The sequence below is a fragment of the Perognathus longimembris genome, chromosome 12 (genome assembly GCF_023159225.1).
Source record: "Perognathus longimembris pacificus isolate PPM17 chromosome 12, ASM2315922v1, whole genome shotgun sequence".
Classification (NCBI taxonomy): Eukaryota; Metazoa; Chordata; class Mammalia; order Rodentia; family Heteromyidae; genus Perognathus; species Perognathus longimembris.
This window is the reverse complement of record NC_063172.1, coordinates 23,260,605-23,548,962: the sequence shown is the minus strand read 5'-3', so window position 1 is coordinate 23,548,962 and position 288,358 is coordinate 23,260,605. Positions and strand designations below refer to the sequence as shown.

At 37.0% G+C, this 288,358-nt stretch overlaps 2 protein-coding genes and 1 pseudogene across 5 annotated transcripts; 1 reads left to right on the top strand and 2 right to left on the bottom strand.

Annotated features, from left to right (window-relative positions):
• Positions 1 to 55,406: 55,406 nt before the first annotated feature.
• Positions 55,407 to 183,775, bottom strand: Rspo2 (R-spondin 2). 4 transcript variants are annotated; one of them, XM_048358773.1, is made up of 6 exons: positions 183,672 to 183,775; positions 134,566 to 134,576; positions 118,325 to 118,513; positions 98,842 to 98,985; positions 97,254 to 97,442; positions 55,407 to 55,529 (listed from the first exon to the last, which is right to left on the bottom strand). In XM_048358773.1, the coding sequence occupies exons 1-6, from the start codon at positions 183,773 to 183,775 to the stop codon at positions 55,414 to 55,416; spliced, it is 753 nt and encodes a 250-aa protein (XP_048214730.1). In that variant the 3' UTR covers positions 55,407 to 55,413. The 4 variants fall into 4 exon arrangements, with proteins under 4 accessions (XP_048214730.1, XP_048214731.1, XP_048214733.1 ...); XM_048358774.1 differs by lacking the exon at positions 134,566 to 134,576 and adding an exon at positions 144,001 to 144,017 and having other exon boundaries at positions 183,678 to 183,775; XM_048358776.1 differs by lacking the exon at positions 134,566 to 134,576 and having other exon boundaries at positions 183,682 to 183,775.
• LOC125360722 lies at positions 92,375 to 92,844 on the top strand (annotated as a pseudogene).
• Positions 183,776 to 246,403: 62,628 nt separating the features above from the next.
• On the bottom strand, positions 246,404 to 286,173 carry Eif3e (eukaryotic translation initiation factor 3 subunit E). Its single transcript, XM_048358604.1, has 13 exons — positions 286,025 to 286,173; positions 280,274 to 280,388; positions 277,740 to 277,857; positions 276,218 to 276,260; positions 274,958 to 275,062; positions 269,363 to 269,488; positions 268,274 to 268,398; positions 262,407 to 262,533; positions 261,488 to 261,589; positions 260,366 to 260,475; positions 248,149 to 248,251; positions 247,538 to 247,672; positions 246,404 to 246,585 (listed from the first exon to the last, which is right to left on the bottom strand). The coding sequence occupies exons 1-13, from the start codon at positions 286,112 to 286,114 to the stop codon at positions 246,547 to 246,549; spliced, it is 1,338 nt and encodes a 445-aa protein (XP_048214561.1). The 5' UTR covers positions 286,115 to 286,173; the 3' UTR covers positions 246,404 to 246,546.
• Between the last annotated feature and the right edge of the window lie 2,185 nt (positions 286,174 to 288,358).

The window sequence follows — 288,358 nt, the reverse complement described above, 5'->3', positions numbered from 1 at the left end:
TAAATCAAATTGTTGTCCATGTGTCACCTTCATGCAAATCCCTTGGCAGGATGGAATTCTAGCAGCATGTCTAAGAGCTGCTCATTTCTGGTTTTGACTCTTCAGAATTAGAATATCTGCAGGTACAGCCCAGTAAATTGGCATTCTCCCCAGATCAGTCTCATGAATATTTTAGTTTCAAAGGATACTCATGTCAACTTTCATCTTAACTTGGTAAAATAGTGCTTTAAAAAAATGTTTCATCATAGTACAGAGATATTATTATATTGATATTTTTTAAAACGTGAAAAGTACATCTCCATCCAAAAAAACAAACACCTTGGATCAATTTTAAACCTTATTATGAAGATAACAGAATTTAGTTGTATTACTTGACATCTATAAAGTATTTTGATCTTTCAGAGATTAATTTTATTTTTAGAAGTTCATGTAAGATAACTTTTATAAACTATTTTCAATTAATTTACTTGGCAAAGTATTGTTTGTACCTCATAATGCATTAAGTTTGACTTCCTCCTTGTAATGTTGGTGTGTGTGTGTGTGTGTGTATGTGTGTGTGTGTGCACATGCACAAATGCAGGTCTTAGGCCTTGAACTCAAGACCTGGGCACGGTCCCTGAGCCTTTGGTTGTTAATTGCAGATGAGAATCTCATGGGCTTCCCTGCCTGGGCTGGCTGTGAACCGCAATACTCAGGTCTCAACCTCTTGAGTAGTTAGGATTTCAGGCATGAGCCATCAGCACCTGATTGATGTTGTCTTTTGAATAAGGAAATAGAAATGTTTATTTTTGTTTGGAACCTAGGTTACCTGTGAGAGAATAGAAAAGAGCAATCAGTCTGAGCTCTAACTGCTAACTGTCAATGTCTTAAGTCTAAGAAATAGGGTCTGGTTCTTTGATTCTTCTAGTTTCTATTAATTTAGTTGAGAGTGATCTATCACAATAATATGATAGACTGGAATTTGTATGACTGTCACGTGGCAGTTTAGAGTGCCTAGGTTTTTGCTAGACTCTATTAATAAAGTCATTCTCTAAGGTAAACTTTCCTTAACACCTTCTTTTGCTTTATCACATTTTAATATTTTCCTTAAAAAGTAAAATACCTTGAAAGCTCCATGGCTGTGATATGGTAAATGTTCCTCTATAATTGTTTTGCTTGACTTTACTGATTTTCAATTTATCTCCCATAAAAGCCTGTTGATACTGCATGTATATATAATACATACAGATGTATATATGGGCATAGATATGGAAATGTGTACATTGTAAGAAACCATATGTATATATAATATGTATGAACAATATATATAACTAAGAACTGTTGACCTATTTATTCTACCAATTACCTAAAACATAAAAAGAAATGCATTTTCGATTTTAATTTAACAAATATTTAAAGTCGTGCACATGATTTATATCATTAGCCAAATGTTAACAATGTTCTGGAAATTAGCTTTCAGGTATATCTCTTGTGTTACTGCAGAGTAAGAAAGAAATACAAGCATCTAAGTTACATGAATTAGAATCCTTTTCCTTTAGTATGGTAAGGGACAAAGCTTCATGCTGCCCTGGTTAATAATAGTACCTATGCTGTTACCACCACACTAGGAAAATTTGATTATGACTAGGGTGTGTGTCTCAAGGTACCCACCACTATTCCATTTTACACTTGTAGCTCTTGCATTCCAAAAGTATTCTCATTGACAAAGAAATTGTTCCATCCATTACCATTATGAGACTTGGGGCCACAATTTAAACAGATACAATATGAATTACTTAACTCTGTGAGTTTATGATAACTTGAATCCTAAATTTCAACAAAAGAAATCTGTTTATTGGGATCATTTTATTTAATATCACCATTATTTCCACTTACAGGAGTTAATAAAGAAAAACATAGAGGAAGTTAGGCTTACAAGGTATAAGCACCACTTATTTACAAATAGATTAGATGGCAAAAATACCATTTCATGGGTAAATATAGTCATAATACAGAATGCACATGGGTGAAAAATGGAACTAAGTAATCTGAGAGGATAAATGGGTTCTGATAGATGGGGGAGGATAATGTCGCACGTGGTGAAATTAATCAAAACATTGTACTTATAAGTTGACATGTTGAATTGAAACTCCTCTGTACAACTCTTTAAAATAATAACAGAATACAATTTCAGGCTATTTTCTTGGAAACAGGAAGGTGTTTACCTCTTAAATATTATAAATTATTAAAGTAAAAAATTATTTCAAAATGTAGATAGACACTTATCTTCTAAAATATAAAGTAATAGCACACCAACCTCTGAAGAAGGGTTACATCTATTCTTGCAATTGCTAGCCAATCACAGGTGAGTCACACAAAAAAGTATGGATATAAAGGCAAGTGACAGCCTCAAATGCAGGAAGAGGACTTTGATTTCCTGACAGGATAATGACGCAGAATAGGCTTAATCTCCCTTGGGAATCACAACCAGATGTGTGTCAGAATGTTGGGATCTAAACTCTTTCTGAGATATGATTGATATGTTTACTTTAAAAGTCAAGGGATATAATGAACTGGCTTAACTTCCAGTCCTCTCTCCACCTCTAGCCAAGTCCTCCTGAGTGGGCCCAATAACAAGTCTCATTTTGGTCCATCTGTACTTCTCCAACAGGAAGAGTCAAGAAACTGAAGATGAAAAAGTCTTCAGATCTACTCCTCTCCAAGCTGTATAATGCGGAAGAAATTGACTTCTCTCTGGTTTTCTTCATTTGACCAAAAGTACACTCAAAGTGCTCATTCAGGTGTTGCCCTATTCCTTCTCCTAGTAAGGGTTGAGCCCCACAATAGTCCTGCCCTCATCTGTTTCTTTCAGTCAGAAGGAAGCACCTGTGAGAAGTGATTCTATGAATAGTCCACTCTGCCTGGAAACCACTGTCCTTCATTTATATACAAGAAATATTTATAAGCTGTATGGTTTAAATCTTTCTAGCTCTAAAACAGCAAGAAAATTATCGTTATGACAGTGGTACCTATGTTGGTTTCTGTGTGTTTTCATTTCACAGATCTCTGCTATAAATTTGATTTCTTTTGATTCATATCACTTTTAGGTAAATGAAATTTGAATTCTGAGCTTTTGGTTATGAGGTTTATGTAGCAAAACTGTTTTAATTAATCAGACGTGTATTAAGACAATCAGAATTTGAAGTAGAGAAGTGAATTTCCTGGGGTGAGATTTGCTGAGGTTTCACACCACTCCTCTTTCTAGCACTATCACACGTGCCATTCTCCTCCATGAATACTTTTCATGTATGTTGAATGAATTGGGCTGAGGAGGCAATGAACAGATCCAATGTTCATCTCTATAAATAATTTCTAAGACTACCTTGAAGAATCAATGACATTTTTTTAAATAATAAATTCTACTGGGTTTGATTCTTCATTCTTGATTGCAGCAGTAACAGACCTAGGTTACTTCTTAGACCTCTAAGACTAACTTAGCACATGAAAACTGGAGAAGTAGAGGGAGATGGTGGCTGAGCTCCCATGGTGAGTATCATCCCACTATTACATAAAGTTGACAAAGAACTCATGCATCAACCTACCTTCACAAGAGCCACAGAAATCACGTGAGAGATCACACTGCTTATTTTTAGTAAAATAAAATAAAAAGACATATTGAAGAAGATGGGGAGAAGAGTTATCTGCTTGTATTAACCTTCCCCCAACTCCAATGGTTTCCTGTATACAGAGATGCCTCCTTCTGCAATCACACACACACACACACACACACACACACACACACACACACACACAGAGAGAGAGAGAGAGAGTTTAGAGTTTAGTCCAATCCTTTTACCAGCTCATCCATGGTGAAAGCCTGTGATAGCCTAAGCCCCATAACCCCTAGCAGCAAGTTAATATGCACAAACTGAGCAGCTATAACTCTTAGGCTAGGAAGTTGATAGCCTCTACTTCTACCCTTAGGTAACAAAGTGAGAAATAGGACTCTACTTATTACATAGCAAGGCAGAAAAGCTATCACTGGGCTTTGTACGTGGTGAGGGTGGAGGTGAAGGGTCTCAAATGGCAGAGTACTGCCTAGGAAACATGAAGCCCTGAGTTCATCCCCAGTACTACCAAAAAAAAAAACATACTGGGCATATTCATTGCTCCTATAGCAGTGAGATTCAGACATCCTACCTTAGCATCAAGGGTAGCACAAGGATTCTATCAGCCATCCACAAACTATGAGAAGCCAAGCTATTGCCAGGCCATGGCTCACGAATGGAACTTTCAAATGACCCCATTACCAAAAGCAGAGCCTGTGCCCAGGTAGGACAGACTCATTTGTCATCCTGTATAACAGGAGCTGTAACCAAGATCTTGGTAAATCCCTGAGACTGGGTAGGGTCTTGTCAATGTAAGACTCAGGCACAATTCAATTTAATCTCAGCCAACTGGGACTAAGAACTGTCATCACCAACAATACCCCACATTTGGGTCTAAGGGTAAGACCTTGTTCATTGGGAAAAGTACAGGGTAATAAGTAAAGAATTTTGTCCTAGAAACTTAGTATGAGGATGGCAAATCATAATACTGGGCAGACAGTAACACCCTCTATTCCTAAGCATGTCTGTGGACAGAGTCTTGCATTACTCCCAGGGTAGAGCAAGATACACGGTCCAAATGTATTGATCTTTTATTCAGCTAACATCATCTATTGTTAGTTTCAGTGCATTGCAGCCTCAAGTTCACTTCAAAACTCAGCAGTCCATCACAGTGTGGGCTTTGGTTTTATCCCAATGTTGTGCTGATCTTGGTGAGCTATGGGCTTGGTACAACACAATTTAATGGTATAAGTGGCTACAGTGATGACAGGAAAGCCTAGGACTGTTCCATCCATGTCTACTATGTCCAGAGCAAGGCAGAGCCTTCTAAACCTATTCATAGGCCAACTAACTATGGATAAGACAGCTGGAGGCCTATCTTTGACCTTGGGACAGGCTTATGGGGACAGTTTATTCTAAGTACTCGTTTAATTCTTTCTGTACAACAGAGAAAAAGTATGTACAACAGAGAAAAAGTAGACATGGACTTGGATTGCCCAGTCTTACCGAACCAGTGATAGCATATCAACAGCAAATCTATATCTGCACACTACCAACTGCTGTACTACCCAGTGCTAACACAGTGAATGCAAGGCTCTGAGAAAATAGTACACTTAGAATGTTTGGAAAGACAAGCATAATCGAAGTCTGGTTAGGAACACTAGAACAAATGTCCACTACTTCAGTGCCCACATGGTGTTGCATGCAAATAAGGCTCAAGATTTTTCAGTAAACCAGATAGACTAAATAGAGAGGAATCAGTGTAAGAGAATTCTCAGAAGCTTCAAAGTGTTGTTTAAAAAACTCAGTGAGCTTGAAGAGAAATGGAGAAATGTTTCAATTTTCTAACAGAAAAATGCAAGCCATCAGCAATTAGTCGAAGTAACTTTTTTAAAAAAATCAAACCAATATATCTGAATTGAAAAATACATTTCCTAAAATTAAAAATATGATAGTATCCATAATCAGGATTGATCAAAGGACAGAACTAATGAGCTTAAAGATAGGTTATGTGAACGTACAGGAAGGAGGAAAAAGAAACTAGATGAAGAATGAAGAAGGCTTACAGGAACTCTGAGAACAGTATTTAGAGGGCAAATATTTAGGATTTCAGAGTTCAAGAAGGACTTATGAATGACAAGCAGGTAAAAAAATCTTACTCAAAGAAATAAGGAAGACTTCCCAAACCTAGAACAAGAGCCAGATAAAGAGATACAGGAAGGTCAAAGGCCATCAGCCAGATTTAACTCAGCTCCCAAGACATCTCATTATCAAGCTTTCAAAGGTGAAAGATAAAGAGATGATTTTTCAAGGCCACAAGAAAAAATAAACAAATTATTCAATTTTTCTCAATTTTCTGGACAGCAAACTTCTCAGCAAAATCTCATGAGATTTACTCAATACTGAAAGCAAATTTAAACTGTTAACTGAGAAAAACATGCTCAGCAAAGCAAACCTTAAGAAAAGAAAGAAGATAAAGATATTTCCAGCTGAAGGACTATGCCTCTATTAAACTTGTTGTACAAGAAACATTACACAAGGTTCTTCAAACTGAAAAAGAGGTTAATGACCAAAACAGAAAGATTAGGAAGCTGTAGACTCTCTGGTAAGAGTAATTACATAAGCCTAAAATGTTCTAATATGGTAAACTTGATGCAAAATAAATTCACATCCCCAGTAAAAATACTACAAAAACAAATTTTTAAATAACTAAAGTGTTAAGTGTCAATATAGAGAGATATAAATGGAACTTCAAAAATGTAAAGCATGGAGAAGAATAAAGGGCAAGTATAATTTTTCTTATTAGTATGTTTTCCCAATTTTGTTTATTTGTTTCTATTCTTATATTTATGATCAGATTAAGTTGCTGTCATTTCAAAATAGGTTTATATAATCAGAAAAATATTCTTTTAAGCCCCATGATAATCTCAAACTATGTATAAAACTCCAACCAAAAATAATAAGAAATAAAAAGAACACTATTAGAATAAATCACTTAACTGCCAAGAAAGCCTGTAGACAAAGGAGCAAGAAAGGAATTGCAAAAAAAAATAGAAAATAGTATATATAATTGCTGAAGTAAGATCTTGCTTTTCAATAGTTAACACTAAACAAATTAAGTTATCTGGTAAAAAGGCATATAGAAACTGAAGCACAAACAAGATCCAGGTATATATTGTTTATAAAAAACTTGCTTTACTTCCAAGGACACACAGATTAAAAGTGAAGAGATAGAATAGACATTCCATGAAAACAAAATCCAAAACTATAGTAGAAGTGGGCATATTTACATCAAATATATTGTACTTTGAAGACAGTAAAAAGAGAATGACATTGTATAATAATGAATTCCACAAGAGAAATAACAATTCTAAGCATGTATGTTCCCAACATCAGAATACCCAAATATGTAAATCTAATATTAGTACATGTAAAGTTACAAAGCAGACACTAATCAGACTCTAACACAAGTTTGGAACATTAACACCTGGTTTTTGTCAGAGATATCATCCAGTCAGAAACTCAGTGAAGAAGTACCATCTTAGATCCACTGGGCCTAGCAGACATTTGCAGAATATTGCTACCAATGGCTGCCAAAATCACATTTTTTTTTCTCACCAATATGTGGAATATTCTCCAGTATAGATCATATTATACTCCACAAAACAGGTCTCAATAAATTTTTGAAAGTTGAAATCATATGGGCTCTTTTCTGAACACAAAGAGATAAAACTTGAAATTGATAATAAGAAAAATTTGGATACAACAAATATATGGAGATTAAATACCTTAGTTTTGGCCAGGCAATTGACTGAAGAAGTCAAGAAAGAAAAAATTTAAATCCTTAAAACAAAGGAAAATAGAAACCTACAGCAATCAGCAGTACTAAGAGAAAAGATTATAGCAATCCATGCGCATATTATAAAGCAAGATGATCTCAAATAAAAGCTTAAGCATATAGGCTGGGAATATGGCCTAGTGGCAAGAGTGCTTGCCTCGTATACATGAAGCCCTGGATTTGATTCCCCAGCACCACATATATAGAAAATGGCCAGAAGTGGCGCTGTGGCTCAAGTGGCAGAGTGCTAGCCTTGAGCAAAAAGAAGCCAGGGACAGTGCTCAGGCCCTGAGTCCAAGGCCCAGGACTGGCAAAAAAAAAAAAAAAGAATAAAAACAATAAACCAAACTCAAAATCAACAAAAGAATTGATAAAGATAAAAATAAAGGAACTACAATCTAAAAGGAATACAAAAAGATAACAAAATAAGGATCTTGTCCTTCAAAAAGTAAAGAAAATAAATTCTTAGAAATAATAAAAAATGAACTCAGCAAAATTACAGAATACAAACTCAACATATAAAAGTCAGCAATGTTACTATACATCAATAATGAATTATGTCAAATAGAAGTTAAGATTCAACCCCATTTACAACAGCTATCAAAGTAAAAAAAAAATTACCCAGTAATAAATTTATCAAAACCAAGTAAAGTTTCTCTACAGTGAAAACCTAAAAACACTGAAAGAAATTGAAGAAGAAACAAGAAAATGAGAATATCCTGTTTTTTTAGGTTGTAGCAATTGATAATAAAGCATTCTTACTCCCCCAAGTGATTTACAGGTTTGATGAAATCCCTATTAAAACATCAATTACATTCTTCAAACAACTAGAAAAAAAAAACAATTGTAATATTTATACGGAAACACACACACATGCACATGCATGCATGCACACACGCACAATCCCTGAATAGACAAAGCAATTGGGACAAAAACAAAGAGTCATTCTTTATACTAAGAGGCTTCAAAACATTTTCGTCATCTGTAGTAATTAAGACATCATGGCCATAGCAAACATAAGATCCTGAGGCCAAAGTCCATTACAAATTAAACACTAAAAGTCATGGCTTGATATAAATAGACTCATAGGCCAGTGAAACAAAGTAGAGAATGAAGAAGTATATTCATGCATCTATAACTGTTTTTCTTAAAGGTACCAAGAATACACATTGGAGGAAGGACAATCATTTTAATAAATCACAAAAATCAACTTAATCTTCCAGGTGATGAATCAAATTACTGTGGTTTTATAATTATAACTGTTTTTACTTAAGTGATGGGTACAGAAAATATGTTTCACTTGTTCATCCATATGTCGATAAAAATTATCTTGGGAAGTATATAAAATAAAAATAAACTTAAAATGGTTTAAAAACTCACATATCTACAGTTATAAAAGTACTAGAAGAAAACAAAAGCAATTATTACAGACCTTGGAATAGGAAAGGATATTTTTTGAATAACACTCCAAAGGAGAGTAAACAAGACGGAAAAATGGTAATTACACCACTCTAAGCAACAGAGCACAGAAACAACTTACAGAATGGCGGGAAATGATCTGCAAACTACCCATGCAGCAAGGGGTTAAGTCACACCTATAACATGTAAGGGGTTGTCAAAATTCAATATCAAGAAGAATAATCAAGAACAACAGCAAAATCTAATTCAAGAGTCAGCAATTGATCTACATAAACATGTCTCAAAAGACATATAGACCAGCCAAACGGTAAGGAAAAATAAGGCTCAATACCACTAATCATCAAGGAAATGCAACTCAAAACCACAGACAGTTATCACTACACCCCAGTAAGAATTGCTGTTTTCAAAAAGACTCATGAAACTTGGTGCAGGTAGTTCATGCCTGTAATCCTAGCTACTTAGGAGACTGAGATTTGAGGATCATGGTTCAAAGCCAGCCCAGGCAGGAAAGTCTGTGAGATTATCATCTACAACACACTACTCCAATAAAGTTGGAAGTAGAGCCGTGCCTCAAGTGGTAGAGAACTCACCTTGAGCAAAAGAAACTCAGGGACAGTGGCTAGGTCCTGAGTTCAAGCCAAAGGACCAGCACCAAAACAAACAAAGAAGCAACAACAAAAAAAAAAAACAAGAAAGAAAAGAGTAATCATAACTAATACTGGACTCGAGAAAACGGAACATTTCCATTCTGTTGGTGGGAATATAGATTAAGTAAGCTGTTACAGAAAATAACACGAAGTTTCCTCAAAATAGATCTAACATATGACATAGCAATCCCACTACTGAGTTTACATCTAAAAGAAAGAAAATCAGTATGTTGAAGCAGCATTTGTACCCTCATCCATTGCAGCATTATTCGCAAGATCAACAAATAAAAACAACTTAATATCCATCAAGTGTTGAATGGCTTTTTAAAAATACACATACCTACAATGGAATACATTGCAGCCAATAAAAGATGGAAACCTTGTTATTATCTATAAAACAAATAGAACTGGGAGCTATTATGCCTAACCAAAGAAGCCCGGCACAAAAAGACAAATAACACATGCTCACATTCCTGTCTGAGATTTAACAAGTGTTGATTCCATAGATGTTGAGAGTGGAATGACTGTTAGCAGAAGCTGGTAAGAGTTGGGTTGTGGAAGGGTATGGAAAGGTTGACCAATGGGTACTAAATTACAGTTCAAGAAATTCTGGTATGCTTTTGCACAGCAGGAAGAATGTAGTGAATAGCAATTTTCTGTGCATTTAGAAAAGCTCAAAGAAACTCACATCTACCATCTCATTTAGTCATAAAGTCATAGGTTGAGGTCAGCCAGGGACAAAAGTTGGTGAGACACCCCTCATCTCAATCAATAAGCCAAGCATACAGCTATGCAGCTATTCAGCTATGTGGATAGGAGGAGGACTGGAGTCTGACCAAGGGCAAGACCTTAAGTTCAAACCCCAGTACAACCAAGAATAAATCACTAGAATTTATAATTTTGAATGGTTTCACCATATGAAGAAATGGCAAATATTGAGTCCAATTTAATTGGATATTTTATACTTATTTTATCCACTGTAAATTAATGGAATAACATGTACTGAAACATTACATAGCATTCCACTAATAGGTATCATTTTTATTCACTTATATTTGGTCATATCAAGATTTGAATTTAGGGCCTTAATGCTATTGAGCCATGCCCTACTTTTTTTTTTTCTCAAATTTTTATTATCAAACTGACGTACAAAGAGGTTACAGTATCATACGTTGGGCATTGGATACATTTCTTGTACTGTTTGTTGCCTTGTCCCTCATGCCCCCCTCCCTCCCCCCCTTTCCCTACCCCCCCAGGTGTTCAGTTCACTTACACCAAACAGTTTTGCAAGTATTGCTTTTGTAGTTATTTCTCTTTTTTTACCCTGTGTCTCTCGAATTTGGTATTCCCTTTGAATTTCCTACTTCCAATACCAGTAAACACGGTTTCCAATATACTCAGATAAGATTACAGAGATAGTGTAGGTACAAACATAGGAAGGTGATACAAAACATCATCAATAATAGAAACTACACATACACATAGGACATTGAAAGTAGTTACAACTGTGATATATCACTTGTTTCCATAACATGGAGTTCATTTCACTTAGCATCCTCTTATTTGTTTCTAAGTGTATAGCTATTGGGCCTTGTGATGCTGTGCTATGGCTTGCCTAAACCTGTACTAATTATTCCCAATAAGGGAGGCCATAGAGTCCATGTTTCTTTGGGTCTGGCTCACTTCACTTAGTATAACTTTTTCCAAGTCCTTCCATTTCCTTACAAATGGAACAATATCATTCTTTCTGATAGAGGCATAAAATTCCATTGTGTAAATGTACCACATTTTCCTGATCCATTCATCTATGGAGGGGCATCTGGGTTGGTTCCAGCTTCTCGCTATGACAAATTGTGCTGCGATGAACATTGTTGTGCTGGTGGCATTACTGTGATTTTGTTTGTGCCATGCCCTACTTTTTGCTGGTTATTTTGGAGATGGAATCTAGCAAACTTTTCTGCTCAGTCTGATCTCAAAACTTCATCCTCCCAGATCTCATTCTCTTGAATATCTAAGTTCATAGATATAAGTCACTTGTTCCTGGCTTCAGTTTTACATTTTTTTGTATCAGTTAAAAATAAATTTAAAATATGGGCACAAATGGCTCACTCCTATAACTGTAGCTATTCAAGAGGCTGAGATCTGAGGATCAAGGTTCAAAGACAGTCTGACCAATCTCTTGTCTCCCATTAACCAGCAAATTTAGGCCAGATATGGAGGTTGGCTCAAGTTGTAGAGTGCCAGCTTTGAGTGAAAAAGCAAAGGGACAGTGTCCTGAGTTCAAGCTCCAATATTGGCATCAAATTAATTAATTAACTCACTTTAAATGAAGCAATCAAAAACTAAAATATTCTCCGGGCTTCCAGGAGACAAGAACATCATGGCTATTTCATTTGCAAGTAGTAAGCACATGTAAGAGGGTAAACATATCTTTCTCTTATGATAACCCTATTTAAAAGCAGCTATTTCATCTGGAAACAAGTTGTCCCAGTTCTAATTTACATCAGCAGTTAAAGTGAGACGATATGACTAAACCAGTTTTATTAGGTGAGTATTGGCACTTCATTCAAATGTTTGTTCTTGCTCATAGTTCCCCTTGAACATGTCAGAATCACCTCCAAATTTAACCCATTCTCTTTTTTCTGTACATTCTTTACACCCCCAAATCTGTTTCTCCTTGTAGGGTTCCTTATTTTAATCAGGGGGTGCTGTCATCTCCCCAGGCACTCAAGCAAGGCTTTTGCTGAGAGCACCAACCTCTTTATCTTAATCAGGAAAGCTTGATGGGTAAAACTCTGTTTCTTATTTACCACCATGAGCACATTCTAATTGACTAAATATTTAAGTGATTTTGTGGCTATCCATCTGTATGTTCTTAGGCAGATGTAAGTTTAACTTTTCAAAACTCCAGTTCCTTTATCAACAAATTCAGACACAAGGAAAAATTACTCTGTGATTGTCTAATTTATGGTTGCAACTGTATGTACACAACATTTTCCCAACAGATAACTAGCTGGTAATCTATGAGTGGCCAAGGCTTTTTTGCATATAGTTTACTTATGGGCTGGTTTCCTACACCATAGGATCTCCAAAGTGTCCTGCAGTTTATTTTATAGTAGCATTTATAGTTTTCAAGCACAACTTTCTATGATCTATACTTCTAATCAATGTTGAAGTTCTTGAAAATGAAAAAATGACACAATACAGACTGTAGACTTTATTCCTTAGCCTCCTCTTCCAAATATATTTTGGAGGTTGTGTCCAAGTAAATGAGAAATTGTTTTACTATCTTCTCTCACACTGGACACCATAGTTTAAGTCTCTGTCATTCTTCTGCAGGAAAACTAAATAGCCCCATTAGCTGTCTCCTTTAACTACTTTTCTTATGCCTATTCCAGAGGGAAGTCAGGTTGACCTGCCTAAAACCCTTCTCTTTTATTAAACTGACCTTTCCATAGTTGCTTTCCTAAAAAGAAAAGCAATTACTATTTTGAACTTTAGGAGTGTGCCTTAAGTTCAACAAAAAAGTCTTTTTAATCCTAAAGCAAAACTATCATTCACTTCTGCTGAAATGCAATCAATTCTGAAGCTGAATAATCATGGTGCTTAGACATTTTATTCTACTATACACTGGAATTATAATTACCCCCACAAAATACCCAAAGGTGGTCATTTGAGGTAGTGCTATTCTGTGCAGAACTCATGGAATATCCTCCATATTTTATATTTAGGTCACAAAAAGACAATATAGCAAAATACTGCTATGTTACTTAAGGAGAGTTGATGACCATAAATCAGCCTGGCGTATGTGTGGCTTTCTCCAGTGGTTATTTCAAACATTTCTAGATATTACCATTCAGAGAAGACCCTTCCACTCTGACTTGGTACTTCCTCAATTTGAATGCATTAAGGATACATAAGAACTCATATGGCTTCAACAAAGGCCTTCCTGCTGCCAATAAAATCATATTTTTAGTTTTGTTTCTTTGCTTAGAAAACTTAAGAAATATCCTTGCAGTCTTGCCATTTATACTTAAAGTATACTTAAGTATACTTTAAGTATAAAATGTCCTGTTTACTTACAATCATGTTTCCCTTTATGAGATTGGACCCTGTCTTTTATCAAAGCATTCTTGAATTTGAGGGAATTTATATAAATTAGAGGATATTAGAGGCTTGCTTTTAGGTATGTGTACACTGCTTTGTAAGTGGGAAATAAAACTACTGCAATCACTGGGTCGTGGGAACTTGGACATGCACATAAGACCACTGCTCCGACACCACCCACCTACAGCTTATCAGTCTGATATGAATTGTTCTAAACTCCTTCTTGAAACCTAAAATAACAAAGACATTGGTTCTTGAAGTACCTGGGAAAGCGACACACTTCCTCCTGTGCTTTCCAAGCCTCTCTGTGCTCCGCTCTACTAAAGCAATCATGTTTACATAAAGATTAGTTCTGACAACTATCTGGGTTTTGATTAAGGGACTGAATAGGACTCCACCACAAAGAGCCACTGGATCACAGACTGTGTGTTCTTTTAATTTACTTCCATAAACAGGCAAAAATTAAAGTCATCTGCCAGCAAAGCCAAATTAAAGAGCTGAGTGTCGAAGCAACAGTTGAATCAAGATGAGTTTTTGAAGGAGGGGTGGTGGGAAGCTGCAGTTTTTTCCCCCAATTTTCAAAGAAGAGCAGTTGTTAGGTACAAAGCTCAGACTTTCACTTTAACTGTGGTTTACATGTGCTGTGTAGTGTTTACTTTTCAAAAATTAAATTTCAACTGAAACTAATATCATTCCTAAAAAAAAACTTCCACTGCTTAAATGATGTACATGATCTTAAAGTATAATAAAATCAATGTGCAAGCCATCATCATCTGTAATACAATTATAGCAAATATAGCTCCATCTGCTAAGTTTGTGGGCTGTGAATTGCCCTTGATATGCCTCAGAATAAACTCTTAATGCCTCTTTTAATGATTTTAATGATTGCTCTAATTCTGTCCCAGTATTTTTTTTCTTTCTCTTGTTATCTCACTGTGACCTTGAAGCTGAGCAAGTTTGCTGTTCCAGAACACTGGAATGACAGGAGAAAAGGAAGCAACATCTCAAGCCCATAATTTCTGATAATTCAATAAATAGTACACATATTCATCATGTCTATTAATGGAAGTGCAGACATCTGTGGCTATTTGCAAAGTCTCACAATCAGGTTATCAGAAGTACAAATGTAATTAGGAAACAATATGGCATTGTGGTGAAAATGTTCAGGGCCTACAGTCACATCTAGATTTGAATTGAGACATGGCTATTTGCAATAGAAAATGCAAACATTTCTTTGAATTTTAATTTTCTCAGTGGAAAATTAATTTTTATTATATATACATATATATTTATAATCTTTAAGTAGCTGTACAGGAAAGTTGGCATTTAACAAAACAATTTACAAATAAAACGCACTCTGTTCAATGTCACTCCTTTCAACATTCTCACCCATCCTTCCCAACCTACCTCTTCCCTTACTTTTCTTAATTTTGTAGAATATACACTAAATTCTTGTCTGAATTCTCCCTTCATTATTCTCTTCATTTGTCTACTCCCTGATTTTAAACTGAAGTATGAAGATGAATATTTTATTCTTAGACTAAAGCCAAGCACATGAAGATATTCAATGATAAAAAATTGTTTTTCCCTGTTTCCTCATCAGTTCAATTTGTTAAATGAATTTTTACAATTACTAGGTATACAGCTCAATGGGATACACAGAAAAGGTATGAAATTTTGTACCTTCTTTAAGATTTTCATTTCCAGTTCCTAGTTTAAATTTAGGAAGAATTTACAGCAATGGTGCTATTGGGAAAAGTTAAAGTGAACAGGGAGTGGGAAGCAGAGCCATGAGGAATCGAAGAAGAGGCTATGGCAGTTAATGTTGAAGTATTGCCTAGAAGATGAGGGAATTAACACTGAATTCTGAAAAATGGACACCACCCAGGGAGTGATTTATAGAAGTTAACTGGACCTTACCCGAGGAATAAGCAGTTGATCAGAGCAGTGCTTGTTCTGGCAAATAAAAAAAGATTAGAATATGTTGGAAGAGTAGCATTGTCCAAAGTGCATTCTAAGAAAGGTATCTTGGCACTCATATAATCAGATGCACAGAGAGAATGGAAGAGAGAAATTTATTTCTTGTACAAATGAGTTTAAGCTGTTGGACTAGTCAAACACAAGCCCATATCTCTGTGTGTGTGTGTTTGCATGTGTGTGTGTGTGTGTGTGTGTGTGATAGAGAGAGAGAGAGACTTTAAAACATTAGTGTATGTACAGTACCTCTCCTTTATGTATAGGATACATTCCAAGACTCTCAGTGAAAGTATGAACTCTCAAATAGTCCTAAATCCTGTGTGTACTATGTTTTTCCTATACTTACATACCTAGGGTAACGTTTAACTTACAAATTTATTATAGTAAGGGATTAGCAAGAATAAAATGTAACTACTCTAACAATATTCTTTAATAGCATTTATAAGAATGTGGCCTCTTTGAACATACCCTATTATTCTACAGTCACCTTTCTTATTGTGACAAACAATGCCACAGTGCCTATATGATGAGGGGAGAATTATGTTGGCATGTGACATCTGATTAGACTTCTATTTTCTTGATCATGGTCAAAGCATTCTACAGTCTATTATTATTACAGTCACCTTTCTTATTGTGGCAAACAATGCCACAGTGCCTATATGATGAGGGGAGAATTATGTTGGCATGTGACATCTGATTAGACTTCTATTTTCTTGATCATGGTCAAAGCATAACCTCAGACAAGGAGGAATTCCGCCAACAGAATTGCAACTAGCTGCAGTGTTTTTACTCATCAAACATCTGATTGTGTCCTAAGTATCAGGATGATGAACTGAGAATTAGGCCATGCCTTTAATCCTCACTTTATATTTTATATGATACTATAATCCTTTCATTCTGCAAAAAGCTATTCAGCTGTGCCTCACTCCCATTTTAATAATTAACAATTACATGAACTAATATATTCTACCTGCCTTTAAAGAGAAGGGAACCTAGATGTTGCAGATTGTCATAGAACTTAGGTCTTATTGTGAAGAATCTGCCAGGAAAGAACCTGAACTCGGGTAGAAGGCATGTCATGCGACAGAGATTAACACCTCTTCATTGAAAACACACTTGCACCCATGAAGAAATGGAGAGTAAAAGAGTTAAAATATGTATCAGGTTGTCCTATTTACAAGTCACAGTATGAATGTCATTCTCTAAGAATCTAAAATCTGTGATTTTTCCACACTTCCACTAGTTTAATGAGCAGTAACAGTGTTCCTAAGAGTAAGATGTGATGATTTTTTCCTCTTAACACCACCTACATTTCTTTTTCACTGACATTTGGATATTCCCAGAATATAATATGATATTTTTAAATAAAAAACTCAAGTTTCCTCCATTCAGTAATAGCAACAAATTATGCCAAATTAAATAAGGCTACATTACCAAAAACAGACTCACCAGAAGCAAGCCAAAACTGGACACAGCTCAACAGAAAACGTGATTTTGAATGTCCCAGGCAATGAAGAAATTTCATTTTCCCGGAGGTGATATACACCAAGACATAATTTCTCTTTATAGAATGGATCAATATAGAGTCCTGTGAGGCAAACTAACATACCACTCATTAACAGATCCCAAATCAGCCCAGTTGCTTTTTTATTAAATCCCAGATTAGAAATAGCTCCTACAAGAGTTGAAGCTCCACCTCTATTCATGGAGGATGGACAAAGCATTGTATGTGTCAAATAGCCAATCCAGAAGAGTCAGACCTTAAAAGCTACCAGGAGAAAACTATGATGTGATGAGTGTTCCACATCGTGGTTCCTCACTGCAATATTCCCTGATTTGGTAGGTAACAGCACAAATGGCCATGGCAGTGATTCAACTCGTGGTGGCTGAGCTTCACGTATCATGTCAGTGTGAAGGTGACTTCAATATCTTCTTCAGAATCATTTTCATTAGAAACAGGATGGTAGAAAAGTAGACAGCATAGTTCCTTATCAGTGACATCTGCTTTGCTGAATCCATTCCTCCAGCTCCAGGCCAGAGGGCCTACAGCAGTTCTAGCTTCTCCTTTGCAGAGCTGCCTGTTTTTGAATTGAGTGGCCTCCTAAAAGCATTTTTCTATTATTCTAGAACACATACTTAGACACTTGTTCCAGGAAGGTCACGCAGGAACAGAAAGCAGCAAATGAAATTCAGAAATTAAGATTTGAAGGCACAGGGAAGTGATGGCACACAATGACATATGAAAATGTTGGTAGTTTCCCTGGTAGTTTCGGCCTTTTCCTCCACCCAACCCACAGCTATGCTGAAGGCTATGAAGGCTATGAGAGTTCTGTGGTCCCTCTGCCCTTCAACAGTGTTTCTGGAGTTTCATGTCTGCTCATTCAAGGATTGCTGCAAAAAAAACCCCAAAGGATACCCAATACTCCAAGCTCCTTTCAATGTAAGACCCCTCTTTTGGAACTCCAACCAAAATAATAGTACAAAATAGTAATAGCAACAACATAACACCCAAGCTCTTAAAATATTTTATCTTAATATTAGGGGCTTGGTGTCTGAGGGATACTTGTAATAAAATCCAGTCTTCATTTGTTCCATATGACACCATTTTAATCATAGCATACCAAGAAAATCTTAGTCAGGTGTGGTGGTGGTACACATCTGTAATCCAAGCACTAAAGAGGCTGAGGTAGGAAGATTATGAGTTTAAGGCTGGCCTTGGCTACATAGCAAAACCTATGGAAGGGAAGGAGGGAGGGAGGGAGGGAGGGAGGAAGAGACCTGGCTTCATGATTTGGGGGATTTTGACCTCTACTTTATTATCCTTTCCTGGTTATGAACCAAAATCTGCCCTCTACCCTGGAGCCTGAACACTGTCGTCACCTTTAAGCAACTCACACAAATAACTGAATCTCTTCCTCAGGAATAAAGAATGTGTGCATGAATTGATGTGCCTTCTATCTGTGCTCTTTAATTCAAATAAATTCTCCTTCTCTGCTTCTTAGGTTGATGAAAGAAGCGTCAGCTCTTTTTGAATCCTGTTCTAAACGTTTGCTCTTTTCAGGTGTCAGCTGAGGCTACCGGTGAATTCAGGCATTCTGTTCTTTGGTTCAACTCATCTCCAACCAGATGACATTTTCTGTTTTCTTCTGAAGCTTTCTGTATCCCACAATTTGAAGTTTGCTGGTGGAATGGACTCTCTGAATCTTGAAATACAATGTTGTTGTTTAAAATCATGTGTACCAGGCACCAGTGGCTCACACCTATAATCGTGGTTCAAAACCAGCCCATTAAGGGAAGTCCCTGAGACTCTTACCTCCACTAAACTACCAAAGAAAAAAACAATGACAACAACAACAACAAAAAAACACCATAAGTGGAGCTGTGGCTCTAGTGGTAGAGCACTAGCCTTGAGCAAAAGAAGCTCAGGGACATTGCCTAAGTTCTGAGTTCAAACACCAGGACTGCCACAAAAGTATTGACAGTGCTAGGTGCAGTGGCTCACGCCTGCCATCCTAGGTTCTAGGGAGTCAGAGAAAAGGGGCATGCCAAGTCTAGCCTAGGCATCAAAGTTAATGAGACTTCACGTCATCCATGGCTGTTGGCATGGTGACATGTTCCTGTCATCCTCAGTGACATGGGCAAGCACAAGTAGGAAGTTCAGAATCCATGTCTACGAAGCATGGAGTGAGAGCTGACTTCACAAACAACAAATGCAAAAAGAGGCAAGGGGCATGGCTCAAGAGGTAGAGCACTTGTTTAGCAAGCATGAAGCCCTGATTTCAATCCCCACCCACTATTGCTTCCCCCCCAAAATATGTTAGTAATAATATATTGTATTAATGGCAATAGTAATAATAATAGTGGTAATACATTTCAAGGGACTTGTGATGGCAAGTTTGATAAGGAGAAACAGAAACTTCACTTTGGTTTTTACTGCATCAGTACACACCTCTGCTCTCAAAGTAGCCTACTGTTGGTAAGTATTCATGTACTCATCTTACTGATCTACTGGGGTGTTACATAAATCATGAAGCTCCCTTTCCTCCTCAAATATGAGGCCACAGTATTTGTTCTGCACTAAAGCTGCAGCCATGTCACCTTTACTCTGACAGACTCTTTCTTATTTTTCCTCATTCTGTGGCATGATGGCAAACATGGAAAATCTGCCCATTTTTGACACTAGCAAGAAGCCTATTGGGGAAGCTTTGTTTTGCATTTTCTACATGATCAGAGGGTGCATTCCAGTCTGATGGAAAAAGACATGTAAAGCCATGCACCCAGAGGGTCACTTTCACTGTGAAAGTGAGAGTACACCTTGAGGATGGGTTTCAGGAATGTGAGAGAATAGAGCAGGTTACCCAGATGTCCAATGATCAGGAAGTCAGAATCTCAGAAGAAGTAAAGGCAGTACTGTGACCAAGGAGTAGCAGGGCAGAAGAAAGGGCGCTCTGGGCCCAGAAGAGGATCCACCTTGATTGATTGTCAAGAAAAAGGTGGAAATGAGGGCTCAGTTGTTAAAAGTAGAGTACAAACACGGGAAGCCTTCAGCAATAGGGCTAGGGACTCTGCATGTGGCTCAGTGGTACAATACTTCCCTTGAATGTGCAAGACCCCGCACTGCCAAAAAAAAAAAAAAAAAGTAAATATAGGAAAGAAATAAAAGATGGTTCATGCGGAGTATGCTGAGTTGACTTGTTGGCCAGATTCAGGCACCTTTTAATCCCTCCGAAGCAAGGAGAAATAGATTTAATTGCCTGAAGTGAACCTGTAGGTCAAGTGGGCCAAGTTGTGGGACACCAGAAATTTGAAAGTCAGGTCAGCTAAACAAATCCTATTGATCGGAGAGGAAGATGTCAGAATCACTTCGCTTAAGTGTAAGTAGGACTCATGCCAGCCTGATGTTGACATCAATGGAAAATTTAGAAAAGCAAAATCTACTCATTTCCTTTTGTAAATATGATGGATACTAAAACTACAACCCAATGCACGTCCTCAAAGTTGAAAGCAAAACAAATAAGAAATGCACCAACAGAGCAAACAAACAAAAAGCGTGGGCACCACATTCTGCAATCTATACTTGAAAAAATATGATGGTTTTGTGAAGCAGAGCCGAGACTCCTCCACAGCCTTCAACCACGATTGCAATTTTCTCTTTATGTCTGGACTAGAGGAATAGACTCACTTTATTTAAATCACATTTAATTTGTTTCTGGGAAGTTCTAATAAGTTCCAAGAGATCAATTTCCTCATTGCCAAAATCTCTCCTTGGCCTCGTCTCTCTCACCTCAGGTTGTGTAGCATTGTTCCTTTCATATCTTTCACAACTTTACTCGTTTTTTAGTCAGCTTGGATACATGGTAATATTTTCCCGTTCTAGCAGTGAACTTTTAGGACAGGCTGACTTTTGGAAAGGGTGTAAGCATAGTGTGTCAGCAAGCCATAGTTAGACCATTATCTTTTTTCCTTTAGCTGACAGTGAGAAGTGTTGAACTGTGGACCATAAAGCAGGGCCCTGCTAGCAATCACCCTAGGGATCATACCAAATGGAGGTCAAATTGTTCATAAAATATATCTCAGTGATACAAATTGCACATGGAGAAATACAAAAGGCTGCTCTGACCGAATGTAATAGTCCACTGATTGAAGCATTTGTAAATTAGAGGCCCAAGAAATCAAAATGTCTCTAAAATGAGCCCATTTATAGCAATTTTAAATAACACTACATTTGTTCAGCCAGTGTTCTTTGTACTGAAAAGCAATCTACATTTCTGTTCAAAATCCACCCAAATATATTTAGTTTTCTCTCTTTTTTTTTTTTTTTTGGCCAGTCCTGGGCCTTGGACTCAGGGCCTGAGCACTGTCCCTGGCTTCCTTTTGCTCAAGGCTAGCACTCTGCCACTTGAGCCACAGCGCCACTTCTGGACGTTTTCTGTATATGTGGTGCTTGGGAATCGAACCCAGGGCCTCATGTATATGAGGCAAGCTCTCTTGCCACTAGGCCATATCCCCAGCCCCTTTAGTTTTCTCTTTCCTAAAGCACAGATGATCCAAATATGACTCTGATATCATCTCCCGTGACTTTCTCCAAATATATTTCAAAATCTATTGATCTTCCAAAAAGATCCTAGGGTTTTCCTTCCAATCTTATGCATTACTATAGTTGATAAATAGATACTGGATACCTATCCTATTTCATAACCTGCTTCTTTCCTCCTTTGGGTCTGTAATTAGCAAGCCACTTTCTTATGATAACTCCTTTATTTACACATTTATTCAGTGAAGCTATATTGGCTGCTTTGGGCACATTCACCATCACAGTGCTAAATGTGAGAAAGGCAAGAATATTTTTGCAGAAGACAAAATTTCTAACCCCTACAAAGGGAAGTCATATCCACAAATCAGAAAGAGAACTCTCACCACTGGTTCTCAGCAGGTACCAGCAGGTTGGACTTCCCTGTCTCAGGATCTGAAAGCAATGCATTTGTATTGCTTGGGCCACCTGGTCCACATATTGGATCTGGTAGTCCAGGAAGACTGAGGCAAAAGACAAGGGGGGATTGAAGGACTAAGGGGCTTGCACAGGCCAATGCCACACTTGCAAGTTCTGATGGCCACAGATAATCATAGTGGCTACACTAGAGGCCTAAATATACTACAATAAAGTATTTTGAGAGATGGGGAGAACAAATCCACATAACTTTCATTATAGTACATTGCTCTCATGTAAATTTATTAGCATGTCAAACTTGTAAACATCATTATAGTATTTATAGGCGCCCATATAGCTGAAGTATGAGGCATTCACTGAAGGTCTTGAAGCAGAGCCATCAAGAATAAGAGAGCATGGGAACAATTCTCAAAAACATAGTACAGCAAGGAAGAGTTAGGTGTTTAATACTAGGTTAAATTTACTTTTTGTCCAAACATGACATAGTTCTTTGGATAGATTTCAGGAATGTGGCCTATTTATGGGCTTCCACATCACCCCTTACAGAAGATCATTGGGATCCTAGATTCCAAGATGAGGTGATTTTTGTGGGCTGCTGCCGCCACCCTTCAAAAAAAACACAGAAGGAGACTCTGCTGAGTCTAAAATTTCCAATGGATTCAATTTCCATAATGATGCCTGAATGTGCCACTTACTATTTTATCTTCTCTCTTCTTTCACTGCTCTTGATAACAAAAAAATCTCACACTACATAATAAATATATTCTTGAAAATGTGTAAAGCAAATGTGCAAACCAAGTCTAAAATATTTTAGTCTATAGGGCAGTGTGTGTGTGTGTGTGTGTGTGTGTGTCTGTGTGTGTGTCTGTGTGTCTGTGTGTTGGCCTTGGAGCTTGAACTCAGGGCCTGGGCCTTGTACCTGAGCTTTTATGCTCAAGGCCAGAGCTCAAACATTTTCAGCCTGAGCCCAATTTTTCTAGCTTTTTGGTAGTTAACTGGATATAAGTATGTCATGGACTTTCCTGCTTGGGCTGGATTTGACTTTTGATCCTCAGATCTCAGTCTCCTGAGTAGCTAGTTTTATAAGTATGAGGCACTGGTGACAGGCCAGTTATTATTAGATTATTAGACAATAATACAAAATATGGAAGATAAACATTGTGGGGTTCAATTTTCATAAAATGAAATACCACTTATTAAATATGTTAAACTAAATGTAATAAACATAAAATTACATATATTAAACTACAAAAGGAGAAATTAAATTTTTTTTTAATCTTTAAGCTTAAATTGGAAAAGGTATTAGGCTTTTTAATATTTTACTCTGTGTGTGTGTGTGTGTTTCTGAGTTTCAAGAAACTTTTCTAAGAAGTTATTTCTTATCCACACTAGGAAAGAGTATAAAAAATCAATGTAAAACTTTATTTAATTCTTAACATATAGAGAGACAGAATGTACCTAAAAGCAAATACTTTATTTTCTTCCATTAATTTTTTCACTGGGACATGATAAATTATATAGGAATCTAGTCATTCACATATTGAGGCCAAAGGAGGATATGATAGGAGTGATGGACAAAAGCTCAATAGCTATGTACAGATGACCATATAAAATAATATTCTATGAAATGAGCTCCAAGAAAAGGAAATGAATAATTTTTAGATGCCATTGTGGCTGTTTTTGTTTTCTTTTCCTTTTGTATGTTTGTTTGTATTTGAGGGAGGGATAGGGCACATGCAAGGTGGAACAAGGGTGAACAAATACTCATTAGATACTATGTGGAAAATGACTAGATATCTTATGGGTGAAGACAGGAGGGAAAAACTGAGAGACAGTGATGGAAGGGAGACATGGTTCAAAAAGAATTGTACTGCAATATTCACAAGACAATATGTTGGAAATGAACTTTGCAACTGGGGGGGGTAGAGGGATGAGGGAAATTGGGAGAAAAACGAGGGAGGGTGTAACAATGTTTGACAAGAAATGTACTCACTACTTTACAACGTAACTGTAACCCCTCCATACATCACCTTGACAATAAAATTAAATTAAAAACTAAAAATACATAAAACACAAAAAGAAAGAAAAGAACGCCAAGAAAAAAATGAATTATACTCTTTACCTGATTCATTTAACTATAACGTTCTGTATATCAATGCTACAATAGGAATAATAAATACTATGCATACATATATAAATAAAAATTCTCCAACTTCTGAAGATACGTTTATAAAATAAATCACTAGAAAATAAATAACAAAAGCCAAATAGAGACATCTGCCACAGAAGCACAAATTACTATCATAAAGTTCATTTTCTGCACATATCTGTGTCACTGGGAAAAGTTTGCATGCTATGGTCTGCTGGCCACACTTCTGTCACACAACACCACATCTAACACAAGCACCCTATAAATGTTTACTATCGTTATCATTATTGAATTCTAGCAGAAAGATAGAGCCAAGAGAGGGTCGAGCAGTATGCCTTTAAATTTCACAGTGCAACCAGCTAATGAATAGTAAGTATTCGTTAGAGATGCAATAAACATAAAACCTCTGAGTGTGAGCTACATATATAATCTTTATCTGTTTATCTTTTATTTAAGAAAAGATTTTTTGTCCTGAGCACCGTCCCGGGCTTCTTCCCGCTCAAGGCTAGCACTCTGCCACCTGAGCCACAGCGCCCCTTCTGGCCGTTTTCCATATATGTGGTGCTGGGGAATCAAACCGAGAGCTTCATGTGTAGGAGGCAAGCACTCTTGCCACTAGGCCATATTCCCAGCCCCTAAGAAAAGATTTTTTGAGCCTCATTTCATTTTATAAATGAGACATCTGAAATCCAAGCTGTTTAACGACTCGCCAAAATTTGCAGAACACCATGGCCTTCAAACCTGGCTGCATGCACATTTGACTGAATGGAGAGGTTCACACACTACTGCTACCCCATCATCACTATAAGTCGATTTAATAAAAAATCAGGCTCTCTAGGCCTGGAATGAGGAGATAGATAGTATCTATGCTAGTCACATGATTCCACTGTGAAGGGCTTGCTACATGGAACTTATATTGGACTCCATTATGGTTCTATTGCACACCACACTACAGAACAACAGTGTATGCATCTGTGAATAGTAAATTGTTTTGTTGACAGCATGAGGATTTGATCTCCTGGCTTTGTACTTGCTAGACTGGTAAAATACCTCTCTGCCACATCTCCAGCTTTATTTTTTTGTTTTTAAAAACGTTATTGTCAAGGTGATGTATAGTGGGCTTACAGTTATATACATAAGGTAGTGAGTACATTTCTTGTCAAACTCATTACCCCCTCCTTCAATTTTTTCCCACTCTTCCCTCCCCGCCCCAGCCTTACCCCCTAGTTGTACAGTTAATTTCCAACTTATTGTATTTTGAGTGTCACTGTTGGCCTTGGTTCACCATTTATCTTTTGTCTGACCATTTTGAAGTTCCCCTTCCCTCTTGTACCTATTTCAGATATATATATATATACATATATATGTATATATATATATATATATTATCAAGGGCACCAAAATCAAATACAGTGACAACAGGGGATAAACCAGAGGAACGAAAAATGAAAGAAAAAAAGAAATAACTTCACATAGTACATCCACAATAACAACAACAATGAAAAACCTCTCGTTTTCATATCTTAGCGTTCATTTCACTTAGCATCTTAGTTATTTTTAGGATGAAGTCTCACCTCCTGTCCAGCACATTGCCTGAGCTTCAATCTGCCTTCTTTTAGGCTTCCTGACATTGTTGCTGGAATTACAGGCATGCACCACCACATCCAACTTCGGTCTGTTGAGACAGAGTTTCATAGACTTTTTGGCCTAGGCTGGCCTGGTATGGAAATCCTTCCAATTTAAGCCTCCAATGTAGCTTGGGATGAAAGAGTCATGTCACTCCACACACTTATGGGTTGAGAAGGGGGTCTATTTGAACTTTCCAGCCTGGGCTTTCCTCAAACCATGTGCCTTCTGTTATTGTAGTGAGAGTTTTATACTAAACAGGCAACTAATTCTAGTCATCTAGACATGTACATGCTCTAAATGTGTACATGTGGGTGTTTTGTACCCACAAATAAAGCTTATTGTTATGCCTGAAGGATGATGGGCTGGACTCTCCATAACCTTTTTTACTCAGCATGGGATTTAAGGCCCAAAAGAAAATTTCAAACTATCTTATTACGTTTTTCTTTCCAGAATTGTAATCAGAACACTGGCTTTTAGTCTGTCTGTATTATTTTTCTCACTTGGTTTCCATTGGAAAAGACTGGAAACTCTGATCCTTGGCCACTTCTGCCATGTTCTGATTCCCTCATTTAGTGGGTCAGAGTAATTCAGGCTTCTCATCCATATCGGTAGAATTACAGTGGCTTCTGGGGGAAAGAGTACAATGGAGATTTCCAGAATTTAAAAACATAATAAAAATTAAGCTAAATCTTACAGTTCTCTTTAAGGTAAAGGTAATACATGTGATATGCTTGTAACTGTATGCTTTGGGGGAAAAGCATTTAAACTTTCTAAGGCTTCCTGTATTTAATCTGTACTCAAACTATTGGTTCCTAGACCTTCCCTGTGGAGAATTCACTGCGAGATAGCTGGGAAGGTCATAGACACAAAACAATAAGCGGGATGGATCTGATGGCATCACAAGAAAAACTTCAGGGGCTGAGAAGGTGGCTTAGCAGTAGAGTGTTTGCCTAGCATGCACAAAGCTCTGGTTCGATTCCTCAGTAGCACATAAATAGAAATCACCAGAAGTGGCTCTGTGGCTCAAGTGATAGAGTGCTAGCCTCAAGCAAAAAGAAACCAGGGACAATGCTCAGGCCTTGTGTCCAAGCCTCAGGACTGGCAAAAAAAAAAAAAAAGAAAGAAAAACTTGAGGTAGTCTACTAAAGCAGAAGATAAGGAGGAAAACCTTCTGCTCTTTAGTTCTTTAGCCTGGCTACCTCAGTTTCCTCAATCACTATCACTGTCCATGCCAATAGGACCTGTATTATCTGTTTTAAAAGGAATCTATTGTAGTAGGGCACTAGTGATTCACACCTGAAATCCTAACCACTCAGGAGACTGAGATCTGAGGATCACAGTTCAAAGCTAGCCCAGGCAGACAAGTCTGTGAGACTCTTAACGCCAATTAACTAGCCAATCTCCAGCCTCCCCCAAAAAAATCTGGAAGTAGAATTGTGGCTCAAGTGGTAGTGTGCTAGCTATGAACAAAACAATTCAGGGACAGAGCCCAGGCCCCAAATGCAAGCCCAGTATGGGCACAAAAGAAATCTATTGTCCTGTAGAAGATGGCTATTCCTTTAAGACCTGGGGTGGCTGCTGGCTGGCCCGTCCCACCTCCTACTAGTTCCAAAAGAAACCTGAAGAGAAGCCAAACGAGCCCAGCCTCTCTGTGGCGAGCACGTGTGTCATGATGGTGCCAGCTGAGCCAGAGGCGGAGCCAAGAGGTCTCACCTCTGTGGGAAGTTCTGTGACATCACCGTGATGGACAGCTCATTAACCAATCGCTAGTGCCTAGCTAGGCACTCCAAGTCCCTCCCCTTCCCACAGTCACTGCTGGTATAAGTGTATTTGCCCTCCCCCTTATTAAACCAGAACGCCCCTTTAGGCTTCTCTGGGACCCCATGCGCCCGTGTCTTCCTTGGTGAGTATGGGGAAGGGGGCAGGGCGTCCCGCGACCACACGCTGACCGAGGCTATCAGTGTACCTCGCCCCCGCAGTCAATTCCTACTGACCAGGGGAGGATGTGTTGAGCGGGATAGAGGACCACACGGAAGAGGCGGATAGGCCCAGGACCTCCACGCGGATGGAGGTAGAGCTAAGCCCGGCATTGTTCTGCATAGTTTTTATTCACATTGTCTTTGCTTAATGAATTTTCCGGTGCTAGTGTAAGTTCCATGTGTTGTATTTGTAGCACTAGAATACCTAACACAGTGCCTTGGTACAGAGTATTATTCAGTACTTTGCTTAGTGAATGAATGTTTCTTACCACCACCACCACTATACCACCCACCTGCACACACTGTGTTGTAAGGATTAAAAGTAGTGGTAGAAAGAAGAGTAGAGAATCTACTCATATTAAAGTTTTTGTGAAGCCTTTCAGTTCTGTGTAATAAAGCTCATCAGCTATTCAGATTGTTACAAAATCAGAAACCACATTTAAATGCTTGTAAAAGGGCTGAAATCTTAAACTTGGACACAAATCTTGAATCTGTCACATGCTAGCAATTGTGCCATTCAAAGCCACATTTTCATATGCATAAAGTGTCTAGCTGTAAGAACAATTGTGAATAACATACTTCAGACCATGGTTGTATGGATGGATAACTTACAACCAGGCAGAGTTCTTAGTCCAAGTTCGATTCTCAGTTAATGAAAGGTGAATATAATCTTGAAAAGACAAATGTAATGGCAATTGTAGATGGAGTGTTCCCAGGTTTACAGGGGAGTATAAGGTGGAGACAGCTTGTGCAGTCATTCACCATGATGGTCCTCCCAGTGGTCTGGGAGCCACACACATCTGTTGCTGCAGAAACTTCTGTTCTACCTGTGGTTTTGAAAGTCACATTAAAGGCCTGGGGTAATTTGAATTAGTAATTCTCTCTGTAACAATATCAGATAATCTGAAAATTTTCTTTACCCTAGTTTTGTTTTGATTATTTTTGTTAAAAACTATTCTAGAAGCTACAATGTAAACTAGTCTATTGGTCATTGATGAAAACAATTCTGGAACATTACCTGATATCACTCTCAGGAACTCAGTAATATTGCTACACTTAGGTCTCTGTGATTTATTTTGAAGAACACTTTGTACCTACTTTTAAAAACTCAAGTCTTGCCTTAATCCAAAGTCAACAATGTTTTGAACTGTTAACAACTTATGAAGTTTATGACTTTAAGGAAATGGCTTAACCTCTTTGTACCTTCATTTCGTTAACAGTTGCATTGGAATAAGACTCCTTAGGCTACTATAATTGTGCTTGAATATATGCTTTTCTCCCTCCTCTTTTTTTCTCACACACACATGCACAAGAAGCAATCTGAGAACATAAACAGTAATTACTGCTTATGGATACTTTGTCTGAAAATATGCTAGTTCAAGTTATGGTCAAGATGCATATTTAACAGGTACTGTCCATGTAACTAGTGATCTGTGCCAAATGAGTCTTTTAAAAGTCTCATTATTACCAAGAAATAATTCCAAGAACTCTGTAAGCTCAACTTTTGCTAATTGTAGCACACTAACCACAGACAGAGAAAGAAAATATCATGTTTTACAAGATGTAGACACCCAGGTCCCACAATCCTACTGAACAAGACGAGTGTATGAAAAAAATGCATTTTAAACAAAATCATTAAGCAATCCATATATATCCTGAAATTGAAAAATAGCTACAACAGAGAAAAGCTATTACTTTTGATATCATGATGACTTTAAAAATGCCACTTGTAAAAATGGTATAATACCTTATCATTGTAAAAACAAGAGGGGAAAAGAAAGCTATAGTTTGCTTACTTCACAGAAACGACTTAGGTTAATAAGCAAGTACTAAGTGCCTCTGTGTGCCAGACATTACGTTCTGAATATTTTAAGTTAGATGAAGCCAAATGTGTGCCCCAGAGAAGCTTAAACTCTAATGAAGTGCAGTGTTCTCTGATCTCAAAAAGCATTTTTTCTTGAAGTATTCTTTCAACGTCTCATCACATAACGGAAATTCAGATTGCAATGCTCATGTGTCCAGCTGCAATGGTTCCTGGATGCAGATCGGGGTGTTTGTGGGTGGGACTTGTGACTCCGGAGGACCTAGGACTCTGCAGAGCCTCCTATAGTCTTTGGCCTCAAGACCATTGCTCGAGTCCAAGAGTAAGTTGGAGGGGCTGCATTCCTCCAGGAAATGTCTCTGTTGTGTGTTCCTAAAACTTCTGTTTCTCTGGAAGCTACAAGATAATACTGGAGACCACTTGCACTTTGATACCACATCAAATATCCTCTCCCCAAGCTCAACAAAACCAAGTCAGTCTATCAGAGGCCAAGAACAGTGTACAGGAGGAAAATATAAATGAAAGCTATTGCTAAAAGAATATTTTTTCCATCCTAACTTCTAGACAAATGCAAAACTTAAAGTAGTAAAAGACAAAACATTTTTATGACACAACTATGGAGGTTTGGTTCACAGAAGATAAGCTCTAACATTACCCTTTCTCTTACACCTCATAAAAGGATTTCCTTCTTACAGTAAAGTGTATTTTTTTATCTTAATTGACTGTGATCCCTCTAGGTATTTAAAGGGACAGGAAGTAGATGGTAAATTGTAAGAGCTGCATTGTGCTTTCTTCAACCTGAAGTTTTTTTGCATTTGAGTTCTGAAAAGTAATAGGAGACACATTTGCATTTGCATTTCCCACCCTCAACTGAAGACAGACGTTCTCATGGAAGAACTGGCAATTGAAAAGATGTCAATGAACTAGCTGAGTTTTGGAGGCCTTGGGACTATATTCTCAGTATAAATAGTATTTATGGTTTCCAAAAGAGAGTTTCTAGGGCTGGGTTCAGTGGACAGCAACTCAAAGCAAACTTCATGTAGTTACCCTGACAAGCAGGAGACATGGAAAGTGTTTGAAAACTACCTAAGCCTGTCAGAAAGGGGACTGTCATGCTTCTATTGTGTCACAAAGTAGCTCTCACTCCATCCCTTGCTCACCTGATCAGTTTCTTCAAGGCAGAATGTACTCATTCTTTATTCCAGGTTAGCCTTCATTTGCATTTTATCTAAAGTAGAATAAATGGCACACAAAGTAGAGGACAGTCTCATCCTTACTGTGAGCTGTTGTTTTGCCTCTGAGCTATAGACTTAATGAAAATCCCTTCAAACAGAAAACTAGAAAGCCGGGATAGAAGAGGAAGGAAGAAAAGAAGGGAGATTAGAGAAAAGAAAGAGACTACAAGATGAAAGTAGAAAAAAAAATGGGGAAAATGGGATCTTTGGTAAGAGAGCAAAGATAAATATTAGCTGTTAACTTTCCACATAAAGGCCTGAAAAGTATTTTCTTTTGAAAGAAAATTAGTTCTATGTCATATAGATAAAATTAACATCAGACTCCCAAGTCTCAGCTTTGTGTTCTTCTTGTTCGTATCTTTTCCTCCCATCACACCCTCCACTAGGCTATCTAGAAAAGGGGAGAGCAAGAGGCTGGGAATGTGGCTTAGTGGTAGAATGCTTGCCTAGCATGCGTGAAGCCCTGGGTTCAATTCTTCAGTACCACATAAACAGAAAAAGCAGCAAGTGGCGCTGTGACTCAAGGTGTAGAGCACTAGCCTTGAGCATAGAGAGGCTCGGGGATAGTGCCCATACCCTGAGTTCAAGCACTACGGCAAAAAAATTAAAAAAAAATAAGAGAATAAGAGGGAAAGCAAATGCTGGAGATAACCCTCAGTAGTAGAACTTTTCCCTAGCATTTATGGGTGGCCTGAGAGTCAATCCACAGCACCACAAAAAGAAAAGAATCAGAACAGAGGAAGTGCTTATTTATCACTATTTTATGACCAAAACCAGTATTACTTGGCGCTTGCTCTCAAAAAGAGCTTACTGTCAAAACATCAACTTCATGAAACAATGAGTTTAGTCAAAATCAAAAAGTTTTGAGAGTTTTTTCTCATGCTATTTCCACTATTGGTACTAGCTAGCCAAAACACAAACTACATACCCTGATGAAAATAAACACAAATCACAAAACCTCAGAAACGGTCCAAGCTGAGTGTGAAGAGTGAATGAATCATAACTTAGGTTCACTTGTAGTTTGTCTGAACTAAAACTTTGACCTTTCCATGAATAAAAGGGTGCCAGTAAAATGAAATCCACCTCCAAGAGAAAATGTCCAGGAAGTCAGCCTACTCAACTAAACATTAGGCTGAGTCCAAGGATTGTTGACGTGTTCCAGCTATTTCCTCAGGTGGTCCCAGTAAGGGACTTGATGGGGAATTAAATTTTCTTTATAAAACATGGCAAAAGTAAGCCATACATCTGAAATCCTGAAAATCAACTATGCTTACAGAAAAAGAACAGTAGTAACTTTTGTGAGTGGTATCTTAATTTTCACAAGAAACCAAATACAAAATTCACTGCATTATTGACATTTTACTTATTTGTGTGTGTGTGTGTGTGCATGTGTGTGTATGTGTACTTAGTGCTACCTTTTTTTCTAATATAGACAGGATGAGGTACATAAAAGCATTTATTAAAGGACATAATTTTGCCTGGAAGCAAGCCCTTTTTCTGCCCTCACAGGAAGTAGGTGCCCTCCAAAGACCTTGTGTTGATTACCCTCTGTGGGAAGTAGCGGTCAACTTTAATTAACTAATTTACTTTCAACAAGTGTTTAATTAGGGCCTATGCCCATATGTTGTGCTCCTTTGAAGATTCTGCCCAAGGTAAGAACTTCATGCAAATACAGAGAATTAATCTACTCTCTACCAAGAATTCTTGGAGGATGTAGAAAATAATCTGAAGCCATTGACAAGTATTAAATTCAAAACACATAAATCAGAAGACCCAGAAAAGGCATTGGGCTAGTCACCAAAACATAAAACATACAGCACTGTCAGAGCCTGTAAGTAGACTTGAAGACCAAAGTGCAATATTGAAAGAATGAAATGACTAATGATAGATGGATAACAACAGCCAATGAACTGTGACCTAGATTCTCTCTGTACTTTATGTAGACTCCTAGGGTGTCTAACTATTGGCAGAAAAATTCTAGAATTTAAATTATCTTTACTTGAAGCTGGGAGAACTGAAAATGGGGTAAACTAACCAGTTACACTCATAGCTAACAGATTGCAAACTTGGGATTCAAACTAGCAAATTCATGAAGACTCCAGGTGTGACTTAAGGAAGTATTTCTCCAAGATCAATGTACATAGGAAACATCAAGGACCTGGGTAACATGGGTCATAGGATGCCAGGAGGGTAGCTCCAGGTGATGCACCTGCTGCTGACTTTCCACACATTGTATGGTGAGAAGTTAATGAGTAGAGTGGAGTCCATACTAGGGGTTACTGAGTCTGAAGATGGTTAGCTGTCAATCAAGGAGTGAAAACTAATGAGATTGTGGAGTCCGTGTTCACACTTAGGTCTCACTTTCCTTGCTTGTAAAAGAAAGGCTATTGAGTGAGCTGGATAATTTTCAGCATTTCCCCCAAATATTACATAATAAGAACCTATAATACTATTGTGGGAGGTGAACGTAGAGGTAGGACATGAAACTTGTTAGGAGAAAACTCCTTCATGCCAATTAAATTTAGTATAGATTACTTGAACTGAGTAAAACAAAACTCACAACTTGGACATCCCCCAGAGCCAGCAAATGCTCAGAAAACACCAACCAATATGACTGCATTGTAGCAAACAGCACATGAACCATGGGACAACATTCAAGTTGCTAGAGCTTAGTTGATCAACCAGTCAATTGGTTACAACTTAACTAGTTAACTGTTGACACCTTAATCAGTGAAATGCCTTCTGAAAGCAATTAAAGTTTAGTTGCTATGATTAAATGCTATTCATTTGGTCTATTGAGCTTAGATCTAATGATTACCTCTCCAAATTGATAGCCTTTCATCAAATATTATTTAACACATTTGAGTAGAAAGTGCCTTCCAAGCTCTATTAAATAAGAGTTTTAAACAGAATCCTACTGCCTAGCTTTCTAGACTTTCCTTACAAGTAAAAGAAGGGACATAATGTATGTGAACTCCATACTTTGATGATTACTATCCTAGCTAGTAGAGAAAATTAGCCTTTAATTTGGCATACTCTTTATCTAGGGGACCCAGATATAAACAAGTGAAAGATAATAGACAAGGACGACTACTCCTACTTATTGAATATATCTGCATGCTATACATGCAGTAAATAAGAGATATTTTATATCTGGTCTTACAAAAATACCCACAGATGTTTTTGAGTTTCAAGATATGTGAACTTACTTTCTTTTTTATTTAATCTATATGGAGATGGGACTTTGGGTCTGTGCAGCCAGAAAAACTCTGATTCACATCTCCTATGCCAGACGCATACACTTAAAATAAGTTTCCTCAAAAATCTCAATGACTCATGGCAGGAAGAAAAAGTGTGAGACAAGGAAAGTTGTGATGAGTTTCAAAACAGACATTTATTTAAGGTACTATGGAAATACAACGAAGGGATGGTAGAGATTTTAAGAAGGTAGAGATTTAAGAAGCCTGGCCTACTAGTGGAATCATGAGCAAACATAAATGTATGAGCACAGTATTCCAGTCAAGGGACTGGCTCATGCACAAGCTCAGATATGTTTTAGAGCCTGAAGACATGAAGACTCTGTAAAAAGCTAGACTTTGCTATTAGCCCAAGTACTCTAAAATAGCAGGACATAACATTCAGGACAAAAATAATGAGTTTCATCTAGGTATCACACATAAAAAGTTATGTGGGTATATGGCCTAGTGGCAAGAGTGCTTGCCTTGTATACATGAAGCCCTGGGTTCAATTCCCCAGCACCACATATACAAAAAATGGCCAGAAGTGGCGCTGTGACTCAAGTGGCAGAGTGCTAGCCCTGAGCAAGAAAAAAAAAAAAGAAAAAAGAAAATAAAAAGCCAGGGACAGTGCTCAGGCCCTGAGTCCAAGGCCCCGGACTGGCCAAAAAAAAAAAAGTTATGTGGGTAACATTATCTCACTCTGACAGACCTCAATTAGCTGGTTAATTCTAAGTTACTGAACTTCTTAAAGTGTTTCCTTGTCTGAAAAAAGGAGTTCATTATGTCTAAACTGCAAGCAATATGAAGTGAAAATATAATGATTATAATGTTCTTAGCACATTATTATGACTCTAGTTGTGAGTATTGTCTATATGTAAAAAAAAATTTAAAAGAGAAAGGGGCATTGTGCCTGCTCTTCAAGTGCTCTCAGTATTCAGTTGGAGAAAACAATATGTAAGCAAGTGTTTTGTGGAAATGATGCAGAGGAGGGTATAAGAATCTCTGAATTTTTAAAATTGATCTGGTAGCAACGTAAGTGGTTAATTAATTTAGAATTGATATAAACTGATGCTCCAAGTTGTATTTAAGATCAGAGCCTCCACAGCTGTGTCGAAAGTTGATTGCTAGAAGTACAGAGCAGACTAGATAACAGACTGTGATTGTGGGAGGTGGTAAGAGAGTGAGCTAGGAAGTAGCAGGTGGATAATCATTTCAGAGCTATTTAAAAGTAGAACTGGCTTTCACACATAGTGAGTTGAGTCTAGAATGTTGGTCAGGTGTCTAACTTAGGGATATTTAATATGGATGTCACGATTTTCCACTAAACTAGCTTCTAGGTTCTCAATTTTCTCACCTGGTTATTCAGTGTTGGACCAAATTAACATTCCATCCCATGCTCTGCAACTAGCAACATTCAGCATGCTGCATTGAATTTGGCCACTTTTGTCTAAACTTTTCTCTTGTTTTTCTTCTTTTCTGTTCAAAGTTCTGTTTAGACAATTATTTGAGAACTTAGAACTCCTTGGGGTTCATTCTATACCCATGGGATCAGAACCTCAGCTTCAGCCCAGCTGACTGTATTTAGACAAGCCCAATGTGTATTTCTGTTTGGTAGAATCAACCATTTACAGTAACTTCTGGCACATATGGGCATTTTATAACATCCTTTCTTTTATGTGAGGTAGGCATCTCTGTAACTGATTTGACACAAGCAGGGTCTTCTTTAGGCAGATCAGAATGTTCAGATTAGCAATGGTATGTACTGTAAAACAACTTCAAGATTAATATTTTTTAAGTCCTCAACTCCATGAAGAGAAAACCTGGGTGCCAATGGAACACGTGAAAGGTAATCAAAAGGAAAAGTGCCTCTCAAATAGGTTCCTCCTGCCTTTCAGCTCATTCCATGATTCCTATAGACAGGGCCACTCAAACTCCAAGAGGCAAATGTAATAGCTCATCATGCCAGGTCAGTGGATAAAACTTCAAGGGTCAACAAGCTATGGTCTTAAAAGCTCCAATTACAAACAAGACCACCAGACAGATGCCCAATTGTCTACTTGATTCTATGGCAAAACGCCATACTTCTTGGGAGAAGGGGGATGGGGTGAGTCCTTGGCCTTCAAGGAAGGAGGATTAATCCTTTCCTGACCCCAGGGTCTCGGCTTCCAACTGCCCATTAAATGTCTAGCTAAATGGCATCCCTGGGTGGGCTGCATAGTTTCAGAAGCGCTCTGAAATCCCTTCCTGTCCATTTGCAGAACAAAATCCTATGCACAGAAGCATTTTTTTTCAAGTTCAGTCACGTCCATTCTCTCCCAGTGAACTCTTTAGTTGAAATATGGTTGAATATATTAAAGGTACACTGCCCTGTTCCTAACAGTACATGAGCTACCATCTCAAAATCTCCTTTCTCTAATCACAGATGCTGTGTTGGACTATCTGGCTAAATATCTGCAGATGCTGGCCATGAGCACTGCTTAGTTTCTTACAGCTCATCTCCTCAATGACCTTCGAAGCTAATTATACTCACAGCCTGGCTCTATCCTATACGTGGATTGGACTACCCAGAGGTCAAGTGAAAGATCTTACATCTGTTTATTTGTTTTGTCCCTCTCTTAATAGGAATGTATTGCAAATAGCTAAACAGAAAAGGACGCACTAATTCTAAGCCTTTGGGACATCCACCAAAACTGGCCCTTCTCTGTTGTCTCTGTGCTCAGGATCTTTAGAATCTTTGCCTAATATTTTATGCTACCTGAAGTAGAGAGAAAGAAATTTTCATTCATAGTAGTTATAGAGATGTCTGTGGTTCAAATCCACTTACAGCTTGCTAAAGAGAAACGAACAGGCAGCAAAATCATACCAAGCGCACAAGTGCTTATGTGGAGAACTTGAAAAACCAAAAGAGGGTTGAGCATGCTCTACCCTATACCTGAGGCAGTGTAAAGAATATATTCACACCTGTACAAACCAGGTGTGAGCCAAGAATTGTGGGCAGGATGCTTCTTTAGAACAGTAGATATGATAGCATATGGATATGAGAGCATTAAAGACATTAGACCAACTAGATTTGATGATCTACCAGCTTGAAGACCTGAGAGACACAGTAAATCCATGGGAAGTGTAGGATTTTTATGTCAATATTACTAAAAGGATAAAATGCTGTTCTGAATAGAAATGTAGGCTTCATGAAGGAAGGATACTTAGTTTTGAGTTTAGGATAAGTTGGGTTATGTAGTCTAATCTTGAGTAGAGTGCAGGACATCCAGAAGAAAATAGCCAGTAGTCATGGCTAATCCTGATAGGCTAGAGAAATCTCTGGGACTCAAGGAAACTGAGTCACCAGTAAAAAAAAAAAAAAGGTGGGGAGGAGGGGAACCCATAAGTAATATTTAAAGGAATGTGGAAAGATTTCTAAGTGGAAAAGGAATACTAGGTAAAATGACCTACGTCATGCCATAGGAGCATTTAGCTTAAATCAATCTTTTATTTGAAAAGACTTTTACAGTATCTGACATGATAATTAGGTACTCATTTAATAAATAGAGTACTGATAGACTTTCATGATAACCCAACTCATTGTCTGAGAATTCAAACAACTGAGGAAAAGGCTTCGCTTGTATTGAACTCCACCAAACTATTATCTTCCTCCTGATTTCAGCTCCTGGCACAGTGTAGGCACTTGAGCAAGTAGTGCTTGTTAGATGACCAGATGGTTCTTATGTACTCTCAGCCAATTCAGTTAGTTTGCTTTCTTCCATGTGTAAGCCAGATGGCTACTCAGTTACATGAATCTTTAGCTACATAAGCCAAAGGCACTTAAATCATTGTAATTGTCTAGCATGCATCATACTTACTTTTTTTTTATTTTCTAAGGTAAATATTCTGGATGTACAATGCAGATTCTCTCGTAGGATATACTATCATATTAAAGCAAAAATATTACTAAGAAGATAAATGGAGGAAAATGTGTGCCTTCCTTCTGAATTGATTCTTCATGGAAAATGTTGGGGTGGTTAAAGATGTGGTGTCGTGTTTACAGAGGAGGATACTTCAAAACTGGCAGGAGATGCATAAAAAGATTGTAGAGCATCAACTAAATAATCATAATTTTCAGTGGACTATGAAGTCTCTATAATTTTCCCTGAAAAATTATATTCTTATGGGAATTTGGAAGAAAGGGGATAATATGAACACCAACTGGTTATGCAGACCATATAGTGACAGTGACTCTGGAGGTCTGGAACAGGAGAATGCCACCTCCTCAGGTTTCTCCATCCCGGACTCCCACTTAGCCTTTATCCTGTCTGTTCATCAATATATGTGTCAGCCCTGTACAAACCACTGCACCAGGCAAAGCAAGAGATTGCATTTCTGATGAGGAAACCTGACTAAATTATGTCCCAACTTAGGTTTCAAAAGTAGGATGATATTTGATTACTGCAATTCTTAAGTAGCATTTAAGACTTGCGATGGATAACCTACCTCTCTGTCACAGGTCTTTCTGCTACCCAATATTATCTCCCGTCATGGGCATGGGAAAAGGCAAGTGATCATTGCTTATTGTTTTCCTTTCCTTTCTGTAGGTCACTAACTCTACACAGAAATGTAGGAGTGAGCGTGGACTCAGGAACCTGAGATCTGTGATTGAATTCTGCATTTGCAGCTTTCTCATCCACGTGAGCAATTGTTAGTTGTTTTAACAATCTAAGCTGCCCATTTGTTCATTCAAGCTAGGAATATAATACTTTGTAGTTACAAGGATTAGAATTTTAATATATTTAAAGCACCTAGAGAGTGGCTTGAACAATATAAGAAAAAACAAACTGAGTGTTGTTGAGTTCTTGAACTTCCATGATTCCTGATTTTCACCTTCTTGTTACATGGAAAACATATTTTCTCTCATCCTGTTTTGAGAAATAGTTGGCCATCAGAAATCTTGACACTTTTGAGTCTAGATAAGTATCCAGGGTCTTACTTCAGGTAATTTTCTTTGATGAGGTCATTTCTTGTGATAATAGGTGACAGTATTTCAAAGGAAGTGAACACAGTAAAGGAACTCTCAGCTATTGCATGCCATTGAAATTCAAAAGATAAACATTATAAACCAATCTAAGTACAAACAGGCATGTGATAATTCACCCAGATATGGAAAAGATGTTTTCTACATATTGCAAATTATCTTAACAGGAAGGAAGCAATTATTGTTAAAACTACTTTTTATAAATCTATGTCTTTTACAAACCACTCCCCCTTCAACTACTAATGTTTATAATGTTTTAAATTGCAGTATACTAAATATTAACTTTACTGATTTCAATGTCCTTATATACTTACCATTGACTGGAAGGGTTAATGCATCACAACATATTTTAAAGATCTGAACAATCTTTACCAGATTGGTAAAGATTTTCATCTTTACCAGATCTCAATTTAGATGTGATACTATTTCTCTGAAAAGAAAGTTGTAAGTTTTTTTCAAAACTTTTACTATGATATTATGATTTTGTCTTTCCTCTCTCTCTCTTTCCTCCCCCCTCCTCCTTCTTTCCCTCCCTCCCTCTTTCCTTCCTTTAAAAGGATGAATCTATCATATGACCCAGTCATTTTGCTCCTGGCAAAAACTACATCAGGGAAAGAAAAATATGAGGTTTCACCAAGGCTTGTTCATAGATGTATACAGCAGCTATTTCATAATAGCACAACAGTGGAAATGGCCCAAAGGCTTCTGAATAAAGAGGTTAAAAAAAAAAGAAAAAAAACCCAAACCAATGATAGGTACAACAATATAAACAGGTCATAAAATTATTGCAATGAGTAAAAGAAGCAAGTACCTATATGGTCCATAACATTCACATAAAATTCTAGAAAACATAAACCATTGTAGAGTGACAGAGAAATAAGTATTTGTCCGATAGAGAAGCATATGGAGAAAGTTTACAAGTAGAGCTGCAAAGAAACCTTTGGAGGAGATAGATGTGTATAAACTTTTGATTTAGGTGTCTACCTATGACAAACCTTATCACATTCTAGCCTTTAAATATATCCAATTAAATATTAATATGGTAGTATAATTTAATATGTTAAACTGTATATTTTTAATTTGTATGTTTAAATGTATGCCAATTAATTCTACATAATACAACAAAAAGAATCTATATCTTGCATTTTTTAATAAAAATTGCACAAAGGAAAGAGGGCCTTATTATTTTAACATATGTTTGAGACTTAATATTCCGTGACACTTGTTAGACACAATGGGAACATGAGCATGAATAGTGCATTCTCAGAGACCAGGGAAAGAGGGACTTTCACCATAGAGGCAACTAGATCCTGTGTCATTGAAGGAAGAACAAATCGGAGATGGTCAGGGATGATGGGGGAGAGGGGCAATTTTAATTCAGATGGTCAGGGAACATTCAGCAGGTGACAAGTCAGCAGAAACAAGCTTTTTTCTTTTTTTACTATTAATTCATTTCATACATCTTCACCATTTCATTTCTTTTTTAATAAAATGTTATTGTCAAATTGATGTACCGAGAGGTTACAGTTTCATACGTTAGGCCTTGGGTACATTTCTTGTACTGTTTGTTACCTTGTCCCTCATACCCCCCTCCCCCTCCCCCTTCCCTTCTGTCCCCATGAGTTGTTCAGTTTCACCATTTCATTTCTAAAAGGAGTTTGGACAGCAAGCTAATGATTTGCAAAATAACTGTTAATTCTTTGACCCTTTATGTATTCACCTCCTGGGTCTTAAGGAAGAATTTAGGGTTTGTTAGTGGTATGGGGTAAACTATGGAGAATTAGGTAAAGTTTATATAAATTAGAGGCCTGTGAGATTTCTAAATGCCAAATGCCAATTAGGAAACCAGTTTCAAATTAGAATCATCTTCTATAATCATCACTTTGAAGGGAATTATCTTGCCCCCTCCCCCTCCTGCCAATCATAAAAGTATGTAGTTCTCTTTCATTTTGTAGTTGAGCCCTCAGGATGCTGTTTCCTATTTACCTTTCTCTGTGTGCTCATTTTTACATGTTAAAATCAATACACTCATTGCAATGAATGGTGAAACAATATCTATATTTTCTTATTGGTCTGTCTGTGCTGTCATCTATTCATACCCCCATCCTGTGTGCATTAAACATTCACCATGTAGCAGCAAGCACCAACTGTGTGTGGTATGGCACTGGCAAGGAGCCTGAAAAGCTTATTATCTATTATCTCTCGACATCCAGGGAAACAACTTTCTGAATAGGGAATTGCAAGCATTGTGGATCTCAAGGTATAGATGAAGAAGGAGTGTGTAAGGCTACAGGTTGTCCTCATTGTCCTTGCTGTAGCCAGAGTTTATCCCTTTCTCCTGCAATGTCTCATTTCAAGGTCTTTTGAATTAAGCTACTTAGCCAAAACCTTGAGAAAATATTATAAAATGTTTCAAATGTTTCAAAGTAAATGTTTCAAATGTAATAAAATAATAATCTCAACTACATAATTGAAACACTATCTACAGTTGATATCTCATATGTACCAGACACTCCTCTCCCAGTCAAATATACTTCTCAAAGGAGTTAAGTCTCATCCTGAATCTTACAATTACCAACTCCAGGACAATTTTCTATGTTTACTATATACATAAGCAAGCACACTATATATGTATACACTGGTGCTTGTATGAAATGTGTAAGTTTTATGCATAAAATTAATTTAGTTGGCTATCTGTTGTTATTCATTCCATGACATTTCTGTTGTGGTTGATGGTTTTTGACAACACTGCATCAAATGTTCCTACATGGGGTGTTATGTGCACAAAAGTGAGAATTCCTCAAGATACTTTCAGGAATGGAGTTATTAGATCATCAAATGTGCCAAACTTCCTCTTAGAAATGAGAGTAAATATGATTCTTAAAATGATTAGAATAGGGGCTGGGAATATAGCCTAGTGGCAAGAGTGCTTGCCTCCTACACATGAAGCTCTCGGTTTGATTCCCCAGCACCACATATATGGAAAACGGCCAGAAGGGGCGCTGTGGCTCAGGTGGCAGAGTGCTGGCCTTGAGTGGGAAGAGGCCAGGGACAGTGCTCAGGCCCTGAGTCCAAGGCCCAGGACTGGGGGGGAAAAAATGATTAGAACAATGCAAATTACCATTATCAGTATAAGAATTTTATTTTCTCATTAATCCCTGCCATGATCCTATATAAAATATCTCCAGATGAGAAGATGTGAAATGGTACCTCAAAATGATTTTAATCTGGGGCTGGGGATATGGCCTAGTGGCAAGAGTGCTTGCCTCATATACATGAAGCCCTGGGTTCAATTCCCCAGCACCCAGAAGTGGTGCTGTGGCTCAAGTGGCAGAGTGCTAGACTTGAGCAAAAAGAAGCCAGAGACAGTGCTCAGGATCTGAGTCCAAGCCCCAGGACCAAAAAAAAAAAAAAAAAAAGATTTGAATTTGTGTTTTTCTTATTTTCAGTCGAGTTGGGCATCTTTTCATGCTTAGTGGTCCTCTTGACTTCCCCATTTCTGCAAAGTATCTTCAATCAGATTAATTCACATAGTCATCTTCTCAAAATTTAATTTATTAACATTTTGGTAGAACCCTGTCAAATTTTTGAAACATCTATCTATCTATCTATCTATCTATCTATCTATCTTTATACATCTATTTTTTGTGCCCATACTGGGACTTTGTTGGGTTATCCACTTTGGGACTTTTGAAATTTGGAAATAAATACGTTCCTAGTCAGTCTCGTTTTGAAACACAAAACTCAGATCTCAGCTTCCTGAAGATCTGAGATTACCAGTGTCTGCTGAACCTTTCAAAATCTTAAAATACTTAACATTCCCAACTAACCACTCAGCTTCCTTCTTTTTTTGTTTGTTTTTTTGTGTTGGTCCAGGAACAGAGGGCCTAGGCACTGTCTGCTATTTGGTTAATTAGAAATAGTGTCTCACAGGTATTTCTGTCCTGGCTGGCTTCAAACTGTGATCCTCAGATCTCAGCCTCTTGAGTAGGTAGGATTACAGGCATAAACCACTGGCTGAGCTTTCCTTCTCTTAATAAACTTTTCTTCAAATTTCCTACTGGAAGCAATGCATAGAATTTTGTTCCCTTAATACAGGCTGTGCATTGAGGGTAAGTAAGTAAAGCAAAATTTAGGACATTGAGGCAATTTTTGAAGGACTAAAAAGTGAATCAATTCAAAAACTTTCATTTGAACAGAGAGACAATGGTGCTTGATACTTGAAAAGGACAGAGAACATGGGAAATGTGAGGTATCCAAGGGAAGACTCAGGCCAGTATGGTTTCTGAGTGTAGCTGTCCCAAGAGCCACGGGCTTGAAGGATCCACAACTTGAGAGAATGGAGAATCAGCACCTGCTTACCTTGTGAAGCCTCATCTGTTTTCCATGATGCTGGATACTACTTCAGAGTTCTCTGACACAATTTATTCATTAATTATCCTTTATTTGTACTGATAAACTATTTGGTATGTAGGAAGTTCTTTACACAATTAGCTCATAGAATTTCTTAATACTCCCAATGACTATCAAGACATTTTGTAGGGGGAGAAGCTTAAGGTTTGCTGTGGAAAGACTTCAGCCCTCCATCTTGTTCATCTCAGCCTTCTTCTCTGGATGTTGGTAGAGGGAATAAGTCATTTTTTGGTAGCAATTCTTTGGGTTTATTACAGAAATGATAAAGCCCTAGATTTAACTAATCTGTAATTTTCATTTCTGCAAGAAAACAAATGCTAGGTCTGGGATCCCAGCCTTTCATATAGTAGCCAAAATGAACATCCCTAGGCTTCACTTCTAGAGCCCTTCATAATAGTTCCAGCTTCCCAAGCTCTGCACTCTCAGAGGCCATGAGAATGCTTGATGTGAATCCCACTGATCTAACCACCAGTCCTAGGTGGGAAATGTCTCCTTGAAGAAGTCTCTCAGATGAAAACCCAATGGCTCTTATAAAGATATTACTCATTTGTTTTAAAAGGTGCTATGTTCCCCCTGAAACTCTTTGTGCTTTCAGCAGAATACCCCGAGCCAATATTTTTTTTATTCCAGTCAAGGATTTTACTCACCCTTAAAGCTCCTGTGGCCACTAATCCACAGAAGCTGTTTTGGTCCTTTGAAGTTTCTTTTCATTCAGAGTTACAGGGTTGTAGCCAAGTCTGGCTTCAGGAGACTTTTAGAGATTGTGCTTCGGCCAGGTTGTGTCCTCTTGGTGTGGTTGCTCACCCCCTGGCTTCAATTTCCCAGGCAGGACCAAGTTGCTCATATTCGGGGCAGAGAAAATCAATGTTCCCACACAAGCAGGGTGGTAGGAGAGAAAGAGACATACAGAGAGAGATACAGAGAGGGCCTCGTTTAACTGAAATGAGCTCATGTTATTAAAGAAGTCATACTTAGTGCATTATAAACATTCACACTTATCAGTTGTAAAGATTAATGTAATTTCAAACTGGTAATGCCTATTTCTCCATATGTCAAGATTTTTGTGTGTAATTCTTAATTCACTTGAGATAATGATGAAATAATTTTCATACATGCTCTACTAAGAAACAATGCCATGACAAACTATGAGCAGCCTTGAAAAAAAGCACCAGAAAGTGGTTAAGTACATTACCCAAAGTTCCCATTACCCTGTTCAGCCATCTCGCCTTACGATGCGCTAGGATTTCTCTTAAATAGGATCATGGATCATTAATTTCCTGGCCTTGAAATTTCTTATTATTAAAAGTGTTACTTAGCAACTTTTAGACATTGAAGTTAATCCAAAGAAGAAAAGCCAAAAGGTCTGTTTGGTCTGTTCGCCCTTAGTGTATTAAAAAAAAAAAAAGGAAGAAAGAAAGAAAAAACGATTGATGTCTTATTCTGGAATAGTTTGCATTTGCTTTCTTAGAATTATTCTGTCTTGACTGGGTTAGAAAAAGAGTCCATGTGAGCTCTTTTGGCTCCCATAGTTCAGGGAACAAAATCATAAACATATTTGCTTTTCATCCTGTTAGGTCTGCCTCTCTATTCTTCATATGTGCAAGTAATTAATTATCTTCTCTCCTCCAAATGTTACAATCAACGTTTAAAGTAATATATGCTATCTCACATCTGATTAGTGAATGCAGTCTGCTGATGTCTATTTCCTTTATTTTAAATTTTTTTTTGCAAGTTAAGATTTATTGCCGGACAATTTTGGTTAAAAGCCATCAGATTTATCTTGATTACTTCAAAATACTTGGTAATGTCACAACAACTGTCCAGATGGATGTACCACTTGCATTGTTTTTTATAGTCTAGATCTCACATCCATTAAGTACCTGCATCTTGTGATCCTGGTTTGCATAGGTCAGGCTTGTATCCAAGACTGAATAATAAGGTTCAGGGCCTCTAATGACAATGACCCTCTCTTCATTTCAGTGCTGTGCTGTGACTCTCTCAAAACACTTGATTTTTTAAAAAGGGGTTTGTTCTTCATTTTCAGCTTTTCCTAATCTCACCATATTGTGCAGCTCTTTCTGCTTGTATCTATTTTCTTCTCTGCTTAAAGACAAGAGCTGTGCTTTCAGGTGCCACTGAGTGCCTAAACTGATTTTCACAGAAGCTTATCAGCAAACATTGGCATCATTTTACACACGTAATAAATGGTGGGCTTAAACTCATGTATTGAATATTTATTTATATCATATTAACAATGTAGATGAATAGTGATACAATAAATATTTATTTGTGATATTTATGTATGTATGATTTTAATGTACACATGCTTTAAAAAGTAGAATTACAGGTTTATGCCTGTAATCATAGTTATTTGGCAAACAGATGAGGGGCATCATCGTTTAGGACAACCCCAGGCATAAAGTTCAGGATCTCATCCCATTCCAAGTAGCTGAGATTACAGGTATGCATCACCATGTTCTCCTAGCACGTTATTGTTAGCTGAGATAATATTTGCACATATCCATGCAGTGGAGCATGATATTTTGACAGGTGTCTTCCTCAACTCAGCATATCCATGATCAAGTATTTACTATTTCATTGTGTGAAGATATTCTGTACTGTAGTACTGTAGGGAAGCAGAATAAAATGATACATTGTCTCATCAATGAGAAGAAAGGGCAGCAGATTTTGAAATACCTATGAAAGACTATCATCTTGAATTTAAAAAAAAACTGGTTTTATTGGAAATGGAATCTTCTTGTGCTGTAACAGAATATTTTGTTTGTAGCTGTCAATTTTTCAATTTTATATTCTATCTCTGCAGCTTTGTCTAGATTAATAAATTTCATGCTGCTTAAGAATATGGACCATGTACTTTTATCTTGTACTCTCCCTCCCAATGCACAGTACAAGACCTGCCATATGGCATGACACTACAAGTGTTTAGAAAATAAGTTACATGCACAGTCAAGTCTTATTTATCTTACTGGAGGTCAAATTGTTTGCCATTTGATGTTAATTTATGCTTTATAAATGCTTTTGAAGAAGCTAACCAGGACCATATTTTTTATTTCAAAACTCTGAACAAGACAATAGAAACACTGCCTTTAGTTTTGGTACTCATTTAGTTTTGGAAGAAACACCTTTATCCTTGAGAAAAGGGAGGGAGGGAGGAAGTAGAGAAGGGTGAGAAAGAGGGAGGTGGAGTGAGATAGAGGGATGGGGGGAAGTAAGAAAGGTTGTGAATCTAGGAAGGAGAACAAATACAACGAGCATGCTATGAAAGTAAGTCGATAGTGTGTTACAAAACTGACCCCCACAGAGAAATTATACCACTTCAGGAAAGCCTGGTCATTTTTAAGACATAAAGTGAATTTACCTTAAATTCGATAGTTTGGGTTTCATCTGCAAGAACCCAGAATGAATTGTCAAGAGGTTGTTCAAGGTAGCCTAAGACTCAGGCAGGTAGATGTGGAATAGAAGGCAAGCCTAACCATCTTTTGCCTGGGTCCCAGTTTCTTCTAATTCCCTAGTCTAGAGAGTACAAATCAAGTTCTGGAATTGCTTTAAACTGTGCTCAGCATTCAGTGATGGTCATTGCTATGTAGGTTAATGTTAAAGCCCTCAAAACCCCCCCACAGAGTCATAGGGTGAATTTGTGGCAGTTTTTTTTTCTCAAATTATCCTGGGATGTGTTTAGATTGGCATTTGATTATCAGTTTTATTCTTCTTTTAAGTGTAAATCAAAGGAATAATCATTTCCAGAGAGATCTAGACCCAATGAACCTCCAATACATCCCAAGAAGTATAAGCAGTACAATATTACATATTTTAGTTAATTTTGATAAAATCTTATTTGTGTGAACATCAAGAAAATGTTTTAGAGCCAATTATCTCAGCACTAAACTCGAATAGTATGGTGGAACAAATAATATATACATACAATCTGAGAAAATATGTTTAATAATTGGGTGCCAATTTTTAGATGGTGGTCTTTTGAAATTTCTAAATTTCCTAATTAGGGTGTAGCAAATTTAATGACAAAGAACTACACACAGCATCTAATTACAGTGGTGCACCGCTGACACTGAGGAGCTAAAGAAAGGGTAAGGAACATACCGTCCATTTTGTCTGTTCTTAGTCCATAAAGCAAAGTTCAAAAAAACTATAAGATGAAACACATTCAACCAGTCTGTTTTCAAAATCTCAGAAGCCAGTGTTCTTTTTTGAAATACACTAATTCAAATTAAAAGACACATATTTAATGTTTTCCCTTTGTAGGTTTTCAGCTACATAGACACTGAGACAACATCTGTTTTGAGCTAGTTCATTATCAATCCAGCGCCCATGCTCTGTATTATCAGATCAAGAGGGTGGACATAAATTTGACCACGCGGGCACTGGTGTCATTAACACAAAACCCTAGCCACACACACTCATCAAGTGGTTTTGTTTAGAGTGGTAGCTTCGTGTTGCTTCCTTTTTCTACTTGATCCAATTGAAGTTTACTCAGTGACTTCCTAATAATGTAATTTCAGAAGAAAAAATAAGAGCATCAAAAGCATCAAGAGGTATGTGCCTTCAAATCTCAGAAAGAAGAATTTATGTTTTCAGATCTAGACAAAGACAAGCAGTATTGAAGCCAGAAGAGCAGATTCAAGGAAGAAATCTATAGAAGCTCAGACTTGCTGTCAAACATGTATGCATGGTGGAGCTCAGTGTTTCTGGGAAACTCCTAGTGTGGCTGCTGATTGAAATGAATAGGCCCAGCATTTTGCCTGGCAAGAGAAACCTAGAGCAATTCATCTGAAGTCACTTAGTTCATCACACAATTAAGGTGTCACGCTCCAAACATGTTTTATTTCTCGAATCAAAAGTTTGACCTCAGCTGGGTTGAGGTGGTTGTGATATGAAGGTTGTGGTTCAAAGCCAGCTAGGGCAGGCAAATCTGCAAAAGTTTATCTCCAAATAGCCAGTCTAAAGCTGGAACTGAAGGCATGGAACAGGTAGTAGTACTAGCCATGAGCAAAAATGTCTGAGAACATCTGGCCCTGAGTTCATGATTCAGTTCTGACATAAAAAAAGGAAAAAATTATTTTTCCACATGTCGTTTTGTAAACTACACAGAACTGAGAACTCATACGATAAACTATGACGTTAGATCAATAGCCCTGACTCTTTTCTGCTATCCCTTTTAAACATTGGGTAAAATCACAAAAGCACAATTATCAAAGAAAAATAGAATATAAAGCACTTGAGAATGTAATAATCACATCTTTTAAAGAGATTTAATGTAATTACTAATAATATTACAATTAATATGAATATTCTCTTTCAACTTCACAAAATTTATTTTCTTCTCAGGATTCTGGGCTGACCCCCATTTTAGTCATTATAAATATGTAAGAAAAAAATCTTTTCAGCTAATCACCTAACTGCTGAATAACTTGTTTATGTGCAATATAAAGAAAAAGAATACAAAGCACCTGCTTCTACTTCAAATGGCTTACATTCCACTTGACAAAACAAAAAAAATGAATTGCTCCATCATTGAAGACAAGTTAAAACCTTGTCTTTAAAAGTGTTGCCAAATTGCAAATTAAATTATTTATAGAAATTCAGAAGGGCCTATCACAAAGACATCAGGAAAGTAGGCTCACTGGAAGGACATGATAGATCCACAGGAGTCTTGAGAAATGTTAGTGGGTTAGGCTGACATATAAAAAGGACCATAGAGCAGATGGTGAAAAAACAGAAAGGCAGGCTGCAACAGTTCTGAAGGCTGCAAGTTGAAGGTCAAGGTGCTGGCTTTAGCTTCTCCAGAGGCCTGAATGTCGATATACATTCTCTTACCGAGTCCTCACCTGGCCCCTTGCTGCTCACACTCTGGGAAGATGTTTCCTCATATTATAAGGCCACCACTCATCCCTTCCTATGGCTTCATTAAAGCTTAATGGCCCCTTAAAGGCCCCGTACCAAATACAATCCAATTGGAATGAAAGCTTCAACAAGTTTGGAAGTGTTAAGAGGATGGATCCATACCAGGTACGACTTGGAGAGAGTTATGTTTGAAGGGAGAGTGGTCAGTGGCAGGAGAGAATAGTCAAGGGTCAGCCTCAGTATCAAAATAATTACAAACCATCATTCATACCAATCACAGGCTATCCACAGCTTGTCCAGAGTAGGCATTAAAATACTCATCTCTTCCATCAAAAGGAAATCTCTCCTTAAAATTGGATGCCATTGTTTGAATTCTAAACTTATGCATACTTATTATTCTACTCAAATACCCTTCTTATATTTTCTACTTTCTACTGATGAGATTTTAAGCAATGTAATTTCTTGGTTCCCAAGAAGGGAAAAGCAAACCGAAGAGATATATAACAGAGAATACCACAAAGTAAATGAATTCCCCAAGAATTCTGTTGCCTTAAACAATAAATACCAATTACTTAGGTAGCTAGCTTGGAAAACCATTTGAGGCAACTGTTTTCCAAACAGCAATTGAGAGAGTAAGGTCTTTCACCTGTGTGTCTGCCTTTGCGGCCACAGCCCCAAATGGAAAGAGAACACGCAGATTGCAGGCCTGCTGTTAAGAGCACAGCCCTGAGCTGATACACCTATTTCCCATCCAACCTTCACAGTTTCAAATCTGGCTGTGGTCACATCGAATTGCAAGGGGATTGAGAAATGGGGAGCTCCTTGGTGGTCAAAGAAGATATCACATTCCAATTGTCCAGATAGTATGTACTGGAGAGAATAATATCCATGATAAGTGTGAATGATGAGGGGAAAATTAGAAACATCTTTATTTAATTTAAAAATAGAACTCAAGTACTTAAAGCTGTTTGATTTTATACAGAAAACACGGGGTGTATTTTTTTTAGCACCTTTCCCACTATCTTGCTTTCCAATTGAACACGAGAATTGTACTGCAATACCTAACTCTGTTCAGACACGTATGCCCTCACATCAGGGAACTGCTACCAAAGTAACTCAATAATTACAAGTTTAAAGCAATCCTCATTATTGAAAATTACAAACTCAAGGACCTATAATTTACAGAATGCTAGTTTTGCTGCTCCTTGATATATTTTGTAAAATCTGAGAGAAATAAAGGAAAACTATTTGTAGGGTCATTGAGATAATTATCTCATCATAAATGTAGATGAAATTGGTAGATGATATGGTAACCTGAAATTAAGTATCATTATCACATTTACATGAAGAATTGTTTCCAAACTGTGTAGGCACTGACATACTTTTGAGTTCTTTCTAAATCAACAATTTTCAAGAGATTACAACTAGTAGTAAATTTCTGGCTTAGATTACATAGCAAAGAAATAAATTTTAAGACTCAAATTCTCAATCATTGCACGCTTTTGCTAATTGTTCTTCCTCTGGCCCAATATTTTACTCTAAAGCAAGCTGAAATTGAACGATGTAAGTTTTGACTCCCAGCCCTTTGTGGTCACTTCAAGTGAGGTCCAGCTCCTGCTTTTCCTCCCTTCATGTTTTCCAGTTTCTTTTTTTTTTTTGGCCAGTCCTGGGCCTTGGACTCAGGGCCTGAGCACTGTCCCTGGCTTCTTCCCGCTCAAGGCTAGCACTCTGCCACCTGAGCCACAGCGCCCCTTCTGGCCGTTTTTCTGTATACGTGGTGCTGGGGAATCGAACCTAGGGCCTCGTGTATCCGAGGCAGGCACTCTTGCCACTAGGCCATATCCCCAGCCCCTTCCAGTTTCTTTACTCGTGTCTCGTCCTTTGGTTGATGTCTAAGGTCAGAGTGACCAGATATCATATCTCAACTACTTCATAAGGTCCCATGATTCTCAACTTCACCGATACATTAAAGTATCCCCAGATTATATTTTAATCCAAATCTTTCATTTTGCTATCTCCTCTTAAATTTCTCATAGTCAAACTTAGCAAGAAAAAATGTAGTTATTCTCCATTCTTCCCTCAAGTCACCTAAATATGATGTTTCTCAAGACAAGAAGCTTAAGGAATATCTCTGCTTCCTTTTCCTCCTTCACTGTACATCTCATTCATCAATTGTTGTGGGATCTTCTGCCAAACTATGTCCTGGGTCCAACTACTCTTTTCCTTTACTATTATTCCCCAGCCCCTGTCATATTAATTCTCATCTGATGACTTCAGTAATTTGCTTTCTCTCTTAAACCCACCTTCCACATAGGAGACCAAGTGAATGGGGTACAGGAATCAAAGCAAATTACTCCCATGCTTCAAATACTCTAAAGACTTTCCCAACACTTAGACTAAAATCGAAGCTTTTGTTTTAGCTCTTTTGACCCTTCCTTTCTCCTGGCTTCAAGTTGGTTCCCTGCTTATTCTGACTATACTCTAGCAGGCCTTTCCTTCTGATTGTACTTCGATCCTCCTGGCCTGTTTGCACATACAAACCTTTTCACTGGTTCTTTCCAGTGTATGCACTATTTTTTTCTGAATAATTATTTATTTATTGTCAAAGTGATGTACAGAGGGGTTTTTTTATGCACTGTTCTTTCCAATATTTTCATACACCAATCACTCAGGCTTCGTGTCAATGGATACACCTTCCATTATCTATCATAAATTCCACCATGTCACACTACAAGGACGCCATGATGATACCAAACATTGGTCTAAAAAGCACCTACTAGCAAGAAAGAACAGACCTAAGAACTGAGGTACTATAATAATGCTCTATAAGCCTTGTAGCACATACTCAATTTTTATAAGCTAAGATGGAGGGTGAGGACCAAACTTTGATAAAGAAAGCATACTGAGAATATGAAAGGCATGATTAAGGAATTAGTGATTTTGGAAATTCAAATGGAAGCCAACAGGAATACTTTAAGGTTCCTTTTTTTTTTTTTAAAGTGTTTTCTGGATAAAGACAACTGTCACTCTTTAGGAGATTAACTTGAGCCTGCATGGCAAAAAGCTGTTACTGCCCTGCCAACTCCAATCAGTTACCAGTGTTTTCTTAGAACTCTTTTGTTGGTTAGAATTATGGGACTGTGTATTTTGCTCAGAAGTTAAAAAGAGTGGAAGTTTACTGTGATGATTTGTCATAGATTCCTAAAGGAGTCTCAATCTTTACTCAAATCTGTAGTCTCTTCAATGACTAATTTCATTTATGATCTCTGAGAGTCATGTCTGTCTTTACATTACTACTACCTTGCTTCAAAATGTATGAATTATGATATTGAGTATGTCCAAGTTGACCACAAAGAAATCCTTCAAGTCTTTATAATATCATCTCAGCTCAGACTTTTTTTTTGGGGGGGGAGGGATTTTTGACCCTTATAAGGTACATGGGTGAAGAGGATACAAAAAGGGCATACATTCAGTATGAAAAAACTAAATCAAAATACCCAATGAAAATAGTAACCACAAATGAGGGAGGGATAATAAATTTGACAAGAAATGTACTCAGTACCTCATATGAATAACTGTAACTCCTCTGTACATCACTTTGACAATAAAATTAAATTTTAAAAATGTGTATAGAACTTGACACAAACTATGCTACAAGGCCTCTGCTTCACATAGTACACATAATTCTGAAAATAAAACCCTTATAACATAGCAATTCAAAATCCTCATGGGAAGGTTCCAGAAGCCCCCGAGGTTACTCAAATCTGAAGATGCTTGTCTCTTGTGTCAAATGGTGTCACAGTGGGTATAAAACCTCTGTACACTCATGTTCTTTGGAACTGAAATGTTGAGTACTATATAAGTGGTTGTTACTTTGTATTCTTTAGGCAATGATACATGTTCTGTATAAGAACAAGTCCACAGAGATGATGGGCTGATGTTAAGGTGCAATCTTTGAAATGCATCTCTACAAACAGATAAGATTATGGTCTTCATTTCACAGGTTATTTCCCTGAGTTTCAGTTACCTTTGATAATTAATATTCCCAGCCACTGTGAAGCTGACTGGAACTTAGGCCATTTGGCTCTAAAATCTTCAAATTCATAGTATAAACAGTAATCTAGAAATAGATACCAATGTAGGTTTTTAAATTTCTTTAAAGGACCATTAGTTCGTGATAGGTTTGTTAAAAGTATTTTTCTTAAAGGTTATCTCACTAAAGTAAAAAAAAAAGAGCCACAAAATATATTTTTTATGTTTTTAATGCACAAAAAGAACATCCCAGCAACAGAACAAGCATTGACTTATTGACATTGAAGCACTACATAAATGAGTGCCCTCCCCACTCAGTAAATATGAATATAGCATAGACATGAAAGGAGGTGGACGCTTCAGAATTAAATGTAAACCCTAAAGCTATCTATACAACATTCATATATGGCTTATTATCCAATAGCAATATTTTCATACTGATGCATATGACATTAATATGTACTAGAAAGATGTTTTTGACTCAAGCATTAAACACCACCAACAACAAAAAAATACTGAAGAGGTAGTTTCACCAATGCAAGGTGAGAAAAAGGCTTTACCTTGCTTTGGTTGTTTCCTCAAAAAATCTACAACCATTTCGTTTTGGTTCTAATTTTCTCCAGGATCAACCAGGAGGAGAGTGTTTGTAGAAGCTGCCGATTTTACAACTCACTAAGAACCCATTCTCCTGAAATGGACAAAAATGTTCTGGAAATAAAAATTATATAAATCAACTGGCAAGTTTCCATCATGGTCCTTTCTGTTCTCGATCTGAAATAGATTGTGACTCAATGGCAAGCTCTTCAGATTGGACCAGCAGTATTTAAGAAGTCACACTACTTCAATTCTTGATTCTCTGAATGATTTCATGAGAGTAACTTCTACCGGGACCTAAGAATATTGACAGTTGGCCGATTACTGAAAAGTCAGGAAATACTTTTAAGCTTAATTTTTTAAATGAAGTTGGAAACCACACACTGTTATAGGTGACTACACATAATCTTTTGTAGTTTGGGTTGTGTCACATGAAGTCATCATGTTATTGATTCAACAGTAGTTTGGGATTCTGATGGCCAGATGTTTCTTACTGCTTTTTCTGCTCATGGGGACTATGAACTGAGGAAGGTCTGTCAGCACTGAAACTCTTTGACAACAGTCATTTAATTCTATATACAAACTAGCTTATCCTATCTTTACAACAAGAAATAAACCCACAACGATTTAAGAAAAAGAAAAAACACATTTGCAACTCGCAAAATTAGGACAGCCATTTACCAGACAATGGTTAGAGTCACTAGAAACCAAGTGACATCGTATTAGTCAGGCATGACTCCTTATACACAAAATGCATAAATATACAGTAAATAGAGCTCTACATGTAGCTCCAGAGGAATCTATATACATATGAGCGCTGCACTGAAACTGAGCAGGAATTCCCACAGCATATCCCCATCTTAAAAAAAAAAAAAAAGCAGTTTTCACGGCAGGACAGTTTGAAGGTCACAGATGCCAAGAACTCCAAGTGGTAACACTAAGCAGAGAGCCACATACACTTATCCTTGAAAAATGCATAAGGTGATAATGAAGGTCACAAGTGAATAGCGCTTTGCCTGCTGAGCAGCTTCTCTCTCATAAATAGGCACAAGTGCATTCTTCAGTGGTGGTCTACAGCCTCACACCTCCCATGTGTGTGTCTATCATGCCAGGGATGGGCTCTCTCTGCACACGCTGAGAAAATCATAGTTCACACACTTAGACTGGCTTCTGCTGATTTCAGTCAATGAGTTCCTGCCTTCACAGGCTCCAGATTCAATTTGTAGCATAAATTACCCAGAGACCACACTTGGGACACTGCCCTTCACAAGGTACTAAAGAGCTACTGGTCAGAACAGCATGAATGCTGCACACCAGTGTGCAGGAGTGGAGAGTAGCTTTGTGCACTTTTGCAAAACCCCAAATTCCCAATGATCCACTATGACGTCTTGTCTTTTATTGGCTAGCTCTATCGGTAGCTAAGAAGACACTGTGCTGCTCCTGAGCCCTTTCGATCAGCTTCCTCTTCTTCTTCCTGTTCCTCTTGTCCTTTGCCTTCCCTGTTCTCTTCCCTACAGTGGGGAAGAGAGAGAGAAAAAAAATGGAGACATGTCAGAAAAGGTTCCTTCTCTAGAAAAGAAAACAAAAACACATTGAGAGTTTTACACCAAGCCCATCTGGAAAACATCACCTATGGGAAAAAGAAAAGCAACCTCAAAGAGAAAATTGTTCACATTAATTTTGATGATATAATAATAATTTACTAAATTGGATATGCTGTCTAAAAACAGAGACTGATCTTCCTGTTATAGGCAACTGGCATATTTAAAAACCTCCCAGCAGCCCGATCAGTGTTTCAAAATATCACACTGTCACAAAACTTCCATTTATCCCCTACTACTTTTAACAATGCTACCCTTTACCAGACATCTTTATGTCTTTCTTCGGCTCCATATGTCAGTGTGTCAAAAGAAAATAAGCATCTACCTACAGTAAATATACCAGAAGTTTCATGCTTCCCCCTCCATGTCCCTGGAGATCAAGACTGTCTTGCTTTTAATGTTATTCCTTCTGTGTTCTTCGAACACCAATATCTGTAATGCTTTTTACATTTTCTATAAACATTCATGAGGACATCATTCATCCCATGTTGCATGGTTTCTTATCCAAATTCCCTGGACAAGTTTTTCTTATTTATAATGCAAAGCAAGAAAAAATGACTATTTGTTCTGATAAAGTAGTGGCATGTGTCTTACTACCAGAAAATCACACCAAGTTATCCTATTTCTCTTCTTTGCTTTAGCCACCAGGAAACCTAGACCACAAGCTAAATACTTGAGGTTTTCCTCCATCAAGAATTTTTGGATAGGGTTTTCCCTTTGCTTCTGGTACATTTCACTTCTTCCATCTTGTGGTCATGGTTTATAGTCTTTAGAAGATCTCAACATTTCTTTGCACATATGTACACACACATACACAAAAAATGGTGGCGGAGGGAAAGGAAGACCATAAGGCATTTGTTTTTGAGTCACTGTTTTTTTCAGGTTCTAAATCTATGAATCATGGGATTTTTCAGAAGACGGACTTTAAAAGATTCTGGTATTTTACACAAGGCAAGCCACCACTAGACATTTTCAGTTGAGAATGATGCTTATTCTATTGAGTAGGAAAAAAAAAAACTGTCAATCCTCCTCTCTTATTCACCTTCTAATTTTATCATGGAGTTCTTTCTTTTTTTTTTTTTTTTGGCCAGTCCTGGGCCTTGGACTCAGGGCCTGAGCACTGTCCCTCTCAAGGCTAGCACTCTGCCACCTGAGCCACAGCGCCCCTTCTGGCTGTTTTCCATATATGTGGTGCTGGGGAATCAAACCCAGAGCTTCATGTGTAGGAGGCAAGCACTCTTGCCACTAGGCCATATTCCCAGCCCCTATCATGGAGTTCTTAAAAAAATATTTTAAGCTCCTATAGAAGTTAGGCATCACACACCACAGCAATCCAAAATTACTACTACTGAGACATTTGATTCTAATTCTTAATGGCTGATCTTCAGCCTTCCTATACCTAACAAAACTCAGGCTTTGTTTATTACAATGCAGACAATGGGGGAAGAGGCTGATATATAAGGGGGGTGGGAAGCAAACAATGGATAGAGGTTATACTTATTGGAAAAGTCTTAACGATGAAGGACATGAGATTCCTAAATGAAGGGAAGTGTTTCTCATTTCTGTTTTTCTGCTTTTCTGATTAGAATGTGCTTTGGTTGAAGATGCAGAACAATCTTCTACTCAAGCTCCTAGTAAGGAGTTGAGTGCACAGTCAATATTCAATATTTGCTGAGCACTAATTTTTATTAAAGAAGATTTTAAAATAACTTATTCTTAATAAGACACTGCAATAAAATAATGAGAACATGACTATGCCCTCATATTAAATTTAAAAGGTCCTTGACATTAACTTCTGGTTCTCATTAAATTCTGGCATTAATGTTATAATGGCATTTTGCCATCTTTAAACATAGTTAATCCTACCCAATGAAACTTTAGTCCAAGTCATCATTAATCAAAGCAACTGTAAAGTTATAAGTATTTAGTAACACTATCTCTAATGATGAGACACTTAATAAAGGCAGAGAGAAAAAACTTTAAATAGCACATTTTTAAAGAAGCTCCAATTAACAAAATGTAATATTAAGTATTCTTGATTTTATATTTTCTGAAACAACACAATTCTCCACTTAGAAAATTACTATATTTTAAACATTCATTTTGCTTATATTTCACTTATACAAAACCTGGCATTTTCTGAAAGGCAAATGGAAATTAAGTGAATAGAAAAATAAAATGAAGATTCTGAAATGCTGAAAGAAATGTAAAAAGATTTTGCACATGTGTAATGTCAGTTCTTCATCTAAACTAAGTAGTTGAAGTTTGTGCTACTTTGACAAACAAAATGAGTAGTAACTCATTCTTAAGATGGTCAGCTTTCTGTCAACAACAATACATTATTCTGATGTAATTGTCAGTATCATTAGTTTTTCTAGCTGATATAAAATTTTGTAATGGAGAAGTTAATTGATACTTATATAAAACAGTGATGGTTAAACACTCGGCAATGCTTCTGAAAACTTATATAAAATACTTTTTTCAACTGTATTATTCCTTTGGCAATAACCTTCGTGATACCATTTCCAAAAAACAATGCTTAGGGGTCCTAGTTACAACCATAATGATTTTCCTCAGAAATCTCTTTTGAATGACATCTTTTTATTAGTGTTTGCTTGAGTGGTTTTGTTTTTGGCCAGTACCATTTCTCATGTAGGTTGTATTGCAAATACCAAAGAATTAAGATGGTTGGCCAGCACTTGACCACAGACAGGCCTAAATTAACTGAAAATATTTTGTGGCCTATAGTACGTTGTTCTGACTTTAATCTCAACTCAGAGTAATAAAAGAACACCAAAGCATAAGGTACTGCTGAGTGCCGGTGGCTCATGCCAGTAAGTCTTGGCTACACAGGAGGCTGAGATCTGAGGATCAACTTTTGAAACAACCTGGGCAATTATCTTCAATTAAACACACACATGCACATGTGTGCGTTCCCACGCATGCACCTATACACGCCCACACCCACACACAGAGCCAGAAGTGGAGATGTGGCTCAAGGGGTAGAACACTAGCCTTATCGCCTTGAGGACAAAGATCAGGGACAGTGTCTAGGCCCTGAGTTCAAACCCTAGAACTGGTATGCACATACACATGAACACACACACATACACACACACACACACAATACATAAGTTATGAAGTTTTCCACACATTTTTTCATAAACTACCATTTCAAATGTAAGAAATTATTAAGATGAATACTATCCAGACATATGTCACCCTGTTATTCTATATTTGAAAATATATTTTAGTCAACATACAAGCTTACTGATTTCTGTTAGTTACCTCATTGTTTTGAATCTATAGGTATGTCAATTGGAGAAAGACTTTATATTATTGCACATTCTTAGTGCATTTATGCTGCACAGGAAACATTCTAAGGCAAGCATAGTGTCAAGCCAACCAAACAGAAATTCATGAATTTAAGTTTAATTTTCTACTCATGAGAGAAGATCTATAATACATACTGTTAAAGATCAGAAAAGGAGGTTTGAGAACCTTGAGTCTGGAGCCTTAGACCACTCAGCCATCCTGACACCTGCCAAAAGGGAATGCAACTACACTGTTGGTGGGAGTGTAAACTTGTTCAACCACTCTGAAAAGCAGCATAGAGGCTCCTCGAACCACTAAACATAGAGCTCCCCTATGACCCAACAATCCTACTTCTGGGCATTTACCCAAAGGAACATGAACAAGGACATACTAAAGCTACCAGCACAACCATTGTAGCATTATTTACAATAGCTAAAACATGGAACCAACCCAGATGCCCCTTACTAAATGAATAGGTCAAGAAAATGTGGCACATATACACAATGCTTTCTTCCATCAGAAAGAATGGCATTGCCCCATTCTTAAGAAAATGGAGACTTGGAAAAAATCATATTAAGTGAAGTGAGCCAGACCCAAAGAAACATAGATTCCATGGTTTCTCTCACTGGTAATAATTGGTGTATGTCTAGGACAGTCCTAGCAGAGGATCACTATAGTTCTATAGCTATGTACATATGATCACATAAGATGATACTAAGCAAAATGAAATCCAAGATATGGAAACATGAGGTTTTTATTGTTATTATTTTAATGTATTATGTGAAACATTTTTCTGTCCTATGGTTTATCCCCTATTGTTACTGTTTTTTATTTTGGTACCCTGAGTATTGTATATATGTTTATCTGAATTAGGGAAGGAAAGGGGAACATCAAAATGGTGAGACAAGGGGCTGGGGATATAGCCTAGTGGCAAGAGTGCCTGCCTCGGATACACAAGGCCCTAGGTTCGATTACCCAGCACCACATATACAGAAAACGGCCAGAAGCGGCGCTGTGGCTCAAGTGGCAGAGTGCTAGCCTTGAGCGGGAAGAAGCCAGGGACAGTGCTCAGGCCCTGAGTCCAAGGCCCAGGACTGGCCAAAAAAAAAAAAAAAATGGTGAGACAAAGTATAAAGATGAACCAATGCAATAGCAATACTCACAAGACAATATGTTGGAAATTAACTGTACAACTCAGGCTGGAAAGGAAGTTGGAAGGAAAATGATGGAGAGGGAAACAAGTGTGACAAGAAATATACTCACTACCTTAGATATCTAACTGTAACCCCTCTGTACATGACCTTGAAATGGAAAACAAAAAAAAGAACAGGTGGTTTGAGTTTTCAAGGAGACTGTCAGCTTCCAGCATAGAGCAACTCTATTGGCCAGCTCAACAAATCTTCATCCTCAGAGCTTTGTAGATCAGTACAAAAGGACTGTCTTGGAGAGCAAGCAGGTGAAGTCTTCAGAGCAAATCCTGTAGGAACCACTCTGTGGGAACTGGACATTGACCATATGGAACATCACCATCTTAAAGGAAGATGGTGCTGTTTAATAGAGAAAAGCTACTCTGGGGAGTAGGGAAACCAAGATTTCTAGTAAAGCATTAGATTTGTGACTCTTCATTTCTACATTTATGGAATAAAGAACTAGAATTTTTCACTAGAAGTTGTGGGACACCATGTGAAGAAATTGTGTCCCTAGGGTACAAGGAAGATGTATAAAGTAACACTGGTAAGACAAGATTATCATCAAAAGTAGTAGACATTATCAAAGCCACATTCTAAGCAGTGTAATTACACTGACTTGCACACATGTGGAAATGGTCCAAGAGCATAACCTATCAGCTCCTGTACAGTGAAAGGTGAACAGTCCCTTATGGAAAGACTCCTAACATCCAGATGCAGATTACTGCTATTAGAATCAGAAATTATTTTGAAGCAAGATACAAGCAGACTCACAAATTACATGAAGCTGTGAAAATACTGGCTCCACAGCCAGTCAGACATTGATTCTGTTCTTTCACAAGCTCTCGCATTCTAGGGGAAGATCTTCAAATGATTTTCCTTTCACTAGATCTAGGGAAGCTTTTGTATTTGTTGGACCAATGGTTCTTGCACATCCATCAGCAAGGTACAAACATTCTTTAGGGTTGCCGTACCTAATACTGTTTGGAGAAAGACTTTCTCAGGGTAAATACAATGGTAGAAAACTAGATGTGGGAGGGAATGAGCAACTGTGACTTAAAAAAAGACAAAAGCTTCTCTCTGTCTCTCTCTCCCTATCTATTTATATAATCTATATTTATATGTATAGAGATATCTATATAGAAATATATTTATATACAGATTTATAGATGTTTATACCTTATAGAGATATAGAGATGTACATTAATCATGTATATATCCATACAGACATATATAGATATATACATACTACATGCATACCTATACATCCACACAAACCAGAGAAAGTAAGCTACATTGTGACAAATATAATCACCACTAATGACCATTTTCATGGCCATGCTTATAACAAAAATACCTAAAACCAAATGCATATTTTAATTTATGTTTAATTATTTTTAAGTAATTAATGTAATTTGATAAATTTGTGGTGCTGAAGGTTTCATTGCATTTACAAAATTTCCCATAGGGATTTGGGGATCACATGAGAGATTTAGCCCTCCTTCAAAGCAGCTAACCCTGAGGGACACAGACCTGTTTACTCTCCACCATAGTAATTTCATCATTCAGAAGATGCTCTATAGAGGCAACATTTAAAAGATTGCTTCCATGGCTAACATATGGGTCTGATTTGTAGGTAATGAATAGCAATTAGGCAATTTCTTTTCCTTGTATGAACAATTTGACTTAGTCCAAGAAGGAGTAGCAACAGAAATTTATTTACTTAAGAGTGACAAATGGTTCTCTGCAAAAATGCCAGCTAGCTGCTAAAATATTTTCAAAAGTTCATATAAAAATAAACAGAAGACTTAAATACAATTCAAAAAGAAAATTAAATGAAGTAATAAATACACTTAAATAATTAAGAGTGTCAAGTAAAATGAGATGTGGTTGCAAAAACCCTTAAAATAAAAGTACTTGAAGTTGGTGAGAATACGGTGAGACAAGCTCAGGAGGCATGAAGAAAATATGAAATTGACACAGCTTTTCTGCAAAAGCCATCTGGCAAGACACACAAAAGCATTAAAATATTCATAACTTTTACATCAAGATCCAGGAATGTATCCTAGGAAAATAACCTAAACTCGGATAAAGATTTATGCAGAGAAACATTCACTAAAATTCTAAAAAACTGTAAATTACCTCTTCTGTTCATAATTACTGAAGCAATAAAATGTACTTTTAACTACAAATTGAAGCATTTTATATTTTAAGACCACAGCAATGAAATCTATTTCCAAGATCATTGTAGTTTCATGTCCCTAAATCTTTCATAAATGGATCTAAGGAAAAAAGCACTCACAATGTTAATGGTGAGCAGACTCTGGGGAAGTAATCACCCTTACTCGGATCTATGATATAAAAGCTTAAGAACTACTGACCTAAACCCTTCAGACATTGCTTCATGACTCTGTGTGTGTGTGTGTGTGTGTGTGTGTGTGTGTGTGTGTGTGTGTATGTGTGTGTGTGCGTGCACACATTGGCATACTGGTACTTGAACTCAGGACCAGGGCAGTCTCTCTTAGCTTTTGAACAAGGCTTGAGCAACACCTCCACATCTGACTTTTGGGTGGTTACTTGGATTTAAGAGTCTCTTGGACTTGTCTTCCAGAGCTGGCTTTGAAGTGTAGTCCTCAGATCTCAGCTACTTGAGTAGCTAGAATTATAGACACAAGCCACTATGGTTTTTTTAAAATTGTTAATCTAAAACTATAAAATTGTTACAAGTAGGCAAATAGGATAAGCAGGCCTGGGGTCTACCACAGTAAGATCCTAAGTACTTCACTATCTATATTTCAGAACAACACATTTTAATTCAAAAATGAAAATTGTATATATTAATGGTATACAATGTTATATATATATATATGCACTTACTGTGAAATACCTAAATCAAGCTAATTAACACATCTGCCATCTGATAAACTGATCATGAGTGTGAGAACATTTCAAATCTCTTTAAAACCATTAAGTAATGCATAAGTAATAATTTACCTGTCATTTTTAAATGTACACATTTTTATTTACATCAGCTTGGGAATCAGAAGCAAAGGTAAATGGATGAGAAGAGAACAAATTGGTCCTTAATATAGGACCAAATCTACTTAGGGAATTTCTAGTAACACTCATCTGGCATTTAAAAAAAAAATCTACATCTCTTTCCACTGAAAATAATTCACAGATAAATTCTGATCTTGCCAAGAATTAGCAACATCTAATGTTTTAAAGGCTATTGACTATGAGCAAATATTCTTTTTGAGAAAAAATTAACATTGATTTATTTATTTATTATTATTTATTATTATTTATTTATTTATTAACAAGACTATTAAAACAGTAAAAATAATTGTCCTACCAAAGAAGTTAAGTGGCATCTTGAATTTCAATGAGCAACTGAAAAACAATAACCTGAATAAATTCCAAGTGATGGCTTAGGCATGTGCTTTAAAAATATATACATAATCTACAGGTATCTTTCAACTAATGTACTCCTTACAAGTTATAGAATAATAATCATCCAAAATAAAAAAATAATTGACAAAATTGACTTCTCAAATCATATAAACATGAAAAGTTTTCAGACTGTTAGGATACAGAATTACCACTATTTATGAGGTTAGCCACTGGGTATCAGTAGCTCATGCCTGTAATCCTAGCTGCTAAGGTGGCTGAGATCCAAGGATTATGGTTCAAAGTCAGTCCAGGCAAGAATGTCTGTGAGATTTTCCAATTAACCACCAAAAAGCTGGAAGTAGAACTGTGGTTAAACTGTGTGCACACACACACGTGTGTGAATTCAGTTAGCTAATGTGACTGAGTAAGAAGTCAATGTGTTACTGTTCTATTTATTTTATCATGTTTTAATGTGTAAAGAATGGTACATTATGTGATACCTTTAGTCTGTAAGATGTTTCAATGCTTCTTATATGAAACTTCATTGCCTGTGTTATCACTTGTGATGCCACTTGTTCACTTGTTTGGTTTCAACATCTTGTTTCATGTTCAAAATGGTGAAAATGGAAAAACAAGTATAGCCCTGTGGATCACCTGGACTTTTATGAATTACAGTACTACTAATATTTCCTACATGTGGTATTTCAAAAGTTCTTCATATCTATAGTTCTGAAAGAAACTTTTTGCTTGTGCATGATGACTTTTAAAAGGGTAAAAGTTATTTCCAAGACCACAGTAAGTCACTTGAAGTAATAAGGTCTACAGCAAAGTAATCTGAATGAGATTTGAGAGTGTTATATATGATGTTGATCATGCTAGCCAATCCAACTTTAAGCACCTCAGATAGACACACACAAAACAAGGCGTGAATTCATAAAGGTGAGTTCTTCTAAGGTATATAAAGATTTTTCAATAGGATAACTTAGGCTTATTGTAAAAACTAATGTTTCCTGGTGGTAGAAACTAAATTGACACTCATTTATTTCACTTTGTGCTTAATAAAAACAAGGTAACAAACAGTACAAGAAATGTATCCAATGCCTAACATATGAAACTGTAACCTCTCTGTATATCAGTTTGATAATAAAAATTTGGAAAATAAAAAAAAAAAAGAAAGAAAAAGAAAAAAGAAAATGAAAAAAAACTACATAGTTCTACCACAAGGGGGCAATAAATCACTTTTACTGTAAGAATATTGGTCATGGAGTTCTGTTGTAATATTCAGAGGAACTTTAGGGTCCTAATTTCTTAAATACTCATCCCAATTGGAGGCTTATTTTTCTTTTCTTTCTTACTCAAAGGAAATTTCTGTAACAGATTAAACAGTAATGAGACCCAAAGGTGTCTGAAGGTAAAGGAAGTTAATGAGAAAACAAAGGAATGCTAGAATGATGCATCTGCTATGTGAACAGTGATTTAGTCCCATGACCAAGTCGCTAGTTTCTTATGAGGAAGGTATAAACTTCCTGTTAAACAAGAGAACTTGTGCTCTTATTTATAAACCAAGAATTATATTACTAAAAATGATATTCACTTTCCTCTGGTCCAGAAAGTCCATATAGACTTGAATAGGAAAGACAAAAGTTGATCATTTGTGGGTCATTCTTGACAAAAATTCTAACCAGGTTGGGATCATAGTCACAACCAGTCAGCTGAACTCGGGCAAATGGAGAAACAGTAAGAGTGTCACCTAGGACAAGCTGCTGCTCTGGTCAAACTTTACAAAATGTTTTAGACACCATAAAAACTAGAAAAACAAAAGCATCAACAAATCTGAGTGACCTACCCAAGTTTCTACAGCTAATAAGTAACAAAACTGAGCTTAGATGGCAGGTTTCCATTTCTCTCTCCTTTCAATACTTGTATAATACTCTACGTCACTGGATAAGGATACAGTGTTATTTTTTTCAAGAAAGCAGGGACTCCTTAGGGGGACACCTAATATTACTACTCTTAACAAGAGAAGCCATTGACTCCACTGAAACTGGGAAAACTCTGTACAATCCCTTAAATACAGAATAAATAACAACTTACCTGGTAAATTTCATTCCTTGCTTAGTATGTCGTTTGCCTTTTAGCAGGATGCAATCTACAAGGTTTTCTCAGTACAGTAATCATGCACTGTGAGTGCTTTCTTTGCATTCTCATTCTATTGAATAGTGGGGGAAACTGTAAGTACCCCAAACCATGCCACCAGATTGTGCAGCTTATTTGCCCTAAACTTATAAAAAAAAATCTTGTAAAATATATGATCAGGTGTATTTGGCACTCCCCAATCAAGTTAGAAAAAAACAACAACAAAGGATCAGGTTTTGCTGAGAAAATGATGACACGGTGTTCATTTGATTAGGAACCCTAGGATAATCAGAAAAGAATTTTAAGTTCTTCCATGTCTGACTTCATAGTACAAGAGAACATACCTTCTGAGGTAATTCCATTAGAACAAGAGGACTTAATGCCTTCTTCTTGATCTTAAATCAATAACCATTAACAAAATGAAAAAGAAAAAAAAACAAGGATTGGTATTTAGCACTACCATAGGGCAAGCATTTATCTAATTTAGATTCAACACAATTTCTGGGGAAATTGAAGATGGGCACAGAAGTGAAAGGAGTTTCTACATAGAAGTTATAGAAGAACATGTGTTATCCGTTTAAGCCTACACTAAAGCAGCAGATTTTACACAACGCCAGCCAGCTGTGTCTTTATAAATAGTCCATGCAGGCTTTCTTGACCCTGAATATCCCCTGTGACTGTTCATATGTTGGTCAACATACAACGTAAACCACAGAGTTAAGAATACCTAACCAACCATGGGATGGATGATTCCAAGCTCTATCTCAGAGTTAGGGAGAAGTACTAGTGTGGCAAACATCTGGATTACAGAATAAGATCATGGCTCTTGGGAACCATACAGCCTTAGATTCAAAGAAGATATACCCTACTTAAAAGCTAGTAATCCTGGATTGGTTTATTACTTTTGACCAACCTTGGTTTTCTCATCTCTAATCTGACAGCAGCAACACTGCCTGCCTTACCATTTTAATGTTCTATTTTACCTCTCTCACCAATGTTCCACCCGAGGTTTTGCACAGGTAGACTGCTGGGGTTTGCTTCCAGTGTTCCACACTGCCTCTTTCTATGTGTTTTAGGAAGAATACAGAAGGAGTGTTGGCAAAGACAAATCCATTCAGAGACCATGTTAAACCATAGGCCAGTATTTATGATTCCTAAGTATGTTTTAATACTTCATATTACAAAGGAATGTTAAAGCAAAGTTCATATGACTTCAAACAACACACAAGTCCAATTTTGTTCTGTTTACATCATTGTCAAAGGCAAAATGCTAAAAATCCTGAATAATCACAGATATAAAATGAGTACAATAAATGTCCTCTAGGAAGGGACCTGTGGCTCTCATCTACTCCATCTAGCTGCATGTACATGAATTTATACACATCTATTCTAGAAAGGTTATCTTAAAGACCAGAGAGAATATTTAAATATTTATTAATAGTTTTTAGTATTAGGGAGCATTTGACTAAATTCCAGATCTCCTCTTGTGGTTACTCACAGTTTCTGAGAGAAAAATTATTGGCCACTGGTTTCCATATAATCTGTATATTCTTTAAACCTTATTAGATCATCTTTGCTCTTTCTAAAAGTATATAGTTAAGCAGATGTACTGCTTAGCTGACAAAGTTTGCAAAATCAATTAGCTTTATGTAAACACATATGGCCTATTCTTCTTTTGAAATGTTATATTTATTTTAGAGACTGAAATTTTTCTCTTGCTAAAGTATTCCAAATGACACAGCTCTGATTTTTCCAACACTATGTTCCCAGGCTAACCTTTTGATACCCTTTCCTAAAGGTACACAAATGATATAAAAGTGATGAAACTGGGGTATGTGCCATTGCAAATGTTCATATATAAAACATTTAAAAGTGATGAGTTCTTAAAAGTGGGTTCTTCCCAACATCATCTGAGTTCACGAGAGGAACATTGCATAGAAGAATATGTTGCATTGACATTGAAATTTTGTTTAAATTTTAATGATGCTATGACAATTGATGCCAATACTTTTAGTTGGTATTTCATCTAAGCCCCAGTTTTTCTTGATAACATGTGAGAAACCATAGTGAACTACTAGATTAAGTCAGTGTGAGGATGAAACAATAAGAAGTGAAGTCATATTCGTGTTTCAAGTGGTGTCAGTGGTAACGCTGAGTGTAGCCCTGATAATAGTGGTCATAATGAGACCAAAGGAAGACCAAAGGAACACGAATAGATTTAAGCTTCCTTAAACCAACTCAGAGCCAAACTGCAAGAAAGGTTGAACCACCTTCCCTGACACTGTATGAAGTTCAATGTCATGGACATACTGTTCAGCTCTTTCACACTATGGGCAGCTAGTTGTGTGACTTGTATAATCCTAGAATCTGCTTGCCTGGATGAGTCATTTTATATCCTCCGACTTAAAACAGATTCACAAAAGTAATTTTTCATTGTTCTGAGAGGTTAAGTAATACTACAGAAGTACTCATGTTCAGCAAAGCGGGGGTCATGCAGCACAAGGAAAACACCCAAAGGAAAACAAATGTGTAGAAGAGATAAATTCACTTCATGATGGATGTTTACCAAGAAGAAATTACATCCACAATTCTCTCAGTTGGGGACCAATGGCAAGTTACATGCCCCCTGTTTAGCAGCTGAAAGTCAGCCAGATCCTGCGGCTTGGCTCCCATACAAGCTTTAAATACATGAACTCACACAACAGCACCCAAGAAAGCAAATAATGTGTACACTGCTCTTGGCTAGGAACTGAGAGAGAGGACAGAAAGAATTTTTTCAATAACTGCAAGCTTGAAGAGATTATGGAGATAAATGAGTTCAGTTTTTGCTAAGGTAGAAAATATTCAATTAAGTCTTCAAAATCTCAAAAGGATACCTTTAAAACACAGTATCAGTCCCTTTTCTTTTCCTGCCTCTCATATCTCTGGTACCTTGAAATGACCTAAAATAGATTACAGGGGACTACAATCAGGTAACAGATGCCAGTATCTGCTTTTATTTTATTTCACTTACCTACAAAGGTTTTCTGCTATGAAAAAAAAAAAAAAGGTGGGGTGGGGGAAGCAATTCGTATTAGTGACTTTGAATTTTAAAGAAATTACATGGAAAATATCTATTGCAGGGGAAAAAATGCCACTAGATGGAATTAATGAAGCTAATTCAGCTATAATATTTATTGGCAGAATCCCCTCATCTACTCATCTGAAGTCCTCTGAAATTGGTTCAGAAAGGATTTCTCAATATCATTATCATTTGGAATGTAGATTTTGTTTATGTTGTTTAGTCCCAGTATTAGTTGTAGAACTCAGGGCCTCACGTTCTCCCTTGGCTTTCTTACTCAAGTCTGACTCTTGACTACTTGAGCCACATCTTCATTTTCAGAATTTTACTGGATCACTGGAAATAAGAATCTCACAGATTTATCTTCCATGGGTGCTTCAAACCATGACCCTCAGATCTCAGCCTCTTGAATAGGTAAGATTAGAGGCATGGGCCACCAGCACACAGCTAAGCCTGTTTTATTGATAATGTTTAAGTGGAATGACATTATCAACTTGAGTTCCAGTTAACATTTTTACATGCCCATTTACTATTAAATGCAATGTAGATGTATTGACCCATTAGAGAATCATTGCAACTTTCAAAGTAGGAATTATTTTTTTGTCAAATGGAGAAACAGAACACTGAAATGACATAAACTGCCAAGCTCACAGATCTACTAAGTAAATAAATTATAAATTGTGGGCCTGCACTCTTTCTGGATATTCTATACTACCTGGTTAAGTAATAGCTTATAGAGCTAAAAAATAAAGCAAGAGAGTTAGAACTAGGTAGCCAGGTTTGCTACCAAGAAGAGCAACTCTGTGAACCAGATCTCTCAGTACTTTTCCACAGTCCTCCAGTTCTGAAGCAGCAAGGCCCCTAGAACTGTTAAATCACTGGATGAACATTTGAAGTACACTCGACTTATTAAATGCCCTTTGTTGCATGATACTCCCACTATGATTTTTCATGATATGCAGATGTATTCCGAACCACAAACTTGACAAACACCAGTGCACTACAATTATAGAGCCTTGGTTTTGTAATGGTTTCAAAGTATGTTGCTTCATCCCTAAAGAAGTCATCTAACTCAAGATGGGTACTCAATAAAGTCTTATTAAATATACAACTATGGTCTCACACTTGGAGAAACTGGATTATCATCAAAAAGGCACATATATTGGCCCCTCATATCAACAGCACAGCCAGGCATTGAGGTAAGCCCCATTGTCATATACTTGACATGACCACTATGAGCCATATTTCATCCTATGACTATATGATATGGTTCAAATCCTTACTTAACTAATTGACATCTTAAACTATGAACTAGGGTTTTATAATCCAATTTGTTTCTCATCATTTAGGCAGCTGTTTAACCAAATTGCGCTAATTTGTTTCAGGGCATACATAAAATTCAGCATTCCTCTATCCAGACTAGAAAAATAATAGCATTTTTCTAGTGAATTAAAAAAAAAGAAAGCTTAAATTACTTCTATAAAAATCTCACGACATGAAAAGAAGCTAATTACAGGACAAAATTTTAGGTTTTAAACTAGTTAATAATTCTCATTAATATTGCACTAAAATTATACCTATAGACAAGAGTTACTTTGTATAAACTAGCTCTCCTCAAATTAATGGCTATTCCCCTTATAGTTAAAAGAGTATTAATAGAAAGTATGTCTTTCTTCTTCCCGTATCCTCCAAATCATAGCTTTTCAGTCCTTCTGGCTCCAAGATAGTCCAAGTGCAGCAATGCCCTTGGTAATTGGAGATCTGCAGTGTATGTTTGACACAAGCCTCCTTTATTTTCCCATTAAATGCTGTCAACATACATAAATGTTATCACTCCACGTGACTACATGTTTAGATGCCCAGTGCTCATAAAATGAACTGAATCATATGTTTGTATCAAGTCACAGAAACAAAAAAAATATTGTACTAAAAATAGAAAAATAAGATCAAATAGAATATAAAATTCACAGAGGGTACTTGTATGAAACCAGGAACTAAAATGCAAAGTAAGCAACTGCAGTAAGCTTTGGAGAATGTCACCCCACTCACCACATAATAATCCAATGCCACACTGCAAGGAAAACCCTGAGGAAAATATTGTCAAATAAGACACATTTATTTAGCTTTCATTTTATCATCCCAGCAGAGAAATTTTCATGCAGATAGATATTATATCTGAAGTCTAACTCTGACATTCATAATTATTAAAGAAAGATTGTAATGTATCCCAAAAAAGTGTCAAAAGAGCAGGGAATTGAGTGTAGGAAAAGACAACCCACCATTGTGCCTACCATAGTGATAAAAGAAATGCAACGCAGGATTTTAGCAAAATTACCATGTCATTTAAAAAGTTGATTGTAAGACAAGCTGCCAGTGGCTCATGTCTATAATCTGGGTTCTAAGCCAACACCAGGCAGAAAAAAATTCTGACACTCTTATTTCCAATCAACTTTCAGAACTGGAAGTGGAAGTGTGGCTCACGTAGTAGGGAAAAGACAAAAGATCTTGGGTTCAAGTATTGGCACACACTCATAGAAAGTAAATCCTAGGAATTGTGGTAGCTGAGGTTTATATTTGTTTTGAGGCCACACGAAAGTAATTAAGAGAAGAAAGCAGAACTGCATGGAAAAGCAGCAGGAATTAAGTTAAGACCTGGACTCCAATGAAGGGTGACCAAATGGATATGGGAAATAAAGATAGAAGCAGAAGTAAGGATGAGTGGGTTGTGACTAAAGAAGGGGTGTGGTACTTGCTGAAATAGGTCATAGCACGCCGAACAGGCTATTTGATAGAAGAATCAGAAGTCATTTTAGATACATTGAATTTGAAGGATATGTGGATGATCAGCTGAGAATGTGAAGGTCAAGATCTGAGGTAGTGAGAAGGAGCTGGGACAGAAAAGGAAGAAAACGTAATAAAGAAAAGCATATCCGATTAATAAGGTCTTAAAGATAAAGCAATTAAGGCCCAGGAGTATCCTGGGTAATCTTTAAAGAATAAAGGTTACCTTAAGAGTAGGAAATTGGAGCACTTGCCTGCTAGGTTCTGAATTTTATCTTCAGAGAATGGATGTGAAAGTTAGGAGAGGAGAAAGAACTAAGAGATAACTAGTTTGCATTATATACTCATATGAACCATGCGTGTATTTAAATAACCATACATATAGTTTAAATTATATGCTCATAAAAATGATAGCCTTAAATTTATTACCCATTTAAAATGTAGGCACATATTTGTAAAATAAAACATGCACATATACAAAAAAAACTATTTTAGTCTCACCACATTAACTTCTAAAATTTGACCAAAATCCATGAATAGATTTCATCAGTGCATTTATGCCAAAGTTTAACCTCTGAGGAATATTTCTTGAAGTCATCTTCATAAAGTAATGAAGTCATTTTCCACAAAGAAGCCGACATGCCACTTAATTCTATTTGCCTTAGTCGGCGCCGTTCAAAACTTAAGATGGTTGGAAGACAAGAACAGAAGCTCTAACTCTCATTGTTCAACACAACAAGTCATAAATTCCGCATGTTTGGGCTCATTGAGCAACTTTGGGCTCATTTCAATTTGTCTAAAACCTAAAGATCTTGTCCTTGGCCTTTATCATCTGTTTATTCATATCAAAACCTCATATGAAAACCTCAAAAATCTTTGCCATTATGAAAGCGTTGGCCTCTCATCCTAACAACTAAAATTCCTGTATGTTTTTCTAAGCTTTTTAAAGAATGCATATATTCTTTGTCCAAGATAGTCAGAAGTTACAAAGAAAGAAAGCAATTGGTAAGTGAAAGACTCTCATTAATAAACAAATAATGTAGCTGAAAATAGATGAAACATTCTATTTTAAAAATGTAAATTTGTGTTTTAAAATACAAAACATAGCTGGGTACTACTGGCTTAAATCTATAATCCTAGCTACTGAAAAGACTGAGTATCTCAATTCAGAGCCTGCCTGGGCAGATATAGCTAAGAAACTCTTATCTCCAATTAGCCAGCAAAAAAAAAAAAAAAACTGGAAGTGGAGGTGTTGCAAAAATCTAAGCAAGATTTTAAGGTCCAGAGTTCAAGGCCCAGTATTGCATGCACACACACACACACACACACACACACACACACACACACACACACACACTAATAAGAATAATAAAATAAGGTAAAATATCAAACATAGTTCTAGCAAGGTAAGGCTGGTAGGGTAGTCCCACTTTGCTGGTAGCTGAACAAACAACGTCTTAACATAAAGAATATGTTGGCCAATTATGTTCTGATTGTGTGTGTGTGTGTGTTGGTACTAGGGCTCTAACTCTGGTCCTGGGCACTATACTTTAGCTTTTTCACTGAGGGTTAGTGACTTTCCACTTGAGCACAACTCTACTTTTCCTTTCCAGTGGTGAGTTGGGGAAAATACTCTCATATGCTATCCTGCCTGGTTGGCTTTTAATCATATGTCAGCCTACTAAGTAACTAGGATTACAGGCAATAACTACTGATTTGTGGCTTCTGCTGGTTATTTTGGAGATGATGGAGTCTCAAGGATTTTTTTAAGGACTTTTCTGCCTGGGCCAATTTGAACCATAATCCCTTAGATCTCACCCTCCTGAGTAGCTAGGATTATAGGCATGAGCTACCAGCACTAGGCTGGTAAAGTTGGGTATGGTAGTTCTTTGTAAGTACAGCTACACAGCAGTTAAGATAAAAGGACTGTAATCCCAGGCCAGAGGCTTAGGCTAGGGCAAAAGTGAGACCCTATCTGAAAAATACATTAAGACAAAAAGAGTAAGGACTCCAAAAGCAATACTTGCAAAACCATTTGGTATAAACCAACTGAACAACTCAGGGGGGGAGAGGGGAAGGGGGAAGGGGTCGGGGCAATGAGAGAGGAGGTAACAAACAGTACAAGAAATGTACCCAAGGCCTAATGTATGAATCTGTAACCTCTCCATATATCACTTTGACAATAAATAAGAAAAAATAAATAAAAAGACAAAAAGAGTTGCCATATGGCTCAAATGGTGAGCATTTGTCTAGAAAGCACAAGGCTCTGAGTTCAAACCCTAGTACTGACAATAAATAAGTATTACATTAATAAATATTAATAGCTCCAAAGTTCATCATACTATCTCCATAAAGTTAGGATCAAAATGGGTGTGAATATCCACACTGGAATTTTGTAAATTCCTGGATATTGCAGATTGCAAACTCATGGCTGCCCATGGAACTGTAGGAAATCCTCATTCCCCAGGGATGATTGTCAAGATTTCCAGATTTACAGAGATTAGAGGCTATGTGCTGGACCAGTAGCATGTAAGAAATTGAAAAGAATTAAGACACAAAGATTTGGGGCTGACCCGTCAGGTCCACAAACTAGTGTTCCATCTAAGGTTAGAAAAATGATTTTCAGTCCTCATGAATACAAACTCTTTGCTTATCTAAGTGAGGAGCCAGGCACCTACAGCATAACTTCTCTGCAGGATCTCAGGAGCTCTGGTGACTGAACTGATAGAGCTGCCACGCTAACATAAATGGGCATAAGCACCCTCTAAAGGTTTGCCACGTGCATTCTCCATCAAATCTCACAAGGCTTCAGCACAGATTTCACAAACTGCCCACTTTACAGAAAAGAAACTCAGTATCAGAGATGGGCCACATGGTTAACAAGACTCAGCTCTAAGGAGAACAACTTGGAACTTTGGGAACTTTTGCTCTTTCTAATCATTTGCTTATTCTGCTTCCATTCATTTAACAGGGTGGGAAAGTACAGAGACAGGTAAAGTAGACCAATCATGAATCCTGAGACTAGCTTCTATGCAAGATGCAAGATCATGAAGAGAATCACAGGAAATGCCTAAAGCGGATTGCCTAAGTTTGCAATCCAATGTGATGACTTTTGTAAGTTACTCTGCTTAGGAAGTTCAATGGTGGGTGTTTTATCAAATGGATTTGATTTAGATTATAAGGAGATCACCTGATCACTCAGTATTTTCAGCAAAGCAGTTAAAAATACATATATGCATATACATGTATAATATATGTATAAAAATAATATGTATAAAAGCATATGTATAAATTACATATATATGCATAAAAATACATAATACACAGACATGCATAGAGAGGGAATAAGAACAGAAAGTGTAGTTTCTTGTATATCTGCTTAGAATCCTAAAACTTGGCCACAATAGGATTTTTAAATGAGATCACAGTATTGTAGCACTGTATCAAACATCATTCTTGTAACATAAAAATTTAGTACCACCCATATTTAGAGAGAACATATTTAAGACAATCAGACATTTCATTGCCCCACTAAGAATTCAACTAATAACATCAAAAGTAACACTAAAAATCTTTTGCTACATTTCATAGCATATTTCCTAAACCACTTTTTGCATTTTTCTCAGTAAAGTCTTTATAATTTAAGGGATTGAAAAGATTAAGAAATTAAAAGCAACCCAGGAATGCTCCAGTAACTTCAGCCTTCACACAATTTCTTACTGCCTTCCCTTTTCTTAGTCAAATGTTCCAACACTCCACCTTAAAATACATTTTCTTAAACCTTTCAGTTATGAATCCTTGCAGTTAGTTAACACATTGAAAGATATTCTTTTTCAAAATACACATTTTTCTCTGCCCACACTATCAGCACAAAAGGTCATTCATTAAAGCTATAATATCCCACCCACTTAGTGAAAATAAATAAAATAAAACAGACCATACCTCCCCAGCGCAACAACCAACGAGATTAAAAAATTGGGTGGCTCACCTGATGGAGTCTAGTAGAATGTGGAAAATATGTAGAACCTAAACACAAAGCCTAGGTTGAGTAAAAAGGAACCCCTCCTCAGAGGCACGTAACCTCGGAGGAGACAGGTGACAGATGTGCCTAGGGACCAAAATAAAATAAAGATCTGGCCAGCCAAGCAGGGAAGGAATTTAAACACAACAAAAGCTCATGTTAGCACATGTTGGTGCCAAATGTATTCTGCAATCTCCGAAAGGAAAAGCATTTTGATGAGCTGAGCCAAGAAACCCTGCAATTGAAATGGAAACCTAGACTTCCATCGGGGACTTGCCTACCACCAAGCCTACCACATCAAGCCACAGCCCAGTCACTCGTGGTATTACAGCTGCAGAAATGAGATTTACCTAGTGCTGTACTGTTGATAATAGCCAAGCCAGGCCTGAATCAGCATAAAACACACTGAAAAATCTCTTCAAGAACACAGAAAGGCAAGTGTCAGGAAAGCCCAATGGATCATCTATAGATGAGGAAAGGGACTGTAGAGAAAAGAAACATGTTTGTGAACAAAATTAAGATAACGACTGTTGCTTGGTATTAATGCTGGCCAAGTCTAAACAAATATTATTTTTTCCCCTTGGAGTTATTATTGAGTCATATGGCCACCGGCAGGAACTGTTATCACTTCATTTTCTGCAGAATGTTTCAGAAACTTGAAACCTCCCCCACTTTCCTCATGTGGATACTCGGGATTGTTAAACAACCATCAAGTATTTGTTTCCAAAACTGAATACATTTCATGGCCCTGGTGATACAGCTGATCCACCACAAACGACTTAGCAGGGAGAATGGGAAGAATGAAACCTCAAGTGTTACTGGACCAAAGGGCAAAGTGATGAAAAAACTTATTTGGGGACACTTACATAGCCCAACCATTATAGCTAAATTACCATGACACATTAAGGCTGTGTACATTTGCAACTCTGTTTTGACCCTTAATAACTCAAAATGCAGAACATTTGTAGGAGTATGAACTGAGTCACTTCAAAGTGGTAGCTTTTCAAATATGTGTCATAAAGCTGGGCACTGGTGGCCCATGCCTGTAATTTAACTACTCAGAAGGCTGCAATCTGAGACTCATCTTTCTTTCCTTCTTCCTTCTTCTTTTCTTTTTCTTTCTTTCCTTGTTTTGATTACTTTTACTATCTTTAAGTAATTGTACAAAGGAGCTGCCATTCAGCCGTGCACTTTGTGAATACAGTGCCTCTTGATCAATGTCACCCTTTTCAGTATTTTCACCCACCACTCTAACCCCACCCTTTTCCTCGATTTTCTTAATTTTGGGGTTATGTACTGATTTTTTTTGGCCATTTAACAAAGCAATGTCTTGATCTGTGCCATCCCTTCATACTCTTTACCCTCTTTCTACCCACCCCCTTCCCTTCATTTTCTCATTTGGGTGGCATGTTCAATGTATTCTTGCCTGCATTTAACTCCTGTTTATCATTCTTCTACCCCTGCCCAGGTATAATTCTTTAGAAAAAACTAAGTCAACGTCTAAAAAAAATAAGTATGAGGGATATGTTTCAAAGCCAATCCAGGCCAGAAATTCTGTGAATCTTTTACAATTATCTACCACAGAGTGAGACATGAAGCTGTGGCTCAAGAAGTAGAGCAACAGCCTTGAGCTAAAAAGAAAACAACTGTTATATCACTGTTGTAATTACGTTCAACATGCCATGTGAAACCATAGCTTCTATTGTTGATGATCCTCTTGTATCCCCTTCCTGTGGTTGTACCTGCAATATCTCTGTACCTTATCTGAGTACACTGGAAACTGTATATACTGGTATTAGAACTAGGGAAGTGAAAGGGCATATCAAAATTGAGAGACAAAGGATAAAAAGACAAACAACTCCAAAAGCAATACTTGCAGAACCATTTGGTGTAAACCAACTGAACAACTCTTGGGGGGAGAGGGAGAAGAGGAGGGAGAGAGGGGAATGAGGGAGGTAACAAACAGTACAAGAAATATACCCAAGGCCTAACATATGAAACTGTAACCTCTCTGTACATCACTTTGACAATAAATAAGAAAAACCAAAAAATAAAAGCAACACTTAGAAACTATTTGGTATAAATCAACTGCACAATTCTTAGGGGGAGAGGGGGAGGGGGAGGGGCGGGGGAAATGAGGGAGGAGGTAACAAGTAGAACAAGAAATGTACTCACTGCCTTTCATATGAATCTGTAACCCCTCTGTATCACACTTTGACAATAAAGAAAAAAAATAAAGCCAAAAAAAAAAAAGAAAGAAAAGAAAACGGGTCAACACCCAGGCACTAAGCTCAAACTCCAGTACTGGCACATGCCAAAAATAAGTAAAAATAAATAAACAAAAGTCTCATGGCTCCATTTATTTGCTTCTTTATATTACAGATAACAATGAAGTGCCTTATCAGCCTCTACAAGACCATGAGGCAGAAGATGGCAAATACATTGCCCTCCTTCTATCTATCCAGAGTTCCAAAGTCTAAGAATCTATCACAGTCTAAGAGTCTATAAGCTACAATGCTAGTATAGGTTTTTCTGGAGCTGCTTCACAAATAAAATGCCTATGGTAACTAAGTATATTTTGTAATTGCTTAACATTATCTTTGAGCCAGAGTTAATTTTAAGAAACTGTAATACAAACAGATCTTAACAAACGTGCTCTAAGGCAACAGAGAAGACATGGATTCTTCATACTGACAGGTGTAATCACCCTGGAAGCTTGGTGTTTTTCTATGATAAGATAATCTTCTATTTCACCTAGAGAAAAAAAAATGTAAGATGTGCCTTTTACCACCAAATTGGCCAATGAAAATGCTTTACTTGAATGGATTGGCTTTCATGCTAGTCCATTTCTTCCTTGTACTGGGAGTTACTTCTAACATTTTCACAGAGGTGGTCATTTCTCCTTAGTAAATAAAACAGTGGATTTCCCTATGAGGCACTCAAAATATAAAACATCAGGTTTATAACATGAGCCAAGTTAAAGTATGTGTGTTTTATAACTGACACTAGTCAGAAATGCTAATTATTTGTACAAAGTTCTAATCCTGTTATCAATCCCTGGAGACATACCCCTTTACCCTTCATTCCTCCCCTGGCTATGGTCCTACATTTTTATTGCATGCTTTAAAAAAGAAAACACTGGTAAAGTTTCTCTAGACTTGGGGTTAGGGATCCCAAGAGATGACACTGAGGTGTGGACTCAAGCAGTTTTCTAATTAAAAAGTCAGATGGTCTGTTTTTTTTCTTAGAAAAGCTTCAGCGCCCAGGGAATGATTTGGTCATGGTGTCTTGGCCCTATGCCACTTTGTATCTGCCTCAACAAGCCTCTTCCTGAAGTAGGACCCAGCAAGTGATATACACAGTATATTAAAGAAGACTGAACTTGGACATCTGAAGAACCCTAACAAATACAGCTTTGAAAGCACATTCATTTTTATATGAAAAATCTATTTGCAAACTTTATCCAGGAGATGAATATGGAAAAATCAAATACACTGAATTTGAGCCACTGGTGATAACACAAATCACAGCCCTGTTCTTAAAGTGTCTTAAGAAAGGATTAATACATGAGGGACAAGGCAACAAACAGTACAAGAAATGTATCCAATGCCCAACGTATGATACTGTAACCTCTCTGTACATAAGTTTGATAATAAAAATTTGAGAAAAAAAAAAGAAAGGATTAATACAAATCCTAATGGACTCCCCAGATAGCTGGCAGCAGCATTTTTCTGTAATGTCTGTGTTGCATACTCTCGGTATTTGGTTCTTTACTATCATATGTTTTCAAATCTTGAGTCACTTCATTATCATAGCTCATGACTTTGTTTTTTTGTTTTTTTGGTTTTTTTTGGCCAGTCCTGGGGCTTGGACTTGGGGCCTGAGCACTGTCCCTGGCTTCTTTTTTGCTCAAGGCTAGCACTCTGCCGCTTGAGCCACAGCGCCACTACTGGCCATTTTCTGTATATGTGGTGCTGGGGAATTGAACCCAGGGCCTCATGAATACGAGGCAGGTACTCTAGCCACTAGGCCATATTCCCAGCCCATAGCTCATGACTTTAAAAGTATGTATTATAATACAAAATACGTATCTTACCAGAAAAGTACGTATTTCTCTCAAGGCTGTCAACAAGGAGACCCTTATAACAAAGATACCAAGAGAGCAATGATTTCCAGATTTTAGAATCACTATTTGAGATTCTACTGGAGCAGAATCTAAAAACAAATCTCAGAATAGACAGGTTAGAAGCTGATCTGTCCACTCTTCATCTAGCAATTATCTTCCGTGTCAGCATCCCTTTAAGAGAAACATCAAGTCTAGCAAAGTGGGTATCCCAAATGAACAGTTTAAATCCTTGATCTAGATTATGATAGTGATTATAACAAGTGTATTCCAAATACATTCATGAAAAACTCAATTTACATATACTATATAATAAATGTTATTTTGTGTTTAGGAGTTCATCCATAGAAATAGGTAACCTTTGTCAATTGCTTCATTCATCATTAGAGAATCATTCATAAGTAGATGTAACTGGTGGGGAGTTAGCACTTACAGGATCCCTTTATGTCCACTCATAAATAAAAAGTTCTTTATTTTACCGGTAGCAGAACTCAGTGTAATGCTGAAGTAATCCTTGATTGAATGCTTTCATAAGCATTGTTATAAAACTAGCAAAATATTTCTAGCTAGGGAATAACCAGTGAAGTAATGGCTACTGAAACCCTACCAAGCACAAAAATATTTAAAGAGAAAGATATTGGAACCAGGTTATACAGAAGGACTTGATAAAACACACACACACACACACACACACACACACACACACACACACACACACACACACAAGAAACAAACAGGGCTGGGAATGTGGCTCAGTGGTAGATTGTTTGACTAGCATGCATGAAGGCCTGGGTTTGATTCCTCAGTACTATATACACAGAAAAAGCCAGAAGTGGCACTATGGCTCAAGTGGTAGAGCACTAGCCTTGAGCAAAAGAAGCTCAGGGACAGTGCCTAGGCCCTGAGTTCAAGTCCCAGGACTGGCAAAAAGAAGAAACAAACAAAAGAAAAGAAAAAAAACAGCACATGTAACTTTCTCACAGGATCATAGGCCTGTCTTCAATTATCTAACACCAATTATCTGCCTTCAATTAAACTGCCACCTTCTGTAAGAGTTTTCAATGGGAGATGTTATGTGCTCGGTTTGGGGTGGCCATTATTCTGTAGGAACTTCAAGTAAGCAACTCAAACCAGAAAACTAAAATATATAGAGAATGCTTTCTAAGTGTCCAGAGAAAAGTCTTCTGAGACTGCTGGGCTGCCTATGGTTAACTCCAAAGCAGAATCTCTTTTCCAATTCCAGATTCCAGTTGGAAGCAAGCTATCTACTATAATTTGAATTAGATTCAGAAGCCCCAGGAGACACCAGAAGTGTGTTGGCTGGATAGCTAATTGAAATAGTTTGTTTCAGTCTATTTGAACATTTTGAAAACCCTATTTTCAGTGCAATAATCAAATGCATAGCATTGTAATAACCTCCTAAGGAATATAACACTGTCCTTACACAGTTTAATTATATAATGTTTCAGGAAGTCTAATTTCCTTAAATTATCAAAAATTAAGATCTAGATTTAGGATATCTTCAATTTTTTATACTATTGGTTGTTCATCCCCAAATAGAGCTAAAAGGTATACTTCTATTTGGTGATAAAATTATATAGTATGTATAAAATAATATAACTTCCTGTTCCTCTTAGGAAAATGAAGATAAAAAGACTCCAAAGTTATTTTCTGATTATCAGAAACTATATGCTCCCTTTGTGGGAGAAAGTAGTTTTGTTTAATAACACGTTCTGTTCATTGTTAAAAGGAACAGAGGCTCCCCAGTTCAAAGAAGAGGTTAAACACACAAGCTAGTTTGAAAACAAAAGTATACGATGAATTTAAATTGTTTTTTTAAATTTAGCTATCTTTGTCTCTTACCAGACTTCCATTACTAATATCAGACAAACACACTAATTTTGTCAATATGGAAAATGTCAACATTAAAGTCAAATAAAGTTGAGTTTAAGATCATCACAATAGATTTCTTCAAAGCAACCTGGCACTCATCAAAACTCAATCCCAGTTAGCTGATGAGATTTCACCAGGCTGCTTCAGAAGCAGGGAAATAAACAAAAAGGGAAAGACAATCAAAACAACGTGGCAACTGTCAAACAGAATGCTGAGTGCTACACTGAATTGTTCCCCTCAACATCACGCATGAGTATGTATGCACACAGAAGCACATGGGGAATGAACAGCCCCAAATTCTGAATTTCCCACCCATTCACACATTTGCTGCATTATACTGATCATGGAATAAATTAAATTTGCATAATGTAACAGCAACTTGAGGACTGTAGGGCTAAAAAGAAAACTCTTAAAATACCAGTGCTAAGAAGGTCACCATCTTTGTATGGACTTCTTGAAGAAAATTCTTTAAAAATGTAAGTTCTAAAAGGAATGGTTCAAATTACACTTCCTACCGATGTTAGAGTTTTGCAACTAGATATGCTCACATGTCATCTACCTGGTGAAAAGATTTCATGTAGTGAGTCTTGGGAAACACAGGTCTTATGTTTCTGATAAAAGTAGAAGCAAACTGGAGAGTGGCACACAAAGTGTACTGCTTCAAACAGCTGCACAGAAGCTGGCCAAATAACACTTAATTCAAAGCATATTTGATGGCTGCATTAAGTTAATCTGGGCACGTAGAATTGACAATTATACCAAACAGAGGAAGATCTGAAAGGCAACAGACACTTGACTTTTGAGGCAGAAATTATTTCAAATTGTTCACATTAGTAAGACCACACTCAACATGTAAAATAGAAGCAATCTTGGCACAGATGCAAGACAGAGACAGGTAGCTTCCTTCAACAGGTTTTGACCTTCGATGAAGAGGAGAATAAGGGGAGCGTACCCACAATCCATCTTACCTGGGTTAGTGCTTTTACTATTTCATCAGATATTCACTTCCTCTTGATTGTGAATATGTGTGGGTATGCACGCCCATGTGTATACTTGGAATTTTGGAAAATAAACACTTCAAATCAGCCAAACTCTGTTGTGCATTTTCTATCTATAAGTCCACAATCATAACCAATGACATATTACTAATTCAAGTTCCGTCTTTTGAGCAGAAAAAGATAAGAACTATGAGAGTTTTCTCTGGAACAAATGAAAGATAGCTTCTGAATAAAATATTTAGCTATACTGTTTAAAATGAAATAAAGTTTTTTTTGGAGCCTGCCATGTGCTTGCCTAGCCAATGAAACATTTCACTATGCATACTTTGCATATCACAGTGACAGGATATAAACTTAAACTTTTGTAGACTCCTGTGCAGTGTACCACAAATGGGAGCAGTTTAACTGAATACAGTCCCTGCTGTCTTCTACTACTACTTGGAAAGGAAACATTGCAAATTTAAAAACTCATTCTTATACAGGGTACATAAGACAGACTGAATATCCCTAGCAGTATTATCTCTGAGTATATCACAGGACCTATTGTAAGTTGAACAATAAGGAAGATATGATGGTAAAACAATAAATAAATAAATGACAATTTGGATGTCTAAACAAGAACCAAGCTTTGCCTCTATCCTGTACCTTTACAATGAAGCACTCACTCCCACTCTAGATATCTTTGTTTCCAGTACATAAAGGAAGGGGTACAAATAAGTGTGGGGTTTGAACTCAGAGTCCAATGTTTTCATAAAACTTGTTCTCTATCACGAGCCATGCCTCCATTACTGATTATTTTTTAGGTAGTCGTATAAAATTTTCTTCTTGGGCCAGGTTCAAACCATGATCCTCTGCTTTCAGCCTCCTGAGAAGCTAGTATTACAGGTAATAGCCACTGGTGACCAGCTGTGAGTGCATATTAAAGCTTCATTTTATAGGAAGATAGACTGTTGGACAATGTTTTCAAAAAGAAAACCCATGCATGTAAAACCTACAACATGTAAGGGGAGGGGGGTGGATCAAAGCTTCCCTACACAACATTGAAAGACTATATTCTTGTTGCATGCCCAAATAAAACCCATATGTTATGGTAGGGTGCATAGAATCTAACCTTAACAACCCCAAACATGGGTCTAGAGCACTCGTCCACAAGCACTACCTTCAAAAGTTTATTATTGGTACATATAATGGATTGGAGGAATCAAATTTCCAAAGCCAAAATACCTCTAGGTATAGGAAGAAATGTTCTAACTTTAGTCTCATTGCATTCCTGCGATTAAGACAACTGTTTCATCTCGGATAAACTCTATAATATATCACATTACCCTGACACTTTAACATCTTCATGAATATTCATTACTCATTATAGGGCAGAGACTTCCTCTTTTCTGTTGTCCAGTCAATCTCACATTCATCCATTAAAAGGAATTAGTAACCTACTCTTACAGGTTGATTTATCTCCTCAGATAATCCTTCTCTTCACTTCTGCTCTTTTTTTTTTTTTGAGCCAAATCTTTGTCCATTTGCTCCCTGTAACATGCATATTTGTCCTATTAATACAACGGTTTAACCATACCATCCCATTTTCCCAAACTTTTGTTCACTCTATCATCTCTATTTACTCTGCACTCCTTTTCAGTTATACTATACTCCCATGATTCCAGGTATGGGTTCTGTTATCCCACCTCTGCAGCCACCATTAATTTGTATTCATCTGTGAACTTCATCCCTTTAAACTATCAGGATATTTTTCTCCACTGTTTTGAGAACATAGTGGTTCCATCCTACTACCAATATTATGCTACAAGTTAGATGAAACCAATTCATTTTGTATGTGCTGAAGTATCTGAAATATAAGTTAATTCCTTCTGCCTGACAGATAGTACAGCAATGTTCCCAGTAAATTAAATAAAAAATGCTTCAAGTAGACAGTAGAAATGAATATGGAAGAATAGTTGAAAAACAAGACTGGGTGGGTGGTTATTTTTTTTTAAAAGTAACTGTTGCTGGATAGATGTGTCTCTTGGAGGCAGCAGAAAGATGGATCTTGATTTTTGATCCAACTTATAAGCCTATGTCGTTTGATCAGAGAATTAAGTCCATTAATATTGAGAGTTAGGATTGAGAGATGATTGTTTGTTCCTTTCATTATATCTATTTTGTTAAAAGCTATGTCTTCCCACTTCTTGATCTGTTATTCTGGTTTACTATTTAGGGTTCATTTCTCTGTCTGCATTGGGATCTTGATTATTTTCTCTGTATAGTACATCTTTGAGTATTTTTTGTAAAGATGATTTGGTGGAGATATATTGTTTCAGTTTTTTCTTACTGTGGAAGACTTTTATTTGACCTTCGGCTATGAATGAGAGTTTAGCTGGGTACAATATTCTTGGTTGGTTTTTTTTTTAGGGTTTGGTATACCTCATTCCAGGCTCTCCTTGCTTTCATGGTCTCTGCTGAGAAGTCTGGGGTAATTCTGATTGCTTTTCCTTTATATGTGATTGTTTTCTTCTCCCTAACAGCTTTAAGGATTCTTTCCCTGGACTCTATTGATCCTGTTTTGATCACAATGTGTCGGTGGGATGTCCTATTCTGGTCTGGTCGGTTTGGGGTTCTAAATGCTTCTTGTATCTGTATAGGCCTATCCTTCTGGATATTTGGGAAGTTCTTGGCTACTATTCTGTTAAATAGGTTGCCTATTCCATTAACTTCTTCAGGTTTTCCTCAATACCTATTATCCTTAAATTGGGCTTCCTGATTGTGTCTTGGAGCTATGGAGTGATCTGTTTTGTTGATTGGATTGGTTTTGTATTGATTTTTTTGTCTTTCTCCATTGGTTCAGCCACTGTGGAAAGCAGTATGGAGATTCCTCAGAAGGCTAAGCATAGAGCTCCCCTATGACCCAGCAGCCCCACTTTTGGGCATCTACCCAAAAGACCACAAACAAGAACATACTAAAGCCACCAGCACAACAATGTTCATAGCAGCACAATTTGTCCTAGCTAGAATTTGGAACCAACCCAGATGCCCCTCAGTAGGTGAATGGATGAGGAAAATGTGATACATATACACAAAGGAATTTTATGCTTCTATCCGAAAGAATGACATTGCCCCATTCATAAGGAAATGGAAGGACTTGGAAAAAATGATAGTAAGTGAAGTGAACCAGACCCAAAGACACATGTACTCTATGGTCTCCCTCATAGGGAATAATTAGCACAGGTTTAGGCTAGTCACAGCAGAGGATCACAAGAACCCAATAGCTATACCCTTATGAACACAAAAGATGATGCTAAGTGAAATGAACTCCATGTTATGGAAGCGACTGTTATATCACTGTTGTAATTACTTTCAACATGCGATGTGAAACCGTAGCTTCTATTGTTGACGATCCTCTTGTATCCCCTTTCTGTAGTTGTACCTGCACTACCTCTGTATCTCATCTGAGTAGATTAGACACCATGTATACAGGAATTAGAACTAGGAAACTGAAAGGGAAGACCAGAATCAAGAGACACAGGGTAAAAAAGACAAACGGTTACAAAAGCAATACTTGCAAAACTGTTTAGTGTAAATCTACTGAACAGCTCATGGGGGGAAAGAGAAAGGGGGGAGGGAGGAATGAGAGAGGAGGTAACAAACAGAACAAGAAATGTATCCAATGCCTAACATATGAAACTGTAACCGTTCTGTATATCAGTTTGACAATAATTTTTTTTTAAAAGTAACATACATGTTCTGATTCTTCACTCTGTGCCAAGTAAGAAAGGAATGATGTTATTTATTTCTCAGGACAAAGCTATGATGCAGACATGTATTATTTTCCCCAAACTTAGGTGCTCATACTGAAGCATAGGGACATCAAGTGAACTTCTTAAATTTAGACACTTAAGTTTTCACATTTGATTGAGGAAAGATCTCAGTCCTGATTTGTCTGGAAGTCTGATTTGTCTGATTGGAGAAAGACATTCAAATACAGGGCTGACAGTCTGGGTAACTAGCTGACTAGATATGCCTGTAGAAAGGATGGCAATCACAGGGGAAAATTGATTTTGCAAAGTTATGTGTTAGCTATGATAAACTGGGCACACTGGGAGATTAACAAAGGAGAGATGTTGATCGATGGACAAAATCTTTGGGATTGTAAGTCAACAACAAGCTAATTCACGTCTGAGTAATACGGAAGAGATGAGGTGGATAGAAATGGAAGGTTAGTGAAATCAGAGTGTGCAATGGGAAGAAGGAAAATAATGCAAGTCAACAGAATTACAATAAAATGTGGGAGAGAATAACTCATTCCTTTATTACTCACAATTATCCTGTAATATATTATTCCTATTTTATACATGAATCCATTTCAGAAATGATGTGTTGTGGGGCTGGGGATATGGCCTAGTGGCAAGAGTGCTTGCCTTGTATACATGAGGCCCTGGGTTCGATTCCCCAGCACCACATATACAGAAAATGGCCAGAAGTGGCGCTGTGGCTCAAGTGGCAGAGTGCTAGCCCTGAGCAAGAAGAAGCCAGGGACAGTGCTCAGGCCCTGAGTCCAAGGCCCAGGACTGGACAAAAAATAAAAAAATAAAAAAAAAAGAATGCACATCATTTTTGGGCTGGGAATATGGCCTAGTGGCAAGACTGCTTGCCTCATATACATGAAGCCCTGGGTTCGATTCCCCAGCACCACATATATAGAAAACGGCCAGAAGTGGCGCTGTGGCTCAAGTGGCAGAGTGCTAGCCTTGAGCAAAAAGAAGCCAGGGACAGTGCTCACGCCCTGAGTCCAAGGCCCAGGACTGGCAAAAAAAAAAAAAAAAAAGAAATGATGTGTTGTTATGTCGTTGAAGCCATTGACGGCCAGAGACAGCATATGCCAAATCTAAAGCTCTAGTACTTTTCTGTATTTTTTCCAGCATATAAACAGTTACCACCACTGAAGGTATAAAAGAGTTAAACAAAGGCTAAAACAAGTTACATGTGGAGAACCATTTAACTATTTGTCAAAGATTTCTAAATGTGTACTGGAGGTGGTAGGGAAAGCAGCTGGAGAAGCTCTTTGCAGAAAGGGTTAGATTCAAATGAGAGAAGAATAAATGCAAGATACCTCTACTGCTTCTACCCACTACCACAAATGCCATATGTTAATAAGTACACAGCTGTCTCCTGAACCCAGCACTTCAACTCAGAATCCTCTTCAAGCTAGTGTTCTAGACTGATAAAATCACCAATGTGCTAAGTAACAGAATATAAAATTAAAACTGGGCCCTTAAATTGAGCATTATTTAATTTGTGTACTTTAAGAAGATATGCTGGACAGGGAAATCCACCAATATGATAAAAGAGAACATAGAGAATAAGACATCCACAGATCTTGGAAAAATAGAAGTAGTAGTTAGAACCAAATACAGTTCACTTTGTGTGAGTGCAAAAATGTGCCTGGATGTTTTTTTGGAAATAAAAGTATATACATATAAAAATTAGGTAGTCTAGCAAGTGCTGATATCTCATGACTATAATCCTAGCTACTCAGGAGGCTGAGATCTGACTATCATGGTTTGAAATCAATGCTGGCAGGAAAATCCATGAGACTCTTATCTTCAATCACCAGATAATTGGAAGTAAAGCTATAGCTCAAGGTGGTAGAACACTAACCTTGAACTAAAAAGCTCAGGGACACTGCCCATGCCCTGAGTTCAAGCCCCATGACCACTACCATCACAAACAACAGTTAGGGAATGCCCTGGCTTAGAAAGATGGCAGAAAGAGATTGAGTGGTCAACAGCAGACTATAAACCAAGGCAAAATCCCACATTCATTAACAAAACAAGCAAGCAAAAAAATGCATAAACATCAGAAACCTTAAGTATTCTTTGTTAATGCTCCATTAAAATCAACTTATTTACAATGCTTGGCTCAAAATCTAGGACAGATAGTTCATCAACTGACATCTTACCAACACAGGATTCAGGGACTTTCATCCTCAATCAGCTTTCTACTAGTATGCTTCATACTCTAACATTTCCATCCATAGTTTTCTACTAACATAACTCAACAGCTCACACATTTCTTAGCCTCTCCACCTCTCCACCATATAAGGAAGGTAAAGTCTGAAATCCCTGTTCCATGGACCACTTACCGGCCAAGCTGTATCTTAGCCTTTTTGCTGTGAGCTCCTGTGACTGCCCTTCACACACTCAGAGCTCCAGTCAGGCTCATCTGTTGCCCCTTCTCTGGATGCATGAAACACATTTTGGTTCTGCATCCTTTCTCATAATATCTTGTCTGCCTCAAATGATCCACCCACCCTTAATAAAATTTGAGTTTTGCTCTTCAGAAAAATATTCCTGGCTATAACAGTTGAGAATTGACACCTTTTCCCCCTATCATATCAGAGTTTATAACAATACTTACCAATATGTAAAAGATTTAACTTTGGTTCTTTCATCATTTGGAAATGTTCATTTTCTTCTTTCATAACTAGACTTTATTTATTTTTAAGCCATTCCTATTTCTTTAAAATGTTAATATATTTAAGGAATCTGAAAAATTACAATAGGAAAGTTCTAGGTTACTTCAATCCCAGGACTGAATCCTGGATTATCTAGGTTCATAAGGTAAATGAAAAGGTACATTACAGTGTACTATAATACAGCCAGTTCAAATCAGTGATTATTTCCTCAATATTTTGTAATGAAATTTTGATACAGATTAAGGTGACCCAGGGCCAACTTTGGAGAAGAAACCAAAGAAACCCCAAAAGGTAATTTAAAATATTAGTGAAGGACTTGAGAATCATAAGAAGTAACACTTAATTTTAAATATATAATTATTAATTTCATTTAGGTTTACAGCAATAGAGCCAAGTGCAATCACACTCAGGAGGCAGATGGTCATAAACTCCAGAATATCCTAAAAGAGAGACAAAAAGGAAGAAAGGAAAGGAAAGGAAAGGAAAGGAAAGGAAAGGAAAGGAAAGGAAAGGAAAGGAAAGGAAAGGAAAGGAAAGGAAAGGAAAGGAAAGGAAAGGAAAGGAAAGGAAAGGAAAGGAAAGGAAGGCAGGCAGAGAGAAGGAGGGAGGAAGGAAGGGAGGGAGGGAGGGAGAGAAGATAGGGAGGGAGGGAGGAGGGAGGGAGGACGGAAAAAAAAAAAAGAACCTACCACACGTGCCTTGGATTTAGCAGGAGGCCAGTAGTTCAGCCAACTAAAGTTCCCTCTTCTGCCACCCCACCCCCAAAGAAAAGAAAGAAAGAAAAGAGAAGAGAAAGAAACAGAAAATTCCATGAGCAGTGTAGGAAAAGAGGAATCAAAGTGATTCCCTAATTACAAATTTGGATCATGGCTTATTGCAAGACAAGAGATCTGTATATTTTCTAGATTCTGTGAATGCCACACAGTTCCAAATGTACACACTATTGCATGTGGTTCAACTGAGTCATTTTCAAGATTACACACCTACCACATTCAGAAAGAGAGAAACAGCCTTCTGGAAAAATGGATAAATGATGTGGACCTAGTTGAAGACATTGTCCACCATGTGACTGATTTGGATGTGAATCTCCATTTGAGAATTTTAACATTATACAAATCTGTTCAGCATTTGCATGCCTATATAAAACTAGAATGCTTTCTGTGAAAATTATTAATTTTCTATATTCTGTGATGTAATTATCCTATACATGTGCACATGCCTCAGTGTATCTCAAATTGGATTCTTTCCATATGTGCAAGTCTGTGTATACTCATGTACAGTATGTATATATATATGTATATATATGTGCACATAGAAAGAGAGATATCATATAATATGTATGTCAATTTATCCCCCAAAAACTATTATCCAATATTGTACTTAATTATTAAACATTTCTATAAACACAAACAGAAAAAGCCATGTCTACTTTTGCCCTTTGCCTAGTAGCAAACTCAAACTCAAATTCTTGGCCCAGTGTTTCAACCAGTATGGATTCATTTGAACTATTTTCTTTTTCACTCTTGAGCTCTTGTCCTACTTTAAATTTCCCCTAATTCTGATAGTTTATAGTTGCTGGGTTTGTTTTACAATTCTGTATCTTTTTAAACCATCACTAAATCCTTTGGGTAGTGGCCAGTTATAAAGGCAGAACATCAGTTATTGAATGTCATTTGCCAGACAAGTTCAAATATGTTACTCTTAGTTTCCAAACTTTTCGAATGTAAGAAAAATTATATTATTCCAAAGTTTTAGACCCAAGTTGTTACAAACAACTCAGTTGTTAAGTAAAACTACTGCCTGTCCATTTTCAGATTAAGTTTATGATAAAGACTTTTGCCAATTTTGTTACAAAAACTAATTGTAGCATCTTAGTCATGTCTGTATGATGACAACATGAATCATGCTGGGATTTTAGTTAAAACTGTCGTTCTTTCCATGGAAATGTTCCTTTCTGCTCCTGGTCCTGGAAAGAATCCAGAAGTACAGCTCTAGGTCAGTCAGTAGCTGGAGACAAATGGCAGGAAATCCAAATAAGTGAACCGCCTGCCCACTTTTCATCAACACCATTTCAAGATTGCAAGGAAGTGTCTGATGAGGAGAAAAAGTTGTTCTAAGACATCCTCAAGGGATTTGGACTGAAGACTTTCTTATCTTCTGAAAGGGGAAAGAACATCTACTGCGGACACCATGTGTGTCCTATTAAAGTTGTTTTTATTTTGGAGTGTCGTAAAAATTGTTTTACATCTTTTACATTAAGATCAGACCAGCTCACTGCTGAGTGAAAAATCATAAAAGAAAGGCCTCCTTTGGAATTTTCCTGTCTTCACCTTGTTACACAAAGGAGTTCGGGCCTTCCGTGGCATATGTAATTGAGAAATTCTTTTTACAAGGACCCATAAAAGAGACTAGGACATGCTGCCCCAGACTATAATTAAACGGGGCTGGTAGAGATTCCAGATGGGAAGCTCAGAGAATGGCACAGAGGTGTGGTTTCTCCACTTTCTCACTCAATCCCAGTCTACTCTGGCAAGCAAGGCTGGGACCAGGATAGGTTCCAAAGGAAATTAGGGGAACAACATGTCTTCTCTCTATGCCTCGGGCTCCATGTTGTGAGCTCCATGGTTCTTGGGCTCTATGTCTATATGTCCACCTCTGCACGTAGTCCTGTCTTACTTGGACATGGTGGGCTCCGGGAGTACCATACCATAGGAGTCGCTCCTCTGCTCCCTCATTGACTCAGACTAAGTGTGAGAAGTAGCAAACATGAAAAATAGCATTTCAGAGAAAGAATAGAGAAATCACTACCTCCATCAGAACAAACCAGGTTAGAACAAGTAAAACAAGCATGAATAATTAAAAAGTAGTAGGTGGGAGAGAGTAGGAAAGGATATTTCCCACTGTTAACACCTAGTGTAAGATTTTTCTCGCCCTTCACTGAGAAATGTATTCAGAGGCAGGTGGGATCCTGCTAAACATCAACTTCCTAATTAACATTTACAAAACGCATGCTTTGGGTAATTCCCAGTTTATAATCCATGAAGAAAAAAACAAAACACTATAACCAGCTACCTAGAAAATAGTAAAATTTGCTTAATTGAAAGCAACACAAATCAATCATTTCTTTACACAACTATGTAGTGGCTAAAGTGGTCAAGAGTCAGCCTTGAGCAAAAGAAGCTAAAGAAAAAGTACAAGGCTCTGAATACAAGCCCCAGTACACATACACATACACACACACACACACACACACACACACACACGATTTTAAAAGTATTTAGCATACCACACAGAAGAGTAACAAAAAATCCATTTTAAGTGCTGCTTCTTTATGTAAAAATTTCAAGGAGACCCCTTTCCCTGCCGCCACCAAGCCGCGCAGAGGCGGAGGCTCGGGTGCGCTCAAGATTCGGCTTCACCCGTCATCCACCGCCATGGCCGAGGAAGGCATTGCTGCTGGAGGTGGAATACAGCTTTACAAGAGGTGCTGAAGACCGCCCTCATCCACGACGGCCTAGCACGTGTAATTCGTGCCAAAGCCAAAGCCCTAGACAAGCGCCAAGCACATCTGTGTGTGCTTGCATCCAACTGCAATGAGCCCATGTGTATCAAGTTGGTGGAGGCCCTTTGTGCTGCGCACCAAATGACCCTTATTAAGGTTGATGACAACAAAAAACTAGGGGAGTGGGGTAGGCCTCTGCAAAATAGATCGAGAGGGAAAACCCTGTAAAGTGGTTGGTTGCAGTTGTGTCGTGGTTAAGGACTATGGCAAAGAGTCTCAGGCCAAGGATGTCATCGAAGAGTACTTCAAATGCAAGAAATGAAGAAATAAATTTAAAAAGTTGAAAAAAAAATTTCAAGGAGACATTCTTGACAGTCTAAATGGTTCAAAAGAAAAGAGATTCTCTCTTATCCTCTCCCTTCCCAACTGCTCCTGAGACTGGTGTGTATAAAGCAGACCACATAAATTGAAGCCCAAATGTAAACAAAATGTACAGAAATAAAGAACATATGTCCCAAGCATATTTTCTTGACCCCATCCTACTGAAAATGTACTTATTTCCTGCTCTCAGCTTAATTCATCACAATCTACAGCCATCTCTAGTTATATTATCTAATACCTAGTCCACATGCTGATATCTGTTTGTGTACAGAAAACATAGATTAGAGAGGTCTTATTGCTACTGCTTTTTGACAAGTAGATGTTTACAGAGATTAAGGATCTAAGTTGCTAAATAATATTTTCATTTGTTTTCTACCAAGTTGAGAGCCACTTTTGCAAAACTAGATAGAAATCAGGTAATATTTCACTAGAGGAATGAGTTATTTTTCAAATTAAAATAGTATGTAAGTAGTAAGTTTCATTTTTTGCACATTGCAAAGAAAATATGATTAGGCCGTCAAGAATTGCAATATATGATCACTAACAACAGAAAATATGCAAATTTGAAGCAGCCATGAGCATAAAAGGCAGAAATTTAGTAAATAAAATATATATGTCTGTGTGTGGGTGTATATATATATGTACATATGTATGTACATACATATGTACATATATATACCAAAGCATCACCTCTATTACTTTAAGAATCTGACTACTATATCAGAAATTATCAACAAAAGTACTATCATGCAAAGTGTAGAACCATCAGCTGTGCAACTGGGCCTAAACAAATATATTTTCTACAATTTGCCTAAACATGCCTCATTCCCAAGTTCCCTCTCCTGCCTGATGTTCCTCTACAGCCCTTGTCTCCCCATGACAGCCTATGCTCATCCATTTGCATCTTTGTTGTCATAGTTTCCTCGAGAAAAAGATTCTCAAAAGTTATTTGAGCAATCCCAAAGCTACATCAATGAATGGGGCTCAGCCAACAGCTGAGACTTAACAAAATAATGAGTCTCAAAAAGATAAGAAAAAAGATTTTAGGTTGAAATTATGATCTTGGTCACTCCTGTGAACCAGTGCAATATTAGAGATACCTAAATACCCCCTATACACAAGCATCCTCCAGCATCTTAACAGCCAGAATTTTGTTCTTCTATTTGCCATTTAAATATACGATAGTCACAGGTTTATCGCTTCTACTAGTATCATCTTCTGTACATAATTCAGACTTGACAATTCTTCTATTTGAAGCTTTTGAATATTCATATCATTTGTATATAAAAAAGAATTCTATGTAGGCTTTGAAAGTTGACTGTACAACAGTCCTTGATGCAGAAGGGTAAAAAACACCAGATACCGCAGGCTTAGAAATTCTCTGGTGCAGCTATGAGGAGAGTGATTCTTCCTTCTCTTGATTGTGAACCAAGGCTCCTGACTTTCCAGTTCTCTTCCATACCTTCTTTCTATAGGACAACCACAAGACTTGCCCTTATCTCTTAACAGTGAATCCTAGAATGAGTGGAATTTAGAATGAGGCTGGACCTCAGTGATCACCCACTGCCAATACCTTCAATTTACAAATGAGGAAACAAAGGCCAGGAAAGGTTAAGTGCCTTGCTAAGGGGTCAAGGAAGTAATGAGTTGACAGGATGAAGGGAATCAGATCACATACCAGGTCTCCAAAAAAAACGGAGTGTTGGAAAAGTTTACAAAATGTTGCAGGTTTGCTCAGAAATGGAAGAAAAGATAACTGATCTAAGTGAAAAACTGGAGAGTGAACACTACATACTCAAGTGTAAATAAATCCACTACTGAAGAAACGCTTATTCTTTTTTCTTTACAAGAAAAACATATGAGAGTTAAGGGGAAAAATAGATTCTATTTTTTGTTTCTACACCCAAAGCTATTTATTTCTCCATTATTTAACAGTTTTCACTGTAAGATCTTAAATATTCAGTGACTACTCCATGACGTTGACCTCTAGCTCATGCCTTTCAGTAATCAAAAGCAGCTGATGTTAATGTGCCGCTGCTTTAGTGTGAAGGAGGTTAAGGCTGTGTTCGAGTACAATCAGGTTAAGATTGGCGACAACAGGAGAAAAAATCCATACATATGTTGAAAAGATCTGAAAAATGCCTGTATTCCCAACCTGATTATGACTTCCATTTTTGCATGGTTTGTCAAAGCAGATCACCAAAATCAAATCAAGATGTCAAAAGGGATAAAGTGGTTTTCTTCCCCATTCTTCCATTAATCACCGTAACCTATTGAGGCAGGGGACTTTTCTCTCTCTCACCTCAGGCAAGGTGGGACACTCCACTGGAAGTTATAGGCAATTTTTAGCAACTGGTGTTCAAGTTCCAAAAATAACTTTTCTATTTTTGATTTCTTACATTTGTAAGTACAAATTACTTTTATTGCATAGCAATTTGCCATTTCTATCAACAATTCTATTTTACTTCCCTGACTGTGAAAAAGTAACCTACTTAATTTGAGAGTTACAGGGGAAAAATCATTTCATTAAACTGAAAACATAGATACAGAAATTAGAGCATTACCTAACAGTTTCTAAATGTCAAAATTTAATAAAACAGAAATACCAAATAAGCCAGAACTTATTACTTGTTTACCTGAGGAACAACAACAAAAATACTAGCAAATGAGACATAAACAGTTGGGGGTGAGGGGTGAGGACTGGATTATTTAAATTGCCAATAGTGTCAGGTCTGTTCCATTAAGACAGTAGCATAAAAATATAAATGCAATAAAGTTACAGTTAACAATCTAGCTGTTATCTAGACAATTTTCTAGCAAGGCTGAGGCTAGGTCAAAATAGAGTCTAGTTACACATAAGTATGTTCTGTTTAATTTTTGTTATTAACATAAACCACCATTGGGGGACCATGTTGCTGGGAAAGGATGGGGGAGGGGCTAGTTATACAAACAATATACAACAAAGGAAGTCTTTCTTTCCAATACCTGAATACATCAGGTTTGTTTTTAGGCAGAAGGTTGCAGGTTAAATGCTCTCAGCTATCCAAGATGTGCCTTATTAGTTTTGTAAGAAAATATTTTCTTATATTTGGACTGAAAAATACCCAGTGTAAGTGAACAAAACCAGCCTTGTTAGTGAAAAGCAGACCCCCCCCCCCAATTTTTTTTTTGTTTCAAAAACCCAGCAAGGAAAAGCAAAACTAATTCGAGAGGAAAAGCTGCTTTTCTTAATAGTAGCTTCTGAATCTGGATCTAATAGTTCTCAGAAGCTGACTGGAGTCTTCAAGTCTTCAGAAGTTTTGTCTTTCTCCATGGATCATAGGCATTCTCTACGAGGCAGCATAATGTGAATATGTACCCCATCTTAAGCACATATATGGTCTCTTTCTGGGTTATAGTAAAACAACAAAACTGGAAAGCTCTGTACCAACAGAAAGAACAATGGCAAATAAAAATTTGAATTATTTAATAGGGCAGTTTTCCCAAAATAACTTTTTTGGTCGCTTTTCTGTATTTATGCACTTAAAAACAAATCCCAGTTTCATTCACGGCAACGCAGCATCAGCCAACCACATAATACATGGCAGCAAGTGAGCCGTGCTTTAGAAACACAGGCTGGGCTAAGGTTTTCATTTCAACCAACTGGCTGTGCTTTAGCAGGCAGTGCCTAGCACTGGGCTCTTCTCATTTCTAAATGGGCCTAATCCTGTTATTACAGAATAATGACTCAAATCAGAACAATTACTACCAGGAGTTGGTTAAACACACACACACATGCACACACACACACACACACACACACACTCACACACACACACCAGTAGCTGTTTTCTCCCAATTATTATGAAAACAAAGAGAAAAAGGCTAATTGTAGTGACATTTAGACAGTGTTTACTTCTCTGTGTTGGGGCAAGTTTAAGTTGTCGTCTTCAACTACTAATGATGCAGCTGATTTTTTACAAATTCCATAAACTTTTCTAATCTAAACTCCTCTTGACTAAAAGTTGGCCTCTTCCCATAGAGCCACATCTGCAAAGGCCTGATTTCACAAGAACCCACTTTTATGGTACATTTGCAAAAGAAAAAAAAGTGGGGGGGGGGTGACAGATAAAAACCATACAGACTACTAGAAATCTTGTTTTCAGGCTGTTCTTCCAAATTATTTAGAACGTATCTCCAAAGTAAATGAAGATATTCACACTGTGTATTTTTTGCTACTGAAGCATTTGCTTTTAAAGAAGAATGTATTCCTCCTCATCCATGTTATTATCAGGCTTCCTTCATGGGTAAGTAACTTTTATTGGAAGCGAGAGGGAGGCTGGTGGGGGTAATGGAGAAAGCACACAGCACACCATAGCGGTTATTGAAACCTACCTCCTGGACAGTGCCTCATGGCCATCTTGCATCTCCTGGACTCAGCGATGGTTGGGCATGGTATTGTGTCTTTTGCTGGCTTTTTAACAATTTGCCGTGTTCTGGTCTCCAGACCCCATTTAAATCCACATGTGCGGTTGTTCCTGCTGCAAGTTCCCCATTCACTCCAATGACCAACTTCACATCCTTCTAAAAACAACAACAAAAATACCCGGGGTTATTTTCTTTTCCAAAAAAAAAAATACAGATATAGAATAGATTTAGTAGCCACTTGCTCCTTTGGCATTGAATTTATACAGCAGTGTTTATCCAGATAGCAAATACTAAGTTATATAGCTGACCAAGCCCTCCCCCCCCCCTTTGGGAAATACAATTCTTGGAATCATAGGGAATCTCCAACAAACCTATGCCAAATAAATCATTTAAAAACTTGTTAGTTTCCATTTGTTGCTGTGTATTTTTGAAAGGGTGCTGCTGGTCAGTTCTAACACTATAGAAAGGCCTAATCTCAAAACGTTGAAAAATGATACTGTGGGTTTGTGGTTTTTTCTTGGGGGGGGGGGGGTTGTGTGTAGGTGTGTGTGTGTGTGTGTGTGTGTGTGTGTGTGTTATGATCAAAGCCATCATTTCACAGGCTCATTCTGAATGCCCCATCCTAAATCCACAAGTGTATTTGTTTTATTTTGGAAGTTCTAGTAGGAAGGATAGTGTGGCACAAGGAAAGCTTGCATGGCATTTTCTCTGTCTATTCTTTTAAAAGATGTGTGGAAACCACAATAGTCCTTATTCTTTGCATTCTGGATGTCCATTACTGTACTGAGAAAAGTCAACGAAGACAATCAGATACCTGTTTCCCCAGGCATGAATAAAGCTCTTAGATACCCTCTCATAGGATGGTATATTAGAATAGTGAACTTCCACATCAGCTTCACCATTGAAATTCTCTGTCACATCAATTGATAAGCCCCCACACCGAACTTCAGCACTCTAAATCTCAGTTGGTGTCGTGGCCCACTTCAACACATAAGAATAAACACCAGTGTACGTATTCCTTTAAAGCCTCACATTTGAGTCTGTTTTGTACAAGCCTTGAGATATATAACTACAGATGACTTCTGCTATATTTCTACAGAAAAAATATTGTCAAGTTTTCTTTCAAGTCTATATAGCAAAAGCAATAGAATGGCCCATTGGCATGATAGTGTTTGATATCTTTGCTCCTAAACAAAAGTTTATTTCTAATACTTATTCACATTTATTAGCCAAATGTTCTACCACTTGAGCCAGACCTCCAGCCTATTGATATTTATTAAGAAGAGATGTGTTATACAGATGATACATTTTGTCAGCACTTAAGTAAGTTACCCCAGAAATGTATGACTAACAAATTTTATAGCAAGCTATCATATATAAGACTACTCATGATCATAAGACCTAAAAATATCAGAAAGTCATGAAGAAATTAAGTATTTTTCAGACCTAATGGATAAAAGAACCAGTTCAGTTTTTGTTTGAATGTATCCAGCACACACATTTTCAAGTAACAGTTAAAAGCTTCACTTTAAGAGTTGTATTAAGAATTACTTACCCACACATTCCATAGACTCATCTAATGGTGCAAAACCCTCTGGACATTCATCAAAGCAACGGCCTCTGTGCAGATAAAAGCCTGCTTTGCACTTGGTACAGAAGTCTTTGCTAAAGCAAGAGTCACAGTTTTCTATTCTGCATCCTAAAAACAATTTTAAAGAGAAAAAAAGTCTCAGTTAAAGGAATTTACTTGTTTTAACCAATGAAATTTTCACAAGCTCACCAGTTAGGTCAATCAAAATTCTGTTGACCATAAACATACATACTCAATGCCTTAATATTGCCTAGCATCACCCCATTCTAAATTATTCTGAATTGTTCTTATGCCTATAATCATCACAATTTAGAAGCTAACATCTAAGGATTGTGGTTCAGAGAGAGCCAGCTACTGCAGACAAATACAAGAGCTTATCTTCAGTTAATCAGCAAAAGTATGGTTCAGGTGGTAAAGCACTTGCCAGGAGGAAAAATTCCTGGTGAGAGCACAAGACTCTAAGTTCAAGCCCCTGCACTGACATATACAAACTTAATTCCAAAATATCTAGGGACAAAGTTCTGAAGTTTGATCGTAAGGCCTCATACTTCCTAGGCAAACACTCTACCACTTGAGCCACACCCCAATCCCGTCCTTCACAATCATTTCTACCTCTTCCAACAGCTTCTGTATTAATAAACTAAATCAAACTACCAACCAAGGACCCTAGGGAGCAGGAAAATTCAGAAAGGCCTGCAATTCCAAATGAGATAAAAAAAAAAAAAGATGAAAAAGAAAACACCCCACACTACACGTTATATTGCTGCGAGGACTGGAATCTGTTCTGCCCTTCAAAAGGCCTACAATGGAGACTACAGTGAGACCATCAAACTATAGCTTCTGTCTGGGAACAGTAAATGAGTTAATATATTTCCATTTTGTTAAATATGTTTAAGTGTTTGATCTAGAGCACCTGTCAGTGTGCTATCACCTTCACTAGATGGGGTCACCTGACACAGTAAAAGGGTGTTTGGCCATTTTGTTGATAACCTGCAATGTACCAAAGCATTACATACCTTTCCTTGATTTGTCACAATATTTGCACCGGGTGCAGAATCTTTGTTAAGGCAAAGCCTCCAACAGAGAAAATCACCGAGCTAACATGCCAGCTCTCCAAACCATATCCCTCCTAAATCCAATCCGCACTACAACTCAGAAACAATAACTTTCAGGTCTGTCAGGTCCAAGTATAAATGCCAGCTCTGTAACTTTGGGCAACTACTCACGGCTCTAAACCTTGATTTCTTCATATTCAAAACAGAATCACTGACCTACCAGGATTACTTTGAGAATTTACTATGAGAATTTGTATTGATTTATGTAAACTCTCTGGACTTAGTAAGAGTCTGCAGATGGAAGTAACAGTAAATTTACAAATATATGTGTGTCTACCAAAATACATGTAATATCTAAAAAGCAATAACTAAGAGGCTTGAATGTTTGATCAGGTCACTGGTAGGCTCCTAGCCTCTAGTTCATGACTACTGGCATACACAGATAAAAGTAAACATGCTTAAAAGAGAGACAAGCAGATGAAGATGATGGGTTCATTAATTGAATGATTCGAGTTTGGACAGATTCTAGTACGTTACTATCTATAACAGAGCAAACTAACAACAATGAACAGCTCATAAAGTGCTTAGAAGACTCCCATGTCACATTCCTTACTTTAATGGGTTTCCAGCCCAATGTTTGGTGCTTTCAGGATTCTGGAAAACTTTAAATCTAAAGTTCTAACTGGAATCCTGGCTCCACAGTAGAGCACCTGCCTAGCAAGAGTGAGGATCTGAGTTCAAATCCCAGTACCTCCAAAAAGAGAGTGCCTGCAAGCAAATAGAAAATAAAATATGAAAATGTAGCCAAAGCATGAAATCATTAAATGTGAAAATGTTTTAAGTCGAGAAGAAAATGCTGAAAACAATTAAAAGGCTGAAAAGATTGAGACAGTTTCTGGACCTTAAAAAGGAAAAATGGCAAATTCTTGCCTTTTGATTTTGATTCAGAGTAGGTTTTTATATGTAAAGTGACCACCAAAGAACAGCTAACTTAATGTCTAAAATATTACCAAATTTACAATCTGAGCACTAACTGTGCATGGGTTAAAGTCCACAGACAAATTATTGCTCATTTTCTGGGGGAGGAAAATAGTAGGCATAGAAGTATGATTTATAACCTCATAAAAGTTTCATTTCTAGCCTTAAACGCTATAACCTGTATTTTAATAAACAGTGGTCTATAGCTGGTCAGTAGCCTCTCAATCATGGTCAAAATACATGACCATTATATCCACAAATTGTTGGGTTTCTTACTACATTTTTTTCAAAAAGCAAGCAGCTCCTCTGTTACAGAAGTTATTTTCTAAGAAACGATAAGCATTCCAAAGGATAAAACAGAACAAATGGGTGAGAGAACAAAGAATTTATATTTTTAAAAAGGACTATACACTTCATAAATCAGTTATTACCTACAACTGATCTGATTTCTCCTTTAAATACAGCCTGTACCGATAAGCTTTTGGCCAAAAAGTCACAGCAATAAGCATTTGGAATTAATTTTACGAGGTCGTTTTCTGGTCTTTATTGTTACTTAGAGCTCCCTATTCTCATTTCATTCCTTGTTCCAGATACCAGTTCACAGAATGTGGGATTTCTGAAATGCCTCTCATTCTCTGTAGAGTCCCTTAGGACTCCTTCAGGCATAAATCCTGCCGGAGTAAAGCTTAATTACTTGTTCTCAAATTTAAGTACAATAAAAATATGAAACATTTAAGTGTAGAATGCTATAGCCATTAAAAAAGAAAAAGCACAAAGGGAATTATAAGCAATAATTCCAAAATATTCTATGGCCACTAAAGTTTTAAACAGGTGAAAGAAGGGACGGAGAAAGAGAAGGAGAGGGAACAAGAACCAGTTTAGAGACCTCAGTTTGGGGGGAAAAAATGGAGGAATGTTGAAATGTGAAAAATGTTATACAGTTCTGAATCACATGAGTGTCCTATAATTATAATTTATATAATGAGAGTATAACAAAAGATTATCAAAGTGTACACTGACAACCTGCTTTAAAAAGCCACTATATTAACATTATGAAATAAACCCTTTTGATTTTAAGAGGGAAAATAAATAAAAACATATATTTCAAACTTTTTCAGATTTGGGTACATAAAACTATACTCATGTTTAATTACGCTGGCCCCGTTGTAACCTGCAAAATATATATTTGTTCAACCATTGTCCCATTTTCTTTTAGTCAGTAGCATTTTCTCCTCATTTAAGGAGGGGGAAAAAAGCCTGCACCATTATCTATGCAATAAGGCATTTGTTAAAAGCTTTAATTGAGCTAGAAACTAGCTAGAAGATCTCAACACTGGAGGTTGAGATCTGAGAATCTCAGTTAGGAACTAGTATGGGTACACAAATCTAAGGGACTCTGATTTCCAATTAAGTAGCAAAAAGCCAGGTGGACGTGTGGCCTAATGTGCGAGAGCACCAGCTGTGAGAGAAAAAGAGCACAAATTTGAGGCTCAGATTTGAAGCCCTACTATCAGCCTTACCCTTACAAAAAAGATGCAAAATCCTTATGCCTGAGGCCATGACTGGCTTCATGACTTCTTTTGCTCTTTGCTTTGACCTAAAACCACCAATAGCTACCTGTGCACTCAGCAGCCTCAACTGACAGCCTAATTTCACAACACCTTGAACCCAAGTTTATAAACTTACCAATGCACAAAACCCTTCCTCAAGAAGTTTCCTTCTTCATAGATTTCAGGTTCTGAGAACATTCTCTCACCAGCTCCTGTCCCATCCACAACCCCCTTCACTGCTCAGCTCTTTCTGCTAGAATTAACTCTTTTGCTTGATGGATGGGATTTGGGGGAGGGGGGTCCTCATAGTCTTAGCCTGGAACGACTCCCCACAAACCACTTAAACTTGTTACTCTTTTGTGTCTATATTTGTGTGTGTGTGTGTGTGTGTGTGTGTGTGTGTGTCCTGAGACTTAAACTCAGGACCTGGACACTGTCCCTGAGCCTCTTTGTGCTCAAGGCTAGTGCTCTACCACTTGAGCCACAGCCAGCTTTTTCTAGGTAGCTACTGGAGATAAGAGTCTCAAATACTTTCCTACCTGGGTTGGTTTCTCACTGAGCTCCTCCCATCTCAGCCTCCCCAGTAGCTAGGATTACAGGATTACAGGTGAGAACCACTGGCACCCAGCTTAAACATGACTCATATTAACTCTTCATATATAAAAGAAAAATAGAAATAAGGGCTGGAAATAAGGCCTAGTGGTAAAGTGCTCGCCTTGTATATATGAAGCCCTGGGTTTGATTCCTAAGCACAACAAATATAGAAAAAGCTGGAAGTGGTGGTGTGGCTCAAGTGGTAGAGTGCTAGCCTTGAGGAAAAGGAAACTAAGGACAATGCTCAGGCCCTGAGTTCAAGCTCCAGGACTGGCAAAAAAAAAAAAAAGAAAAATAGAAATAAAAACTCAAAACATTACAAAAGCTCTATAGGAAAATATAAAATCATCCTTCCAACCTGAATGGCACAAAAATAGCCACTGTGGTTAATAGTTTATGCCTACACTATATGGAAATCTCTGTGCAAATATAAATTGAATAAGTTAAGCTTTGTTACAACACCAATGCCATCAGACAATAGATTGTTAAGTCTTAGAAAATGTTATGCTGCTCCAGAAAATAGGTATATCATTCACTAAACATAGGCCTTTTCTATAAAACATGGGTTTAGAGCCCTTCTTCTGAAATATGATACCCTACGTTAGCCAACTTACATGCTTCCAAATTACAGTGCCTCCTCAAAAATGTAATCTACCAAGTGGGGGCTGCCAGAATTGGTTTAAGTAAAATTACTGTCCAAGTGAAACTGTGGCCAAGTAAAGTCTGATGGGGTGGTCATTTTGCAAAACAGGTTTGTCCTGGCCAAGAAACAAAAAAACAGACTGGGTACCCCCTCACTCGCCCCCCCCAGCACCCCAAACAGGCTCAAATGTAATAATTTTTCAAATTATACACTAGTCCAGTCCAACAGTTCATTCCAAACATTCCCTAAGAACCTCGTGTGTGCCGAGTCTTGTGCCAGGCCCTGAGAACAGAAAATGCTAACACCCGTGCTGTCGCCTGGAGGTGCTAAAGCCAAAAGGAATGGGTCATTTGGCAATTGCAGGACAGCGAAACACAACGTAACAGTAGAGGCATGTGCTGAGTACATTAGAGGCAGAAAAATAGGCCTTTCTGTTAGGCCATTAAACTTTTATTTAGTATTTTCAAGCTGTGAATTCCTTGTGCCTAGCACAGTGTTGGATACATAGTGGAATTTTAATGCTTGCCAAGTGAACAAACATGAACAGCATTTTATAAGCCCAAAGGCTTTTCTTTTTTAATATTTGGATGCTTAGTAAGAGATTATTTGCACATGCACTGTAAATATCTCTGCTCTTTAAAAAGCAACCATTGTAAATCATGTTGGCAAACCCAATAGTTACACACCTGAAAACATTTTTAATAGAGAATGTCAAAGTATTTTAAGTATTGAAGTAACAATTCAAATTAATGAATTCAAAGTTGGGATTGGGATTAGTGACTTAGTCTGGCTTACAGGGACTGATCTGGGTTTCTGAGCACAAGAACATGACCAGAATAGAACCTAGCTTGTTCTCTTGTTGCTACAAGAAGCCCCCATTTGCCAGAGGTCCTGATGGATGCAAATGGTAAGCTCAAGGATTTTCAGTCTACTAAAAGGAAAAGTACTCAAGCAAGCAATGAATGAAAAAAACACTATGTATGCTGAAAGCATAGGTAGATAAAGATAAAGTGAAAGTTTTCTGAATGCTAACTACCCTCATGAGCACAGGAAGAGAGTAAGGTAAAGAAAATCACTGGGAGACTCGACACTGTAAAAGGGAATAGTCATAGGATAAGAATAGTATCAAGACATTGAATAGAGGAGGTTTTTAAAAATGGGGAGAATGTGAAAATCCCACAATGTCTTTTTCCTCTAGTTCCACAGTTTTGGGAATTCTTGATACAGAGGGAGGCTTTTGTCTTCCCAGCTTAGTCTAGAATGGTATGTATCACCATGCCCCAGTCTCAACTTCTCTTTATTTCAAACCAGTATTTTTATTCAGTGTGGCAAGAAGCTTCCACCTCCAGTGACATTTAGTCCTCAGATCGGAGTTGCAATGATCAAAGGATGCCCAACCCATGAGAATACTTCTAGATTTCTCTGCTTTTTCTTAAGCTAAAATTTTAAACGAAATCAAGGAGGCAGGCTGTTCCAAAAAAAAAAAAAAACAGAAAGACAGAAAGACAGACAGAAAGAAAGAAAGAAAGAAAGAAAGAAAGAAAGAAAGAAAGAAAGAAAGAAAGAAAGAAAGAAAGAAAGAAAGAAAGAAAGAAGGAAGGAAAAGAAAGAAAGAAAGAAAGGAAGAAGGAAGGAAGGAAGGAAGGAAGGAAGGAAGGAAGGAAGGAAGGAAGGAAGGAAGAAAGGAAGGAAGGAAGGAAGGAAGGAAGAAAGAAGAAAGAGAACTCTAGGCACCTGGGAAAAACTCAACTGTGCAACTTCATCTGAGTTTTCATAAAATTATTTAAATAGTTTTAGATTTCTCTAACAATTTCAAGTGATACTAGATGTCAACAAGCAAAAAAAGTTTTTGATTACAAAAGTATGCTTTTCTCTTCTTTTGTGGGGGGTGGGTGTGGGTAGGGGGATCATTCCTGGAGCTTTAACTCAGGGCCTAGGCTCTGTCCCTGAGCTTCCTTTGCTCAAGGCCAGTGCTCTACCACTTTAGCCACAGTGCCACTTATGGCTTTTTCAAAGTAGTTTTATTAGAGATAAGAATGTCACAGACTTTCCTGCCCAGGCTGGCTTTGAACTGTGATCCTCAGATCTAAGCCTCCTGAATAGCTAGGATTACAGGCAGGAGTCACCAGCGCCCAGTGAAAGGATGCCTTTCTAATATTTATGATTATAGTAATCCCATGACAGTGTATATTAATAAAACTATGAAATAGGAACTTTTGTGTAGTACAGTCTGAATGCATATAACACACCTTATACTTCTACCAACAGAAAATAAGGCAGATCCAAAAGTTTCAAGACACAAAGTTTTTCTACCCTAACAACTAAACTGCTTGAGAGATGATACAGAAAGTGGAAAACCTATGGCCGAACTCTATGTGAAATCCAATAAAATGTGTTCAAATAAAAGTTTCCTTGATTCATAGAGTTAGCAAAAAAAATGAAATCCAATATGATGAGTGCAGAAGAAAAAATTAAGGATGAGAGCGAGAGGCAGTGAATAGGAACTGTGTGAAGAACATACAGTAGCTACTCCATCCATGTTGTGCTTAGCAAATGTGAGGTAGAATCTTAGCTCACTCTTCAGACTATGGGCAAGTCAGTAAAGCTCTCTTTGCCTCAACATCCTTGTCCCTGAACAGAAGGTTACATAGTGTATTTCATATGGATGCTGTGTCAATGAAAGGAAAGGTATAATAAAAGCAAAAGTCTCAGTACAGTATCTTCTATGTAAATTATAAGTTATCATTTGATATAAGAATTTACCAACAAGGCAGGCTCTGGTGGTTCATGTCTATAAACCTAGGTACTTGGGAACTGAGATTTGAGGCTCATAGTTTGAAACCAGGCTGGCAAGAAAGTCTATGAGATGCTTATCTCCAATTATCCAACAAAAACCAAGAAGTAAAGCTGTGACTCAAGTGATAGAGTGCTAGCTTTGAAAGAAAAAGCTCAGGGACTGCACCTAGACCTTGAATTCAAGTCCCAAGACTGGCATAAACAAATAAGTAAATAAGTATATAAATAAAATATACTTATCAACTAGGACACAAATGATCTTCTAAGATGCTCTAAGGAAGGAGTTCATATAGGATACTTCACATGGAAAAATACATATATGTTTATTTAAATTTATTACTATATAAACTTCATTAATAATTCATTATAGTTTTATATTAAACTGTGATTATAAGAATTTTGTCTTATTAATACTTTGCTATTTACATAAACATATACGCACTACTCAAATGAAAGGCATTATCCAAATATCACTATCTATAGGATCATAATTGCTTTACTTTTATTTAAGCCATGCACCTAAACAAACTGATCACAACCATTTGCTGAAAATGGATCTGTTTTAATTATTATGAACCAGGAGTTAGGAAACTGAGATCAAAAAGCAGCTTTGACTTTGGGGAAGGCTGGAGGGTACAGATCACATACATCTATGCCCTACTTCCTTCATCAGAGGGGAAAACACCTGATTTACCTATATCACTCAGTAAAGTATTGCCCAGGGAGGGAATATAATCTTCAAAGTGCAATTGAGGATAAAGAGACTCCAGAAATTCCTGTATTCTTTTCAGAATTCTATTGTATATGACACAATGCACCTTATTTCAACTCCTCAAAATATACAGGTGGGTCACTTCTCTCATCCTTTCTACACAGAAAGCTGATATTTGAAGAGTTGTTGTTTAAAGTTTGCCTGGCTAGAAAACTCTGAGAGATGTCACCTCCAATGAACTAAGAAAATTCTGGACCAGAGGGGTGGTTCAAAGGATAGAGTATCAGAACTAAGCAGAAAAGCCAAGGAAGTAGGCATCGTCCTCAGTTCAAACCCAGTGCCAATGGAGAATGGGGAAGGGAGAAAAAAATTAAGGAATATTGAGACTTTTATAAAATCTGGTGGCCGAGTAATGAAACCTTATCTTCCATATATTCAAGCAATGTATATTTGAAATCATTTGCAAAGCAAGTCATTATAAACTAAATCCATTTGCTTGGATCACAATATTAAGAGTTTTAAAGAGGTTTTTTCCTCCATTAAGGGGAGGAGGACAACAACTTTAAAGTAAAATTGATAACAATGAAAAAAGTTTTAAAATGCTATATGAGATTTTACATTCTTGCCAGTAGCAGATCTGTCATCTTGGTTACTGCTTGTGCTTTTCCTTTTTTTGGTTAACTTATCACCCTTCATAGTAAGGTAGAACCAGAGCAGAATAATAAAGCTTCAGATCTGTTTCAGTTGGATTTCGCCAAATGTTAAAAAAAAAAAAAAAGTCAAAGGCCTCCACCCAAATAAATGGAAAAACATATGTCAACTAGTGTATATCTTGCCTTCTATTCAACCCCTGTCTAAGGAAAACAAGAAGAATCTCTTAATCCCTTCACACTCCAAACAGGCCAGAGGGCTCTGTAACCCTTTCCTGAAAGGGCTACAAAGTAATATTTCAGGATTTTCAGGACAGATGGTCTCCATTGAAACTAGTCAATTCTGATTTAGCACAGAAGTAGCCACCAACCCGACATACATAAGGAAGAATGGGTTGTTTTCCAATAAAACTTTATGTGTAAGTATTGAAACTTCTAGTTAAAATTATTTTCACACTCCACAAAATAATATCATCCTTTCTGGTTTTACCCAAACCACTCAAAAATGAAAATATTATTTTTAGGCTCAGGGCTCTACAGAAAAGACAAGAGGCTAGATTTTATTATTGGGTCACAGATTGTTGGCCTGAAGCTAAGGAATGACTAAAAGGGATACAAACAAACAAAGGAAAAGGTTTCATTCTGGAAATACCAAATGGCAGTATTTAAGTCTGGGGAGGCAGAAGGAAGCCTCCCATTCACTCTCTGCCTGGATGCACAAGACAAACACCAATATAAGGACACCAGAATTCAGTTATTCTTACAGGGGAAACTTTTACACTTATATTTTTCATACTATTTTGATAAAGATATCTCCTGGTGAGGGATCAGTAGTCAAAAATTCCACCCTATTTGGATAAATGTATCCATTTTTGCTTGTTGTAACATTGATTTACAAATGAAGGAGCTGGTTGGAAAGGAAAGAATAATTTTATATATCCATATGTTTTGGCTGAAATCAGCCTAACATTTATTCTGAGTCTTGTGGTTTGATATATTTAATCAGCTTTTTTTTAATGGAGATGGCTTTGCCATGTCCACCCATGTGGTTTGATGAGTGAAAGCAGAGACATTCTCTGCTGACCAATGGAATATAACAGTTCCACCTAGGCTGGCCATTGTTCTTGGGTCTGCTATCTGCTCTGTGCATAGGGATATGAGTATGGCCTTCCTAGGTTTCTCAGATACAGATGAAAAGCTGTCATGGAAGGCCTTACAAACCAGGTCCTTTGCAAAGAAAATCAAAAAACATCATCTGGTTTCTCATGGGGAAATATAATTATTTATTCTTGCTCTTTAGATATGTATTTGATAAAATTTGGGTCCCATGCCAAGAGAGAGTTTTCTATATAGAATTATGTAATAGCAAAATGAGGACAATGGCTGCTTCACTGCTATGCATAAGAACATTACACAAGCAAGTGTGCTGGTAAACATTCATTATGGAAGTTGCTAATAAGAATCCTGACCTTGACCAGGCAGATGGCACATACCTACAATCCTAGCACTCAGGAGACTGCGACAGGGAGGAAAGCTTAAATTATATAGCTCTTTTATTATTTTTAAATAAGATCTTGCTAATTATTTTTTAAATAAGATCTTGCTAATTAATTTTGCCGGGGTTGGGGATGAAATTGCAATTTTTCCTGCCTCCACTTCCTGAGTAACTAACATTACAAGCATATGTCATGACACCTGGTCCTGTATATATTGAAGCATTACTTAATATTCCCATAAATATGCAAAATATTTATGTACAAATTGAAAAATATGATCTAAGTCTCTCCATGGCTCAACTCAAGTCCAGAATCAAGTTTAAGCTCTTAATTTTAAAACAAAGAACACATTTATCAGTCATACTTTTCGCCATCTTTGGGCTTATTTCAACCTATACTTTTTAATCGTAATCACATTGAGCTATATGTCTGATGTTTCCTCCAGACACCATATGTCATTCCAGAGCCCAGATACCTATGACATTCTCTCATAGCGATGGCCAGTTAGGCTCACCATAATCCCTATTCCAATCAAGAGAAAAGAGCGGTCTATTCTGGCTTCCCAGAGCCTAGCATGGGTGCTTGATGTTGTAGATGATGGCAGATGTATCTGCTGAATGACTCACTTAATCTATCATTTTAGAATAAACACTAGAACACACTCTACTTTGTATATTCTAACACAATAACATAACTTTATTACAAACAAAACCACTTTAGATTAGAATGTATTATGAAACTGGGCACCAGTTATACAGTATAATCAATCACCAATTGATCACATATGTATAAGAGCTATTGTAAAGCTCTTATGTCTCATTTTTTGGTTCATGCATATTCCTTTGCTGTAATCACACAGAGATGAGGACTGGAGGGAAAGATAATACTGAAGAAGCTAGACTGACAAGATAAAAGTCACAGAAGATCAATATGTTCAAAAGGAGCTGCCAACAACAGATTTTACTCTGTTACCAAGATGATTTTGTAGGTGAGCTCATGAGAGTTATTAAGCAACTGTTGTTCCAGAGTGTATTACGTAATTTGTCTAGGCTTGCAAAGTACTTACTGTCAGAGCTCACATCAGAGCCCAGCATTCCTTCTAATCCACTGTTCTTTCAAAGATGGGATTTACCACAAATTGATTTTTCCCTTTAGTAGATAAAATTGAATGTCTTAAAATCTTTAATGGAATTTGAAACACAGAATCTTAAACTGACCATTTATTAAAGTAAAAATGGTTAAAGGAATTTTGAGATTTTTTTCCTAATACTCTTATTTATAATTATGAATAGCAGTTTTGTCTATGCTTCATGGTGGATGTTTTAAGGGAACAATACAATGAAACACAGCCTTTTATGTCAGCATTCTTGAGTATGATAGGGAGGCCTTCCCACTGCTTACTTTAGTGGAATTTGGAGAAATACTTGCTATATAAGCTTTAATACCCATAATTGTTGGAACAGGGGAGAAGATAGATGAAGAGAGGTAAATGGAGAAGGGAGTCAAAGAGAAGAAGGGAAATAATTCACTAAATCTCGGGTGTGTGTGTGTATGAACGTATACACATATATATACATATATGTTAAATGTATTTCTATGTATCTGAAGACAATGTACAGGACAGAACAAATGTTCACAGAAATTGGCCAGTGAAGGTTTGATTAATTAGATAAAAACATCTTCTTCTTGAAGAAATATTAAAAATGCATTATTATTAACTGTATTATCCAACCCAATGCAGTAAGAACTACTAACCTTTATCTCTACTCAATCTATGGAACAAAGATTTCTGACATATAATGTACTAGTTCTTATTAAATAATAGAGGGAAAATAGTGGGATTTTGATAGAGCATGTGCTTTTTCTATTAAATAATGGTCTTTGCCAACTCATTGAAAAGACAAAGATGACTTTGAAAATGTCTGTCATGTGACAAATCATTTCTCACATTGTCCCACTACCTCCCTAAATAGCACATTTTAACAACTCAAGAAATTCACTTATCTGCTAATTTTCTTAAATGTTAAATGCAATTCATAGGAATGGCATTACATGTAAAAATAATTTCACCTTCTCAGTTCCACACTTTTATAAAGTAGTCCATTTATAGATCAAAACTGAAAACACAGAAAACCCATGGGTCAGTAAACAAAGAACCTGGGATTTCAGCAAAGAGACATTCTTTTACCACATGCTAGTTGATGAATTTGAATAAGCCAGTTCATTTCTCTAGACTTGAATCTACGTGTCCCTCAGACATGGACCTGAGCTGTTGAAATGATGAGCCCCCCCCCCCAAAGGTATGCAAAATAAGGACTCTTTGTTGGTAGCAATCACATAGCATCTGACCCACAAGAGCAACTAACATAGCTGAGCCCTCTCTCATTCTCTCAAGGAGGGCTAAGCTATCTGGAACATTTTGATCATTCAATAATAAGTATTGAGCATCTTTGAGATGCCAACCACTTGGCCAGCTAACATCAGACAATTAAACTGTAGCTCTGATATGACAAGGCAATTAGATCCTATTCCTAAAACTAAAATCAATTTACCAATATTTTATTTTATCCAAGGCATCAGTATATGAAAATGTAGCCAATTATCTTGCAGAGAAGATTAGCTGTGTTTTGTTTTGTTTTTAAGAAAGCCTGAAAGAAGAGACTTGACAAGTAATGGTATCCTAATTATCTTCTCATAAGAGGACAACAGAATAAACCTTAGAGAATTATACAATGTTCCCTCATGATCCTCAAGGAACAGAACAATGTTCCTTCTGAAGAGCAATTTCTGAACTTTGCTAAATTATAGTTACAGTTTTATTCAGCTAGCAGCTGCTATTTTGTAGCATTTCAGGCCAATGTGAGCACCTTCTGCAGGATTGCCAGTAGGACAGCTTCCCTCGTTGGGAAAGAAAATAGCATAAGAGGATACTCCAGTTCAAAGTGAAGAACTGCTCATCTCACCCAGCTTTTCCAGGGGTCAGGCAGATACTACATTTTCTCCTGTGATATGCTTTGTGCTACTGGTTTCCCCAAGAGAAGCTGCAATTTAGCTCTGCTTCTAACTGCATGGGTAGGGTTTTGTTGTTGTTTATTTGTTTTTACTTCTGGTTTTCTGGCCATTTGTTGGAGATAAGAGTCTCATGGACTTTACCACCCAGGCTGGCTTCAAACTGAAATGCTCAGATCTCAACTTCCTGGGTAGCTAGGATTACAGATGATTGCCCAGTTTACAGGTTTACAGGTAGGTTTTTAAACTTCTTTGTCTTTTCAGTCCTAAATTGTAACATTTACCCTCATTATAGGTGCTTACTAACATTATAGGTTACAATGTAAATGTTTGCCTAGTAATAGCTTTCATAGGAGAGCAATGTGTGTTATACTCATCAGCTGATGTGTAGATTAAAATTCTTTCTACAATTACTTAAAGACAATGTATGTGTGTGCACATGCATGAGTGTGTGTATGTGGTGTGAAATTCCTTATATCCAGTATCTCAGAACATGATCTTATTTGGAAAGGGGTCAATTCATTCAGATGAGTTTTCCAACTACCATGTGGGTGTCACTCATTCAATATGAGTGATGCTCTTTTAATATGGAAAATTTTTTTGTTTGTTGTTGTTGTTGTTGTTGTTGTTGTTGTTGTTGCCAGTCCTGGGGCTTAGACTCAGGGCCTGAGCACTGTCCCTGGCTTCTTTTTGCTCAAGGCTAGCACTCTACCAATTGAGCCACAGTGCCACTTCCGGCTTTTTCTGTTTATATGGTGCTGAGGAATTGAACCCAGGGCTTCATGCATGCCTCTAAGCCACATTCTCAGCCTATGGAAAAATTTGGAGACACAAACATACGAGGGAAGCCAGGCACTAGTGGCTCACACCTATAATCCATCCTAGTAGCTACTCAGAGGGCTGAGATCTAAGGATCACTGTTCAAGGCCAGCCTGGGTAGGAAAGGCTATGAGACTCTTATCTCCAATAAACTACCAGAAAGCTGGAAATGGAGCCATTGCTGAAAGTGAGAGAGTGTTAACCTTGAGCAGCAAAGCTCAGGGACAGCACCCAGGCCCTGAGTTCAAGTATCAGGACTGACAAAACAAAACAAAAAAACAGGAGAATGCTATGTGGAAATGAAGGCAGACATCTATGGGGTGGCCAGAAAACCATCAGAAGCTAGAGGGTGGAACATACACTCTCTGAAGCCCTTGGAGCCATAGTCATTCTTACACATGGGTGAGTGGGACAATAAATCTCTTGGGTAAGGTACCCAGTCTATAGAACTGCATATGATACTCTCTATCTCTACATGGAGGTAAGGGGAAAAAAATGATCAAGATGCATTGGACTCATAAATGGACCTATTGACCTAAAATCCCTTTGTACAACTACATAAAGATAATTTGAAAAAATAAAACTTAAAGGAAGATCACTGGAATCACCCTTTTCACTTAAGAGTTAAAGAAATAGCTGCTCTCGAGTATGTTGAGACGGTAGCATCAGCATCAGTATAAATTCATGGAAACACAGAATATTACACCAATGGTCTAATGATTATCCTTAATTCTTAGGGCTAGGGCATTGGGAATCTGAAAATATGCAATTCATCCATTGTCAAAGAGTATATTTGAACACCTGATGGCTTTTTAACATAGATGCTAGCTATGGATGGAGCCAGAAAGAGTTGACTGAACTACAATTTCTGTACCTTGCCTCCACATATGTCTTTCTTCTTCCTTTCAAATAATGTCAAAAATGACAGTTCTTCTATTCATTATGAGATATATTGTACTCAAAATTTGGGTCAGAAACTTTACTAACAAAATCTAAATAAAACATTAAATTCTAAAATATCAAGACACTATTATAAATTAGAATAATATATGTGTCAGGATACATAAAACAGGGATATCTTGGGGAAGGAGGAAGAGGTTATGAGAAAGCGTTTCCCTCACTGGTAATAATTAGTATATATCTAGGATAGTCTTAGCAGATGGTCACATTAGCTCAATAGCTACGTACGTATGAACACATAAGATGTGAAATAAGCGAAATGATGTCCAAGATATAGAACCAAGTGGCTTATCTTTGTTGTTATTTTTAATGTACTATATGAAATTATTTATTCTTTCTTTTTTTATCTTCCCTATGGTTTAGCCCCTATTGTCATTGTATTTGATAGTGGTCCCCTGGGAATGATATATATATTTGCCTGAATTAGGGAAGGGAAGGGGGACATCAAAGTGGTGAGACAAAGGGTAAAAGGTGAACCAATGCAACAGCAATACTTACAAGACAATATGATATAAATTAATAAACTAACTGTACAACTCAGTGGGAAGATTGGGGAGGAGGGAAGGTAGGAGAAAAATGAGGGAGGAGGTAACAAGATTGACAAGAAATATACTCACCATCTGACGTATGTAACTGTAACCCCTCTGTATATCACCTTGACAATAAAAAATTAAAAGAAAAAAAAAAGAAAGTGAGGAGGAGCAGAGGGGGATGGGATGGGAGGGGAGGAGAGGGGAGGAGAACAGCAAAGTAGCAGAGGGTTGTCCTGGAAGTCATTCTAGTGCCTTCCACCATGACCACCATGGTAGTCTATGAGCAGATATACATTCATAAGGGAGGCACAGAAGGATTCAGTTTTCCTCACAGTATCCTCAGATACTCAGAGAGTACTAAAACATGTTTTTCACCAAACATAGAATTTTATTCTACAACTAGGGGCAGGTAAAGACAACATAATCCCATAGTAATAGTGGTTCTATAAGTTATTCTCTCAGCCATTGTCAGCATCCCCTGGGAATCTGTTTTAAAAAAAAATACAAATTCTCAGGTTCCACTTCAGATCCAGAGTCAGAAATCCTAGCACAGAATTCAGCAATTTGTTTTTGATTGTGCATGTTTGTGTCAAACCTGGGGAATACATTCTGGAATTCTTTCTCAAGTCCGTGGTTATATGTGAATCTTTTTTCCAATAATCCATTGCACTCTCTACTTATTGTCCGTGAACTTCCAATTCTGAGTGATATTTCTTTTATTAAAAATTACTAACAGGACAAAGAGGCCAAATATTCTGCTAAACATCCTGCAATGCCAATATTCATGTAAAAACCAAGTGTGCAATCTTACATATAATAAAAGAAAAAGCATAGCAGAAAATACAGTTTGTGCTTCTTTCATTAACAAGGTTCATTTAGAAGATCTTCTGAGTTACTGCCACTTAAAGAGTGTAATTTTCTTCTCTATTGTTGAACAATTATTTCTTAAGTTAATGGAAATAATTGCAATTATAAATTCAGTGTCTTCTCTAATTCTGATTTCTTTTATCACCTGAATACTAATAGCAATATAATATATGCAAAAAATCTATTAAGAAAGTAAGTCATATGAGAAGATCATAGCTATCAAGAGACCCATAATAAGAATTAAGAAATATTCCGTTTTCACTTGATTTTCAGGCATCTTATAGTGAGCACTTCCCGCTTGTACCAGACAAGTAATGATTTCCTATGGGTCAGTTAACTCCAACATTGATTGCATTCACTTACAATAATTGTAACTATGGCAGGCCTATCCTCACATATAAATTCTATTTCCAAAGCTGATTTACAATCATTGCACTCATTTCTGAGAAAATGAATCAACTTAGCCAAAATCGGTTAAGGAGCTTCTCTAAAGAAGACTGACAGTATACAGCAGAAGACACTACTAAGGGGTCCTCCAACAACCAGTATGCCTAGGATGGGCCTGTTTAATAACTACCCTTTACAATTATTAACAGAAACCCTTTCAACCCCAATAGCCTGAGATGACCAAAACATTGTATGGCGAGAAGGTTGCTTACAAATCATTTGTAGCTCTGGAATTTCAATACATGCCTCTATCTAACCACACTTTTACCTGTCTCAACTGTGTACAGCCTGAATTGAAAATTGAACAGAAGAGTCCTGGACTCAAATCTCCCCCACAGGTACTATAAAGTAATCTGAGACTATTTCAAGGTGGATCCCATCTTCCGAGGTGGTCATAAACTATTAAAGACAAATGATTCAGTAGCTCAGATCTATACCTTAAAGACATAATAAATGTTTGCAAAACATAATTTACTAATACCTGATGGGAGTCTGTCCCAATTATGCAATTCCATGAAATGAAAGTAAATCCACATTTCTATCTCTGCTACTGGTAAGACTGTTTACCTTGTCAACATAGCTCGGATCATAGGACCAAATTTAATTTTCTCTCTTCCCACTGTGTAATGAATTGCCAAATCCATTGTTTCTGTTTTTCAAACCTCTGGAACTCAATTCCTACTTATTTATCCTCAAAATAAAATTGCTGCTCTGGAATTGTTCCGATACCTTTCTTCAATTTTTTGATCCTCTCCAAATCTCCATCGGTTCTGTTCCAGTATCTCAAATAAAGCAAGCTCTTTAGTCCAGTGTTAGCTGGACTGATAATGGTGGTCTTTTTAGCCTAGCACTCAAGACCATTATTAGTTATACTCAAGTATCCCTTTTCACCTTCAACTCTAACCACATCTAACCAAGTACAAGCTATCCCATGGTTCTTATCCAAGGGTGGCACTGCTCTCCAGTTCCAGTGTTTGAAAGTGTTTGAGGATACTTTGCTTGTCACGGTGTTTGGAGAGCATAAAGGACTTTTAATGGGCAGGGACTAAGGGCATTAAATGTCTATCAATGTAAGACATGTCTTGTGAAACAGAATGACCATATGGAAATGTCAAATAATTAGCCAGGTAAGACATTCTTCAAACACATCACATGTGCATTGTTCCTTCTTTCTAGAATTTACTTAACCCTCGCTGTTTCTGCTTTCTCTAAAAATACTACTGCCCTTGGAAATACAACTAGATTTCTTTCTTATCTCAAGATCATCTTGGCTGAGTAGTTAGGTGTTGAAGATATATGTCAATGATTTAATACCTACTGATATAGCATGTAATCCTATAAATGCATGTGAATGCTATAAATAATGAATAAACTGCTTGTTTGTTATTTTACATCCTTGTCTCCTTTTCTCCAATTCCTTTACTCCCTAAAACTTCCTTAAGAGAAAGGATGTTTCTCTCATTTGAAAGACTAATATTCACTTAGAAGATGAGAAATAGTCTATCAATGATTTTTTTTTTTTTTTTTTTTTTTTGCCAGTCCTGGGCCTTGGACTCAGGGCCTGAGCACTGTCCCTGGCTTCTTTTTGCTCAAGGCTAGCACTCTGCCACTTGAGCCACAGCGCCACTTCTGGCCATTTTCTGTATATGTGGTGCTGGGGAATTGAACCGAGGGCTTCATGTATGGGAGGCTAGCTCTCTTACCACTAGGCCGTATCCCCAGCCCCTCTATCAATGAGTTTTGGGTTAAGACACAAACTGTAACAAACTAATTCATACAGATAGAATACCATTTTAACAATCTTTTTACCTTGTTGAACTTAGAATTTAGGATACTTTCAAATACAATAATTAGTTGTAATGTCTTTCTCATTAAGAGCAATTTTTAAAAAAAAAATTGCAGGTTAAATAGATATTTCCCAAATAACAAAAAAGCAGTTTAAGAAACACAGCAAACAAAAGAGAATGTTCCCAATATTTAAATTCTTTTGTGATTTTTTTCATCAGTTGCTTTTTGTTGTTGTTTGTTTTGCTTTGGTTTGTTAGGAAGTTCTTAGTCATTGTAAGCAATGAGTAAGAACTCTACAAAGTTCTGTTTAACAAGCATGTGTTTGAGATTTTTTACATGAAAAATATGTAATCTAAATAAATAAAACTTGTGGGACTACCTGGTATACAAATATGAAGTAAAAGTGCTGCCATCCTATCTCATTCTTTTGTTTGAACTTAGATATTTCTATAGCCTATTAAACTTATGCTTTTCAGCAAAAAATTTCAAATTAGTTCATCCCCTGAGTTGTCGATCCATAAAACATGATGGAGAAAAGTCCAATGCTCACTTGCACATCTGTTCATATCTGGGGCACGGTGTCCGTAGTAGCCAGATGGGCAGGAATGGAGGCACTCTCCATACTGGCGCATCCCTTCTCTTCGAAGGAAGAAGAACAATTTCTGCTGGCATCGGCTGCACCCATTGTCCTTTGAGCAAGACAAGCAACCTTTGCAAGTGGGATTTGATACATAGCTAGCTGTAAAAGGAACACAAAAGAGCAAGAAGAAACCATGTTTAAATATGAGTAGGATCAGACTTCTGCTCTATATACCATGTTAAAACTGTCTTGTCTTCATGATCTACTTAGAAATATGAAATATCACCATCCCCACCATGAAGGAAAAATAAAAAGAAAGATGCAGCAGCATAAAGAAACTCAATGAAAGCCATTGAACCATGGAGGCAAAGGAGAAAAAAAGAATGGAATATCAGTAAGGTTAATCTAACCAAATTGTAATGTATGTATGTGTGAATGAGTATCGTGAAACTCTTTGTATGATTAATATACACAGATATAAATGAATCACGGGAAAGTAGAACAGGCTATGTTAGGGAATAGTGGGTACAAGCATGAGGGGTTGGGCCAGCAAAGATGGTGAATGAGGGTTAATGTGATAGAAGGACTTTCTAGGCTTGTATGAAAATTAGAATAATCAAACTGTTGATATCATTTCTAAAAGAGAGAGGGATAAGGGAGAAAGAAAAAAGGGGTCAGTTTAATCAGGAGTGGGGTATATTGCATATCTGTATGTAAATAGCATAATTAAACCTATCCTTCTACAATTAATATATGCTAATAAAAATCCTTTTTAAAAAGAAGCTGAATACCCAACCAGAGGAAACTTGGAGGTATAGTTGAGGCCAAAAACTGAAATTAAATAAATTAAAGATTAGACCAAACAAAGGTAGTGTTTGTTGCAGGGTCCTTAATCCAGACCCAGAAATAGGCATACAAGGAACTGACATTTAGCCTGCTTTACATGGATATGGAGTTGAGAGAACAGTTTGTCCACAAAAGTACTAGAATTCCTTATTCCAACTTTCCAGACAAAAGGAATTTAATTCTCAAATGAAGAAATGAGGATGATAATGAAGAAAAGGATGAGATAGGGAGGAAAGGATGAGAAAGGTAGAAGGAAAAGGGAGAAAAAGAAGAGGAGAGTTGGTAAATGAGAAGGAGGGAGGAGAGGGGAAGGATGAGCAGAGCAGGGAAGAGAAAGAGGAGGGAAGGAAAGGGGGAGGAAAATGGAAGTGGAAATGGGAGAAGAAGACAGGAGAGGGGAGGAGTGGCGGAGAGAAGATGAGGGGGGGAGACAGAAAGTAGAGAGGGGGAAGACAGGGCAGGAGAAAGGGAGAATATAACCTATGAGCACAGGAAACCCATACACAAGACATCCTGATGTGAGGTCTACATTCAAACTGTTACTATAAAATGGGACTTGTTAGCCAAGAAGTTAAAAGAAAAGTCTTGTTCAGATCCAGGAAAATATCCAAGGGGAACAATGAAAAAGATTTATAAAGCTCTAGAAATTGTCTATAATCAATAGACTTCCATGAAACATCCATGAATATATGTATTATCAAAATCCAATAAACAGATTGTATAAACAAGCAAATCTTTATGAGGAAGTCATCCATTTCTGCAAAAAGCAAAATTCATAAGGAATCAGAAGAAAATATCCCCAAACATGGGAATAACAGCAATGAGATTAAAAATTAGAAGAAAAAAATTTTAATTAGGTGGAAAAATAAAAACCATTCTATGGATAAGTTGAATAATAGACTGGAAGTTAGTAACTAACAAATAAATGTAAGGAGTTATAGGAAAAAATATAAAAAAGTAAGAAGCAGGCAATAAAATATGAGCGGGGGCCAACACACACTTATTTTTACAAGAGAATGAGTAACACATACTATTCAAAGAGATCGTGCTGATTAGTTTCCAGAACTAAAGAAAGACAAGTTCTTAGATGAAAAATGGGTCCAGGAAGGCTAGTAAAAATAAGTCTAAAGACAACTTAAACATTAACTTTAAATCAAAGAAGAGCAACATTACTTCTAGAAGAATAAAAATTTGATGCCAAATTTCTAGCAGAAACAATAAAAGTTACATAACGGGATACTATACTCAACATGATGTGGAAAAAATTACCAAACCATAGTTCCATAAGCCTAGAAATAAAGGGCAAATATTTTTCATCCAAAAATCAAGGCAAGAAATATATTTACAAACACACACACAAACACACACACACACACACATACACACACACACCTTATGAAAGAAAAACACTCTAATAAACTGTGTACTTAGGATAGTATAATGAAACCTACAAAAAAAAGTAAAATTCAAAATGCAATAGTGATTATTTCAATGGAAAATATGCTTTCAGAGCAACTAAAATATAAATTTTTAATAACATAATTATAATTTTGGAGTTTGTGAAAATAATAACACGGAAAACTTGAAGGAGAAACCAAAGTTAAAGCATTCTAAGTTTTGCCTTTTTAAGGTAAAACAATAGAAATTAAACATTCAGTACAATGTTCTTCCAGTAACTTTGAGGCATTGCCTACAGAAATAGCATAATGTCTACAACTCTTAGACCTGTATTGACGCAAAAAGATGTGATAAATGTACAAAGTATGAGCAGGACAAGAAGATCCAAATGTCTCTGAATGGAAAAGATAAAATTCATCTCAAGGGTAAAAAAGATCAATGCAAGACATATATCCCTTTATATTCAAACACATATATAATAAATAATTTTAATTCACAAATAATATGTAATTACATAAATAACATGTGATTTGGGACACTGCCATAATTTATTCAGCTTAGGTTGAGTTATAATTACCTTTTCATAACAAAGATCTAGATCCGTGTTACTATTCCTTGGAATTGTGGCTCTACCTGCAGTCTCTACTTACCCCACCCATCAAAGATACTTTCTTATGGGGAGCTTCATGCCTGCAATCCTAGCTACTGGGGAAGCTGAGATCTGATAAACATGGTTTAAAGCCCTCCCCAGCAGGAAAGTTACTAAGACTGTTAACTATAATGAGCCACCAATATAAGTTGGAACTGAAGTTATGACTACAGTGATAGAGTACTAGCCTTGAGCAAAAAAGCTAGTGAGCACCCAAGCCCTGGGTTCAAGCTCCTAAATGGGTCTCTCTCTCTCTCTCTCTCTCTCTCTCACACACGCACACACACACACACACACACACACACACAAATAACAGTATTCTTTTTCACTTCAATTTCTCTTGCTGAGTCTGTCCTCTTGCTTTTATACTCCCTAGAGTATTTCTGTTACACTTCAATCTGACCAGATGATTCATAAAGCAGTTACAAAGAGTTTTCTATTGCCCATCTATCCTCCCCTTCTTCCCCTAGCTGCCTACTGGAAAGAGTTCATTCTGATACTGTGCTTGGTATCCTGAGAAAAGCTTGCCTGAGTTTAAAAACATTGAGATATAGCTCAACTTCTCCATGTAAGACAGGGAAGAAATGGAAGGGGTTAGGTTGAGGAAAACTGGAGAAGATTATTAAATGTCCCTAACCAAGTAGGAAAGGTGGCCGAGAAAAACCCAATTCTGATTTTCAGAGTCATCCAGGAACATCATGTAAAATACAAAACCCACAGAGTACTGAATTTGGAGAAGCAATCTATGACTCGGTAAAAGACACAACCTTTAAATATGAGCCACTAGGAGACTAAAGCAGGGTTTCTCTCTGGAGCTGTGTCAAAAGCCACACTACAGAGCCCTTTTCAATAAGTCTAAGGAGTTTTCTGCCTACCTTCTACTCTTGAATGTAATTACAGATTTGGAAAAAGCTCTATCAAGGCTATCCAAATCCAAAACCCAGCTTTGAAGTGAGAAGAGAATTTTAAAAGTTCACATACACAGAGTAGTTTGGAGCAGAAGATTCCCTGTCTCCCGGCTATCACAGACTGAAGTTGAAGCTATACTTTTAGTTCAAAGGTTAAACCAAGAACTCTTTATCACCATAAATCACACTGCATAGGAAGAAGTAAAAAGGAAAAGGATTACAGAACCAAGGGAATCAACACAAATTAAAGGCTTTCGGTGTTGTTTTGTTTTTATGTATCAGAAGCCAACTTTCATCTTGACCACAAGGATTTCAAAGTCAACAGATCATGCCCTACATTTATTTATTTTTTAAGGTATTCTTGAAAGCATTAAAAGAAATAGCTCTATTTGCTTGAACCGGGACAGACTTAAACAATGAACATGACTTAAGAGAACACTTACCAGAGTCTATATCTTAAATATCTTTATAACCCTACACAAGAGGAATTCTCTTAAAGCAAAAGTGATGTGAGCCACACCCAGACTAAGTGGGGCCTCTTTGCTTCTTCCAGTCTTCTTCAGTCATTTATAACACTTTAAGGCTGAAGACAAGATCATAAGTGACTTTTGCCTCTTGCTCTATACCTCAAATAGACTTTCAGGGTAATTGCCCTCCAACTACCCTTATTGACTTCTCAGTCTGTACATCAGTAGCTTACTGGCAATTCAATAAGACTTTTCCATCTGTTATATAGTAACCTCACCAATCTCTGTGTCTAAGCATAGGCAAACAAGACATTTTTTAAAATCTGGATCTTAATAAGTTGAATGGCTCTGCCCTTTGCTATGAGATTTCATTCAAGTGTGCAGGTGAATAAACAGATTTTAATTCCCTGCTTTGATGATTATATTTATTTGTTCTCTCTGTGAGCTTCAACTTTTCCAACCCGGAAGCCTGCTGAGATCCAGAGCCTCATCCTTCCAACCAAAACACATTTCTCAATCTAGACCCACCCAACATTCTAAAGATGGAATAGGTCGTCCAAAACTTCAATATTCTGTAAAGGGTGATAGCTATTCTAGTCAAAAATAAAAATAAACACATACATCTCTTTGACAATAAAAGAAGTTCACAAATTCAGGAAACAAGAAAAATTATGAGACAGAGACAAGGGATCAATACCTGTATCGTGAACAATTTTAATCAAAAGAAGGAAATTGCATACTTCAAACTTACCGTTCTAAAATTCTAATTATTTCTATGTTGTACTTAAATTTAGAACCAAGTTTGACCCTATTTACAAATCTTGATGTTTTAAGTTTAATCCTTTGTCAAATCAACCTAGTTATTCACATTTTATCTCACATAAAGTAGTTTATATAGTTGTCGAATGCCCATCTGTTTCCAATATACTCCTGACACTTTCTAAAAGTGATGCCCTACTTCTAGAGTTAGCCCTTGCCAAGCGAGAAGTAATCTAAATTCCTCCAAGGCATTCCTGACAAAGGTTCTGATTCTGAAAACAACAGGATTAACAATACACTGTTGGCACCTTAGCATCACTCCATATTTGCTGGCTAAATAATGTTATGGATGCCACAGCTTTTAAAGTAAACCATTAGAATTAACTCCATGGATTGACATTAAAAAGTGCTACTTTTTTGTGTCTAACAGGAAGGTCAACGCATATATCAAAATAAATAACTATACATGGCATTGACCTGGATCCAGAATCCCATACAAATTAAGTTAGGACCATATCCTCCTTTATAGCTTAGCAACATTCATATTAAAAAAAACACCTCATAAATGTGTATACTACCATTTGTAAACTCCTTTAGACAATGTCATAAATTAGTGAACCACACAAGATTGAATTAAAATGATAAATACCTATCTTAAGAGACTTTGCTTAGTTTTACAAGTAATTATATTTACACAGAATAACTTACATAATATATAATCTAATTATTCATGTGAAGATAAATTTTAACACTAGATGTCACCATTATAACTACCATACCCTAGACTGGAAAATAAATTTCAAAATTTTAAATGTCAATATAACTTAGAGATAAATTTCTAAGTGTCCATTAAAGTTTTAAAGGGGCTTTATTTGCACAAATTCATTCTAGAAAAATAATGTGAGAATCATAACCAAGGGTGAAATTTGCACCAAAAATTCCCAGGTTTTAGAACTTCTGGAATTAAACCATAATTTCTCAACCTTCTTTTATTTTTCCTGAATTCATTAACAAAACAAAGAACAATATTTTTACATGTAACATTTACAAAGATTAAACATATCAAATAAGTAGTAGCTTTCAGAAATCCATACTTGGGAATATGGCTTAGTGGTGGAGTGCTTTCCTACTATACGTGAAGCCCTGGGTTCAATTCCTCAGCACCACATAAACAGAAATAGCTGGAAGTGGCGCTGTGGCTGAAGTGCTAGCCTTGAGCAAAAAGAAGCCAGGGACAGTGCTTAGGCCATGAGTGTAAGCCCCAGGACTGGCAAAAAAAAAAGTCTCCAGAAATCTATACTAATTGAAATTAATAGAAATGTTATTATTTGATACCTGAGTCCATTTTATCTATCTAAATTATTTCAGGAATAACAAATTGGATTAATACTTAATAGTAGAAGAAGTTCTTGGGAAATATTATTACTAAAAATTTATATGCCCCTCAAAATATAGCAATTCTAGAAATCATTATTCCTTTTACTTTCTTATTGGCAATATACATTATACAGAAAAGTAATAGGACTTATTATGACATTTTCATATGTATATATAAAGTTCTTTGAAATATAACCACTCCCAATTTTGCTCTCATTTCCCCTCCCACTTCTCCCTTTCTTCTTCCCGAATATGACCTCTTCTACTTAGAAGTGAGTATTCTTAATCACCTCAAAGCTGAAAGTTATTAATCATATCTTTTTAAGCAAAGGATGTATCCCACTGCCCCAAAACTCAAAGTTAAGCAAAAATAGATGTTAAAATATGAAGGGAGAAAGAAGCCCAAATCTATTTAAGCACATGAAGTACTACTATCTCTCAAAAATAAAGAAAAATACAATTTCATGTCCCTAATGACTTTCCAGTGCCAGTACTATTTGACATAAATCTCATACATAGATTGGCATCTCAAAAATACCCTTACTCCATGATTAACTAAGCCCTTCACAAGATTTTTTTCATTCAGTCCAGGCAAAGCAAAAATTCTCTATAAGAAATGTGTCACCAGTGTTTGAATGTGACTTAACTAAAATGTCACAGGAAAGCTCAGAGCACTCAATAACTGCAAGTTCAGGAACAAAGACAATAAAACATGGTATGCTAATGTAAATTTGTATGTGGCTTTGTTTGTGGGCACAAGAAACCAATAAAAACCAATAAGCCCATATCTTTCTAGTTGAACAAGTGACACACATCATTAGCCTTCAAGGAAACCTGCCATACTAGAGCAGATTGAAAGGCTATGCCAAAGGAAACCATTAGTAAAGTTGTCAGAGCAAAAATAATTTTGGCTGAACATCTTTTCTTTTTCAAATTTTTATTATCAAACTGATATACAGAGACGTTACAGTTTCATACGTTAGGCATTGGATACATTTTGTGTACTGTTTGTTACCTTGTCCCTCATACCCCCCACCCTCCTCCCCCTTTCCCTTTCCTCCCATGAGGTGTTCTGGCTAAACATCTTTTATCTCGAGACAAAGTAGTGTCCCTTCAACCTGGCTCATCCACAACTGAATCCAATGTGGGTTGCACACATGGGAATGTGACACATAGAAATGCAAGTGAGGCTGCTGAATCACTAGCAATAGAAAGTGCTTTGAGCATTCTATGTGCACCCAATACACCTTGGTCCTCATAGCTCAGCTTCTCAGAGCAAGCTCACAGATCTAAAATTGGACAGACAAGTTTTGTTCATTGATCAACTGAGAGTTACTTGGTCCTATTCCAGTCAGCTAGGGTGAGAACCTCGGGTAGAACATGACAATTCAAATGGAATACATGAGCTTTAAAAATTCTTCAGAGACATACATAGGTCCTAAGCAGTATTTACTAGCCAAAATCAAGTTTATAAAAAGTACACAAGAGCATACATCCTGATATAAAATTAAAATCATGAGCTCTCAATTCAGCACAAGTCATTCTCCAAGTGACAAAATATTTCCTGTAATTAATAACCACTTTGGAAAGCAAAGCCTTACTAAGTCTTATTCTTCTTTCCCCATTTATAAACTCTTTGACATAAAATCATATGCCATTTCTCAGCACTGGATGTGAAGGCTGACAAGTAATGAAAAAAATGTTTAAGAATCAGAGCACACCATCAAGTAACTATTCAGTAGGCTGAGACATAGAGGAGCATGGTTCAAAACCAGCCCAGGCAGAAAAATCTGAGACTTAATTTTCATTTAACCAACAAAATGCCAGACTATAAGTATGGCTCAATTGGTAGAGCACCAGCTAGGTGTCAATTAAGAGTATGAGATGCTAAGTTCAAACCCTGGTATTATCACATTAAAAAAAAAAAAAGTTGGGCAGGCAGTTTGGTCAAGGGATAGAATAGCCTAATAAGCCTAGCATAGCATAGGAATTGAGTTCAAACTTCAATATTAGAAATAAATAGAACATTAAAGCAAACAAAACATGTCACCAGTATCATTACTGTAATCACATCAGTTATTGATAAAGTTAGAAACATAGGATGGTCCAGTGTTGCTCGTTTTTCTAAAAATGTTTTTGAAACACACACACACACACACACACACACACACACACACACACACACACACACACCTTATATTCTATAAAGTAAGCCGACTGAATCCATGAAAGCAATGAACTTACTTCAGGAAGAAGCTCCAATGCCAAAAGAAAGTTAGAATGCATGTGATCCTCCTAAGCCCTGGCGAGAAATTGCTGTGTAGAACAGATTACTCATGCTTGAACTTGGCTTAAGCTTTCACAACAGTCTTAAACGACGGGTAGAAATACTGACAGACTGTTGATGCTAATGGTAACTGCAACAAGAGATCTAAATATACACATTTTTGAAGATTGAAACCATCTCTCACGTGGTTCCATGTTTATACATGGAGATAATCCAATTATTTAAATAGAAAAAACAAACTGCTCACAAACAGATCCAGATTTTTATTCCATAATGTACATATATACGTCTTATACTAACAGTACTTCAAAACAACTTTGCATACTTCCTAAATACCATAACGTGTACCACAGTGTCTGACCTCTACCATTACCTGTAGGAAAAATAATCTGCCCTCCTGCCCATGCAATTATTATTGTAAAAAGGAAGAAAGTGCTATTTGCCAGGGGCTTATTCCCATAATGATAGCTACTCAGGAGGCTGAGATCTAGCCCAGGCAGAAAAGTCTACCAAACTTTATCTCCAAAATAACCAGGAAAGAGCTGGTCTGCAAGCATGGCTCAAGTAATAGAGCACAGGCTGAGCAAAGTAGTGGAGCAAGTTTGAAGCCATGAGTTTAAACTCATGGCCTGAAAAAAAAAAAAAAGGAAACAAGGTATATATTTTCTCATCATAGATGAATCATATAACTATCTTTCATATAACATCTGTTTCCTAGAACACAAACTTTTGATAACTCCTCCTGGCACAAACTGTCATGTGTGTGTGTGTGTGTGTGTGTGTGTATGTGTGTGTGTGTGTGTAGGTCATTGCCAGTACTAGGGCTGGAACTCAGAGCCTGAGTATTTTCCCTTAGTTTTTTCACTCAAGGCTCATGCTCTACCACTTAAGCCACAGCTCCACTTCAGGCTTTTATGTAGCTAATTGGAGATAAGAGTCCCACAAACTTACCTGCGCAGGTTGGCTTTGAACTATTATCCTCAGATCTCAGCTTCCTAATGACACTAGCTAATTTTTAAAATAGTAAATGGAAAACAAACGGGATGGCTTATTTGGTGTCATAAACACAAGCCACAAGAAGAGTCAGTGTCACAACTAACTAGATTATTTGTTGTTGATGTGGAAACTTCTAAGGGCTTACCACTGTGTTTTAAAATTAACAATGAACACACTTGTGAGGCTTCATTGTTCTAGAGAAAAGTTTGTTGAAGGAAGGTAATGAAATTTTTAACTTGTTTTAATGAAAAACACACTAACAAACACTTAAGGCTGACAAGCATTATTATGCAATAGTTACAAGGAGAACACCCTACCATGCAAAAAAGTGAAAGTTAAATTGTCTTCAAAGAAGGTTGCTGTTGGCAAAAATAAGATACAATAATATGAGGCTGATTCATTACTTCATATCCAGACTTACAGGAGAGTTTGTCCTTGATTTTATTAAGCCCAGGGTCTGCATTTAGCATTTATAAACAGTTCACGGTGACATGCTTTGATTTCTTGATTTGCCAACCTCCTAGAAATTACTACCTTAAACAGATTTCACGATCGATGAAATTATTCTAAGGAGGTTCTGTCTGTTTAGTACAAGGGAAACAAATGAGCAAGTGGAAAAGGAAAGTGAGAATAAGAGAACATGCTATATGCCAAACTACAGAACATAGGATTTCATTCTCATGGAGAGAAATGCCTATTACGCCTCAAAATGAATGAAAACATTGGGAGTTTAAAAACAAACTTTTCCAAGGTCATATGGTTTAAATCTCAAGCCTCACCTTTGACTTTAAAAGTTGTGCTTTGTGTTTCCCTACTAAACAATGGATAGATAACACCTAGAAAGAAAACGCATTCAATCATGATTGCAATTTTGTGATTTTTTTTTTTCCAAATCAAGTTTCTCTTTTTTCTATTTTTGGCTGAGAGAAAATTAAGTTTCTCTTAATGATTCTTCAACTAAAAGTACTCTATCACCTCTTTCCTGACAGAACTTAGAACTTTAAGTCCTGTAAACCAGCACACTTAAGATGCCACTCACAAAAATGCTTTGAGATAAAAGTATTGATATATGTATTCATAAACTGATTTATTAAATGGCAACTCCTTTATACAACTACCTAAAGATAATTTTTAAATAAATAATTTTTAAATGAGGAGGAAAAACTACTGATATACCAAAAAGAAGATGAGGGCTGAGGGAAGGTAAGGAGAGAAGACTGAGTTACAGATTTCCTCTGGCAGAAGTTACAGAGACATCTACAGAATTGTAAATGGAAAGCCTTTAGCTGTTTGGATACACAGCAAAAGGCCCACACTTGTTAAATAGGCATCTCTACTTGACAAGTTCAAAGCAAACAAAAATCATCCCTCAAACCATGCAATTTCCTGCAAATGGGTCACTCTCCTCACTGTCTTTGAAGACAGATCCTGCTCTGGCTAAAGAGCCTTTGAAGTAACATAGAAAGCATACCTGTGTAATTAGAAAGCCTCAGAACACCACTCAAATGATCAAAACTAAACTAAACTTTAAAGATGTGCTGAAGTGGGAGGCATGGACTGAACAGATTTGGGGAGGAATTTGCCACTGCTTGGTGATCAGGATTCTCCTCCACTCCTGTCAGTCCTTGGATACCAAAAAGAATCTTCTTGTACATTCAAGGAAAACTGTTGATAGTATTCAGCCACTCTCAAGAAGTAGCAGCACATGTGAGCATCTATATAATAGCCAAAAATATAGATGCACACACATGCATATGTGTATTTGTGATGTTTCTATAACAGGATATTTACATATATCATTTCTGAATCAGTTACATATAACTGCAGGCATTAGATGCTTTTGTCTCTAAGGTTTTCAAAGAGTACTTCCCAAAACAAAGACACTGTCTTGCTTCAAACATGCTTGATACACCATTTCCTAGTTCACTGCTCCTGCCCAATTGTTTTAATAATGTCTTTTACAGTCCCTTATAAGTTTTTCCTAAATTATATCATGCTTTCATCTCTCTTTAAATATCTTCTCTGAAGCTGTTGTTTCATGAGCTTTTGGACTTTTAAGGCTTACTTATTTGCACCAGGTTCATTGGAGTTTATCAGCTGCTTCCTCCTGACTCACTGGAGGAATTACGTATAAAGTGATGTTAGCTCCTTCTCTGTCTTACCATGACACATGATGAATTTTTTTGCATTACTGGTGATGTTATTTGCAATTAGTAAGAATTTTATTAAGAGTTATAAGAGGGCTGGGGATATAGCCTAGTGGCAAGAGTGCCTGCCTCGGATACACGAGGCCCTAGGTTCAATTCCCCAGCACCACATATACAGAAAATGGCCAGAAGCGGCACTGTGGCTCAAGTGGCAGAGTGCTAGCCTTGAGCGGGAAGAAGCCAGGGACAGTGCTCAGGCCCTGAGTCCAAGGCCCAGGACTGGCCAAAAAAAAAAAAAAAAAGTTATAAGACACACTCTAGTCTTTGTCAAATGTCCATGCACTGGTGATATACTATGATAGTTGTCATAATTCACCTTTGACCTTCTTTATTTACTGTTAGGCATTCTAGTGTTGGAAAGTGCTTTCCCTCATCTTCTTGTAATAAATTGCTTATTTTCCTATTAGAAGATGTTTTCCAATTCATGGATGTTATTTAATGACTAATAAACTGTCTCTAATACATAAATCATGCTAAACTTGTTCAGTAATGGCCTCTCAAATTGTTTTGTTTTTATAAATGTAAGTATGCAGAGTACTGTGAAATGCCTTGGTGATGAAAGAAGTCTACTTAATCTGGAAAGAAATAAGATCCAGGAAGTGATATGAGTCAGATCTTGATGAACGAATAGAAGTTTGTTATTTGGCCCAAAATTCCTAGGTAGAGAGTAGAACATACACGAAAATGTACAAATTACAGGGAGCCAGTGGCTCACGCCCGTAATCCTAGCTACTCAGGAGGCTGCAACCTGAGGATCAGGGTTCAAAGCCACCCAGGCAAAAAAGTCCTTGTGAGACTCTTCTCTCCAATTAATCACTCAAAAAACGGAAGTGGCTCTGTAGCTCAAAGTGGTAGAGTGCTAGCCTTAAGCAAAAGAGCTCAGTGACAGTGCCCAACTATGTAATGGGGTTTCGATTCATAGTGTCATTTTTAAATATAGATCTATGTCATCCCTTCCAGTACACACACCCCCAGTATCTATCCCAACCACACCCATCTTCTCAAGTTACCTGGTTCTATTTTTACATATGTACATTTAACATCATGATTGTATTCACCCTATTCATTTTATTTTTTTCCCACAGAACCCCGAGAACATTGTATTTTACCAAAAAAAATATGCACCCAAAAGTGGGGGGGAGGAGGTGAGAAAGAACAAGTAAATGAGACAAATAGTAAAGAGTTTGAGCAGAAACCAATGTAAGAGAAAGTCGCTAAGCATTCATGCATGTACACGTGTGCAGAGAGGGAACAAATAGGTAATTAACTGCTGAGAAAATGGATTCATCTTTGAGATGCATAAAAGTCACTCCATATGGTTTGGCACTACACAGTTTGGGTTTTGTTTCACCTGTACCATGTTTCCCGCTAGAAATACTTTTAACAGAAAATCTAGATTTCTTGCTCTTTCTGAAACAACCAAAAGGCAAGTCCACATTCCTGCTTAATAGGCATCCACCAAAGCTGAGTAGCAGCTGCTTCGTCTTTAATGCAGTGTCTGCTGTGTAGCTCTAACTGTCCTCACACACAGAACTGAATGACTGCATTGCCTGCCCGGCCTCTGAGGATCGCCCTCCACCAAGGAGACCAGAACAGAGTTTGTGATGTCATGGACAAGCTTTCGTCCAACTGACTTACTCACTGGGAGGCTTGAGTCATCCCAGAAACCACTGTGAACTTTCTCACTGTGAACTGTTAATCATCACATGATGGCTTTCAAATTGTAGCTTAGTAGAGTTGGCATAGAAAAGAGAGATGGCATTATATAACTAATACTAATGAAAGCCAAAATTGAGCTTGCATCGAACACAATTATAAACACATGTAAAATGTACCCTGATTTCATAACTGTGCCCTACAAATACACCATCTACAATAGTTAAAAAGGTATTCTATGTTTATAGAACAACTGGCAGGAGTCTCCTAGAAAAGCTGTATAGCAAGGTACAAAAGAAAAGTAAATTTAACTCATAATTTTTACAATTTATGTTATTACGCCTTGAAATCAACAAAAACATGCTTTATATGGAGGTTTTGTGAATACATATATGTAGCAATAAGCTATACATCCATTATTTAAAGTAAATTTAACTAAAACAACAAATGTCTTTGTGGTGAAGTACACAGTGAACCAAGAAACAAGTTGAAAATGATTACTGAAACATACAACAAAAGTAAGGGTTGTTTTTGTTTTTGTTTAATTTTTGTACAGGTCCTGGGGCTTGAACTCAGAGCCTGAATGATACCCCTGAGATTTTATGCTCAAAGCTAAGACTCTATTACTTGAGCCACAGTTCCACTTCCAACTTTCTGGCAGTTAATTGGAGATATTCTCATGGATTTCCTACCTGGGCTGGCTTTGGGCAGTGATCCTCAGTTCTCTTCACTTACATAGCTAGGATTACTGGCATGAGCCTATGCCCATTCAAAGACAAGTTTTTTATAAAGAATATTTGCAAACCAATATAAAGAAATATACTTCTAAAAAAGTAAAATATTGTAAGTCAGCTCTTAGGAAATCAAAGACATCAAAAGCAATGAAAAACTTATTCATCTTCACTAGTGAAAGAACACAAATCAAAATAAGAAGTTAAGAGAAATCATCTGTGCACTTTAGGACAAAAATTATGTTTAATGTGTAATTTTTTTCTTTTTGTCTTTTTGTTATTATAAAGGTGATATTGAGAGGGCTTAAATATTTTCTTTTAAAAATATATGTTTTGGGGCTGGGAATGTGGCTTAGTGGTAGAGTGCTTGCCTAGCATGCAGGAAGCCCTGGGTTCAATTCCTCAGCACCACATAAACAGATAAAGCCAGAAGTGGCGCTGTGGCTCTAGTGGCAGAGTGCTAGCCTAAGCAAAAGAAGCTCATGGACAGAGCCCAGTCCCTGAGTTCAAGTCCCAGGATTGGCAATACATATACATAGTAATATATACGTGTGTGTACATATATATATATATATACATATACATGTTTTGGAGTTAGCATCACCCTTTGTTAAGATTTAAAATACTGATGATTTTTCTAAATGTTAGCTTAGGAGGCTGAAGCAGGAGAATCACAAGTTGGAAGCCAGCCTAGGCAATGTAGTCACCTGTGTGGGAAAAGATATCCACTTGAAGATGGGTAACTCAGAGATTGCTCCTGGTGCGGTAAACTGGTAAACATCTAAAATATAGTTTGACAGTATTAAAGTTTTCCTTTGACTCAATAATGTCTCTTCTGGGAATATGTCTAAAGAGTTAATTGGACAAGTCAACAAATACATACCATGTACATCACAGCATATTCAGTAGCCAAATATCTAATACCTACACAGCAAAATATTTTATGTAAAATGAAGTTATTCAATACTGGCTATGAAGACCCAACATATACAAAGCTTTGTTAATATACACAAAAAGATTCTTTCTATATAAAATGGAGGTAACAGACTACAAAATTGGGCAGTATCTCCTACTTTATTTTTTAAATTACATACATCATACACATGGATAATACTTTGTAGTATTAACTTAAGGGATTGTTAATTCATTTTTAACCTTTAATCTTTTCTTCATTCTAATATATAAATAGAATTCACTGCCCCTGCCAAAGGACTTCCTATACAAAGTTAATATTCAAATTTTGAGTTTCCAAACAAGATATTTAAACTCTTGAATGAAACAAAAATCTATTCTTTCACTTAACTTTATTATTTTATTTCTTTCTTTCTTTCCTTCTTTTTTTTTGCCCATCTTTGGGCTTGAACTCAGTGTCTGAGCACTGTCCCTGGCTTCTTTTTGCTCAAGGCTAGCACTCTACAACTTGAGCCACAGCGCCACTCCTGGTTTTTTCTATATATGTGGTGGTGAGGAATCAAACCCAGGGCTTCATGTACACAAGGCAAGCACTCTACCAGTAGGCCCCCTTAACTTTATTTTATTATTAAGACATTTTATTCCAAGTATCAAAATCCAGAAACAAAAGGTTCAGAGGAAAAAGAAAAACAAAACTTGATCATAGATAAGCATGAAGTCTAATAATCTAGAAGAGCTTGGATAGGATAAAGACCTCATGAATTGGAGGAGGAAAGACGAGAATGCTGAGTTTAGATCGAATAGATCTCTACAAAGGGAGACATGCCCCCCGCCAGGAGAATGATAGCGCAAATGATATCAAGATATGCCTGCCATGATAAATTTAAGAAAGTAAGACCACAAAATAATTGAAACCTAAGATGGCAGAAGCATCCACCTGTGCTCCTCCACCCTAGACACTGACATGGGCAGCGCAAGCCTAAAGCGAGATAGAGGCCACCCCAAAAATATCTCACACCCTCAGCAGAGCTCAGAGTGGCTGAGAGAACACACTGAATGGAGAGGGTCACACTGAACAGAAGGAAAAGATGCTGGACAGGTGACTAGAGTCCTAACAAACATGTGGCATGGCAGGGGATTCCAAGGAGCAGCAAAGACCAGTGATAAGAGCCCACCGCCATGGAAATTGCAATAGCAAGGCTCAGGACGTCCTTGGAGCTGGGATCTGTCTCTGCTTTTTCATACAAGGTGAGCACTCTACTACTTTGAGGCATAGCTCCAATTTTGGTTTTCTGGTGGTTAACTGAATATAAGAGTCTCATGGACTTTCCTGCTTAGGCTGGCTTCAAACTGTGATCCTCAGATATCAGCCTTCTGAGTAGCTAAGATTACAGGCTTGAGCCACTGGCAGCCAACAAAATTTTATATATATATATATATGTTATTATATATAACATATTATATATATGTTTAAAGTATCTTTCATGCAGCATATAATAGCATCTTGCAAACATCAGCTGCAAAAAAAGTTAACAATGGTTACTACAAATCCATAGAATGAACTGGACTTTTTTTCTTAATTGTATTTAGTGCTTCATAAACACCTTGCAATGAATGTATACTAATTTCTAATTTTAAAAAATCACAGTCATTCTGGAAATAAAAGGCCTATAACTACACTGTCAAAGTATTTTAAAGATGGAGGTGTGTCTCAAACAGAAAATCACTTGCCTAGCTAGTTCAATGCCCTGAGTTCAAGCTCCAATACAATCAAAGAATGTACATTTAAAGGAATTGCTGAAAGAATAATTTGGTTTGTAAAATAATTTTGGTGCCAAAGTACATGAACCATTTTCTCCATTTCTTTGTTTGTGGTTTAAGTTATCACAGATGAACTTAAGGGGAAAAATACTTTATTTAAATCTGTAGTTTACTTGAAAGGACAAAGTAGAACATGGACAGAGTAAGCAGAAGCGGTGAACGCATATGCTCATATGCGTTCACGGCGCAGAGGAAATAATAGAGCAGGAAAGGGTTACTGTCTCTTTAAATAAAAACACATAAAATCATAAATTACTTAAAATACACATGGGAACCTAAAGGCCTTAGTGATCTTAATTAAAATTTCCTCCAAGAAGAATATTCCATAAGCCTTAAATCCCTTTACTCAATTTTATTGCCAGTAATGAGACAGAGTACATCGAGCTGAAATAGTGTGTGTTTAAACACAATAGAACCAAGAAATCTTGGTGTCATTTAAACCCTCATTTTCAAGTACAATGAAAATAGTTAAGAAAGAAAAAAGAGATGGAAAGAATACAGGAAAAAGTAGAAAGGAAGAAATGTCCACATCATTTCAACATTCAAATAATGTCTGGATCCTGCCAATGATTTATTTTCATTATTCTTCTGCCTTTCCAAAAACATGTTTACTGGGAAAGCTGAAACCAAGATTGGCTTTACAAACCTCAGTGCTGAATTAAAGCCTTGCTATACAAGTGAGGTCCTCAGACCTAAAGCAGCAACATGGTAGCAGCCACCAGAAGCAGCATCCCAGGCCTCATCCTACCACTGACAAATCCCAATCATGCTCTAACATAGTCTCCATTAGGGTCCTACACATAGTTCTAGTCTAAGCCATTCATGTCAACATTTTGAATTTATCCCTATTAATCTTGAAAAATATAAGAAGAAAAACAAATCTCTGCGCAGGGTGCTGGTGGCTCATGCTTGTAATCCTAGCTATTCAGAAGGCTGAGATCTGACTATCATGGTTCAGAGCTGGCCCAGGAAAGAAAGTCCATGAGACTCTTATCTCCAAATAACCACTAGACAACTGGAAGTCTGCTGTGGCTCAAAGTGCTAGAATGCTCGCCTTGTGTGAAATAGCTCAGGCACAGCACCTAGGCCTGGAGTTCAAGTCCCATGACCAACAACAACAACAACAACAAAAACTGCTTCCAGAGATTCCAGCAGACTAAAGAGTTTAAGGTTGAATTACGCCTCCATATAGAGAGGAAAACGTATGGAAAACCATGTCCTCAAAACTGGGTTATTTAGGACAAGAAATGTAAAAAACAAACAACAAGAACAAAGAAAACCACAGAAGCAAGTACACATAGTGAGAATGTAAAGTCAGCGGTTCTAATAGAGTGGAATATAAGGAGGGAGAGCAGAAAGGCCCTGGGTCAGGGCATTTTTTTTCATAACAATTCTGTGAGACCCACTGGACTCTAAACTGTGTGTATGTGTGTGTGTGTGTGTGTGTGTGTGTGTGTGTGTGTGTAATTTTGATAAAAAACAACATTTTATTTTAGTTTATATTTGCTGATGCTGGGCCTTGAACTCAGGGCCTGAGCATGGTCACTGAGCCTTTTTTGTGTGTGTACTGAAGGCACTGTACCATTTGAGCCACAGCACCACTTCCAGCTTTTTCTGAGTAGTTTGTTGGAGATAAGAGTCTCATGGACTTTCCTCCCCTGGCTGGTTTTGAACCTTGATCCTCAGATCTCAGCCTCCAGAGTAGCTGAGATTACAGGTATGAACCACTGGTGCCTGGAAGAGGCAACATTCTAAAACAAAATTTGTAATATTACCAATGAATGATCTGTCTATACTTAGAAAAAATTGAATTTTACGGGAGCAAAGAAAATCCAAACTAAGGATTCAATTACATAGAATCTTACAAAGACAAAGGAAGAGAAACATAGAAATTAAGTTAATATTCTGTGGGCTGTTAGATGTTGATATTGAAATCTTCAGATTCCTAGAATTTCTGTAATTGCTACTAACTAAAAAGCAATTCAACTCTGAAATGTTGTTCAACAATCAATTACATCCCTTTACTATGGACAAAACAATTTGATGTCTAGAAAATAAAGTATTATTTGACATGGTAGCTGCGTAACTGTGGATAAAATTATTCCCATCCATATATATATATATATATATATATGTATGTATGTATGTATACACATATACGTATATGTATATATGATTTCACTTAAGAAAGTAAGGACAGGGCTTCTAATGGACACACAAATTAATATACTCTAAGATGAGCCTCAAGGGAGGGGGTTGCATCACTTATCTTAAGGGAAAATTAATCCAAATTATCATTATACATTTTTAAATAAAATATTATGTTCAGAAGAGAAGGATGCTGCCTATATTCATGATACATGGTATTTGTAATGAACCTTCTCACATTGTGGTATAATAACCAATATTTCCAAAATCTACCCTTAGGTCAACATGAGAGCCCTCCATAGCCAACCAGCCTAGCCAGGACCACATCAAGTAAAACCAGGCCACACAGAAGTTACTTTCCTTACATAAGAGACAAAACAATACATGTATAATTTAAATAGTCTAAGCTGTTCCAGTGTTGGCTAAAACTTACATCCTTCTAGACTTAGTAAAAATACAGACATTATCCAAGCCTATGGAGTTTCCTTAAGAATTAAATCTCTTTGTTCTTTTTGGCCATATGCTTCAGTATTTAATAGAAATGGGACTATATAGGCATGACAGGAAAGCTAGAGAGTCCAGGCATTCACATAGAATGAGAACAAAGGAGGCTATTCTTAGGAGAGGATCACAGAGGCACAATAACTATGTGGATCTGATCATATAAAATAATATTTATTGAAATGAGCTCCAGGAAGTAGACACAGCAGTTTTCTTTTTTTTGTTTGTTTGTTACTGCCTTTGTTTTTCCTTTTACCTTGTTTGTTAGTTTATCTGTCATTGGGAGGGCAACGGGGCCGCAGAAATGGTGGGACAAAGGGTAAACAGCATCAGTGATACTCACTATGTTGAAAATGAGCTATACAACTTGTAGGTGGGAACACGATGGAAAAGCTGGGAGAGAGCAAGGGAAGGGGTAACATTGTCCAAAAAGAAATGTACTCTGTATCTGACTTACATTGTAACACCTCAGTACATCACCTTTACAATAACGTGTTTTTTTTTAAAGAATTACATCTTTTTTTTTTTTAAGGCAGAGAGTAAGTGCATAGATCACCAAATGCTAAGATGTTTTTCTGTGGAAGATCCAAACTCTGAATGTGCCAGCATTTGAAACTTCATATCCTCATGGTATTTCAGTGAATTTGACTTTTAAATTTAATGATTCATATGTTAAAAGACACTTCACAACTGCCCAAGAATTGTACATCTGTTATTACATCTATGCTTAAAATCATTTTCAAATATAATCTATAGGGGTATATTTAAATATAGCCAATATAATATAGATTACTCTAAAAGAAATATATGCAGAAACAAACTTAACAGATATTATTTTTACTTATGCCTGGCCTATGAATTTTATTATCTTTGATATAGTCAAGTTTAAGAAATAAACTCAATTCAAAATTCAATGAACAATACAACACTAATTGTTTTTTAAACCACAAAACATTCCCTCCATCTAGTCCTTGCTTATTTATGTATCTTTACCTCATCTCCAAAGCTGACCCCTACTACATGATAGGCTTTTGCTTTTGTAGGCTCCCCTAGCCTTTTATGTGAACCAATTATCAGTTATATGTCTACATGCTGCTTTTAAGCTTTCCTTTGATGGTTTCTTTTCCCTGTTTTTTTTTATTATTGTTGCTGTTATTGTTATTATTATTGGCCAGTCTTGGGACTAGGACTCAGGGCCTGGGCACTATCCCTGAGCTTCTTTTCCTCAAGGTTAGTGCTCTACCACTTGAGCTACAGCAGCACTTCCAGCTTTTCTTTGTAATTTATTGGAGATAAAGAGTCTCTATGGACTTCCCTGCCTGGGCTGGCTTTGAACCACGATCCTCAGATCTCAGCCTCAGCCTCCTGAGTAGCTAGGATTACATGTGTGAGCCACTAGTTCGTGGCTTCCTTGTTTGTTTGTTTGTTTCAATTTCTCTCACAAGTTAGGTTGAGTGAGAAAGACCACAATTATCTCCCTTTTTTTCTTCAAATGTAAGGATGCATGATGAGAACATCAATCTCAGAATGTACCAACATACTTGCTGCCTGAACAAATGTGAAAGACACAACACACACTCTGAAAACCCTACTGTCTCCCTTGGCCAATGGTATCATCTTGAAAAACATTCTTTGTGTCTTTGTTTGATAATCTTACTAGTGAGACTAATAGGTTTCTTATCACTGACTAGACATTCTTAGTGGCTTTCCCCTTATAGGTCAGTCCTACCCTCAGCTAGAACACCAAATGTCCATGCTCCCTGCAGCCTGGCAGCAACTGTTATGTAGCACTCTAGGAAAGACATGGTAGAGGCAGTTCAGAAGCCAACAGCTTTTCTAGAAGTTCCATCCAAAAGGCCACTGCAGACCTCTCAGAATACAAAACCTTACATCCATCTAACACTCATCCTCTCACCACAGCCAGAGACCAGCTCTTACTAATCTGCATTTACCAACGCATGTTGTCCCTCTTCTACATTTCCATCATTTGTACATATTAATGAAATACATCACAATTAGATATGCATATATGATAGGTAATAATCAAACTAGAATAATTGGCATTCCCATATCATTAAACAATTATTTGTGTTGAGAAAATTTGTCCCCTTCTACTTAGTTTGCAATAGTTGCAGACAAGTTACCCTCCCCCAAGCTATGAGCAGCAGAACTAATTGTCCTATCTAACTGTATTCTGTTATCCATTATCTAGTCTCTCTCCATCCTTCCTCTCATACACTTCTCAGTTGGACCACTAGTCTACTTTCTTCTATGAAACTGATTAGCATTTCAGCTTCCACAAATTAGTAAGAACATATGGTGCTTGTCTTTCTTTCCTGGCTTATTCCACTCATTTCATTCTTCTTATGGCTTAATAATATTCCATCAGCTACATATACCATGTTTTGATTACCTATGGACACTAAAGTTGATTCCATTTCTTGGCAATTATGAGTAGTGCTAAAATAAATACCATGTATCTCTCTGATATGACAATTTCATTTCCTTTGGTGGCATACCCAAAATATGAGCAATTAAACAAGACAAGGAAATAAAAGCCATATAAATCAGAAAGGAAGATTTCACGTAATCCCTAGTCTCAGATGCCCATTTTCTAATAGGGTATCAATAGGGTATCCCAGATACAGGCACAAATTCTGTAAGTGAAAGCAAACAGAAATTGAACAATTTTTGTATGCTAAAGATCCCTTGTCTTTTAAAATATTGCTTTCACTTGCATATAAAGCTTCTTCTCCCTTCCAATGTAAGCAGAAAATGTCCAGTTCTTGAGAACTTGGCTTTCATTGGAGGTGGAAAGATTGGTTAACTCCAGTGTGCTAAAAAGAGAGAAAGAACCATGTCTTCTACCTGAAGATCAGATCACAGGCTCTCTCCTTACCCACATGGTCTTCTTGTCTGTCAGCTCAGGAAGCAAGAGATGACTACTTGTCATCATCAGAAGGAACTCTGGGAGGTGCTACCACCCTTGCCTTTTCTCCAGATGTGGCAGTCCATAAACATAAACCTTATTTCACCTTCTCACCCAGAGGGCAATATTCCCATAGCACCCCACTCTTGTATGCATTAGCTTGTAGCTTCCAAATTCTTATTCTTATCCACACCTGTCCACTCTAAGCATTTCCTAGAGGCAGTGTGAATCTCATAATCATAGTTTCTTAGAAGGAGAGGAAGGGGAGAGTGAGGACGGACAGAAGGGAGAGAGAAGAAAGGAAGGAGATGAGGGGAGGAGAGGGGAGGGAATGGGAGAAGAGAGAAAGAAGGAACAAGCACAAGCAATAGTAGTCATAAATCTACACAGATTTCTAAAAATAGAAGGAAATGCTATTTTCCTCTTTCTATCAGTAGCATCAAAATCTAGGAAGTCTGCTTGATGCCCTCACCTATGGAGACCTCCACATGAGAAGCACAACACTTTCTCTTCTTTCCCAAACCCCAAACACATTTGAGAGACTGTAGATAAAGAAGTGAGCGATCCATAGAAAACCGGAAGTTAACTACTTTAAAGGGCTCTTAACACACATATGATTTTAAACAGTGATGGGTAGGAATATTTGTTTGACTGTAGTATGAATACATATTCCACTATGAATATGTATGTGTATCAAAACATGCTGTATATAAAATATGTATAATATATAAACAGCAGTCATGTCTGAATACAATAAAAGACACAACAGACATGGGGTTGTTTTGCTCATGTTTGTCTACACAATAGGATATAGTTATGAACTACAAGTGTAACCACAATGAAAATGAGAAGAGGTGGGAGAAAAAGAGAGACTGGGGGAGGAAAGAATATTGATTTCTTATTTAAAAAATCACTCAGTGACCAAATTTCCAAATTAAACTCACTTAGTATTCAAATTCATACTTATTAATTTATTCTTCAAAAACAAACAATTTGTTATTGCTACAGCAAGGGCATTAACTTGTATCATTTTTTTTCCCAAGCACAGTCAAGTCAGAATTGGGAAAATGCCCCAGCTCTTGAGTATAGGAGCATGCCACTTTGCCCCTGGAGCCTATTTAAAAGCAAAGCTTAGAAAGCACCAGCTTAAAGTCAATCAGTCCAGAAACAACGGGGCCTTTGTCAGGGAAACTGGAGTTCAAGTGCATGAGGATCAGATAAAACACAACACATGGCATCTGAACTAAAATGATATGCTTTGATTTTTAGATTAGAAGTTAAGAAACCAGCCGAATTTGAACACTCCTTAGGACCAAGGATGTACAAATAAAATTAAGATTAGCTTCCTCTTAGGTGGGGACAATGAAACAGAGAAGCAGGAAGACCATATAGTATATCAAACCATCTTTATTTGTAAAGCCACACTTGTTAGGGTTCTGTTTAACAGGATATTGTGTTATGATTATAGGTAATAGATGTCCCATAACCAAATGTTTAGAAAGCATACTGTCTCTAAGACTGCCAATAAAAGAACAACTATTAATTTATGAAAGCACACAGCCATGCTTGCAGTATATAGGCCTGTGTCCCGTACAGGGAGGAGGAAATGGCGCACGGAAGGAGTTAGGCAGTGTTGTGTCTCAATTACAGCTATAAACCAGTTACCCAAATTCTTTTAGAACTTTTCGTTAGAAGCTACTCAGATTACTTAAGATAATAAAAAGTCAGGAAGCATAAGGGCTCTTTTGACCACACATTAAACATGAATTAAATTACTGAAATTTCATGGTACATAGTCCCAATATGGTATGATTCTGTGTCTAAAAGTAGAACCTGACAATTTTATACATGTAAGACACTCATGAAGGAAGAAAAACAAGTTAACACATACACAACTCTAAAATTCTTTCCAAAGATGACTTGAAAAAGTCTTGTCAAGTTGTTTCAATGAAATGAAAATTACATTAATCTTAAAATACATTTGCACATGGTTATTCACATTGTAGCAAAACTCCTTGCAGCTTCTGCCTGCATAACACTGAAAGCAACCTAAATGACTACCAGTAGAGAATAATGAATTCTAGCATATCCATGAAAGAGAGTAGAATACATCCACTAAAAAAGAATTGGGAAGATCTCTAAGCTGATGTAGACTTGTTTGTACATTTCTTTTGATATCAAAATAAAATGGAAATAATGCAATATGGATATCCACTAACTTATACAAAAGAGTGCGTCCACAAGATGACCTAGACCAGAGCCAGCCAGACTGGGTACATAGAAAGCAGGTGGAAATGAAGTAGAAAAGACAGGAGGATGTGAACAGGGTGGAAGAAAGGAGACCTGAGACATAGAAAACACATGCCTCAACCTTCAGAATCACATTAATGGTTTATACACTCAAGAAATAAATAAGAACATCAAAAATTGGGGAATTACAAAAGCAAAGCAGAAGCATGTGTGTAGACACTTATCTATGTATGCACACACACACTCACATACACACACATATACACGGTTTTGTTGCTGAGATGGTCTAATAGCAGTGAGCACACCTATCATTTGATTTGATTTGCTAATAACATTTCTCAATTAAAAGGAATCCAGTGGAGTTGTACTGACTCCAAGTCTGAGTTGGGGAAAGGGAAAAGTCAGCCTGAGACATCCTGTGTTAGAAAGTAGGGGGAGGGGGGCTGGGGATATGGCCTAGTGGCAAGAGTGCTTGCCTTGTATACATGAGGCCCCGGGTTCAATTCCCCAGCACCACATATACAGAAAATGGCCAGAAGTGGCGCTGTGGCTCAAGTGGTAGAGTGCTATCAAAAAGAAGCCAGGGACAGTGCTCAGGCCCTGAGTCCAAGCCCCAGGACTGGCCAAAAAAAAAAAAGTAAGGGGAGGGGGGGTGAAGGTCAAAGTTTATTTCCCAATGCCTGGATGTCTCATGTTTAATCTGGGACAATTTGAACAATAAAATAAATGATAGTGATTATAATCCTTAGAAAAAGTAACAAACTATGAATCTATTTGGCTGTAAAGAAATGAATGGGTAAATACGTTGGGGAGAAGGGGAACTCCTTTTTTGTAGTAAAAATCCAATCAACAAATTGAGAATAAATGAGAAATTAGAAGATCACCACTTGGAAATCTCCATGATATTCATTTTTTCATAGCACTAGATGAAATTATTTAGTGAATGTATGATGAGAGACAAGATTTAATAAGATTTCATAAAGTATCAAAATTTCTCACAAGATACGTTGCAATACCCCCCTCCAAAGCCTTAATGCAATAACTGAAGTTAACTATCAGTAAATGTACTAGATTTGTAAAATAGGCTCTTATTTCTAAAAATACACAGGACTATCTTTAGAGGAAAAGAGCATCATATCTCCACCTTTAAAATTCTGGAAAAGTAGACAATATGACACTGCAAATGTGAGATGTGGTAAAATATTAAAATTTAAAGAATCTTGGTAGACATTTCTCTATATAACTTTAAGCTGTTATAAGTTTGCCATAAACCTGTTATAAATCTGGGATTCTTTCACAATAAAACTTAGCATGGGGGCTGGAAATGTGGCTTAGCCTAGCATGCATGAAGCCCTGGGTTTGACTCCTCAGCACCTCATACACAGAAAAGGCTGGAAGGGGCACTGTGGCTCAAGTGATAGAGTGGTAGCCTTGAATGAACAAAAGGAAGCCAGGGACAGTGCTCAGGCCCTGAGTTCAAGCCCCAGGACTGGGGAAAAAATATCCTTATTATGATCCAATTTTAGAAAGGAGAAGCAATTACCAACCAATCCATTTCTAAATAATTATATAATACCTATGCCCAGAAACTGCAGTAATTAGCACAAAGTAGATCTTTAAATCTAATCCTGGTTCTTCCAAGAACAGGTCTTTACATTGCTTTAGATGTCCTAGAATTTGAGTATTACTTAGAAGGTGACTATGTCCCAACATATTCTCTTTTTTTTTCCAGTTTCTCAATGGAGAATTTTATTAAATTGATTGTAGTCAAAGTCTAAATGTGAAAACAGGTATATATCTGGTTGATCCAGAACCAAACAAGTTTTACTGCTTGAGCTTTGCAAATAAATGACCAATTTGTTCAATCTGGTAAAAATCATTAGATGTAGGTAGCATATTCAATATTGTCAACTCAATGAAAATAATTCCAAGGAACTTACAAAAAATGTACCCTTCACTAGATGCATTTTTAATAAATACATAAGAATTGTTTATTATTATAAAGATCCCTCAGTTCCGCTGGGCAAGATTTTATACACCCATAATCCCAACTACTTGGGAGCTTGAGTTCATAATTTCAGGGGAGCCTAGGCAAAAAGTTAGCAAGACCCAATCTCAACAACAACAAAACATCCAGGTGTGATGGTTCAATTCTATAATCCAGCTATACATGAGGATACTACATAGGTCATCTATTGCCTCTGGCAAAACAGAGTGAAAGCTATCTGGGAAATAACTAAAACATAAAGGGCAAGGAAATGGCTCTAGGGGGAGAACGCCTATTTGTAAGTCCAAGGACCTGAGTTCAAACCTTAGTACATTAAGAAAAAATAGAAAAAGGAAGAGAAGAAAAGTTAAAAATTCACATATAACAATCCATTAAATCAGATATATCAGGACAAATATAATTTGTAAAAATCTATTACTAAACTCAGTGCAGAGACTAACAGAAACAATGAAATGAGATCATTTTCTTTCTTAAGACTTCATCTTTCTCAAAAACAGAATCCCAGGTGGGTGCTGGTGGCTCACAATTGTAATCCTAGCTACTCATGAAGATTACAGTTCAAAGGCAACCCAGGAAGAGAAGTCCTTGAGACTTTTCTGGAAGTGGAGGTGACTCAAGTGATAGAGAACCAGCCTTGAGCAAAAAATAAAATAAAATAAAATAAAAAAGTGTAATGCCCTGAGTTCAAGACTGAGTAAACACATTAAAAACAATTTTTTAAAGCACAGACTCTGATTATTTGGCTTTACTTCCTAATGTGCTTTCATCTACTTTCATATTCATCAGTATACAATCTCCTTTCTACATATTTACAAATTTCATGTAACCCTCACACCTTTCAGATATTTCCCATGGTTCACAATGTCTACTGAGAGTGTTTGGCCTCTCATCTTCATATCCATCAGCCTAGTGATTCACCAGGGGAAATACCAGTCTATAGCCAATACCCAGTGTCCAATGACTTTAGCCTTCTGTATGGTGTACCGCCCAACAGATGCAGTTGCAGTTTCCTAGGGCAACATGTCAGAAAGAATCCATCCACTTTGCCTGAGGTTGACTTTGTTAGAATACAACCAAAAAAGTCTTACACAAATCAGGACATTTGGTCAGCCTTGCTCTGTGTTCAGGCAAGTGACCTTGTTAGGTCCCCCAAATGCCTTGGTCTCTGATATTCCACTCTTCTAGTTGAGCTCACGTATCCATAATCTCACATGTTTAAATGAGAAACATTCAAGGACTTGTCCAAATAGCACCTTCTTCATCAAAGGTTTACTTGTCTCAACTCCTGGAAGTTTTCTTCATTATAAATTACAAAAGAATTTAATCTCTCCCTGCCCTCTCCCCTCCCCACCCTTAGGCTCCCCGTGCCATTTGCGGAAGGAGGACACTCACCTCCCACTCCTGATGTTTTCTTATTCATGGGGATATCCACCATATATTATATTCCCAATCACTCTCTATTTCATTATGCCTTTCCCAAGAAAGGGAAGAGAGTCCTCTGGGGAATCTGGGACAATGAACTGTGCATTTCACAACACCCTCCTCCATTTCTTCTTTGGAATGTGTCTGCTGTTCCAAAAGTACTGGAGCAGCAAATCTCCCATGGAGTCTACAATTCTCCACTGCCTCTGCCTGTCTGCTTCCAAGGCAGAAAATAAAGAAATTCATTCTTCGCATGTTTCAAAAGCTATGTTCTCTAATATGAGCTCTAGACATGGGAGCTCTAGCTCAATGCAGCTAGATGAGCTGATTGAGGTCACACACAACCTGAGAACTAAGCAGTATCTAACCCTAAGACCAAGAGCCAATGTAGAGGTTCAGCTTAGAGTTTGGTATGGAAGCCAGTATGTTAACATCCCTTAACAAAAGGTTGACAACCTTGGGTTAACAACCTGAGAAATTTTAGGAACTTATCCCTGGTACTCTCTGCCTGACACCATTACTATCATAAGAGTGGCCTCTGTGAGATTCTCCTGGTTCATGTCTGCAGCCATTGGTGGGTGCCCAAGCAAGGGGAAAAGGCCATAATTGATACCACATGGTGACCCCAATGGGATGATCAGAAATTACTGGAGAAACTGGGGATGGCCCTTACCATCTGTTAATTATTCATCTTCTGGCTTAAATACGTTCCACCCATTTAAGATATCGATATATGGATATATAGATATGCCAGTATGATATGATAATTGTTCACATATAAGTTCCTATGAAAACACAGAAGAGAGAACCCATCTGGCCATTTGAAGCAAGTCTGAAAAAACACTGAAGAGACTCAGTTACAAACCATAAAAGAATGTTATGAAATGAGTCTCTTTTTCTTCCTCTAGTCAACTATTTACCATCTTTTGCAGTTGTAGAATTATAATAGAATACATTGAATCCTGTGTATTTTAGCAGTCATTGAAATCATTGCATGCTACTGATGATTATACTCCAGGGTTAATACCCATTAAGAATCAATGACCATTGAGACAACCAGGAAGGAGTGTCTCCCACTAAATGATTCCTTTTAGGCCTAACCAAGTCCACTGGTAAGTTATTTGCACATCTCAAAGGATATGCATCTAAGTTACATTTCCAAACTGGAACGAGCAATAACTTGAACCAGTCTATTTAGAAGTCATGGTGTTATAAGCTTGAACCTTCCACCAGATTGATCTTCCTTCAAACACTGGCTACACTCAGGGTACTTAAAAGATCCTGAAGATCTTGCATCACTAATGGATCACCATGACACGGTGCAGAAAACTTAACTCAGGAAGTTGTAAGAATAAACAGATGGAGCCCATTAAAGTTTTCCTTTCTTGTGGTGTAACTAAATGACCCAATTACGCTACCAACTTAAAAAAATAAATTTTAATGTTCATTACTGTTAACTAAAAACACTACACATCACACATACTTTGAAATTTTCACTGATAGTTCATCTATATTTTTTTTGAGAAAAAAACAGACTAAATCTTCATGTTTGGAAAAAGCTCTTTGAGGACAAGATACACACACACACACACACACACACACACACACATACACATATAGAGGGTTACTTGAGTATAATCAATGATATAAAAATAAAAGACCATAACTTCATATATTGAAACACGAATGAAATTAGCAAACGTGAATGAAGATGGGAAACTATATTTTTTCAAAATGGGAATGTTAAAGATTGAAGTTTTGGTTAGGAGACTATTTTCTTTGTCTGTAAATGAAAAAGTGAACTTAAAACTATTAAAGTTATTTGTAACTTTTGGAGACAATAACTAGCTTCCTCTATTTCTGGCAAAATGTAAAAAAGGTGATGGCTAGTAGAGTGTTGTTTCCTTACAGCTTTATACAATATTAGCTTAGATAGGGAAGAAACTGAATGCAAGGAGGAGAAAGAAGAGGAGGAGGAAGGAAGGTTTTCACTAACACACAGCTTGTACTTCACACAAGAAGGATATTCACATGCTAGACCAAGTGCAAATATCTACATTTGCCTTTGAAACCTAACTTCAGTTAAACATCTTACACAATCTTGTCCTAGTTCTAAAATTAAGATTTTAAGAAAAACAAGAACAAGAAAGGGCCCAGAACATGTGATCCTAACTACTCAGGAGGCTGAGATCTGAGAATCCTGCTTTGAAGACAGTCTGGCACACAAATGTGAGAGACGTTTACTTCAATTAACTAAGAAAATGTTTGAAATAAGGTTGTTGCTCAAGTGGTAGAGAACCAACTTTGAGCAAAAATGCTAAGGCCCTGAGAGTAAGAGAGGAGAGAAAGAGAGGGAGGAGGGAGGGGAAAAAAGACAAAATCGAAGCATAACAGACATAACATAACAGACATAACAGAAATATATTTATGAAATCTTCCAAATATAGGCCTAAGCATGAACATACACATTTAATTATCTGCACGGACCCTCACTGCTCAGCCCACTCACTTAGCTTCATTCCTGCGACATGATGATTTCCTAGGAGTCAGACACTTAAATTTCTATCACTACTCCAGGTATATGAGCGATAATGTAGTTTATATAAATGAATAAATGGCTTTATATCTTTCAATTTAGTAATTCCCATTTCTAATCTGTGTCCTAAACACACACCCTACATTTTTATTGAAGTTTCCCTTGATTGCCTATGATTTTAAAGATACTGAATTAAAAGTCAACCTCTTCCTACCAATCTTCATGTCTCTGTACAGAAGCATAATAAGAATCTCTAATCAATACTATGGCTCAAATTCTTGATTGCCACCTTCCTTGGTCTCACAGACACAGTAAGTGATGAGGTTGTTTTTGTTTGAAGTAGGATCTGCACTATTTATCTCAGAGTAGTGTGGGACTCATGGTCCTCCTTCCTTAAGCTTCTGAGTACCTGGGATTGCAGACATGATGTACCATCATAATTGGCTAAGACAATATTTCTTTGCTTCTCTCACATCTCTTCTCCCAAGACAATGACCTAGTCCAGAAGCTGGATTTATGCAGCTGGATAACAAGAACTTCCTGTCATGGGACCTGCCGCTCCCCCACCCCCAAAGACGTCATCTCATGCCTCAGAAGACAAGCATGCTTCAAATGCAGGTACCCGTGCCATTCAATTCGGAGTTTTGTGATGACAAAAGAACTGATAACTTAGTAAAAAGAAGTGATTGCAATAAATATTATAATTGTGCTCTCCAGACCTTTGTCAATGTCTGAAAAGAATTTAAAAAAAAACAAACATAAAAGATAAAAGAAAGGGAACAGTTGTATGAGTTTGGTGCTGGTAGTGATGTGTGGAAAGAAGGCCAGGGAGAGAGAAAAAGCAGCACCAAGTTGTACATTCCATCATATCTAGAGAGCTAAAAATTACAAGCCATTGGCAACACCCTTTGCTGAGTCACTTTATTCTTTGTATGCATTCTTGTAAGAGCAATCAAAACAGTAATTGCAGGATTAATTTTAGAAAATGAAATCATTGCACGAGCACTGACATAGAGTGCAATGGGTAAAAAACAAAATCCCTCATTAAACCAGAAACTGTGGTTTACATTGTTTAACCAGTGCACTGGCTCATTCATTCTCAAGGGATAGGTTATAGGGCTCTTTGAAGACAGAAAAAATGCAAGAAAATATTAGTTCCTTCCACAAAATACTTCAGAAATCCCATGAGCTTCTGGCTTTAGCAGTTTGTTTGATTTTCTGATTCCCTCCCCTCACTTAATCTAAGTGCAACGGGAATAATGTGGTCTTTAGGAATATTTTCTAAATGTTCTTTACTCAACTAGAATCCTGATTCAAATTCATTTAGAAATATTTTTAAAGTATTTTTGAGCTGGGCACTGGTGGCTCATGCCTATCAATCCTATATACCCAAGGGAGGGAGAGTTGAGGATTGTGGTTCAAAGCCAACCTGGGCAGAAAAGTTCTTTATATCAAGTTTGAGTGCAGTTGTTTAAAAAATTCTCTATACCTGTCTTAACTCATTTATTTGAGACTCAAAATAATGATTACAGAGGTCTAGCCACAGTATTGGGTCAGAAATAGCATGAAAGTATAGAGATTTTGCTATGCACAGGTTATGGCCAAAGCCATATAAAAATCAAATCCTGAAAGGCGAATCACAAAAATATCTAATGATCAAATCTAGAAAACAGATATGTTCAATTTTATAATAACTTTAAATGAGCAATCAGACTTCTATACAGAAGCTATGTTTTATATTTTCCAGGTTTTGACTAAAATTACCAACTTTTCTTCCCCTTAAATGTTGTCTTGTTCCCCAACCCCCACATCCTAACTCAAATGTTTGGCATCGAATGGAAATTTATTGAAAGGTCTTTACAGAGATAAACGTTTTCCACGTTTCTCCATTTTCTTATTAGGAAAAGAAAAATATGTTGGGGGATGGAGGGACCTAAGAATGGGGAGATTAGGTCCCTTTTTTCAAGATAAAAGATACATGGAAACAGAAAAACTAAAGATTTGCTAACTAGCAATACCAATAGGATTTAGAAAATCTTCTGAATTATACTACTGTCCTCCAATGACTGCCTTTTGTAACTCTTTTTGTGTTTTAAATAAGTCATCATATAAGAACCAGTCAAAGGTATTGAACACTTAAGACTGTCACCTTTTCTTCCTGTTTTCTGTGTGGGCTCAAAAAATAGTTTCATAATAATAAGTGAATGTCCATGTCTCCCACTTCCTAAACTTCTGTGAATCCTGCACAGAGGCTAAGTGCCCACAGGGGGTGCATTCCCGTTCATCTGAATCAGAGCCAACTTCCCACAACACTAAAGGCTTTTTCCTTTCCTATTATTCCTATCATGATCCAGTTCAGGAACTATAAAATCTATCAACAGGCAGCTATTGTAAACACGTTCCGTATTTTTTTCTAGAGATTTGCAGACAGAGTGGCAGAGAAGCATCTTGAGAATTGTGTAAAATATCCTTTAAACATTAGAAAGCAAATTCTAGATAAGTTAGTATTCAAATCTAAAACATGCTTTTAAAACCTCATAAAATTAGCCAGGTGCTGGTGGCCCACACCTGTAATCCTAGCTACTCAGGAGGCTGAGATCTGAGGATCACAGTTGGAAGCCAACCCGGGCAGTTGTTATTTTTAATGTACTATGTGAATTTTTTTTCTTTTTTCTTTCCTATGGTTTATCCCCTGTTGTCACTGTATTTGATTTGGTGCCCTTGGTATTTTATATACATTTATCTGAATTAAGGAAGGGAAGGGGAACATCAAAATGGTGAGCCAAAGACAAAGAACAAACCAATGCAACAGCAATATTTACAAGACAATATGTTATAAATTAACTGTACCACTTGGGTGGAGGGGGGAGGAGTTGGAGAGGATAGAAGGTGGGAGAAAAATGAGGGAGGAAGTAACAAGTTTGACAAGAAATGTGCTCACTACCTTACATACATAACTATAACCCCTCTGTACATCACCTTGACAATAAAATTAAGTTAAATTTCAAAAGAAAGTCCCTATGAGACTCCAATTATCTCCAATTAACTACTCAAAAAGGGTGGAAGTGGCACTATGGCTCAAAGTGGCAGGGCAATAGCCTGGAGCAAAAGATCTCAGAGAACAGTGTCCAGGTCCTGAGTTCAAGTCCCATGACTGACAAAAAAAAAAAACAGGTAAAATTTGTAAATAGCATTTCCTTCCTATCATGTAAATCACCACAATTGCTTTTTTATCTTCAGAGCTTACTAAAGCCAACTAAACAAAATGACATTCATACTTCATGTAATTAAAATGTATTGACATTTACAATGAGGGTGTACTCTGTGCTTTCATACAGCTTTAACTACCTTCAAGACTCACACCTATGAGAACACCTTGGACATTATGACCCAAATAGAGACTTATAGATCATCGACAGTGCTATTGGGCTTTAGCTATAAATGATCAATCAGTCTGCCCTATGAATTTAAGATACCTCTAAAGAGCATATGCATTACCATCAGCAGGAAGTATTCGCTAAATTATTTGTTTAGTGATGGCTAAATATAATTCATTATTAATTGATTTTTGCTTGAACTAAGGGGCCTCAAGCTCCCTTGGCTTGCTCACAGTTGGCACTCTACCGCTTGAGTCATATCTTCAGCCATTGCTGTTTAACTGGAGATTGAGACTAGAGGATAGTTCTGACCAAGTTGGCTTTGAACCTTGATCCTCCAGGTATCAGCCTCCTGAGGCACAAGGATTATTGTCAGCCACTGTTCTCCTTCTTTTTAGTATCTTACACAATAAAACTGGTTGATGAACCCCAGTGCAAGACCATAAAACAAATATGAGTTTAGAGTCCACAAGTTTTTCTAATATTTCCACTTATTCTCTTTTACTACCATAAACCCGTAGGTTCTTAAATCATAGTGGTTCTTACTTGATTGTATTAAACTATAACACTTTAGTAATTTAGCAAGTAAGTTATAAAGTCCAAATTTTAATAATTTATTTCCTCTTTTAGTAACCATTCCTCATTGAATGACAATAGCAATCCTCATTGAAAATGTTGGAGAATGACTACATGCCATAAATCATGCTTGGGTTACAGGTACTAATTTATTGCATGTTTAAACTCCTTTGGGATGCCAGGATTATTCCAGTTATAGAGTGAGTGAAAGTAAAGATCACAGAGTTATGCACCTTGCCCAGAAACACTCAGTTATTAAGTAATAAAGCAGGTGCAAACCAAGGCAATGTGGCTTTAATGCTTAGAAGAAAAGAATGTGTCAAGTGAGTTTTCCTGTATGTTTAAGAGACAACTAAGCCCCACTTAAAAAGTGGCTTATCTGGGCTGGGGATATGGCCTAGTGGCAAGAGCGCTTGCCTCATATACTTGAAGCCCTGGGTTCGATTCCCCAGCACCACATATACAGAAAATGGCCAGAAGGGGCGCTGTGACTCAAGTGGCAGAGTGCTAGCCTTGAGCAAAAAGAAGCCAGGGACAGTGCTCAGGCCCTGAGTCCAAGGCCCAAGACTGGCAAAAAAAAAAAAAAAAAAAAAAGTGGCTTATCATAAGGCATAAGGCTCCTGTCCCAAAGGAAAAAGGAGCATTGAGTTCATCCACCCAGCCTCTATATGGGGTTGGCCTTTCAACCTTAGAAGAAGACAACTGGGTAGCATATTTAACTTTTGTCATGAACTCAATGTTTATTGAGTACTCCTATGACCAATCTGACCAGCAAAAATTATATGCCAAATACGATCATTAGGCAGAAGGACCACTGAGGGGTAATTAGGGCATGAGGATGGGACCAAGAAGAGGCCAGTCCTCTAGCTAGACGCCTTTCTTTCATGAGAAGATACAATGAGAAATAGTTTGTAGCCCCGAAGATGGTCCTGGCCAGGTCCCTCCATACTGTCACCCTGATCTTAAAATTCTTGGCTCAATGTTGAGAGATCAATCATGTTGCATCTAAGCTACCTCACCCATGGTATTCTGTGGAAGCAGCTTGAACAAGATAATACCTTTATCTGTCAGCCAAATTATAGACCACATAGCAAAGAACTACTCAGGAAAACAGTACTGAATGCCTTTTGCTTTGAGTAACTGGAGAGAAAAAGACGAGGTTAATGTCCATGAAAAACATCCAGTGAGAAGACTATGCACACTGGCACTAAATTAGCTAGATTGACAGGCAGCCTGAACATAAATACTTGAGAGTCTCAGAAGTCTAAAATTGTAGGGTGGGCTATCATACCCACTGTGGAAATGGACCTGCAGTCACCGAAAAGTTCCTAAATCTGAGCAGGGAATGACATAACCATAAAATAATGATTTGGAACCTGCTGGCAAATGAAGAGGAGTAGTGATGAATAAAGGAAAACAATAGTAGAGACTTTTTCAATAGCCATGAAAACAAATCTTTATCTGAGCTAGACTGCTAGAAGGGATAATTTCATCAAGGGGAATTGATCATCGTGAACCAACAAGTAACAAGTGCCTTGCTAGTGACAGACTGACTATGGGGATCTGAAAAGGATATTTTAAGATTCGGTCAAAATTTCCCACTTTGGAAAGGCACTTGAGATATTTTTAAAATCCACAATAAAGTCAGCATTGAGAAGACAGTCATGTAGAGCTGTGAGTTATTAAATTGGTCTAGGGTTGAAAGTATAGTTCTGTGGCTCAGTACTTGCCTAGCATGTGCTAGGATCTGGGTTCAATATCTAGTACCACAAAACTTGAAATAAATTGTGTTGAGTCTTGCTTGACTAGGAGAGGATGCACAGAGAAGAAATTACTTTAGGATTAGTGAAGTTGACCAAGAAAATGGAGTTTTCCAGTCCCTGCTGAAGAATTGCAATAAAGTAAAAACAAAATTGATGATAGGGTCTCTAAAGTGTGTAAATCATGGTGGAAGCCAAATAGTACATCAAACATCCCTCCTTAAAGGGTACAGGGAGTGTGATAAGAGAGGGTCAAATTGATGGAAGATATAGTATAAACCTGTGTGGATATGAAACAATGAAATCCCCCTCCTGTATAACTCATAAGCCAAACTTATACATATATACATATGTATATATATACATACATATATATACATATAGCATATATATGTATATATTGTATGGTAGGTGGATATATATACATGTATGGAATACACACATTTGTGTGTATATAGATATATGTATGGAATTGACATCACAAAAGGTCAAAGGGGAAAGAGTTAGAGTCATCCTGGAAGGAGACCATGAGTCCAGTCAGAATCCCAGGTCTATCAATATCCCAGCCATGTTAAAAGTAACTAATAACAATGACCCAAATAATACTTAGTGATCTGTGATTATCAGATCAAAAACAAATTCAATCGAGGGCTAGGAAGGAACAGTTGTATTAAGTGTCTGTTTAAAAGTCAGACATTCTGTTGGGGAACGGAGATCAAAGGCATTCATATTGTACCTAACTGGGGCTGAATTTAGAGGAAACCACAGAGCCCCATGTGACAACATTACTAGAGGACCATGAAAAAAACGTCCCAAAAGTCTGAGGATTGATAATACCGGGGGGAAAGCAGCATGAATAAATGTAGTAGCCAACAAAAAGAGTTTTAAATAACACCAGAGAGAAATGACAGTAAGAAGCACAGCACATTAAGTCTTTCCTTTTTGAAGCCTATCAAGAGTTCTCAGAAGATGATTCTAGAAAAAAAATGCATCATTAACAGCATTTCAGATTCCATTATGCCAGTATTCATGTATAATAAACACTAAACTAACAAAAGTATGTCACACAGTTTCCCCCAGACACCTAGGGCTCCTAAGGGGCAGGAACAGAAGGTAGAGGCAGAAGTGATTGTGATGTGACAGTCAGTGACAGGAATGATGGCAGTGGCAGAGCAATGTTCTTAAGGATGGCTGCTAGTGGTCAGTTAGCAGCGGCTCTATTTCTAGGCAACAATAATGGGAGAAATAGGAAGATTCAGCAATTGTACACTGGCATCAGCACAAAAGTAAGAAGTTGAGGAAGGGGCTGTTCAGAGTTACCTCTCCTCATGAGATGCTGGCTCTATCACAGAACAGTTGTAAGCCCCTCTCCTCCCATCTCTGGCCTTTCACACACAGCTATTGCTACTAAGGTGTAAATGTAGTAACCAGTCCTTATAAAGCACAAGGCTGGGACAACCTGCACATAAAAAAACAATAAACCAAAGAGAAAAGGTAGTGATTACAATCAGAAGGGAAGAAGCATTGAATAGCCCTAAGACAGAAGCTGAGAAAAAGTTAAAACATCCTGGGCCAGCCAGTGAGGGAGGAAGAGAGAAGGAAAGAGCAATTATGTAACAGTAAGTGCCTTGACAAATGGGGCTTTTAAATCTAAGGGTAAGTGTATTCAATTTGTAGTGGGAAGTTTGTTTTTATTAAAACTCTTGTTTTATTTACTTGAAACGTTAATGGTTTGCCTTGCCACTTTAAAGTCTTGCTTTTCTATTTTTTCCTAGTAAAAGCTTTAGAGAGATAAAAGCATAGGAAAGATAGGAAGAACAGGTATACCAATAAAAAAAGACCTCCATTGTGGGCTCTTGTCCTGTATGTTTTATCAAAGCGTTCCAAATACCGAGTACTATTTGGTTCATCTTGAGAAGCAAAAGAAAAACTATCTAAAGTCATGTTTAAAACATAGCTAAAGGAAAGTGGTTGCTTTTGTGTTATTTTTTGGAAGAAATAAAAAAGTAGTGCCTGGTTAGGGAAAGCAGGATTCTAGTCTTAATGCCTCTGGTCATGAAGCATGCCAATATTCTCTCATCCTAGGTTTAACGTGAAAATTAAGAAGAAAATGGAAAGAATGCAGTGAAGAATTTAACTTATTTCCTTCAAAATTAAGAAGAATGAGGGAAGTGGCCAGTAGAGGAGGAATGAGTTTGAGTGGTGAACAGGGTGACATAACTCAAGATGCACTGTCCTCACAAACTGATGTGTGACATGGCCAACTCCTTTGTACAGCTACTTGAAGATAATTTTTTAAATCTAAAAGATGAAAGAAAGAAAGTTAAGGAGATACCCATGATAACTTCTTTGAACTTTACAGCTGTGATAGCCAGGCAAGAGGTAAAGGAATAGTGAACACTCTATGTGGTCATCCTAGCAAGGGCAAGATAGGAAAACTGTCCCTGGGAGATGAGATATACTCCAGGGGATGGCGACATGAAAAAGCCACTCGAGATAGACATTTTATTTTATTTTATTTATCTTTTTGCCAGTCCTGGAGCTTGAACTGAGGGCCTGAGCACTCTCCCTCACTTTTTTTTCTCAAGGCTAACGCTCTACCACTTGAGCCACGTGCCACTTCCGGCCTTCTCTATGTATGTGGTGCTGAGGAATCAATCCCAGGTCTTCATGTATACGAGGCAAGCACTCTTGCCACTAGACCACATTCCCAGCCCTAAACATCATTTTAATGATCAGGAATCTGAAGGGACTCTGATGGGATTCACATAATGAGAACTACATGTGAATGATCAAAATGAACATTAGAAAAATGTTTTCCAAACAAAAGTACAAAATTAATGCTTTTTCTGACTTGCAAATAACAATTGCTTTCAGCCAATACCTGACACCCAGTAGGAGGACACTGAAGGTCTCACTGGCCCATACATCCATGTCATAGAAAGAGTTGAAATGACCCAATGGTTAGATCACAATTGTACCAGTCATAAAATAACAGATTCTGCAGTCCAGAAACACTCAAACATACAAACACACACACATATGAGTGTATGTAGATATGAAGAAAACTCTGATTTTTAGAAGTCAATAGCTATCATTACTGTTTTGGTTAAGAAGCCAGTATATTAAATTCTTAGGCTCAAAATACAACTACTACTTCTTTTCTCTGTCATATAATAGTATGTAATCATAAAAAATAACATAATATAGTAATATGATTACCAAGAATTATGTTTCATGTAGTGTGTAAATAGAAAAAAGAAGCACACGACTACCACAGAAATATCTGACAAACACATAGTACAATGCAATACTATCTGCATTACATATACCTTTTACAGGTGGTGAAAAATAGCCATTTGATGTGTTTCTATTACACTGACACACATACCTTGAACAGCAGGGAACATTTTTCTCCATCTAGGACAGTGAGTTGCAGTAAAAATGTGTACAATTTGCTTACTGCTGATTGAATCTAGACTGCCAGTGAGTAAGCACTCCAAGATCTATATATTCATGTGTATGGTTGGAATTAAACTATGTAATATAAAACACAACCACATTTTAAATCTCTCCTTCCTCCTCTGCTATCCTTATTCATAACAGTAGCAAACATCTCTATCTGTCTATTCAATAAACCATGAAACACCTTCTATCTTGGAAAGGCTAAAGCCAAGGTAGAACTAGTTAAATGTGGAATGGCCCACCTCTATTTCAGACAAGGCAAGCGATGGCAGTTTCAGATTGAATAAGGCTTGCTCTACCACACATGTTTCACAAAGTATGGAAAACATTTGTTAATAAGCAGTCATAATTTAGGCCTAGGGCCTTATGAAAAGAAAACGTTTATACATTTGCAGAACAGTGTAATAAGATTTCACAAATGCAAAGATTAAAATGTGCTATCATTTATCTTGGATTATAATATCTGAGATTTGATTGCCTTGTAAAATGTCCAAATCAAGAACAATTATAGATTTTTCTCAGGCCACATACACCATGAAACATTTACACATTTAACTTATACTTCTTTTAGACTATTCAAGAGACTAAAAGGAAGAAAATGCATTTAGTCATAGACAAAACCATTCTAATGTGAATATGGTATGATGTAAACGGAACAACTAAAGAGAAAGACAAGCAATGAAAATGATCACTGACCATTATTCTACAGCATTCATATGGGAAGGAATAATCTTCAATCTATCTGGACACTCTTTTCTCTTAGTTTAATAATGGGCACCTGAAGTCAAAAGCATAAATTGTAAAACACTGCTTTAATAACTACATAAATTCACCAGGAGTCAGAACAAGAAATGCTTCAAGCCATAATTCAGGTTTTGGCTAGTTCATTGACACAATTCTTCCAAACACACTGAAAATGACCAAGAATTTAAATGTTTATTCTATTAATTCCGTTGGTACACAGTGTTGAAGCCCATCCATATTTTATCTCCAACAGATATGTTAAACCATTTCATTGTACAAAATGCTAAGCTTTTATCTAGGCAGCAGATACAGCTAAAAAATCATCATTTTCAAGGAAAATGGATGTTTATCAGTATCTGAAGAGGACAAAGGGAAGGACTAGAAGCTACCACGAGTGACAAGCACACAGAGCACCAAGAGTCCTGAGTGGCTGGCAGACTTAGCACCCAGAAAGCTATTTCTTTTTCAGCAGCCACCTGAGAGAACAGAACTAACAACTGGTATTATAATCTCCCTCCTGCCCTTTGATATTTAATGTAAATTACAAGCCTTATCCAGTATTTGAAGTACTTATTAAAAAATGTAAACTTCATTCATGTATCAGAGCTATCAGTCAAAACATTCAATCTTATTATTTAAAACACTTTGATTTTCTTTTGGAAGTTGAATTAGGGTTGAACTCAGGACTTCATACTTGGGAAGCAGGTATTGCATAGCTGAGCCATTCATTTAGCCCTTTGTTTTTGTTTGTGATTTTGACTTTATTTTTGTGCGGGTCCTAGGACTTGAACTCTGGGCTTAGGTGCTGTCCCTGAGATTTTTTTTTTTCCTTAGCTCAAGACTAGCTCACTACCACTTACTTGAGCCATATGTTTACTTCTGGCTTTTTGGTGGTTGGTTGGAGATAAAACTCTCCTGTAATTGTCTGCCTGGACTGGCTTCAAACTATGATCCTCATATCACACCATCCTGAGTAGCTAGGATTTCAAGCATGAGCCACTGGTGCCTGGCCTCCAGCTCTTTCTGTGCTTGTAATTCTTGAGATAGGGTCTCACTTCCTGCCCACATAAATGCCTGGACCACATTCCACATATTTTATGCTTCCCGTCATAGCTGGAATGACAAGAGCACACCCACACCTAGTTTCTTTTGTTGAGACAGAACCTGGCTGACTTTTCTGCAATTCCTCTACCCCCTGCCTCCCCAAAAGCTGGATGACAGACACACGACAGACAGGCCACTTCTCAATACGGGTTGAGAAGATATTTCATAAACCTTTCTGTCCAAGCAGGCCTTAAAAAGTGATTCACCCAATCATAGCCCCACAACTAGCTAAGATTCCAGGCATGAGCCACTGGTACCGAGAAAAATGATCTCATTATAAATATTTAATTTACAATTCTTAATTCTCCTTATAACAGAGGACAGGCCAACTATATCTAGGGACATCTAAGAACTTTGTGATCTCAAGTAGTTTCTTCTGATAATGAAGAATTTGCATGTTTTACTACACACATTCTTCAAAAAAATGGTTAACATTCTTTTAAAAATATATACATACCTCACTTCATAGACAATGATAATGTTAACCTAAGCTTTTTTCCTAAGATTCTCCAATGACCATGAATGCTGAGCATTTATTGCATGTGTATGTGTTATGAGTTTTCATTAGCATAAATTTAAATTTTTCCCTAAAAAGTTTTTAATGAAAATCTTTTTCAAAAACTAACAAACTTTACAAAATCAAGGAATATATGGCCTATATTCATCCTGTTTCATTTATCAATAAATTTATTTGCAAACAAATTCTACCAACAGATAAATTTATGAATTTATGCAAGTAAAGTGCATTATTTATGTTAAAATACATATGCTAATAGAAAAGTAAAAGTTGTATGTAGTTGTGTTCAGGAAAATTCTTGCAAAGTAACTAAGGAAGTGAGTCTACTTATTTGGTGAATAACTAGACAAAGAACATAAGGGTTTACCACTTAAAACCCAGCTATGACTTATGGTGTCTACCATATTCACTCCTGTCAATGAGACAAGTTAAGGAACTGGCAGAACAAAGAACCATCTTCATTATGTGAAGACTATCTAGTTGCAAGGCATCTACTTCTTTGTGTTTAATAAATAATTTTGCAGAAAATTGGAGACCGTTCAAACTTTTTGCCCTTGTTTTGTGCTAAGAATGGTACTAGGCACTCTTTAGGTATTGTAATCTAATTCTCACAATTACTCAAAGGAAGAAGGTATTATTAACACCCATTTAACAGACTTTAAGGTCTTATAGTCAACTCGCTGAAGGCATATAGCTTAGACCTTGGGTGTTTTCCATCTGGTGCTCTGTCTTTCATCATATGGTTCATATCAACTTGTAAGGAAGAAAATCATATAATAATTTCCCAGGAATTCTGGGAAAGAATATGAAGCTGACTGACCACATCCCATGTAACTGCATGACGATTGCAACTAAAAAGAATAGAAAGTCACAAACTCACAGCAAAATTGTAGAAAATGCATTTGTGTTCAGAAAGATACACGTTTTAAAATTATGTATTTGTTTCTTAAAGTTTCAGAACTTAAAAGACCTATTTTCATCTACCTGGAGCACCAGCTTTTCAAAAATGACATCTTCTCTAGGAATACAAATACCTTGGTTTATTGTCTGTCTTTGTTAAACCCTCATCTTTACAAATAACACACAAAACTCTTTTGATTCTGTTTCTTTAACTCCAAGTTGGGAATTACAAAATTTTCAGTTTTTCTGTATCATATATATATATATATATGTATATGTACATATACATATACATATATACATATATAGAGAGACATAAATTTCTGTAATCTATGGGAAAACAAAAAGCAAACAGTAGGCATCACTATTGTGTTCTATTTGTCTACTAAAGCCAACATTGAGAAATCTCCAATATTCTCCAAATCCCTTCTATTTCTAGGATATATTTGTTTTATACTCACTGTATTTTCATATTGCATTTTCACAGCCTGAGAAAAAGTCTTCCAATGAAAACAATATGTCTTTTTACTTATTAAATTGCTGGAATATTTGGTTGCATAAAATTTTGGACTTGATGTATATATCATTTCATTATAGGAGCACCTTTAAAAAGTTTATGCCATAGGAGGCCTCAGCCTGCTAGAGAACAGAAGGCAGGCCATTAAAAAAAGTTTATGCCAAAGTAAAATTCATCTATTTGGGTAATTGTTTCAGTCATAGAACCACACTAAATAAGAGTAAATAACAAAAGAATCCATATAGAGAGTGATGAAGCAATGTGGCATGATGTTAATATTTTCTTCTAAATTGTATATATGTGTATGCTGATTTTACTGTTTCCTTTATTTTTCTGTTTTCTGTTTAATTAAAATTAAAGGTAGCATTTTTCTTGGGTTTTTGGCTTTGTTTTTGTTTTGTTCTTGTACAGGTCCTAAGGCTTGACCTCAGGGTTTAGGCACTGTACCTGAGCTTTCGTTCTCAGGGTTGGCTCTCTACCACTTGAGCCACATCTCTACTTCTGGCTTTTAGTGGTAAATTAAAGATAAGAATCTCATAGACTTTCCTTTCCTGTCTGGCTTCTAACCTCAATCCTCAAATCACTGTATCCTAAGTAGCTAACATTACAGGTGTGATCCAAAGGCGCCCAGCTTGTGAAAAAAAAAATGTTTCAAGGCAAGGTTGTATGATGAAAAACTTATTTAGAATATACACAAAGAAAAAAAGTTACAAGTATAAATACATGAAAATATCTCCAGGAGAGAACCACTGCTTCTACCTAGTAAATGTTGACCAAGGTCTGAAATCTGCCTGCTGTACTTGACAATCTGTTCCCAACTTACCACCCTGCATAGAACGGGAGCATGAAGTAACAGAGCAAGTTGTTTACATCTCCAAAGGCAAAAGCAATCTTTGAAAGTATGAGGAGAATTTTCCTTAGCTGCTTCTCCTATATACTGATTTGATCCTTCAGATTTCTTCTTGGGAGAACAATTATAGCCTATGGTATGGCCATAGCAACATACCACAAATGAATCAAGAAGTGAAGAACCTTCTTATACCTTAAAATCAACTCTCATGCAAGGATGTGTGCAAGAAGTCAAGAATGTTGCAGGGCTGAAGCAATGCCCGCCATCTTCCCTAATCTCCAGGGCATCTCTCACTCCACCAGCTACATTTTTTGAAGAAGAAAGCAAAGAACTAATTTAAAATATTAAGGAAGAATGTTAAAACATTCTTAATGTTTTAATGTTAAAATTACTGTAAAATAATCTAGTCTCCAAGTTGAGAGTGTGACAGTGAGACTTGGAAGGATGGGGGGCAGGAATGGGAAATGAGTCTGAATGGAGTACAGCTAGGGCATGGGGCCTGCACCACTCTTTAGGCAGGAAAAAAGTGGGGGAAAAGAAGGTTGCAAAGAAATTTAATTTTTCTGTGGAGTTGGCTGCTTTTTACATGTAAAGAATATATGGGTTCTAAGACCCATATGGGTTCTAAGTGTCAAAAGAAAACATATTGAAAAGATATACTAAAATAAATATCAGAGCATTAAAAAGAAATAGTAAGGTGCTACTTATTCCCTAAAATCCTTGTCAATGGAAACTAATTCCAAGAGGAAATCCGTAAGTAATTTGAAAGCAGAGTAGATGACTTGTGGTCACAAGGGTTCTGTCAGAATTGTGATTTAAGACATTTCCAAAGGACATGAGGAATATCTGAACAAATCACTTTTAAATATCCTTCTAGTAAATGAAAAGATATACAAAGAGCTCTGATTCAGAGACAGAGGAAAAAGCAATCACATACTCAGATTCATTCATAACACAAGGCTCAGAAGATGAAAAGACTATACAATGACAGTGAGGGACGCCAGCCTTGTCTGTACTAAATTTTCTACTGAACAATTTTCAATTTAGTGTCCCTTCACATACAGTCACAGTTAAGTAAATTTGAGTTTGCTGCTTTTATGTGTTTCCTATTGGGAGATTCTGTCCTAACCCTTTGGTAATTAATACCAAACGAAACTGTGTCCATGTTCACATTGTGGTCTGAACACATATATTTGCAAAAGAAAAAAAAAAGCTATGATAAATATTCAAAGAAAAGTTTTAGCTTTTATAGTTGGTGAGATATTTCCAACACAACTCATTCTCACAGTGAAATATACCTAGTTACATACAGCTGGATCCTACAGGAACCTGATAACCTAGAAAATCGGGAAACTGAATAGATGCTGACTTAAAAGTTCTATGTTTGCCCTTTGTATGAACTCATGACTTTCCATAAGTTGTACTGTGTGTATGTGTGTGTGTGTGTGTGTGTGTGTGTGTGTGTGTGCTAGTACCAAGTCTTGAACTCAGGGACTAGGTACTGTCCTATGGCTTGTATGCTCAAAGCGCATGCTTAACAATTGAGACATAGTTCCACTTCTGAATTTTTGGTGAATAGAGATGAGTCTCACAGATTTTACTGCTCAGGGTGACTTCCAACCTCAATCCTTAGATCTCGGCCTTTCTCTATGCTAACAACCCGAAGACCGAGGCTGAAATCAGGAAAGCAACTCCTTTTGCAATAGCCCCCAAAAACATAAAATACCTAGGAATAACCTTAACCAAAGAAGTGAAAGACCTCTTTGAAGAGAACTTTAAAAGCTTGAAAAATGAAATTAAGTCAGAACTAAGAAAATGGAAAAACCTCCCATGCTCCTGGATTGGGAGGATTAATATAATCAAAATGGCAATATTGCCAAAGGCTATCTACAAATTCAATGCAATACCCATTTAATATCCCAACACCATTCTTTAATGAAATAGAGGAAGCAATCCAGAAATTCATATGGAACAATAAAAGACCTAGAATAGCAAAAACACTCCTAAGCAGAAAGAACAGTGCTGGAGGACTTACAATACCCAACTTCAAGCTGTATTATAAAGCTATAGTAATAAAAACAGCTTGGTATTGGCACCGGAACAGGCCTGAAGACCAATGGAACAGAATTGAAGACCCAGAATTAAACCCACAGAACTATGCCTACTTAATCTTTGATAAAGGAGCTAAAACAATAGTATGGAAGAAAGATAGCCTCTTTAACAAGTGGTGCTGGCAAAACTGGCTCAACACATGCAACAAACTAAAACTAGATCCTTATATATCACCCTGCACCAAAATCAATTCCAAATGGATTAAAGACCTTGAAATCAAAACAGGCACCCTGAAGACACTAAAGGAAGGAGTAGGAGAAACACTTGGGCTCCTTGGCACAGGACAGAACTTCCTTAACAAAGACCCTGAAAGGCTACAAATCAAAGAAAGGTTGGACAAATGGGACTGCATCAAACTCCAGAGCTTCTGCACGGCAAAGGACATAGCTCTCAAGATAAACAGAAAGCCCACAGACTGGGAGAAGATCTTTACCGGACATTCAACAGACAAAGGCCTCATCTCTAAAATATATGCAGAACTGAGTAGCTAGGAATAAAGGTATGTACCACATTTGTTTTGAACTACCCATGTTTGCTGTGTGAAAAGCTCCTCTTATTTTTTAAGAACTCAAACTTAACTTTAACATCAACTTTCAATAAGGTAGATATCTCAGCACCATGAACAGTGCCAGAGACATCACACTACCTTTGCTCCAGTTCCTCCACATTTCAGAAGTACTTTTGTGGCTGAATACAATTAATTTTCCAGATCACAAATACTGAAGATATTAGAGATGTCATGTCAGAAGCAAGACTGAGTAAGAAAATGGACACAATGGAAAATGCACATGCAGCCATGAATGAGCAATCACGGAAGGGCTTCATAGGGGCTAGCCATAATTGTCGCAAAATTCTATTATTGATCCCATTTTACAGAGAGGAAAACTGAGGTACAGGAGATGAGATAGTCTGTTTGGTGTTACAAGATAATTAAGACTTGGGACAGTTTCCAATCTGTACAAATACTAAAGATAGGAATTTTATTGACGCTTGAGACCACATAATATACATTTTTAAGTAAACAGAATTTCTTCCTCTAAAAAGTGTTTCTCTGTTACACAGTCTGTCTCTCTCACACACAGAGAGAGCGAGAGAGCGAGAGAGAGCACGAGAGAGAGAGAGAGAGAGAGAGAGAGAGAGAGAGTTAATTTGTGCCAGAGCTAGTGAAGACTTATTAGGACTAACTTAGGCAGAACTCAGAAATTCTATGAATCCTAGGTCTTAATGGGTGCTAACCCTGTACATTTTGATCTTCTAACACATCATAAAACTTGAGCCAACTGCTGCTACCACACATCCTGCCTTCACATGCCCGCAAGGAAAGCTCCTAGGTGGGAAGGCACCCACAGCCAGCAGCCTACCCCCACAGTTCCCTGCCCCAGCCCACCTACACACTCCATTACCAAAGTCTCCACTCTCCTACTCATCCTCTTTCAGGCTCCAAAACTCTCGGAATGGCAAAATTAACTAAAAATAGTTCTTTACCTAAAAAGATTAGAAATTCTTACTCTTAACTAAACATCTTTCCCACGTAACTAATGCCTTCTTTTTAGAGGTCACAAACTTTTGTAGGAAGGAATCTCACCAGAAATCCCAAATTAATGTTTCTACCCTTCCCCATGCAAAATATTCTATGGAAACTTGAAGATCAAGGAATTTTACTGGGTAAGTAATGAAAGCAAACATTACTACTCTGTTATAGTAAGCAATCTTTAAAATTCAAATGCACTGGACATAATCAGTAAGAAATAAAAGAATTTTTAAATATTTTTCTGATTATGGCATACAACTATGGAAATGATTTCACATAACCTAGTATGGAAGCTGCAATTAAATTCTGGGTTTGTTTTTTTTTTACTGTGAAATTACTCTCTTGAAATTTTGGAATATCTTCTCAAACTCCTCTGGCTAAGAGATGTAAGAACCACTTTATAAACAATGGAAACCTTAGGCTTAAGCATTAGTTCCTATTTGCATTTTCATAAAATATTTTCCTAGAGGCTTATCCCAGAATTCTTCTTCCATACTAAACATAAAATATTTCCATAATCTGGGCTTATTTTTGGAATTTATTGTAAAATAATGTATAAATTGGTCCAGTATTTATATGCGGTGTTGATTTTTTTTTTTCTGATCCTGGAGCTTGAACTCAGGGCCTGGGCTCTGTGCCTGACCCTTTGTGCTCAAGACCAGCACTCTACCACTGGAGCCACAGTGTCACTTCTGGCTGTTTTTGAGGAGTTCATTGGAGAACAGACTCTCAGAGGCTTTCCTGCCCAGACTGGCTCCAAACCGCCATCCTCAGCTCTCAACCTACTGAGTAGCCAGGATTACAGGTGTGAGCCACAGGTGTCTGGCTGGGTTTGTGTTTAAAATATTTCTTGGCCATGCACAACAGGCTAAACTCTGAATTGCGCACTGGTGACACAATATGAACAAGGCTTTTACTCTTGTAGAACATGAGTTCTCTGGTGGGGATATGAAAGCCTATGTTAGTTAGGACTGCAATGCCGGATATCTTAATGGTTCATCTGATGCTCCTTTCTTGCTCACACAGGATCCAGCACAGATATGCAGAAAAATACCTCCATAGTTATTCAAGGATTCACATTCTGGTTACCTAGCATGGCTTTCGTGCTGCAGGGACATAGGAAAAAAGGCTAGCTGCTCCACTCCACACTGGTGGACACAAGTAAAAGGAGGGGCTCCCAGATGAGGATTACTGGGGCCAAGCCTGGAAGTAGTAAAGACATCACTTCTACTTACATTTCACAACTGAGGCATGGCCCCACATATATATCCCACAGAGACTGAGAAACACTATCTTGCTAAATGTGTAAGAGCCAAGAAAACATTTTTGTTTTCTGTTTTGAGGTTTGAGGACAGTATTGAGTATTAAGCTCAGGACCCTATGATTGCTAAGGCAAACAACTCCACTATCTGGGCCATGTCTTGAGCCCTTTTCGCTTTTTGTTGTTGTTGTTGTTGTTTTAAATAGGGTATAGTGTTTTTTATTTCCATCTCTGCCATTTGAGTAGCTAGGATTACAGTTGTATACCATCATGCCTATCCCCAAAATAAATGGATTTTGATAAGTGAACAGTATTCTCTCCAATGGCAGCAAAGAAAAAAATACAGAAAATTCTAGAGTACTTGGGAACCATAGATACAACAAAGCAGACTTAGAGAAATTCCAAAGTATAAAACTTAAGGAGCACTCACTTTCAGATGTGGGTAAGCACATGCCTTTGACTTTGTGCTCTGAATTCTCTTTTGTCTCTTCCTATTCCTGATAGTTTACTAAAGCAAAACGGAAAAGAAGAAAAATGTGTTGCTTTAGATGCATTCGAGCTATTGAGAAAGGAACTAGACAAAGAAAGGACACAGAAACCTTACTAGAAAAGTTTCTCCAGAACACAGCAACTACAAAGGTCTTGAGGCAAAAACAGGATTAGTGTTTGAGAAATTGAGAGCTTCCAGAAGATCTGAGGTAATGAAAGGAGAGGTGAGAACTAGATAGCAGTCATATTACATTGAGGTTTTCTGACGGTACTAAGAGTTTGTAATTTGTTGAAGATATAATCATGATAACGTTGATATGAATTAAATTAACTTCAATAGACAATAAAATTATTACATGTAGCTACTATTGGTATCTTTCTGTGGTAATATAAATTCTACACCAAGGCTAACTTGGTTAATGGCAAATAGCTAAATTCTTAAATGGATAATGAAAATAATCTCTGTAATTAGGAAAAATCAGCTGCATCTAAAAAGCAGGAGAGGAGTATTCATGTTTTAATAACTTTATTGCTATTTAACCACTATAGACATGAAATCTCTAGACTCTTTCTTTATACAACAGCAAGTTGAAGGTTACACAGCAGAAAATGAGCCATGGATGAGCTACAAGAGCAATGTCTAAGTGGCTAGCTGCCATTCAGGTCAAGCTTTGAGGAAATTTTAATCCTTCTCAGGTGACATGACTTGTATTCTACAATAACCAGTTGATCTCCTCAAATATTTTCCTTCCTCTTCTCTCTAAGCCTTCCAGAGGGTGTTTAAGTAGTACAAAGTACTGTTTTTCTACCCAGTGAGCCTCAGATTACACCAGGCTGAAGCCTGTGTGTTCACTTAGTGGCTTCTCTAAAAGCTGTTAACAGAAAATATTATCAGATGTCTAACAGAACTCAGGTTTGCAGAAGGTTTGCATTTCACTCCCATTAGCAGAAGCCAAAAAGTCTTTCTTCGTGTCATTCTACCACTGCCGTTTCAGTAAGCAGGAGCTGCTGGAAGACTTGACCTGCTCTGACAGTCAATGGCTTGACACAAATCAAAGCATTTGATTCATCCCTAGTGAAGTTGTCCCACTGTCTAGCTTCCCCCATATCGACTGCTTACTCTAAAAATCAGCAGTTAAGGAAAAAGGTGCAAGGTTATTGCTTACTTTGGATATGAAAACTGTGTTTTTTTATAATATTGATGGTTGAAAAGGAAGATTGGTAATAGATGTAGAAGCAATAATAAAAAGTTTTCAATGCTCACTATTTTATAACTTCTAATGAAATGGATGATTCAGACACAGAAGAAACTATTAGATGGAAAGTTAATGAGAACCCTACAATGAGAGGACCAAACTGGTACCACATGACCCCATTGCTCAATCACTAAGAAGGGCACAACAAGACATTGTGTGCCTCTTGGTATGATGTAATATGAAGCACACAGCATCCCCTGTGAAGTGTCCTAGCCAAGAGAATTAAACCTGTATCTAATCAAACCTTCCAGGAGAACTTCCAGTTGGCAAAATATATGATGTCTAGAGGAACAAGTTAAACAAGCCCAACAAAGGAGCTAATGGAAAAAGCTTAAATGTTAGAGATCCTGCAAAAACAGACCTGTATTTTTACAATAAGTGAGTACCATAGAAAAGAGAATGGGAAAGAAAATCTGTTCTAGAATTTAAAAATCTTAAAGAAGCATGATATATGTGAACATACTGAAATGACACAGTAAAATTCATTAATGTATACGACTAATATGTATTAATATAAAATAAATTTTAAAAGAATCTTAAGGGACACACATGCAAGTGGAGTGAAGTTTTTTTCTTAATTCTAATTCATAATGGCAGTCATAAAAACACAGTTTTTAGACATTTGGAGAAATCAGTTATGTAATGATTATTAACTAAGTATGTTAATGACATTGTGGTTTGGTTAAAAAAAAAAAAGTCCATGTTCCTAAGAAATGTTTTCAGAAATACATAGCACAAAATAATATGGTACCTGGAATTTGCTTCATGAGATATCAACCAATAGAAAAAAATAAGACAAGGTAAAGAGTAAAATATAGCAAAATTTTCATTCACTCCACATTGTAGGTACATAAGGGTTTATTATACTATTCTACTCCACTGAATTTTTTTTTGCCAGTCCTGGAGATTGAACTCAGGGCCTAAGCACTGTCCCTGGCTTCTTTTTGCTCAAAGCTAGCATTCTGCCACTTGAGACACAGTGCCACTTCTGTCCATTTTCTATATATGTGGTGCGGGGGAATCGAACCCAGGGCTTCATGTATACGAGGCAAGCACTCTTGCCACTAGGCCATATTCCCAGCTCCTCCACTGAATTTTTCAAAAGTTCACAGTAGCTTTAAAAAAAAGACCTTACCAGCCTTAAGTATACATATACATACACATACCTATATACTCTCACATACACATAAAAATACCCAAGTGTGAATAGATCAAGCCCTTGGTAATGCCAGTGTCAGATTCTGTTCACCATCTCACAATCAGAGGGCACGAGCTTAAGGCCAGAAGCCATATAAAGCAGACAATTTTGAGATTACAACAATACTCCCTCAACCTAGTTCTTTAGATGACACATCATATACCTTTGACTCTTCATTACAAACTTCAGTAGTACATAATACATATGAGTTTGATCTGAATTCCAAAGAATGCATACTTTGCCATTCTTACATGATAATGAGATCAATTTCTAGAAAACATCATGACAAAAAAATCTGTGATTTCTCTACAAATATTATAGGCATGGGGTGTGTCATTGAAATTTTTCACTTTTTTAAAAATCGGATTACTAATCTAAAAGATAACAACATGACAAAAATTCACTGAAATTTATGAAAGCATGAGAGGCTTAAGTCTTTTTGAACAAGGCAATGTAATATCATCCTAAATTACTCACTACATTTCATTGGACAGTGAATGGTGAGTGATGGGCTGATGACCAGAGAGGCATCTTCTACTGTACTAGTGTCCTCTATTTGGAAGGTAAGAACCCCATAATTTGAGGTTATATAGTTGTCAAGACAAATTCAAATGTAAGTAGATGTTAGGTGTCACATGCATTGCTGTTGTTCATACTTTGGCTCTCCTCTATACATCATTCAGTCACTTGCTTTTCAGTATTCATCATGGAAAGATCTCAACTACTAGGAAATGGACCTTTCCATAGTTCATGATTGAAGATATTTAGAACTAAGCTCTTAGATGGACATGGTAGTACACACCTGTAATTTCACCTACTGGGAAGACAGAGGCAGGAGGATTTCAAGTTCCAGGCTAAATCAATCAAAACTAGAAAAACTCTAATTCCAAACCAAGTGAAAACAGAAGAACCAGTGGCCTGCCTCAAGCAGTGGTGTGTTTACCTGGCATGTACAAGGTTTGGAATTCAACCTCCAGTACTTCAAAAGAAAGGAGAAAGCATCTCTTCTACTAATGGATAGTTTTCTCAATGTATTTTTTATTAATCTTCATCAAAATACCTTCATTTTGTCGTAGTTCTTCCCAAAACATGAAATAAATTACATCTGTTTTGTTTTTCTCCAAGACAGACCTCAGCCTTGGAGAGGATAATCCTGTATATGACCTCTTTTATTCCTTTAGTCTTTCCCTCTAAACAAAAAAAAAAAAAAGCTCAAAGAAGATGGTTTTAGATAGTTGTTAGTCCATTATGATTTATTTGAATCACTTTCAAGTCTAGTTGAGATCACTTATAATAGCTGCAAAAAATTACTCACTTCTGTATAAGGGAAAATTTAAATTGTACTGAAGATATTTTCCTAAAAAATGTCTTCAAAAGGCAGTTACAAGTTCTAGATGAAATTTCAGGATGATGTTTGTTATTGTTGTTGTTGGTATTGTTGTTGTTTGCCAGTCCTGGGGCTTGAACTCAGAGCCCTAAGCTTCTTTTGCTCAAGGCTGGCACTCATCACTTGAGCCACAGTGCCATTTCTGGCTTTTTCTGTTTATGGGGTACTAAAGAATCAAACCCAGGGCTTCATGCATGCTAGGTTAGTATTCTGCCAGTAAGCCATACTCCCAGCCCCCGGGATGATATAATTTGTAATGAGAGATAAGTTCTTTCATAATAGAGAGTATTCAGTCAAAAATTACATGAGTTAAACATGATGTGTTGGCCAACTAGGGTGGTAAAAGGTTTCCCCAATGCCACAACCCTCTAGCCTTAACCCATTAACAGAACTTCTGAAAACCAAGGCTATTTATCAGGTACCAATGACTCTAAATAGCAGTCGAAGAGAGAACCACAGTGGAAGAAAGGCTCTGGTTATGGTAGCTCTCATTTCTTTAAAACAATTACACAGTGCCTTCCTTGTTCCTTGGATAAACAGAAAGCTTAACTACTTTGTCCATTCTATTCACCCACCCTATCACATCTTCATATGTACTTAGAAAATTCCAAAAGTAATGCCCAAGAATCCCTCAAAATACTTTATAAAACTGACCCTTAACACACACACACACACACACACACACACACACACACACACACACACACACAAGTTAGGACTCAATTACCATAGAAGGAAATACCAAAATTTAGCATGATACTTTCTGAAAGTCTCTTGCTATATAGCCAAGGAGGGCCTCAAATCAAGCTCCTCTTTCCTCAGTTTCCCAAGTACTGGAATTACAGGTGTATGCCACCACACCCAGATAAAAATTAATATTAACTTTTAACGAAGTGTCCTACTTACAAAAACCAGACACAGGGGTGGGAAGAAATACCCAGAGGACATTAAAAGTCAAAGACAAACACTGTCTTAATTTAGGGATTAGTTATGGTACCTAACAGCCTCAGTAGCAGTTCTTCCCAATTAACTGGACCGTCAAGTATCTCTCATTCAAGGTGGAGTCCACAAAGACAATCTATAACTGTGGAACAGCTTAAAACAAATACAATACCCTATCTGCTTATATTTGGGAGAGTAAGTATAGAATTTGTCACTTTGTCACAGAACATTAACTCCATTATGAGTCAACTAAATTCATGGAGAGAGCAGATTACATTTGCCATCTGAACCAATGAGGTTAATCAAAAGAAGGTCTTCTAAATTTTTGAAGAAAAAGTGAGAGCAACTAATTAAAAGCGCAGATTAATGATTTTTAAAAAGCACCAATTCTTTAACATTAACAGCTTGAGTACCAGGAAAGTGGCTTTGAAACACAACATGTGACGTAAGTAACAATTAAGTTCCTTCATATCAGAGAAATTTTATACCTTCTGTCAGAAAATCCTTTTAAAAATAAATTTCCAAATTTTAAAGAATATCCATTTTTATTATTTTCAAAATATTAAAATTTGAGAAGTCTCTGGAAAGAGTCCATAAAGATGAAAGAATTTGGCAATCATTTGAAAAATATTAATGTGGAGTTATTTTAGTAACTCACAAATTTACCAATTGCATAAATTTTAGACATGCAATTTGTGGGAAAATATTTTTTGGGGGAAAATATTTAAATGATATAAGAAACTAATATTTTTCAAGGTAAGCATGAAGAGCTAGAATGTCCATGCAAACTAACGCAATGTCTAGCTTTAACATCATTAGTAGTAAGAGAATGATGTTGGGTAAGTTTCTTCCTTTTTAGTGAGGACTTGTCAGAATGAGATTCAAGATCCAAACCAGAAATCCTCAGGAAAACTGAAAGCTCTTTTTGTTATTTGTTCTTTTTTATTTGTCTGAGCGTTTTCATATCAAGATGATCACAGTATCACTGGGGACAAATGAGCAGGGTTGTCCTCCTATGCTAAGAGCAAAGCAAAGCACAAACCTCACAGAACCTCAGAGAACAAAGCAAGCAGGAAAAGAATGCCAAGTGTGCCCTCTGTCGGCCTGTGCACTTTAATGGCTGAGTTGGTTGGTTGACAAGCTCTGAAGCAACAGGTGAGGAACTAAAGCCATCACAGTACCATCCAGTGTTAATGAAATAAAAAATTTGAATGTTAGTATATTTCCTGTGTCCTTCCCTAACTCTTTGAAGAGGTACAGAAAGGAAAATTACCAACTACGTTGGTTGAGGAAAGAATTCTTGCCCAAGTAATTATTTGCTGAAATGTCTCAGGAGAACATTTCCAATGTGGCCTTGGGTTTCGCATGCACATAGAGAATGGAAAACAAACTTCTAGAAAATAAAATTGATGCCCATATGAAGCATCCATTTGACCTCATGCTCATGAAGAAAATCTCCATGATAGTTTGTCAATTGCTGCTTCCTAACGCACTGAAGTGAAGAGATAAACCCTGAACCAGTTTGAAATTGGGGAAAACTCTGGTTTTTCTCTCTGTGCCTCAAGAGGAAACTGAAATGGTTTCTATTTTAGGAGGCTTACAAAAGCCCTGGCCCCACCTCTGAACCCCAAATTAAGAATCCCTATTCAAAAGGGATGTGATCAGGAGAATTTCTGTTCTATTCATGTTCCTATTGTCTTCGGTAGGAAAGGTTTTAAGTAAGTTATTACGACTTAGGTTAATGCTAAAATAAATAAATAAGAAAAATTACTTCCTTTACATTTTATAATATTTAACAACTTTTTACAAATCTTTGTTGGTTATTCTAATTGTACGTATATCCACAAAATGCATATCATGATAATCACACGCATAGATAAAAACACAAGTATATGCATACACACACATTGGCTCTTGGAATTTCCTATAATTCCTATAGAAGAATAATGATCAAGGTGGAAATGTGGCTTGATGATAGAGTGTTTGCCTAGCATGCATGAGGCCCTTGGTTCAATTCCTTGGTACCACATGAATACTTTTTTAAAAGAATAATGACCAAAAATTTACAATTACATAAATTTTACTGAAATTTACTATGGTCCTATCTCTCGATATCTGGACCCTAAAAGGGTTAACAAATCTGTAGTCTGAGACAAACTTTTCAGTGGGTTCCAAAATAACATTTTAAATGAATACTTCTGCCAAAAGCACATGGTATAGAGGAAAAGCCAGTGAATTCAGAATAACTGGATTGTAGTTCTAGCTGTCTTCTACTTAGCTGTTAGTGTCACAAATTACAGTTTTACAGTAAGCATCTTACCTTCCTTCTCTGCCATGGGGCAATGTAATATTGGTATTCTGGAATATACTACACAACAGAATAATGTAGTTTCTCCAACCTATAGAGGAACTCATCCTAAAAAACATATGGACACACCTATGTCTCTTGAAGCTATGGTCTCATGGTTACATTATGTGAAGGTCATAGGAATGAAAATAAAGATTTTTTTCCATTAAGTTGCCTATGATATTAAGACAAGTGCCTTTTAGAAAGATAAATACCACGTTCTTTTTACTTTCCCAAATGATAACTCATACATATGGTTGAAAATGTTTGGGGATACAACTCCCTCATTGTTCTTTTCTCTAGATGAAATGTGTTTTAAAATGAAGTTACCTTTTCTGGGTTAAACAATTCAAATACAAAGAGATACACACACACACACACACACACACACACACACACACAGCAAGCATTGGAATAATCTGAGCTCACAAATTTATCAGAAGAGACTTTAGGATGAGTGCTGGGCTACAGGTGTTTCATAACATCAGTATCTTTTATATTTTTCTTTAAATGATTAAAAAAAAGGACAGGTGCCTGGCATCGGTGGTCTAGGATTACATGCCTGTAATCCTAGTTGCTCAGGAGGCTGAGATCTGAGGCTTGCAGTTCAAAGCCAGCCCAGACAGGAAAGTACTCCCCTGACTCTTATCTCCAATTATCACCAGAAAACCATAAGTGGTGCTGTAGCTCAAAATGATAGAGCAGTAGCCTTAAGTGGAAAAGCTCAGGGACATCTCCCAGGTCCTGAGTTCAAGCACCATGACTGATAGACAAAAAAAGAAGAGAGAAGAACGAGAAAAAGAAGGAGGAAGAGGCCAGGTGTACAGGAGACAGGAGAAAAAGCACAAGACCATCTGCAAATTAATTAAAGCAAAAAGGACTTTAATTCATCAAGAGGTAGTGAGGCATATACAAGTGAGGTATATCTCAAGCAGTAGCACATTTGCCAAGGAAGCAGTAGGCTCTGAGTTTGAACCTATATGCTTCCAGAAGAAAGGAGGGAAGGGGGAGAGAGACAGGACAGGACGGGAGAGAGGGAAGAAAGAGCGAGAGAAGAGGGAAGGAAGGGAAGGTATCATGATGAGAAAAGTGAGCAAAACAAAAGGAAAATAAGCAAGTAAGAGTTGACAAAAAAGAAACTGAAGCATCTTAGAAAGTAAGACAGATGATTCTAGAAAGGCTGCCTAGAGGCAGTTGCACTTCATCAGGGCAGCATAACATGTTCAAAATCACAAATGAGTCATCTGGTACAGTTTAAGCCCCCAATGCTCTCTGGGTGGGGAAGGTTGGGAATAGGTTGCAATCAGATGACAGGAACACTGTAGTGTGAAAGAGGTTAACATCTAGTCTATGGTCAATATGAAGGCTGAGAAGTTCTGAGTTTCAACAGAGAAGTAACATGGTCAGATGTGGTTGAGGACAGATGTTGAGACAATTCTAACCATTCCAAAGGTTAATATTCCCAAGGATGGAGTAAGGAAGACACTGGAAGATGAAAAGTCTCTGAAACCTGAGCTAGGAGTATCTTTGAAAATGTAAAAGGTGGAATGGATATAAATATTTCTGAGGTTTATTTTACAATCTGTTATAGTTTAAGCTATAATGACCTGATTTTTTTAAGGCAACATAAAAGTCAAAGACTTTGGAGTGAGATCCCAGCTTTGACACAGAACCTCCATGAGCCGAAATCAGGAGCCCAATTACAGACAAACTTTTGGGAGATGGCTAGAAGGAAGAAACAATTTGTCTAGTTTGAGTACACTATAAATACTGCTTGTGTATCAGTAATCAAAAAAATAATTTGAAGTTTACAAAATACAACTGAGGACAGAGATGAAGACTTTACTTGAAAATAACAATTGAAGAAAGAGGGATAGATTTCATTTCTCCCCAATGAGAAGATTAGAGAGGAAGAACTATTCCTCTGTAACTACTCTGAATGACAACCAAAGAAGAGAATTAAAAAATCAGAAGCAAAACCAGAGTGCAAAACCACTAAGTAAATGAAGAAAACTTCCTTCATTAAATAGTTTTTCTCCAGAAAAAATGAATAAGGAACCCCTGGGCATCATGTCACCAGGTTGACAAGGAAGGGAAAGTTGAGTATGGATAACTACCAGGGGCCTTTTCCACAAATTCCTGTGCATGCTGTTCAATTTTGCTGTGAAGCTAAAACTGCTTTTTTAAAAATCCAATAGTTTTCTTTAAGACATAAAACTGATGTGGCTCACATCTGTCATCTTAAGTACACAAGAAGCACAAATGCTGAAGAAAAAAAAAGCAAAAAGGTCTGGGAAGGAACTCAAATGGTAGGGCATCTTCCAAGCAAGTGCAAGGCCAAATGAAACAAGTCACACACACACACACACACACACACACACACACACACACACACACACACAAAATGAGTGAAGAGAACTTAAAGGAGGAGAAGGATGAAATAAAAGAAAGACAAAGAAAAAAGAGGAAGAAGGAATCCTGTCAAGAAAAGGATGGAGGTAGAAGCCAAACTGCAACAGACTGACAAGTAATTACATATAACAGGATTATCCAGGACCAGAAAGCAAGCATAAAATTGAGGAGAGTAAGATGAGGGTAGAGATGAGGGGAGGTGATATGGGAAGGAGTTAAGAACTTACAGATATAGTCGTGGAAGTGTACTAGAAAAGAGAGAAAGAAATAAAGGTCTCAAGGAAGAAAAGGAAAAGTAGAAAGAGTTAAATCATGCTCACTGTATCTACAATTCTTTTATCCTAAGAGCCGGACAAAAAGAGATAGCGTGAAAACCCTTTCAGAATGAGAATCTAAGCTTCTACCATACCATCCCCATTGCCCTCTCTTCTCTCCCCTCTTAACACCTCAGCATTCATAATAAATATGTATATATATACACTTCCTATTATATGTATAATCATGCATGATATATATGGAGCTCAGTATTCATTAATACTTTCCCTATCTATTCCTGCTTAAATAATAGACATTTATAAATATAGACAGGCAACACTGTCTTCTCTGAGTGAGCTATCTTTAATTTTCCACTGGTATTGGAGGAACACGGGGAGGAAATAATTTACTCTCATACCATCTTTAAAAATAGAAAATAAATAAATAAAACTTTATTTTCTTCCTAAAGCATACAATTTCCTTTGACCCAGAGTGGTTATCAAATATTACATCAAAAATTGTCTGTCATCTCTTTCCTAGATACGGCACCGAGAAGAGTGCCTATTTCCACAAAGGTTTACAAAAATAACAAAGGTTTGAAGGTAGTCAACTGGAAGGAAAAAGGTAAAAAGCAGTCCAGATAATTCATGGATTGGCCAGTTCCTGAATAAATCAAGAAGTGGTTTTGCATTAAGGAACGAAAAGTGTCATTTCCAACTTGTGATTGCTGCAAATATTGGATTCTATTCAGGCTTGATTTTAAGAGAAGATAAAGTAAGCCAGAATTAAATGGAAGTTTAGTAGAACATCACCTATTCGAAACCACTTCCAGATTTCAATGGCAAAATAAGACTTTGGTCTGAGCATAGCAACTTTTTGACCTCCCTTTACTGGTGTAGATGCTGGCCAAAAAGAAGAAGAAAAAAATAAAAAGCAAAGAAAAGATATCTGACACAATTATGCTAGAAGTGAAAGCGGCCCATTAAGAAAGAGGAAAAGAAAGGACATGTTTATGTTGAAAGTTAAACATTGCATCGGCTTCTCTGAAATACTTTGGAACATTTTTTCTTGAAAAAGTAAGCATGAATAAAAATGTATTTTGAAGCTTTTTCATTTAAGTTCAGTTAATATGTTCCATGTGCAACTTTCTATTTTTGAAAGGATACTATGAGAAATAAACTATTAATAACAAATACTTAGAAAAAGTAAATATCTCCAAATCTCTTCATTTGTTTAAAGGATAAATTAATTTAGCTGTAATGATTTAAGTGAAAGTGTTTACCTTTAATCCAGCCTCAGTTGCCAGAAAACCATACTATTTGTAATACTTTGTCTTTGTTGGAAAAAGTCTAGTGTAATTTTGTCTAGTGTAATTTGTGTGTGTGTGTGAAAATGAGAGATTATAAAGAAAAGAGAAGTTGAAGCTTCACTACAAAAAAGGCTATACCATACCCCCATCCCATCAGACCTCCAGAAACACTACCTCATGTGTAGAAGCCTTGTTACTTTATCAAGAACTTTGCCTTGGTGGGTGGGGATGAGCTAGAAGGGGGAAGAGAATAATGGAAAAGGTGACTTTGATCATGGGGCATTATACTCATAAACTGATACATTGAATTGAAACCCCTTTGTACAATTATCTCAGGAAACTTTTAGGAAGTTTGCATAATATTTCTCATTAAAATATGACTAGGCTCATAGGCAGAGAACAAGCTATAGAAGATTAAGTCATTACCTACTAAGCTCAAGAAATGACAAGAGACCATAATAGACTTAGGAATTTTCTATCCTCCTTCAGTAATTTAGCCTAAAAAATGTGGTTCATAACCATTCCAAAAATAAAACCAATCAAGTACCTGAGTTTACCATATAAATAAGTCGAAGAGGTTCCAAGACAGATACAGATAGTAGAAATTAACAGTAGCCAATAGTAACTAAATATTGAAAACATATAAAGGGGCCAAGCTATCTTAACACCGTTACTGTGTTGTCAATCAGCTCCCCAAAATGTTGAGTTGTGACTTCCTTCTACCAAGATATTTATTCTCAGCATTGTGGTTTGTACCTAAATATTTTTTAAGTCGTCACAGCTGGCCCCCATTAGAGACTATCAACTGCATTGTTATTTTATGACTGCTTCAAAATACAGGGAAGAAAACACGCTAGGTGATTAGGTTGTTGCTGCTGATGATCTCCCCCATATGACTGCTGTTTTTTTTTTTTTTTTTACAAAAGTAGAGAAGATTGCTATTTTATTATTTTCAAACCTCTGGTTATACTTTGAAATAAAAGATAGAGTTAAATGATACATTTGCTCTCTGTTCCAGACTGGATGCAATTGATTTTAACTGACTAAATTATCTGATCTCTGCCAAGAATTTTATTTCATTAAGAAAATGATATTATGGAGCATCTGAGATCATAGAGCAGACTAAACATAATGCCAAAGGAGTTCTGAGCATGCTCCACAGTGAAGGTTTGATTATTTGCAGATGGAATATGGAGAAAAAGAAAAAGGGAAGAAAATCAAGTCCCAGGGGTAAACCTAACGAATCCTGGTACCACCACTGCCTGCCTACATCAGAGCACAAAGCCAAGAAAGCAACCAATCCTTTAAGCTACAATACCTTAAAAAAAAAGAAGTAATAACTTTTCTCCTTAGAAAGTAATATTTAACTGCCACTATGAGAAACAAAAGAGAAAAGGGAAATGTTGGTACCACAATAGGCTCAAGCATGTCAACTGTCAGTGCTGACATGATTTGGCTGGTAGTCAGGCATTCACCAAGAAACTAATTTAAATCAATCTTCTTTGGGAAAGCCAATTGTTTGGTATGCACAACAATCGGTGTAGGATCAATCAGTGGACATCAGATCAATTAAAAGCAGCTTAAGTTTGTGAAGAGAGACAATTCACACAACTTGAGTTAGATCTCTATTCATTTCAATAATCTCACAACACAGTCCTTAAGCTTCCTTGCAAAGCAGAATAGCTACTATCACCATGTACTGTCTAGCCAGCCCTTTAAGTAGTTCCACTTTTAATTAAAAACACAGTACACCCTTTGTTGGCACAGATAGTGTAGTCACTTTTAAGGACTGGGGTTATTTTAGCCAGAAACTTGGGATTTGGGAAGAGACATCTGTAGAGAGGGTGGAAGAAAATTAACAGCAAATATACTTAGAATTTTTTTACAGTCTTACTCATTTACATGTACATGAAAGCAGTAGAATTTTATGAGATGGAAAGGGAGGTTGGGCAAAAGTTATTCTTGCACACTATGGAATGAGGTTCCTAAATGCCGTGCCTGGCTATGTAGATGGTAATTGCTACAAGAGATTTTGCTCAAGCAAGCTTTGAAATAATAGGTTCTTAAGATATCTAAGAAGAAAAGTACAGCAGAACCTTACAGATAGCCTTGTGGAGAAATTGCTTGCAGTATTCCTTCTGGCCGCAGGAGTGCTGTAATGTCATTCTCCACTGAAGTGCATCTCTGTATTAAGTTCTATTAAAACAATGTGCTTGATTCTTCTCCACTCAACCACAGTGTGGATTAAAAAAAAATCCATCATCCAGTTCACAAGTCAGGTAGTAAACAAGAATTTTCCAGGGCATTTTAGAGACTTCAATATGTGGCAAACTTTTAGCACTTCAGGTGTTTTGCTCCCCACTAAATTGACTACAGCATGGGGTCTTGTTTTCTTTTGTTCTGTTTTTAAGGGAGAGAGCGTCTCCAAACACTTCTGACCACAGCATAATTTTAAAAAAAGAAAAAAAAGAAATGATCAACTCTGCCACATAATACCTGGAAAGAAAATACTGGGGTGGAGAAAGGAGCCAGGTGGGAGGGGTGAGGGAAGAGAAGGTGGCACATCAACAAGGCACTTATCAAATTCTCCTGGTCTGGGGGGGGGGGGGGAGAGAAATGTCTCTGTGGTTTGTTTAGTTTTGTTTTTGCATAGTGTTTTTTGGTATTCACATAAAATAATCTCTGCAAATAAGCAGCATTTTGCAAATGTCAGAAATAAGAGACACAGAAGGAGGTGTGAGGGTCAGGGTGCGTGGGTTATATAGTTTTTTTTAAGCCACAGATACCTATGGAGGACAGAGGCTGCATGGGAAATGGCACAGAGACAGTTACCCTGAACTCTGCCCTGGAGTGAGTGCACCACCCTCTAATGCTGCTTCTAGGTGAGAATAGCTTCAGGGCCTCCTTAAAAAAACATTAAAAAAAAAAAAAAACCATGGTTCAAAAAGGCACTTTCCATCTGGGCCAGAGATTCCATAAAAGGAATTGTAAACAAATCACATCACAACTAGAGACAACTATGTCACATGCACATACAAAAATAATCTAGATTTATGAACCTCGCGATAAATTCCAACTGTGCAAAAGTCAAGACTGCAGGACGAAGACCAACAGCCCTGGGCAGGTAGGTGCCGCGCGCCGCTGCGCATGTTCCCAGCGCGGGTAATTCAAGGGGGAAGGCGTGTGTGGTGTGGTTTATGTTGAAATCCCCCGGGAGCCCTAATTGTGTCTCGCGGCTTAGACCCGAAAAGGCAGTTAGATGAGCTGCAGCCCGGCTGCAGCGCACACTCAATCCGCAGGAAGGCGAGTTCTCTGAAATCTTTCTGGAGGCTTCCATCAAGCCTTCTCCACTGAGCACCCAAGTGATGGCGAAGCAAGCGGTTAAAAAGCCGCAAGTGAATTTCATTGAGCGCAAACACCCTTTTCTGAAAGTGCTGCTTTTCAGAAAGCAAAGAACAACGTGAGGCCTATTTAAGAAAGGAAAAAAAAAAAAATCACTCTTCAGAGGAGCAGAGCACTTCCCCAGAAAGCTGCTGCCCGAGTTGCTACTTAATTCAGAAAGTTCCTATCGCGTCTCAGGTTCCAGGAAAAAGGAGAGAGAGAAAGACACAGAGAGAGAAATCAATGTTGCTCTTTTCCTGGAAACGCAGGTCTGCCGCTCAACTGGGTACTCTTCCCAACACCCCCAAACACACACACACACACACACACACACACACACACACACACACACACCACGTCTAAAGTGATCTGGGGCCAGGATTTGGGGCGCACGTGGTTATGGAATGGAAAGACACATGGACTTCGTGAAGGAAGGGATGGTTAAGAGGACAAAAAAAAAAAAAAAGAATAAGAAAAGAAAGAAAAAAATGTATGCCTGATAAGAAATAGGATCGAAGTAAGAGTTCAGGAGACCCCACAGCGCTCGGGGAAGAGGGTGACCACCTGACATAGCCCTGAGCATTTGCAAAGCCAGAACTTGGGGGCTCCCCTCCGCGCCTCTCTCACTCTGACTCGCGGTGCCTACTGGGGTGCTGAAGAGACCAGCGCTTTCTGCAGATCTCCAGAACCTCGCAAAGTAGGGAGTGGGAACAGCTGGACTGGTAAACACGAGCCGTCTGAGTCCCCCCAACCCCACCCGAAGCCCAGGCACGAGTGAGCGCCGCGAGACCCCCAACCAGAAGCCCACGCGCCTCGGGCAGAGACCCACCTCGCTTACTGCGTCTCCATCGGTTGCCTTGGCAGTGACTGTAATCCATACAGTTCAGAATGATGAGGGCAAAGGAGAAGAGGCGAAACTGCATCGGGACGGTGGGCTGGGGGAGAGAGGCGCCTCTCTAAGTCAGGTGAACTGCCGGGAGTGATCCGTGGAGATGGCGCGCGCCGGCCGCCCGGGCTTGGGTGGGGGGGAACTCGGGGAGGGAGAGTCGCCACCGGTGCTGCGGCTGCGATGGTCAGGCCCCCGCGATTAGCATCTCTCCACCGAGGAACCTGGGGCGCCCGGAGAGGAAGAGAGAGAGAGAAAGACACAGGGTTGGGTGGGAGATCGGGAGAAGAGGGGTGGGCGGGGGCGGGGGGGGGGGGAGAGGAACCTGCGCCTTCGCGCGTCTGGATTTAAAGTAGGGAGGGAGGGAAGAAGAAAACCCCCACTGACTGGCACGAACCACGGAGCACGGTAGTGCAGCCGGCACAGCCACAGATGACCTGGAGAAGAAGGTGATCACAATCAGTGAATGAGCAACCTCCGCCGAGCTAGCTGCGGATTCCGACCCCGGGGAAAGGGCGTTTGTGTGGGAGCTCCGCTGACGGGCAAGAGTTGCAAAAGCACGGAGATCGCGGGTTCCCAGGGAAGACTGGGACCCTTGGGAGCGTCGCGGCTGTGGCTGCCAGGTGTGGGTCGCCACCTCCCGTACCTACCGTGCACGCTGAGTCTCGGGCAGCACCGCTCGGCTAGGCGCGGGGCTCCATCCCGGGTTCGGGAAGCGAGCCGGTTCTTTTGCACGTGGGCTCGGGAAAAGTTTGCAGACACCCGCTGGGAGCTCCTCGCCGCAGCTCGGGGATCCTGGCAGCCACCGCAGAGCTGGAGTGCCAGGAGGGTCCCCGAGGCTGGAGGCGCCGGGGCAGCTGCGAGGCTGGGCGAGCGCACCCCGCCGCTGGGATGCTGCGTCTCCGCCCGCTAGGGCGACCCCCGGGCCAGGGGTGAGCCGGCTCCCGGCGATCTCAGCCAGTCGGGCCGTGTACCCCGACTCTCTCCACGATGCACTCGCTTCACGATTCCCTAGGCAGATAGTGGGAGGCAGTGCGCTCCCGGGAGGCCGAAAGGATGTGGCGAGCTCACTTCCCAATGGAGATGCGGACCAGCAAAGCCTGGGATGCGTCTATAAGTAGGTGGTGCTGTGGACCAAGCATCTAAACCCTGGCTGCCTCAGAGTTCCTGGGTCCTAAAGCCAGAAACACTCGGGTTTCCCTGAGGTCCTAAAGAGCGCTGACAGCCTACAAGAAACCTAACCACTAGAAACCCTCGTCATCCTTTCTAAGAGGCGAGAGACTAAACCAAAGGGTAGTTAGGGCCAGGGCACCCCCTGACCTTGCTAGACTCCCTTGGAGCCCCGCGTTCACGCCCAAGGCGTTCGCTGGCACACTGGGGTCAGTTCCAATCCCGACTCCAGCTTTCCTGCAGGAGGATCTAACGACGCACTGCTGATGACTTCTAGACTTTTCTTTCCAAGCTCCAGGCTGAGACTGCTGCTTTTGACAAGCAGGATTTCAACTTGAACCACAGCCCGCCAGAAGCCACACCTCTGCCACTTTTTAATTTACATCTTGGCTTTGTTTTATAGGAATATCTGAAAGCAAACTTCAGCAGATCTGTGAGAGGCTAAAATTAAAACGCACACTCGGAATGAGAGGACTGTTTCCAACAACTTGTGTTTATGCTCACAACTGTTATTGTTTGACAATGTTTTCCCTTCAGGGAAACTCGTAAAAAGAAAAAAACATGTGATACTCAAGAAATTAGGATCTTGATTCTCTAGAGAAAAGTTCACTTTCCACTGATTTTTTTTTATTTGTGTAAGGTGTGGTGATACTAGGGTTCAAATTCAGAGCCTAATTCTTGCTAGGTTGGTATTCTACCAATTTGAGCCATGCCTCCAGCCCTACTTTTTGATGCTTATTTTGGAGATAGAGTCCAGCAATGTTTTCTGATAGGGCTGGCCTCAAACTGTGATCTTCTAGACCTCAGTAGGTAGGATTTCCGGCTGAAATGTTTCTTATATTTAATCTCCTCCCACTTCCAAAGTCTCTTGTGTTAAATTTTTGGTAGGTGGGCCTGGGGAAATATTCTAATTAATAAAGTGTTACATTAAATTTATTGAATGCTAAAAATCTCATTCTCATGTAATTTGTGGGGCACTCACTACTGTAGGAAAGAATGTCTTAATTCGTTAGTTAAAATAATTCATGCTGCTAAACAGTATGCTAAGCAGTATGGCAGTATGGCTGTCTCTCTAGATAAACTCTCAGGTATTGCATTGCATGATATTTTATACTACCTAAGTTTCCTCCTATCTGTCTTGCATTTCAAAGAGATTCAGACATTTGAGCTGAGACAAGCAAATTAGAATAACCATATATAAACTGCCATATTTGGTTGTTACTCCATTATTGCCTACTTAGCCATAACTGTTTTATAGGCACCAGTTTTGCATAGCAATATATACATACTAGGAATTCCGATGTTATTCTCTTTGTGCGTGCACCCAAAGTGGGGGCACCCAGCCCCAAAAGAGTTGACAAAACACATTGCAGAAACAATGGATCTGTTTTTCTAAGTCCTTGATTGCTATCATAGGTGATTGGAAATATTTCATTGTAAGGAGTTGACCTAGCATTTGGCAAAAAGGACTTGCAATTCCATTGTGTTATCTCTTCAATGTCAGAAACACCAATTTTCCCCCAACAAATGCACATAACAAAAATATTGCATATGTGAAAGAGTGAAATTTATGGGGGAAACAAAGAAATTTCTAAATAAGTTCTTGCCTTCCTGATAAGTATTGGGACCCATTTCAGATCAATGGTTAGCAGTGTTTTTCAAATATTGAACGACAAAACTATGCAATCTTTTTTTGTGTAATGGTGAAGTACAGTATGGTTCATTACATAAATAAGGTAATGAGTACACTTTTTTAAAAAACAGTATTATCCCCTCCTTTGTTTCTCCCATTCTCCTCCCCGAGAAAAATCGTAAGCAAACTTATCATTACCATTAGCCACATGGGTCATTTTAGGCAATTCTGTGGATCTCAAATTCCTTTTCACCTCTATCAAGTTCTGGCATATGACAAAATTCTCCCTTGTCTCTTTTAAGAAAAGTTTTCTTTGGTGTCTGAGTGTTAACGAGTATAAGGTCAAACTCCCATGAGTGAAAGTTTCTCTATGGAAAGAGAGCTACTGTCATCTGAAGTTAACAGTATAGGCCAATTTCAACCTTAATGGTCCAAAGAAAAACTACAGGTTGTACAGTCGGCATTGTTTTGACCAAACATACTTTTCAGTTTAATTAACCCCTAAATTTAATTTATAAAAAGGAATTTTAAAAGCAGCATTTCTGCAGCACATGGATGATTCTGCTTAATAAGACAAGGGTAGGCTCTGGAAGAAGAGAAAATGCCTTTTTCCTTCTTTCACTCTTGTCTGTCTGTCCTTTATAAGGACCTCCCTGATCTTCAAAGATCTGTCACCATTTGTTGTGGAGGTGAAATCCCATGCTTTATCTCTGACATTATTTGCTTGTAATGCAGATTTTTTTCCCTTTGGCATTTCACTGAACATTTTTCCTGATTTCAAGAACCCAAGAATGGTTTTGCTACTAGAAAATACACCCCCAGTGCATCCTAAACTATCATTAACTTCAGTCCCATATTTCTGCTTCCTTTCATTGCTAAACTAAGAATGTGCTGGTATGGAGACAGAGTTCACAGTTTCTCCAGTGTCGAAAATTCAATGGTCTTTTTCTTCAAATTGAGTTTATATGGTGGTTTCAGTAAACTAGCTTTGTAAATAGGCATGTGCCCGAAGTCTGTTTACAGAGAAGCAGACTGATGAGACTGGCTCTCCTGAATTCATTGTTGATAGATGAGGTTAGCTGAGGGCAGGGAGGAAGGAATAAGTTCCACAGAGGAGGAATGTGTTTTGTAGCCTACTGTTTTGAGACATAGTTCATTTAAATAGCATTAATTTTCCATCCTTATAAAAGAGCATGAGTAGAAAAGTTCCTCTCACCTCTTACATCCCTCCTCAGGCAGCTAGTCTTCCTTCCAAGAATTCTTTTTGTATAAATTTAGGAGGTTAAGAGGTTTTGAGAAGACTTCCAAAGACATTTGTATTTTTGAATCAAATGTGTGTATGCATATATATGCATGTATGCATTTGGGTGTGTGCATGTAAATACATGTACAAATGAAATATATTTCTTTCTTCTTTCTTTGATGCAGCTAGTTGATGTTGTATTAACTTTTTGGTGTATGCCAGCACTGAGGCTTGAATTGTCCCGAAACACTTTTATTCAAGCTAACACTTGAGCCACAGTTCTACATCCGGATCTTTGTGATTAATTGGCTCTAAGAATCTAAATGACTTTACCTTCCCAGGCTGGCTGCAAACCATGATCTTAGACCTCAGCCTCCTGAGTAGCTAGGATTACAAGCATGAGCAACTGGTGCCCAGCTGTATTAACTTTTTTTTAAAATATATTTTAGCGTTTTTCTATATAAGATCACTGAAAACATTCCTGTTCCTTTCATCTAAGAGAACATATTTTTTATTATTCATTTCTGGTTGAATTTAGCCAGTTTCCTACTAATAAATTGTCTTTATTCTTTTCTGTTGTAACTAATGCTTAACTTAACTTTGTATTATAAATTTCTAAAGGTAGAAAAGTTAGAACAAACAGTTGGACATGCCCATGTGTTATGGGTGTATAGCAGGGGAAGGAGGGAGGAAGGGAGATCCTTCAAACTGATTTCCACAGACTTTCTGTCATATTTTAATCCATGCCTATCTCTCTCTATACCAGCCAACATTATTTTTATTTTTGATACTAGTAGGCAGAAGTGGTATCACAGTAAAATTTCAATTAGTATTTTTTTACTTTCACATGAAAATGTAAGTGCCTTCAATACACTTTAGCCATTTTTATTGTCTTTTCCATAAATTCTCTGAAGGTAACATTTGCTGCCTTCTCTGTTGTGCTCTTGGCCATTTATTTTTGTTTGGTAGACTATGAGCATGCCAATATTATGTTTTATGATTTGAATTGGAACATTTCCCCAACTTTACCACCTGTATTCCTTGTTTTTGAAGTACAGTATAGATATTTTTCAACAATTTTTGGTGAAATTAGTTACTCTTAACTTTCAAGGTTTCATAAAGTTTGAAAAGATCTTACCCATACTGTTATCTGTAAGTTTTCACTTAAGAGATTGGTAATAAATATTTTCTATGGAAAAAAAAACCTGAAAATATGGACGAAATTCTGACTAGACAATAGAAACTAGCATAGAATTGATTTAAAATGTTCTCAATCTTTCTTATATATTTATGTTCACAGACTTGGTTGATTTGGACAATTTTTTGTTGTTGTTATTCATCAGCTAATTTATTTAGAGTTCTCAACTTTTTTTTTTATTCGGTGTGGGGCTTAAACTCACGGCCTGGGAGATGTCCCTGGGCATTTTTGCACAAGGCCAGTGCTCTACCACTTTGAGTTACAGCACCACTTCCAGTTTTCTGGTGGTTATTTGGAGATAAGAGCCTCATAGACTTTCCCCTGGCAAGGCTGGCTTTGAACCACAATCCTCAGATCTAAGTTACTAGAGTCACTAGAATTACAGCTTTGAGCCACTGGTGCCCCAGCTGAGTTCTTTATGGTATCAGATATTCATATTCTTAAAGTTTATCACAATGTTTTTATTTGCTGACATTGTATGCAGTTTTTCAGGTTAGAATTTATTTTGTAACTGCTTTGGAACAAATGATGGTATTTGGTCATTGTGTCAATAGTGAGAGTATTTTTTTCCTTTAAATATAAACTGAATATCCATTTCACTTGTTTCATGAGGAAGTGTCTGCTCATTTATTTTATCTTGCATGAAGTAGTTAAATTAATATGAAAGATCTTTACCAAGGTCACAGACCAGTCCTTATCCAGCCTAATTTCTTGTTTTAAAAAGCCATAATCACTTATGTAATATTTGAAAAATGTGTAAATATTTGACTCCTCCAAATTTAAAAACTGTTCTGCCACTTGAGAACTCTGCTGCACACTGATGTGATAAGGCCTATTTCTTGATTTCCTCTCCATCTCATGGACAAACTCCAGGAGGCAGTTTTGTTGATTTAAAAAAAAAAAAAAAGCAGTCTAAATTTGACCAGCTCAACAGAGAAAACTCAAATTTTAACCTAATATTTTAAAACTATTTTCTCTTGTATTATCTTTTTGCCCAGAACTCTTGAGCTGACGTTGTATATGTCATTGCCATAGTGGGGCAGAAGGAGGTTTATGGTTATGGTTGCTGAAAGAAAACATTACCAGTTAAGAAATACATAAAGTTTCTCAGTTGTTTAAGAATTAGGCTCAGATTTCAGTAATAGGAACAGGATATCTGTTTTCAGCTGCTTGTGGGTGACAGCTAATCTGTTTGTGGTTTAGCTAATTGAAATAAACAATTGAACAGGTAATCCCTAAGAGCAGGAAATCACTTTTTTCAGTGCAAGTATCCAAAATAGATATGCCTCTCCTGGACACTTTGTCTTCAACTTATAGTCTTAATGGATGTGTTAGTGCTCAACAACAAAGTTGTGACTTATCCTCAGCAAATGTATGAGTGTATGGTAGACCTTTTATTTTTAGCTTCATTTCATGCTCCAATTTATGTTTCTTTTATAGATTTTTTTTTTCCACAGCCGAGGACTGAACTCAGGGCCTTGCATTCGACAGGCAGGTGCTCTTCCGCTGAGCTAAATCCCAGCCCCTCCAATTTCTGTTTCTACCCTCAGTTTCTCCTTACTGTTTTTCTCACCTATTTTAATGTGTTTACTTTGCAGTATTATATGTGTCTCCATAAGCTACTTTTTTTGGCCAATATGGGAACAAGTATATAATGATAACGGAATATATATTACTGTATATGTACGTATGCATATGTGTGTATGTGTGTGTGTGTGTTTATGGGTTAGAAGAGTAATATGGGGACTTTTCTAGCTGCTGAGAATATTCACTCTATTCCCCCAGAATGAGGACAATAGACATGGGGTAGATTGGGTGGATTGACCAGGCCTACTGGGTGACAGATCTAAGCCAAAATTCTATTAAATATAATCTTTATAAGCTTTTATAAGGGTTGGGGTGGTGTTTGGGGTAAGGCCTATAATGGAATTTGGGGTGTCAAGAAGTCAATATGGGTTTAATGTTAGTATCCACTCTTCCCCAGAAATCTGCTTGTTTACTCTTGCCAGAAACACGGTCATCTGAGTAAATGGCCCTAGGTCCTGTTGAGGAAGGTCAGGAAAAATAGATTTAGAGGAAGAATGCTTGTTCCAGAGACTTGATCTTCTGAAAGGAAATATGAGGCTTCAAACTAGCTCAGATCGGGGACTTGAAGAACTATGACTATCTACCGTGATAACTTAGACTTGTAAGCCAGACTGAAGGTCATTCTGTTACATAAATAAAATAGTTGCCTGCCCAACTTATGACTCCTAGGTAAAATCATATTTCTAGTTACAAAAACACAGAAAATAATAGCCAGAAATAGCTCTGATTTGATTGAAATATCACTCCTCAGTGTTTTGATCACATATTCCTCTCCTAGTTTCCATAATGTGTGTTAGCTTCATCTAACCTTATATCTCAGTAAACTAAGTCATATGAAATCAGGGATTCAGTTCAAGCAATGCATTTTAAACAACCCCAGGACAAATAAAGGGGCATATGAAATTGTGTGGCCTCATCTGTAAGAAAGTTCAGTTTGGTTTGTGTAAATAAGTATATTGTGCCTTGAGAAAGCACACATTTACTTTTATCTTTGCTTGGAAACAGAGGTTTAATAGATGGCAGATTGTGAATAACCAGACTGTTTGGGTGCTTCGTTTGGCTTATCTTGGGTTAAATATTTCCTAAATTTTCTCTCATATGATGATTTTGCTTTGGGATTCACTAACGAGAACTTTCGTGAGACTGCTCTGAGGTCAGGAGAACTAAAATAGTGATTGTGACATTCCGAAAGTTTTTGTTTTAGTTTGGGATTGAACTCAGATCCTGGTGCTCACTAGACAGGCACTCAACCACTACAGCCAAACATCCCAACCCTGTTTGCTTTGGCTCGTTTTTCAGAGAGGTTCTCAAGGGTTTGGGGGGTTTTTTGGCCTGGGGATAGCCTTTGATCCTTCTGAGTTGCTATAGCTAAGATTACAAGTGTAATCTCATCATTCTTTTTATTTGAGACAGTGGCTCAGTAACTGTTTTATTTTGGCTTGGGTCTCAAGCAGTTAAAATTCACACCCTCTGCTCCACATCCAGCTATTCTTACAAACTGATGGCCCTAACAACTTACCTAGACACTTGGCCTACTTTAGAGGCACCTGTTGAGTCAATAGTTTTCCTTACTCTGGTTCACAAATCCCTGTATTGCTTTCTCATGTTGGTAGCTGCATATACTTGGTTCCTAGACACAAGTGATTCTTCTGATCTTTTCCTTCTAAAGAAACTACTTCCTCAGTTTCTTCTGGAAGTATGTAAGATCTAATTACTCTAAGACTTGTTCTATAACACTCAGTGACTCCAGTCCCTGATCAAACCATGACTGATATGACTGATAATACCTATTGATTTTCAACTCTGAAAAATGAAAATCCATGCCCTTTCCCCCTGATTTCTTCTAACACATCATCCTTTCATCCTACAAATATAGTTAGATCAATATAAAGTGATTCTATTATTGTGACTAAATATGTTATGCAGAGCTGAGTCATGTGGTAAACTATGACTACAGTGGCTGTCCTAAGCATCTTTTTTTTCTTATGTGACTATTTTCACATTGTTATTTTCTTTGCAGAGTTTTCTATTCTCTAAAACTCAACCCAAATTGTTTTCTGGTCCTGTAATTCTGACTGTGTTCATTCTGCCAGGTAGAACATGAATTTTATCTTATAGCATCTCCTGAAAGCTTTGGTATGCTTCAATTTTAACTAGTTATTTTCTGATACATGTCATCCTGGTGTATTTCTTCTCCATCTTCCTAGACTCCTTTTTCCTCTGACCTCCAGTGATTTTGTCTAGGGACTGTCTCTTTCCTAGGCAGTCCTTTGTTTTGGTGTAGGAAATTCTCTACAAGTTTCCTGATTTCTTTACTTTTAAGTAGGGGTAAATGTTTAAAAACTGCATGTATAAAAATGGAACTATAATGAAACTGTAACCTCCCTGTACATCACTTTGACAATAAATAAGGGAAAATGGAACTATAAAATTGGGTAGCTATAAAATTCTAGATGAAAATAATTTTTATTTAGTATCTTGAAATAGTAAATATTGCCTTTATCTTCCAGTGTGTCTTTCAGGAGGCCAAAGCCATTTTAATTATTGCCTCTTCATATGTTCCTGTTTACAACTCACTTCCAGAAGCTTGCTGGTGTGATATTGCCCTGAAAGAAGCCTGGTGTGGATCTTTCATTGAATTTGGTAGATGCCAGGTGGCTTTTTAAGCCTGAAAATGTATCCCACTCATTCTGAAAATATTCTTGTTATTTTCAGAGTGATTTTCCTCACTTTAATTTTCTCTCCTTGCTGTTTAAAACATCTTGTTCAAATACTGGACATTCTACTAATTTTCTTATATTTTCTCTCCTATTTTTCATCTGTTCTCCCCCTCTCCCTTCTACTTTCTGAAATATTCTCTCCGTTTTATCTTCCAAGTGTTCAAGTGAGTTTTCCATGACCCCTCCCTTTTCTCTCCCTCTCTTTCTCTCCGAGAGTTCATTTCTTTCTAATTTTTTTCTTTAGAATATACAATCTTTTGTTTCAAAACATTTTTCTCTGTGCCTGTTTTGGTGTTTATCTTTCACATTTGAAGATTTACTTGATACTTAATCATTTTTGGATATTTGCTTACATTTAAAAGTGAAAGAGAAAATGCTGATTAAAAATTCTTATCACTTAAGTGATACTTTTCAATTTTAAGGTATAGTAAAAGATAGACTATAATTAAATCAATTAAGTAATTGATTAGGATAATAAAAGATGTAATTTATCCAGACTTCTGAGAGAAAAAGAATGCCCATATTCTGCTAAAAAGGGGACTAGAAGACTGGGGAATCTGTGGTATTTCTTTTTCTGTTTTCCTTCCTTTCATTCTTTCTTGGGAAGTTAAGAATATGCTTTATAAGGTACATGTACATAATAAAATTCTAAACATATAACATCATTTGTATTTTGGTACCCTTTACCTGTATCTCCTAGAAATCTTTGTCATGCTTGCAGATGGTAGAAATGATTTAATATTAAAAAGTTAAATATCCTCAAAATATGCCAGAATGCAAATGGCCTAAAGTGGTAGTACTTTGGAAAAATTTCAAACAACTTATTCTACAATTTCAATACTAAGAAAGAAAAATAGTGGCCTATAATGGCACATTGAGAAATATATATTAATTGTCTCATTACAGCTGTACATGTCTGTAATTAGATTTTGAGGAAAGAGTAGGACAGATAGCAGAAAGCAAGCATCTGGTGTGATGAAGCATAGACCAGAGTTATATATAATACAAAGAGCCATAAAAAGCCAGTATATCAAGGAACAGACAAACAGTATTCTCGGAAGAAAAGTAAGCACAAAAGTCACTTACACCCTGAGAATATATGCTCAACTTAAAAATCTTGGCTGCTTATTTTCTTAGAAATGTGGGAATGGAGAGCATAACTCATTGAGAAGTACACTAGAATTATAAAATTCAACAAGGGTTATTTGGAACACAAGTGCTAAGATACCTATACCTAGTCAGTCTGATTTGCAAAACAATTGCTAAGTAATTAAATCGTCGGTAGCATATAAAGTGTGGATACACTGGAAAAAGAGATGATGGTGAGGTGTTATCGCTGTACTCTGAATAGTTCTAAACATATGAATGGCTTATTGCTAGAATTTTCCATTTGATACTTTTAACTGTAATTGATCACAGGTGACTGAAACTACAAGAAGCAAAAAGGTTACATGTAAGTAGAGAATCCTAGGCCTAGATTTTATGTTGCTATGGTTTGAATTTCCTCTTCAAAACCCATGATGATTATTGTAAAGGCGTTGAGAAATGAGGTATACAGGAACGATTAGGTGTAGGCTCCACCCTCATGAGGGCATTAATTTTTATTCTTGTAAGAGTGAATTCCTAATTAAAAAGATGAGTTTGGTCCAATATCATTTCTCAGTTTCTTGCAAGATCCTGTGCCTTTTACCATGCTTTATGTAACCCAACACAGAGATTCTTGTCAGATTCTGGCAAATTGCTCTTGGACATCTTGAACATCTTCTGAAACCACAAGCCAAATAAACATCCACTGGCTATCATTTACCCAGACTATGCTATTCTGTATGGGCAGCAGCAAATGGACTAAGACATGTACCTAAATGCCTGGCACAGGTCCATTTTATGAATCCAGAATATTAACTTTTTTTTTTTTTACTTAAGCAAATTGAAATTTTCTTACATGCAACTTGCAACAAGTGGTCCAATAGTATAGTAAAGAAAAGCTACATTTAGAACCTTGGGCTAGGTGTTAAGGATAAAATATCTGAATGAGAATGAAAAAGTCCATCAAGAAAGAGGGAATACAAATTTTAAAAGAGGAGCATGAAAATTCAGGCAAGGAAATTTATCTATTGCTACCTTAAAGTCATCTCCTTCTGCTGAATTTTTCTGGCACCTATCCTTATGTGACACTTTAAATATTTTACTTGGTATTATGTATTTTGTGTCTATTACAATTTTTTGTGCTTTGAGGAGCAAGAAATCATAGGGTTTCAGAGCTATAAGGAATGATGACGAGGGGTTGGGAATGTGGCTTAGGGGTAGAGTGCTTGCCTGGCATGCATGAAACCCTGGGCTCAATTCTTCATCACCATGTAAACAGAAAAAGCCAGAGTAGTGCTGTGGCTCAAGGGATAGAGTGCTAGCCTTGAGCAAAAGAAGCTCAGGGACAGTGCTGAGACCCCGAGTTCAAGCCCCAGGACTGGCAAAAAAAAAAGAATGATGATGTATTTAGTAGAATTGTTTTATTCTCTGTATAGTACATGTCTTAACAGCATCTTGGACCTATCAAGGAATTAATATTGACTGAAGTAATGAGTTTATGAAATGAAAAAAAAATGAAGAAAGCATGTACCTTTGCTCAGGAGGGAGAAGAAAGGTTGGAATTCAACAATGAAAAAGAATAATGGGAAGATAAGGACATTGCTCAATGGCAGTGTACTTGCTTAACATGTGAGGCTCCTATTATAGGTTCAACCCCTATGATTTCAATAATTAATAATAATAGAGAGGAAAACTTTAAAATGTTAAATTCTATCTGGGAGATTGTATGTGTCTATATCTATGGGCTTTGTTAGAAAGCTTTTCTTTTAGAATGTTGTCCCTTCTAGTTTTTCTGTGCTATATGAAAATATGAAATGTTTAAAAATACCCTAAGTTCACACCACATAACAGGAGGAAGGAAATCTGGATAGATGCCTTATCCTGAGTCTTGATTGAATTCCTCGTGTTGTTTGGAGGTTAAAAGCTTCCTAGAATGGCTGGTGATGGGCTTATGGGAGTTGCTCCTGGTGCTGCAGTTCGAAATATTTTGCTTCCCCTTTCTTTTAGAGTAATGATCTCACCTATTGCCATGGAACCTGCAGTGACCTCATGTGGGAGGAACACATTTTCCTGCCCCATTGACATCAGTCTTGGCCACGCAACTTGCCTTGGGTAACAGTATGTGTGACCCTTGCCACATAGAAGCAGGAACTTTTAGAGGCATAGTATATTTGTTTATCTTACTCCTAAATTCCTTTGGTTTTAGGATTAGATGTTCTCAGATTAATCTGACTCAAAAAAATACAATATCTGAAATATAATACTGTCAGTTTCTATAAACCTATTTTTCCTATTAATATCTACATTTTATATTAAAAAGAAGCAACACCCATGATCTGCCTAATTTGCCATGCATCTGTAATATGTGAGAATGTAATTTAAAAGCATCACTATAGCTTTTTCAGGCTGAGACTGAAATTGCTTTTTCCTCATTGCAGGAGAAATGGATATTGCTTTTAGATGTTAAAAAATTAAAATCATAAGGCAGTCTGTGTGTATAGGGGAGACTACCCTCTCTTCACCACTGCCACCATAAAAATATTTACAGACTATAAATATCTCAGTCTCAGGACCCAACTGGTCATCTGATAGTTTAGTAATGGCCTCAGTGCAGAAAGAAAAATATGTTTCTTGGTTTTGGAGGAAGGAAAAGGAAAACAACTCCACTGGTTGCATTTTTTAATTCCAAGCTGCAAAGGAAATGTTTTCTTCCATGAAAAGCCAGTGAAGCAAGACGCTCTTGAATTTTTACATTAAAACTCAAAAAGAAATAACAAAAAAGCAATAAGCTATAAGACAATACGAGTTCAGAAAAGGCAGCGCCTATATTTTTCAAAGGTGATGAGTGCGAGGGAGATTAACAGCAGAAATACAGTATGAATATGGGTTTGTAGAGATGAAGACTGACTACTATCAGCCCTTCTCCTCCAAATGAAATCTATTCATTTTCCTCTAAGTAGAAAAAGAGTACATTTCCTTTCCCCCTTCTTAGTCCAAGAAAATACAAAGAAAAAAGAATGACAGAAGACTTTCAGGGATGGTTCTTATAGTTCAATTGAGATTTAATTCCAGGGACATTTCTCTATATTTTTCCCCAAACGTCTAAATATGAATAAAAATAATGAGAAAAATATGTTGTTCCCTGCATCCTGAATCCTCATCTTTCAAACTGGACCTGTTTGTGAGTGTCAGTTAGAGCCTGCCAACCATAGAAGCTATCTTCCTGCTGGAAAGTCCCAGTGCAAGAACATTGCATTTCTTCTGGTGAGGACCAGTGCAATTTGCTGATGTTCTTATGGTGAGAGGGCAAACAGTCTGCCAGCTGTACCCACTAAGTTATCTGGGAAGAGGATGACTATTAGGTGTGCTTGGAGTTTTATAGATTCTCTTTTTTTTCCCATAAAAGAGAGAGGATGTTAGAAGAAAGACTCATCTACCAAATGAGTGGATTGTATTTCTTCTTCTCTTTGGGAAAGAAGCTGTTTGTCCCTCCCCCCATACCTCCACGTTTGGTGGCAATTCATTTTTTTTTACAAGATTAATCACTGGCCATAAATCTGAAGTGTGTGAGATACTTGGCCTGCTCTTTGCTGTGTCACTGTAGAATATTAGTAAATCTAATATAACAGATTGTGTCATCCAATGTATGCATTTTTGAAAGTGGAAGCCAAATGTAAGTAAATTGAGTTGGCTGACTTCTAAGAACCAGAGAGCTGTATGAGGTAGTTTGGACTAGAGTCTCAACCCGCCGTCACGTGTTCCTGCACTTTTGTAACCAGCTCTTCTAATTGTAAGCTGCTGACTTAGGAAAGACTAGTCTTTGTTTGCCATTAAGATCCATGGTGCACCCCAATAAAATGAAACTTGGAGTATTTAAGTACTTTTCCCTCCAATTCTTTGTGCCTGTCATATCAGCTTTTTCCCCAAATGCAGGTATCCTGTAAATATGTCTCCTTCCAACTCTTAAGTACCACAGCGCCCAATTAGACTTCTAGGTGGTTTTATAAGAGGAAGAGAAGATGTTCCTTTCATCTAGATAAGGCTATCATCTGCTATTGAGATTAAACCCTTAACAAGCTATTAAGAACCCAACAGGAGTAGATGGCTTCACTGAAAGTAAAGACAGATGAATCCGGTATATATCCATTCCCATTGATTTGGAAAAATTCTAATAGCTTTGTAAATAATTTCTTGGTGTAACAAACCAAAACTGTAACAACATAGTATTTTAACAAATATACTTGATATAAATACAAACTTATTGATATTATCCCTTACAAATCTTCTTTCTGCCTCCACTTCCTTTGATACTTCACACAGTCTTCCTTTGATACTTCAGTAATGATTTTCATTTTCCTCTCCATTACACGATGTCATCATTCTTGGAAAATTTAATTTCATATGGGCAATTCATTGACTATCCAGAATACCAGTTCTTTTGGACCTCACTAATTAAAAGGATGGCTTTTTCCAAAGTGATAGAAAGAAAATTCCTTTTAATTTCCAACAGGAATGTATTACTGAAGCTTCCCCAGGGTATTTTATCATGCATCTGATGATAACTAGTTTACTAAGATACACTTTAAATAATGGGTATTTTAAGATTTCCTAACTCTTATCATCTAATTATCTACACTTTTTCTTTTTTCTTGCTTTTTGTTTTGTTTTATTTTATTTTGTACCAGTCCTGGGGCTTGAACTTGGGGCTTGGGCACTAAGCTTCTTTTGCTCAAGGCTAGCACTCTACCACTTGAGCCACAGCACCATTTCTGGCTTTTTCTGTGTATGTCATACTGAGGTATTGAACCCAGGTTTTCATGCATGCTAGGCAAGCACCCTACCAGTAAGCCACACTCCCAGCCCTCTATACCTTTTCACTGTCAGTCAAAAGTGTAAATATTTCTCAAGCCATAAAATAAAAGAAAATTCAAAATGTAGGTTCTGAAATGTAACTGATTCAGCTATCATTTTTATTTAAAATTTCATTACAAGGATCTGATTTGTAGTGTCATAATGATACTACTTCAAAACTCAAACTTCCCTAGTAGCTAACTGGTCAACAATGTAGGACACAGTTCACTAGGTTATATAATTACCCGTTGATTAATGGTTAACCTCAACACCATTTGCACTAATTCAAATGATATCTAACAAGAATATTAATGAAATACATACTAGGTTATACATATAGATAAGGAGTTAATATATAATTTGAAGAGAGAATATTGTCAGAGATAAAAGCCAGACACTGGTGGCTTGAAATCTTAGCTCCTTGGGAGGCTGAGATCTGAAGATCGTGGTTCGAAACCACACCAGGCAGGAAAATCCATGAGACTCTTACCTCTAATAAACTACTCAGAAAAAGCTGAGAGTGGTGCTGTGACTCAAATTGTAGAGCACTAACCTTGAGCAAAAGAAGCTCAAGGACAGGGCTCAGGCCCTGAATTCAAGCCCCAGGATTGGCACAAAAATAAAAATTAAAAGCTACAGGAAAATAAAATTTGATTTGTGATTCAAAATACATAGAAGAACTAAACAGGAATTTGCAGAACTGAACCTATCATCTGGGAACATACTGTGAATCATTTAATAGGGTCTTACTTTTCCCATATAAGAGAAGAACAGACAAGCAGTAGAAGTAGAGTAGCTCCATGATGGTATCAATATCTGAATTTGCTTTTTTTCTGCTCTGCCATCCTTAGCACTCAGTTTTTATTCCTTTGATCATCTTATAGACACAAGGTGACCTCTCTATCTCCAGCCAATTCTTGTGCAGGAAGAAGAAAGTAAGAAAAAGAAAGAGAGAAAGGAAGGAAGGAAGAAAAGAGGAAGGAGAGAGGGAGGGAGGGAGACAGACTTGGGAAAAATGTGGTACCATGTCAACATTAGAAAAACATTTCCCAGAAATTCACTTACATCTCACTTGATCACTTGCTCCAATGAAAAGCTACCAAGAATTCAATAACAAGAAAAAAAGGAAAAGTAGGTGTTAGGTAAATGGTCACTTTGTCTGAAATGTTTAGAGCTAGATGTTAAAAGGAAGGAAAGTCATGGCAAATGTTATTGGAAAATGTTCTTGGAGGAAATGAAACAGAATCTAGACCTCAAAAGATGGCAAGAGTTAGATATCTCAAAGACAAAAGTTTATTTCAGTAGTCTGAATAGAAGGAGCTGATTGATTTGAATGAATAACTTGATATATTCTGGAAACAGGTTAAAGTGAAAACTATTATAAGAAGATTAAATTGGTGAAATCAGTGTAAGTTGGGAAGCTCCTCTGCAGGAAGACCTTGAACGTAACATGGAGCACTTTGCAGATGGACTGGAAATTTTGAGGTACCAGGATGAAAGAGTAGTTTAAGAGAATACGTTTACGGTGCAGAATGTGCTATAGATTTAAACAGAGATCACTCTGTATGCTTATGAGTCTGTATGCTTCTGAGTCACTGAACAACATTCAATGGCTTTCATTGCAACAGTCATGGTTGCTCAACAGAAGGTTAAGCAGAGTATCCTAACTTAGTGTTTCCTGACTAATGATGGTCAAACTGGCAACCATCCATGACCCGCGCTCTGATCCTCCCAGAAAATGGGCTTTCTGTTCATGAGACTTCACAAAGAGTCATTATCAGAATGCTAGCATCACTCTATTTTTTTTTTTTAGTATATAAGGCATTCTTTCCTCTGGATGTGGCAATTGAGGTTTTGAGAAGGAAATGTAAGTGGTGGGCTTTAAAAAAAAATAAAAGTAGGCTATTTTTATTTTGGTCAACATGTTCATAGTATCCATGTGTGGGAAAGTATATGAAGAGTAATTTTTATGCCAGGGTCTTTTTCCAATCCGGTGCATCCAAAGTCTAGTTTAATGGCCTGTCGGACTCACTTTCCTCACCTTCTCCTCTCCCTCCACTCCCTACTCCTGGGGCAACTCAGATTTCTTTTGCAGACTAGTGTTGAGACCTACCTGAAACTTATGACTCAACATCTTCCTTTCTTCTATTAGAGAAGAAAATTTAATACCATAGCCTGCTAGCTCAGAAACTCAGCATACCCAGCCAAGAAGTCAGCCTTGTTTCTGGACAGGGTTAATCTTGGAATCGCTTATTGACTAATAGGTGCTGGTTGTGCTATTCCTTATTGGACCATCTATTATGAAGCTTGCCCCCAAGTTCTGTTCTCTAGGGCAAAGGTCCTACCTGTGTGCCATTTTCCCTCCAGAAAGCCAGCGTCTAATATGCAAGTCCCAACCTTGTTTCCTCTCTAAGTCTTTCTGATGTTTGCTGTCTTCTTGTTGACATTTCCTGATATTGCTAGTTACTAAAGGAGCTCATCTGCCAGTATTCATTGCCTCTGTCATATTGCTTAGAACTATCCAGTCTCTGCAACCATGTTTGTTGGATAGCTGACCACATCTCTAATTTTGACTTGTCCGTTATTTTTATAAATGTTGACATTCCAAGGCCAACCTATCAGCCTTTTGTTTGGGTAAGGTTTTTTTTCTCAAAACATAAATACAATTTTATACTTTATATTTTCCCCCTTTCCTAGCATCTCAAGCAGGTTGCCAGGCCCTTAGTATTTCCTTTACTCAGGTCATTTTACCTAAGGCAGAGGCTTCTTGAGGAAAAAAAAAAAAAGAAAGAAAGCCTTTTCATTGCATATGTGTATTTAGTTATTGATGAATTTATGTTAAATTTCTCAAATGAGATAAGAAAGTGATGTGTACCCTGTGGAATGTAAAGGAAGTTGGAACCCAGATCTGTACCAGAAGAGCATCCCTGGGAATCAGCAATAGCACAGAGGGAGTGGCTGTGAGTTACCAGAAAACATAAACTCAGGAACCTCCTATGCCTAAGCTTTCTGCTCTCCAAGCAATACACAAGTGCCCAGCTGCAGAACCTGATTGGACCGGTTCCATTAGGACAGATCTATCTCAGCTATGAGTAGGGCAGGCCAGTAATGGAAGAGCAGCTGCAGAAATGAAACTGATCATCTTGTCAACAGAATGCTGTAGAGATTCTAAGAGGGAACCAACTTGATTTTTAAAATAGTTCCAGAGCACATAAATACAAATAAAGGAAGAGCTCTGTTTGTAAGGAATTTTAAACTAACTGGAAAATAAAAAACTGTTATTAATATAAACAAACCTTAAGATGTCACATCTGTGCCACTAAAGGTTTACCATTTCCCTTGGTTTTCTAAAAGAATAAGTGTGATTTTTTTTCATAGAGAACTAAAAAGAGTGGTAAACCTAACATAAGCAAAATAGCCTTGAACAGAGGACGAGCAAAGCTAGTAAACAGCATTCATTGGGAAGCCCATTTGGCTGGAATTGCAATGCCTGTGGTGTCTGAGGGAGTGACATGGATGGAGCAGGACTTGTTGGCATGGTTCTATTGGCAGATGATGGTATGTTAGCAATGTGGGAAATACCTGACATGTTGCATGCTGTCCATAACTAGATAGAACACACATAAAACTATCCTTTATCCCTCTTCATTTTATTGATTTAAGTATTTATTGATTGATTGATTGATGTAATGGGCATTGAACTTGGGGCCATACACTTGCTATCATTTGAGCTATTACCCTCTTCCATCTTGCCCCAACCAACCCTTTGTGCTTTACTTATCCTTCAGATAAGATTTTACTTTTGCTTTGGTCCAGTCTTGGAAGGCACTCTATCTGCCTATACCTCCCAAATAGCTGGGATTAACAGGCATGAGCCACCACCCCCAGTTCTCTTTTATTCCATTTACAGTAAATGGTAGAATTGATCTACTTAACAGAAGATTGGCAAAAGCTAAAGTGTGAGATTTTCAATTTGATATGGGAGTGTTAGACTTGGCTGAAAATGTGTTTAAGAGGTACCAAAATTACAAATGGAAGAAGCCATATTTGGTGATGTGGATTAAAATTCAAAAAAAAAAAAAACTAACCAGCAAATCAGATTTCATTTCCAAGTTTTCACTGGAATAAAAAAGATCTCAAAAAAAACACAGCAAGATAATAATGAAAATGGAAAGTTTAGAAATGTTTTCACTGGGCTGGAGATTTAGCTCAGCAGAAGAGCACCTGCCTGCCTGGCAAGTTGAGGCCCCAAGTTCAGTCCTCCACTATGGGGAAAACAAATAGAAATGGTTTCACTGTTCTTACTTGATTAGGAATAAAATTGATTCAATGTAATTCACTTTCAAAAAAGAAAAGAAAAACATAACCCCACAATTTCTTAGCATAAATAGCAGCACTATGGAATAAGTATGATGGAATTCCCCACCAAACACTCTTGGGTATGAATAGAAACACTTAGTTTTATCCACTGTTGGGCCACTAGTGCTTAATCTAGTCTACTTAACCTGGAAGGTCTTGAGCTTAATTTCCTATTTTATTTCACTTGGTCTATTTGGTGGTTATATACTGAATAATCCCTGGGAATGAGCCTTCATTAGGCATCATGACTAGAGATATGATCAAGAGCCATGAACTAGCCCTTGCCCTCCAAGATCAAATAGGGTCTGAACACCTCACTGGGAAATCTTCCAAACATACTTTTCTGTCTAAGAAGTCCATTAGGATGTGAAGTCATTTTGTGCTCCTTTGAGTTTCAGTACATTAATACAGAAGCCACTTTCACCAGTATAAGCATGTAACCAGCAATGTGAAGTAGTTTCATAATTATTTGTTTTCCCAAGTCCTCCTCTTAAATTTTTTTTTTTTTTTTGCCAGTCCTGGGCCTTGGACTCAGGGCCTGAGCACTGTCCCTGGCTTCTTTTTGCTCAAGGCTAGCACTCTGCCACTTGAGCCAAAGAGCTACTTCTTGTCATTTTCTGTATATGTGGTGCTGGGGAATCGAACCCAGGGCTTCAAGTATATGAGGCAAGCGCTCTTGCCACTAGGCTATATCCCCAGCCCTCCTTTTAAAATTTTTAAGAAAACAAATCTTTTCATCATTTTCCCCACTCTGGAAGTATTCGATAGACTAATACTTCTTTCTAGTTATGAAAACAAACCCATCCTGAGGCTGTTGCTAACAAATACTATGAGACTTCATCACAAAAGAGAAAATGTCTCTGGGATTAGGTTCCTCTTTGAACACTGAAATAAAAAACAGATTTAAGTTGTCCTAAAAATATTCCCACACCATTTGAGCACAGAGAAAGGTCTCCCTTGGTGTGAACATATTGCCATATTCTGTTTTAGCAAGCCAGGAGGGCAAAGGATTCTGGGGATGGACAGAGCAAGGCAGGTTATGACACCAGCTCTGATTTCCCCTGTGTGGATCACCATTCTCTTTTTCACTCTTTCCCTTCCCTTTGGCTCACAAATTGCAGTTTGTTTATTTAACATGATGTCCCTGGGCACCTATATCCATAAGAATGTTTGCCACTGAATGTTGCCACTGTCTCTTCTCTTCTCCATGTCCACGGCCTCTTGCTGTCGTGCATGAGGAGGATGGGAGGACAGGTGAGACAGAGTTGAGGGGAGGATATAGGAGATAGCCTGGGACTTCCCAACTTGTGCATCCCGGGCTTCAAGATGGTACTTAGAAGCCCCAGAACAGCAAAGCAAGTTAGCAAACTATTCTGTCTGTATTCTCCTTAATAAGTTGCCACACCACAGTGCTTTGAGGGGCCAGAACATGTCTTTTATTCATCTCATTACAAGACTCATTCCCTTCAGAGCAAGACTAAAAACCACGCTGCTTCTGAAACAATAGAATTCTCAGAAGCAAAAAGTTCTCAGTCAAAGAGCAATAAATCAGGGCACAACAGTTCCTCCCTGAATCTTCTCCAGTAAATGTCATGTTTTCCAGGCAAATAGAAGCAGGCAGCAAAAAGTTAGGAGCTCAGGTTTCTCTGTGATGCGATTACCCACTTGGGGGAGGGCGAAGAGGGACAGGGAGAAAATTTGACTCTACCTTGGATTTTTTTTTTCCAGCTGGTATTTTGGCAGTCTGTCCACAAGTGCTTTCTGAATGCCAAGTCTACGGCCAAACCAAGCCAGAAACAGAGACCTCCGGTGCTTTGTGATAAGCCACTGTTTCGCTCACTCCACTTTTCAATAGTGTCAGGTGAACAGAGCCTTGTGCTGCAACCTTAGAACTGGGAGAACAGCCGCTGCAAAGCAACCGAACACCCGCTGCCACTGTGCCACAACAGCCCGGCTGGGGGAGGAGGAGGAGGCCCAGCTTTCTTCTCTGTAAAGAAGATCTTGCTCTTTTGCCCTCTTTCTTGACCTTTTCTTTTTTGCTGTGTGCTCTACTCAGGTTTATCAGTCAATGGGCCAAGGCAGACTAGCATAGGCCACCCCTTTGCCTGGGCAATTGCACCCTTGGGGTTTTTCAAGAGGAGAGAATTTGGAGAGTGCCTCTGGAGCACAGCTGTAATGCTAGCTACTTAGGAGGCTGAGAGCTCAAGATCACAGTTCAGAACAAGCCCAGGCAGGGCAGTCTGTGAGACTCTTAGCTCCAATTAACTACTAAAGAAGCTGGGGTGTAAAGCTGTGGTTCAAGTGGTAGAGTGCTAGCTAGCCTTAATGAAACAAAGCTCAAGGATAGAGACCAGGCCGTGCATTCAAGTTCCAGCACCAGTGTGCATGCGTGCACGTGCGCGCACATACACACACAAAAAAAAAAATTGAGAATTTAACTTTGACATAATCCATAATCTCTTTGTGGAGAATTAGAAGCACTGTCTTCAGGGAAGTAATTTAACAAAATAGACTTGGACCTTGATTCTATGTTTCTTCTCTGAATTTGTGTCCTCCTCTGTAAGATATAGAACATTCTATCTTCCCTTCAGTGGCCCATTAGGGATTATTAAAGCCATGCTGAAAGTACCTAAAATTAGAATAAGCATGCACAAAGTACTACAATAATAGATACGGCTAAATGAGGTGGCATTATATATACATTAGGGGGTGTAAAACCACACTTTTTTATGATTAAGGTACCTTATATGTTATATCTCTCTTTGGTCATTTTTTTTTTTTTTTGTCATTTTGGTCCACTCAGGAATGAATCATCAGGATTCAATCCAAACATCTCCACTTCTAGAAAACCCATTCCCACAGTCATCAATTTCATTCCTTCCTGTTTCATGCCTCCAAAATAAAACTATTTGAGAACTTTGTTAGGCAGCTTTTCCATGATTGTGACAAAATATCTGAGAGAATGAGTGTAAAAGGAAGAAAGGTTTATCTGGGCTCTTAATTCCGCAGGTTTCAGTCCATAGTTGATAGGCACATTTCTCAGGACCTGAAATAAGGTCATATGACATGGTGAGAATGTGTGGTAGAGGAAGCCTATGAGAAGAAGGAAGCAGTAGAGAGAAAAAGAAGGAGAGGAAGTCACAAAGGATAATGCCCAGTGACGTGTATTCCTTCCACTATACCTCTATCTCTTTTTACTGCAATGCATAAGTCTTATTTATTTCTTTGCTTTTTTATTGTGCACAATAATGGATTACATTATGACATGCCATTATAACGTTTCCACACATGCATGCCATTTTAGGTTTATGCATACTGAATCACTGATATTTGTCCTATTCTATCATCTTTTCCCTCTTTCAAAGTCTTCCATTTATATTCATGACTTTGTGTTTGTGTGTATGTGTCTAGATTCAGCATATGAGAAAAAAACATGGGTTATTTGTCTTTTTTTAGTCTGGCTTATTTTTCTTGTGAGGATCTCCAAGTTCAATCCACTTTCGTACAAATGACATAATTTCACTCTTTATGCCTGAGTAATACTTTGTTGTGTATTTATACATGTTTTATCCATTCATCTAATGGCCTGATTTCATAGTGTGCCTATTATGAGTTATGACAGAGTAAACATAGATGTACAGGTATCCTTACTGTATGTTGCCTTTCATTCCTTCAAGTATATGCTCAGGAGTGGTAAAGAAAGATCACGTGGTAGTTTGATATGATTCTCTCTCATTCCATAAGTTGTCTCATTACTCTGGGACTTGTTTCCTTTTGCAGTATAGAAGCTTTTACAATTTGATACAATCCTACTTGTTAATTCTTTCTCTATGTCCTAAGCTGTTAGAGTCCTGAGCCTATTTTTCTAAGTGATTTCCTGATATTTTCCTCTGGTATTTTCAAAGTTTTAATTCTTACATTAAGATCTTTGATCAATTTTCCATTGATATTTGTATACAGTGAGAAACAGCCCCCCCCTAAAAGTATCTCCCCCAACTCATGAACATCACAGGTCTGGGATCAATACTTCAGTGCACGGGCCTTTGGGGGACATTCAAGATCCACACTTCAGCAAATAGGTGCAATGCCATAGCCCCTGCATAGTTAAGCATAGTCATCTCCTCGTCTGTCATCCTATCCAACCACACCAGGAATACTAGGAAAACCAAGAGACCAAGGTGTATTCCCCTCTACACTCACAATTAACTGTGTACCTGAGCACTGAACCTGAGACCAGGAATTTTGACACTATCTACTTTCCACGGTTAGCCTGAAGAGTGCCCAACATATAGTGGGCATCATAGTAGCGTTAGCTTTTCTTTAATTAATCTCCTTTCAATTTTGACAGTGGGGATTTCAGGGGCTTGATTGGTTGGGGGATGGAAGAGCCAGAAAAACATTGCAAATTACACAGACATTGGGGCATACATTTCATTCAGGGGCAACACCTCATAAAACTGTTAAGAAGAGTTAAATAAGGATTCAAAAGAATTAAAAACAGGATCTAGAAGAAATATCTTGCACACACATGTTCACTATTTACAATAGTCAAAATGTGGAAACAATCTAAATGTTTATCCACAGATTAATGAATAAACAAAACAAAATGTAATACATACCTACAATGGAGCATTATCCCCCTTTACAAAAACAGAAAAAAAAGAAATTTGCTATAACATTTTTGATAATAAGATAAAACTTGAGGACATTATGTTAAGTGAAGCAAGCTCATCATGAAAAGATAAATTTTTCATCATTTGGTTTAAATGTAGTATCTGATATAAACAAATTCATAAAGACAGAGAATAGAATTATGGTGACCAGGGGTTGAAAGAAGAAACTGAGTTGTTGTTCAATGAGTACCTAGTTCCAGTCATGTAGAATGAAAAAGCTCTGACATTTGCTTCATAACAATGAGCAAGTAGTTAACACAATTGTAATGTCTGCTTAAAAACTGTTGAGAATTGCTGGACATGGTGGTAGGTGCTTGTAATCCCTGCTACTTGGCAGACTGGAGCAGGAGATCTTGAATTGAAGGCCAGCCTGGGTTACATAGAGAGTTCCAAGCCAGGCTGGACTGCTGAGCTATATCACAAATCACTGTGTCCAAAATTAAATTCATTGAAAGAGTAAACATATGTCTTTTTTTTTTTAAGACAGGGTCTTATTTCCTTTCTGGACATGCGCCAACACTATTTGCCTACTGTAGCCTTCCCATAGTTTCTGGATGACAAATGTGTCCCAGTATCCAATGTCCCTCCATTGAGGTAGGAGGCTCTTGAACTCTTCTTCCCAGGCTGGTCTGGAACCTTAACCTTCCCAATCTCTGACTCCTGGAATGAAAGGCATGGACCACTGTGACCAGTTGGGTGTTTAGAAAAGGTCTTGTAAACTTTCTGCTGGACTGGCCTCAAACTATGATGCATCTCAAAAAACTAGAATTACAGGCATGAACCAATGGTGTCTGGCTTGTAATGTGTTTTCAACCACAATTTTTAAGAATGCAGATTTAAAAAAAAAAAGAAAGTGATAACTAATCAGTCACACTCAGCAACACAAGTTTTTCTTTGTTTTATTTTTTGCCAGCCCTGGGGCTTGAACTCAGGGCCTGAGCACTGTCCCTGGCTTCTTTTTGCTCAAGGTTAGCCCTCTACCACTTGAGCCACAGCACCACTTACGGCTTTTTCTATATATGTGGTGCTGAGGAATCGAACCCAGGGCTTCATTTATACGAGGCGAGCACTTTACCACTAAGCCATATTCCCAGCCCACAAGTTTTTCTTTGTGTACCTTGACTTTGGTGGCAAGCACTGGTTTTCTTGGGAGAGCGAATTCTTAGAACAGATGCTGAGTCATGATTGTACAGAATGAAAAATAATTGAAGAAGTTATGCTTTATCACTTTACCTTCTTTCTACCCAAGGAGTAATTTGCTTTTCAAACAATTTGAGTAATTGTTTGCTTTAATTTTTCTTCATACCACCATCTCTACTACTGGAATTATATAATACAGTCATTTGGGTTTTGGTTTATTACCTACTAGTTCAATTTAATCCCATGAGAGCACAGACATGATTTTGTTTCCTGCTCTTTCTGCAGCCACTAGAAGAATTCCTAGCATATTTCAGGTATTCTCTGAACATTTAGTAAATGGATGGACAAGTTGGTAGGGAAGGGACAGGAAAATAAATGATTTTCCTTGATTTCCTTCAAGGTAAATAAAGGTACTTCAACTGAATAGGAATTTGCCTTTAGAAAAATGGGATTCGTTTGTCTCTGCATTACAATACTTTTAGCCTCTGAGTCAGGGGCCACTGTGACACATAGCAAGTATGAATTTTAAGTAGATATGTCTAGTGTAACTGAGCTTCATAGATTTTTCAAATAACCATCTAGTTTTAGGAATTAAATTTGGTGACAATAACACAGCCTTTGAAAGAGAGAGAACGTCACTCCGATAGGGCAAAAAAAAAAGTTATAATTATATACACTCTCAGATAACAATCCTTCTGACAGCATAAATGGAAACGGTGTTCAGGAGTAAAGAAAGGTGCCCGAAGCACACAGACTAGAAGGGCTACCCAGGTTCTCACTTAATCACCTTTAAAAGATTGAGTCCTTACATTGAGTTAAAACTTTCTATCTTCTTCTTTTTAAAGCTAATTGAATTGAATTTCCTACCCAGAATAACTACTGGCTTGGTAAGGTTTAGGACCCTGGAATCATAGAGTCCTTTTCTGCATCTTGATGCCTTCTTAACACGCTGATTAAGGAGAGTAACTACATTGCCTCCTTCTGATCTGTAGGGTTATTGATCCCCAACCATCAGGAAGGCAAACTCCATACTGGAATTTCAGCTCCTTTGAGGTGGCATTATCACCTGTGGCATCTATGGTAACCCTTCTGTTGGCCCAAAGATCACTTTTACAGACTTTACTTGTGTTATATTATGTAATACTGTCAGAATTTTTTCCAAAGTCATAGATCTTGAGAAGCTGTCACAGTTTCCGAGGGAGAAGAGTCCAGTGGATTTATTTTCTCTTTGTTTTTCTTTGAGACAATCCCAATGAGAATGTTTGAGGAAAACATGGTTGGGTTTATGATCCTCTTACATCAACAAACAGCAACCAGAACTGTCAGTAGTTGACTTTGTACAGCAGTTTCAAAACCAGAAACCAAAACAAACTGCCAATAGGCATCTATAGATGGCCAGATTTCACTGCATTTTTCCCTATTGTGTAACCCCGTCCCCCTTCAACTTTCCCTCCCAGAGATCATTCATGGAGAGAGATCATTTCCCTTTCCCTGCCCCAAGCAAGTGCCCTAGAAATACGTCTGTAGTTCATAGGATTCCTCAGTCAGATTGGATGTGGCAGAAAAGGAGTGTGTAGGGATCAGAGCAGGAGACGAGGATTGGCGTCTGTTCATTCTCTCTCAGCCTCATTCCTGACTAGGGAGGATGGCTTCAAGTTCAGGAAATATTCCAAAGAGTGAACACTTGCATGCAAATAAAACCTAGATCGCTGAGAAGCAAACTCATTTGCAGTGCTCAGATGAAATACAGTCAAGAAAGGCCAGGAGGATGCTGCCAACTGGTGTGAGAAAAAAAGGAAAAGAATTTCTTCTTGTTTGAGTAAACAGACTCACTGAAGAAAAGTATGTAACTTGTGCATTAATAAGTGCAAAAGGGCAATAACTACCATTTACTAAACACCTTTTGGGACTCACTGAGGCAACTTCTTTCTATATACTGTTAGGCTGCTATAATGCCAGGAGTGCAATTCTTCTTAACCTCCATCTATGTCATGAAGGCCCGAGAAATAGGAAGAAGAGCTGGGATCTCAACTCAAACCTGTATGACTGCCTCTGTTCAGATCTGCTGTGCTGAAAGCTTTGGAATGGCCTCGGGATGAAGTATTCAAGTTTGGATTGGTGCCCTTCTTCTAAGTGATCTGCCTTTAAGCTAATCCACAGAGGGAAAAGAGGGTAAACTGAGGAGGCTGTGCCTGCCTTTTCTTCACCTTTTGGTAAAGGTTTGCTCCATTCCCAAAAAGTGGGACAGGTTGACCCCTACTTTGGGTGACAAGTAATAAAAAGAAGTCCATAGAGGCTCTTTTGGCCACATTAGCTACACAATGTATCTAAGGCTCCTGGGCTCAAAGAACGCCCAGCTGGACTCAATCAGATCACTTCATTTTCTTGTCTAAAGGCTTAGTTTGTTAATAATTCTTCTGTTTCTAACCAGATGTTTTCCCAGCCAGGTTTTTCTGACTCTCCACACACCTTTGCTTGAACATAACTTAACTTAGCCTCTACGATAGAGAATAAATAGGGTTGACGGGTGGGGAGCAGATGCTGAAGGGAAGCTAGGGTTTCCTAGACAAGGGCCTTTAAATTTGGTAATGTGTATGCAAAGATATGTGCTTTAACAAGAACAGGAGTATGATGAAAGGAGAATGCAAAGAAAAGGGTCAAGCAGAGAGATGAGAGATTTGTGACAAAGTATGAATCCCACGTGAGCCCGCTCACTATGATACTAGTGTGTTTGTAATGTATATTGTGAACAACCCGGACAACAGTCTTGTCTCCTAGGTGCTTAGCAGTTCTCACCATATCATCAAAGCTCCTCCTATTTCATCTTTCTGTGGTGGTAACAAAATCACTGCTTCTTTAATGCTAATTACAATAATCATGATGATGACTAGCTATCATGTTTGTAACACTCTCTGCTAAACACTTTATATGATGACAATTATGACTAATAATAACTCACATTTTCATACTTTATCATGTACCAGTTAATGGTATAACTATTAAACTCATTTATTAATATCAATAGTTAACAAAACTATGAGGCAGGTACTATTATTTATTTTACAAGTAAAAACTAAAGACCAAGGAATTTTAATAGTTTATTCAAGTTTATAACCCAGAAAGGTAGATCTTTATTCCCCAGGAAACTAAGGATCAGAGGCACTAAGTAATCTTCTCAAGGCCACAAGTGAGAAAGTAATAATACCTTTCTCAAAACTCCAAAGCAGGTGCTGGGAATGTGGCCTAGTGGTAGAGTGCTTGCCTCACATGCATGAGGCCCTAGGTTCAATTCCTCAGCACCACATAAAAGAAAAAGCCAGGAGTGGTGCTGTGACTCAAGTGGCAGAGTGCTAGCCTTGAGCAAAAAGAAGCCAGGGACAGTGCTGAGGCTGAGTTCAAGCCTCAAGACTGGCAAAACAATACTCCAAAGCATAGATTATGAGCTCCTGTACCACATTAACTTTGTTTCTCTCTCTGTCTCTCTCTTCCCTGTATGTACACATGTCAACACATCCTAGAAACCTATAATTTTCTACCTGAGAATTGAAGATTCCATTTCTAAGACAGCATTTCACAGTGATTCCAAAAATGCCTTATTTGCTATACACAGAAGAGCATTGCTTTGAAGAGGACTTGGATGACATGGAAAGAGAGAGCTCAAGGTCATTTTTGACCCAGCCCAGCACCTGTAAGCAGAAAGGGGAGAGTCAATATGTTGGTACACCTGAAATGAATCCTGTTTGGGGAGTTCTGCCTGAAAGAAGTGTTCCAGGGATATAAATAGGAGATGATTTGAGTTAGTACCCCATGTTCTCCTCTTTTCATCTAGATAATTTCTCTGCTGCTTTGCTTGCTGCAGCATCCTGTGCACTAAGATTTTGGATGAAGTTAGGTTCACCACTAAAGGCAAATAAATATGGCCTACCACTTGCAAGGTTCCAATTTCTACTTTTTCTGTTTATGTCTTCTTATTCTACATATACAGCATGATACATGAGGAGGGCCAGGGCATATGGCTAAGACCATTTACCTACATGACTGCCACACCATAGAATTCACCTCCCCTAGCTCGCACAAATGCAGCAACTGCCTTGCAATTCCATGATCAAAACCTGCCTATGAAGGTGCAGCACAGTGTGATGTTGTGTGAACGTTTCCTTCTTAGCTGAAGCAGAGGGAGCAGATCACATGGGCATTACTTTCCCCAAATCAGAATAAATACTGGTGCTACATTGGGGCCAGGTATATCCTGGGAAAAGGACATTGTGATGGGCAGGCAACCCTCCCTTCCTTTCACGCTGATGTTTCTTCAATTTTGATTTGCAACCAAATGGGCTGTTGAATTTTGTGAAGCCTAGGCTTAGAGTGAGTGGGTCCATTCTCCAAAATTTCTTTTTTCTTTTTCTTTTTTGCCAGTCCTGGGGCTGAACTGCCAGCCCTCTCCATGATTTCTTTATGCTAGAAAAAGAAAAAGGAAAAGAAGAAAAGCACCCATAACCCCCTCTCTTCTCTGCCTCTCTCCTTGGAGGCCAGGCAGCAATAGATATTCTATAGATCACATTGTTCCCAATGCCAGCTGCGATCACATGTGATGGCAAACTGGGATTAGTTTGTTATTTCTCCTTTAAGTAGGTTAAGCTTTTTAAGTAGAATTAAGATTATGACTAGACAATAAATGAAGGAAATCATGGGGCTTAATGAGGGTAATATAGTTATCCTCAACTGGACACAATCACAAGTTTTCTTTTATTGAAATAAAAAAAGAAAACAATATTGATGACAGAGATACATAGCACTGTCGCTCAATTCTTGGTAGAATGGGAGCACTCCTGACCTCCTGATCATGCTCTTTGGGAACTGTTTTTAAAAGAGGTTCTCCCTACTGTTAATTGGTTTCTAATGTTTTCAGTGGCAATTTCAAAACCCTGAAAACATATATTTATGCTTAAAGATAAAGGTGGAAAATTTAGCACATCTACTTTGTTATCACAGGTTCAAGTTCCAGCCCAAAGAACTTAGAAGAAAACAGAAAGACACAGAAAGAACAAGAAAAACTCAGAAGGCATAAATGTGTGACCCTTTCCTCTTTAGCGTTTTTCCATGAGAGCTGTCTCCCATGAAGTGAAGTCCATACCCACTAGACCCATAATGACTGCTTGTGTTTTCAGTAACTGTCATTGCCTCTTTGCTTAAAGAAGCTAGGAGACTTGGCCAGACTATTGCTTTCCTCTTCTCCATCCTACACACTACTGCCTAAAAGAGAGCTCTAACAGGCCAACCTATCCATGTTATCCCTCTGTTCAAATTCCTTTCTTGAGGCACAGAACTTCCATTCTGAGAACTATCTCTTGTAAGTAATAGCCACACACGTGTTTAAAAGACAAGAATATTCACATCCGCACTGTTTATTGACTGGCAATACATTGAATGTCTATCATTAGTGGGCAGCTAAATAAACTATGATTCAACCACTTAGTTGGGAAGCAAGGGAGCTGTGCAAAAGAATGAGACAGACACATCAAAATGAGCCAAATATGCTGACACAGAACTATCTCAGATAAGAAGCACAATTTCTAACTTGCTATGTGTGTGCAATGATGAATAAAGACAGAAGACACTCAAATATGAATAGTTCTGCAAAGACTCACAAGAAGTTAGGGATCATGTTGCTTCTGGGAGGAAGACTATGGCACTGAGTTTTCAGGATAGTTTATTTTATTGTATGCTCTTTATAGACTTTAAATACCAGATATTATGTATATAATAAGAAACACACAAATTATTATTATTATTTGCCAGTTCTGAAGCTTGAACTGGGTACTGTCCCTGAGCCTCTTTGTGCTCAAGGCCACCAGTGCTCTGCTACTTGAGCCACAGCACCACTTCGGCTTTTTCTGAGTAGTTTATTGGAGATTAGAGTCACACACTTTTCTGCCTGGATTGGCTTTGAACTATGATCCTACGATCTCAACCTCCTGAGTAGCTAGGATTACAGGTGAACCACAGGTGTCTGACAGAAACACTGATTTTTAAAGAACAAACCACCTTTATGTAATGAAGCCAGTCACCACCTACACTTATACTTGATGGCTCTTCCATTGACTTAGGTGCCATTACTGACCTGCTGCTAGCCAGCAGTGTTCCACAGATATACATAGTGAGGTCTCTTCCTCTGTACTGAGGACCAGAACAGCATCTATTGTTTTTAAGCATAAAATAAAATGAAACAAACAATGCTTCTAACAATGCTTAAGAAATAATACATTCTCCATAGTTAATTTCTATTATTGATTTGTTCAAGGTGATTTTTTTCTTTGCAAAAAGGCCCTTGTCCCATTCTCTTCTTCCTTCTAACAGCCCACTTACAAGTCTCAGTTCACATGTCAGCCTCTTTTTTCTTCAAGCTCTGTAGATTTTGCTAATACCTTATAAAGTGCTTTTCATTTTTTATCATAATTAATAACATGCTAGTCTGTTTTATCCACCCCTCATGGGATATATACGAACTGTAGTATATGATCTTTTTTGTAGGGACTTATATAGTTGTTTTACTAATTAGAGAATTTAGTGTAATAAAAGCAGTACAAATGTCTCTAGAAAGATGTGGCATGAATGCACAGCAGTAATCAAAATCCTCTCACAGTGTGTCTGCTAATGGTTTCCCCACTGTGTGACAAGAGGAGCCTTCTGGGAAATAGGGATTAGCATTCACGCCAAGATTCCCCCCAAGGTGATCTAAGCACTTCACACCATTTGGGTTGTCAAGCCTTACTGTTCGCAGCTCATCCTTCTTGCCAAATGCTGGGCCAGCTTTTAGTACTTAGCAAGAGCGATTGTGAGCTAACGCCTGGCCAATGTCTAATTTAAAAGATTGACTGTGCCTTAAAAGCCCTAAAAGATTTAAAAAGAACCTTGAATATACCATTACAAGATAAATATCTTGGCTGATTATTGTTTTGGATTTGAGTCTCTAATATCAACACAACGGTATGTTCAATTGTCCTTGGTGCTCATGTGGGAAATCGCATTATTCAGAGGCAAAGCACAACTGAGAGTCACAGATTTAATATAAGCATTCAGGAAATTCTGCTTTAATAAGAAGGTATGGCAAATGCAAATGTTCCATGAAATAACAAGTCTCATCGGGTTGTTTATTCAACACTTACTATGTGCTTTTTTTCATCTAAGTACTGGCTTCATATGTTTGGTTTTGCAAGGCACCTTGTACAACACCATGTTTGCACTGAAGTCAAAGGAAGAACTTGGTTTGGACAACTGCTAAACAGAGGTGCAATGTGGCTAAGTAGTAATCAATTCTTTCTCCTTAGGGTCCGTATTTCTTTAGCTTCTCAATTCTAATTAGAGATGCATTTTCCTAGGACTCAAGCCTGATTAGTACCAATGGTCATGAGAGGGAAAAGGATAAACACATTGTCCTGGCTTTCAAATCATTAATGTAGGACCAAAGAAGAACAGAATCAAAAGCCTATTTTATCCTTTGCCCACATTTGCTTTGTATTTCTAAGTGCTTCTTTCCATTGGAGAGGATCCAATTGCCTTCAAGACCTTCTTTGTATTAAACACACAACATAAAGGTAAAGATCAGCAGCCTAAAGGTAATGATCAGAAGCGACACTTTCCACTTAGAATATTTCTCTTCCTTCCTGAACTAGACAAGTCAACTCAGTATGGTTTAGGAGTTGTTATGATTTATCAACAAATCTCATATTAACAGTAATTTTACTGTAAAGCTACAATCTCTAGTGGAAACAAGTTGTTTTCAAATCAGCTTCTGGGTTTAAGATCTAGTTCATCTTTTCTAAAATAAGTAACTTAAGTAATTTATTTCTATTTTATCAACAATAGTTTTTTTTTAATCTAAAGTATTAGGAAAAAATTCTCACTTCAGATTATTGCCAGAATAAACAAATAATATCAGAAAGCACTTTGAGCATTTCATTTTACATAGTAGGTATAAGGTCAACCCCCGGGGGGGCTCCATGCAGATGCCCCCCACCTGTTCAAGTCTACACCCAGTACCTGCATTTCCTAAGTAACTAGCACACCTGGAGGCAGTAACCACCCCACCCCCTTCTCTGAGATCTCATCCAATCCACCTGGCCATATCTCCCATCATTTCCTCTATAATCTGGCTCAATTCAGTCCCAGCTCTCTTTCCTTTTCTCTCTTACTCTATCTTGTTCTCTTCTTTTTCCCTTCTTCCCTCCACTCTGTCTCCCCACACTTCCATCTTGTGTGGGCTGGCAGCTTGCTTTCCCTCCAATAAACTCTTTTCTGCCTGAACCATGTGGCAGGTTTCCTTTCTGGCAAACCTTACAGTAGGTATACAATAATGCATCATTAATTTAATTGCTGAAAAAGCATTTATTGAATCAGGAACTGGCGGCTTACACCTGTAATCCTAGCTACTCAGGAGACTGAGATCTAAGGATCATAGTTTGAAGCCTGCCAGGGCAGGAAAGTCCGTGAGACTCTTATCTCCAATAAACTATACAGACAAAGCCAGAAGTGGTGCTGTAGCTAAAGTTGTATAGCACTAGCCTTGAGCAGAAAGAAGCTCAGGGACAATGCCCAGACCCTGAATTCAAGCTCCAGGACTGGCCAAAAAAAAAAAAAAAAAAAGCATTTATTGGTTTCCATTATGTAATGTAAATTAAATGAATTATGTTGCTAAGGGAAGCACTAAGAAAATAGTAGAGTATGTTTAGAGAAGAGATCATGTGCAGAGATTATGTTTAGCAATTTGCTAGAACTACTTTGAAGACATTTGTGAAACAAATCTTTATGAACTGAATAAATGTTTTCTGAGTGTCTGCTACAACTACACACTGTTCTGGACTCTGGGATGCAGTAGTGGGCAAGACAGAAATAATCTCTATTAGTAGGGAGCCTATAATTCAGTGTGAAGAGAAAGACAAAAAATGTAAATTTAAAACATAATCTCAGGCAGTTTGGGACAATTTCTGTGGAGAAAGGTAAAACGAAATAAGGAATCAGGGTGGGAAGTATTTTGGAAACAGCCAAGCAAGTTGTTGTACAAGAGGACATGGTTGATCAGACACCAGAAGGAAGTAAGAGGATAGCCAAGAAGAGAGACTAGAGGGAAGGTAGGACAGCAGTAATGCAAAAGCAAGGACACACTTGGCCTCTAGGATCCTACAGGAACACCAAAAGTGTCTGAGGCAGGTGGCTTAAGGAACAGAGGCAGGGTGCAGGAGAAAGAGGGAGGTGGAAGTAGGTCATAGAAGACTCTCTTGGCCACAAAGAGAGACATTTGCTTTTAAATTGTGATGTGAGCCTAATGCAGTTGCCTGATTAAATCTTTTCCTTTGCAATGATAATTGATGGAGAATAGACAATGAAAACAAAAAATAAAACCAGTTAGGAAATTAATACAATGGAAAGTTGATGATGTCCTCAGCTGCTGGGAGTCAAGAAAAAAAGGTAAAGCTGTAGTCATTAAAAGAAAAACATTACAGAGATTCTCTAAAGGAGAAAGAAGATTTACAAGTTGGCTGGTAATACAACATGACCACAGAAAGCTGGCACATACCTGTAAATCTCAGCACGCAGGTGGTACAGGCAGGAAGACTGAGAAATCCAAGCCAGCCTAGGCTACATAGGGAGTTGAAGTCCCGCCGGTGCTACATAGTGAGACCCTAACTTTATCTCCAACTAAACAAACAAAAATAGCAAAGGAAGGGAACAAAGAAGAAATCAATGGTAGATGGAGTGAACATCAGAAAGTTTAGTATTGAAAAGACTACTTGGAAAACGAAGTGTCAAGGGTGGACTCTGGAGCCCAAGCACTTGGAGATCTATCTACCTATGTGCCTTTGCAAGTCACAGTTCACCTTTCTCAGCCAGTCTCCTCATTCACAAAATGAGAATGATGACAGTGACATCACAGAGTTATGTGAGTTAAGTGGGAAAGCATCAATTTCCTGACACATTGCAAGTTCTTCCAAAATCTGTATTCTTTCCCCTTGTGCTCCAATTCAATTTACACATGATGTACCCATTTTTACACTCCATCAATTTAATATATGTATGACTTTTTCATGGTGGCCTGCTTTCAGTGGGTAAAAAAACTTCCAGATTAGTTTTGTTAATTATTGCATTGTCTTATAATACAAGAAAGTTCTGGGAACTGGCTTAGCATTATGGCAAAAAGGGAAGAAATTTCTAGGCAAACTGTATGGGGTGGACAGGTCACGTTAAGGGAATCCCTGTGCCAAACCCTACTTACCAGATGGCTTAGTCTTGGGTCCAGTGCTACTGAGAAGTGTTACCAGACACACTGTGGGGTGGTTTTGCTTGTCTGGGGCCCTGTATAGGGGGAGGCAGGCTTTAAGGTAATCAAAGCATAAACTGTATAGGGCTTTATGGATTAAGGTCACAGCCCCTCAATGAATACATAATGCCCTAAAGATGATTCTCATTTGCTTATCCCCAAAAGAAGAAATGGAACAACAGAAGGGAGATTCCCCCTCCCCCTCATTGTGCTGTACTAAGTGACTCCAGGACTACAGCAATTTCCTCCGAGGGCCTCTCTTGTATTATAGCTTCCCATTCATCATACAATATGTAAGAAAGCTAAACCATTTTCCAAAAATGAGGATGAGCTCCATTAAGCAGTTTCAGATGAAATGGTGAGTCAGAGTCTTCTGGTATGAGATACAGCTCAAGGTTGAACTTTTATAGCATTAGAAGTACTTTAGGAAATACTGAATGCATTGGGTACTGATGTGCGCTACTTAGTCCTTAAGAGACATCAGCTCAGAGTAAAAGGAAGGGACACTAGGAAGAGCTTCCCACAAGGGAGGAAGGTAAATTCTCCTTTTATTTGGATCCATGAACATGAGTGGAGGGCCTAGTTGGTGTTGGGCACCAGGCTGGGTGCCAGGATTACAAAGCAAAACACTTTCTCTGTGTTGTTGGTGGTTTAGTGTCCAAGGATGGATTTGGATGCTACAGGGTTTTTACCATGGATTTTCATCTTGGAAGCTACATGTGACAAGTAAGTAAGTGTCCTTCCTTGCTCCTATTCTAGCTGTCGAGGTTACTCAAGAACCTTGATGCATTTCCTTCTCCCAGTATGGAAATTTTACCTATTCATCATTAAATCTTGTGTGCTTTCCTCTTCTAGAATTCATCTGAATTTTTTCTATTTAATGAATTTTCTCCCAATAGGTAACAAGTGTTAACTCTCAAAAAAAACATGATATAAGGAGTTAAAGCTTGGTCATTGCTATCCTTGAGGCTAACCTTTCTCTTGTTCTATTGAGCCCTAGTTTTATTACTGTAGGTGCATTTCATTGTTTAGATACTTATAAAATATCAAAAGGCAGACTAAAACTTAGGGTTATAGTTAAGAATCACATTGAGGAAAAAATTGGTCTTTCTCTCTACTAACATTTCTACTGCCTTTATATTGCTTTATTTTCCTCCCATTGAAGGCACTTATAGATTACTCAAACTTCCACTTATTGAATAAATATTTGTGAACTTCTATTAGATTTCTAGATGATAGGAAATTAAAGGCCAAGGATACCACACCTAACCTCAACAACCTGAACATAGGGCAAGTGGAAATTAAATTGTTTTTAGGGATATGAAGAAGCATAAATGCAGGAAATAGTCATTTTGAAGACTGTGATCACTGAGGAATCTTTTACTATTAACATGTGGGTTTGGAAGAATTCATTGTCCTGTGGTAAAGGGTAGGTCTTCTGCATTGTGCAGGGAGAGCTTCTACTACTGTTCATTTTGATACAGAGCTCCTTTTTATCTAGAAAGACAACAAGCTCATAAAGGAGACCAGAACTTCTGGAGAGAAAAGGGACCAACATAAGCATCATTAGCACCAAAGTCAGAAGTACTGGAAAATAGGAAGTGTGACCATGAGGTAGCGCTGAGTCAGGGTCTGAAATGGAGAACTCCTGGAGGGTGATAAGAAACATTTCAGCACCAGGGCCTAAAGTTTCATGGAGGGAAACACAACCTGGAAAACTGTTTCACTGACTTCCCTTAGAAGACATCTATAAGGAGGGATCTAAATGGAGGTAAAGTACAAAACTCACTGAGCAGCCCCAGAGCTGAGACCTAAAAGAAATGCTATGTTTCGTGACAAACAGCAGAGGTTCCCTCCCTTCCTTAGTCATTGTGGATCTTGCTCACCCTGAACTCTGATGTTAGCCACTGTGAACCACAGGGCAACAGTAATGGGAAACTATATTTATATTGCTCCAAAAGGTAAGACCGAGGTGAGGAATTTAAAAGCCCTCACTTTGTGAATTTATTGTTGTGTTATGTATCCACAGTGTTCATTTACATTTTTAAAATCACAGATATTGTTTTCTGAGTTCAGATCATGGAAGTAGTGTTTATAGTATCATTTCTAGCATGATCTAGACACTAATAAAAAAATAAGGCTAAATGACCATGTTACTTAAATGACAAATGCAAGTATTCATACAATTGGTAAGGTACATAATAAAAACAGATGACTCTGGGGCTGGGGATATGGCCTAGTGGCAAGAGCACTTGCCTCGTATACATGAAGCCCTGGGTTCGATTCCCCAGCACCACATATACAGAAAATGGCCAGAAGTGGTGCTGCGGCTCAAGTGGCAGAGTGCTAGCCTTGAGCAAAAAGAAGCCAGGGACAGTGCTCAGGCCCTGAGTCCAAGGCCCAGGACTGGCAAAAAACAAACAAACAAACAAAAAACAGATGACTCTTTTGGAACAAGAGTGGTAAAACATGTGGGAAAGAAAATAGGGTTACGCACGTGCAGAGTAAAATTACCTGAGAAGACTAAATCTCTCAAGTCAAGAATGAAACAGACCAGTACTTTTAAATCAAAGTTTTTCCAAAGACATCAATGCTTAGTTGAAAATAATAATAGCATATAATAATCTCATCATTGAGTATACTACATAAACACTCATAAGCTACATTGGTATACTACATGAACACCATTATTATGTCATTCTTTTAATTGTTCTATGATGCCGAATACAATACGTCCCAATTTCTTTTTTTTTTTAAGTATTTTTTCTTTATTGTCAAAGTGAAGTACAGAGAGGTTACAGTTTCATGTGTAAGGCAGTGAGTATATTTCTTATCCAAATTGTTACCTCCTCCCTCATTTTTCCCCCACCTCCCCCTCCCCTTTCCCTCTCCCTCCCATAAGTTGTGTACAGTTGCTTACAGCAAATGGTTTTGTAAGTATTGCTTTTGGAATGGTTTGTCTTTTTATCCTTTGTCTCTTTATCTTGGTATTCCCTTTTCCTTCCCTAGTTCTAATACACACACACACACACACACACACACACACACACACACACACACATAGTATCCAGGGTACTAAGATCATATACAGTGAGAGTAGAGGTAAAACCATGGGAAGAGAATATGCGAGGGGAAAAAAAGGGTACAGTTTCACATGGCATGTTGAAATTACTTACAACAATGATATACCACTTGTTTCCATAACATGGACTTCATTTCACTTAGAATCCTCTTATGTGTTCATATGAGCATAGCTATTTGGGCTATTGTGATCTTCTGCTATGACTAGCCTAAACATGTACTAATTATTCCCTACGAGGGAAACCATAGCATCCATCTTTCTTTGGGTCTGGCTCACTTCACTTAGTCTGACTTTTTTCCCAAGTCCTTCCATTTCCTTAAGAATGGGGCATTGTCATTCTTTCTGATAGAGGCATGGAATTCCATTGTGTATATGTTCCAAATTTTCCTGATCCACTGAGGGGCATCTGGGTTGGTTCCATATTTTAGCAATGACAATTTGTGCTGCGATGAACATTGTTGCGCTGGTGGCTTTAGTGTGTTCTTGTTTATGGTCTTTTGGGTAGATGCCCAAAAGTGGGGGTTCTGGGTTGTAGGGGACCTCTACTTTTAGCCTTCCAAGGAACCTCCATACTGTTTTCCAGAGTGGTTGAACAAGTTTACATTCCCACCAACAATGTAGTAGGGTTCCCTTTTGGCCACATCCCCTCTATCATTTGTTATTGTTAGTTTTCCTCATAATGGACAATCTTACTGGAGTGAGGTGGAATCTCAGTATTGTTTTGATTTGAATTTCTTTTATGGCCAGTGATGTAGATAACTTCTTCATGTGTCTCTTGGCCATTCTCATTTCCTCTTCAGAGAAGTCTCTTTTTAGGTCTTTAGCCCATTTGTTGAGGGAGCAGTTGGTTCTTTGAGGATTTTAGAGGAATTTAACCTTTGAAAATGGCAATATTGCCAGAGGCTATCTACAAATTCAATGCAATACACATCAATATCCCAACACCTTTCTTTAATGCAATAGAGGAAGCAATCCAGAAATTCATATGGAACAATAAAAGACCCCCAATAGCAAAAACAATCCTAAGTAGAAAGAACAGTGCTGGAAGGATTTCAATACCAAATTTCAAGCTGTATTACAAAGCTCTAGTAATAAAAACAGATTGGTATTGGCACAAGAACAGGCCTGAGGACCAATGGAATAGAACTGAAGACCCAGAAATGAACCTGCAGAACTATAGCTACTTAATCTTTGATAAAGGAGCTAAAAAAAATAGGATGGAAGAAAGACAGTCTCTTCAACAAATGGTGCTGGCAAAACTGGATCAGCAACACCTGTAACAAACTAAAACTAGATCCTTATATATCACCATGCACCACCTCGAAGTAAAATCAGATACCCTCAAAACACTACAAGAAGGAATAGGAAAAACTTTTGGGTTCCTTGGCACAGGACGAAACTTCCTTTATAAAGGCCCAGAAATGCAACAAATCAAAGAAAGGTTGGAAAAATGGGACTGCATCAAACTGCAGAGCTTTTGCAGGGCAAAGGACATAGCTTGCAAGATAAACAGAAAGCCCACAGATTGGGAGAGGATCTTTACCGGCCATACAGTGGACAAAGGCCTCATATCTAAAATATACATAGAACTCAAAAAATTAAATTTCTCTTAAAAAAATCCTCAAGTACATCCCAATTTCTAACTGAGATTTCCTGTGGGCAAACAAAGTGGTAATCTTGGTAACAATATTTGTCCCTTGGTACAGCTTTCAGATTTTTCCAATGATGTTACTTGCTATCATAAAATGTTAAGCTAAACTAATACTGAAGTAAACTAAAAGAAAATAAGTTTACTCTATGGCTCCTAGGAATTTTGATTTGGAAAGTGGGATTTCAAATCATCTTCTTGATTACAAAAATTAACAAAGAGTGTTAAAATCTTGCTCAAGGAATACTACATATATATATATATATATATATATATATATATATATATATTTTTTTTTTTTTTTTTTTTTTTTTTTTGCCAGTCCTGGGCCTTGGACTCAGGGCCTGAGCACTGTCCCTGGCTTCTTCCCGCTCAAGGCTAGCACTCTGCCACCTGAGCCACAGCACCCCTCTGGCCATTTTCCATATATGTGGTGCTGGGGAATCGAACCGAGAACTTCATGTGTAGGAGGCAAGCACTCTTGCCACTAGGCCATATTCCCAGCCCCGGAATACAATATTTTTGTCCATTTGTCTACATACTCAAAACCATGGAAATGGAAATTGTGAAAACTTCCAATCTATAAATTTTTGATACAATGAAGATCTTATATGCAGAATGTCTTACACCTTTGTACATATTTTTAAAAGGTTATGCGATGTACTTACCTGTAATACTGAGGCTTTCATCATGAAAACCTAAATGACTTTAAATTTTTACAGAAGTGCTTAAGTAATTGAATTAATTTACAGGAATGAAAGGAGTTTGTCTCTCTAGATGCCTGTGCCTGCGGGTGGGTAGCACAGTTGCTAGCCACAGAGAAGACGCTAGCTGGCCACATAATTGTTTTTCAAAAGTGTGGGAGAGCAAGTCTTTGTCTCATATGAAAATGTGTTGAGATAGAGAGTGGAGAAAAATGATGGTCATAAAACACTCATAAGTTGTTTTTCTAAAACATATCATCTTTGCAAAATACTGAACAGAATGAACTAGCTATGTACACTAACTGTTCAAAACTCAGAGAAGTGTTGGGTGTTGGTGGCTCATGCCTACAATCCTATAATCCAAGCTGGAGCATTGTTGGAAGGTAGCCCAGGCAGAATTCAGATTCCATCTCTAAAATAACCATCCAGCAAAAGACTGGACTGGAGGCATGCCTCAAGTGGTTGAGTGTCAGCAAAGCAAGCAATGTGAACAGTGTGAGGCCCTGAGTTCAAACCCCAGTATCCGTGAAATAATAAACAAATAGATCAATATCTTCATGCTTTAAAATTCTTTTCCTCCTTAAAATGAGCCTTAACTCACGTTAACATTTAAGTTATTATGAGTGTTGAGAAATGATGAACAATTTGGATGTGGATAACCTACACAATGAATTTTGGGGTGCAAAGAATCTGACTGTTAGGTACCAAGTCTAGCAAAGCAAGTCAATAGATGCAAATAGTTAGGGAGAGCTGGAGCCTAATTCTGACAAGTCTAAGAACCAGCTGCTGGGGACCACCTCTTAGTCACAGAATGTCTCCATGGAACTGGTATGTTCAATCCAACTATTAGAACTCTCCTTGGGAAACCTATTTGGATTCTGCCAAGTACCTCAATAAAGGTCTTGGGCTTCAGGATCCATGTTCTCACTCTTCAGCTTCTCACCTAGTGTTGCAATCTTCTCTCTAGGAACTGAAATAATAAAAACAAGCTGTTTCAAGGGCATGTATGTATCTCCTAAGCTTGTGTCAGCTTGCATCTTGTTACTATCTTAGGAGAACATACACTGTACCTTATCCTTCCCAAATGTAACTATCTCAACTTTTGTGATAATTATTAGTTTTACCATTTATTTTTATAATTTATATGTGCTATTCCTTAGTTTTGTCTTAGTGTAATTTAATTTTAGAAAAATAACCCTTTCTTTTGGGAGTTACTTATTTTAGTCCATATTCTGTTTGTGAGGTTTATCCACATTGACGTAATTAGTGGATTATAGGTGTAATCAGTACATTTGCTCTCCTTGCATCTTATTTTCTTGACAGCAAGTCTAAATGAAAATAAGCAATGGAATATCTGGGGCAGATTTTAGACACAGGACCATGTGACACCCTATATCTCCTTTTGATCTTGATAGGAGTACATTCTTTTGGTTTATACTTACTCATCTCTTTCCTTTTCCCACTAAAGAATAACCAACCATATTCTACTCTAGCCACACCCTCAATGGTGAGGTCATCCTTTTTGGTGAGGTGTCACTTGTTGACTGGAAAAAGTCTTCAGTTGTGAAAAGGAAGGCTTTAAAGCTGTCTGTCAACTCCTGGCTATCAGCACCTCCCTCTTGCCTTGTGCCTGATACCCCAACCCAATTAGTGAAGTGTCAGAGGTAACATTCTTCATTTAAGACTCGGTACTCTCGGTGACCTATTCTCAGGGCTTTATGTCTTCCAAAACTTATATCTATATTGAGGAGGCTGAGATATTTCAAGCTTTCAGGAGGGGAAAAAACAACAACACTAGAGTCAGATGACACTGAGCACTCACAAAAAAATGGGTGATATCACCTTGTTTGTCTTCATTCCTGCTTCCACATGACACGCTGTCAGTTGCTCGGCCTCAGTGACTTCCTAGACACCAGTGACACAGTTGAGCTATCAGCTATAAAGCAAATACCCAAGGTCTTCCTTCACTACCCCAACTACCCCTGCCCCATAATTATAAATATTATTAATATCTTAGGAGCTCACTGTACCTTATTCTTCCCCTTCCCAGATATAACTACTCTCTCAACTTTCATAACCACTATTAATAATTTTCACTTACATACATTTATATGTGATCTCTTAAAAATATAATTTAGTTTTGCTTGTCTTGGAATTTTTGTTTTACAAAATAGAATAAATTTCCTTTTCTTGATTGTTTATTCTACATTGCTTGTAATATTCATTTACATTGAATATATATGCACATATATATTGCTTGTAAGATTCATTTACATTGAATTACAGTTATAATTGGTGCATCTTCTCTCTGGTGTAGCAATCCATTGCTTAATTTTACTATTGCTATTTTTAATATCTATTCTACTTGGGTGAACATTTGTTTCTCTCACTAGCTGTACTTATGCATGGCTTTCCCATGCCATGTTTTCATGTCTCCCAAAATATTAGCTCTTGTTCTGATTCTACCTGATTACGTCATGACCATTCCTGAATCCAAGCATTAACCAGTCAAATGTTTTGAGCATTTAGTGAAAGAAATTTAGATTGAATACTATAGTTTAATACTGAGTGGAGCTTATAAATTTTGGAATGTTGGACCCATGATATATTACTCCTTGGTTGAAAATAATAATAATAGCAACTATTGCATTTATTACATTCTCACAATTTGTCAGGCAACTTTCTAAGGGTCCTAGGAGTATTTATGTACTCTCAAAACAATACTATGCAAAAGGTATTCCGATGTTCATATTACAGAAGAGGCAAGCAAGGGCAGAGAAATCATGGTTTTCTCCACCTATCAAAACCACATCGAGTTTCTGCTTTGAGATCTCACAACTCCTACTATTTGACTCCATGGGTCTGCTCTCAAGATGCGTGGTTTTGCTTGTCGTAAACAGATTTGCATTTGAATCAAGCCTTCTTTCACTTACCATAATTGGTGGGAGGTTCTTTTATGTGATAACATGACTCAACGGTTCATTGACTGTTGAGTAGTACCCTACTGTACAGATGCATCACATTTGTTAATTGATTTATACATCTATAGTTGTTGACCATTAGGAGTAAAAGTGTGAAAATAACATATAGATATTTTTATAGACATGGATTTTTATTTCACCTGGTTACATACATACAGGTAGAATGTTGTGTTGTGATATAAGTAAACACTTAGGTTATATAATTGCCTAATTGTGGCCAATGAGATGGATCTGGCTAACTTTTTGCCCAGGTTAGCCTCAAACTGTGACCCTCCTGATCTCCATCTCCTTAGTAACTGAGATTACATGTGTGTAGCGCCACGCCTTGCCTCTTGCTTATGTATTTTTGAGTTTTGAAAGTTCATTATACATCATAAATCTAAGGGTTTGGTCAGATATGGGATTTCAAATATTTTCTTCAAGTCTGAAAGCTCTATTTTTATTTATTTATTTATTTATTTTGGCCAGTCCTGGGCCTTGGACTCAGGGCCTGAGCACTGTCCCTGGCTTCTTCCTGCTCAAGGCTAGCACTCTGCCACTTGAGCCACAGCGCCGCTTCTGGCCGTTTTCTGTATATGTGGTGCTGGGGAATCGAACCTAGGGCCTCGTGTATCCGAGGCAGGCACTCTTGCCACTAGGCTATATCCCCAGCCTCTATTTTTATTTTTAATGGTATCATTTATAGTGAAAATGTTTAATACTGCTGAAGTCTAATTTGTAAATATTTTTGTTTTACAGGCTTTTATTTGGTGTGCTATAGCTAAGCAATCTTATCCTAGTTTGATGTCCTAGAGTTTCTCTTATTTTTTTTCAAAATATTTTTCTTCACCTTTTACATTCAAGTATAAGATGTTGGTAAAGGCACTTTACCTTTTCATATTGTTATTACTATGCAATTTGTTGAAAAGACTGTACCTTGCCAGGGATAGTGCTAATGCCTATAATTCCAACACTTGAAGGCCCAGGCAGGAAAATCTTAAGTTTGAGAATAGCCAAGGGTACATAGCAAGGCTCTGCATCATAGGGACAGAGACAGAGAGTTAAGAGACAGAGAAAGATACAGACAGATGAATTATACTGTTTTGACATTGCATCTTTGGCAAAAATAATTTTCCACATACTATATTCCCCAGTGATTAATATACCTGTCTTTAAAAAATATACTTCCTTGTTCATCATCTTTAAAGACTTGAATCAGCTGTATTCGTCCTTTAACACTGTTTACCTTTTATGAAATTATTTTGCTGCCTAGGTTTATTTGCCTTTCCATATACTCTTTAGAATCACTTTGTCAGTAGCTACAAAATATACTGTTAGGATCCAGATTGAAATTATAGTGAATCTATAAATCAACTTCGAGAAAATTGGCTTTTTGTTTTGTCTTGCTTCAAACAGTTCTCACAAGCAATTCTCAATACTTGCTATGTAACCCAAGCTAGTCTCAAATTTATGATACTCCTGCCTTAGCATCCCCAGTGCTGGGAGATAAGCATGTTACTATGAATATCTTAGTAATACTGAATTTTCCAATCCATAAACATGTTATGTATCTTATGTTTATGTTTTCACCAATATTTTGCAATTTTAATATATATTATGAATATAGATAGTTATACCTGTGTTTTTCCTATTGCCTCTAGCTTGTGTGTGTGTGTGTGTGTGTGTGTGTGTGTGTGTGTGTGTGTATGATAGAGACAGAGTTGTAACAGGCAAGTTTTTTACTCTAATTTTTATATTCCAGTTTTTTCATTGCTAATATACAATTGTTTTGTTTATATTGATCTTACATTCCGTATCCTGCAACCTTGATGAACTCCTGTAAATTAAAATGGTTATTTCTTACTTCCCAATCTGTATTCATTTACTTTAATTCTTTTCCTTCTCTTATTGCATTGTCAGGGACTAGAATAATGTTGAATAAGGTTGATGAGAGCAGATACCTTTCCTTGTTCAGTTTTAGAAGGAAAGGCATTCAATCTTTTGCCATTATATTAGCTAGTATTTGATATACCCTTTATCCTTATTTTCTGTGAACTGTTGTCATGAATAGCTGAATTCTTTTTCTCAAGTGCTTTTTGTACATTTACTGAAAAGATTATGTGGTTACTTCTTTATTCTGTTGATATTGAAAATTAAATATTGCACTGGACTGTTCTTATGTTCCTCGAAGAAGACACATGACTGATGTACTTTTCCTGTTATTTTTCTTGTTTGGAGGCCGGATCATGCTATGTACCCCAGGCTTTCCTCAAACTCAAGATCCTTCTCCTTCAGCCTCTTGAATAGAGGATTACAGGTGAGTATTACCCATGCTTGTCTTAAATTATGTGTTACATGTTTGACTTGGTAATGTACTGTTGAAAACTACTGTAGTCAGGTTTAGGAAAAACAAGGCATTTTGTGTTTTCTAGTAAAGTGTTTGTCTACTTTGATATCAGAATAACACTGATATCATGAAGAGTTTAGTGATTTAATGTTCTTGTCGTTTGTTTCCTTGAACCATTGTTAATTCTTCTTTTGAGCTTTTGTCAACTGCCATTTTGTGCATAAATTTTTATCATATAAATTCATATTTTGTGGGTATAGGGTAGTTAATTGACATTTTTTATTTCTTAAGTGAGTTTCATTTATTTGTATTTCAAAAATTTGTGGCCATAATAAAAATTGTAGAAATTATAGATGTTCAAAATTTTGTTTTTCTTTTAATTTATTTAGGGTTATAGAGACATTCACTTTAATTTCTGATACTGACAATTTGGGGTTCTCTCCGCCCTCTTTTCTTAGTCAGCGTTGCTAAAGCTTTATAAACTAAAATGCTATCTTCTAATTAGATGTATTTTAAAAAAGAATCTCCCAAAATATTTAAGTAAAAATTGAAACTCTATTCCTATGTACTCAGCTGAAAAACAGTCCTCCTCTGGTGAGGAAGAGTTTTTCAGAACACAGTTTCAGGGGAAAATATACATGGAGTGGTGAGGGGAGGAACAGCTGCCTATCCAGCTATCTCAGCCAAATTAACCTTGGTGATCAATGGTGTGAAAGGTGTCACAGCTAAACTGCCCTCACATGCCAGATGCGTCATTAAGTAGCTTCCACTTATCCCACTTATAAAATACAAGGTATTTCCTATCAGTAGGATGGAACAACTGAAATAAAATTTAGGTTCGAGTAAGACCCTTAATATTCATCTACCTTAAGCATGTCTCTATCTATGGTCTTATTTTACTATTTTAAGTTAGAACTTATTTTATTCAATCTTTGCTTCATAAATCTTATGTTACATTTTAGACATTTCTCAGAGCAATATACTAAATATGTTAATTATTAATTTTTAAATCAAATAAAGACAGTATGGTCCACAAACTTATGGGAATTAGAGATGATAGCAAATGTTTTACAGATGTGCTTTAATACTGATTTGATTCATATACTCATGCTGACTTAAGAAAAACAAAATAGGGTTTAAGAAATGAGTCAAGCATCAAAGCTTTTATTAAAATTCAGTTGCCCTTTAACTTATACCAAGTTAAATGAAATGGAAAATGCTCAATGCCCATTCTGTTTATAGAGGCTCCAAATTTTATGACCAAGTCATTTTTTTAAGTGTATGGCCAGTATCTGCTGTTTTCATGTTTAAAGAACAACAACACTATATTGGATTCCAAAGAATTGCTTTGTGTTTTAAACTATAGCTATAATTATCCAAGATTGATTCATTAAAGATGATGTAATAGAAGATACTTTAAAATATTTATTAAACTTATCATCTCTCTTTTTTAAAGGTACTGAGGTTTGAAATCAAGGCTACACACTTGCTAGCTAGGAGCTCTATTGCTTGAGCCATGCCTCTAGTCTGTTTTGCTCTGGTTATTTCTATTATAGGATCTTGCTATTTGCTGAGGCCAGCCTAGACATTGATACTATTTGTACTTCCCTCTGTAGCTGGGATGACTAGCATGTACCATTTATGTTCATGGCATGTACCACTAGTAGAGATGGGACCTTGTCAACATTTTTGCCTACAAGGCCTGGATCTGAGATACTCCCAATCTCTATTTTCCAAGTAGGCAGGTGCAAAGATAGATGTGAGCCTACAGCACTTGCTTACTTTTAATGTTTTTTTTTTCCACAAATAGAAATTTACCTTGAAGTCACTAATAAATCAAATTAACTTTCCTATCTTCTTATTGCTGTTTAATTATTATGCAGGTAGCCACATACTTTCTGTATAAGTTTCTTTTATAATACCCACCTAAAGTTAAAGTACTCATCTTTTCCAGCATAGATAATGAAATATGTCTCCCTACTGAAAAAAAGCTTGACCCAAGGCAGTTAATATAAAACAAAATGTAGCAGTTAAGAGATAAACTAATACCTTCTACTTTTAAGAAAATTAAGCTATCATAAAATCATTTATATATCCTTATGAAGTTAATGAACTTTTTAAAGTGACCTAACTTTATATGCCTACAAACATAACTTGAGAGAAATGTTTGTAAAATAAATTTTTGTCAGAATAACAAAAAGCATATGCTTGACCCCTTCTCTTTTCTTGATACTGAGCACAGTATTGAGCAGAATTGATACTCAATAAATATTTTCTGACTCTATTGGTTAAGTAAGTACATGGCTTAGAATTCAATATCCTCCCTCATTCCAGGAGATACAGACTAAGACTTTCATTAAAGACAATATTATTGTTACTAAAAAAGAATTCTATTTCTAAAAATGAAATGTACTTTTAAAAGTTAGGATTGCCATCAATGAAAATAGTGAGAAAATTCTGCTTTAGACTTGGTAACTCTTAAGAAAGCCTCAAAGAGTATAATACATACTTATTTGTACAGAATCAACACTTTAATTGGCATGACAATATGGGATGTATAAACCTCAGTCTATTTGTTTAAGTCAGCTTCAGTCACTAATAAGCAAAAACTAAACTTAATAAAAAGTGGAATTACATATTCAAAGTTTTATTAAATATTCATACATTTTAACTCATAAATTCCACTTCTGAGAATCTTTGTTAAATCAAAATCCAGAGAGATTCATTGAGTTTCTTGAAGCAATTACAACGATAAAAGGGAAAACCTAATACCCCGTTAACAGGAAATTTATTACATTTTTAGCTCACCAACATCATTCACTGTAATTATGAGTTTTGACAAAGAAAACTGTCAAAAATCAGATATATTGTAAAATTTCAAGCAATACTCATTTAACTCTATAAAATACACATACAATTAGCACTGAAATTAATTCAATTTAAAAATAAGCATTCCAAGATTAGGTAAAAAATTAAAAGACAATGGAAAAACTTAAAAATAACACTAAGCTGCGTGCCAGTGACTCATGCTTGTAATACTAGTCACTCAAAAGGCTGAGACCTGAGGATCATGATTCAAAACCAGCTGGGCAGGAAAGGCCTTGAGACTCCTAACAGCAATTAACCAGGAAAAAGCCAGATGTGGCAGGCGCCTCAAGCAAAAAAGCTCAAAGACAGAGCCCAGACCCTGAGTTCAAGCCCTAGGTCTGGCATTAAAACAAACAAACAAACAAAACCAAAGAAACAAAAGTCCATGCTAGTTTAAAACATAATAAATAGACATAAATTGAATAAATGTCAAGACATGAATTTAATTAAGAGAATTCATTAATTTTATAAGCGGGAAAAAGTATGTGTGCTCATAATGAAACAAAAACCAGTAATAACTACAAAATAACTACAAAAACCAGTAGTAACTACATAGCAACCACTATCAACACTAAAAAGTAAAAAATTTCAAAATGAGGAAGATATAATAAAAATTTTAACAAATTACTACAAAGTCTATATGAAATCGGCCTCCGATAGCCAGAAAGAAAATATAAACTCTTCAAGAATAAGTTATATCAGGATAATGTCTAAATTAAAAAGAAGCTTATAAACAATGGAAGAAACAAAATAATCTCAACTTTCAAAATTGGATCAAAGTGTATGAAATGTCTAAATTACAAAACAATAAGCTTATAAATAATAAAAGTATAAACCAGTAAATCTTTTTCAAAATTGGATCATTTATGTAATATAGCTAAACTAAAGATATAAACTTATCAATTAAAAATAAATAAAAACAAATGAAATAAGCCAGGTATTGGTGGCATCCTAGGTACTCAAGAGGCTGAGATGTGGAGGCTCAAATTTTGAGCTCAGCCCAGGCAGAAAAGTCCTTGAGACTTTGTCTCCAAAATAATCAGCAAAAAGCAGGATAAGAGTGATGGTTCAAGTGGAAGAGTCTCAGCCTAGTAAACCCAAAGTCCTAAAATCAAAATTAAAATTCCAGTCAGTACTGGAACCCAAACAAGAAAACCCACAAGAGCTAATGATTTTAAAAGCTACAAAAAATGTTTTCACTACACAATGTGAGTTTCTCAAAGCAAGATCATCTTTGTCTGTTGCTAAGCAATATCATCTATAAAAAGTGGAATTACATATCCAAAATTTTATTAAATATTCATATTTTAACGCATAAATTCCACTTCTAGAATCTTTGCTAAATCAAAATACAGAGAGATTCACTGAGGTTTTTTTTTTTTTTTTTTTTTGGCCAGTCCTGGGCCTTGGACTCAGGGCCTGAGCACTGTCCCTGGCTTCTTCCCGCTCAAGGCTAGCACTCTGCCACTTGAGCCACAGCGCCGCTTCTGGCTGTTTTCTGTATATGTGGTGCTGGGGAATCGAACCTAGGGCCTCGTGTATTCGAGGCAGGCACTCTTGCCACTAGGCTATATCCCCAGCCCCTTCACTGAGTTTCTTGAAGCAATTACAATGATAAAAAGGAAAACCTAATACCCAATGTTTTATTCCCCAATTATATGGCAGGCGAGATAAAAGGAAAAAAACACAAATAAAATAGAACTCACTTTTTCAAGAGATATAAAGTAGAAGACAACTTAAAGCTATAAACAACTTGCTCAGGGAGAAAGCAGGAAGAAAAGTTATTGAACTTATGAAACAGCATGTTTTTGGACAACGTTTGTAACCCTAGATGCTAATAAAGCTGAGGAACAGAAGGATCACAGCTCAAGCCCAGTCTACGCAAAAAAGTCAAAGGGCCCACAGAGGGAAGTTAGAGGGTGGCCCATGAAAGTCAGCCACAACAAGAAACTTAAAGCACATGGACCAAGGCTCAGATGGGCACCTAAGGCAGGAATTAAGACATTATCCTAAAAATAACCATTGAACAGGGCTGGAGGCATGGCTCAGCAGTGTAATATCAGTCTATTAAGTGTGAGACCCTGAGTTCAAAACCCAAGCACCACCACAAAAAGGAAGAAAAACAAAAACAGGAGCACTCAACTTCAAAATAAAATAGATACAATAAAAATTCGGCTTGGCATAGTGTTCCACCATTGTAATCTACGCAATTGGGAAGTTGAGAAAGAAGGGTCTTGAGTAAGCCTAAACTATATAGTGAGATCTGTCTTACAAATAAACAGTTCAAATGAAGGCCAAATGATCAAAACTAGATTTCCAAATAATCAATCATGTATAAAGACGATCATTATGCTAACAAACCATTACATATTTAACTATTTTAAGTATTTACTTCTGAAATTGATTATATATCATCCAACTAGTCACCTTCATGAAAATTTATATACTGCAATTTCATTCAAGTTACAATTAAATGTAAAGACCTGTAAGGAAAAGATACAGCAATGTGATAGCCATGTGGAAAATTTGACCTTTTTTTTTCTTGCCATTTTGTTTTGGCAGTGCTGGGGTTGGTTTGAGAACTGAAGGCCTCAAATTGGCTAGTCTGGTGCTCTATTACTGAGCTATATCTTCTGCCCTGCTTTTTTGCTGTATCCAGCAGAAGATGCAGTTTTGTTTCCTTCCCAAGCATGCACTGGACCAAGATTCACCTATTTTAGGCTTCCTATAGAGTTGCTAGTACAGTTATGCACCCTCTGTTGAGTCTCTCTGACTGCACCACTTTCCCTCTGTAAGTTTCTGACATTGCTCGATGACAGACATGTGTTACTGTGCTCAGTTACGGGTTAAGAAGGGGTCTCAACAATTTTTCTGCTCAAGTTCATGATTTTGAGTGTCCTGAACTCTGAAATCATCCTGCAGAGATACCCAATGAATGAGAAAACCTTAGTGGCTGTTCAGAGAAAGAGATATCTTTCTTCTTTAAAGATGAATTTTCAGGAAATGTAGAATACAGGTTATTCGTTTAAGGTGGGAGCGATATCAGGGCTTAAGAACACAGGCTCTCTAGATTGAGTTCAAATAATTTTCTATTGCTCATTAAGTTTATAACTTTGAGCATAACTGCTTCTCTGTAAACTAGATGGCAGCAATAGGAAATCTTACAGAATCACATAGGGCTAATGTATGAAAAGAGCATTTGTTATAGTGCCTTGCACATGGCAAGTGTTGTTAGCCTTTGTAATTTTTAAGTAAAATAACCTGATTCAAAATCTACTTCAGAGTAAGATCTTTTATGAGGGTAGTAAATACCAATGACCAGAGAGCAAAAGATCAATAGTTATTAACCATTTATTTTTGCAATGCTTCGCTTCCCAATTCTAGATGTATGATTTGGTTTTAAAGCTAGGCTTTTACTAATTCAAGTGAATGGATTCACAACTCAATTATGAAGAAAAACAGGACACATGAATCAACTAAATTGAGTGTTCAAGGGGAAAAATAAGGAGGTTGATAGTGGAGACAAGCATGCCCTTTCATAACAAGAAAACAACCATCTGAGTGTGTACCTTATAGCCACTCACCCACTTGAAGAGAAAGGGTCAGGGGAAGATCAGGGAGGCACAGTGTTGGCTGACATGCATTGAGGGCAGACACAATGTTTTTACATCAACTGTTTCATTTAATCCTATAACCCTAAAAGTAGGTACAGGAAATTATGATTATGGTGAGAGGTTAAGTAATGTCCCCAAGGATATATAGTGTGTAACTGGCAAAAAAAGATTTCAAATGCAGTTCAGTATTACTGTATTGCTGGGGGTGGGGGTGGGTAAGGAGAGCAAAACAACAGGAAAGAATATACCAAAGCCTGGCACCTTTTTAAATGACAGAATAGGTAGTGATAAGAAATATTCATCCACTTGGGGTGGGAGGTGGTTTAAAAAAGTGTAATTCTTTGTTTTTTTGTACTTTTTTATGATGTCTGTGACTTGTAAGTCAATAAAGACATTTCATATTAGAAAGGGATTTAATTTTAAAGATCAATAAGCACACTACATTTAAAAGACTAGGTAACATTCTCAATCCTTCCTTTTAAATAGTTGTTTTCTGGGAAAGTTATAACTGCAGATAACAAAAATGCACTTTTTTTATCCACCAAGGCAATATTTTAAAATTCAGCAATTTTAGAAAGCTGCATGAATGCCTCAGTTTGTTAAAAGTTTAGTAATGGTAAAAACTTTACATTTTGATTCTTGAAGTTGGAGGCTCCAACAGCATTGACTCACCATGCTCATTTTGAGATGCCTTCTGAGTGGTGACACTGCCATGCAAGCTTTCTTCTTGCTGACACACACCTGATTAAAGACTACGGATCAAAGCAAAAATCACTTATGGCAAAGTGCTGCAGACCCAAGATCATAAGTGAATGGAATCACTTAAAATTATTTTAAAGAGTCATCACAAATAGGGTGTCTATATTTTTAGAAATGAGTTTTCTTTTGATACAAAAATATGTTGGCCATTTCCCTTATGTTTATAACAACATTCCAATTTAATCTTCAGTTTAAAAATTCTTTAATTATTGCACAACAGTGTTTGGTCGATTGCACAACAGCCACATCTGACACTAAAAGTTCTATCAGTGTGAAGTGTGTGCTGGCATACTCATTCTTATAGTAAAGATATATAAAAAACTATTGCTTATAATTTTAATCATTCTCCCAAGGGAAAACTATAAACTTTGATAATTTTTCCCAGGGAAAATGTTATAGACATTTTATTTCTGGCCAATTTATTAATAGTCAAGTACTTTTACAGTCACTGCAACAACTGCAAAGGAGCATGACACTGTGCTTCAGGTATCATTTGATTCTGTTCCAAAAGATACATCCTATGAATTCCATTTCCTTCTCTGCCACTTCAAAAGTCATCAATATGTGCCACATGTAAATATGGCAAAAGTAACCAGTAGGGAGGGGTTGGAGGTTTTTTTTAGGGTCAGAATTAGAATCCAGTGTAGAGAAAGGCCTTTTCAAGCTAAACTTCATTTGTTGGTCACTATCAGAGTACCACTGAAAACTCTGAAAGAACATACACCAAAGTGTGCATTCTGGTCAGTCATACAAGAACTGTGCAGAAATTTTTGAAATTAACCTGAAAATAGGAAATCTACATTCTTTTAAATACTGAAACACATCTGCTATTTAATCAGTAATAGCCACTATATGTGCTCTACTTTTTTATAACAGATGTAATCAAGTTAAAAACTGCCTACATATAAGTGTTTATATGCCTGAACATTTTTATTTTGAGGAAATTCATTATATTGTTTTATAAAATTCTAAAAGTGAATATTTAAAAACAAACAAGCAAACAAAAAAACAAAAGGAGTTTGCCACTCCTAGAAAACAAAGCCATAAACACTGGGTAAAACTTATACAGACACACAAACACATTAGTTCTGCTACTCTACAATTTAGTCATTATAGTAGAATATAAGTTTCAAACACACAAAACCTCGAGTCTCCTGGTGCATCTTGTGTTTCGGTCTCTTGTTCCACTGACATTCCTATGCTAGAGCAGAGTGTTCTTATGATAATTTAGCTTGAAAAAGAAAAAACCCACAGTTCTTCCTTGTCTATTCAAATATCCAGATGCCAAGAAGTTTTATTTATTTTTTTTTACTTTTTGTCCCTCAGATGCTCCAGAAGGGAGTGAATTGTTACTTTTGAACATTGATATAAATTTCATTTCAAATTTCAAATATCTCATGATTTTTCTAGATAACTATCTTTTTGTTCATTTTATAGTCAACTATTCTTACCAGACTTAAGTCACTAAATCAAAAAACAGCTGAAGCCTAACATCCAATAATCATTACAAGATCATTTTAGACACTCATTTGAAACAGCGCAAATGATTATGGGTGAATGTTAAGTAAAAGCCTAAACATAAAGCAAGTAAGCATTATTGATCATTAGCAAACCAACTCTGAGTCCTTCAAAATCTCAAGGACACAAATCCCAGAGAAAGGAAGTTATTGCTAAACCACTAAGAATACTTTGTCATCTATTAAAACATGAGGCATATTGGTTTTGAAGAGCATTTTTTGAAGTTTCTGAATTAATGATTCTTATTTCACCACTATTTTCTAGGATTCACCAGCAGAAACATTTTAAAGGTTAAAAATGATAAGTTCCAGCATTCAATGGTCACACCTTCTACAGTTTTGTTCTATTTTATAGCATTTACAGGGACAAAAGTATAGACAGCACCATACTGACCAGTGTATTGACCTCTTACCTTCCATTAGAGAAATTGTGCTTCCACTTTATTTTTAATTTCAACTGATCTATCTGTACTCTCTTCAGGTCTCCCTCACTTCTAGTGGCATGTATTTAAGAAACAGCTGGCAAAGATTCAAGGCACAAGTCTGTGGGGTATGAGTGGAGAAATACTGACTGGCTTACAGATGGACCGAGTTCTGGTACGAGCCAACTAAACAATAACACAGTTAATCATGTTTCCTTTCTGCAGACAATTTCTTCTTTTGCCTTTAAAGTGAAACAAAAAGATACCAATTTCCTCTGTAGAGGAAAGCAAGTTCTTTTGTTTTTTGTTTTCCCCTCTGCCAGCCTGCTGCTTAAATATTCCCTATCACCTGTATGCCTGATTGAATGGACAATGAACAATAAATGGCTACTATTTATTCTGCCTACTTTTTGGGAATTTCAACATAGACTAATTATGGCTATTTGTGCTCAAAGGACAATGTCCACACAAAGCACAATTTAACAGTATTTCATTTCCAAACAACAACCAGATTCCAAATACAGGAGTATAATCTGTGACCTAACTATTTTCTCCATGCCATTCTGCACATTTGCCATACCTCTGGCCTTCAAAGACCTGCACTGATCAGCTAATCTTATAAGCATACTTTTAAAGCATTAGACATACACACACATAAATATTCTTTGCTTATTTACCTGGAATGGTGTCTTAAGTGGCTAGGCTGTATTCCTGTTCAAATGTCAACTGCAAACAACCTCCTATGCCCTCATTGTCTTCAACACTTAAAAACAAAACGAATCAGCTCAGCATTCTCCAATTATCACTAGACTAAATTAGGAGGGCAGCATAAGGGCCAGATTCAGAACTAAAATTGGAGATGCCTTAATGTTATTTATTGCAGATTCTCAGTCTTAACAGTTTATAAAATACACGAGATAAGCAAAATAGAAGTGTTTGTGCTAACTCTCCAGGAAGATAAAGCTTGTTCAGAGGATGGCTTGATCTGAGAATTAAAAATGCATTGCAGTAAATTATGCATGGTAAAGACACAAAACAGTTTAACAGTGGGGTGTTTTGTTTTTTAAATTAAAGCCTCATTGGAAGCTTTAAATATTTTACTGTAACAGATAGTTTGACCTTGACCTTAACTACTTTTCTCACTGCTGGTCTTCTCTGCTTGTATTTAACAATTGACTTAATGCTGAAGTAAACTTGATTTAGGCCATCAGAGGGCCCTGTGTCAGCAGTGGCACAAAAGGGTTCAGTCGCAAGTGCCCTCTTGGTACTTGAGCATAAGATTTCTGTATCACTATGGTCACATACTTAATAGGGAAGCAAAATAGTGCTCATATGTGGAGATCAGTAGGCTGTTTGAGAAGGTTCAAGGACAGAAAACGTCTCAGAAATCCTAAGTGTAACTGCTCTTCTCCATTACCAAGAGAAAGCCACAACCAAAAGAAAGTTAAGTTTTTCATAAGTTGCTGCATCATAAAAATTCGAATGTTAACTGACCTTAACCATTATGAGAAATGAAGTAACACAGAAGCACTTAGGTCTGTTTTTACATACAATAGTATTTGCTCTATTATCCCGTCTAGACTTACATGTAAGTCTCTCCCAGATTTAAACTGTGGGTGCTTGGAAACGATTCTGATTGTTGTTGTATTTACTTATTTTGCTGTTTAACTCCAAATAGCCAGGTTAACAACGCATAACTCCAAATAGCCAGGTAAACAATGCATTAAATATATTAGACAGAATGGAATACCAGAGAATAAGGAACACATGATTTTGGCCAAGATAATCTGACAATAAATTTGTTTTCAGCTTTCAAATTTGTATTTTTCATTCACATTTTGAAAGCCTAATATGAGCCAATTCAGAGACTTGCTAGAGAAAAGTATCATCCACAAAGAAATTTAAATGATATTCTAGGATAGACATTAACAAGTTAATTATACAAAAAACAAGTGAGGAAAATAATGCAAATGAATGAGACTTTCATAGAAGAATCTAGCTTCCTATGTAGGTAACAAAACATAACCTTAACAAATCAGAAGCAAGTTACCCTTGACATCCGAGTTAGGTTCTGGAGGGTAAGTTAAAAAGGACTGTGGTATGGGCTGGGAATATGGTCTAGTGACAAGAGTGCTTGCCTAGCATGCATGAAGCCCTGGGTTCGATTCCACAGCACCACATAGACAGAAAAAGCTGGAAGTGGCGCTGTGGCTCAAATGGTAGAGTACTAGCCTTCTGCAAAAAGAAGCTCAGGGACAGTGCTCAGGCCCTGAGTTCAACCCCCGAACTGGCAAAAAAAAAAAAAGACTGTTAAACAGTGAGCTTTGGGCCAAGAGGGTATTACTTTCCTTCTTCCCTTTACAAAAGGGGTCTCACTATACTTGCTTATGAGACTGGCTTGAACTCAGAAGCCCTGCCTCACCTTCAGTGTCCTGCTGGGGTGTCACTGGGCCACCGCGCCTGGCTCACATGGTCCACTATTACCACTGTAGTAGACAAAGCTGGCTTCCTGATGTCAGACTTGGCTGCCTGCAACGGACCACAGGAAGCAGCCAACACACACATACACACACACACACACACACACACAGACAGACAGACAGACAGACACACACACACACCTATGGTTCTTTAAAACAATACTGTTCTAATGTGGATTGACACCGTTAGGTTATAAAGCAAATTTAGGCACAAAGTTACCATTGTATTTATAAAACTGAAAGAGGATCAAAATCCATCAAATACAGGAAGATTAGATTTTTATAAAATGTTTTCATTAGTATTACTCCCTATAGTCAGTACTGGGTAATTTGTTATATATACAAAATATACACGTAAATATATATGTATATATGATCATGATGGAAAATGGCATTCCTCAGCAGCAAACAGTTCAAAATCTGTAGGACAGGGAAGGCCAAAGGGATTAGGTTGACATGAAAGGGAGCTGATGCTCCAGGTTCAAGAAAAGCAATGTTAGGGACCTATTAGGCTAAGAACCACCAAGAATCAGAATAGAAAAGCAAGGATGATTTAAATATGAAAAAAGTCACTGACCACAATATAAAGAAATAAGTAGGAGAGGGCATACTAGGTGTCAAGCTATTGCACTCATGTAGGTGTCAGCTTGTGCAATAAAGTAACAGAATTCAAAGCACAAGTAGAAAACTGTGGGATTTAAAAAGTAAACTACAAATGATGAAAAAACTGAAATGAAAAATTCAATGGTGAAGTTTTACAGCAAATCAGACACAGGTGAACAAGACATCATTAATGAAGTTGAAGATAACACAGATGACAGATAAACAGATTATTCATTCGGAAATAAGGACTCTGAAAAGCAAATAAAACCCTGAGCTGAGAAAGTAGAAGAAATACCCAAAAAACTAATTTTTTTGAAGTTAATGCCAAACAAGAACCATCTTCTAATCAGCCAATGAATTCCAATCAATAAAATAAAAATGACTTAATGCTGGTGAGGTGGCTCACATGGAACTGTTCTAGAGTTTAAGCCACAGTATAGCCAAATAATAATATTCACAAAATGGATAACCATAAGATAGTACATATAGAAAAAAATCAGGAATGTTCTTCAGAATTGTATATTCCAAATGCCATACCCAGTGTTCATTCAATGATACAGGAAAAGAAAAAAACAGCTGGACACCTTTGCACCTGTAATATTAGCTAAGCAGGAGGCTGAGATCTGAGGATCGTGGTTTGAAGCCAGCCTGGGCAGTAAAGTCCATGAAACTGCAATAAACTTAAAAAAAAAAAAAAAAAAAAGCCGGAAGCAAAACTGGCTCTAGAGTGCGTGCCTTGAGTAAAAGCTCAGAGACAGCGCCCAGCAGCAGAGTTCAAGCTTCAGGACAGTTAAAAAAGAAAAAAGCAATACCCTTTACTTTTATTGGAAAATAACGGTGTTAAGAATCTACAATCTACACAAAATCTAATAAACAGGTATCCTTTTGATTTTTACAAAGGTAATATGAAAGAATTAAGCAGCAAGATGTGACTGTGACAACAGTCATTCTCCTCTCTCTTACTTTAACATTTATTAGGATTGGGAGCTTCTTTATGAGTAACAGAAATAGCAACATGGAAATTTCAGGATTCCCAAGCTTATGTAAGAATCTTTTCTCCTTAAGGCTGTTTACATAGGACATGAAAATGCTAAATATATATATACATATATATATATATATATAATAAAGGTGTAATATTAGCTTCTTATCCCCATCCTAGTCCACTAGGACAGATCTCAGGAACTGTTTAGCTTGCTGAGTAATTATCTAGAAATCTTGTTTAAATGTGGCTTGGAGAAGGTATAGCTTAAAAATAAACAATGAATATCTCTAAGTAAGAATGTTTGCTTCTTGGGTCACTGATGATGAAGAAAAACAAAACATGGGGATCTTAACAAATCTTACTTTTATGTAGTGTTAAGTATGTAATGAATACTTTGTAAAGTAACTGATTTTAGTTTTAGTCCCCTCAGAACTCGGATGTCACTTCTGGTACTTGCTTTACGAACCTTGAGTATTTTGTACTACAATAATCAATCCACTATGGGTTTGTATACATTATCTTTCAGTCTTGTATTTGGCATTTTCACAACACTGATGAGTAAAACCTTAGTGCTTCATTTACCCTAGCTAGTAATCTTATTTCTCAGTTCAGTACTTTTGAAGTACTTTTTGGGACAGGGATCAGGACTTAGCAAATTATTTTGGCCTCAAAATTGGGTGTTTTTGTACATAAAATTTTATTATAACCATAAGCATTCCTTTCCATATGACGGTACTTCTGTGACAATTGAATAGTGACCAAAAGGAACAACCTGGGGGCTGGGAATATGGCCTAGTGGCAAGAGTGCTTGCATCACATACATGAAGCCCTGAGTTCCATTCCTCAGCACCATATATACAGAAAAGGCCAGAAGTAGTGCTGTGGCTCAAGTTGGCAGTGTCACCCTTGAGCAAAAAGAAGCCAGGGGCAGTGCTCAGGCCCTGATTTCAAGCCCCAGGACTGGCAAAAAAACTAAACAAAACAACAACAACAAAAACCTGAAAGGTAAAATACTTACCATCTGGAATTTTATAGAAAGTTTGTACACCTCTGCTCTATGTTTAGTATTAGGCATTCTCTATGCAATTTAAGTAGGAGACAAAACTGAATTATTGTAGTCTCAAAACAACTGAATATTGAGGGTACCCTGTGTCAAAACAAAAATATGTACACATTTTTCAATCTTTGTAAGGTTATAGGATAAAACCAGAAATTTTTAAACTAACCGAACTTTAGTTGAACAACCAGTTAAAAAGAAAATCAATCCACATCAGTGTTATAGACCAAAAAAGGGATTTATACCATGTAGGAATCTATGTGTCCACTGAAATATATATGTATGTGTAAAATTACAAATCTTATAAACACACATCATACATTTATGAATTCAACTTTCCTTCCTAATTATTTTCTGGAGCTATACAGTGAGAGAGATTTAGAAACTACCTTTAGAAATTAAGGATTTGCTTCATTTGTAATAGCCCCAAACTAGAAACAATTCGAAATGTTTCAAAAGGTACATGAACGTGTACATCTTACAATATCTTATGCAGGAGTAAAACGATTAGTAGAACTATAGATTAGTAGATCTATATCAAAATCTAAATAGATCTCAAGAGTAATGGATAAAAAAAAATAAGATCACATACTACATAGAGCTGTATCTGTCAAAAGACTACAAAATCCATAAATGCTCAAGCTTCTTCCAGAAAACAAAGCAGTATTTATATATAACTATATATACTTTCTTTTCTTTTTTTTTTTTTGGCCAGTCCTGGGCCTTAGCACTGTCCCTGGCTTCCTTTTGCTCAAGGCTAGCACTCTGACACTTGAGTCACAGGGCCACTTCTGGCCGTTTTCTGTATATGTGGTGCTGGGGAATCGAACCCAGGGCCTCATGTATACGAGGCAAACTCTCTTGCCACTAGGCCATATCCCCAGCCCTGTAACTATATACACTTTCTATTTTGAACTATTTTTTATAATAACTAGCAGAATGTAAGTGCTATTTAAATAGTTGCTATATTGTTTGGGGAATATCACAAGAAAATAAGTCTTTGTACGTTCAGTGAACAATTTCTTTCCTTTTTTTTTTTTTTTGCCAGTCTTAGGGTTTGAACTCAGGGCCTGACCACTGTCGCTGGCTTCTCTTTACTCAAGGCTAGCACTTACATCTTGTGCCAAAACACCACTTTGGACCTTTTCTGTTTATGTGGTGATGAGGAATGGAAACCAGGACTTTGTGCATGCTAGACAAGCACTCTACAGCTAAGCCACATTCCGAGCCCCTCCTAAGTATTTTTTGTCTGCAGCCCCTCCTAAGTATTTTTTTTATCTGTGACTGATTGAATTTGCAGATGTAAAGACTATAGACATGGTGGGCCAAACCCAGTTCCATTTATGCAACATTCTCATGAAGAAAAAGATAACAATGGAGCACAGGTTGTTTGTTACAGGAGGTTAGAGCTACTGACATTAGGAGTACTTATAGGGTAGAATGATTACAAACTCACCATGGCAGTTCTGTGTATCTTGTTTGCAATGACAAACCTACTTATGATAAAACAGCACAGACTTGTTCATCCACATTAGCTAACATGGACATATCTATACTATGATTAAAATTTCCTACGAATATATAATTATTTCAAAATAAAAACACACATGCACACTTGCAAACACAAGTAAATTCACAGCAAGATAAAATGAATCTCAGCCAATTTTATTCAAATTCTCCAAAGTTTATACCAAGTATGTTAACTGCTTCTTAAATGTACGACACTGCTTATATAATAGTTTGATTATTTTGTATTTCCTTTATGTTTTTTCCATGTTTCCAGTTCTTCAGTAGAAACCAGAATCTTGGGCTGCCCAATTAGGAGCCTAAAACACACAGAAGAGAAATCAACAACAACAAAAAAATACTTTCTGAAAATGTCGACAGAACAAAAAGTAGCAACAGCATGACAACTGTGACACAGCTTTTAACAAATAATATAACCTCAGTCAATTATAAAGCATTAGACCAAGTCACTAACAATGGAATAGTAATCCAAACCGATCCTGAAGTATACAGAAAAGGACTACCACATACCAACTATTTTCCATACTATGCTATTCTAATTCATCATTCTCTTTTAAAACTAAAGGACTGTTCTAAGAACAAATTCTCTTCCTAAAACCTCAATAGAATCAAGTTCTTGAATGTTCTACAAATAGTCCTACCAATTCTCCAATTATACAGTCAGAATAAGAAGTTACTAGATGGTTTGGAATTCTAAAGTCAAAAGAACATTCATGTTCCTTTACCATCTAATATACAGGTTCTAAACAAACAAGGTTATTTCTGGACAGTTACTGATATCTAATAAAATAGATAAATCTGTGTAAGAGTAGCACAATAGATACCATAAGAGTAACACTTCTATAGATCTAGTTTTCTTACTCTGGTACCAGAACTTAAAACTCAGAAGCAGAACTAACTCTTTACATTTAGAAATATACATTTTAAGGACTTAAGCGAGCACTACACATGTAAGTTATCATCTATTGATAATGATTTGTTGAAAACCCAGAGGAAATGAGTTAATGAGGTCACACAGGAAGAGTAAAGGAAAAAGTTATATAACAAACCAAGAACCTAATTTTTTTAAGTTTCCTTGACTAATGTATATAATACGTCTAAGGCCAAATTCCCTTTTCTAGTAATTAAAATTAAAATGCTCATAAGCTTAAAAAGAAATGTACAGATACAACTGATACTGATATGCTCTTAAAGTTCATAACAACTATATGAAATTTTAACATAATTATATAGAATATGTGTGGTTCTTACCTCTGACCTACTATTCTGATTAAGTTTCTTTTCAATATTCATGGCCAACATCTGGCTTCTAAAAGAAAGACTCTTGGTCTTTTCAATCACTTGCTGATAGGGTGAAACTGCATTGTTACCCATAACCACATGTCCCTAAAATGAAAACAGAGGGAAAAATGTACCTAAAATGTTAATGACTATAATTTTTTCATGAGTATGATAAAACACTATGTGACTTAAGCAATATTTTTATACACCCTACAGAGATCACAGTGATTACACAGCAAGAAAACAGAAAACTCTTACTGCCTTCGAAAAACTTAACGAAAATTCTTTTTTTTTGGTGGTTGTGGGGCTTGAACTCTTTGTGCTCAAGGCTAGCACTTTTTACCAGTTTACCACAGTGCCACTTTGATTTTTTGAGTGGTAAAGTGGAGATAAGAGTCTGCCGAGGCTGGCTACAAACCTCAATCCTGTTTTCAGTCTCTTGAATACCTGGGATTCCAGGCACGAGCCCACCCATGTCCCACAACAAAAATTCTTAGAATGTAATATTTTAATTGTAAATTCTCAGAGATGTTCATTAATCAGCAATTGTTCTGAAGTAATGTAATGAATATAATACTCACTAATTTAGAATCAATCTTAGCATCCAGTCTTGCATTTCTTATCAAATTCACAATCCACCTTTCAGCTTCTTCTGGAGTCATATTAAGTTTATCTGCCAACATACTATTGGGGAATAAAAGAAATTATAACTTACTGTGCCTAAAAATAGTTTTTCACTCACACTGAAAAGAAATTTCTGGGTCATAATCGCTTATGTATCATAACACTTATTTTCTACATTACTTGTTTGATTATTGTCTAGTATAGTTTTCATTGGGACAGCCAGATATTTGAGGAGAAAGTACCATATCTACAATTGCATCTGTAACAGCTCTAATACTCAGGAAACCCCAAAATGAGAAGTTTTATGATATACACCAAAGTTGCCAATATGCACTTACCATTGGATCAGTAATAAATATAGTATAATAAAAAAAACAACTTACACATAACTCAATGAGCATAATCAGCACCATAGGAGGTAATTAATATTGCAGTTATTATCTTAATTCAGGTTCCAATATTATTTTCTAGGTATCTTGAGTCTTTAATCTATTATTACCAGGTTGGTCCTAAAACTTAATCAATTTATCAACAATTTTCTTTCAGAACTTTAACAGAGCTCTTACATCAAAAGAATAAAACTTATAACTTCATTCATGGCTGGCTTCAATCTTAACTTTCTAGTCTTCCCTTATTTGCCCTCATGAAAACCACATGCAAGCCAAGTCAAACTAATTCTTTCCTTCTCTGACATTCATTCAGTAAATTATGAACTGAGTTAGATATTTGTGACAAAGTATCAATCATTTCTTCAAGCCTATAGAGTTTAATTCAGGGGATAGTTTAATTCATTCAAAATGAAAACTACAGGTGGGCATAATGAAGAAAAACAGGACTCAAAAATTAAAGTATAAATATAATGAAAAAATAAGGAAGTACGTGAGATGCAAATGAATCTACCACATTGTTGAAACAAATATCTAATTTACATAGAAGAACACTCTATCTTTAAATTCAACTAGAATTTTAAGTTTCATATTCCATATGGAAGGAGCAATTTGGCAACATTAATTTAAATTCATGACTATCTGTGCTTTTAGCTATAATCCTACTTTGGAGATTTACTGTTTGGAATTGTGCATGGTTGATCTTTTAGTTAGTAAATCAAGTCAAATAAAAGCTTAAAATAAGGTCCAAACATATTAGTAAGTAAATGATGGCATGTCAGTTTATCTAAGCCATAGATCACTCTGAGAGCACAAACTGAAGAAGAAAGTGGCAACAGTCTAGTTACTTTTAAGTAATATTAAAATAAAATAAGCAAAATTAAATAACAGAAATCATCAAAGCGTATGGCTCTTTTCCACTCTAATACCTCTATGCAATAGTAAATATTTAAAAAATAGAAAGGTGCTACTCTATCAAAACTTAAAAGAAAAAAGTTGGCTGAAATCATCCTACTACATTTACTTGGCATTACAGGAATTTCAATGAATAAACTAAAGTAAAAACTATTAAAAGGCAGAATTTGAGAAAAAATAAATTCAATGCAGATTGTAAATGCTAATTAGATGTAGATCACATCAAATTACATGAAAAATCTCAACCATGTTTACAGGTGACAAAGTAGACAATGAAATATTTCTGCAAATTCCTTCCACACACTAGTTTTCCAGCCTAAAAATATAATATACAATGTTCAACCACGATGGAAATATGAAATGGAACATTAAATAAATATGGACAGAATCCTGAAGTTCTATTTCAAAAGACAAGCAAAATGATGTATTTTATCCATAGTTTAACTTCTTTAATTGAACATATTTATGCTTCCACCACACAGTTACACTCTTTCTGTTTCAGGTAGTAATTAATACCAGTGGTTCACTCCACTTCACACTTCAGTTATCTAAATCTAGATTTAAAGAATGAATAAAAATCATCAGCTCTGGTTTGATTCTGTATCAAGTCTTCAAGGCCCAATCTCTCAGAGTAGTTATTTCCTCTTCTGGAAACTACCTACTCCAAGTTATACTCCTAGCCTCCCTACTCCCTATCTTATCAGAGACTTAGGGTCAAGCATTTCATATGTCATATTAATCAATTTTCAAATAACCTGGCTTTCCAATTTTTATTTTATAAGCATACTTTAAATATTGCTGTCTTTAAGCATTAAAAAATAAGAATCTCTTACCTAATTTTCACTTTAGATGAACACCAACATACTCCCCTAAAATTAACTCTACAGTTTTTATAAAAGAATGCTTTGAAAATCAATTAAAGAGTATTAAATATAGACTGTGTTGAATGTCAAACTATGAGGAAACAGAAAACTAGGAGAAAACTGAGAGCTAATTGCTTCATGAGACAAATATATGTTCTCCTTACGTTCTTCAACATCTTCAGTAGAAGAATGTATTTACTTTAAAGCCAATACAGAAATATGGCATGCTTTTTGAAACCATTTCCATCTAGGAATGCACCTTTTAATTTCTATCAATAAAATAATTTAAAATATAAATTGTTATGTGGGGGCTGGGAATGTGGCTTAGCGGTAGAGTGCTTGCCTAGTATGCACAAAGCCCTGGGTTCAATTCCTAAGCACCACATAAACTGGAGAAAAAAAAAAAAAAGCCAGAAGTGGCACTGTGACTCAAGAGATAGAGTGCTAGCCAAGAAAGATGCCAGGGACAGTGTCTAGGCCCTGAATCCAAGCCGAGGACTGGCAAAAAAAAAAAAAAAAAAAGAACTTTGTAGTAATAAAAAAGAGAATAAAAAACTCATTATGTGGTAAGAAGAGCTTTAAGAAAAAAAATTAAGATCTAAATAACTTAATAAAATGAGTAGAATGACTTAACATAAATAAATGTGAAAGTAATTGGCAAATACATTCTTTTGTGAAAAGCCAAAACTAACCCCCTATAGAGAAATCACACTAATGTATGCTCCAACATGTTTATCACACACATTCAAAATATTATTTCCATACTTTGTTTTATCTCCAATAGAAAACTGGGCCAAGAATTATTTCAGAACAGCTTTCAAACTTCAGACACACACCATACATAACAAACTATTCAGCTATACTAAATTATACCCTACCATAGTAATTGTTTTTGACAGATGTTGCAAACGTTATGGTAAACATATTTGTAACTTATCCTATAAATCTACAGGACTGTATATAAACTGATAAAAACATTCTTAATGTGCATTTTATAAAGAATTATTATACATGCTTACAGCCATTTAGTACAGAAACAAAGAATGTTTCAAATCACAAATGGAAGCAGTTGCTTAATAAACCAAGGGTTTTATAATACTATTCTATTCAGCATTAGAAGTATGTCCTTAGAGGCAAGGAAATAGTCAAGAGACACATATTTCCAGTCACCCTTAAAAATTAAAGAATCAAGTAAACATACATAAATTAGGTAAAAGGCAAGTCAGCAACAACTTGTAAAAGGAGTAACATGTCATACCTAGTTTTCAATATAAAAATCTGGTTTGGGACTTAAGAGGCATTCCATTTATAGAATTACTTTCACTGAAATGTCCCATCTAAATAACTTTTCTGGGCTTTTCAATGCACAAAATAATTAATTCTTATAATTCTTCCTAATTATATTGTTCTCCAAAACACCTATCATAATTTATAAAATTGTATTTGTGCACCTAATCTGTTTCTCTTTATTTTAAGGAAGACCCAGTCACTATTTTCTCTGGAGTGTTTAGAGAGAAAAGGTACCCATTTGTAAAGTTTTGATAAGGTTTGAGTGGGACTAGAATGTTTTTGCTTTAAAATTTCAAGTTGCTGAAATATCATAGTAACTCATAGCTGGTTTCAAAAGCCTCTAAGTTGGAGAAAAATTGTTTTTTTCCTTAGGCATCACTCAAAGGAAGAGGTTAGTTCTAATAATCATTTTCATTGATTCCAACACATTGTAGGCTAAATTAAGATGTGTACTGCGCATTTGTAAAACCTAATATAGACATTAAACATTATTTTTAGCTACTGCATTTCTAATTAAACCATGAAAAGGCCTACCTTATTCATTACATAATAAAATATTAAATCACTGATTTGTACTTCACTATTATAACAGTACGTATTTACAGAGCTAAAAAAAGACAACTGAGCCTGGTGATTTTCTGTTCTGGTTGTATTTTAGAATAAACACCATTCAAATACAGCAAAACAGCCCTGCAATAAATATACCAGTAAACCTGACTCAAAAGTTTGGGGTAGCTACAAAGAATCTGACTATAAACCAAAACTTTACAGAAATTTGGAGATATAGATCAGTTAAACTGATAGGGATTTCACCTTCACTTGTTGGTTCAACTGATTACATGAAATAACCAGTTGGTCTAAACAAAGTTTTCACAACAATATGGGATTTTTACTGAAATGTAGCATAATGAGTAAAAGAAACCTATCAGCCTATATTTGCTCTTCAACTCAACTAAAAGATGATGACTTACTCTTTTGGAACAGTTTCCAAGAAGTTAAGAATTTACAAGTCAGGTCTTAGTACTTCAGGAAAAAAGATAAATAGAACTACAGGATACAGGGTGAAAAGGCTCTGCTGCTTTAATCTCCTTTATGCACATACAATACACACACGTATATGTATACATCTGCACTTGAAAATGAGTTCCACACAATATTCACACTTAAGATTTAAAAGCCATGGAACAACTTGAGCCATGTTCTCAGCTTAAAGACACTTGAAATGTGAGTCACCTTCGAAGTGCACCATATTTAACAATGCACATACAAAACAAAGAAAACATAATTTTGCAACAGTGTTAACGTTCTCTAAGATTTCTTTTGACTCAAAAAAATCTACCCTAATATTTAATAAAAATACATTAACCTATGTATTCTTTTAAAAAGTAAGGTATATATTTTTCTTCATTCAAGTAGGTAAATATTCTGCAAATAGGCAATAAATGTTTGAATAACCTAAAGTAAAAGATATTATCATTAGAGGAGAAATTTCTCAGTTCACCAAAGAAATATAAACTCTATGGCCTCCCTTATTGGTAATAATTAGTATATGTCTAGGATAGTTCCAGCAGATGATCACAATACCTACGTACATATGATCACATAAGATGACACTAAGAGAAATGATCATCAAATACAGAAGCAAGTAGTTTATCATTGATGTTATTTTCAGCATACTATGTGAAATTATTTCTTTTTTATCCTGTTCATCTTCTTTATGATTTAATCCCTGTTGTATTTGATTCTGGCACCCTGGGTATGTTGTACATGTCTTTCTGAATTAGGGAAGGGAAGAGGAATAATAAAATGGTGAGACAAAGGGTAAAAGGTGGGTTCCAGGAAGACAGCGGAGGAGCAGCAGAGCCCTAGCTGAACTCCCTCCAACATCTCAGTTTTCCCATCCCAGAGAAACTTTTACTCCTAGAAAGACAGCCCAAGTAAGTTCTAACAGTACAGGGATTCTGGCCAGGAAGGAAAAATCGACTTTGCTAGTCTGAAAACACAGATTTGAGCTCCGGGCGGCATACCGCCGCCACCGGCACAGTGATGCACACTCCACACAGCTCAAGGGAGACCAGGGAGAAATCCTCCAGACGGCAGCATACAGACACGGATGGCAGGCTGAGTGCGTACGGGCTGAAATTGCAGAGACAACATGAGTACTCCCACGAAAGACATTCTCACTCACGCCCACAGAGCAGCACCTACACCAACCGCCAGAGCAAAGCGCCCTCTTTGACACTGGCAAAGGGTCAGACCAGACTGGAGCTAAAGCCCACCTGGGGAAAGCGAGGACAAAGCGGCCATCTCTCCTACAGGAAGATATAACCATCCTAAATATCTACATACCAAATACAGGAGCACCCAACTTCATCAAACAAACTCTACTGTCTATAAAAACACACATAGACCCAAACACATTGATAGTTGGGGACTTTAACACTCCACTATCAACTCTGGACAGATCAACACGCCAAAAACTGAACAAAGAAACCACAGAACAATTGCATAAACCAACTAGACTTAATCAACATCTACAGAATATTCCACCCAGAAACACCAGAATACACATTCTTCTCCACAGCACATGGAACATTCTCCAAAATAGATCACATCTTAGGGCACAAAGAAAATCTGTACAAATTCAGAAGTATCAAAACCATTCCCTGCATTCTCTCAGACCACAATGGAATAAAATTAGAGCTCAACTCAAACAGCCACCACAGAAAATCCTACATGGAGACCAAACAACACACTGCTGAACCATGACTGGGTCATTGAAGAAATTAAATTAGAAATTCAAATGTTTATGGAACTCAACCAAGATGAGGACACAAAGTACCAGCTCCTTTGGGACACAGCAAAGGCAGTACTCAGAGGAAAATTTATATCTCTGAATGCATACACCAACCAACTGGATAAACAGCTACTCAATAATTTAAGAAAGCACCTTAATTTCCTTGAAAGAGAACAAGAAGCCAAACCCCACGTCAATAGACGGAAGCAAATAATTAAAATCAAATCAGAATGAAATCAATTAGAGACGGAAAAAAACCATCGAAAGAATCAACAAAACAAAGAGTTGGTTCTTTGAAAAAAATCAACAAGATAGACAGACCCCTAGCAAACCTGACCAAAAAACGAAGGAAACACACTCAAATAAATAAGAGATGAAACAGGTAACATCACCAAAGAAACAACCAAAATTCAGACCATAATAAGGGACTATTTTGCAAACCTTTATGCCAACAAATTCGAGAACCTGGAAGAAATGGATGATCTCCTAGAAAAAATTCATATCCCCAAACTCAACCATGAAGACTTAAACCTTCTAAACAGACCCATATCTAGCACTGAAATAGAAAAGGCAATATCATCTCCCAGCCAAGAAAAGCCCAGGTCCAGACGGATTCACAGCAGAATTGTATAAGGCCTTCAAAACAGAACTCACACCAATATTTCTTAAACTCTTCAATGAAATTGAAATAGAACGTTCACTACCAGACACATTCTATGAAGCCAGTATAACCCTCATCCCAAAATCAGGCAGGGACTCATCCCGGAAAGAGGACTACAGACCGATCTCCCTGATGAACATAGACTCAAAAATTCTCAACAAAATTCTGGCCAATGGACTTCAACAGGTCATCAAAAAAAAAAAAATCATACATCACGATCAAAGTGGATTCATCCCAGGGATGCAAAGTTGGTTCAATATACGCAAGCCAATTAATGTAATCCACCACATCAATCAGAGCAAGGTAAAGAACCACATCATTATAACACTCGATGCGGAGAAAGCATTTGATAAAATCCAGCACCCATTTATGCGAAAAGCCTTGGAAAAAGCGGGATTCCCGGGAACATTCCTGAATATAATCAAGGCAGTTTATGACAAACCAACAGCAAGCATAACTCTAAATGGTGAAAAACTAAAGCCATTCCCTTGAAAGTCAGGAACAAGACAGGGATGTCCACTCTCTCCCCTGCTCTTCAACATAGTACTAGAATTCCTAGTCAGAGCAATTAGGCAAGAAGAAAATATAAAGGGGATCCAAATAAGAAAAGATGAAGTTAAACTTTCTCTCTTTGCAGATGACACGATCCTATACCTAAAGAACCCCATAGACTCTAACCCCAAGCTACTAGAGCTGATCCAAAACTTTGGCAAAGTTGGAGGATATAAAATAAACCCTCAAAAATCAACGGCCTTTCTCTATGCTAACGACCTGAAGACAGAGGCTGAAATCAGGAAAACAACTCCTTTTGAAATAGCCTCAAAAAACATAAAATACCTAGGGATAACCTTAACCAAAGAAGTGAAAAACCTCTACGATAAGAACTTTAAAAACATGAAAAATGAAATTAAAGCAGAACTAAGGAAATGGAAAAACCTCCCATGCTCCTGGATTAGGAGGATTAATATAATCAAAATGGCAATATTGCCAAAGGCGATCTACAAATTCAATGCAATACCCATTAATATCCCAACACTATTTTTTTTTTTTTTTTTGGCCAGTCCTGGGCCTTGGACCTCAGGGCCTGAGCACTGTCCCTGGCTTCTTCCCGCTCAAGGCTAGCACTCTGCCACTTGAGCCACAGCGCCGCTTCTGGCCGTTTTCTGTATATGTGGTGCTGGGGAATCGAACCTAGGGCCTCGTGTATCTGAGGCAGGCACTCTTGCCACTAGGCTATATCCCCAGCCCACCAACACTATTTTTTAATGAAATAGAGGAAGCAATTCAGAAATTCATATGGAACAATAAAAGACTTAGAATAGCAAAAACAATCCTAAGCAGAAAGAACAGTGCTGGAGGAATTACAATGCCCAACTTCAAGCTGTATTATAAAGCTATAGTAATAAAAACAGCTTGGTATTGGCACCGGAACAGGCCTGAAGACCAATGGAACAGAATTGAAGACCCAGAAATGAACCCACAGAACTACACCTACTTAATCTTTGATAAAGGAGCTAAAACAATAGTCTGGAAGAAAGATAGCCTGTTTGGCAAAACTGGTTCAATACATGCAACAAACTAAAACTAGATCCTTATATATCACCCTGCACCAAAATCAATTCCAAATGGATCAAAGACCTAGAAATCAAAACAGACACCCTGAAAACACTAAAGGAAGGAGTAGGAGAAACACTTGGGCTCCTTGGCGCAGGACAGTACTTCCTTAACAAAGACCCAGAAAGGCTACAAATCAAAGAAAGGTTGGATAAACGGGACCGCATCAAACTGCAGAGCTTCTGCAGGGCAAAGGACATAGCTCCCAAGATAAACAGAAAGCCCACAGATTGGGAGAAGATCTTTACCAGCCATTCAACAAAGGCCTCATATCTAAAATATATGCAGAACTAAAAAAATTACCTTCTTCCAAAAAAACCCCGCAAAGAACCAATAGCCCCCTCATCAAGTGGGCTATCTAAAAAGAGACTTCTCTGATGAGGAAATGAGAATGGCCAAGAGACATATGAAAAAGTGCTCTACATCACTGGCCATAAAAGAAATGCAAATCAAAACAACATTGAGATTCCATCTCACCCCAGTAAGAATGTCATATATCAAGAAAACTAACAATAACAACTGTTGGAGGGGATGTGGCCAACAGGGAACCCTACTTCATTGTTGGTGGGAATGTGAACTGGTTCAGCCACTCTGGCAAGCAGTATGGAGATTCCTCAGAAGGCTCAATATAGAACTCCCCTATGACCCAGCAGCCCCACTTTTGGGTATCTATCCAAAAGACCACAAATATAATCTCACACTAAATCTACCAGCACAACAATGTTCATTGCAGCACAATTGTCATTGCTAGAATCTGGAACCATCCCAGAAGCCCCTCAGTAGATCAGTGGATCAGGAAAATGTCATACATATACATAATGGAATTTTATGCCTCTATCAGAAAGAATGACATTGCCCTATTTGCAAGGAAATGGAAGGACTTGGAAAAAATTATACTAAGTGAAGTGAGCCAGACCCAAAGAAACATGGACTCTATGGTCTCCCTTATTGGGAATAATTAGCACAGGTTTAGGCAAGTCACAGCAGAGGATCACAGGAGCCCAATAGCTATACCATTATGAACACATAAGACAATGCTAAGTGAAATGAACTCCATATTATGGAAACAATTGTTATATCACAGTTCTAACTACTTTCAATGTGCCATATGTAACTGTAGCCTCTATTATTCATGATATTCCTGTATCACCTTCCTGTGGTTGTACCTACACTATCTCTGTATCTTATCTGAGTATATTGGAAACCAGGTATACTGGTATTAGAACTAGGAAATTGGAAGGGAATCCCAAAATTGAGAGACAGAGGGTAAAAAAAGACAAACAACTACAAAAGCAATACTTGCAAAACTGTTTGGTGTAAGTGAACTGAACACCTCAGGGGGGGAAAGGGAAAGGGGGAGGAGGAGGGGGGTATGAGGGACAAGGTAACAAACAGTACAAGAAATGTATCCAATGCCTAATGTATGAAACTGTAACCTCTCTGTAATTCAGTTTGATAATATATATATAAAGAAAAAGAGTAAAAAGCAAACCAACCCAACAGCAATACTAACAAGACACTATGTTGTAAACCAACTGTTCAACTTGGGGGGGGGGGATGAGGAGGAGGGAAGGTGGGAGAAAAATGAGGTAACAAGTTTGACAAGAAATGTACTCACTACCTAATTATGTAACTGTAACCACTCTATACTTCACCTTGACAATAAAATATATAAATATATATAATATATATATACACACACATTTATGTATATATATAAATAAAAGATTTCTGGGGTCTGAAAGCCCCTACCAAACTTTGTTTGAAAATACTTTGGAAGCTAGGTCCCAACGTCTACACCTTTAATCCTCACTATTTAAGAGGCTGAGATCTGAGGAGAGTGGATCGAAGCCAGCCAGGGCAGACAAACAGGAGAAACTCTTATCTCCAATTAAATACCAACAAAAAGCCAGAACTAGAGGCATGATTCAGATGGCAAAGCACTACCATGAGCTTGTTGAAAGCTTGAGACCTCAATCTCTAGTACTGGCAGTCTCTCACATGCACACACAGGCACAGCTTTGGAGATTTTGTCTACTGGAGAAGTATAGGATATATAAAGCTGAAAATCTATACCAGTATAAATCTGAAAATTTCTTAGGCAATGATAATGTCACATGAAAGTTTTCCCACATTTTTATCTTTGAACTACATATCTCTAATTAAGTAGGATAAGTTCACAATTTATTTACTTCAAACATAAGATACTGAGTCCTAAGAAAAAACAGTCAAGCCAAGATCCCAATGCTGACAAAGCAGAAGAGCTAGAATTGGAACAAACCTCCTTGTTCGCAATGCCTTAGAAGCAAACACATTGTAAAAGTATTATCAAGTGGAAAAAAGTAAGTTCACTAATGCAAAGGAGAGGTTTAACTCATTTAAGAATTATATGTACTATTTTTATATTATACTGTACAAAGCATGCTATGTGTTACAAAGTTAGGATACCAAGCGCTAAAGAAAGATAAGGGAGAATCAATTTTCAACATATTCAACAGTGTTTCTGTGAAAGTCTTACCAAACAAGAAAATCCTCTAAGTGACCATATTCTAATAGGAAATGGGGAAATATCCATACAAGGGAAACCAAAGTACTAACCTTTCTTGTTTACAAGCCCCATTATAAATATTAAGAACAATGAAACTTTCAGAATCTATTAACCACTAGAGGTTCATATGCTGCAACTGCCTCGTTAACTCACAACCAACTACATATTAGGAATACGAATAAATTTTTTAAGAATCAAAATTTTAGAATTATGTCTCAAGTAAAGTACTAACAAAACTGCAGTCAAAGATTAAATTCCCATAGGAAAAGCCCCACGATTACAGTACACTTATAACTGAACAACCACTTCAATGACAACCCACTAAAAGCAGAAAGCCAGTTATGGAGTGCTCAACAAAAACAAATGGCTTAAGAAAAAGAATTTTCTCCCACACAATTCCTCAGAGGCAAACATTAAAGTGCTAATTTTTTTATGTTTTATATTTGACTTCATCTGTGGCCAAAGGATATTATTTTTCAAATCTTAATATGTAAAATTAGTTTCTAATAGGTCATGTGCATTTCACAATTTTTCCCCAGTAATTTTCTCACACAACAGAGAAAATTTCAACTAAAATTCACCATACTTTTCCAAGCTTAAACATTTTAGATTGTCACAGCAGTTTGCTATAAAAGAATTCAAATATGTAATTAAATGAAAGAAACATAATCAATAGAAATTATTACCAAATGTAGTGGTCTTTCAACAGAATGTCCAATTTGCTAAGGGCCAATTCCTTATTTGAACTACTGCTGAAAACTCGTTACTTCATTTCCCCCCCTACATAATGATATAATATCATTTACTCCTTAGAAGGGTAATTAAAAACAAGTCGATCAAAGCTGTCAACTTATCATTTTTAAAAATTATGCTGTACTTATACACATAAAAGCCAAAGATATTTCTTAGTCTACAGCAAACAGAATTCAATAAAAGTTCTTCTCCAAATCACTATCAAAGTGCTTCCTCTTTCTCCTACAAGCGAAGGAAAATTAAATAAAAATCCAAGTAACTGCAATTCTATTAAATATTACTTTGTAACCGACAATTTCCAGAAATTTTAAAAATCAAAGATAAAAATCAAATCAAGATTTTCTTACTTAATGCTGATGCACTGATGAATACGACAAAAAGTCTCAAATATGAAGAGACGGGCATTTTCAATGAAATCCTCAAGACAAGCCACCAAGAAGAAGTCATTCAGAAGCACCTGCATATATAGAATATACAAAATAATGCAGAAAAGTAATCTTCTAAAACTTGTCTCAAATACTTTGTCTACTGTTCCATTCACTGTAGTTCCACTACCTAATTAACAGGGTTCTACAGGATAACATCTAGTAGAACCCTAACCACATTCCAGCATCTAACAACTTATCTAAAGAATGCTCCAAAGACAAGACTCTAAACTTCAATGCCCCATTTCACTGGTAAATTTAAGTAACGAAGTAGTCTAATAAAGTGGTTTTGTTCTCGCTACTATTCCACTTTGTAGAGACTCTGTAGGTATTACATTTTTCAAGCTATTTAATTAAGATTTTGAAAAAAAGTAGACTTGGAAAATTTAAAGGCAAAGAATGTGTGAGTGTTTCACAGATAGTGTAATAAAATCAACTTCAAGAATATAGAGCCCTTGACTCATGGATTCAAAGGAGTTTCAATATTTAGCATAAAGAATATACATCAATGTTTACTTGCTGGTGCCACATTCATATAATCCCAAGCATTCAGGAGACTAATGAACAGGACAGTTATGAATTCAAAGCTAGCCTGTGCTACACAGTGAAATGGGTCTATAAACGAACAAGCAAATAAAAAAGATGAAACAGATGAGTAGCAAATAAAAAAGATAAAATGGATGATTATTTGTGAATCTGATAAATGTTAGAAGTAGATTAACTATTAGTTTAGTGGGGTGAAGCACAATCTTATTATAAATTACTGCAATCTTAAATTTCCATTAAATTGTAAAACTTAAGTTATATAACTACATTAAACCACTTGCTTTACAGAAACTGCTAAAATTTACAAAAAAAAATTTCAAAGGTAAGCCAAAGGTAACCTAGAAAACAGAATCCATAATCTGAAACATTTTACTTATGCAAGATAATCAAAACTATATTGTGCATTTAAAATATTCCCGATGTTTTAACAAATTGCTCTGAAAAAAGACAGACATATAGCAATGATCAAAAAATGTAGTTGAGGAAAATTTCACTTACCGATTCACATTCCCTCAGCTTTTTCTGAGCCCCATCAAAGTCAAAGTTAACATACAAGCATTCTACAAATTCTGTAATTGGGTCTTTATATGTATAAGACTCCTATAAAATGAAGTCAAGGTTAGATTTTGTTTAGCAAAATGCCCCCAAATTATCCCAGTATTCCAGTTTTATTCTTCCTTACCATTCACTTGTAACAAATAACCCAGTATTTTCTTCCCACAGCAATTTTTCCCATCTTTATTCCAAATCATACCTAAAATTCTATACAATATTTCAAAATATTGTTTTGTCTCTACAACAAATGTCTCCTTTAGTCAAAAAAGCAATTAAATTTCCCATCTCTATAGTTATTCATAACCAACTCGAAGACAATTTCTTCTTTGTATTTAATATATTCTTATGTCAAATAAACATCTTTCTTTGTCTTTATCCCTGGAGAAACTCATTAAAAATCAACTAGTAGGAATGCAACTTTTGCCTAGTGGAGGGAATATTAATATTCTTCTACTTACAGGTCACCCCTGATTATTATCATGCCCAACAAGTAGTTCTAGCTAGCTTCAATAGAAACAACACAAAATACGTTTAGAAAAGCATCCAGCAGTAGTAATTTATATCACACCTATGATAAAAGTACCTTATATTTTTGAAACAGCAAATGTTCACTTAAGGTTCCTTTCTCTTTACTTTGAATTATATTTTACTGTGCATGCATGCATGTGCATGTCAGTGTGTTTCCAGGGAATGAATGCAGTCTTCTCTCAAGTACTCTCCCACTTAAGCTATATTCTGCTTCTAATTCCTTTTCTTATAAAACATTTTTACTTTAAGAACTAGTAGTGTCTTGAGGGGGAAAAAAAAAAGAGGCCTAAAGTTTCTGTACTTAATTAAGCAAGAAAAAAAATTCAAGGTTTACCTGTTGAATAACCTTTACTAGATCTTTTAGCACCTGCCGGCGTTTACGCACATCTTTGTTTGTTATGACTGCAGTGGTCAAATAGCGGAGAATATGTGGACACATTGTCTGAATTGCATTAAGGTACCTAGGATAAAAATATAAATAGATGTAATATTTAATAAGATTAGATACATAACCTAGTATAAATTAATGGGAATATTTGAGCACCCAATCAGACTCTAATATTTAGGCTAAATGAAAGGAATACTATAAGGCCATTTCCTCCCAATAAATCAACAGAATACAACTACAGTAAACTAAATGATCATGTCAGTGTTCTCCAATTTAAATGAAACATAGATTCACTTAAAAGGTTAAGAATTCAATTATCACTGTTGAGTATTAGTCTTTTGGAAGGTCCTTAAATGTGTTTATGTTCCAAAAGACAACTGATCTATGATTTCCTATTTTAGAATACATTGAATGAAAAACTGTGAAAAACTCAGGATAGAGAATTGGGCATTTAACACAAATTAGAGAGGTTAGGGAGACAGAAAACTGACAAGAATAGGGAAAAGCGAAATATTAAAAGTATTTCAAAACCTGGATTAAAACAGTAGCACTAACAATTAGGGAAAAAGAAAGAGATTTCAGATAAGCCAACACAGTTTTAGCTAACATGAGCAAATCTTGTTATTTTGGTGATCAACAGTGCACAACAACCCTCTGTTGGCTCAAGGTATTTTTCTTACATGTTGCTTTAATAACTCAATGCCATCTAAGCTGTTTGAGGGGAAAAATCAATATTCACTAATGAACACATGGATTTTTAATTTTGATGACCAGAATACACCACCAGAAAAACTAAGCCTTAGTTTTAGAAGGCAACTTTTTCTTTTTTCTGCTCTGGTCCTTGGGCTTGAACTCAAGTCCTGGGCACTGTCACTGAGCTACTTTGCATTAAGCTAGCACTCTATCACTAGAGCCACAACTCCACTTCCAACTTTTTTTTTTGGTAGTTTAATGAGCCTCGACTTTCCTGTTCAGGCTAGCTTCAAAGCATGATCCTCACATCTCAGCAGCATAGTTAGGATTACAGGCATGAGTCAGAAGTGCCAGGCTTCAAATGGCAACGTTTTTCATAGCAATACTCATTCAGAACAATTTTTTCCCTCAACAATCTTAATTAAGACTGTTCTTACATTCAAGCATAGGGGAGGAGCAAGATTTTTTTTTTTTAGTATGAGTTTTGGTGTAGTCATTTGTGGAATTCAATTTATTAAAATAATTAACTTATATAATGTTAAATTGATATATCTTTATCATCTTGTGCATCATATAACCACTTCAAAGTTTAGTACAGAGGGATTAGTTTCATACGGAAGGCAGTACATTTCTTATCCAACTTGTTACCTTTCTCCCTCACTGCCCCCTCCCCCTCCATGTAATCATATATATCTTTGTTACTTATATCTATTAGTAGTTGAATTCTTTGGGAAACAATTTCTGTGAAATTTTGAAGAAAACATTTTGAGGTATATGGACAAAACGAAAACCTATGATTATGAAGGTACTTATATATAAAAAAGGAAAACTTTCTGTGAGATTTTTTTTTTTTTTTTTTTTTTGCCAGTCCTAGGCCTTGGACTCAGGGCCTGAGCACTGTCCCTGGCTTATTTTTGCTCAAGGCTAGCACTCTGCCACTTGAGCCACAGCGCCACTTCTGGCCATTTTCTATATATGTGGTACTTGGGAATCGAACTCAGGGCTTCATGTATAGGAGGCAAGCACTCTTGCCACTAGGCCATATTCCCTGCCAAAAAAGGAAAACTTTCTGAAACAGTACTTGAATATAATTTCTAAATGCAGATCTACTAACCACTTACATAGGAAAGGGTTAAAATTGACAGGTCCTCCTTATTTCTCATCATCACCATTATTATTTTGATTGGTGGTGATACTGGTACTTAAGGTTTTAGAAACCATCAACCAAGAATATACAGTATGTCCTCATTATTTTCTTTTTATTTATTTTTTTGTGCTAGTCCTAGGGCTTGATCTCAGGGCATAGATATACTTCTGGCTTTTTGGTGGTTAATTAGATATAAGAGACTCATGGACTTTCTTGCCCAGGCTGGCTTAGAATTTCTCTCCTAAAATCGTGTAAGTAGCTAACTTACAGGGATGAGCCAGTATGGTTGGCTCATTTTTAAAATTTTTCAGTGCTCATACTAGGGCCTGAATTCAGGAACTCATAATCTTGCTTGGATTTTTCATTCAGGTTTGATAGTCTACAAAATTAACTACAGCTATATTTTGGGCTTTTAGCTCGTTAACTAGAGATAAGAATTTCAGGGATTTTTCTTCCTGGGCAGGCTTGGAACCTTGATTCTCAGATTTCAACCTCAGAGTAGCTAGGATTATAAAGGCAAACCACCAGTGCCTGGCAATTTTCAATTTTTAAAATATCATCTGTCATATAAATCCACAATCATTTATAAGTCTTCCATCTTTTATATTTTCAAGTAAAAACATAAATTAAAATGTTAAAATGATAAAATTTCAATCTCCCACCTGCTGTTTACATTTAAAATTAAAACTTTACATTGCAAGTAAAGATGATGCACCACCTTCTCGCTCAGTATCATGTTCATCTTAACTTTTCAAACAACAACAAAAAAATTACCTCTTACAGAAACATGCAAGTAGTGACTAAATATATAAATACCAAACTTTAGTTAGAACACTAGTATAAAAAATATACTAGGCTGCTAAAAGTAGTTCTATTAACCAGATTTAGAAGAACATTTAAAATTTAATGTAGAGAATACTAACACATGCTTTTTAAAAATTATTCTCTGCTTTTCCATGAAAAAAACAAACTCCAGGGCTGGGAATAAGGCCTAGTGGCAAGAGTGATTGCCTCCTATACATGAAGCCCTGGGTTCGATTCCCCAGCACCACATATATAGAAAACGGCCAGAAGTGGCGCTGTGGCTCAAGTGGCAGAGTGCTAGCCTTGAACAAAAAGAAGCCAGGGACAGTGCTCAGGCCTTGAGTCCAAGTCCAAGCCCAGGCCTGGCCACAAAAAAAAAAAAAAAAAAAAAAAAAAAAAGAAAAAAAAGAAACAAACTCCAGTATTATTCACTGAATACTTTTTATAGGTATCAGTAATCTAAATTTCTTTCACATTCTAAGTCCTGGTAATTATTATACTAAGAGGTAACTAAAATGTTTAAATATTTCAGCACCTCAAAAATATGCCTAAAATGAATACTTAAAAGAAATTTTATTAATGACTGGGTTAAGATTTTAGCCCATTAAAAAATCACTGCAAAGTATCATTTTGGCTTTAAGAGTGAAAAATCCCAGAAACTTAAAAATAGGTCAGTTCATCTTCATTAATACCTACTTTATTATCTTTAACTAGTTGTGCAAAGGAGTCCCCAGCAAGTTATGAATACAATGTATCTTAATCAGTCTTAAACCTTCTAACAATTTCAGCCATCCCCCCCACCCACTCCTTTCACTCTTCTTAATTTTGTAGGACACACACTGGATTCGTTTTTGGTGTTTTTTTTTTTCAAATTTTTATTATCAAACTGATGTACAGAGAGGTTACAGTTTCATATGTTAGGCACTGGATACATTTCTTGTACTGTTTGTTACCTTGTCCCTCATACCCCACTCCCTCCCCGCCCACCCCCCAGGTGTTCAGTTCACTTACACCAAACAGTTTTGCAAGTATTGCTTTTGTAGTTGTTTGTCTTTTTTTACCCTGACACACTGGATTCTTGACTGCATTTTCCTCCTCTTTTCTTCATTAATCTACCAGTTTCCTCTTGACCTTGCCCCACTCCTGCAATTACCTGATTCTTGGTCCTTATTTTGTTAAAATCTGATTTTACCTTTCTCAGGAATTACATTTTAGCTCTCCCTTGAATCTAACATATAACATCTGTATACATTTGTGTATCACCCAATGTATTTACTTATAAAGTTTCTAAGCTAATCCTAGCTTTCATGTATATTGGAAACCGTGCATCCTTTGTCTCTCTGGGCCCGACTTACTTCATTTAACCTGTTTTTCTTGATCCATTTGTCCACTGACAGATAACTGGGCTGATTCTATACCTTAGTATGGTAAATAGTGCTGCAATAAACATAGTTGTGCCAGTGGCTTTACTTTATCCTGGTTTGTAATCTTCTGGGTAAATGCCCAGTAGAATTGTGCTAGAACTTCCATACTGCTTCCAGAGTGGTTGACCGAGTTTACATTCCAGTAGCAATGTATTAGGGTTGCCTTTTGACTACATCTATCAGAAAGGTATTTTATCTTTTTCTACACTATATAAGTGAAAATAAGAATTTTAGAAAAATGTTAAAAATAATTTTGTTATATATTCGTTAAAAATCCCAATTTCACAGACATAAAACAAAATAGAATTTAAAAAGCCTTCGTTTAGGTCAACAAATAATACATTGTTTTAGTGTACAATTTGGCTAAAAACACAGTCAATACAGGTCATACTAAATTGCTAAAATACTTTTTAGTAATCTTTTGCTCTTTTAAGCACATGTACAGATTGTAGGAGCTAAAATACCACAATCTATAAAGGACAGATATCAAGCCTAGAAGATGGTTTCAATTTCGAAGATACAAATTTTGAACACAAAGATAAACAGAAATTATCTGAGTAATATAGTCTGAAAGCCTATGGTTTTTAAAAAAGTCTGAAAGATGTAGAGAAAAGTAAAAATTACCTTCAAATGCAGGTTTACAAATAATAAATTGTATTTTCTGTTGTTCTAACCAAATGAAATGAGAAGCTGAAGCTTCATAGGCATTTGAGCTCAAATAAAAACTAAACTTTTTGTGTGTTTAGTGCTAGTTCAGGGGCTTAAACAGCAGGCCTTATGCTCTGGCTTGACACGTTTGCTCAAAGCTGGAACTCTACCACTTGAGAGATACCTCCACTTCTGGATTTTTTGGTGATTAATTATATTAAGAATGGTTTCAAACCAAGATCCTCAGACCTCAGAGTTCTGAGGATTACAGGCATGAGAGCCACTAGTGTCTGGATAAGAGAGTAAACTTAAAACTAACTTCTGATTAACAAAAGAATGGTCTCCTTTATAAAACAATCAATTTCCTACCATAAGATTAACCAAGGCTGGATAGAAAAAAATATGATATAAAAAGGATTCTTATACTTCAGCTCAGATCTTTATTTCTAAAACATTAATGTAGAATCATCCTTTAATATCTGTAGGGGCTTAGTATCAGGACCCATTTTTACGGAAATCTGCAGATGTTCAAGTCCCTTATAGAAAATGGAGGAACGTTTGCATATAATCTAATCACATCCTTCCCTATACTTTAAATTTATCTCTACTTATAATGCCTAATAAAATATATATGTTATATATGTAGCTGCTATGCTATATCATTTAGAGGATAATCAAAATAACAACAACAAAAAAATGATACATGGTTTAGTACACAGGAATACTTTGTCCCCAATTACTTTCAATACTCACTTGGTTCAACCCACAAGCAATTCACAGATAGAGAAGGCCAACTATATGTATAACTTACCTGGGATCTTGTTAAATGCATTTTCAGGATAGTTTTTTAGGGGGAGTCCTAAGATTCTTCATGAAATAGTATTTTAAAGGACCCAGAGTACACTTTATCAAATAATTTACCTAGGAGTTAATGTGAGTTTTTCAAATAAACAGTAAATCTACTATGTAAGGAAGATATAAATAAGGAATAAATAACAAAGTCAAAGAGAGAGAAGCTCATTTTATATTTTAAAGAATTCCATGAAATTCTGGAAAATTACAACCAAAATTATAGAATAAAGAATAACGTAACTTACTGTGGTTGATAAAGGAAGAGATCAATAATATTATCTCGACCTTTGGGGTGGTTGAAGAAAACAAACAGAGACCAGTGAATGAGCCATGTTCGCTGCTGAAGAGACTGGAGTGGAGAACTCACCGACTAAAAGATTAAGAAACATGTAAATAGTATATATTAGTTATGAGAAAAAAGCAAGGGAAGAAATATCACTGTCTTAAAAATTGTAATTTCACTAAATCTTCAGGTGTGCAGTAGGATCATTATAATTAAATTCCCACCACTTATCCTTTTATTCTACTGGATCTTTTTTTCCCAATTATACTATTCTTAGAAGCAGAAATCAGTAGTGTTCACTAAACCATACTTACAGAGGTTTATAAATGAAAATCATTTCAGAAAACTATTGGATTTGAACTCAAGAGTCCCATACTTGCTGGGCAACTACTTTATCATTTGAACCACAGCTCTAGTCCTGTCTGCTTTTCGTTTTAAAAGGTATTTCTCAGGTAAGGCTTTGTTTTCCTTGGCTGAGGCCAACCTAGGAACATAATCCTCTTGACTAAGCCTCTGTGTAGCTGGGATTACAGACATGCTCCACTGCACACAATTTATTTGTTGAGATGAGGGTCTCACTACCTGTTGCCTAGAACTATTATCCTCTTGATCTGCAACTTCCTGTGTAGCTGGGCATATAAGGATGTATTACCATGCTTAGCCCTCAGGAAACATTTTAAAAGCAAGGACCAAACCCATCAGTCTCTAATTACCAGTTTAAGTAAAGATAAACTGTGGTTGAAAACTGCCATTTTTCTGCAAAGACTGTAACATCAGACACTAACAGCAGTTTCATTTTGACAAGTGCAGAAAAAAAAAATGGGCACAGGAGCTATACATAAGTGAACAGTGAATTTTCTCCAAAAGAAATTTGATGGTTCTCTTCAAGGAGATTTGCTTACCCGTAGTGATTTTTTTTTAGTCAAGTCTAAAAAAGCTAGTCTGAAACTTTTTTTTAGCTCCACTCACTCCAAAGTGTACAATGATTTCCCTTATGAGAATGAAGAGTATCTGGGAATTTAGAGACTCGCACTAAAAAAGTGCTACTTACATTATTGTCGATGGTCTCTTTTAAACGTGTGAGGTCTTCCATGGCGGCATCCCAATTCTGCATTAAGATTTCAGAAGCCAGTTTCCCCCAAAGTGAACTTAAAGCATTTCTATCTGTTGCTGGTACCTGTTTAAGCAATCAATTTATTTTCTTAGTATTTAGAGCAAATAAGAAAATGTATATTTTACACTATGCATAGCTATCTAACCTATACTAAAAGACCGATAGATTTCAATAACTAGTTGTCTACTCCAGTAAGAATCATACTGTCAAATTAGCTCAGAAAATATAATTTAATAAAAATATTTGTCCTAAATGCTAGTCTAGATCAGAAAATAAAGCAGCACTATTTTAGCATAACTCCAGAAAATTTTAGATAATAACCAAAATTTGAGGCATCTAAAACTTTAAATACCAATTTAGAGTTATAAGAAGCTTTTCACTGAAGTCACTGAAATGAAGATAAAGGAAGTTAAGAATTATGGGCTTAATTTACAATGGAAAACAATTATGTAGAGAATGAAAGAAATCCAATTATGACACAAATGGAAAGGGTTGTACATATGAATAGAAAAAATACAGACCCACTGGCTTATACCAATAGTACAAGATCAGATAGTAAATGTTAATATTTTTCATAACCCTAATAAATACTTTCTAAGGTAAATTATGCTTTTTCTTTGTTTCTCCATTTTCATGAGAACTAATGCAAAGGTGTCTATGATGTTCAAAGTTATCCATCTAATCCTACAATGCAAACTTAACATACTAGAAAATAAGGCTAAGGGCCATTCCTATCTTTTCTAATCATTAGTGAGTGTCATAAACACGATTAACAAAAACAAAAGCAGAATTCTCTAGAACAAGGCAACAGATATAGACAAAATAGTTCTGAACTAACTGTGTGGTAAAGCAATAAAAGCAAGTGAGTACATTAGAGAGAGAGTACATTTTCTTTTTCCACAGAATTAACTTCTCACTAAAATACTCAAATAGTACAAGTACCATTGCTTTAGAAATCCAATCACCAAGTACTATGGCTTTTTCCTCAATAACTACTACAAAGGGGTCACAAAAATATTGTTTCATTAATGGGTAATAGTTTCACAGGATTATTTAGCGAAGTTCACTAAAATTAAAAAGCTGATTTATAAAAATTATTGTTAATAGGACTGAATGTTTAATCCTTAAGAAAGCCTGAGTATTGAAACATTTCAACAAGTCTAAGATGCCATCACTTTAAGAAACATTATTCCTTTTGTTTCTCAAAGCAAAAACAATAGATCTAAAACACATTACAAGTTCAGATGTTAAAATGAAAAATCATGTCTGCGAATCAATATGAAATGGACATTTTTTATATTGATATGACAGCAGGGTACATCAGGCAAAAACTTTGGTAATGATCCTAAAGTTTTAAAATATCATTTATAACATTTCAAACATCATTATAACTCAAGCTGTCTTGAACTTCATGGAAAAGTACTTTTAAATAGAATAATATGTTGTAACAGTAGACACATTTAAATTCTGACTGGAAAGAAAAAAAATAAATATATGATGACTTCATTCTAGAAACTTGAAATCACTTTTATTTCAAATAGCTGCTTAATAGAGGGTTGGATTATATTTTGGAACGACTAAAGGCTATATAACGAGGACAGACTTTAACAAAATAATTCATTTTTAACTTTTAAGACAAAAATATGCATAAATTCCTAGTAATCTTCTCTATTTCATTTCAGTTAACACATTTCTTGGAGTATAAGGTAAAGAATTTTCACCACCAAACAGGGTGTACCTAAATATTCCTTGTGTATTCTAAAAGTTACCAAGTCTTTTTAAAAATAAAAGCAGATCTTAGGGTCACACAGCTTTAATTTATAAACACTAACCTACAATAGGTCATTTGGAGAGTCAAATTCTAATCTCAGATCATTGTTACAATGGCTCTTTCATAGCTTATGTTTCCCTAACCATAGATTTAAAAGAATAACCAACCACTAGAAAAGAATTCAGAAATGTAGAAAAGAGAGAGACAGAGAGAGAGAGAGAGAGAGAATATGAGAATGGAGGAGCTATCGCAGAAAATTAAATCTAAATTACATTGACATTTTTCATTAAAAATCCCAAGCTGGGCTTTTGCTCCTGCTATAAAAATTTCAAATTAGCACGTGTATTCTATAATACTATTTACCTAAACTAAAAGGTAATATAATCTATTATTTTAACCTTAGCTTTGTTTACCTGCCAGTATGCAATACAAAACAACTTCTACCTAACTCAAATTTCTACTGGTACTAAACGGAAAAGAAGGACTATCCATTCCCTATATAGTGACTACTCTTAAATAGCATATTAATTTTGTGTTCAGAGCATGTAATCATTTATGAAAAGTCACAAGTTCTAGCACAAGATCTGTAGGACCAGTTCAAAAGCTTAAAATTGAACTATTTCTTAAGACAGACTGACTTGATTTTTACAATATAAATAAGTTTGCAAACTTTTTAGAATATACCAATAGTAGAAATTTTCAGACTAATTAGAATACTGTACTGTATAAACATGGGATATTATTAAACCAGAATGTGTTGTATGTGGTAGGATAAAAGCTTTTTGTAGAACTGCTGAAAGTTTTTCAATCCTCAAAAGGTTCATGTGTACTACTCTGGCTCAACTCCATGTCATTACAGTTGGCTCTTCATACCAACCTGCTTTCAAGGGTGGATATACTAGAAGCATTTCAATATCTGGATTTCCAGCAGTTACCTTAAGTATCCATGTCTTAGCAAAACGGCACATTCACTTACTGACCAGCAACAATAAATTTACTGTGCTGGACCTCTAACATGACACTAAATCTTCATTCTCAAAATTCACTCCCAGCATTAACAAATGATATGAATAACCAGCTCTTTTCATGTACCTGTAATCATACCAGGCTTCTGATTTTACAATCCTGGTTTAAGCTGTTTACATTCTCAAAGTAATCAACTTTTGCTCTCCTAAATCCAGGTAATATTCAAAGTAAAACTGATGGAATTTTTTGATAAGTCACTACAAGTTTAGCCTCACTGATCACCTTCAATGCACTTGCAAGCTAATCAGGGCTAATCTGAAATGAATTCATTTATAAATATAAGAGAAAATTGGTTTAAAACAAACTTAATAAACAAAAAGAATTTATTTCTTTAAAGGAAGCTGTCTGCACAATTCCAGTGAATTCCAGGAATCATCCAAATCAACACTAATTTCCTCTAACCCTAAACACTAAAAACTGTTTAATATCTTAAAAAGTAACCAAAGACAGCAGGCATGTCCTTTCTTGTGGCATGTAAAACAAAGAAAAAGTGCCAGAAAATAGATACTAAAAAAACAAAAACAAAAAAAACCCCACAAATCTTTCTTAAGACTGGAAGACTAGAAGTCTCTTTCTTATTATCATTACTATTTTATTATTTTTTTGGGGGGGGTGTTTTGGCAGTGGGCCTTTTACCACTTGAAACTTTTCATTTTGTTTTGTTGCTACAAAGCCTTAGTAAGGCTGTTCAGGTGGTCCTCTACCTCAAACCTCCACCTCCTGAATAGGTGGGATTAGAGAGGGTTCACTATGTCCAAGAAAGACAGACCTGTTTTAAGAGAGCTTGTTCCAGTCTTTATGAATAACAATAGAATCTAGAGGTTTTAGTAACTTGCCCATCAGGTAAATACCAAAGCACAATTTCTCAACTCAAAGGGAGCATTTTTGATACACAGCACTTATTAATACAATTACTTAAACAAGACAAGAATTGAAATTCTTAAGACCTGACTTAAACCTGGCTTCATATCACCTTTCCCTATCAAAAACAGATCCTAGGAATTTGTCAAGTGGACTAACAAAGATAACAGACAAAGCAGTACACCTTAGCAGTATGACTTAAACTTACTTAAATATCACTGAATAAAGAAATCATTGATCTTTTCATTCTAAGGGCTGAGGGTATAGGTAAATAGTATAATAATATAATAATGTTACTTTTAAGGCATAAAAATCTTTAAAATTGTCTTTAGTATTCCACAGCTGTTTATAAGTTCAAAGAATATAATTTTAATGCCGAATTAAAATTATTACATTAATAAATCTATTACAGGATAGAATTCTGCTAATAGTTAAAGTCATATAATTATAAAGCAACAAAATCAGTGGTTTCAGCTTCTTATAACTCTCATCTCTGATTAAAATGCTTAATTGATTCCAGAACTCAGATACTCAAAACCCAGATTTATTTTTGATGCTCATTAAAGGAAAATACCCTCTTAGAGAATTGCACTTGTGGAGAAAGAAGAGGGGAGCCATCACTGACAGAAGATCAGTTGTGGAATGTGGAGAATAGCAAACTAGACTTGCTCCTACCTGGGTCCTTTCTCTATCATGATAGGAACACAACTTTATTCCACTTTCTATTTCTGTGACATGGGGATGATTGTATCTCAAAGGGTGTTGGGGGTATGAAATGATGGTCAGGGACATTGTGGGAACAGAGTAAAGTCTTCCCTCCTCCCTCTTAAAAGGTGCTTCATCCCTTTTTACCACTATGCATACTCTGAATATGTAAGTTTCACATTTATTTGTAAATTCATGCTTTTGTTTTGCTTTTTTTTTTTTTTGGCCAGTCCTGGGGCTTGGACTCAGGGCCTGAGCACTGTCCCTGGCTTCTTTTTGCTCAAGGCTAGCACTCTGCCACTTGAGCCACAGCGCCACTTCTGGCCATTTTCTGTATATGTGGTGCTGGGGAATTGAACCCAGGGCCTCATGTATATGAGGCAGGCACTCTTGCCACTAGGCCATATCCCCAGCCTGTAAATTCATGCTTTTGATCTACTAGAGATACTGGCTAAATACAAGAAGATTATTAACATTTACCTCTTGGGTAGATGAATGGAGACAGGAATAGGCCATGTATATGCATCAAAGTAGAACTGGGAAAATTGAAGAAATGGGTGGATTTGGGAGAGATGGGGGAGGATGGAAGATGCATTGCACTTATAAACTGACATGTTGAATCAAAACCTCTTTGGACAACTACTTAAAGATAATAATGATAATAAAAATACCCAACGGCTATAAAAAGAATGTAAAAATTGCAAAAAGCCTGCCTCTATAAACTATTAAATTACCCAAGCTGAATTAAAAAAAAAAAATCAGTCGTTTCTACTTACAGATTTTAAGGATGATTTAGAACTTCCTCTAAATTCCTGTTTTGGATTTTTGTGAAAAGATTTTTATTATTTATCTTCTTTACTAGATACTAAAACTTAATGGAAAACCCATACCCAAAAGCTTGTATTCCTAAGGAATTTTTAGGGAATACAAGCTAGACTAAGCCTATATTCCTTATGAGGATGGGTAAGGAGAATCAAAAGGCATCTAAGGCCAGTCTGAGATACATACCAAGACCTTGTCTCAAGAAACTGAAGAAGAAGAAAAAAAAAAAAAAAGAATTTTAAGAAATGAAGTACCACAATGGACAGAGTCTAATCTATGCATGTTTTGAGGAACCAGAGTTCTACCAGAATACAATGGAAAATATAAAGCATACAAAGTCTACTTACCAACACTCTAAAAAAGTAAAGATATTCTGCTGCTCCTGAATAGTTTCCACATTCATACTGGAATTTTGCATACCTGTAGAGTGTATCTAAATACTCCTGCCTAAACTGAAGAAGAAAATAATAGTTAAGACCTATGGTTAATTTTGAGTTCTAAAATACCAAAAAGCCCACATTTCAGTCTCTCTAAATTTGCTACCAAAAACAAATACTTAATCAGAGAAATGACTGACCTTTAGGGACTGGTGACATTAATGTTATGGTTTTAATATCGGAGAGTTACAAATTTTAATGATATTTATTTTACTACAATATGATTAAATGTGAATTGTGACTAGTGGTCTATTCTATGACCCAGACCAACTACCAAGCATATGCACACCTGAAAGCTTTTGTGATTCTATATAATGTATACTGTAACCTCGGATCTCTGAAAACTAGCTCCAACATAACACCAATTTTTAAAGTTAATAATGTAAGCAAAGTAAAAGTGAAGACACTTAAAAGAGCTGAAAACTGGGATTATAAATAAGTCAACCAAATATCATGTGGAAAGTAGAAAGAGCATGGCACAGTGTGTGGTCAACTGTATTTTTTTTTTGTCAACTGTATTTATGACAGTTAACTTACTAAATGAATGTGAGCTTAAAATTTAAACTGAGCATGGTAATGTAAGCCTGTACATTGTAGTATTTGGAATCTACAGGCTTGAGGTTACTAGAAGTCCCCCCATAATAAAAAGAGTTAGCTATATGCAAAATGTCACACTTTCAAAGTTAACATAGGAAAATGAGATTAAGAAATAACTAATACAAGCTTTACTGTTGTTCTATTTGAGAATTGGGAATTGACAAAGGCTTTGATAAAGCCAATAATTACTGTAGCCAAAGTAGTTATTTTATTGTTCAAAGATAATATTTCTACTTCAAATGTACACCTTTTTCTTTACTTGTAAGTAAATCCACAGAAAAAGCATCCTGTACCCTGAAATTGTTTGCTGCTGATATTAATAGATAATACTAATAATATGTAATGTCAGGATAAAGCAAAAATTTGGAGAATTTGTTACTGAAAGCTGTGCTCCTATCGGCATCATTTAAAAAATTTTTTTTCAAAAATATACTAGACCTTATATACAGGATACGAAGCTACTTGAACAGCCACTAGTCTGTAACTAGTATTATTAGAATATTTATAATTGGAATGTATTTAACACTAATGTATTTAGCACTATTAGAAACGTAATAGAATATAAAAACTTACCCCATGTTTGTCTGCCAGGTAGTCAAATAGCATTCGACCATCCCTGAATAAAAAGCGAAATAGTATATTTTATAGGTGAAAGAAAATATATCTAATTTCTAAATTGTTATTCATTACATTATAGGTAGTAGGGGCTGGGGATATGGCCTAGTGGCAAGAGTGCTTGCCTCCTATACATGAGGCCCTGGGTTCAATTCCCCAGCACCACATATACAGAAAATGGCCAGAAGTGGTGCTGTGGCTCAAGTGGCAGAGTGCTAGCCTTGAGCAAAAAGAAGTCAGGGACAGTGCTCAGGCCCTGAGTCCAAGCCCCAGGACTGGCCAAAAAAAAAACCAAAGGGTTGGGGATATGGCCTAGTGGCAAGAGAGCTTGCCTCGTATACATTATAGGTAGTAGCTTTAATTTCAGAATAGGTTGAATACTGTAGTAAGAGAAACAGGAATTCCAGAATAAAATAAACAGAATATCACATATTTTAAACATAAGTAGTCAGAACAACAGAGGAAATACAAATTTTAAATTTTTCCTTTCAGATTTCCGTAGCTTTAACTGAAAACTGTATGTTTAGTTTCACCACATCTAAGATAAGGACTTTAATAGAGGCTCTAATAGTGACACATATTAGGTCCTGTTTAGGAAACATACTCTTTGGAAACTAAACAAAGACTATTTCTAGCTAAAGGGAAGTCAGAAATAAGATAATCAGCTGGGCAGGGCAGGAGTTGAAAAGCTGTAACAGAAAGTAACAAGAGATAAGTGAGTTCAGATTTCTCTTACAGTAAGCAATCCATTTGTCCAAATACAAGGTTTCTTAAGCAATATTTTGAGTTAGATAATGCTTTGGGGGAAATAGAGAGGCAGGAACAAGGTTCCATGGCTATAAGATGTTCAGCAGCATGTCTGATCTTTACTTGCTAGGTACCAGTAAGGTAACTAGGTACTAGTTGTAGTAACTAAAAAGGTCAAATCTCTCCTAGGAAAAGTGAGAAGGAAGGAATGTCTAAAGCATAAACAGGTTTTATTAACTGGTTTTTAAAAAAAGTTCTTAAGGGCTGGGGATATGGCCTAGTGGCAAGAGTGCCTGCCTCGGATACACGAGGCCCTGGGTTCGATTCCCCAGCACCACATATACAGAAAACGGCCAGAAGCGGCGCTGTGGCTCAAGTGGCAGAGTGCTAGCCTTGAGCGGGAAGAAGCCAGGGACAGTGCTCAGGCCCTGAGTCCAAGGCCCAGGACTGGCCAAAAAAAAAAAGTTCTAAAAATTTGCATCAACCCTCATTATCACTGGCATGTCTCAAATGCCTGCCTACCATGTATGAGGTTCTGAAATTCAAATACGAGTTCTAGAGAAAAAAAATAAAGGCATCAGCACTTATTATAAGGAAATCTTTCCCCTACAAAATAGATAATAAGCAGATGAACCAATCAAAACCATGAGCTTTTACTACAGAACACTAAATAATGTTTTAGTTAACATTTGTTTTCCTCTAAAACAATCCAAATCAAGAAGAGATTACCTACCTGGTTGACTGCATCTGTCTCGTAGTTTCTGGATCTTCAAACATCTTCACAATTGGTTCTGTTTCTGCCTGTAGCTGTTTCAGTTGGGCAACAACTGTGGTTCTTTTCTCTCTCAAAGCTAATTAAAACCAAGAGTATTTCTAAATATTAAGGAATGTTAAACTATACTGCTCACTATGACATCCATTAGCATTACACATACACTCATATACTGATATTTTTATATGCCAAGGATTACCACCCAGTAACTTCTCCAGATTCATTCTTGCGTTTTTTACTAGTGGACCACATAAAGAAACAGAAAATACCTCCTATTGTAAAGGGAATGTGGGGTATAAACAACCAGAGGTGATCTTTATTAATCACTTAATTATACATTTCTGTATCTAAAAAAAAAATTGTTACCATTCAATTTTCAAGTGAATATTAACCCAGTTTTACAACGGAGGTTCAGTGGATTTACTTATTTATAACAGCAGGCTTTCAACAAGGTGAACAGAATCTAAGCCCAGTTCAAAATCCCTTTTTACTATCAATTCAGTCTGTAATCCTAGAAACCAAAATCTAGAGCATATTTTTTTCCAAATTACAACAGAAAAAAAAAACATTTTGCCAGGCACCAGTGGTTCACACCTATAATCCGAGTTACTTAGTAGGCTGAGATCTAAAAATCACAGTTTGAAATCAGCCCAGGCAAAAAAATCCATGACCTACCTCCAAAAACTACCCAAAAAGCCAGAAGTGATTTAAGTTGTAGACTACTGGCCTTGAATTAAAAAACAAAGGAAAAAAAAGAAAAGAACAGCTCAGGGACAGTGCCCAAGCCTGAATTCAAGCCCCAATAGAGGAATAAAGAAAGAAAGAGAGGGAGGGAGAGAAAGAGAGCGTGAGCACATGTGTGATCTCTGGTAACATTTCTTAGATTTAAGAATCACTGAGAAACTAAGAAATAACTACTTTTGTAAATTTCTTTTTTGTAGGCTGATGCTGGAGGGTCACTTGAGGTCAAGGCCAGCCCAGCCAATACTGAGACTCCTACATAAAAATTTTTTTAAAAAGAATGGTTTATAAACTAAATTTAAGGAACAGCTATTATTATTGCAGACAAATGTATATAAGGAAAAACCAAATTAATGCTTACTATAAGAATTTCTCTATTATATACCGCCTAGTGTATATACATACATATATAATAAAACTGTGGTTCTTAAACTCAGAAAGGAATCTTTGAGCTAATCTAGAGAAATGACCTTTTAAGTACAATAGTCCCTAAATGTATTTATTGTATAGAAAGAGGTACAAATCCATCCAATTTCCCAGTTCTCCAATTAAAATGTAAAGCCTAACCTAACAATTGAAGAAAAAATGTATTAAGTAAGCCAGATCCAAAAAAACATAGGTTGCATGATTTCCCTCATTTGTAAAAATTAGTACGTGCCTATAAAACTAAAAGCAAACACAATGAACAGTAAAAGACAAGGAAATCACCTTTGGACATGATAAACTAAATTGAATACTAAACATTCACACAGAGGACATTCTTAGGAGAGGATCACCATGTGCATATGATCATACAAAACGTTGTTTATGGAATTGAATTTCAAGAAATGGAAACAAGAGGTTCTTTGTTATTTTACTTTTTACCCCCTTTCATTGCTGTTTTTTTTTTATTTCTATACCTTTTTTTCTTTTAAGTTTTGTTCTGGGGAAGATAAGTGGGAAGCACAGACACGGTGGGACAAAGGGTAAACGAAGGCAGCAATGATGCTAGACACTATGTTGAAAATGAACGATAGGACTGTAGGGGAGAGGAAAAACTAGGAGAAAATCAGGGCAGGGAGGGCCCCATGCAGATGCCCCCCACCCGTTTAAGTCTGCACCCAGTACCTTAATTACCTAGGTAACTGGCATACCTGGAGGCAGTTACCTCCTGCTTCTCTGAGGTCACATCCAATCCAACTGGCCAGATCTCCCAACTTTTCCTATATAATCTGGCTCAACACAGTCCCCACTTTCTTTCCTTTTCTCTCTTGCTATGTTTCCGTCTTTTTCTCTTCTTCCTTCCCCACCGTCTCCCCACACCTCCATCTTGTGCGTTCGAGCCAGCTGTTTGCTCTTTCCCCAATAAACTCCTTTCTGCCTAAACCATGTGACAGGTTTCCTTTCCAGCAAACCTTACAACACTATTCAAAAATAAATACTCTCATTGCTGGACTTATTTAACCCCTCAGTACATTACCTTTACAATAAAAAAAAACAGAAAACACGGAATGTAAAGCCTCAACCTGAGGTTGGAGGTGTGGTCCAAAATTTGCATTCCTAAGAACTTCCCCAAGTGAATGGCATAAATGTTAGTCTTGGAGCACAGGAGCACACAGGAGAAAATGAGGATTATATGGGATGGTCCAAGGCACAGAATACACTAATAAAGTAACCACAGCCCTGCAACTTTCAATTTTTAAGGTTTCTGAGTTAAAGAAATTTATGAATCACAAAACTTAGTCACAAGACAAGTTTCTAATAACAAAACTTACCATGAGGAATATCATCAGAATAGAGGTTTTTGTACACATCCATAGCAAAATCTACCATGTTGGTATCACTGAGAAGATCCAATTTCCCTTGAAGTAATTCTTTTTCATTATATATCTGCAAAAGAAATTTACCTTTTAATAAATATTTAAATTCCGTAAATTAATTGATGAATAGCAAGATTAGTTTACCTGGAAATATACTTCACGAACACTTCTTTCAATAAATACTATAAACTATTAACCTCACTTTCATGTAAGGAAAGACAAACCAATATAGCAAGCATTTAATCTAGTGACAATGGTTACCCAAAAATCTGAAAAGTCAGTTACACACTAAAGCTATTCCCACTTCTGATTTTTATTTTGTCAGTGACTAAGTTTGAACTGAGGGCCTCACACTGATCACCTTGCTTACCTGGCTACATAAAACGGGAGCTTGCAGGTAAGGGCCCAAAAGTATTAATGTATCAAAAAAAAAAAAAAAAAAAACTTCGTCAGTTCTACTCATAAAATAGCCAATTCCATTACAACATTAAAATTTTTTTCAAAAAATATACTGCAAATGTTATGAAGTGCTCATTGTTAGAAACTGTTTCTAGCTCAAAAAAATCAACAATAATAGGCAAGAGGACTGTTATTTGGTTCTTGGAATATAGTTTGCTGATCTTTAATCTTAACCTCTTGAAAACTGCTCCCATTTTTACATAGATTCTTCTTTTGCTATCTTTTCCTCTGCCGTCATCTTCTAAGAACTCAAAATCCATACTGATGAACTCTTTTAAACACTCAAGCCTTAAAATTCCTTTTTAATCATAAATTTTAATAACTTCAATCCAGTACTTCATCTCCCAGAATTCCCAATTAAATTCCATTTCCAATACATACCATTCAGTCAGCGTTGGTGATATAGTGGTAAGCACAGCTGCTTTCTAATACATACCATTTGGCAATTTTCATGGTTACCTTCTGCCCTTTCTAATTTTTTCACCCTTTTTGGTATCACTTTCTACTATCACGTAGCTATTTCAAAGATTTTTTTTCTGTTTAGCATTAGTTGTGACTCCCAATTCTTTTGATTCACATACAATGCAATGTCAAACTCTATTGGGGGGGGGGGGGTCTTCTATTTTCTAGGCTCTGTCTAAGCACAACTGGAAAGTGTTTCGAAATTAACCAATAATATTTTACAACTATACTTGTCCTTTTCTATAGGCAATTTTTTCCACTAATTTGTAAATGACATCTGCAAACTTAACACTCAAAACATTTTTATACTATTTCTTATAGCCTTACACCACTCTTATAATAATCATTAAGATCATTCACTGAGTAGTACCTATACACAATGGCGATTACATAGCAATTAGAAATGATAAAATATTGGTATTCACAGGGAAATGGTCAGAACTTGAACAAATAATGTTGAGTGAGACAAGCCTAGAACACAAAGAACAAAGGGGCATGGTCTCCTTGATATATGACTGGGGGGGGGAGGGGGAACAGTAGAGACCAGGTCTGTGAAACAAAAAACTTCTTGTCAAATGGTATTTCCACAGGTTTGGGTCAGCAACCTTACATTATGTAACTAAAACCAAACAACTACTAAACATAAAAGGTCTAAAATAGACCTCTCAGTGGATCACAATAGCTCAACAGCTATGTATGTATGATCATATAAGACAAGGAAAAGCAAACTCTATTGTTGACGTTATATTTAAAGTTCTAGGTAAATTTCCTTTGGCATTTGCCACGTGGCTACTGTATATGATTTTGGTACACTGGGTATTGTATATATGCCTACCTGATCTAGGGAAGGGAAAGAAAAATGAGGGTGTAAGATATCACAAGAAATGTACTCATTGCCCTATTATGTAACTGTACCCCTTTTGCACAACACCTTGTCAGCAAAATTTAATTAATAAATATTAATAATTAGTTTAATTAATCAATAAAATTTAAGTAATTTAAGTAATTATAAAAAAGTAAAAAAAAAAAAAAAGAGAGTTTGAGGCCAGCCTGGGCTGCATAGTTCCACCCCGCCTCAAAAAAAAAAAAAAAAAAGGCAAAATGTTGCAGGTGTGCTGGCACTCAGGTTATCAGGAGGAAAGATGGCAGTGGTCACTTATAATCTGGGACAACCAGGATATCTTTTCCTGAAGAGGCAACATTTGAACTAAGTTCTAACAAACAAAAAGTTTAATGTGCAGAAGAATTTCTCATGCCCAAAGCCACAGAGAGTATGGCACTGTAAATTGTGTCTGCTATAGTTTGGATGTACATTGTCCCCTAGGTTCTTGTGCAAGAAGCTTAAGCCCTAGTGTGGTAGGTTTAAGAAGTGGCAGAACCTCTAAGAGGTGGGCCTTTGGGGAGGTCACTGGTTTCTCAACATCAATAATCTGATATTTTCTTATTTGTATATTCTTGATTATATTCTTATATTCTTGATTTGTTAATTTTCTCCTGCACTCAAATGACAGGCTCATGAGAACCTGAGATGCTGCCTGTTTTTTTTCCACCAAACTGAATTTTTTTCCATAAAATTAAACAGTGAGGAATGCTCAAAATATAGGCCAGAAGAATTAAAGTGGGAGGTGATGGAAAATAGAGCTTCTGAGCTATATCCTGAAGATAGAGGGAAGCATGACAATGATAAGGTTATTGGGAAAGAATTGGAAGAATTAAATAAATATAAAAATTCTTAAAAAGTGGCAGAGCACTAGCTTTGAGCAGAAGCTCAGGGAGAGTGCCCAGTCCCCCCGCCTCCCCCCCAAAAAAGATCATTCACTGAAAAATTTTGTCTTTGGTCAGTTTCCTCAGTTTCCCACAACTACTAACTTTTTCCTGAGGCATTAATCCTTCACTCTGCTCCTCCTCACTTACAGGATGGCCTAACTTAACTTCCTTTTAGAAAACAAGTAGCAGCACTTTATTCCCAAAAGCTAAGTACTTTTTCAAAAGAAGTATTTTTTTCCCTGAACTTCAAAGGCTGTACAAAAAAAGTTACAATTCAGGCTGAGAGTGTGGCTTAGTGGGAGAGTGCTTGCTGTGCATGCATGAAGCCCTGAGTTCCATTTCTCAGCACCACATACACAGAAAAAGCTGGAAGTGGCAAGTGGCGCTGTGGCTCAAGCGGTACAGTGCTAGCCTAAGCAAAAGAAGTTCAGGGATAGTTGTATTCAGGCCCTGAGTTCAAACCCCAGAACTGGCAAAAAAAAAAAAAGTTACAACTTAATGTGTCTATAGGTGTCCAATGTTTCTCCACCAGTCACTCCTTCCAGCATTTACTCAGATTCATTCCTTCCAGCATTTACTCAGATTCATTTCACATTTCCCACTTCCTTTGCCACTAAGTATTTGTTTCTACTTTCATTCATCCACACTGCTCCCACTCAATCCTCCTTACAACCTTGTTTCATTTTCCTAATTATTTTGCTAAATGGTCTGCTAATTGCTTCAAAAACTACATATATTATCTCATGTAATTTTTCTAACATACCCCCTAATACTGGTAGCAATATTAACATTGTGTTCACAAGGAAAGACTTAGCTGAGAGGAGAAATAGCCTGCTTTTTAATCACACAGGTTATTGGGTGTCAGAGGCAGAATTTTAATCCAGATTCAAATTCTGAGTCCAGGTTTTCTAAACACAGTGTCATCCTGTCCTTCCACTTCTCAGAATAAAAAGAGTAAGACATAAACATACACTCATTTAACTATCAGTCATTAAAAGCCTGACATTAGTATTCTTTCATATGCTGAGACCGCAGGAGCAAAACAAGTTCCTGCTCTCTGGAGTTTATATTCTAAAACACTACCAATTTTTCAAATTATATTCCTACTAAAATATTCTCTCATAATAATCACTACCTTATCATCATAACCACCTGGTTTCTCTTTAAAGTAGTTTTTTTTCCATTGAAAGTAACAAGATTTTAATTTCAATAGCACTTTGCCAATACCTGCCCAACGATACATTACTTTTTAACTTACATTTAGTTTTAAAAGGTAGGAGTTTTTTTAATGGTGAAATGCCAGGGCTATAACTTGGATTATTTCTTACAACTCTATAACCTCAGTACTTAGTAGTTACTAAATAAACACTACAGAACTTCTTCTTGATGCATTAAAGACATGTTACCAACATGCCCTCCAAGGAGGCAGACAGGTACTAAACAGTTACTTTCCTGATTCATTCGTAGTTTTGAACTTGCACTAGGAACACCTAAGTCACTCCTTCTTCCCTTGTCTTGAAAAAAATAAAATATAAAGAATAAAATATGAATTCCAAATAGTACAAGTATTTCAAACATATTACATTTTCCTCACTTGCCAGAAAGGGAAACCCTTGACTTTTTTAAATTCAGCAATAAGATACAGGCATTAGAGGAAAAAAGATGGTAACAGTTTTAACAAAAATAATGAAGTATCACATAATATCTGCATTTCAACTTTCATTGAGTGCATCCTTACAAAACTGAATGTAACAACTGGACATTTACTGTATGCTCTCTAGTAACTGTGTGAATGTTTATGCAAGTGCTGTTTTATGAGTCATACAAAACAGAAAATGACTGAATACAGTCATTAAAAAATAAAGGCAAAAACTGTATCCTTTCAAGACAGTCTTACATGGTAAGGCATTCTTGACATTTATTGAAAATGAACTTTGCTGTTCATTTATGTTTCCTAATATCAACAACCCTAAAGTTGTTTGTGTTTTGGAGGTTCCCACACCTATGAACTGTATGAATTATGAACCTATGAACTGTAACAGGAAATTTTAAAAAGCTATCAAAACAGACTAATATGCATTTGTAGGAGGTTTTTATTTTGTTGTTTTTCTGCAGTTGTGGCACGCAAAACACTGCTTCCAAAGCAGTCTTACGTTGTACTTTGCTGGCAGAAAAAAGTATTCATTTTCTGGACAAAATCCCAACTCCTTCAATTACTGTACTATCACTTGTAATGATTAAAACACATCAATGTCCCTAATAGCCTAAATGCATAACTAAACTTAGTAGGTGTTTTAACCCAACCATTCTCTGGAGGGGGAATTGAAACGTGTTTTAAGGTGACGTTCCAAACTACATACTTACCAGAGGTCTCTCAAGGAGATTAAAAAAAAAAAAAAAAGCCTCTTAATGACCAATTCAAGCAACGTGAACTCTGGTACATACACACACACTGAAAAACATCAATTTTAGGTTAAAAATCTTTATAAGTGAGCCTGCCCGGGGACCTTTGTCCGTATCTGACAACGCCTGCTACTCTTGTAGGAAATGACTACTTAAAAGATCAGGAATTTAGAACTTCACCGGAAGTTAAAATGCTGGATATTTGTCGGGGGTGGGGGTGGGGTGTGTGTGTGTGTTTTAAGACTCCGCCTGTAACTACTCCAAACCAAGCTCGCTCCCCCATGGTTCCAGAAGGAAAACCCAAGCCCAGGAACATCACGATCCCTAAGCCGGCCAAGGCTACGCCACCGCAGCGCGGCCAGCAGGGCCAACCACTTCCCCGGGCGCCGGCGCCTTCGAAGGAGAAGCTCGGACGCGAGAACCAGAGCCCCAGCGCAGCCCAAGACCTCGGTGCCGACCACCGCCACCCGACACCGGCTTTCCAACCCGGTCTTCACCGCCACCAAGCCGGCGGCCTCCTCCACACACGTGCGCCGGGCCTCGGTCGACCGCCGCCGGGCCTCGCTGCGCTCCTCACCCGCTCCCACGCCCGCCACGCGCTCGAAACCCCCTCACCTGCTTCACCGAGAGAAACTCCAGCAGTGGAAAGACCAGGTGGCGATCCAAAAAGTGCGCGATTCGAGTCGTCAGGTCGTACTCCGCCATCTTGCCGAAGGAAAGAGGAAACCTGTTCGCTAAAAACTTTATTGACAGCGCCAGAGAACGAACAGACAGGCGCCACCCGTACTACGCATGTGCACAAGGGAGGGGCTTCCTCCCGGAGCTCTCGGGAGACGGAAGGCGCAGGCGCATAGACGCTCCCACGCTCGAGGGTGGGGCTCAAGGCGCCGGCGCGAAGTCTTCTGTTGGCGAGTTGGCCTGAGTGCGCTTCCTGTTGTTAGCTTGTCCAGGCGACGCCGGTTGCTCGGGATGCGGGAAAGAACAAGAGGAAGAGGCTGTGCTCTCCAAGAAGTTATCTGCCAGGAGGAATATTTGAGCTTTCGTTTGGCATATATTAATCATTTCCTAAGCGTATGTGAAACTAGTGGGAGTTGGGTTACAGTGAAGAGCCATGTCTTGGCTTGGTGATGTTGGTTGTGTTGAACCGATTTAATTCGGCGGGGGAGGGGGGAGGGGTTGGTTAGAGAAAACTCACCTGGGAGTTATGGTGGTTAGAGAATTAGAGCGAGGGTGAAGACTTGGTAAGGAAAAGGTAAAAGCCGTAGGACAAGTAAAGGCTTAATGTGTTTCAAAACTGTGTGTCCTATATGCCAGTTGAGTGAAATAGGCTGAGAAGACTCATGCCATGATGATAATCAAGAATAGCTAGCTGGCTAGCTAAATGGCTTCCCCCATTAACGTGAAGTTTTGTTTGCTTGCCCCTTCTCATCTACTAGAGCTTTTTATTTGGCATTGGAGGCTAGACCAATGCCCTAAGTGATAACATCCAGTCTAATGGCCATCTACAAAACGACATCGTCCAAATTACAGCCCCCCACACTGACCCACAGGTACTCAGAATCTCAACGTGAACATATCCCAAATCAAACTCCTCCAGATAGCTCACAGAAACTTCACATGCACTCTCCACTCAGTTAATAAACACCCAGTTGCTTAGTATCCAACCTAGAAGTCATCTTTGACTTCCCTTTCTCTTAATAGTAATCTACAACAAATTATCCACAACCCCCATGGCTCTTATCTGAGTAAGGTCCAGTTGTAGTCAGTTCAAGCAACCTCTCTTTACTACCTTGTTTCTCCTCTTTTCCTCCTGTGTTTTATTCTTCACATAGCAGCTAGAGTAAATTTTAAAAGACAATTTTTTAAGGGTCCGATATATTTATTTTTTAAAAGTACCGTCTTTTAAACACAATATTCCTTGCAGATAATGAATACTACTGACAGTAAAAGACAATTTTTGATTGAAACTAATGTGTTGCAGTTTCACAGTAAAGGATATAAGTAGTATAATGCCCTAAAGAAGTGCTACAAATTCTGGACCCCATTATGCTGTGCTCTGGTTTATCGCCTACACCTCCTCCTCTTGATCACCCAGCAATTGGCTTAATCAGATGGATTTCCTTTTAGTTCCTCTCTTCTGTGTTTGCCTGTCAATTTGCTTTTCCCTCTACCCAAAGTGTTCCTCCTACATCTTTTACTTGTCATCTGTCTAGATGAACTGAGAGATCGTTCACCAAAATTAGGATGGGTATGATAGATGCTAGTTTTAAAGGAGAAAGAAATCAAAAGTTTAGTTTTAGACATAGTTTTGATGTAAATTTAGTAAGCTTCCTCCCCACCTCCTTGCCTGGGTTTTAAGTAAGGACTTTTAACTTGCTTTGCTTGGTTCAGTCAGCTAGTGCTTTATGAGTTTAGTGACCCCAGCAGTCTGGCTTTTTTGTTGGTTGTTTTAGAGGAGGAGTTTCTGTCCAGGCTGACTTTGAACCATGATTCCCCCAAGTCTTAGGCTTCTGAATAGATAAGCTTATAGACATGAGTGACTGGCGACTGTCTTTGGCATACATTCTTCATCCAAGTTATCTTAACAAGGGTGTGGTAGGTAGATCAGGAGATAAGGGAAATGTTGAGATGTCCAAATTACAGATAGAAACATATCTCTTGTTAATCTGGTGAAATTGGACACCATGAAATTATAAAACCAGAGTTCATGTTTGGAAGAGAGATAAGAAAGGCTAAATCCTGATTACTTCCACTTGAAGCCTTTGGAACAATTTGCATCAAGCAAGAAGCTGGAAGAAGACTTGACAGAAGATAGAGGTGAGAAGTAGAAAAGTGGTGCCCCAGGAGTCAAAGGAGGGAAGTTGGCCAAGTAGTAAGCAGTAGTTAATTAAGTGAAATGGTTTGTTAGTTCAAGATAACAAACAGGGCATTTCAGAAAATAGTGTACTG

What these genes read in the sequence shown, in the direction of transcription:
- Rspo2 (XM_048358773.1), bottom strand. Translation starts at nt 183,775, where the DNA reads ATGCAGTTTCGCCTCTTCTCCTTTGCCCTCATCATTCTGAACTGTATG. An exon ending in AGATATGAACAGATGTGCAA is followed by an intron (nt 98,986 to 118,324) that starts GTGAGCATTGGA and finishes AATTGTTTTTAG; the next exon opens with GATGCAGAATAGAAAACTGT. An exon ending in TGAGTCTATGGAATGTGTGG is followed by an intron (nt 97,443 to 98,841) that starts GTAAGTAATTCT and finishes TGTTGTTTTTAG; the next exon opens with AAGGATGTGAAGTTGGTCAT.
- Eif3e (XM_048358604.1), bottom strand. Translation starts at nt 286,114, where the DNA reads ATGGCGGAGTACGACCTGACGACTCGAATCGCGCACTTTTTGGATCGC. An exon ending in CATCAGTGCATCAGCATTAA is followed by an intron (nt 248,252 to 260,365) that starts GTAAGAAAATCT and finishes ATTCCCCAATAG; the next exon opens with TATGTTGGCAGATAAACTTA. An exon ending in CTAAGATTGATTCTAAATTA is followed by an intron (nt 247,673 to 248,148) that starts GTGAGTATTATA and finishes TTTTCATTTTAG; the next exon opens with GGACATGTGGTTATGGGTAA.